The sequence below is a fragment of the Neolamprologus multifasciatus genome, chromosome 17 (assembly GCF_963576455.1).
Source record: "Neolamprologus multifasciatus chromosome 17, fNeoMul1.2, whole genome shotgun sequence".
Classification (NCBI taxonomy): Eukaryota; Metazoa; Chordata; class Actinopteri; order Cichliformes; family Cichlidae; genus Neolamprologus; species Neolamprologus multifasciatus.
Window position 1 is genome coordinate 7,909,830 of NC_140455.1, and position 278,972 is coordinate 8,188,801.

At 40.2% G+C, this 278,972-nt stretch overlaps 5 protein-coding genes and 5 long non-coding RNA genes across 19 annotated transcripts; 7 read left to right on the top strand and 3 right to left on the bottom strand.

Moving 5' to 3' along the window:
* Positions 1-245: 245 nt before the first annotated feature.
* On the top strand, positions 246-122,346 carry LOC146498875 (discs large homolog 1-like protein). 9 transcript variants are annotated; one of them, XM_085138017.1, is made up of 26 exons: positions 256-665; positions 1,712-1,873; positions 4,558-5,353; positions 5,521-5,617; positions 32,323-32,667; positions 39,230-39,352; positions 70,357-70,410; positions 72,248-72,298; positions 75,306-75,430; positions 76,284-76,453; positions 76,642-76,778; positions 77,022-77,166; positions 78,916-79,048; positions 81,311-81,467; positions 81,948-82,050; positions 98,488-98,602; positions 107,690-107,872; positions 110,713-110,776; positions 113,683-113,698; positions 115,332-115,373; positions 115,741-115,791; positions 116,527-116,628; positions 117,026-117,198; positions 117,281-117,390; positions 118,121-118,212; positions 118,900-122,346. In XM_085138017.1, the coding sequence occupies exons 1-26, from the start codon at positions 647-649 to the stop codon at positions 119,004-119,006; spliced, it is 3,672 nt and encodes a 1,223-aa protein (XP_084994143.1). In that variant the 5' UTR covers positions 256-646; the 3' UTR covers positions 119,007-122,346. The 9 variants fall into 9 exon arrangements, 8 of the variants coding, with proteins under 8 accessions (XP_084994143.1, XP_084994145.1, XP_084994144.1 ...); XM_085138018.1 differs by lacking the exon at positions 115,332-115,373 and having other exon boundaries at positions 258-665; XM_085138019.1 differs by lacking the exons at positions 113,683-113,698; positions 115,332-115,373 and having other exon boundaries at positions 257-665; positions 110,713-110,792.
* Positions 110,799-112,630, top strand: LOC146498876 (uncharacterized). The gene is made up of 2 exons (XR_014870215.1): positions 110,799-110,963; positions 111,711-112,630. It is a non-coding gene; the product is annotated as an uncharacterized LOC146498876 (long non-coding RNA).
* Positions 122,347-122,471: 125 nt separating the features above from the next.
* meltf (melanotransferrin) lies at positions 122,472-138,640 on the top strand. The gene is made up of 16 exons (XM_085138027.1): positions 122,472-127,142; positions 127,809-127,963; positions 128,490-128,589; positions 131,265-131,447; positions 133,091-133,244; positions 133,543-133,610; positions 133,728-133,912; positions 135,130-135,295; positions 135,392-135,543; positions 136,001-136,097; positions 136,196-136,390; positions 136,695-136,848; positions 137,319-137,386; positions 137,516-137,676; positions 137,867-138,059; positions 138,474-138,640. Exons 1-16 carry the CDS (start codon positions 127,100-127,102, stop codon positions 138,539-138,541), a joined length of 2,142 nt encoding a protein of 713 aa, XP_084994153.1. The 5' UTR covers positions 122,472-127,099; the 3' UTR covers positions 138,542-138,640.
* On the bottom strand, positions 138,634-142,510 carry LOC146498878 (protein NCBP2AS2-like). The gene is made up of 2 exons (XM_085138039.1): positions 142,376-142,510; positions 138,634-142,283 (listed from the first exon to the last, which is right to left on the bottom strand). Exon 2 carries the CDS (start codon positions 142,231-142,233, stop codon positions 141,928-141,930), a length of 306 nt encoding a protein of 101 aa, XP_084994165.1. The 5' UTR covers positions 142,234-142,283; positions 142,376-142,510; the 3' UTR covers positions 138,634-141,927.
* Positions 142,511-149,760: 7,250 nt separating this feature from the next.
* LOC146498879 (uncharacterized) lies at positions 149,761-158,804 on the bottom strand. Of its 2 annotated transcripts, none has more exons than XR_014870213.1 (3): positions 157,044-158,804; positions 154,108-154,349; positions 149,761-150,350 (listed from the first exon to the last, which is right to left on the bottom strand). It is a non-coding gene; the product is annotated as an uncharacterized LOC146498879 (long non-coding RNA). The 2 variants fall into 2 exon arrangements; XR_014870212.1 differs by having other exon boundaries at positions 154,088-154,349.
* LOC146498880 (uncharacterized) lies at positions 152,062-158,665 on the top strand. The gene is made up of 2 exons (XR_014870214.1): positions 152,062-152,806; positions 152,908-158,665. It is a non-coding gene; the product is annotated as an uncharacterized LOC146498880 (long non-coding RNA).
* Positions 158,805-162,354: 3,550 nt separating the features above from the next.
* Positions 162,355-163,440, bottom strand: LOC146498881 (uncharacterized). The gene is made up of 2 exons (XR_014870178.1): positions 163,337-163,440; positions 162,355-163,202 (listed from the first exon to the last, which is right to left on the bottom strand). It is a non-coding gene; the product is annotated as an uncharacterized LOC146498881 (long non-coding RNA).
* A 3,125-nt stretch (positions 163,441-166,565) lies between these two features.
* On the top strand, positions 166,566-170,648 carry LOC146498882 (uncharacterized). Its single transcript, XR_014870177.1, has 2 exons — positions 166,566-166,671; positions 166,786-170,648. It is a non-coding gene; the product is annotated as an uncharacterized LOC146498882 (long non-coding RNA).
* Positions 170,649-189,228: 18,580 nt separating this feature from the next.
* On the top strand, positions 189,229-190,622 carry LOC146498883 (peptidyl-prolyl cis-trans isomerase FKBP2-like). The gene is made up of 2 exons (XM_085137820.1): positions 189,229-189,824; positions 190,202-190,622. The coding sequence occupies exon 1, from the start codon at positions 189,381-189,383 to the stop codon at positions 189,795-189,797; it is 417 nt and encodes a 138-aa protein (XP_084993946.1). The 5' UTR covers positions 189,229-189,380; the 3' UTR covers positions 189,798-189,824; positions 190,202-190,622.
* Positions 190,623-195,627: 5,005 nt separating this feature from the next.
* On the top strand, positions 195,628-200,406 carry LOC146498884 (nuclear cap-binding protein subunit 2). Its single transcript, XM_085137819.1, has 5 exons — positions 195,628-195,786; positions 196,106-196,192; positions 197,093-197,187; positions 198,296-198,434; positions 199,843-200,406. Exons 1-5 carry the CDS (start codon positions 195,712-195,714, stop codon positions 199,939-199,941), a joined length of 495 nt encoding a protein of 164 aa, XP_084993945.1. The 5' UTR covers positions 195,628-195,711; the 3' UTR covers positions 199,942-200,406.
* The last annotated feature ends 78,566 nt before the right edge of the window (positions 200,407-278,972 follow it).

Here is a 278,972-nt window from a genome sequence, read left to right on the forward strand (position 1 = left end):
ATCTGTAAACCCAAGTCTGTCCTCGGCATTGAGTGGATTAGATGTGGATAGGCACCCCAGAATAGACCGGGCTTTTATCCACTGCATACAATATGGCTGTTTAACATGACAATACCTGCAAGACACAAGCTCCTTATGAAGAGCCCCTCCAACCTGCTTCATCTGTGGTGTTCAGTTGAGTGTGTGTGTGTGTGTGTGCGTGTGCGTGTGTGTGTGTGTGTGTGTGTGTGTGTGTGTTCGTCTCGCAGGACCGTTCAACCGGTCGGACGGCGTTTTGAGTCAAGTCACTGGGTGAAGAAATCGGTATTAGTTTAACCAAATGGTGACACAGGGAGCCTTGAAGTGAAAGAGGAACAGAGGGAGGGGAAAAACAATCACGCTATCATTATTACTCCGGGTTCTAAGTCCACGCGGTGATTGTCAGCGTTTGTTGACAGTGTCTGTGTCAGTTTTCTGACACTTTTTTCAACACTCCATTGAATTATATTTTCTCTTAACTACCGAACAGGTCGGTGGTGCCTGTTGTGGTGACAGTTCGGTGTCCCAGTTTGGGTGAGCAGGCTGTCGCGGGACAGACGCTCACATCTGTGATAACAGAGTCGGATCGGTGTGAGCCAGGGGAGGAGGACTCGGCGTGCGTGCCACCATGCCTGTGCGACAGAAAGGTAAAGAAAATACTTGTTAAGAAAATGGACTTTCGGTCTTTAGTTACACTTCTGTGTTATAATACTTCTGTGTTAATATTCTTATCGTATAACGCAATTTGTGACACCGAACGTGTCACTTTTAGCCACTCAAAAAGGTCGCGTTGATGTTGCGCTAGCTCCGCGAGGCGCTCCTATGCGTTAGCGCACGAAACTTGTGCGAAACACCTGCACTTTTAAACGAGGAACTAGTCAGTGTACGTGTACACGACTTTTAGAAAATAGCTCCAGGGCTCTTACTGCATACTCCGACGCTGTTGTAAATTCGGCATACATAATATTTAGACAACAACACGTTGGCTGTTTTTTGCAGTGAAATGCAAAAAACAGCAAAGCTGCCCAGAAATAGAGCTCTTCAATATAAAAGTGCTTGCAGATAGATGCATAGAAATTGAATTGCCACCCTTTTAATTCATTTGGCTTTACGTATTGTCATGCAAGTGTAAAGTTAATGTACGCGCTGACACATTTAGTCGAAGTTTGACGTTGATCGTCACTGCTTCCGGTTTAATCAGCTGTTCGGAGACTGGAATTTGCAGCCTGCACCTTCCCTTGCACCATAAACTCTACTACTCTTCTGCATGAGGGCATCGGGGCGATATAAAGGATGGCAGTAGAATGTTATAGTTTATTTTTAATCCATAAAATGTGCAAATACACGGGTTATGAAGTCTTAATTACCATTTTAATTAAGAAGGCTTTCACTGATCATTAAAAACCCTAATAGAAGTTGTGATCTAGTAGCCTGGGGGGGAAAACACAGAGTCATCTACTTTTTTTATTTTATTTTTTTTCAAACCAACCCTGGTTTGAAAAAAAATGAATGAAGACACTTTATTTTTCAGACAGACATGCAGAAATTCTCAATTTTAACCGTAGTTATCTGCAATTAAAAGCTTTTAACATCTAGAGTCTCCTTGCTCTGCTTAAGAGCAGCTGGAAATTGTGTTTTCCAGAAGAGATAAAAACCATGTTTTTTTCTATTTATTTATTTATGTTTTCTTTAGACGCCCAGCGTGCCCTGGAGCTGCTCCAGCAGTATCGAGCCAAGCTAGACCAGAGACAGCAAAAGGCCAAGCAGGGACCTGTGGAGGAAGACCACCAGCTGCAGCAGTCTTTGGACAAAGTCATCAACGTCTTTCAAAGTCAGCTCTTCAGTGCACTTCTTGGTAAGAAAATTTGCTTTGGTCAGCTTTGATCAGATTTCCTGGATTTTGACAATTTAGGCAAACTTCTTTTATATTGACTTTTTTGGAAATTAAGCTGTGCTTGGAGTGCTTTCTGTCAGGCATTACGTGTATTTTATGTTTAATTTGCTATCAGTTTAACGCATACATCTGCATAACTTCTTGCACTTTATCTTAACACATCACAACATTTTTGCACTTCTGGTGTCTAACCATTCATCTTACGTGCAGATTAGTCCACATGCAATTATTTTATAACATTTTACATCATTTTTATAAAAGTAGAGACGGTGGTTTTGCCATTTGTGAATTACATTATGTTAGTTCACTGACTAATAAAAAAGAAAGTTTCAGCAAGGGTAAATATCCGTTTTATCGATCTTAAAGATTTGAGCCTTTCGTTTGATTCTTCACTTCCTCTTCGCAATAATGCAATAATCTCAATGTTGTGCATGGATTTTGTTCATTTATCAAGATTCGTGTCTTACCAGATACCACACTACAAGCATTGTCATGCTGTGTTTGGGATTGACAGGGACTGACTAGATTTCCAACATTAGGTCTGCAGAAAATAGGCTGAATTCATGAACTGTTTCATTTCTGTGGGGCTGATACAGTTTTTACAAGATGTTTGAGCTGTGCTGTCACTGGACCGCTAAGGAGAAAAATGGGGAGCAGAGCGTAGGGTGTCACAGAAAGCAAGCACCCACCTTTAAAATCTAAATCTATGTACAAATACCTCTAACAAAGTGACAGTCTAACCAGCAAAGCTTCCTTTGATTAACTGTTGCTTAATCACACGAGAATCCTCATGGTAATGTTAATGGTGACAAACTGGTTTTCACTCCCAGGCCCCACCTGCTTTCTACCCCGCCCACACCTGTAGCTATTACAGCAGCGCACCTTCTCACGTTTATTGTGCCAGCGTTTGTGTGCTTGTTTATGCTGTTCACTCAGTTCCTCTTTTGAAGCTTGACTTTTTACTTGAACCAAATTGGATCTGATGTGTTGCGAAATAATGCTTCCCCTGTTTTGTTGCTTGATATTGTTATTGATCCTTTTTCTGGTAAAGATTAGAGAAGACTTTGTGTATGGGTTTGCGTTCCTGCTGCTGCACTGGATTATTCCACTATTTACATTTCACTGTCCTTTTTTATTCCCCCTTATCATCTGTGTTATAGCCACCAAACTTATTTGAGATGTACTTACAGGATGATATATGATTTCGTGCAGAACTATTTGTCAGCTGTACTGTGGATTAGGGGAAGCGAACCATTGCTAGTAATATTATGTCGCCACTAGAGGTCCTCAGAGTATTAGCTATGTTTCATTAGGTAACGCATTCTCTACTGGTGTACTCTGAGATATGGGGTCTCTTTGTGACCATCTCGGTTTTGCTTGCATCTGAATAATTTAGCATATACTATAAAGTAATAGTTAAGCTCTGCTGGAGCAGCTTTTTTTAACATCTCAGCCTCTGTCCAGCTCACAGTGGGGACTCCCTTAACAACTTTAACCAATCCTGGGACAGTTGCAGATAGTTGTTTTCAGAACATAGGGGCTACATTTAAATAGGGCATTCATTTGTTAGCTGCCAACCTGCAGTTGACTTAACAGTCACGGCAACATGACTTTTAAGGGAACAACTGACTGTAAATAAGAGGCAAGCATTTCCCCATATCTGCACTTTTATCTACGGCCACTCAGTAACTAAACCTGTCGTACTGTATAACAGGCGCTCTTACACCCACCGGTACCAAATCCCGACACACTGGAATACAAAGCAGGCAAATCAGGTCATTCTACAGGTGGAGTAAACTTATCAAATCTCATCTGATAAAATTCACTGCAAACAAATTAGAGAGCCACACACAGAAAACAAAAAAAGCTGGACTGTACACCCGTCAAGTTTGCCAGGTTCTTAACAAATAAGCATTTATTGGCCTTTTTGGTTAAAACTGGTTAATTAGTGGTGATGCCTCGACACTTAGTGATGTCTGTTCTCCCCACGCACATCTAGCTGTCATGGTGGCCTTTCCACCATATTCAGTAGTTACTTTAAATGCAGACATATACCTAATAAATACTTAGGTAGATGTCTAATTGCACTACCTGTGAGGTGCAAGTCCTGAAGATCATTCATATTTTATGCTTTTTTTGGTGTGTTTTTCTATCCATCTATGTTTTTCCGGCATTGGCTTTGTGCTCGGTATTAGCTGGTGGATCAAAACCTGACAGTACTTTTCTGTGTTCATAATTCCATCGGTTTTTGACAAGATCCCCAACGCCACTGCCTTCACCCCGTCCAGCCTACAGATGGCTGTAGGCTCTTACTATTGCACCTCTCTCCTGAGAGAATGGCTTGATTCTTGATTCTTCAGTGAACAGTAGATGGATCAACTGAGGGAAACTCTGGCTCTTATGAAGCAAAATATAATGAAATGTGGGATGGCCCAAGACTTTTGCACGATATGATTTTTAAAGGTTAACTGATTATAAATTACACCATGGATTAATTTTTTTAATGATCAACTAATCTGTCTTTTGGTGAATAAATTAATGTATCAATCAAACACTCACTGTTTGCACTCAGTGATTTGCCCACTTCTGTAGGGTCTAGTTAATCACTACACCCGTTCACATTGTTACTTTCCTCCTTTTTCCAGATATCCAGGAGTACTATGAGTTTACTGTCCTTGCAGACAACAAGTGCTCTGCGGACAGTCCCAAGAACCTTGCTGCCTCCTGCAGGCTGCCAGCAGAACCCTCAGCCCAGCCACTGTCCTCCACAAGTCCCTTGACCTCCAGCATTTCTGATGGACAATCCCAACCCAAACCACTCGTCTCCAAACCCAGGTCAGTCAAGTATCCTGCGCCTCCAGTACCATCAGCAACACCAGCAACAAAGTCATCGTCACCTACAACACAGTCCAGCACACCTGAGTTGCAGCTGGCCAAAGTGAAGTACCGTGCTCCTCTTCCTCCTGCTCAACCGGGGGGCTCCAAATCATTTGAAGCGGAGACTTCTAAACCCAGTGTCACAGTTAGTAATGCAGAAACCCCGACCGGCTCCACAAATACATCTCCTGGAGTGTCGCTAAATGGAACAAAGCTTACTGCCACCAGCTCTGGCGTTTCTTCAGAAAGCTCCACCAGCCCACAAAGCATTCCTGCGTCTTCGGACCTGGTGACAGTCTCAGCCCTCGTCTCGAGCACCATTCAAGGCCTTGTGTCTCCAACTGCTCCGGTCAAACCTGCCCGCACCAGGATCCCTTCCAGCACAAGCCCAGGTCCCAACAAAGTCACAGATTCTGTCCCTATTGCTCCTCTGACCAGCAAGGACTCAGGATTCAGCAAAGTCACTCCCATTCCAAGTCCGACTAGTCCAAGCCAGGCAAAATTCACCTTCAGCGGACGCAGGTCCACAAGTCCTCCTGGACAGCTGAACAAAGGACCTTATGCGTGAGTGCAGTCTCTGGTAATATGAATGTGCATTGATTGCTAGTGTAATATCTCTATAAAGTACTTCAACATGCTATTAGGAATTTAGATATAGAACAGAACACTAATGGACACATATTTGGAGTTCACCTATTTGCAACCTCCCTTGATCTCTTTTCTCCAACCAGCCCAACCAGTCCTGGGCCAGGAAAGGGCCCTTCCACTAGCCCAACCCATGGCCCAGCCCTCTCCAGGCCACCCACAAGCCCAGTGACCCACAACAAGGTAAGACATCTCTTTATGTTTTGTTGTAAGCACCACAGGAAAGCTGCAGCAAATCTGTCTGTAGCTGACAGGAAATGAGATAGAGGTTGTGTCACGAGTCTGCAGCTGCAGACTCTTGGAATTTGCAGTGTGAACCCAGATGCAGATAAACAGAAGCAAGAAAACGAAATCTTAACAAAACAGCGAGCCGGTTTATTGTGGCTAAAGGCAGGAACAAAACAAAGGCAAAAGGAGACCATAAACACTAACGAAACTGTGAGGAAACTAAACTAAGAATACTTAGAACGAGACTAGCAAAACTGAACACACTGAACACAGGACGTGAGACTATCAAAATAAAACAGGAAACACGTTTTAATTGATTATGTTGTGATTGTTAAACTATTGACTTTGAAAATGACATTTTCAGAAGGTGTTAGAAACGTTCCTGAGAAGTGTTTATGAGGGACACCACGTCTGCTCTTGAATCAGTACATCGAAAGTCTTGTGGTGGCAGCAGCAGGCAGAATAAGATAGGCAGGTTGTTTATACAGATTCATGCATTGCATAATATGACAAAGGGAAACAGTTTAAGTAACATTTTAATAATCTGGACAGTCAGCAGAATGAGGTCAAAGGGTTAACCCTAACCCTCGGGTAAACAAGGATTGATGGTTTCCTTTAGTTTTTAGCTTTTTGACCGCAGGCTTGTTGCTGATGACTGAACATAGAGCATCATTAGAGTAATGCCATTGTGCTTTTTTCAGTGTGTCTGTTTACTAAAGTTCTGCTCTTTACATGATGATTGAATTTGTGGAGTTGGAAGCATCAAGTTTTCATTTTTGATCACAAAAATGGGTCAATTTTCAAAATGTTAAGTAAAGCCCAGCCAATATGGAAACTGAGCAATTATTTCTTTTGTTCGGAGCGTACCGAGCCTCATCTATCACACAGTATCTTGCCCAAGCACACTTCATGGATTGGAGAAGAATTACAACTTTTTGATTAGTAGATTATTCAATATGGAGCACACTTTTTTTTCCCCCTTTTGTTTATTTTTCTGTGTTTTTTAAAAATTATTTTGTGGGCCATTATTCATTTGTTGTAACGGGAACGAACAAGTGAAAATGACACAGAAAATAGTTCAGGATTGACTCAAACCCGGGTCACCTGTTCAAACACGTTAGCTGTACCTGTGCCCTCATCTCCTCTGAGGTTGATGGAAATAATGATATGTTGCTATGCTCGTATATACTTTTCCTGTAATGTCACACCCACCTGGGACAAAACACAGACTTTCTTCTAGTCAAAATGCTGGATAGCTAGCATGTACCACTTCAAGCCACTCGCTTTGTTTAGAATTGCTATACAGCTGAAAGTGTAGCAATGCATGTAAACACTCTTCATCTAATTCTTGTTGTAGTGGCCAAAATTGCACCATCCTTTTCCACAGCAGCCCACATTACACTTGGTAGGTCCTTTAAACTATTCAAAATGTTACTGCCTTGCCATCATGACCTTGTCTAATAAGAACTCACTTTTGTTTGGATAGTGAAGGATAGTTTTTTTTGTTTTCACCCCAAAGCTATTAATAATGATTCTGGTTATCACAGCCCAGTGCAGACAGACTGACCACTTTCTGTTGGCAACGGAGAGCATCAGGAAAAAACAACAATGAGTGCAAGCACCGGAATAGGACAAAAAAGTAGAGCAGATACAAATGCACATGTGAACTCGAAGACATGTTGCACATGTTCATGCTCTGCTACAGATGTGGGTGTTAGACATAGATTTGCTTACTCCAACTTTCCTTTCTCTCTCAGCGCCACAGGTAGTGTATAGTATTTGCTCTATATTACAGCATTTACTGTATATTGTACACATACAGTATATTACAGTGCCAGCAGTAGTAATGTTGTGTATCAAGGAAAAGCAAAAGAGTCAAATCGCAGCTCTGCGTGTAGCTTTCGGCTATATGTGGAGCTTTAACTTCACCCACAGTCAAAAAGTTGAAAGTAGAGCATCCATTGCTATACCGCTGTTACTGTTCACTCAAGCCCCACCACTTCTGCCAAACAGAGACCTGACCTGATAAAAAAAGCAGAGAGTGGTGTGAGTGTGTGTGAATCTGTTTGTGTATGCGCTTATGTCTGTGCATACACGTCTGTCAGTGTGAGTGTTTGCCTGTGCATCCATGTGTGTGCGCTTCTGCGGCTGTCTCTAGACGTTTGCCGCTTTTTCGTGTGTGTGTTTGTGTGTGTGTGTGTGTGTGTGCTGAGTGTTCTGCATGCGTGCCGATATATATTCTGAGCCATGCACTCTTCGAGTTCAAAATGTGGCTACCAGCTGCCATAAATCGAAGAAAGCAGCTGGAAACCAAGAGGGTGGGTCGAGGTGCATCGGGACAGACTCGCCATGTTTCCGATTCGGCCTCTGTTTTAGGAGAGAAGTCCTATCTGGCTGCTCCGATGAAAGGACAGGTGGAGAGGACAGAAGGAAGGGAGGAGAGAGAAACTGAACGATGAAAGGAAAGGAGGAGACAGAGACAGACAGACGGGAAAACCATGCCACCAAAAGCAGCAAACATCTGATTGGTGGAACAGGAAAGTTGGAGCCACGAGATGTTTTGGTGAAAGTTTGCCAGTCGAACTGGTGAGGATGGATTGCATCTGTATCCTCACTACCAAGGTGAGACACGGGAACAGAGCAGGCTACTGTAGAAAGTGGCGGAGAAGACAAATCAGGGCACAGGAGAACAGGGTGTGTCAGTGTGGTCATTGAACAGTGAAAAAAAATTATAATTGCTAACGCTTTATAGTTTGTGATCGGTGTATTTATTCAGTCATTACAGCAATGCCTTAATTTTTAATGTCAAACACATTCTGAATGAATCATTGATGGGAAACTCAGCCATATCAAATTGGGGACACGGTTGCTTCATGTACAGTTGACTTGCTTTAGTTTGTGAATAAACAGGTTATAAGAGTAGTAGGCTGTGCTTTTGGGAAGCGATTCTAATGGGAATGCTGATCTGATGTACAGTTATTGGTCTGACATCATGTGACACACAGCAAACTAGGTTGATAGGACAGACACTTCAAAAGAGTGACTGCCTGGCTGTGAAGGTATGCGACTGGTGCAGGGGTTGACTGAATGACTGACTGCTCTTGAGGCAGAAGAGAGAACTTGGCTAAAAAAAAAAACTAGGCTGGCAAAATTAAACACATACATTATGCACATATGTTCATGCTCAGAAATGCATGACCCATTTATAAGGAGTTGAATCAGTGTGAGCTGGGACAGATTTAAAGCCTGCATGTTGCAGCAGGCAAAAAGGTGACAAAGATATTTGTGTGTGGACTTGAGAAAAAAAGTTCAAGTTTTGTATACTGCAAAAAAATCGACATACCTGGGCCTTTCGACAATCTTAAAATTTTTGCATTTCTAAAAGTACCCTATCATGGAGCACACTACCTACTGGCATGGTTTGCTGTGTGGCAGGCAGGATGTAGGACCCAAACGCAGGGCTCATACATGGAGAGGAAACTCAAAACGGCAGTTTTATTGCAGGAACAACTCTTAGGCTACGTACACGGGTATTTTTGAAAACGAAGATTTTCCGTTTTCGTTTTAAAAAATAATCCCGTCCACACGTAAAGGCAGAAATGAAGGAAAACGCTGCTAGGAACATGCCAAAGCAACAGGTGGCGATATATTCCTAACCGTGCAGAAATGTTGGCCAATCAGAAGTCTAGAAGCCTCGGTGGGAAAAAGTAAACAAAGCTGGGGCATAGAAGCAGAACCGAGTGGTATGTGTGGAGGGACAGTAACTGTGTGTATATGTAAGCATTTAAACACTGCAGAGAGTACAATTAACAGTAACAGTATTGTAGAAATTCATTTCACCGAAACAATAACGTGGCGCACAGTGTGACGTCAAAAAAGGCGCACATCTTTGACACTGCGTTTTCTCAGTTTTTCTCGTCCACACGTAAATGCAAAAACGGAGTTTTCAAAAATATCCACCCTGGCCGGAGTTTTTAAAAATCTCCTTTTTCAGTGACCAAAAACGCCGTTTACGTGTGGACGAAAGGTGCAAACGCATAGAAAAATCTGCGTTTTCAAAAATACCCGGGTACGTGTGGACATAGCCTTACACTAATACAGAAAACAAAAACAAAAATAAGAAACTAGAAACATGAAACTCAAACCAAAAACACTAAGAAACTAGGGAACTAAACTGGGAACAGAGAACTGGCAAATACCAGTAGCATGGAGGGAACAAACACATGGGGGTGGTGATGGAAGGAAAACATAGGGCTTAAATACACAAGTGAGCAATGAGAGAATGGGAAACGGGAGGGAAACACAGCTGGGAGGAATAAGGCATAATGAGGCAAGGGGAAGCAAAACTTGATACTCTGACATAGGACATGGGACTGTCAAGGTAAAACAGGAAACATGAGACAATCCAGCCCGTTCTCACTCCTGAGGCGTAATATACGGACGATTTGTCAAGTCCCAAGGTGTTCCTGAGGAACACCAAAGGTGACATTCCACGCTCCTATGCTACGCGCCGGGTTATGGATGAAATCCAGTAGAATGACGCTCTCGTGGTAATACATGTTCCAGCCATGTGTCCCAGCCCTAACCCTAACCTTATCCCTAACCTTAACCAGCACTTTAATGACGTTAGATATTGTTTTCCAAAGCGATTTAAGTAAAACAAACGCACATGTCTAGATTCATTCCAAACGGTTCTCATGTTTCCTCATTTTTCTGATCTGTACATGTGCATGCACCTGGAAGTTTAATATATCGACGATTTGTCACCTAGCGTAAAATGTTATGCTTTGGGAGTGAGAACGTGTTGGAGAATCACAAGGAAGCAGACGAGACACTGAGACATAGAGACACGACTGGATGACATCCAGTCATCCACCCATTCACACACACATTCACACACTGTTGATGGCAAGCTACATTGTAGCCACAGCTGCCCTGGGGCGCACTGACAGAGGCAATATTAACATGTATTTTGTAGGATTTTGACAGAACACTGTCTCAAATCCAACACTATGAGTTGTACATTTTCCTGAAATGATGCAGGGTTTGACTGCAGTTATTGTGCTACCTGCTGTTTTTTGGGGACATTTGATTTTTGAACCTCTGTATATAATACCAAATTCTTATACATGACACATACATTTGAAAAAAGATATAAAAACTAAGCCATATCAGAAGACATATAACTTGTCTAAAATAGACATGCTTCTTCCAGCTAGCAACTAGCTTCTTATTTTGCCACTATGTAGCTAAGATTGTAACAACTGAGCTATTAAAACTCAGTTTTTGACCTTTCTGAATACACCATAGGGGTACTGTGGTACTTGCCTTTATGCACCCAAAGTTGCAAGTGAAGGTGCACAATTTGAGACACAGCAAAGGAGCTAATGTAAATATATAAAACGCCAACTCTCTGTTTGTTTATTTCTTTAGTTTAGTGACCAAACTTGGCATACTGGGACATCTTAGACCCTTGAAGGGTCTTATCTGTATCTGATATTATAACGTTATCATGTTCCATGGCAATTACCTAACAAATGGCTAATTTTTTTTTTTAGCATTTTTACACATATAACATGTTATACAAGTATTATATTGTTTTTAATTACTCAACTAAAGTGTTTCATTTATATCCATGGATGCCTAACAATTTCAGAGCAGTGGGATAAAAATGACCAATTTTAGACCTTCCACTCGTATTTTTTTATTTTCTCAGACAGTTTAAGTATATCAGTCTGCCAATAGTACGGACAGGCGAAACACTACTGTAGCATGGAAATGTACCAGTAGAATTAATTAGTAATGAATGCGTGAGAGAGATCCTGTCAGTACAGTGTAAATATGTCCTCAACTTTCTCCTGATTTTGCTCACTTTTTTTGCTTTCAGCACAAAAACTGGGCATACATGTAGCTGAAGATGAACTGTATTAATTACAGAAGCTGTTCTTTCCCCTCAGTAATTTCAAAGTAATAGACACCCCACAAAAAAGTAAAAACCATCATAAAACCTACAATAAAGTTTCAAATCAATGTCTCCCTGCCAGTCTCACAGCTTGTCCTAGAGCTTCTTAAACTAAAAACAACATCTTGAACAGAGTGAAAATAATTTTGATCATAAGTGTTGTAAGATGGCTTCTGGCTTATAAAAAAATAGTCTTCATTATGGGCGTGTAGAGGGATTTGGCCATGACAGTTACACCTAATATATTGTGGTCTGGGCGTTTGGTGGTTTGAACCTTACTGTCTATGTAAAAGGTAAACATGCTGACTACTCTGTCGTCCTGCCACCTTAGCTAGAAATACTATGTGTCTGCCAGATCCTGAGCTTATTTACATGAAATTAACTCTTAGGAGCGTGATCTTCTGTCTGTATGCACAGAATCAAATCCAAGGGTTTATGATTAACTTTAGCAGAACTGTCAGTTCTACCAAAAACTTCCAAATACAGCCTGATTCCAAGATCATTCATCACAAAGGAATCTGGAGAATAATAGGAAGTAGCAGTGAAAAGCTCATTGGCAGTCATCACGAACGCTTGATTGCAATTCTTGCTGCCAAGTGTGACAAAACCACTTCTTAGGTTTAGGGTATAATTACTTTTGCATATTGGGCCAGATACATTTTTTCTCTTTATAAATTAAATGAAAAACTGCATTTTATATTATTTGGGTTATCTTTGCCTAGTCTTCAGAGTCACGCAGTCAGGGTATTTAACTTTGTATGAATACTCTCCTCTCTAGCTTGCCCAATCCTCTTTTCCTCTCTGATATATCCAGTCTTAAATCCCACTCTGGTTTTATTAGTGACTGATTGTTGTTTGGTCTGACTGAGTGCCTTCTGTGCACCAAGAGAGCAAGAGTCTCTCCTAAGAGGCTTACCTTAGGCTGCTAATAGACTTTAAAAAGGTGGAACTATTTTAGGATGGACAAAGAGGAGGATAGAGAGAAAAAAATGTCAGAGAGATACACAAAGACCTTGAAAAGCAGAAAAGACAGTCCATGGCTGCATGAACACTTCATGCAGTCATTGCATGCCTATTTTTTCAGGGGTACTTTACTTGCAATTGCCAGGAAAAGGCCATGATAAATCCTTTCTGTAGTCCTACCATCTGAACAGCTGTCCAGCTGGCATCGTGATGTAACTGTGAGGAGGGCTCAAACATCAGACGGAGTAATCAGCAGAGAAGCCATGTGAGGAGAGACGAGCGAGAGAGAACTTTGTAAGCAGCTGTAGGACAGTTGAGTCCAGTGACATGCATCTGCAGTAGAACTAATATAGCGACTCAGGACCGCTGTTACAGTTTGGTTAAACGTCGTCTTGGCTCTGTATGGCCCACACCTGTCGAGAATTGGACTATGTCTCTGGACTGGCCTGCCTGTAGGACAGCCGATACTCCTGGGCCACCACGTGGGCTAATTGTGAAAATGGAGCACTGCCACTCTGCGGTTTCAATCAATGTAATGTATATTATATTATTTCAATTACACTTTATGACTTTGCAGTTCACATAGAAGAAACAGATTTGTACTGTAGTTGAGTAGCAGAGGCAAATAAGGTGTAACTTACTTTAGTAATAAATAACCAGCTGTCCATTACCTCTGTATGTGTTGTGTGTTATTGCATGCACAATTTAGGTACGCTTAAGGCTTATATGACATTAAACTCAGGTGTGGAATTACATGTTTACCTATAATTAAATGTCCTCTGTTTATTCTGCAAATGCATTTTAACACAAGAATGCAATATAGTAGGACTATTTTTATTATTGCAAGCCTAGTTTTTCACAGTATTTAGCTCATTTTTAACCATATCTTAGGTAAAGTGTAGGTTAACACACCTATGTATGTAAGGCTTAAAAACTATCTTGGAATTAGTTCTACAGAAGTATATCAGAGGTACTAGGAGGTACAGGAACTGGCTGAAAACCAAGAGGAGCTCAGTAATTAAGAAGAATTAGTACAGGGTCAGAGGTTACAGCTTTAACATTAGTTAGCTGCATTCTAATGCTAAATCATGAATGCTAACCACTAAACTAAATTCTTCTAAAATACTTAGGAACACTCTATATTAGAGGTGGGAATCACCATACATCCCACGATACGATATTATCACAATACTTAACGCACGATATGATATTATTGCAATTTTTAAAAATATTTTGCGATATTCAGATTCTGTACATAAAGGTAAACTTTATCAATATTAATTTTATCTAATATCAAAGTCTCACACTCAGTCTTTCTCTCATTTCAGTTTTATTGTTGACAAACTGAACGGTTTGAATTACAGTCTAGTCTAACTTAACTGAACGCAACCATCTGGTACAATTACAGCTATTCTGAACTATGCAATTTATGAAAACTATGCAGCCCATTCAGCAACTGAAGAATTTGAAAGTAAATTAAAACAAAATATAATTTTACATTAAATAAAAAAGTTTTAAGCTTATATTAAAATAAAACATGTCTTAAATTAAAATAAGTAAACTGTCATGTTTATTGCTGCCAAAAAAAAGTTAAACACATTTGGACAGTGAAGGAATGTCAGGATTCTTGCTCAGAAAAAGGATCAACATGCTCTGAAGTCAGAACACAAAAACCTTTTTTCTAACAAAATATCGATTTCTGCTGTCCCTGTATCGATACATTATTAGCAAACAAAATATCACGATACTACACAGTATCGATTTTCCCCCCCACCCCTACTCTATATATCTATACGCATCAGTATTGGCCACAGTGGATCGAATGCTGCAGTGTAGTCAATGAAAGTGATCCAGTGCTAGCTAACTGGAAATATTTGCCAACCCAAATCCATCCAAAATTTCTTGAACAGAAGCTGTTCATGGGTGTGAAGCTCCCTTGACGATGCTGAAACATGACCACAGTGTCCATTTATATTTTAGAGATGCTTTGTTTCACGTTATAAGAAAGTTGTTTTGTAGGAACACTTGAATTCTGCAGTGAAGCCAGTTTTTTGGCATCCAAATCCAAACAGTTCATCCACAACTTCAAGTGAACATTTATGCCGGATGTAAGGGAATATCGTGGGACATGTTTCAGTGGTCTGTTGTCCCAGTGAAGGTTAGCAAGTTAACATTAATTGTGTGACACTTGAACAGGACCAGATCAGCTAATCCCATCAAGCAAATTACTAATCACACACATACACACTTGTAGAAAAGTTGCAACACACACAGACACACACATAGAAAGTTCAGTTGAGAGAGTAGACCAGAGCCACTCTTCGTGTATTGAGTGAAAAAGATTTAGGTGAATGTAAATACTATAAATGCAAAGGGTGCAGAAGAAATAACATTTAAAAATTACAGTTGAGTGTCTTAAAGACAGACAAACTTTGACAAGTTTACATCCCTGATTTTTGCATTAGCCTACTCCAGTTATACTCAATTAAATAATCAAGTAACATCTAGATCAGGGGTGGGCAATTCCAGGCCTCGAGGGCCGGTGTCCTGCAGGTTTTAGATCTCACCTTGGGTCAACACACCTGAATCACATGATTAGTTCGTTACCAAGCCTCGGGAGCACTTCAGGACATGTTAGGGAGCTAATTTAGCCATTTAAATCAGCTGTGTTGGTTCAAGGACACATCTAAAACCTGCAGGGACACCCGGCCCTCGAGGCCTGGAGTTGCCCACCCCTGATCTAGATCAAGACGGTTGTTCATGTGTGTATAGTATGTTTATTTATATGATAGATTTTTTTTTTCTTTCTTAGTACCTTCAGTCAGCCAGTGATATCTAATAATGCATTGGTTAAATGTATAATTGTTTTAATATTACAATTTAATAGCTGATTATTTAAATAATTTGCATGAATTTTAGAGTATTTTATATCTTAAAGTTATGTCCTGTACATTTTTATTCCAGCATAATCTGTCAGTGTTGTGATATTAGGAATGTTTGGCTTTGCCAGTCTGTGACTGGTAACTGTGGAGGAAAATCTGTGACAGTCAGCGCCCACTGGTTTTCGCTGGTCTTCGGCTGTTTCTTGTAAAGCTTCGGGGTGTGCTTTTGGCTCATTATCCTGCTGCAGTGTTAACCTTTTTTTGGAATCAGGTCACTTGTTTAATTCCAAAGAAGGCTAAACACCTCCAAACTGAAATAACCCTGTTACCTCTGCAATTGTTGGTTTGAACGTTTGTGATTTTAATCACTCAGACCTTCTTCTCTTACTATTTTAAATCTACGGGTCCATGTGTGGCTCTATATTGATGTCCTTGTACACTGAAATTGTCACGAATAACTAAAAAGTAGTGCCTTAAGATCAACTACTAATCTGCAGTGTCTGCGACTCTTTGTAGATGCTTTTACAAGGTAGTGTAATCTGACCTTATCCAACTCTAAGCCGGTAACTTTTAAGGAATTGTTTAGAGACCTCTCCTTCTTTAGACAAACAAACTCTGAAGCAACTTTTTTTGTGCGTCAGTGAACAAAGTTCAGTGTATTGGTCCTCTCTTTTTGCTGTTCCTGGTTGTTTTTGCATATTAATGATTCAATAATCAAAAAGGTTCTGAAGTCCCATGCACTGCCCTTCAGTCTCATCTTGATTTAGAACAACGTTTGGATTTCTGATATTTTCACTTTGTTTTATGCCAAGTGTTCTGCTAGAAGCTGGTGGACAATAACTCCAAGTTGATTTAATTAAAGAAACCTCTGATAATCAGAATTATTTGAATGCTGCTTCAGACAGTCACAATTAAGGAAACCTGGCCTTTTGTTTAAATGAATTCTTTGCTTTTAATATAGTTCCTGCTTAGTGCAGAGAGAGCGGTGATTGAAGCAGACTTCAGTGGACATGGGGTGAGATGGAGTTGGGTAGCTATGGTGTAAAGCAGGGGTGGGCAATTCCAGGCCTCGAGGGCCGGTGCCCCTGCAGGTTTTAGATCTCACCTTGGGTCATCACACCTGAATCCCATGATTAGTTCGTTACCAGGCCTCGGGAGCACTTCAGGACATGTTAGGGAGCTAATTTAGCCATTTAAATCAGCTGTGTTGGTTCAAGGACATCTAAAACCTGCAGGGACACCGACCCTCAAGGCCTGGAGTTGCCCACCCCTGGTGTAAAGGATGGTAGTGGATTTTGTGAAAAGGATAGAAATGGCTGTGGTGAACACATATTTCAGGAAGAGAGAGGAAAGTTCATTGATGCATAAGAGTGAAGGAATCTGCTCCAATCTAAAAGCGATATGAACAAAATCTGGTCGGTAAGGGAGAGATCTCTTGGATAGTACAGCTAACGTGGTGAGCGAAGCTGCCTAGAGGATATTTGGTATAACCTCTGGTTAAAGGAAAAAGACACGAAGAGTTGGTGGTTCAAACGAAGAGATTGGCAAAGGAAAAGTGAGATACTCTGGGAGGTAGACAGTAATACTGGGAGGACAGGACAAGAGAGAGGTGACAAAGGCAAAGGCTCACATTTTATGTGAGGCTGAAGGAAGAGAGTCCAATCTGGAAAGAGCAGGTTAGGGTGATTAAGGATAGAGGTGGAAAAGAACTAATGAGTGAAGGAAGTGTGCTTGGAAAGTGGAAGGAGTACTTTGAGGAGCTCATGAATGTAGAAAATGAGAGCACGAGGAAGGATGGAGAACAGGAAGTCCAAAGGATTAGTTAGGAGGAAATGAGGGCAGCTATGATGGAGGATGAAGAGTGTAAAGGCGATTGCCCCGGATGACCTATCTGTGGTGCTATGGAGATATCAATGCGAGAGGGCAGTGGACCTTTTAACCAGACTGAGTCTTCCACAGCCTGGGAGAGTGAGAGGATTCCTGACGAATGGGAAAGACGTGGCTGGGCAGAACTTGAATATAACATCATTTTAAATAAATAACAGGGGCATAAATGATAAACTAAAATCTTAATTGTGATGAGGAAAAATTTTCAGGTGTTACAGGAGAACACAAACAAACTGGAAAACCAAATTCTTTGGTCAGTTCCAAAGAAATAAAATGACTAAATAGCTAAAACATTTCCACAATCCCAAATTCTTCAACAGTGTCCTCATCTTTTGAGCCTTGTGCTGTGTCCTCAATTGGACCAAGCATGCTGAATATGGAAGCAGACAAGAGAAAAGATCACAGAGAAGATTCACGTAAAGGATGCAGTAAAGGAGAACATGCAGAGTGATGGCAGAAGAGGATGGTAGAGATAAGGTGAAATTCAGATGATCAACTGTGGCGATGCCTGAGAAGAAGAAGGAAGAACATTTTTCATGTCAGAAATTTCACTTTTTTCCCCCCACATTTACATGAATAGATGACAGATTTTTTAAAAACTAAATATAAGAACAATAACCATGTACTGCAGTGCCTGTGTTTTGCCACATTGTGGCACTGTCTGTCTAACAAATTCAGTGACATGATGGGTTTCACATTGTTTCTCTGCAGTGACTTAAAACATCCACGTTTGCTATTTAAATACACAGTCAGCTGACATGTCCCTTGGCATCATTTATTATAAAATATTCAGCAGATAACAGCAGATGTCCTATAATTCATTTCTGCCTCATGTTTATTTTGCTGCTGCTACAGGGTTTCAGCAGGAGTCTGATGCCCTCACCCAGCTTTTAGAGGAAACAATGAGGTCTATTTTAAAGGGAATTCACTCATGTGTAAACTGAATATACAGCTGGTAAAAGGTGATCATGTGACCATATTTAAAATCTTGATGTATGGTGCCTTTTTCAATTGGTCCATTCAATAGAATGGAGAATCCACAGCGATTGGCTGGAAGGGGGTGTATGAGGTTATTACACACACACATCCGCACAGCGTAGTTATTTCTGTGCTGGCTGACCTACTAATGTTAACATGTAGTGCATGCCTGCTAGGCTCATGAGGTAGCATCCTCTCTCTCTCTTGCTTTTTCCCATTTGTCATTTATTCTTTTTTCTTCACTCCCTTCATCCTCTTTCTTTCTTTCTTTCTTTCTTTCTTTCTTTCTTTTGTGTTCTGCTGTTATTTTATTTCTGTGTTTCAGGAAATTTGGTCTGTGATCCGATGTGAGCTTTACTCTCCCAGTACATTCTGTGAGCCATATGATCTAGAACCCCTTAGGTCATCCCAGATGTATGCATGTTTGTGTGTGTGGTTGCACACAGATCAGCAGGAGCTCCATCTGTTCTTTGCCAAACACAGAGGGATTCAGTGTATCGCTGGTCTCCGTGCGAGTTTATCACAAAAACCAAGGCTATTTGAAGACAGGCACTTGAGCCTGTGCTGACTTCTGGAGAAATCCAGTCTCAGGTTGCTGGACTGAAAGAGAGACGTGAAAGACATTAGTGTATGAATCCAGAATAATTTAGTAGTAGTATATGGCCAATCTCTCACTCATCGAGTGATGTCACACAGTCCTGACTCACTCTAAATCTAGTTAATGAGAAATTTACATTTTCTGCTCTGCACACTACTGAAAAAATATCACCGTAACACAGTGAATATTGGGAAGGAAAAGAAGGGCATTTGGGGTCTATTCAGGACATACAGCTATAAAAACAGCAGTCTGGTTCACTACAAAAAAATTCACTACAAATTTCCCCAGACTAGGATAAATTAGGAGGTTTTGAAATGTGTCAATAATCACATGGTTTATAGAATGACATCCAGGAAATACAGCTTTTAAAAATCTCACAGTGGATCCAAAACACAGTGTTTCTCCCATGAAAAGCTTAAAATAACCTCTTGTGTCATTGCATTATTTACAGGACTTGTCTACCTGCATTAACTCACCCAGGTGCTTCCTTTATCTGTGTACAGCTGGAATAGCATCTAAAAATATTTTGCCATTACTAACACTCAGTTTTAAATACAGCCATAATCTTAAACTGTGGCTTGATTAGTTTGCCAATAAGCCTATAAAATGACCGTAGATGGTATCAGTTTATTTTTCCTTTTGCTTCTCCTCTATTCCATATTATAAAATTAGCCCCAGTGACCTCAGAGTCGCTGTTTGTTCACTTCAGCACCTCTGTTCGTGCACAGTTTCACCTTCTCTGTTTTCTCTCTCATGCTGTGTTGTTTGTTTGCAAGTGGAGGTGAGAAGGCAAAGGCAACCACAGAGAGACTACTGCGTGTGTTTAGGTCTGCATGTCTGCATGTGTGATGGTCCAGATGGCTCAGCCATCAGCATCAAGAGCTTGATTAAGGAATACGCTTTGACTTGTTTGACTTTCTCTGCCCTTTACCCCCCATTTGCCTGCTCCGTTCTCAGACTCGGCATTTACAACACATAAAACAGCTACACGCTGTTGTGGAGCTAAATTAATTAGTGGTTAATTTATCTGTTAGTGGATCAATTAGTTGATTAATAGAAGAAAATGTGCTGAACTGTGACCCAAGTCTTGAAGGAATTTCTTTAAATCTATTGACTGTCTTTCTATTAAAAATAAGTTTATCCTTGGACTCAAGGATAAACTTATTTGAATTTCATGGTCACGTATAACAGCCACAAAACATTTTGGCTGTAACTCAAGAACACCGGCACTCAGTTCAAAAGCTTTTCTTTGAAGCTTTGTTGCAAAAAATGATGAAGTGATGACTTCTTTATTATCCAAAAGGTGAGGTCAGAGGTCAGTTTTGCTTTAAATTCACCATTATTCAATACGGGAGCAGAAGTGAATAATATGTTTTTGTGCTTGCTGTCTTTGTCTTTGATGCCCACCTGTTAAATTCCTCCAAATTCTTTATTACATACTATATGAGTCGGCACAGACGTGGTTGTAAATTGATTCAAGTATGTTGGTCAAGTTGAGCGCTGCAAAGCGTTAATTCTGCTTATCTCTTATTTGACTGAATTGAATATATTTGCTATTGGTCTGGAATAAAAAACCCTAAACAACTGGAAGTTTTCCCCTTGACTTTATTGGGAAAGTAACAGGTTAAACTGTGGCCACTACAGCGCTAAATTTACATACGTAGGGTGGGGGATTGGCAAAAACTGTGCACAGCATAAGTTGAAGCAGAACACAAAGCTCTTCCTGGCAACTCAGCAGATTTCAGTTCGAGGCCACCTCGCTGGTTTTATTTAGCTGATAACAGATGGCATAGCATCCAATTGAAAAATCGCATCGAGGACACGGTTCAAGTTGGTTTCGCTTGTTTACGGTTTCTGCAAGCCATTTTGTAACTTATCTTGACCCAAGCTTCTCCTTCCATGCTGTATCTAAGACATCAGTCTCATACCAGCTGTCAGTCATAACTGCTCTGTGCTCAGCCATGGTCTTGTTGCTGCTCTCCTCAACTCCAGCTTTCCATGCATGTCCACGGAAATGCAGGGAGTTCCCTGAATGGAGCCAAATACAAACACCAAATACATAGCACTTTAGGTAGAAATAACTACTTTTAACTGTAGCAGTTCTGACTTAAATATTTTTTAATATTTATTTAATAAATAGTATTATTAAATGAATATTTAGTTTTAATGGAGTTCTTTACCCTAATATGTATAGTAAACACATAGTAATAGGTAGTGGTTTACATATTTCCCTAAAGGACACACATATCCCTTTGGGGTTGTGCACAGTGTAAAAATATGCCACATCACTCATGCAGAGCGACCTGCTGTGGTGCCTCTTTGTAAATAAGGGAGCAGCTGATAGTAGCTTTGTTTTTGTCACAGAATCAATCAGAACTTTAATAGGTTCTTTAGACGTATTTGTTCATTCATTTGAGTTCAGACTTCTATTCGTAAGATAGTTTTGCAAGGATCTCAGTTTCCACTACATACTAACAGTGTGTTTGCTCATGTTTACACCAACAATAACAGTAGACCTCTCTGTCATTGTGGAGATGTACCAGCAATACCATCAAACAGGTTTTTTACAAAAACCCGCAGGATTGTCCAGATGTAAAAATTGCTCAGCTGTTGCAATGCAGAATGACGTAATCAAAAAATGGACTGCAACAACAGATCATAAATGATGAATGTGCACTTGCAATTGTTGCAGTTAGTAGAAGATTAAATAATTGATGCTATGAGCTAAAAAAAAATCTATATTTCACTGTATTAAAACCTGCTATGACATGCACAGATATGTTTTTCACCTTTCATCCTAGAGCAGCACACACATATGAACAGCACTTCTACTACGTGCTGTTCATTGTCTGATTGAATCAACAGAGTGAACTGAAGCATTTTAACTAGTTTGAAAGTTGCACCTTTTGGTGGTCAGCTGACCAAAACAGTAGAATTCGCTTGAAGTCATGTGATCACTTTAATTCAACAATAACTAAAGTAACATAACCTTGTAACTCTTCAGGACCCTGCACAATACTGTAACATAATAACATGAGAAAATAATAAAAATGAATGATGTTGTATATTGGGACACGCTTTTTAACCAGTGGTTTAAACCCCACCTTTACCCGCCCAGTGGGTTTTTGCCTCAAGTTTGTTGTTTCCACCTTTAGCAGGAACATTTTTAAGAGCTAAATTGTCATTGGAGGCTGTAACTCTGCTCTCGCTCTCAGACATGTCTGGACTTTCATCAGATTACACCTTTTTTTTAATGATATAAAAATGTGTAGCATTATTAGTGTGGGCAGTGTGATACAGCCAAAGCCCTACCTGCGATCTGGGTAGCTTGCAGGTAGGAAACCACAAAACAAGATGATGTTAAGACCAACTTATTTTCAGAATAAAACACTTAGACATAACAACTTTAATATGATTTTTGTGATTCTTATGATTCATCTGTGTGTCAGACCCAAATTTTCACCTTGCCTGCTCCTGCGCTCTGCTTTCTGAGCAAAAGGCAGGTTCATTTTTTATATTCAAATTTTTTCAGCTGTTTTTAGTGTTTTGGGAAATCTGATGACTTTTTTACACCGTGTTTCCTCTGATCCGTGATCACACTGTCACCTGTGGTTTCAAATGGCTCAGTGCCACCAGCACAACAGCGCTGTGTTCAAATGTCAAATGAACGAGTTATTCCAGTGGTATTTCTTTGCGTGTATGTATCATGGATTGTGACTCTGGATGATGTAATAACATTGTCTCTGCCTCACTTATTTACTCTTTACGTTTCCCTTATTGTGCAGTATTTTATCAGCTCAGTTTTCACTAGCCGTTATAATACTATATCATTTCCTTACTCTTCCTCACTCTGTGCGTATAGGAGTGTATGGATGTACAAATCAGAGCATTATTGCAGCAGGTAGAAAGTGAGAGAGGCGCAAAGAGTAAAAGAAATGCAGGGAGAGAGAAGACACATTTTTAATTCTCCATTTACCTTTGCAAGCAGGTCTCTGCTCTTTCTTTTATTTCCTGTCTTTCTTTCTTTTCCTTTTCGCTCATTGATCTCGCTGTTGAAAGGCGGGCCAAGAGAGGCAGTGGAGCAAACCGAGGGAAAGTGAACAAGGCAAGCAGAGGGAGAGAGAGGGACATCGAAAGAAAGCAAGCAGGAGAGAGAAAGCGAGAGAGTGAGAGAGAGAGAGAGAAGGGTAGTGTTAGAACGAGAGAGGCAAACACTCACACTGCTCACACTGATAGAGAGAGAGGAGATAGAGGATTGGGACTGCTGCTGCAGAGGAGGACAAGAGAGACCACATCCATACTTACACACTCACAGATGCACTCACACATTCATTCATGCACACACTCAGACAGACTGACCCACACATGCTGACAATAACAACATACTGAAAACACACTCACAGACACACATACACACACACACACACACGTGCTAACATTTTCTGACACACTCACATACATACATACATTTGCTGACACACGGGCAGACAGTGACCATGGTGCTCCCTGCATCCTGACCAGCTATGAGGATTACACTGATGAAGATGATGGGAGCGATGAAGAGCGTGAGGGAGAGGACGCTGGCCTGCCACAGCTGAGGACCGTAGTCAGGCGGTGGGGGGTGGGCAGGGGGTGGGAGGGCAGCAGAGTGGGGGATTGTGGGACAGGATGGAGCGCGGTAGATAGAACACATGCGTGTGCATGTGTGCATGTGTCTGTGTGAGTGTGTGGAGGTGTGTGAGTGTGAAATGTGTGTATGAAGGCTAGGATGCCCCCCAAGTCTGGGACCAGCTAGCTAACGTTAGCCACATGTTGTGCCACTGCAAAGTAGCATGCACCAACAACACCATATCTCTGATGTTTGGATGCAAGGTAGGTAGAGAGCTATGCATGTTTGTGTTTGTGAGTACGGCAGAGTTAGAGGGACACACAGGTGAAGTTATGGACTGTGGGAGAGAGACACTGACTTAGGCAAAATGTGCTGAGAGAGAAGCGCAGAGGTAATGAGTAAGTTTATTAATGGGCTTGTAGGCAAGGTAAACTAAGGTAAGAGTTAGAAGCCGGAAAGAGAGCAAGACAGAAAGCGAGAGAGCTCCGGCTGTGTGTGTCTGTGTGAGAGAGCGAGAGAGAGAACGAGAGAGGCAGGTTTGTTTTCTGCTGTCTGATTTGATATTACAAGGTCTACAGGCAGCTTATTACCAACATCTTCCTCTTAATTCCTGATACTGCAAATGTGAGCGCTAATACATGCCTTTTCAGTTCATTTAGAGATCACGCATAGTACACAGGGCCTCATTTTAGACTATCGTGTCTAAATGCAGACGTAATTTTGATATCTTTGGTATGATGGTCTGTTACTTTAATTATCATTGAGAATGAGAACTTAATAGTTGGTTTTGGCCTAAAACTTATGATTGTTTTCACTATCTGACTGCTGTTTTGTGATTGATCTTTAATTATTTGCCCAAGTAGCATGCTGACCTCATAATATATCAATTTACGGTTACTTCTGAAAATATTCAAAGCTGAAACTGACTTGTCAAGAGCAATCATTAAAAAAAGTCTTTGTCCTGTTTGCTGGTGAGGCCTCTCAGCTTACACATTATATTTCTGTTAAAGATTACCAGTTAAGAAAACATCCAGTAAGTAAAGTGTTACTTCAGGCAGGTCACAAAGTCAAGCTAAGCCGCAAACCCAACAGATCAGCTGATCTCACTGCCAGCCCACATCAGTCGATGGCCTAAGTGATACACTCCTACACATCAGGATATTACACTTCTGCAATTTCTTGCTGCTTTTGCCAAGTTGATTCTTTAGTTTTCTTACTTATAAAGCTTACCAAATATATAGTATGCAACCCTATCAGTTGACTTTTCAACATATACCAGGAACATGAATGTTGACATCGTATTTTAAAGTGTTATACCTAGAGATTTTCTTAACGCATCTTAAGCATATAATGACCCTCTTGCACTGCGAGGGAACATCCTGTATTTTCCATGGTGCATGCTGGGACAGCCTCACACACCTGCAAGGCTGAAAATACTTAGACAATGTTATGTGTCCCTTCTTTTGTTTGTCAGTAGAGCTGTATTCTAGCTATTGCTACAATGTTTTAGTTCATTCCTTTTTGAATGTGAAAGGCTTCAGAGTTCATTTGTAATCCATTATTAAATGAATACATTTGTCACCATTATACTTTGTTGTTAGTTACATAACACTAACCTGTGCTAAACGAATAAGCTTGGGCTAAAATTGGCAATCATAGTCTTACCAAGTACTGTGAAACAGTTGAGTGGAAAATCAACATATGAAATATTAAAGCTCCACCCAAGCGCTTCAGGAGCAGTGCTTTGATGTGGTGGAAGTGTTAGTAGACTGTGCTGCATCTTTGAATAGTCATTAAACACGCAGCAAACCCAAAAATGGCTTCATAAATGGGTCTGTACACTTGCCTAAATAGCACAGTGAAAAGTAGACCCTTTCTTGAGAAAGGGGTTTGAGACACAGGGGAAGAAAATTATCAGTCATGATAGTTTTAGTCTTGGTGTTATTTGAATGTGAAAAACTTTGAGGCAGTTTATTGTACAAAGAGATGTACGCTACTGCAATTCAAGAAGATGCAGTAGGAGCATTGGTCTTTGAAAGTATTTGTGTGTGTGCATGCTTGGCTTGCTTTTGTACAGTTCAGCAGTTAGGCCATAATAAAGTGTATGGACTTCACTTCTGTCCTATTAGATCACCTCAGTATGACAGCCTGCTAGATAGAGGGAAGCCAGGAGACAACTGTTAGACTGGAGCTTTAGAGAAGGAGCCCGAGTCAACACGAGTGTGGGTGCAATAAGAGCTGTAGTTTTGTCCTCTGGGAGTAAATCTGGACAGGGTGAAAACTGAGTGTATCCTGAGGAGAAGAAGAAAGTTGCACGGTTAGTATGATGTTTCTGAGATTTTAGAAAAACTGTGTTGTTGTAGTAAAGCTTCCATCTTTCAGGTGCAGTCTTCCAAATACGTATACGTGCACAGTATTTGCATATGTCATAAACGCTACAGAGAGAATTACACTCTTGCAATATTTGGTGATTTGATAAAATTTTAAATAAGATTTTTATTATTATATTCCAAAACATATATTTCTTTCAAAATATTGAAACATAAAGCGATTTCCCTAATATTTGTCATGTGTAGTTATTCATTTGCTTGTTTACTGACCTTCGTCTGATCAGCTGCTTGTTCTGTTTGACATTCCAAACATGTCTTACCAACACCAGAGGGTGGTCAACACAAAAAAACATGTTTGCAGTGTGTTTCTCAGAACTCTACTTTGCGTTTTAATTTTAATTTATTAATACAGATTCAAATAAATTGGCAAATAGCTAATATTAGCCAATGGTCTATAATAATATAACAAACAGTAGCATCGCAAATAGCAGCTTTTTTGGCCACTAGTTACAGGTTACATGTACAAATTTTGTTGGGCTCTAAGTTTGAACACAACAACAGAAAACTGAATATTACATGAGCTTCAGATGGGCTTTTGAATGTACCATTCACTTTCCTAACTTACTAAAAGCCTCGAACAGCGATGAAAGATAAGTAATTCCTGCACCAAACAGCCACAGTGTACACAATAGAGCAGAAATCAGTCTTAGAAGTTATATTAGCTTGACGTGGCATCATAAAAACTAGCCAGTCAGCCAAACATTAAGGAACTGCTACAATAGAAAGCATAGTGGTCAACTGATGATCATGCCACTGTAATATATTCTTTTGCCACTGAATAATTACAGAGCAATTGGTGCACAACTATGGAGTCCACTCTTTCCTGATCTGGACTCTCTGTCAACTTACTAGGTCAGGTTTTGGTCAGATGAAAGCAGGACAGTGTCTAATGTTTTGTATACTCACTCCTAGCGTGAGAAAGTCTAACTTTTTTTTTTTGCCCTGACTGGCTGAAAAAAGCAGGGGAACAGCTGATCTGCTCGGGCTAGCCTTTAGCTTAGTCAGCAGCTTGGCCCACTTACAGCGCTTCTGCTTCCATCTGCACCACTTCCTACCTTTGAATCAAAAAGCATCTCAAAATACCTTATAGTTGCATGTGAGCAGTGACCGGCTATTGCTGGCCATCTCAAGCTAACATCTAAAGCTAGCTAAAAGCAGGGGAGAGTATATTTTAAATACATGAACTGTCGCCGCTTTTACCTCGCAAGCAATGTGTCCATTTTGGATGTTGTTTAAGTGCCTGAGAAGATAAATCAAAGTCACCTTAACTAGGTCAGACATTTGAACACATTCAAAATAGATGAATGTGTTCCTCTCTTTCTTTTAAGGCCTGTGTTTTTGCTGGAGACAATTCAGTCACTGTGAAGTCATGCGAGGGAAATCTTCTGTAAACATATTTGAATTCTTCAATCACATATTTTAGCTTTGACAGACATTATTGACTAAACAGCAGCTGATGTTACTTTACCTTCTCAGCTGCATGCTTATTTTCATCACATGTGTTTTTATTCAGTTCTCCTCTTAATGCCATCGAGGCTTTCAATAGTATAATTTTTGCTTCATATTCATGTTGTTCATAATAATTACATTTTTATCAGAGGCTATTGAAAATATATCAATAGTGTGCGGATAGAAAATCATTTATAAGCTGTCATAATTGTTGTATAAGCTGAGAAAAAGCAATTTCTTTGACAAATGTATCCATTGATTTATTGATCGAGTAACATTTTATTTAACCATTTGTTCTCTTGCTGCCTTTGTTGATAAATCAGTGTGGTCATCACCTTTTCTCTGGAAATAATTGCTTTATGCTTGATTCCAGTGAACTATTAGAGAGAGAGAGCGAGATGTGGGAGAAAAGAGAGAAGGATGAAGGCACATGTGTGTGCGCGAGAAGTTCCTTACGGCAGAGGATCCCCTGCTCTTTCATATCTCACCAAGCGTGACTAATGCCTGGCTTTACGCTGCGCACATACACGCGCACACACTCACACTCGACCACACACAAACTAACACATAAACATGTACTAGGATGCTGAATCTGCTCCCTATCTAGTCACGTTTTTCTGGCTATGCAAGACTGGCTGACACACTAACACATGACAGTCTCAGTGCGCACGCCTGTCTTTCTGCTTCTGTGTGTGTATGTGTGTGTGTGGTCAGCGGGCTTTCTGCAGGCACAGTCCTAGTCCTGATTAGGAATGCTCAGCTGCTAATAGCCAAGCAGCCAGAAACCCACACACTGATGTGAAAAGAGACCTATTTGGTGTATCTGTTCATTCATGCATCCATTCATTCAGAGGTGTTCCTGTGCCGTGTGAAAAATAAAAACACAGAATATAGGATTATGGCTGAGTATGTGTGTGCACGAGTGCAGAGGGCAGTAGAGGCAGTGTTGTGACAACAGTGTGAGCCAGAGCCTCTTCATGGTCTTAGCGCCTGGCTGTTCAGACGCTGCTTTCAGGAGCATTCTGAGGCATTTCTGACTAATTAGCAGGAAGATCTTAGCAAGCGCTGGAGAGGAAATGAAATATGCTGAAAGTCTTGAGATTGAGTCAGATCACAATGGTGTTTAGTCCTTATCCTGGTTAAATGAGGTTAAAGTATGTAAGGGGGGGTGTACAAGACAGAGCGCACACATACACACAGCCTTGTCCATTTGAATTCTCAGAAATTAGCTGAATCTGTTCTGTGCTCTCCTGTGAAAAGCAGCCACCCACTCACAGCCTCTGAACACAATATCCAGAATAGATTTGGCATCTTGTTGCTGACCAAGATGGCAGTCAGCTGCAGGGTCAAATGTAGTGACAGTGCTTTAGTGCGCTGATGCTCTGGTGAGTCCTTGTCAGCAAATAGTTGTTATAATCGGTGTGTTAATGTATTGGTTACATTTCTTGAATGAACTAATGTTTAGTCTGTTGAATTAGGAGTATATCAGGTTTGATACTGAATAATTCATAGTAACAGTTTTTAACAGTGTGCTCAAATCTGCACAAACTGTCTAAAATACTCTCTTGGGAAAGAAGTTTAATTAGCACTGTGGGCTGTGTAGTTACTGTAGAGTCACAGTGGGAGCTCTACAATAAATCACACAGTCACACTTGTTCCTGTGGTTTACTAAGACATTGTATTGACATAGAGCATTATCCAAATGCCCAACCTAAAGCCATTTCTAATCTATCTCCCTCAAACTGTATGGTTATTATTCTGGGTGCCATATATTCATCACCAAAACTTTGACAAGAAGTTTAAGTCTAAGGAAACTCTTAGTTCTTTCTCTTTGCTGTCTAGCAGCCAAGCTTAGCAGCCTAGCTTATTGTATTTTTATATATTAGTAGATAAAATGTCCCACTCACCTTTTTTTGCCTTTCAGTACGTTAAGACCTCAATGCAAGACATGGTGAGACAGAGTTAAAAGCAAATGCAAACAGGGCTCAGAAAACAACATAGCAAAGATCTGAAAAACATATGGGACACAGACAAGCAGGTACACAGTAAAGAGGGACAAATGAAAAGGCACAGCTATTTATACAATGACCACTGAGAGCTTTCACAGAGAGTGGAAACAGCTGGGTAACAAGAAAACAAGAAACCAGTGACGACAATCAAGACAGTGAGACAAGACAAAATAAAGACAACTCTCTGTCTCTGTGTAGGTTCTTTGTCATCTATGTCATTGAAGTCTTGAGAGCTTGAAAACAAAGGCAACAAGGCAACTGGATCTCTTTGGGTTTATTACGGTTTATTCCAAGGACAAAACACATAAACACAAGCAAACAGAAATTTTCTGTCTTCTCAGACCGACTTAATCATAAATAATACAAACCCAAAAAACCATAACTCAACTTAATTATGATATTTCAGGCGAATGTTCAGTCCCAAAATTCAAGAACAGAGGTAAAGATTTAGCTCTATTTCACATTTGTGGTACCTAGCTCCTAAATTCTGACAGAGCCTTAACAGGAACTCTCACAATCTTCCTTATTTTCTGTGAGATGTATAGCTTTAGTTCTGATTCAGTAAAAGGACTTGATGCTACGATCCCTGATAATGCATTGCTTCAAATGGAGACAGTCTTGAGGGTTGGCTGTTGTGAGGAAAGGCAGCCCAGAAACTTCACCAACGGGACACATCGTTGTGTGCCTCAACTTCACAGGGTATTTCAGTCCTTTATCCCAAGCTAATCTGCCATTTTTAACTTTCCTTGGTTATGTTTAGGGATTACAGATCTGATCTAGATTATCTTATTAAAAACTGAGACACATCGTCAGTAGTGGACCTTGAATTCATCGGGTGTTTCGACCATTATCACTAGACACCCTCATCCAAGGAAGCCCTGCCAGGGTTGATCAGGCCCCGGAGTGTGTCACTGATTTATGTTAAATTGTTATTTCTCTTCTACTTTCTTCTGTTTAGTTTTCTACAATTTATTTTCTCCTATCTGTCACTGCAACTGAGAAGTAATACTTACCTCTTTAATATTTATGAAGCCTCACTTCTTCACAGGGATTGAAAAGGTGATAGAAGGAAGTAAGAAAAAAGCGACAAGATAGGAGAGAGCAGAGAGGGGGGCGCCCGATCTGGCATCCCACACCTCCCCACCCTCTACCTCCCCACTATCACAGCAGTGATATACATATTAAACTTGGACAAAAATAGAAATAATATGGTCAGCATATGTCAGCTGCCAAAAGCATAGGTTTCAGCAAAAAGTGTAAAAGATGTATGTAACTTCCTGGTTTGAAAAATAAAGCCAACACAGAAGTGCAGTACATCAGAAAGATTTGAGGGCCAGAATAAATATGTGGAGTTAAAATTTAACACTTTTTAAAGTATTTTGTATGAGTCTTGAAAGACTGCAGCGTTAATGGTTGGTGAAAGTGAGCAGAAATGTGCTGACGGCTAAGACCAAAAGCATGTCAGTCAGAAGTAGAGAGAAAATAAGAGTCAAACAAGCGTCTTTCCTGCCCCTGTGGAGCTTTTTTTCTCTGATATATTAAACGTGCCCATTTTTGCCTTTAGACACGCCATTAGTAAACTTCTCAACTGGTATATGTCTTGCTATAAGAGCAGTACACTGAGTCTGCATGCAGTTAGCTGCCAAGTAGTCTACCCTGGGAGAGCAGCAAACCTCTTAAAGGAGCTTTTCACACTGTATGCAATCCATTCTGACTTCAATTTAACACCAGGGTTTGGCTCAAGCTGCGAGTCCAAAGCCCATAATATATTATGTGGAACTAGATTCTATTTAGATTATTTGTTTTTGACTTGACTTGCTATATTAGCTGAAATTACTCTGTTATCATGGCGTTGATATGATCAGAGGATTCAAGTTCCATTTGTCTTGAAGCTTTAAAACCCATGTGTGCCTCTTTATCAGTATCTTCTTTTTGCGGTTGGTTTAGATTTTAACAGCAAAATTAATGAGGGATAAAGGATTTTACCCAGATCCACCTAATCAGTGAACAGGAGCGTGTCCCTTTTCTTGCTGCTCAGCTGGCTCCGTTTTTACACAGTATACACAAACTGTCATAGATTCAAAAACTAGCAAAGGACCCAGCATCCCTCCCCCACATGCTTCACCAACTCCCTCTGCTTTACTCTGTCCAGTTAGGCAGAAACATCATCAAATACTTAAAAAAAAAGATTAAAAGGAAACCAGTGAGAGTGTGTGGGAATGTGGAATCAGAGCAAGGAGAGGAACTCATAAGACTTTGTGCAGTGAGAGTCATAGATGTGGAAGGCATAGAGGCGTGATGAAGGTATAGAGCGATGACGAGGATAGAAAGAAACAGTTATTCCCTGAGGCAGTCAGTCAACTACTCACTGTCCTTATTCAGTTTTGCATCTTATTTTGCCAGAAAACTTCTGTTCTTTCCTCTATATGTGTGTGTGTGTGTGTGTGTGTGTGTGTGTGTGTGTGTGTGTGTGTGTGTGTGTGTGTGTGTGCTCACATTCACATATGTATGATATGGAAAGCTCAGGAAACAATTACTCCCATGCTGAGTGTACACCTGGACTGGGCCATGTGCTCACACACACAAACTGTACTACAAAAACATCTCATTACACATGCATGTGTGCACGCACACTCGTGCTCTGCTATGCTTTTTTATTCTGGTTGCGGATTTGCACTAATGCTTTCTTCTTTTCCAGCTTTACTGAAGCTTTTCTGCTTCTGAACTTGTCTTCAAACTTAATCTCTTTCTTCCTCTTTTTCTTTTTTTCTCCTCCTTTTATCCCATCTTACTATATTCCATCTTTCCAACCATTTCTGCCCTGTTGCTCCTGTGTCTCTGGGGGTCTTTTCCTTGCCCTTACTTGCTTTTCCTTCAAATTTCCCTCTGATTTCCTCCCTCCTCGCATTTTCTTCCCTCCATTCTGACTGTAGAAGTATCGGTGTCAAGAAGAGGAAGGGGCATCACCAGGTGCCCCAAAACTCCACCATCACCCCTGCCAGCATCACCAAATGGGAGTAGCCAGAGAGCTGAGGGAAGGAAGTACCCTGGGGAGGGATGGAGGGACCCTGGGTAGGGAGGGAGGAACCTGGAGGAGAGATGGAGGGAGTGCTGGAACCATGGAGAGAGAAAGGGAACGGTCACTGGGGAGGGACGGCTCTCTCGGTCGCCACAATGACCTCCGGGGAGCGGAGCTGGTTCAGGTGGCGGAGCGTCAGCTATCTCAGATTCAACACGTTCATGGATATGTCACTCATACACACATCACGCCTGCTCAGGTAACTAACCCTGGCCGCCTGTCTCTGTGACTTTGACTCTACAACACAGACAAACATAGTGTCATACCTGAAGCTAACACTGTATATATTCATGCATGAGTCAGTTGCTAATGCCTCACATGACAGCTCAGGATTTTGTCATGTTTGCAGTATCTATAATGCTTTTCTGTATTTAAACGGGCAAAATGATACATGAGCATGAATGCTGCTTTTTTCATAGTTTTTATGCGCTCTTGACTCTGTACCAAAGGGTCACTTCAGACACATGTTGAACCTGATGTTCAAACCAGTTTAAGAGAGACAGCCAATCAGGAGAAAGTTGACTTAAAGGTCATTAAAGAAGGGAGCTGAAAGAGCTTTTTTCAGACAGCAGATGAACTGAGGGGTTGCACCAAGGTTCAGTGTTGTATAAATCAGGACTATTGTCCCTGTGAATCATGCAAAGCTACTCTAGTAAAGTAGGCGGAAGTGAGCATCATGGGTCTCCCTTAATAATTTGGTATAATTCCTATTATTAGGTACATACATAGCAGTGTTTTGTTGGATTGTTTTTTTCCATTAAGCAACATGTTAAAATTGATTCCAGAGTTACAGGGCGTGGTTCACATTCTGATCACTGTGTGTTGTTAGTTTTAGGCCACAAAACCATTTTCAGAAGGGCTATGGAGTGAATGCGGTTGTGGCTCACATTAGTAAAATAAACATATTCATCCCTCTAGCCCTGGTTGATCTTTTCAGTATTTAACCAAGACCAAAATATTTTTCAAATGCTTTGAGTTGCCGGAATATGAAAAAGATGTGTTATTCTTGCAGGTTTTGTTTTAAAACAGCAGAAAACATAGTAAACTGAAAGTCAAGATGGTGCACATAAGTGGTCCGCAGGTGCGCATGCGCTGTCAAAACAAAAGACGCGCACCAGATAAGAAGTTGCAACGCGCGTTTGTGTACATAGGATTTTCTGGAGGAGGACAGACATTTGTTTAGAACTCTTAAAGATGTCGAAGAAGCTCCTTTAAGCAATTGCTTTGGTGTTCCTCCACCTCCAAAGAAATGTCAGAAGGAGTCCGGACCGCAAAAGAAGCACGTATTCTCGGAAAAGTGGTTGCAGGAGGTGAGCTGGCATTTGTTTGAAGCCAGCTGTCCCCCTCCAGAAAATTTTATGTACGCGAACGCGTGTTGCAACTTCTTATCTGGTGCGCGTCTTTTGTTTTGACAGCGCGTGCGCACCTGCGAACCACTTATGTGCACCCCTGTCTATAGGAATGTATTGTTGGAAAGCTTGAAGTTTTCAAACTAACCTAACCCAAATATTTACAGCAAAAAAAACCTGTTTAATTAGTAGCCATCACATCCCTGATATTCACTGATATTGTCTAAATTGATCTAATATTACAGTCCTATTGTTGATAGGGTGATAATCCGCAAAACATTTTGAGATTTTACTCTGCAATGGTGTCTCATTACTCTACCCTCTATGTTTGGAGCTGATGACTTTCTGTGGTGTTGGTCAAGGTGATGCAGACGGCTAGAAAGGGGAACTTTTTCTATGACTTCAGAATTAGATGGGCCTCTTTCGAAAGTACTTAGAAGTCACGGATACTGGCCTAAATTTGCTTCCATGCACAGAGCCTTTCTTTGTACCAGGAGAATACTTTTGCAGAACTGTGCATGCAGGGGATTCAGTCGAATGCTTGTCCCATTTTTTAGTAATGAGGCCCATTACTATCTCTGTTCTGCACTCACTCTGCGTCTGTCTGCCTCCCCCCGCTTTGTCTTTCTTTCCTTTTTGACGCTCTATCGCTCTCACATACACTCCTAATCGCACCGCGTAGCCTGGTAATCTTTTTATTTTGGTTGATTGGACTGTATCTGTCCACATATTAGTGCTCGCGTCTCTGTACTCGCACAACTCTGAGAGCACGCTGTTGTGTATTCTCTAACACACACACACTCGTTGGCCACACTCCATGCATATCCATAATGTATATGCTTTTTCCTTCTGCTCTATATTGATGTTCTGTGTATTGTCAGCTTTACTGGTGTCTGGTAAATTATAATTATGGTCTTTTCATTAAATAGACAAAATTATATGCACATTGATAATGACAAATTACTTCCTATCACATTGTAGTAACGAATGTAGGGTTTTTTCACAAGGATAAGCAGATTTTAATATCACTTCTTCACTTTTCTTAATTTCTTTTTTTTTTACTTGTCCCCATCACTGTCGTCTCCCGCACTAATGCATCCTTTTAAAATTCTGGCATGTGTGATTATCAGTTTATTTTAATATATCAAGTCTTTATTTTGTCAGTAGTGGTACTGTGTCTGTCTGTGAGTAAGTTGCGGCCGCTCTCAGTGCTGGCAGCCAAAGCTGAGGAGGATGTGTATTAGTGGGGTGTCACAGCTAAGTCATTATATGCTGTAATCTGATTGTCTCTGCACTGACTCAGTTGTCAGTCAGCACAAGTTCAGTATTTGTCCGCTGGGAGATCTTTGGACCAAGCTGAAGCGCTTCATTTTGTCAGCATGATGAAGACACAGTTGTCATGGAGCTCCACCTTGTGGCTGCATGTTCCCTTCTTGTCGTTTTATATTTAAAACTTTTTTTCTGTTCTTGTTGAAATTACACCAATTCTTCTGTTGACTGTAATGACAATCATCAATTACTGCATGCCCCTGCAGATTTAACCAAAGAATTTTGGGCTGCCGTTCTTGCTGGATGCCATCTGCACTTAAGCTCATTCCCCTGTGACCTTCTCTTATGACATTTATCTCCATTTACTTCATGGAGATGCATTCGAGGTCTTTATATCCTGGCCCTTACCACTGCATGGCATCATTATCTGCATTATCATCATTGCTTTCTGCAGAGCGGTCCGTTCCAGCAGCTCATCACCTGTCTGTCTGTATAAAATCTGTGATGGGGAACTATGTGTGTGTATGTGTGTGTGTGTATTTGGATATTAGGTTTATTTTGAGAACTTCTGCTCTCCAAATGGTGTGTGTTCATGCATGTGTGTCTGTGTGTGTGTGTGTGCGTGACCACAGGTGCTGGATCTGGCTTCCTTGTGTATGACAGATGGAGCTGCCATCCTGTTCTCCCCATGTTCACCCCACCACCCCCCTCCACCTTTTTTTCCCTTGTCTTCACACATACACACACACACGCACACACACACACACACAGACATACTTTTTTGTGTTTATTATCTCTGATTTATTAATACAATATCTTCCTGTAAATATTCCAAGCTCACAATTTATCATACCTCTTTTTCACCATAATATTAAATTAAATAAACTTAGCACAAGTACGGAAATTTGTGTTAGGTTAGGTTATCGAATCGATTTTAAAATCTCATTGTTTATTTATAAAATCCTAACTAATATGGCACCTGATTACTTAGCGGATCTCCTCCGTCTGTATAGCCCTAAGAGAGCACTAAGATCATCGGGTCAACTGCTCTTAGTGGAACCTAGGTCTCGGCTGAAGACCAGAAGAGACCGTGCCTTTGCCATTGCCGCACCCAAATCATGGAATAATCTTCATCTTGACATTCGCGCATCAGAATCTATTCAATCTTTTAAATCACGTCTAAAAACATACTTGTTTAACCTGGCATTCGAGGCCAATTAGTGTGATTTTCTTCTGGCTCTGGATTTATATTATGTAATTATTTTATATCTGTAATTTGTATTTTTATTGTGATTTTATCTGTATCATGGTTTTACTGGAAAGCACTTTGGTGTACTTTGGTCTTAGAAAGTGCTATACAAATAAATGTGATATGATATGATATGATTGGAAACTTTATTTCCCCTTAAATGAAGCCACATTTTTAAGGACAATGCATTTTTGGTTTGAGCAGAGTTGAGTGTGAGACTTGTCAGATCTTGTCTGTCAATGTGGATGGTAAATGGTAAATGGACTGGTTCTTATATAGCGCTTTTCTACTCTGTCCGAGCACTCAAAGCGCTTTATACAGCTAATTCATTCACCCAATCACACCCATTCACACAAGCACTTCTAAGTTTAAGTGCTGAGTATCTAACATTCGTACACATTCACACTCCGATGGATGCCTCGGAGAGCAACATGGGGTTAGTATCTTGCCCAAGGATATTTGGCATGCAGACTGGAGCAGACTGGGGATCGAACCACCGACCTTCTGGTTAGTGGCTGATCCGCTCTGCCACCTGAGCTACAGCCAGGTCACCTGAGCTACCCCAATGTCAAACAGTTTAATCTGTTCTGAGATTCTGGTGCCATGACTGGTCTACACCATCAAGCCTTTTTGCGCTTTTGTCGGTAACATGTGCACTAGAACCTGAACATGTGGAGGAATGTTATGTTCAGCGTTGTTACGTCCAGATTCTGACTACAGCAGTTGGATCATAGTGTCAAAGTGATGGCGTGGGGCAGAATCTTCCTCAATGAAAAAACAAGGCGTGTTCTCTAGTGATGGGATTTCCGGCTCTTTTTAGAGATCCGGCTCTTTCGGTTCGGCTCACTAAATAGAGCGGGCTCTTTCGGCTCCGAACCGGCTCTTCAGGTTGTTTTGTTGCTTTAATTAATTTATTATTAACAATAATATAAAATTATGCACAAAAGGAATTACTAATGTAAAAAAAATAAAAGTGGTTTTATTTATATATGTTTATATATAAATATATGCGGTGGCCCCTAGAGACAAAACACGTACAAACTCCAAAAAGCACATGCAAACTCCAAAACACATTTCTAGCATGAACTGAACTTCCAAAACAGAGCTACCTAAATCACTTAAATTACACAATTGAAAGTATGAAAGCATATGTGTGTTGTTTGTGTATTTATACACAAGCATTCATATATAGTCAAATAATAAAAAAATAAATAAATGTTCATTTACCTGTTATTACCACACACCAAATCCGGTCGTTGGTACTTGCTGGCTTGTGTAGCCACTAGGTAACAAAAGTTCAACACTGCCCCTAGCATCCTGGAGCACTTCTGTTGTCTTTTGTACATGTTTTGGAGTTTGTATGTGCTTCGGAGTTTGTACGTGTTTTTTACGTGTTTTGGAGTTTTTACGTGTTTGTACGTGATTTGAAGTTTGTATGTGCTTTGTCTGTAGGGGCCACCGTAAATATACTTTTATTTATTCACTCCACATAAAATGTAATAAATAAATCATATAATACAAAAATCAACTATTCACATTTCAACTTTTAACTATTTAAATTTTCAGCTTTTTCCTTTTACAAATTTAAAGTGAAACAACACAAAACACTGCAAACCACAACACAATTAAATATAAATTATAATATGAAAACAGAAAGAACATATTCTCTGTCATATAGGCCTGCATGAATAAACTTTCTGAATCCTTTATCATCCGCAACTGAAAATAGTTGTGGATGATTACTATACCTTTCTAATGTGACATTGTTGTCCCTGGCTCTCTTTCTCTGTCTCTTCCTCCTGCTCTGTTCCTGTGCTACTGAGTGTAACTACCGCCCCTCCCCCCTCTTCCCAGCTTAAAGCACAAGGCTACGTCCACACGTACCCGGGTATTTTTGAAAACGCAGATTTTTCTATGCGTTTGCACCTTTCGTCCATACGTAAACGGCGTTTTTGGTCACTGAAAACAGAGATTTTTAAAAACTCCAGCCAGGGTGGATATTTTTGAAAACTCAGTTTTTGCATTTACGTGTGGACAAGAAAAACAGAGAAAACGCAGCGTCAAAGGTGTGCGCCTTTTTTGACGTCACACTGTGCGCCACGTTATTGTTTGTCTCACTGGTAGCAATCGTAATGCAGAGATATCAAGAAGAGGCTCTGCAACCAGTGGCAGTCCCATATCGCCACAGTCTGGGACTGAACTATGTCCTCCATATGATGGCAATGCTTGCCTCCACAGTGTGGGATTTATCAGACTAACTGCAGAATTTGTGAATGGAGAGGATGGAGTGGCCTGTCTGCAGGTCAGACCTCAACCCCACTGAACACTTGGCTGTGCTGTTTGTGCCAGAGTGACCAGCACAGCCACACTGGTTGACTTGAATGCTGGTCAAGGAATGGGATGACATCCCACAGCGGGATATGACTGAGCTGATGACCAGCATGAGGAGCAGGTGTCAGGCTGTTGTGTGTGTGGCAAGTTTTTCATTGGCACAACCCACAAATGCATTTTCTTTACAAATGCGGCTCCATTTCAGGGGAAATAAACAGGCTTTCAACAGCATAGGATTTTGTAGCCAATAAACATTGTTACAACAAAGAAATAATCCACCAAACACAAATTTCTATACTTTTTTTTTTGTTTACATTAATGATCATTGACTATGAATGAGATTCAGCTATTTTAATTTCCATTGAACACAGATGTGACATGTGACCATTCGTACTTTCTGTTTTCTCCCTTTGCTTTGCACAACCATCATTAAGAAGGAAATATATTCTAGATAAAAGTATATGTTGGTCTCACACCTGTGCAACGATCAGAGCGCAGTGCACCTAAACATATTAGTTCGTGTGCGTGTCAAACTTTGTTGAGCTCATGTCTGTACATTGTAGGTAGAATCACCTGAGGTTCCCTTTGATGACGAGGCGTGGCCTCACCCAGAGGGAGAGAGGCTGAATGAAGTCCCAGTCCCACCTTTCTCCTCTCTCTATTCTCAAAGCCACGCCTACTACCAGGTAATCCTGGCATGCGTTCGTAGCTTCATTTGTTTGTGTTTTTGGTCGTTTCTCATCTGTAAACTTCCGATTAAATGAGCATGCAGGATGCTTTGCGTTTCTGTGAGACACATCTGCAGAATGTCTTCGCTGTACTGGGTGAAATTCAAACATCGTGTTTTAACAGTGCACAGAAACTTTGTAAGGTGTTCCATGCAGCATTTAAACATTAACAAAATGTTAGTAAGTCAACGTTAATAGGATACTCTGTGCGATCCCTGTGTGCAATTACTGCTACAGTGCCAGAGGTCTAAGCAGCAGATGGCAGAAGGAATGAAAAGTGAACATGTTTATATTTTTAGAAAAAGGGCCACAACTGGAGGGGAGGCAGTGTGGAGGGATTGGACCATTTTAATATTATCTTTAAGAAACGACATGACTTCTAAAGTGTGTCTTTGATGGTAGTTATACCTTATAACATAATTAATTTTACAATGATATACTTACTTTGCTGGCGTTTAAAAATGCTACATGTAGTACCTTTAGTAGACAAATCTACTCAAACTTTCTGTGCTGCATTAATTTCTTGAAACCACAACCAAAACATTATGTTGTTTTGTGTCTGTGGACCATGTGAATACAGACCTTGTGTATTTTTAAAAAATGTTTTAAATGTTTCTGTGATGGTGCCCACTTTTCCTGTACACATGGTCTTGCATGGATGTGGCGCGAGCACATATAGTCTTCTGTGCAACTGCAGTGTCGATATGTAATCATGCTCTTTACGATAAATTGTCGGTTATAACCCATCTTATCTACCCCGTTTCATGTCACCCATGTTAAACTTGCTGTGTCTGTATCTTGTGTGCTCATTAGAATGCAGTTGGAGGAGGGCTGTCAAATCTCCAGTTTGAGCTGCTTTCAATGCATGTAGTTACAGTTTGTGAACTGCAGGGGGCAGAAGAGGCCTCCCAAAGTTCACAGCTGTTCAGGGTTATGCCTTCACAAATTAATATCTGACTGAATTCTATTCATCAAACTGTTTAATGTGATTTGGCGACTGAATGTTGGGATAATGGAAATGCTTTTTATCAATACTGACAAAGCTGCTCAGCAGTTTGTCGCTGAATAGAGGGTAAGAGCAGTCGTATAATTGACTTTGCTTTAAAAAGTCTCTGGCAAACCGTATATCTATTGCAGAGACTGAAAGCAGTGGAAGATAAAAAGTGTTTTGCTCTCTGTTGAACACACAGACTGTAAGACATACATGGTGTACTCAGAAGCTTCAGTGGCTCCTAGTCATTAAGCTAATGCAGATAATTAGGCAGGAAGTAAAGACAGAGAGGGCCAGTGATGGGAAAAAACGGGATGAAGGGAGAATTATGGGCAGACAGACACAGAGCACAGATTTGTTGCTGGATGTTAATCAGCCTGTCAGCCAGCCAATTCATTCCTCTCCAAACAAACTCTTTTTCCTTTACAGTAATAGTAATTAACATTGAGTAAGACGTCCGCTCGCTGTAACATTTCAGGGATGTTTGCTTCACTGTGCCGGTCTGGCGCGTTTAACGCACAGCCTTTGTCTACCTTCAGGGAGAGACCTGCCGCTCAAACTTAATCCTGTTTCTAAGTGCTTAATAGGACAACATCACAGAAGTAGCTTGCCCACATTTGGAGCTTACAGATTTGATCTTCCCTATACTGCCACCCTCTTGTGCTCTGCTTAATTAACACTGATGTACTTTGCTCAGTGTTGGTACGCAGCCATGTAGCTGAGTGCAATTGCATCAGCCCACAAGGCAATTTAATTTTCTAAACTGCAGTGTTTTTCTAAACGAGTGTGAAAAATAGTGAGCCTGACCACCTAGCTAGTCATATCTGACTGAAAATAGCTGTCACAGCTTGCTGGTCACAAGGAAATGAGAGATCATCAAGTCCTTAAAAGCATTAAAGTGGAACTGTGCAGTATTAAGATTCTCGTAATTTTGTTAGTACTAAATGATAGCTAAAGCTGGGAGTCATCGACTTAATATAGGTGGGACACAAGGGCTACTGGCATGTCTAAAGGGCAACATGTACACCCTGTACAGAATGGCCCTGTGGGACTTCACATGAGTTAACAGCAGTTATGAAAAATGCTTTTCTCTGTCTGCCTTTTGATGCTAAGCAGGTATTGCTCTTTAAAAAAATGCCCACGTGCTTTGTCACTATAAAAACAACACTGTAAACAATAACCGTCAAGTTTTGGGCCAAACAAAGAGCTGAATGATGCTAAAAGGTTCTGAAGAGCTGAAGAGGGAAATCTGATGAATTGACTTGTCACTATGACCATAACCTTGAGCTGATAGTTATTTGAATCATCGTCATTGTCATATTGATTGTTGTTGCTTTAAATCACGAACCTAGACCGTGCTGCGTAGCAAAGAAAAAAGCCAATCCTGACCTCAGTCAGAAAAGCCTAAATATCCGTCTTGGCCTATTGGGACTCTCTTTTTGCTTGGGTTTGTGCTTGTCTATGCTACAGTGTTTTATGTCCATTTTTTTATATACCCAGCATTTACAAGGAAAGCTTGACATAGCTCTGCAAAATTCTCCTTACCAGAATCGAAGAGGAATCTAATGGAAGAGCTGGTGAGGAGCCAAAATGCTTAGGAACCACTGCACTATAGATCTGTATGGCGTCTGCTTTACAGTCCTTCTGACTGTATCACGGTCCCTTTACGGCTGTAGACAATGTAAGATAATACATATTAGAGTTTGACAGAGAGCTATCTACAAGCTGGCTAGTGCAATGTGAGAACAAACAGTGCAGAACTGCCTTTCAGGTGTTGGTGTTGTCCATGTTCCAAATGTATATTCATTCTTTAGAGAACATGACAGCACGACTACGGGTCCTGTTACTAGTTCAGAAAGTCTAAAAAATTCTGGGCTACTGTGCTTACAGGGTCATCCTGTCTAGAGTCTGTTGAGCTGGGACAGAAAATAGGTTCTAGGTCATTCAGCCAGATCAGTAGGAGAAAATAATTTGTTAAAACAAAAAACAGTAAACACAGCATTTGTACACGAGGCTATCTATCACCAGCCTGGCCTACCTGTAGAGGACAGAATGGCAAATTTGGCTCTCTCGGCAGGCGAACATTAAACATGCATGATGTGTGCTTTTATTTAATTGATTCTGAAATATTAATAGAGTTGGCATTCACTTGCTGACATTTGACTGGAGAGAGAGAGGGAAAAAGTGAAAGAGAGAGAGACACGCACATTAAGGGTTGTGATAGGGACTGTGTGCTACAGAAATAATGCTGTGTCAGCTGACGTGTGTGTGTTTTGTACTTTGTGTTGTAGTGGCTAGTTGCAGACAGACTGGTATGAGGCTAATATGCTTTAACTGAGTGTTTGCACTGCAGGCGACATGACTGATTTGGCGCTCCACACTCTCTGATGGTGGGTAATGCAAGCGGCTGAGGTTCCATCAGTGCAGTGTTCTGCAGATATAGTTGTTTTACGTTTGTGTTGTGTGTGACGTGTTAAATTTCTGCTATCAGTTTTTCTTTGTAAATGTTCTTAGACAATTAAAAACTTTTTCATAAATAGAATATTTCCTTAAAAAAGTTAGAGGTCTTTATTTTTCTCAACTGCAAAATCTGGCAGGCGTATATTTTAAACTGGCTTTTATTCATGACTTCCTCTAAGATGTGTAATTAATCATATTTGGCAATTTTCCACAACACAATGATTTTTGATTTTTGCATTATGCTGTTAACACAAATGCAACACTTACTGTTTCTAACTAAAACCCTTCAGTGTTTCAGTGGAAGAAAACACTTAATGTGGTCTCAGGGACATATGCAACACAGGCCCAATAGGAAAGAAAGAATGAGACTCAAAATGAATGAGCAGGAATGAGTCAAATTCAACAAAGAGCATATAAGTACGCATATAGAGAATTTATTAATTTAAAGCAGTATAAAACTGCAAGCATCCACCTTATATTGGAAGCACCAAAGGTTTATCTGCTTTAATTTTGTGGACTATAACTGGGCCTGCCTTTTACTTCTTTGTGATATATCTGTATCAGCGCCCTCTTCATTTGACTACCATTTCTTTTTTAAAAATGGAAAATAAAGTTAAGTTAGCATAGTGCTACTTTGACTTAGCAATGTTAGACAAAGGCACAACAAAAAAGCACAAGAGTCTACTACAGAACGATTTTGTGAGAATGCACTAGCGCCACAAACTTCACATCAACATGTTAACATGCTCACAGTGATAATCCCAAAATGCTGAATTAGCAACTATTATGTTTGCTTTTTTAGTCTGGGGATTTAGCGTGCGGATATGAACAAATTAGCAATAAGTGCAAAGTATCCTTTTGGCATCTCCAGGTCATGTACACCAGGGGTCTCAAACTCAGAGAAGCGGCGGCCCGCTGCTAGCACTGTCATCTCATTGGATGGAATCATGGTAAAGACACTTCTGGTTAACATGTCGGGACCTAGCTTTACTGTCTAGGTCAACTTTGCTAGCAAGAGAAAGACAGAGGCGTTAAAAGGCTGCTCCAATGGAACTTTATTCCAGGCGGCAAACACGGTGTACAGTCAAGTCTTAACAGTGTACTTATAACTGGGCTCGTCAGGCACTCTGCACTGGCTGCACTGGTTATTATTATTCTTCCGTTTCTCGTCGGTAGAAACTCGTAATTTTTGACTCTCCTGTCTCTCTCTCCCTCACGCTTGAATGTAGCTTCCTGGCCTGAAAAGTTAATGAGTGTTTAGAGTGTGGCTACCATGTTACTGACAAGAGGCGAATATTGGGCTATATGGGTGAAAGTGAAGTGTTTGTAAAAAGTCAAGACGGCACTTTCCAAACTCAGAAACTCAAGGCTTCAAAATAATAGTGCCTTTAGTTTACTGTTTCCATCTTTTATATACAGTTTATATTATGTACTGAACCCAATCTGGGATCTCTGGTTTTAAATGTATTTCTTTATTTTTTGCTGTTTGGTTGGTTTTAGGCACCAAAGCTGCTTGGCAATGTTTATGTAAAGACTGGGATTTGGGTTAAAAGAGAGAACCTACCTACTGAAATGTTAACTACTCAAAAAAAATAAAAAAAATAAAAATACTTTGCAGTATTCACAGAAGTCCCGTGCAATTTAGGGCAATTCAAGTCAGATTTAGAGCGATCCTCTATATTTCACACTTGGTCTAGGATCCATCTTGGACTCTGAAGAAGCCTAACAAATCTCTGAGATATCTGTTCAGATCTTAGGAAACAACACATTAGTCAGCCAGCACCAGGTGTATTTCAGGAGTCTCAAAGCTGTTACTATAGTTACAGTTCCCTAGGAAACACAGGAAAAGGCTGTGACAGGGGTCCCGCTCCACCTGTGGCTAATCCTCTAGGAGGCTAATCTTGCTGTGTAGGCTAACTGTATACACCAGAGATAGAAGTCCACGTCACTTAGGATGAGTCGACTTTGTTGTAAGAGGGTCAGTCTAACCTGTGTACGCCCATCTTTTGTTTGACCTTTGACCCAGATGTGTCAGCCAATTTTAATGCATGCTAAAGTCTCTAGACTTCCATGCCATGCTTCAGGGATGCTGTGAGGACACTTGTTAGCCTGCTTGTCTCGCCTCTCTCCTGTCTTCTCCTTTCTTTTATCTCAGTTGGTGCCCAGCAACAGCCTGTTGTTTTCCATTCTGGAGTCATGTGTGTGTGTGTGTGTGTGTGTGTGTGTGTGTGTGTGTGTGTGTGTGTGTGTGTGTGCACGTGCACGTGCATTAGAGAGTGAGTGCGAGTGTGTGGGAGAGCTGGGTGCTGCAGTGTCTGGAAACAGCCTCAGGAGAAGATCTGTCTCTTTCTCACAAACACACACACACATTAAAAAAAAAAGCAACATCACCTCGAGCATGCATGTACTTCAGCGCACACTCGCACTGGGAGCATACCTGTTATTACTGTGCCTTAGTGTCTCTCGGGTTCCAAGATTGTCTCCCCCCCCATCCCCCCACCCACTCTCTCACACACACACACAAAAGCACACAGACACCTCAGCACACCTACACACACAAACACACAAACATTTATCTCGTTATCTGTCTAGCCAGTGCCAGCGCTCACCGTATTCTTCGGTGGCATTCAGCTATTTTCCACCGTGTCTCCTCCTCACACTGCAACAGGCATCTTTGCATATGTGTGTACATATATGTGTGAGGGTGTGTGTGTGTATTTGGAGTGCGCGTTATGTGTGGATGTACTGAGGGGGGTTCTGTTATTTCATTGGCTGGCTGGAATGTAGGGGCGTGGCTTGCACCAGTAATGATATCTAACAGTGGGAGAGAGAGTGGGAGAAAGAGAGCGAGAGAGAGAGAGAGAGAAGGGGCATCGGGTTGCAGCTCCAATAAAAGGCTGGAAAAGACAATTTGCTGAAAGATAAGCGTGCAAGAGAGAGAGAGAGAGAGAGGGGAAGAAACAGACAGGGTGGGTGGGGGTTAGGTAGGAAAAGAAAAGGAGACTGAATAATGTACTGAGTGAGAGAGACGAGAAGAGAGAGAGAGACGGAGAAACAACTGAGATGTAAGAGAGAGGGGAGGAGAAAGAGAAGAGTTGCAGAATGATTCCAACCATCCACCTACTTCAGATGCTCTTCTTCTCGCCTGCATCCTTCCACCTCCCTCCTTTCATCCGTTCAGCCACCCATCACTCCCTCCCCTGCTCCTTCCATATTTAATGGGAGCACACACAGTGACAGCAGGGAGATTGACTGGTCATCTCCTTGGACTCAGAGAGAAGGCGGGAGGGAGGGAGAAAGAGGTGGTGGGGTGGAGGAAAGACAGAGGGAAAGAGTGAACTCCCTTAAATAATCAATCTTCATATCCTTGTTTGCCTGGCCCATACACCCCCTCACTTTGTCTTGTCTCTGAGGAGAGGCAAGAACGCAGCTGAGGAGAGGAATTTGGATTTCCAGAGATGTGGATGTTGGACATTTCTCCTGGCTAGAGAGAAGATGGGATGATGGACCAGTTGATGGAGAACAAAAAAAGACGGGCAGATGGATTCATGGGTGGACAGACACACAAAGAGGCTGAGAGACAGACTCACGCTTCAACTCTAAGCGGACCCTGTCTACCTGTCCTGCACTTTCTACCTCCTCCTCATCTCTCCTTCCACCAGCTGCTCTGTTAATCCTGAGCTAAAGAAGATAAAAGGGACATTATTAAGAGAAAACTTTGGAAGAGGAGATAAAAATATCCACAAAGGCAGCATCATTTTCAGAAAGTGTTGCAAGAAAAGGGAAGCTGGACTGTATATTTAGACAGGGACACTGTGAAAGCGATGAGTGACAGATGAGAGAGACTGGAGATGAAGCAGCAGAGAAGCGTTACCACCTGAACTCAATCTTGTCTGTCAAAGGGAAGATCAGACAGCAGAGACGATGAACTATATTTTTGGAAACAACACCCTGTACCCTCGCAGTTCGAGGGTAGGCGGGGCATCCGGGGGTCAAGGGGCGGGCCTAGGTATCAAACAGAAGCTGGGGCCCAAGCGGGGCTCCTCGGAGGAGCTGGCACCTCCCCACACCTCCTCCCCCTCCACCTCCTCTCCCGCCTCCTCCTCCCCCTCCACGTCCTCCTCACGCTGGCAGCAGCTCCTTATGTTCTTCTCCAGGAGGAATGCCTTCACTGACTGTATCACTGCAAGCCAGGTAACACACACACCTCAACCTGTGTGTGTATGCCCGCTTGTGTGTGTGTTTGTGTGTGTTGTGCTTTAGGGATGGTGGGAAGCATGAAACCTTACCTGAGTTTTTGTTGAGTGTGTGTGTGTGTGTGTGTGTGTGTGCCATTATTTAGCTAACATTCTCCAGTTTCAGTTTCTTAGCCAAAAAACAGGGAGGCAGTGAGGGGCAGTTTTAAACTGAAGCTGAAGCAGCACTCTGTTTATGGTAGAGATTTTGATAATGTTGTCATGGAAATGAGCCCTGGCATAGTGTACGAGACCCAGAGAGCCGGTGTGTTGCCATGGCAAAGCCATCATTTAGCTGAGCAGTCTCCTCACTGCAAGTCTACAGTGAAATGAAAATCTTAGCACTGAAGGTGTGTGACTGACCTGATGAGAGGCATCACTGTCACCCCATGTGTAACGGTTCATTTAGGACGTTATTACAAAAGGAAGTCTATCGGTGTTTGTGAATTATATACAAGTGAAAGATAGATTGTGTTTTTTAAACTGCCTTTATAGCACTTTATTTAGGGGCTGGTGTTGAGCTTGTGCATTGAATGTAAGCAAAAGTAGACAAGTTGAGCATCATCAGCTTCAGGGGACAATTAACATTTTTTAAGGATTCTTTACAGTTGTCAGATTTCTTGGGACAGAGATTTCAGGGACATTTCTTGACATATCTTCACAAATAAACTGATCCTGATTAGCTGTCCTATCTGGATCTGACGTCACATAAACTGAGGAGAGAACTTTCAGTCTTTGCAGAGATATGTAGTCTCAAACTGCTCTTGTTTGTATATTTACGTGTATAATTCCCCTGGGTTCATACTTGATCTTTCTGGTTTTAAACGACCTCTGAATACTTAAGTAAGTAGAATATTTTGTGTTTTTTTATGTTATCAGTGCAGTGTTAAGATAAACTAAATAACAACATATAAATAATGCATCAGTTGGTTCGAAATGACCGGATTACTCTATAATTCTTATAGCTGTCTTCTGGAGCATATATATCCTCTGTCCGTCCATCCATCCTCTTCCACTTATCCAATTCAGGGTCATGGGGGGAGGGGCAGGCTGAAGCCTACCTGAGTTGACATGAGGAGCGAAACGCAGATTGCATCCTGGATAGAGCAACATCATTAATTTAATCTAATTTTACAATTGTTTTACACATTTTTGTACCGAACAGTGTGAACGCAGTTATTGTGGAGAGTGTGCCGGACTGGACTGTACCTTCAAATTTGTACCTAACCTAAGTATGGTGAGACTGCCATTAACCCAGCTATAAACCCTGCTTTATGTCCAGTTAGCTGTCTAGTGCTTCACCACTTTGAGTTTCCACATGCTGAGTCAGTAATGCTCACGTAGTGTGGAAAATGGAACAAATGTGAACATGCATGATGTACATTGGGATCTTCCAGATGTTGAAACAATTTGCAGCAGCTGACTTTGCTAATTTTCTATTTAGATTGTTCTCATCTTTTTTAAGCACCACCTTTTGAAACCTTTTTTTATCATTACATTATGCAAAAATATAAAGAGACATTTAGGCCATTCTCTACTTTGCATGAATGTTTTGGATGTTGCTTGTTATTGATATCAGATTTTTAAATGGAGGAAGCTGTGCCTTCCACTCAGCATCTGTTGCAGAAATTAGACTAGTTTTCTGAGGGGCAAAATAGCTTGAAACATCAGAACATTAGGAAAGTGCTGCAGATGCGATGATGCGATTGGCCATTAGTGAGTCCTTCTACTGATATGGTATAATCAGCACATAAAAAGCGTCAGTGACATAAAATAACACATGCATAAATAAATGCACGAATGCATGGATTCCTACCTTAATTACAAGATTCCAGACAGCTTTGTAAAGTGTGGTAGCATGTGTAACAGTATCAAACACTTATTTTAGTATTTGACGTTTTGTGGTACTGTAGCGTATGTGTCAGAGTAAGAATTTCAACATCAAGATTTAAAAAATAAACCCCTTTTTCTGCTTTAATGAGAGAAATCCAAATGAAGCATTTTCTCATAGCTTCTTATTTTTCACAGCTGATTTCTTTCTGGGTTACAGAATAGTAAATGGTGTCTGTACTGAATAAAAACATTATTGATCTGACAGTGAATGGAAGGCGAGCCACTCTGTGTTCCACCCTGCAGCAGTTTTACAGTTGTCTACAGATTTACAGCTCAGTCTATGAAAAAAGAAAAAAGTAACCCACCCCCTTGCAATAATCATATTGGCCTGTGTTCTCCCAGGGTGTTACCATTTCCAAGTCTCAGACACTTACTGCATGACTGATAGGGCATTATGCTAAACACGCCCTCAGTAACACAACTCTCGGTCCCACAGAGAGAGTGTATGGATATAAATGTGGTGTGATACATTTGACACTCTGTGTGTGTTGGTTATATCAAGCTTCCATTATGATACACAGAGCTTTGCAGACCCATGTCTATATGTAATGACTTTCTACTGTCTCCAGGGGGCAGCGTTAAAATATATAGCCCAACCAGTATTGTGATGCTCCTATTTTCTTGCTCTTTTGCTCTTTACAGCAAAAGAGAGTTGAGGTAGAAGTGATCGTAAACAGTATCTTTGTAGTGGAGTGGAAGCACTTCAGCCACTGTCTGTGCTTTTTATCTGTGCTTTTTCTAATCTTTGATGATTTCACTTGCGCTTCTTCCTTTTCGTCGTAAAATCATCTGTCACTTCCTTTCCTGATTATGCCTAAATGTTAACCAGCATTCAGCCCACACGTACTGTCATCTCTATAGCGCTATGCATTGCAGGACTCCCTGTAGCTTGTGAACTGGTTCTTAGTCTTTCTCTCTTTGGGACTATAAACCCCACATTAACTTGCAAGTGCTAATGGCCAGGGCCAGTTAAGATTTTGATGGTTTAGATTGTTGAGCTAAAAATACACAAATGTTCATTAATCTTTAATCAAATTGTTTAAAATGTTCAACACATTTTGAAAAAACATATAAAGCATAACAGTATGATATAGTTTTGGAATTATGTGGATTTTAGACATGACTTTATCTCAGTGGTGTTTGTTGCTAAGCCTCTTCCTCGATGACAGTAATGTTATTGATTCTACATGCTATCAGCGCTCCAGTCAATCCATCTGTATAGGTAGCCTGGTTGTTGACTTTTGGCTGTACTTTGATAGTGTTATTTGCTACCAGCAGGCAAATATAGTTTGAGTCTCTTTATAGCACACACAAAAGGTTAACCCTACACGCTTAAAATGTTGTTGTTTTTTTGTGGACACAAACAGCAGTCCTCTCTTTCACCGCCCCACCCATTTCTTTCTATAATTGATGAATGGTAAACAAGAGGTATGAAGGTCATACTGGCTCTCCAGAAAGAGCTCTAAAAGCCTTAAAGAGGTGTTTAGTGGTCAAAGGAAATGGGTGTGGAGAGGGTTGGGCAGAGTAGGGAGACAGAGTGGGAGAGAGAGTAAGACACAGACGGAGACAATTAGTGACTGATTAGATATCCGATCCTAAAATCATAAACTATCCATCATAAAATGTCCATCTGAGCATACAGCAAATCAAGCGACAGCTGTAGGTCAGCTGGTCGATCATGTTAGGACTGTTAGTTGGAATCGTCTGAATGTAAAGTATCAGCAGGAGAGGCAGTACATCGGTTTTCTGTTTGGTTTCACATTGTCTGCTGTCTGTCAGATGTTCCCACTCAATAGAAAAGTGTTAAAAATGTATTTAATCACAGCAGATTCCAGTATTATCACAAGCAAAAGGTGTAAAAGACAGAGTAACAAATTTACAGTGGTTGTTTTATTCTAAGAATGAGGTCTAAAAATATCATCTATTAATGTCGGTAATATTAAAATGGAAAATGTGTGGGAACTACGTCACAAATGCTTTAGCTATACTGCCTTTTTGCACAGTACAGTTCAACCTACTCTCCCCAACGCACACACACACACACAGCTTCAGCAGAGAGTGGCTCATTATCCTCCTCTTCCTGAGAAGACTTTCCACTCTCCCAGCACCTCTCATGGGATACCAATGTGCATGTGTAGGCTTTTCTTTCACAGCTGATTGTGGATTTGTCATTCCTACTATATCACCTTGTACATTGGTCTGATGGGAAACCTAGGACCCCAGTATGCTTGTGTGCGATTAAACTCCAAGTCTAATATTTGAGTGGGCACTATGTAATTAAATAAAGTAAGTTTTTTTTTTTGGAGTCTTCACACCATAGCTGTGAATTTCCACCTCCCACACTCAGAATCTATACATCATGGCCTCATGGAAATGAAAAAGCGCTTTAGTGCTGAATAAATGAGAAATCATAAACAGGTGCCGCGAGACAGAAATGGTTCTTTATTCTTCTACTGCTGTGATAGTGCTCTGCTCACATCATATGGAAACACACACTGGGGCAACTTGAAGGTTAAAAGCAATGACTTGGAAACATTAACGTGTTCAGACTTGCTCGGAAACCCTCGGGGCATCGTGACTGACGTGCCCTGCCTGCTTTCTTTCATTCTGATCAGCTGCTACATGAAATGGTAAATGTTGTGTGATTCTGCAGAACAGAAGGAATGATCTCAACAAAGTAGCCTCGCCGTATTCGCATATTCCCTCTTTTATTATAAATGATGCGGTGGTGATGTCATGAGTGGGTGGGGCTATAATGCAAATGTTTACAGTCCGGACCGTAATTGTGTGTCCTAACTAATGAGCACCGCCTCTGATGCTAGCCAACGCTGCAGGTGGCATCAACTGTTGTCATGGTGATACTGCTGCGCTGATCACCAAAGGGAGAAATTTGGGTTTTTGTGTGTTTTTTGTGTGCACGAGAGAGTGTTAAAGAGAAAAAGGAAAAAGTAGATGAACATTTGTATATAAACTTGCTATCTTTATATGTGATCTCACACACGCGCACACACACACACACATACACACATTGTGTTGTGGCCATGAGTAGTGCAATGGATTTGCGCTGCTTGAGAGTGTGTGAGGTGTTGCGTCACCTTCTGTGAGTGGGATGAAGCTTGCATATCAGCTCTCTCCCACACACACTGAACACACACACACAGACGTCTCCACGCGCTCCCTCTCCATCAGTCTCCTACCTCCAGCCTGTTCTCTGGTTATGCTGATATAATCAGCACAGATTAGCTGACCACAAGCAATCACTTAATATGTCCACTAACTAATGAGACCGAACACAACATAACGATGTCTCCATCCATCTTGTGTGATTACTATGGGACGGTTTGACACTACAGGCGGCTTGACCTATTCACCGCTACTTGAGAAATTCATAACTGGATATAAGTGCTGATTGTGATGTAAATCAGAAGCCTTGCGTGTCACTGCTTCATTAGAGCATCGGCTTTTCATTTTAGAGCAACAATGTCTGCTTGTGTATTATTATTATTACTACCAGGCAGAATAATATTGGCACCTTTGTTATGCAGTCACACATGGATGTGCTACAGTAAGTGACAGGCTCATTACTGTACACCATAAGGCACAGATTATAATTGGAAAAGCTTTTGTTGCACAGAGAATATGAGCCAGCAAACAGCAAGCTTTGTCCCACGTTAATGATGCCATCCCTCTTGACTTGTAATTGTGCCTCCTTGTAGGACAATGAGTGTGGGTCTTGATTAAAATTAAAGTTTAATCCTGTGACAGAAAAAAGCAGCAGCACCGCCAGTAGTGGCCTCTCTGACAGTTTGTTCCTTTCTTCAAGTAGGTATGATCAAATCTTTTATATCACTTCAGCAAATTGCCTCTGGAAAAAGTCCTAAAACAGATATGAATATGCAGAGTCAGCAGGGAAGGGATTCGATTTTGGTACCAGAAGCTTTCTTGTATTTGTTTGCTTGTATTAGAGCTGGCTGTGGTTGCATGCAGGTAAACAGTCCATAATAAGAGCAAGAGAGGGATTGCATTTTGAGAAAGATAATATGCAGAGTGACAGCAGAGGAACTAGTGATGTCAGCTGGCTTCCAGAAACGTTCAAAATCTGGTTCCCAGATTGTAAATGAAATAACTTGTCCGTGTTAACAATCAGGCCAGGGTTTCTGTCACTTGGAAGCCAAATATGCACAGTTAGTTTTTTAATGTTCTGCATGATAGGTACAAGTGGGTGTCTTCTGATGTTTCTTCTTTAAGAAAGTAACAGCACGAGACATTTTAATGTCAGTACTAACACTGTCAAAATTTCCACATATCCTATGAGCAGCAATACCATAAAATTTCAGTAAAGGTAAGATTTCAGCATCATGATGCTGCAGTGGTTCCTACTGTTGCTTTACACCAAGTAGGTCTTGGATTCAAAGCACCATCTGCTCGTTGCATGGTGGATTTGAGGGCCTTTCTGTGTGGAGTTTGTGTATTCTCTATGTGACTGTGTGGGTTCTCACCTGGTACTCCAACTTCCTCCCACGGTCCACAGACATGCAGTTAGCAGGGTTAGATTAACTGGTGAATCGAAATTTCCCAAAGGTGTGAATGGTTGTCTGTCTCTGTGTATCAGCCCTGCAACAGATTGGTGGACTGTCCAGGATGTACCCTGCCTCTTGCCCTATAGCCCCCGCCCCTCCTACAATCCTGCATTGGATAAGTGGAAGTAAATAGATGGGACAGTAAGTCTTTAAGATATCAGCTTTTCAAGAGCATTTTGTTAAAATGAATTTAACTTATTACACTCACTCACAAAGAATGTACAGATCCGGTCTCTATTTGAGCTGCCTGCATCTTTAGGGATGTCATTGTTTCCTTTAGAAATGATCTGTGACACTGTTTTTCCTTGCTGTGTTTTGCTGTTGGTGGGGGCTTTTTTTCCTTCGTTTTTCTTTTGATGCGTGCAGTATAGTGCTGCACTTTCATCATTCCACATGTTGTTATTGTCCAGAATAAAATATGGCCAGGTTGTTGAAAATACCATAAAAACTACTGGTACTAAAGAAGCTTTTGTTATGACAGTTGCTTAGATAAAAACAAGCATTTTTCCTACATCAATTTAGAAACATAATATTTTCTTTCTAATTTTTATTTGACATTTTTGCATTTTTGCAATAAGTTTCGTGTAAAATGGTCAGCAGATAAACTGGTAAGTAGTTGCTGCTTATCCTCCTGTCTTTGGATCTTTGGCAGTGCTTTAATATGAGTGTGTGGTTGTGCTAGAGTAATAAATGTATTCAAAAGGAACTAATGAGTAGAAGTTTTTTAACACCCACAGTTTTAAGTCACTTTTTTTGTTGCACTGATGTAAGGACTCCAGCTCCTTCATCTCTGCCAGGATTAGGCAGAGTGCCTAGAGACTGAAAACAGAGTTTGTAATTAAGTCATGGAGGAAGAGATCACCACCCTGGCAGTCACAGTGGGCACCCTGATAGACAAAGAAAGAAAGTGTCAGTTACAGTGACTGTAATTGACACCGAGACCACTTTCTTAACAGACAATACCATTACAGCATGTATTACTTCACTCTGAGCTCTGGCTCACAGTTGGAGGAATGCACAGGCAGTCTAGTTAACAGAAGCTATGGTTTCACCAGCATGTATGAGTGACACAGATAGATGGGGAAAGAGAGCGCGGTGAACACCACGCTGAACGAACCTCTCAGCGATTGTTGAACCTTGCGCGCTTAATTCGGGAAACGATCGTACCCAACATCCCCACAAGTAGGATCGCTTCCTGAGGTCAACAATCAGAGGAGGAGGAGGTGTTTATGACAGTACAGAAGACTCGGCCCTGCTCCTGTTGACCCCACTAACTTTCCTATTACAGCATGTTATCCCACCTGTAGTATTTATGATAAGGAATAGTGGCATGAGATTGAAAATAAGTCACTATTGCAGTAAACAAATCCTCCAGAAATCATTTCTTTCTTGTCGATCAGTGCTTCACATTAGCTGAAGTTCAGAACTGTAATAATTCCATTATGTTATGATAAAGGCCACACTTCTGTGGGTACAACGTGTTTACAGTGTGTTTCTAAGCCATGTTCTTATCAATATGCTAAGACGCTGTCGATTCAGGATGAATGCTGGTAGCTAGATGTTTCAAATAGGGATCCACAGACTCTGAATCTGTGGGTTTTTGTTGTGGTTATTTATTTACATGACAGGAAGCAATTTAATCCATATGAGAAATAAGGGACATATTTCACAGTCTTTTCACCAGCTCCTTGTTTTACCTGCGCCTGAAGCCCAGGTACAGTCTGAAAGAGTATAGATGTAGTTCATCCACAGAATGAGGAAGCTGATAATAGTAATGTATTGCCACAAGTAGTTTCTTTATGAAAATAAGATGTATGTCAATGCTTGTATATCTGTGCACTACTGATTCTGTGGGAAACACTGATCGTGCAATTTCTGAACATGAACAACACTGATGTGTCGCAGCATATCTTCTTATTTGTTAACGTTGTGATATCGGTCAACAGATACAGTATGGGTGGTAAACAGGGACATCCATTTCAAGTTATGTTAGATTTTTATTTAAATAAATAGAATTTGCTTGCTGTCAATTTCCTGAATTTCAGCTAAATAAGCTGTTAGAGCTCAGGTAACCATTTGCTATAGAATATTTGTGCTCTATTCAATTTCTGGCTGGTGACAAAAACTGAATGAAGTGTCTGCCAAGCTTGATCTCAGTTAGTTAACTCAGTTAGTTAAGGACAATATTAAATCTTATTATTTTACAGACAGACAACATTTAAATCTTTAACAGCAAAAGCTTTTGAATTTTGAACATGTCAAAGCCTTCCAGCTCCAGCCCAGAGCACATCTCTGCTCTAGTCATAACAGACTCTGTAAATTAATACTGATTTCTGCTGCTGGTGTGTGATATATGATAATGAAGATCTCAGGCTGCAGCCTCACATGTCTGATCACCCACTGGATCCATGGAGACCACAGCTCCTGTTGGTCTTTTTTACAAGCTTTACTTGTGGATCGTGTCAGAGCATCTGCAGCCATTATTCAGTCGATTTGTGTCTGTTTAGAAAAGTCAGTGACATGAGAAACAGTACGCGCATCTGTTAACAGGAAATGCCTTTTAAATGCTGTTAGACCTGGTGCCAGTGCTAATTGGACTGCGCACTTCTTGAACTCTTCAGGCCGTATAATTACACCGAAAATGTATTTTACAGCCTTTACCGTAATATTTACCGTAATATGTACCATCAGTTTCAATTAAGATGAAGTGATTCCAAGATGAAGCCAAGCACTCGACAACTGAAGCTTCAAAATACTCTGAATTATACCCTTTTTTTAAAGAAATTACAAAATGTAACATTTTGTGGCATTGGAAAACTGGACAGCATTCAGATAAGATAAGATAAGATAAGATAAAACTTTATTAATCCCTCGGGTGGGTTCCTCTGGGAAATTTGGTTTCCAAAAAAGCACAGCACCGACAGAAGTTACAGAGTTACAGAATATTATATATATATATATATATATATATATATATATATATATATATATACACATATATAAATACAATGACATATATAGATAAAATATACAAAGGGGATAAATAGAATAAATAGGAATAAAAATAAAAATAAAAATACAAGTGAATTGCACATTTCAAGTATGGAGTCTATTGCACTGTTGACTATTAACAAAAAGTATTGCACAAAAGGTAATTGCACAGTGAAGTGAAGAGGCACTACAGCTTAGTTGTTCCCCCCTTCTTTGTCCTCCTGTTTCCCCTCCCTCTCCCCTCCAGAGAGGAGTTAAACAGTCTGATGGCGTGTGGGACAAAGGAGTTTTTAAGTCTGTTGGTTCTTGTCTTTGGGAGAAGCAACCTGTCACTGAACAGACTCTTCTGGTTGTTTATGGCCGTGTGCAGAGGATGCCCAGCATTGTCCATAATGTCCAGCAGTTTCTTTAGTGTCCTTTTCTCTGCCACTGACACCAGAGTGTCCAGCTTCATGCCGACCACAGAGCCAGCCTTCCTGATCAGTTTTTCCGTTTTCAACGTTCTATACCTGTGTGTTCATTATTATGACAATTATTTTGCTCACCTAAGAGTCAGTAAATGATTTGAATTTTTTGAGGTGTGGGGCCTCAGTATCTGAGTGGGACACTACATAAACGTAAGTCAGTACTCATGACGTCACCTTCATGGTATCTGTGTGCGTGCATTCTAGCCTCCTCTCAGTTCTCCAACTGTCTGTGGAGTCTGAGGCCTCCTGCTGGGGACAGCCAGGATTACAACCTAGTCTCCAATCTAGAGAGAGTGGAGTTTATTGATTGTAGTTAATTGTTTTCGGAAGTCTGTTCTGCAAATCCTCTCAGCCTCCAGCCAAGATGCTGTCTCCTGTCACATGTCTGTTTTTGCTGTCAAGCACTTGATCCTCGCTGACGGCTCTTGGTGTGGTCAGTTTTTGGCTTTTAGAGATAAGTAGTAAAACATTTTGCTTGAGTGAAGCATGAAGGAGCAAAAAAGACGTGGCCCACATCTTCAGTTTTTACAGGAAAGAAAGGATTGTGTGAATTCAGTGCTTTGAACATTTTTCATGTGTTTGTCTGTGTGTGACTGTGTGTGTGTGCGTGCGTGTGTGCATGTGTAAAAGAATAATTAATATCTATTACAGTAATTGCATGGAGCAGAAAAGGTTTTATACTCAGCAAATAAGGTTGTGTTTTTTTCTCCTGGATAGTCGGGTTGCTCTGACCCAGAAGAGAAAATAACTACTCAATTAAACCAGTGTGCAGAACTGATGGTGTAACATCGGCTGATTTATTATTTTCCTAATGTTTTTCTGTTAAAAAAAATGAAATTAAAACATTACATAGTGGTGTCAAATTAGAGTGGGGGTAGAAAGCTAAGTAGAGCTTGACACAGTGTAGGCAGGCTGAGTCAGATGATTTCTAATAAAAAGATTTGGGGGTGCAGTGTCAAGTTCGTCCCACCTTTGGTACTAATGGAGTAATCACAGCAGGGACTAGAACCTGACTGACAGATTATACTTCTCTCATATGACATTTGAGCCTATTCCACACTGCAGCATTGTGGATTAGGCTCTAAGATGTGAAATATCTTATTCTCACATCCTTGTTTCTTCTCCTTGTCTGCCCTCTCCACCCCATCCCTGTATTTTCATGTTTCAGCAGCAGCCTCCACCCTCCCTACCCCGCCCTCTAGCACTATATTAGTGCTGGCTTCATTTAGCGCTGTGATGCTAACAGCCTATTCTTCTTGCTCATCCTCTTCTGACTGAGCGCTTAGCCTGCAGCGCTAGCAGTACTTTACACAGGGAACACACACTCTCTCTCTCTCTCTCTCTCTCTCTCTCTCACACACACACACACACATGTAACGCACTGGGCCGCTACAACAGGCTTTCTCTCTCGCCCTCGCCCTCTCTCCATCTCTTTGTGCTCTCCACATGGGTGCTGCTTTTTAATGTGCCTTATCTCTATTTGCTTCTCTTTTGCTTATCAGCTTGGTTTGGGGCCAGTTGTGCTATATATTAACTGACATTATAAAGACATCAGGCTCATAGCTACAACCAGATAGGTGTATGTGTGTGTGCATTTCTCTAGCTCCAATGGCAGATCCTGTTCTTTCCTAAATACCAACTGTAGGCTGCCAGAAGCTATATTTAAACTGATCTGGAAAAAAAAATAAGCCTTTTCTCAGTCACTGTGCACAGGCTCAACTGATATCAGTAGGGTTTTTTATAGTCATATCTATGCATCTACTTAAATGTAAAAAAGAAGGTGAATTTATTGATTTATTTTTAAGTGTTGCCAGGTGTTGACTTTAACCCAAATCAGTTAATAGTATGAATTCCTGCTGGTTATCTAACCATGTACATCTAAGTTTGTTAAAGAGACACATATATTTTTCTAAACATGTAAACTGCAAGTTCTTCAATAACCTTGAATATCTGAATGTTTTCTGGGGTATAAGGTTGCATAGGTATATAATTTGTTCCATCTGAACAGGAAGAAAACATAAGAAGTGTCAAGTTTGTACTTTACTAAGATTATACTGGTCCTTGGTGCTCTTTCCTCATAATGAGAAAGTTTGAACAGCAGATGGAGAGTGCTTCTGTGTTTCCAGCCAGAGCTGTGTCCCTGAGATGACCCCCTAGCTGACATCATATGGAGCCAAGAATAGAAAAAAGAAAAAAAAACTGTCTGAAACGTCACAAAACAATGACCAACAAAGGAAAAGCTCAGTAAAAGAACCAGTGTAGTCGTACTGAAAAGGCTGATAAACAAAAGACCCACAATGCCTAATATCTTTTTTTGCATAAAGGTGCAATGCCACCTCTTTATTACTCGTTATTACTCATACTGCAACACCTCTTCAGCGCTGAGAAAAGTATAGTGCAGTGACAAAGTATTTGCCCCATCCTGATTTCTTTTCTTTATTTGTCACACTTTTATGTCTCAGATCATCAAACAAATCTTAATATTAGACAAAGGAACTTCAGTAAATACAAAATGTTTGATTTTTGATTTTTTTTGTTCATCGATCTTTTATTAAGGGAAGAAAATTATCCAAACCTACGTGGTCCTGTGTAAAAGGCAATTACTCTTCTTTGCTGAATTGTTTTAATCCAGTCACATTGGAGGGTTTTGGAGCATGAACGATGTGGTCATGCCAAAGAATCTTAGTTGGGTTTAAGTCAGGACTTTGATTTGGCCACTCCAAAACCTTCATTGTGTTTTGTTTTTTTAGCTTTTCAGGGGTGGACTTAGTGTGGTGTTTCCTGTCACTGTCCTGCTGAACAACTGAGCTTGAACTTCAGCGTGTGAACTGATAGCTGGACACTTTCCTTGAGGATTTTCTGCAATGGGACAAATACTTTTTTGTGGCACTGTATGCAAGAAATAAATAAAAAACACAATTTAGATGGTTATGTATTAAGTTTCCATACCTGACCACAACTGTAAAAGATCAAAGGCGTACCTTCTGGCATAGATAAATTAAAGCCTGAAACATATAATAAGCAACCACATCATGACTCACAAAGAGACAGTGAAGTAGGCCAAGGCATACACACAAAACACGCTTGCAAACACTGCATTCCAGCTGACCCGGCCTGTCTTGAGATGCTTTAAAAGAGCAAGACAAAGGTTGATGGAAGCGACCGCAATCCACCAATCACAGCACTCCCTTCTTTGTACACACACACACACTGTGACTCTGAGCGCTGTATTGCTGTCCTCGGTTGCCTATCGATTAGTTATGCCTGGCTGCTGTCATGTGCAGGAGTCCGGGGAAGCCCCCTAATTGGCCAGTCCGGGAAAGGGAGAGAAAGAGCAAGAGAGTGAGAGAGGTGGATGCTGAGGGAAAGAGGCACCATAGAAAGATGAGAGCAGCTGAGGGATGTGGCTAATTCAATCTATCATACCATGAAAACAAGACAAGATGAGAGAAGGAAGATGATGAGAACTCTTTCAGACCTTTTTTTAAATTTCTGCTGGATTTAAAGAATGAATATAAATCTTAAGAGAAAAAGGGAAATGCAATATAGGACTTTTTGGAATATACAAATGTGATGAATGCTGACGGGCCAACACTTTTGATATGAAACTGGAGTGTGCTGTAGGTGGATAATGTGAATTACTCTGACTGAAGACTGGAGTGGACTAACCACAGGAGTGAGAAATCTTCCATTGGAGCACTGTCTACAGAAACAAAGCAGGACTGGAAGGAGTGGTCAACTTGTCCAAGTGGCTTTCCTGTTTCTTTTTGGGACCCAGCTTTTATTATCCTACTGCTACCATACCACTGAGAGATGGCGAGAGTGTTAAAAATGGTAATAAAGGAGGATGCTTTGCTTTTGACGACTAATTCACACTCAAATCCATAAGGGAAAGGAAACACGAGTAAAGTTGCCTAAAGAGGAGGGATTACTTTGTGATTTTTTTATATTCCGGTGAGATTTACTTATTGACATATGAGAAAAAAGGGCTGAAATACCTACTTTGTACTGGATGCGGAGAGGGATTGGTTGTTCTTGAGAGGCATGACCTACATTATTCAGACAGAAGTGATGGTGAGGAGCTTCTATCTTTTGTCATCTCAGTAAAGGAGAGAGTGTGGTAAGCGAGAAATAAAAAATCAAAACGTAAAGACGACAGAGAGGATTTCTTTGTGTTTTTATGAATCTTTGTCAGTATGAACACTTATTTCCACAGCCATGAGTTTTGTTGTAGCCCTAAAAAGCCCAGCGGTGGCACCACGAAGGGCAAATCTGGCAAAGGGAAGGCCAAGTCGAGCAAGAGCCACTCTCACTCGAAGCATAACCAGAATTTATTGCAAGTACAGACGCCGAATAACCAACTGCAATCTTCGCCTCGACACTCACCAAAGCGCCACCCCCATTCACCAAAGCCAAAGCAACGGCATCCGCCAAAACAGCTCACTCCGTCTCCCTCTCCCAGCTACTACCACATAGCGCCACCATCTTCCAGTCATCAGCTATGCCCGCCATCACCAACTTGCCATCTGGCCCCACAGTCTCCAAACAGCCTATTTCCTTCGCCAAGCCACCATCAGCTTCACCTATCGCCAGGCCACTATCACTCCCCCAACGACCACTTGCTTCACCTGTCAGCAAGTCATCATCAGCTGCAGCATCATTCTCACAACCAGTATCACCCACCAGCCACGCCCAGTCACATGCTCTCTTCGCATTCGACTCATCAAATCTACCACCAGCAGCAGCAGCTCCGCTCCCCCAGTCACCACTCACTGTTCCAGCAGTACCAGCACCACCACCACAACTGCCCTTCTCCTCTTCCTCATGCCTCCCAGTCACTTTCTATCCATCCTTTTCACTCTCCACAGCTCCCCTTGTATTCTGGGCTGGGGGGTAATGGGTGGAGCACACTTCCTACCAACCTCGCCAACAGGGGCTGTAGAGGGAAGTTTCCCAATCTTAGAGACAGCGTGAAAAAGAGTCCCATAAAGAGCAAAGGCAAAATAGGAGGCAGGCTGTGGCCCAATGACACGTATATCTGGACTGCACACTCAATGGAGACACCCCCACATGTGCCACTCATACACCACTTCCCACGAATACAAGCCCATGTACAGGTAGGTTATAGGTGGAAGTATGTCAGACGAGGACAGCAAAGGTGGGAACAGCGTTATTTCCCATCTATCTCTACTGAGTGAGATGCTGATACCAGAAACAATTTTCAGTTATGCATTGTGCAGATGCACTTGTGGTGGGTCTTGCCTGTTATTAGTGCTAAATACAGTCATGAACAAATACTTCCCACTTTTTTTGATAAGCAGTCAAGCTAATGATTGATTATAAAAGAAAATGAATCATTTACTATTTCATCCTCAAAATTTCAATAGGTGTAGAAGTAACTATAGCCTTGGTATCTAGAACTAGGTTTGGGATGGGGGAGGGTGTCCTGCATGTACTGTAGACCAGTGGTCCCCAACCTTTTTTGTGCCACGGACCGGTTTATGCCCGACAATATTTTCACGGACCGGCCTTTAAGGTGTCGCGGATCAATACAACAAAATAAAACTAGTACCGGTACCGAAAAAAAGAAGATTTATTTATAACACACGTGAAAAGACCCAGGAAAACCGAGTTAATGATAAAAATGATAACAAAATAATGCTGAAAACCGATAAAAACCCTGAAAACTATACATTTCACACCTGAGCCTCAACTCTCGTGGCCGGTACCAAACGACTCACGGACCGGTACCGGTCCAAGGCCCGGGGGTTGGGGACCGCTGCTGTAGACCATTCTGCTAGGTGGAGTTATTGGTATTGTAAGGAAAGGGCCACCTTTATTCCATTGTATCATTTGAAAGATAACCTCATGCTAACTAGAAAGAAATGTGTATTATTTCTTTGAGTATAACACATTGGTCTGTAGTTCAGTTTCAGAGAGCATATACTTCTACTTAACATATATTTCTATGTCACTATTTTCCAGCTATTTTATTGGCCACTGCATTTTGGGCAAATTGCTTTCTTAGTGTTCGTTTGTAGAAAGATCTTCAAATGAAAGGCTACACACTTATATAGGGGTGATATAGAGAGTGCGTTACAAAAAGAAAAAAAAAAACACATGGCAGGAGAGAACGAGACATTCACTGATTTTATACAGGACACTGTGTCCTTTACTGACATAACATCTGATAAGAGCTTCAATTGTATGGAAATAATGGCATTGATTACTATGTTCAAAGTACTGCTAGAATCAATACAAACTGGCTACATTAGTCCCTAAAAGAAAGATGGAACAGTGAGCAAGGAAGAAGTGTAATTTGTGACAACAGCCTCCTTCAGACTCAGAGTATTGTTATCTCATTTCATTTATTTATTTATTTCACACTTGGTACAACAGTTTCCACAGTTAGTTCTTTCAGACAAACAAACCACACTTTCTATCGGTAAAGCACTGCAATCATGTGTGAAAAGGAGCAGGAAGAAGAAAATAGTCTTATTAAACCCTGCCCCCTATCTACAATCCAACTTATATTGCAAGTGGGCACCAAAAAGCAAGGAACAAACTAACATTTATCTCCGGTCCTAACGCAAACCAAACAACAAATTTACAATTAGAATATATCACTTCACATAGTAACAAGGAGAAAAGATAAGTAAGTAAAATAAAACGAGGCAAAAAATAATGGAGGCAAAAAAATAATGGATCCTTTTTCAATTAACTCCAATTTCGTTCACGTTCTTCATATTGAGTTATCGTTTTAGACATGCAACACTTTTTTAAAACAATGTAAATTTATACAATTCTTTAAATTATAATGAAGAGAGTTCCACAGTCGTATACCCCTAACCGTTGGACTCATTAATCTTTGTGTAGTCCTAGCTAGCTGATGTTTAAAATAAAATTTCCTTCTGCTGTCTTCTCCCCCCGAACACATTAAAAATAATCTTTGTAACTTAAAAGGCAAAATTGTATTTTTAGCCTTAAACATAATTAATAGTGTCCGTAGTTTCACTAAATCTCCTAATTTTAATAATTTCGATTTTATAAATAATTTATTTGTATGTCCAAAGACATGCAGCTTGTGGGGATAGGTTAATTGATTAATCTAAATTACCACTAGGTGTGAATGTGCAAATGAAAGTGAGTGTGAATGGTTGTCTGTCCCTGTGTGTTGGCCCTGTGACAGACTGGCGACCTGTCCAGGGTGTACCCCGCCTCTCGCCCTATGACAGCTGGGATAGGCTCCAGCGCCCCCCGCGACCCTGAAAAGGATAAGCGGAAGCGAATGGATGGATGGATGGATTTATTTGTATGTTCTCTATATTTAACATTATGAATCATTCGTATCACTTTCTTCTGTAATAAGTTTAGAGGTTTTATAGTATTCTCATATGTAACTAAAGTATTAGAAAAACAATGAAAAATATAAAATTGCATTGTTTTATAGTCTAATAAATCTCTTACATTTCCCAAAATATAAATGTTTTTAACCATCTTCTTTCTAATATACTCAATATGTGATTTCCACGTCAAATTTTCATCTACTATTACACCCAAAAAGCGAAATTCAGTAACTCTTTCAATCAATTCTCCATTAATGGACATAATGATTTCTTCCTCCTTTACACGATTGCCAAATATCATGAATTTTGTTTTTGTCAGATTCAAAGATAATTTATTTACATCAAACCATTTTTTTAATCTTAACATCTCAGAAATCATAATTTCTACCAAATCTTTCAAATGCTCTCCTGAGCAATAAAAATTTGTGTCATCTGCAAATAAAATAAAATTTAACCTTTTTGATATGTCACAGATGTCATTAATATATAAATTAAAAAGTTTAGGTCCCAAAATAGAACCTTGAGGAACGCCACATACAATCTTCAATCTTTCAGAGGTGTTACCGAGATAATGTACATATTGTGACCTATTTTCTAAATAACTCCTTAACCAATTCAATGCCACTCCTCTCACACCAAAATTATACAATTTAGAAATCAAAATAGAATGTTGTAATGTGTCAAAAGCTTTTTTTAAATTAACGAATACCCCGACTGTGTATTTATTATTATGGGTTGATGTTTGCAGATGAAATATTGCCAATGAAAGTCAACAATGCTAATGCCGTTGATCTATTTTTACGAAAGCCAAATTGATTTTCATTTATTAGTTTATTTTTTTCAATAAAACGTTCAAGTCTTTGCGCAAAATGTTTTTCAAGCACTTTTGAAAACTGTGACAAAAGAGACACTGGCCTATAGTTGTTAAAACTATGCTTATCTCCTGATTTATGTAAGGGTATCACTTTTGCCACTTTCATTCGATCAGGAAATACTCCTGATTGTAACAAGACATTAAAAATATAGCAAAGAGGAATACTTATACAGTCTAAAGTCTTTTTAATTATAACCATGTCTATACCATCACAGTCAGTAGATTTTGTATTTTTAAAGTTTTCTACAATTGCTACTATTTCTTTTATGGTAATATCAGCTAAGAATATAGAAGTAACCACTCTACTTTCTCCTTTCCAGACTTCCTCATATTCTGGGTCGTCATTTTTTCTAATTAAATTTGCTAAAGTAGGTCCAACATTTACAAAAACGGAATTGAATTAGTTTGCTACTTCAGTCCTGTCATCAACAACTTGATTATTCTTAATGAAATAAATAGGCCGATCTGAGGGTGTGTTCTTGTTACCCAATACTTCTTTAAAAATGTTCCAAATGCCCTTAATATTATTCTTGTTTTCCTGATGGGAGGTCTACAAATACATTGGCTGCTAAAAGCAATCTCCAAGTGTTGTACTTATATCTGACCACAGTGTTATGGACAATTTAGAAGCATAAGGTCACTACAGTATTGCTGCCATTATCTTGAAGCTTCGAGTGCTTTGCTGATGTTTTCCACACAAAACTGCACTCTGGGCTGTCAAATGAATTGTAATATATTCATAGCTTGTCTCTCTTTTACTCTGAGGGATACTGGAAGTAATTCAGAAATACAGAGAAAACAGATTTAGAGCAAATGAAAGGTTTCAAAATAAAGCCTGCAGTCAATGGGACAGCACTGAACGATGATGGGCGCAGTGCAAGAGCGATTCCCAGTAATACAATCAAAAGAGCATAGCCATCCATGTGTAACAGGAAATGTGTTGTATTATATAAACTCTACAGAGATGAAGAATAGTAAAGGAAATGAATGTAACAGTGTAGCTCTCTTCTACTTGCTATACTTATTGCGGACACGGTGATCACAGAGTTAGAAGGTAGCGATGGTGTGATTAGTGTGATTAGGGTGGTTGTTCTGAGTGGATGGAGTCATGCTCCATCTGATTAAGTTATCTGATTTTCATTGCTTGTTAGGAAGTCAGAACGAGCGATGATGTTATGATTGTATGAATGTTTGGGTCCGTGTTCACCTCTGTGTGAGTTGCTTTTAGAGAAACACAACACTTTGGCCTTTGTATGTGTTTTGCGCATTCTTCCATATGTGATTGTGTGTGTGTTAGATGCTATAGGATTCTTGATTTCTGTTTATCCAATCATGAGTCATCTGCTAATTAATAATTACGTTGATGGTTTAGAAGCTGATTAAAGCCCGCTGCACTAATGGAAAATCATTTCCCCAAGTCTACACACTCGCACACACACACACACACACATATGCAGACCTCCTTCAGGACCTAATCACTTGTATCTCTCTCTGTGTGATAAGACAAACGTGGGATAGTCTGGATCTCTCTCTAAGCTGTCCTGTGTTGGACTCAACCAACCATAATGCCATGATAACACAGCTGGTGTGACACCCGTTATGTAACGACTGACAATCACTTGCACAGGACAACAAAACACTGTCTGGATATGGATGTTTTGTGTGTCTGTGTATTTGTGCACCGAGTGTTTGTTTGTTTATATTTGCACATTTGTACTTTTGGCCTTTTCATGTAACACAACTCTGTCCTCACACACTCAGACACATACACACACACACACACACAAACTGAAATATGTATTGATGTTACATAAGGGTGCAGTCTGACATGGCGTGCCAATGGAATCACCAGCTGAGTGACGGACTGGATTTGTCGCTTTGTGAATGGTGCGCACAAACAGACAAAGAGACACATACGCAGAGCTTGTCTGCATTGTGCAACGCTTTTCCTCTGCTGAGCGAGCCACATAAGGTTTAGGCAAAGCGGTGGACTAGCATGCATAGTGGAATAAATTCCATACTGTGGTTAAAAGGTGTTAATACAGTAGCGTCAGCTGAGGTGACTCCGTCAGTGTGTTTCATTGTCTAAGACTATTAGAATAAACTGGTTATCTTTGTTGGTATTAACAGGTTAAGCCTACACGATAATTACAGTGACAAACAAGTTTTGGTTGGTGAAAGTCAGGAGTGTAGAGTCTGTCGTCCACAGGCTAAAATCTGGCCACCCCTCTGACCACCACACCCAACCAATGGGAAAGCTCACAGGGGGGCTGTGCATATACTCAGAACTGGAGTTACATTCAGTGAGTGTGTTTTTTTCTATCAGAATTTTTTCACTGATTGATTTTTCTGCCACCATTATAACCACACACTGACACATTTTGACAATGCAGCTATCCTTATCCTTATTATAATCGTCATATGAGCTTTTACATATAAAAAACAACAACTTTATCAATTTTCCGCAATTTTGTCAGTTGAGGCTTACATAAAAGCGATAACTTGAAGTAATTGTTTTTAAATCAGGAATTTTAGCCTACTCTTTATAATGTTGCTTCAGTTCATTGAGGTTTGCAGGCATGCATTTATGCCTAGCTCTCTTTAGTTCCTGCTACAGCATTTCAGTCAGTTTGAGTTGTGGACTTTGGCTGGACCATTGCAACACCTTCACTCTTTCCTTTTTCAGCCATTTTCTTGTACAATTGCTGCTTGGGATTGTGTTTGGGATCATTGTCCTGTTGCATGACCCAGTTTTGGCCAAGCTTTAGCTGTTGGACAGATTGATCCACATTTCACTCTAGAATACTTTGGTATATAGAGAAGTTCATGGTCAACTCAGTGACTGCATGATGCCAAGGTCCTGTGGCTGCAAAACAAGCCAAAATCATTCGTTTTCCACCACCATGCTTAGCTGTAGGTATGAGGTGTTTGTGCTGATATGCTGTGTTTGGCTGTGTATTGTGGCCAAACATCTCCACTTTGGTTCTGTCTTTCCAGAGGACATTGTTCCAGAAGTCTTTGTGGTTTGTCCTGATGCAGCTTTGTAAACCTAAGCTATGCTGTCATGTTTATCGACACAAGGCGTTCTCCTCGAAACCCTTTTAATGAATTTAAACAATTCATATTTGTTCAGTCTTTTTCTAATTGTGCTCTCGTGAGCGTTAACATTTAAGAGTCTAATTGAAGCCTGCAGAGTTGTAAAGAGGCATTCAGTTAACCCCCCGGGACCAACAAAATGCTAAAACCAAATGACAGGTGGTCACACATGCCAATGACTAATGAACCAAGTGCATTTGATTCCACTCAATGCCACCCCTAGATAAATAACAGCTTCAGCCAGGCCACCCCTATAATATCGGTCCCTGGTTACTTTGTTACAGGTTGTAGTCTCAATGTGTGCATTTGTTTGGGATCAGAAGTCATTATGTTTTTTTCTTAAATTTCCTTATGTTGATGTGAGCTTTCTAGTGGCAAAGGATAAAGAGGGTTGGTGTCCTTGTTGTAGTGATCTGCAGTGTTTTTCTAAGGCTTTTAAAACTGTCTGAGCTCTCTTTGAAAAGCAGCAAACTTGAGAGATCCTATTTTTGCTTTAGGTATACATTAACATTTGAATAGTGTTCTCCTAAATCAAATAACAGTCCAAAAATATTTAATACAGATATTTCCCTCTTTGTCTTCTCTGACATAAATACAGGTCCTCATACATCCTGACGACAACAGCTGTACCTGTCAGCATAGCCTCAGTGCCACATTATGCAGGACTTAACCTGCTGTGTCCCAGCCTCCTTGTATCTGTGTCTCTCTGAACCTTACTCCAAATTTCTTCTCACGCTGTTATTTATTTATTTTTTTTTCCTTTTAAAAAAAATCCTGTGTCCTTTTTTTTCCACTCTACATTTCTCAATATTGTTGTCCAGCAGGCGGATTTCACTCCTCCCACCATACCTATAATCCTCCACACCCCACACTACCCCCTTCTGTTCCCTTGTGGGATCAAGCATCCAGCCAGCTTGACTGACAGTTCCACATGTGGCAGTGAGAGAGGAGGGGGTGGGGGGTGGGGGGGTGGCGACAGGGTGGATGAGAGGTAGAGATTAGTAGAGACATAGATGCTGTTGCTGCTCTGCTGCATGTTCATGGTCATGGTGGCCTGTTTGGTTCTCTTGCTTGTTTGATGCTAGTTTAACTTGTTCGTTTGGCAACTTTTGGCGACAGAACAAGAAGCAGAGTTCTTAAATGGACTGGCACGCTGATCGCTGGGCTGTTTGAGAAGTCTAGAGCCAGTGCTAAAGGTGGACGTCAGGGCACTAGATACTCTTTGGAGAGAAAGTGAGAGGAGACGAGGGAACAGGAGTCAGTAGGTTGGAAATGGAAAAAAAAAAGGTGTTCATGTTCTTGCAAAATGACAAAAACGACGTCCTGTAGGTATTAGTGAGTTTCCTGCATTTTGCTTTGCATGTGATTAGAAAATAGGAAATGGAAACCAGTGTCAGTCATCTGCAGCTGCCACAACCCTAGCACAGATCGGTCCAAGCCTCTTCTTTAGAAGGAGACCGGGAAGAAAGAGGAGGCTGATTTTGGGTGCAGAAGAAAGGAATAAACACTTGTTGTAGAGTGCAGAGCGCGCATGGGAGTGAAGAGGAGATTGCAGTCGGTGGATTTATACAAAGCAGATGGATCTGGGAAGTTGACTTAATTTAAGAGATTAAATATGGATGACCTACAATAGGATGGTGGTGTAAAGAACTGTGCAGCAGTGTACAATGTTGTACTCTTTTACTATTAGAAAAAACGTCTAAAATGTATCGAGTGTTTTGTGGTCCAGTTCTGAATTTTTGTTGAGACACTTTATGGCACAGTGGCAGAGCTAGTAGTAAGTTGTCCTATAGCGTGGTTTGCCGTGTAGTACTGTAGTACTGCCCAGTATAAGGGCTGTGCAGTATGTCATGCAGTGTATGCCGTCGCTCCATGGTGGTAATCTGTAGCAGATGTACTCGAAATGCTGTACCAAAACATGAGACGAGTAAGTGCTTATTGCTGCTCTCTGTGTGTTTCTCTTTGTTCTCAGCAAGAGTGCTTTGATATTAAAAGTAATTAATAATAACAGCGACATTCTCTCTTTCAGGCCAACCCCCCTCCAGTGGTGGTCAACACCGACAACGTCGACACCCCCCCATATGTGAGTACGGCTTCAGATATAAGGCTAGACTATAATTATATTTTTTAAATAGTAAGGTTGAATATAAAAACTTTACATTAAATCATTGTCTTTAGTCCATTAATTTAGTGGTTTTTTCTTGCCAAAAAATGTGCTTCACATGTGCAGTTATTTGAATATTTTGCAAACAATTAACATGCACGGAGCTTTAGGTTGAAATCTCACTTTAGAATTACATGAATACAGATGTCGTTTTACCAGCTGCCACAGAAAATCAGTATCTGTGGTTGTTAGATAAGTTTATTATGTAATTACTGTGGAATTAGTCCCTGCTGCAGTGAAAGATTTGTGCGCTTGCAGATTTCACTTATTAGTTCGCTGATATCATTTATGGATGCTTTTCTCCAGTAAGGACTAACCTTTTCTGACACCTTTAGAGACCAGGGTATTCTGGAGCCAAAAATGCACCAGGTGCATTGCTATGTTATAATAAACATGCTGTGATGCTATGATATTGACACTTGTAATGCTGGTTGTGCTTCACAGTAAATAATCCAATAATTTTAAAGGGTTTCAAAGGAATCTAAGTTTTTCATCATATTCATAGTAAGTTCAATTCCATATAATCAGGCAGCACTCACCACTATGTGAATAGTGTCAGATATTAGTAGTCACAGCGTACATGGTGGCTGATGGATGATCGTGCCCTCTGTTTGAAACGACAGAAATTCACAATCTAAACTAATCTGAGCACCCAGAGGCACAGATTACAGCCAAGGGGATTACATGGGCCACTGGGATGCCGCTCGACCACTGTGTTTACGTGTTTATCAACTATGTGTGTGTGCGTGTCATCTCGCCCGCAGCAGCTGTATCTCCTAGTGTCAACTGAGCCGGACTCAAAATATATTGAGATGAGATTTAATTCTGTGCTCTTTACATTCAGTCTTAAAACGCGGATGTTAATGTGATTTATAGTACAGACGGTCCAGGCTGAGCCATGTGATTGGCCCACGGGCAAGCCATCAGGGATGCTCTTAAATATGACATCATAGACGCATCATCGCATTACGGATCTAATCTGCGGGATTCATGCATCAGTCATAAATAATCAAATTCCTAAATTCTCATTTCTTCAGTTCGCATACTTGTTGCAGTCTGTCGTACCTACAATAGGCAGTGTGTTAGTGATAATCAAGTCACATTTTTAGTTAGAAGTAAACAAACGTTGTCAAGCTCCTATTAATGTTCAGAGATAACAGGCTTACTTTGGTGTGCTTCAGTGTCTGTTGCACTAAGACGTTTAATCTCTGGTGACTTCTAACTACACAAAATGTAGTTTCTCTTTTAAGTGAACAAATTTTACCTCATATTTTACTTTTACCTCAAGAACATTTTTACATGACTAAGACTGAGGGTTTTAAAAAAAAAAAAAAAAACATTTAAAAAGTTGTGGTCTATGTGACATTTAACTTGTGATGTAAAAGTGTAGGCGGTCTGCTCTGTTCTTCTTAACATCTAAAGGGTAACTACTGCAAAGATGAGTGTAAAGCCCAGATTTGCACAATAACTTTATGACATATTTTGTATCACAACTTTCTTTCTTTGCAATCTTTCAGTAACATTTGAATGCCTGACCTGAAAAAAACTGAAGCAGTCTGAATCCTGAGCTTATTTGATTGATTGATTGATTTTTTTGGCTTGCAGAGTTTTTATGTTTTGAAACACTGGCCATGTTTAATATAAACATCCAGCACTGTAACAGTGACAGAGAATAAGGAAAAGCGAATGTGGATTAAAGAAAGAGTTTACTCTCACAGTTCATTTTCATCTCTCTCTTTTTTTATCTTTCAAACAGGTCAATGGAACAGAAGCAGACTATGAGTATGAGGAAATCACGTTGGAGCGGGTAAAAACATACAACACACCATCACCATGTGTGGCCTTCACATAAACTCTACATGTACTCAGCTCGACGTACAGTAGTCACAACACGGCAAAAACTAAAATGAAAAAATTCTAATAGTTCAGCCTTAAAACCTGATAAAGATTCAATGTTTTTTGTCTGTTCTTTTTCTTAACAAATTAAATATGTCACAAAATTAACTAGTTTTTTGACTCTAAAAAATCTAAATCCTTAATAAGGCTGAGAAAACACAATGATTTAGGTCAGAAAACCCATCCCTGTGTTAGCTGCCTTTGTCCCCGGTTATTTTCCTCTACTTCAGCTCGTCATTCTGCTTTTCCTTAACTTAGCCTGATCATTGGTCTGATTCTGTTGGCCCTCTTTCCCTGTCCTCTATTTCTTTTCCATCCTTCTTCCCTTTCCATGCCTGGCCCCTTCCTCCTTCATTCTCATTACATGCCCCTTTCTCTCATGCCTAAGGCTGTCTCTGCACCTCCCTCTCTCTCGCCCTATTCTCCTGTGACCTGGTTCTGTCTGCTTGACTGGATCTCCTTTAAAGACGCCATGGACGTACACGCAAACACAGGCGCAGACATTATACTAGCCTTGAATCCAGTGACAGAGTGCAAGTGAGAAAGCACCATGCCAGTGATCTACGATATGCCAGCTGGCGATATCTGGAAACATCTGTATCTCTTTTACATGTTGACTTTTTTTCCACTGCAAATTACTTTGGAAAGAGAAAATGATCCATTAACAAAAAAAAAAAAAAAAAGCTTTAATGTCTTCTTTAGGAGACACACAGATATCCCTACACTTAATCTCTTATTCAGTTTGGCAGACTGAGAACCCATCATCTAGTCTGCTGACATAGCCTCTTGGGGCAAATGCAGAAATTGCAGAAGTCAATCTTTTTGTGTGTTCAGCACATATATAAATCGATTTTCTGTTTTCATTAGCCTGGTTATTGCCTATAAATGCATATAAATCCAATAAGAAAATTAATTGTTGTTGGTTTATCCGATCATGTTTTAGACCTTCCGTGCAGCTGCTCTTTTGCTTCCGCACAGTTTTGTTGGATGTTTTTTAAAAGCATTCAACCAAAGCCCGATCAGAGGGAATCTTTTTATATGAACAAATATTTTGGCTATCTGCACTGTACCTTCTGCCTGGGCGCTCTTCCAGAAAGCAAGTTTAGGGAAAAGAGTTTGTTTCAGATTGTCTGGGTTCTCTCTTCCAGAAAGAGAGCTGACTGACACACCGTTTCATGTCCTTATAACATTTTATCATTTTTGCAGCTCGTCTCTGAGCGTCTTGAGTTGAAGAAGTTTGATCTTTACAAATATGAAATCCTAAGCAGACGTTACTTTGTTTTAATATTTAACATCAGCGTGAATTAAAATGAAGGCTCTTGCTTTTAATTTACCTGTTACCTGTTACCTTGGTGATTCCTGGCGTCAGAGTTCGATTGAGGTTGCTGTTAAATCTGTCTTCTGGAACAAGGCTCTGCTGCTTTGATCTGAACTTACTAAACCTGTGTTCAAATCGTTTCAGTGACTGCTCTGTAAAATAACATTATACTTTTTCCCTCTTCATGGACTCTGAGCCAGAAAATGCAAACAGTGATTCATTCATGAACAAACACACTCAACTTGATTAGCCCTTTGTGGCTTAGAATGAATGTTTTTCTGTTTGTACATTCTTACCAGCTTAACTTTCACCTTTTTTCTTTTTTATATTTAACATTAAGTTACACGACTCTCATTACTGCACAACTTCATCTGGTTGAACAACTCCTTGTAAAAGTAAAGGAGGCTGCACCGTGTTGAAGAGCACCAGTACATATAACCTGTATGCCAAAGAGAGTTTAGCTTCACCTCTTTCTGTGGTAAATGTATGATGATACAGGGATTAAGCTTGCTTGAGGTAATTAGAATAGTAGAATCTAGTTGGGATAGGTCACATATTGTTATGGTTTGCTGTGTGGCAGGCAGGACCCAAACGCAGGACTCATAAACGCAAGGATCAACTAAAATAGGCAGCTTTATTTTGGCTGTAAGTGATTCTTCAAACAAACAGAAGACAAAACCAAAAATAAGGAACTAGAAATACAAACCAAAATCAAAACACTAACACTGGGAAACAGAACTAGAAAACTACAAGGAGCACAGCAAAAAAACACACAGCATAGTGAGGGTACAATGCGACAACAGGTGTGGAACAGGTGGTAACACAGCTGGGACAAATCAGACCCAACGAGACAAGGGAAGAAAAACCACACAGGGACAGGGACTATCAAAATAAAACAGGAAACACACGACAGGCACAGAGGCACGGACTTGCCGCTGAACAGAAGGAACACGGAGCACAGGGACAGGAGTAACAAACTGCGACATGAGACACGACTGACTGGGGAGCAAGAAAATAAACACAAAGACAGAACTAAACCTACACTAAATATGAAGGGCACAGAAAAACTGGAGATCAAAAAACAAAGAAGAACTAGAGATAGAAATACAGAACCATAAACCAAAAAGACTAGTAATGAGAAACCATGATGAAATCAAAGATTAATAATAACACAGAACACTGGGTCACGACCCAGGACCGTGGCACATACATTGTGCTCCATCCTTAGTCTGCTATAAAACCTTGGCCACAGCAACTGGACCAGTTGGTTTTCTGTCTTCTGTGTTGGATTACATGATGCTGAACAGAACAGAGCAGGCATAATGTCAACAAATCTGACATGAACCAAGAAACTGTGGGCTCACTGAATCAACTCAAATTCTGTATGAGGTTTGCCAGTTGGATGTATAGAAGGGCTAAGCCGTCAGCTGATGTCTGTTGACTTTAAGATCACTTGATCTGAAAAGCAGCTGAGCTCAGTGATATTAACTGATTAATTAACATTAATCAGTTAATATCACGGTGCACAGTAATCTTTTAAAACCTGTATTAGTGCTTTTTTAACCTTTAAAACACTCTGTGTATCTGTGTCTATGCGTAGGGTAACTCAGGCCTCGGCTTCAGTATCGCTGGAGGGACCGATAACCCCCACATTGGAGATGACCCCTCGATCTTCATCACCAAGATTATACCTGGAGGAGCTGCAGCCCAGAATGGACGACTCAGGTGCAAACACAGACACTGTTGCTTTCATTAGACGTGAGCAAGAATATTTTGATTACATTATGTGCAGGTGCAGCGCTTCTTGGGTGCTACATGCCCGAGCTCAGCTGCTGCCCTCAAAGTTAGAAATTGGACCATCTTAGTCTGAACATTTATCACAAGTGTTTGCAGAAATTGGGCATGCAGAATGGATTACTAGTCCTCTAATAATCCTCCTTTTTCACATTCAAACTGAAGCAATACTGTTCATGTGTGTAGCGTCACACCTGTGGCAGCAGATTTACCTAATTATTGGTGTGGCATTGATCGAGCAGGTAACATTATTGTTCCGGAGTTCTTGAACTTAGACAGCAATGCTTTCAGCAGCTGCCAGCAAACTCAGCTAACATTGTGAGAGGCTGCTGTGTGGAGAGCATCTCCAATCACAGTAAATTGGCTGTCTAGCTTTGCAACAGACTTCACCATGAGAGCTTCGGCTTGTTATTATACTAAAGAATAAAGGGATGTGAATCCCTCGCAGTTTTTCTCTTTACCCATACCAAGGTAACTACCTTGGTAAAGCCAGTGGCTCTAGACAATCTTTGAACATGAACAAGAGATGTCTGATTGAACCAAGAACTGTCTATTTTCAGTTTCTGGTATTTGATTGTGTTCAGTCACCCACTCCAATCTCCCCATTTCAGGACGTATGTCTAGTTTAGCTTTAATTCTCGAAAAGAAAGCGACCACTCACTGTCAGCAGCTCCGTTCCCACTTTGGTCTTAGACTGAGCAGCATAACATTTGTTTTTCCTCCCAGTTCATCTCCCCCATCCAAGTCAGTTGCCTTCTTTACTTCATGTATTGTTGCCATGCAGGGTGAATGACTGTATAGTCCGGGTGAATGAGATGGACGTCAGAGAAGTGACCCACAGCGGCGCCGTGGAGGCTCTAAAGGAGGCAGGTGGTCTGGTCAGACTGTGTATACGACGCAGGAGGAGCCTCACCGAGAGAATCCTGGATATCAAACTAGTCAAAGGCCCCAAAGGTGAAACTGTGCTAGCATAGCAACAGACTGCCAAGACTACAATTAGTCCAGCACAGATATATTGCAGTTATTGTTGTTGTGGTACTATAGCCGAACACTTCGTAAAAAAACAGTGTTATGACTTACAAAAAAAGTATCACATGTTAAGAAAATATTCAAGCGTGTGACCCAGTGACTTATTCTTCCAGGTTTAGGATTTAGTATAGCTGGTGGAGTTGGAAACCAACATGTCCCTGGCGACAACAGCATCTATGTGACCAAAATCATTGAGGGAGGAGCAGCACACAAAGATGGACGTCTACAAATAGGCGACAAGCTTGTTGCTGTAAGAAAACACTTCCTCTTTTTTTTTTTTTTACTCTGTTCTCTTTTGTGCAAATTTGATTTAAAAATCTAATCATACACACTAAAGTGCATATGAAGGTTGCACTTCATATTACTGTTAAAAAAGAAGTTACCCTAAAAGGGTAATGAATCCCCATGAACCTGGATGGATGGATGGATGGATATTTATCATGTGTGGCGCATGACTGTAGAAAATAATACTGTTTATGTCATTTATGTTCAGGTAAATGGTTCCTGTTTGGAGGAGGTAACTCACGAGGAGGCAGTGGCCGCCCTAAAGTCGACTCCTGATGTCGTGTACCTGCGTGTGGCCAAACACACCTCCCTTTTTATCAATGACAACTTCCCTCCGCCCGATGTCACTAACTGTGAGTACACAAAAAGAGCTCTACGTTCTGAACGTTGAATTTTTTATATTTTAATTGCACAACATGTATTTGTGAAACCCAGTTTCATCCGTCTGCGTAGACTCTCGCTATTCTTGAGAAGTTCAAAAACAACTTGCAGTCAGACAGCGTGCCGCTGACTGTTGTACACATCGTTGCCACCAAGATGGTGAGGCGATTTAGAGCCAGATGGTGCTGAACAAAAAAAAAGAAAAGAAAAGAAAAAGAAAGAAAACAGCAAGGAACAAAGCTGAAATTTGTTTGCTTCCCACACATAGAGAGAGCTGCTTTTTACTGAAGCCCTGAACAGTGACTCTTACTCAGAGCTTGTCATGAATCATGAAACTCGACCAGCAACCAGTCAAGGAAACAAAGAAAAGTCAAGCAAAGGTGAAGTAAACTGTAAACAGTACATGGAGTTAAATTAGCTTTCGCGTAAAATAAAAAGGTACCTACAAAAACCATTATTAACATCTGCATGTCCTCCCTTTACATGCCATCAGATATACTCAGCTAAGATATAATCAGATATAGTCTTTATTTAATCACGCAGTCTCATTGAGGTTCATATCACATTTTATAAGACACCTGAGAACAAGAAATATTCAGAAAAACGATAATGACACGATACAGACGTAGACTCTTTAAAAAATAAATTACATCAGCTAATGAAGCTCTCCGAGGGGAGAATGGAGCAATCGTTATCACTCGATTTAGATCAGAAGAGAGCTTTATACATGTCAACTGCTCATACGGGAAACAATGAGAACAAAGTATGAGGATTAGCTTGCAACTTTTATGTCATATGTTGAATATTAATATTAAATGAAGATCAGCTGTCAAGCTGATGCAAGCTCGGTACCTAGTTATAAGAGCTATCTGTATGTTAAAGAAAAGGTGCATTTAAAAAAAGCAAGCCAGAAGTGTGAGATCACAGTTTAAAAAAAATATGTAAGTTATTTATTAAATAATAATAAGTAATTAGTAAATATTAAGACTACTATAGAAAGCTGTTTTAGGATAGCGATTATTTGACATCCATGAAATTTTCTGTTAAATATGTGACGTCACTTTAGTCAGTTTGGGATGATAGATTAACTGGATTGGAAATGCACATTACCTAGTTTGATTTACTGGTCTTATAAAAGCAGTTTCTTATGAAAGCAGTTTTAATGATCTTTCACATCGATGTGGTAACATTAAGAATATATTCTATAATGATCACATCTCCCAGACAGTGTTTTTTGTTATATAACAGTCCGATTAACAGACTGGGTAAATTTGGTTCTCTGGATTCCTGCCACTTGTCATTTCTCCAACAGAGCATATTAACAGAGAACATGTCATTTATCACTGCTGTGACTCTACCATATTAACAGATACTATATATCACGCTGTCTGTCATTTCTCAGGATTTTTCTTGGCTCTGCTGTACTTTTTTCAAAGTACATCATTTAAAAACTGTGTACATAGAAAAAAAGTACATTTCTAAGTGACCCCTAAGTGACCTGTATATACTGTGCTTGCTATCTATCTATCTATCTATCTATCTATCTATCTATCTATCTATCTATCTATCTATCTATCTATCTATCTATCGTTTTCATCCTCTATGTTGGTTGTTCGATTACTTAAATGAAATCACAGGGACTTACTGAAATCACATTTGAATTCATGTCTTATGTGTAACGCTAAAATAAGACAAGGAAATGTCTGTATTTGTTCCCACAGCATATTCCCCACACCAGGATAACCACATCAGCCCCTACATGAGTGGCAGCCAATCTGTAAGCCCTGCCCCGCTGACCACCCCCAGATACTCACCGCTGCCCAGGTCCATTGCAGGAGACGATGATATCACCCGGTGAGATCTCAGTTTATCTTTGTAGCGCACAGAAAGAAATGAAATTTCTGTCAAATGAGATAATAGTTCAAGATAAAGTTTCTAAAGTTTTAACTGCCTATTAAAGCAGACCTGTTGTGATAATTTGGAGCTCCACTGAAGCAGCTTTGGATGATTGAAAGTTGAAAATAATCTTTGGTTAGCTCAGTTCATGCACTGTCTGAAAAAAGCTGTTTTAGCTCCTCCCCCTTAAAGGCAACTTTTTTCCTACTGGCTGCCCCTTGTAAACAAGTTATGCACTGACCTGTTTAAAAAGGGGCAGCCTAAGATATCCACATTAAGAATAACTTCATTATTTCAAGTATTAGATGCTTTCTTATTCACAAGGGTTGCCACATAGGGTCGCTCCTGTGTTTAAATTGGCAGGTTTTCTTAAACACTGGATGCTATTCCTGTTACAATTCCAAGTGTAGCCATGTATCCTCCTGGGAGTGAAGCAGAGATGTTTTCACCTAAAGTCAAAACTACACTATGGAGCCTCTTAAGCAGCTGGGAAATCTCATTAGGCATGAGATATAGAGCAGTCTGAACTGTTGGAATTACTTGTACATGTGCTGACGTCATTTAAAATATTGCCATTTTTTCTTTCATTGTGAACATGCACCACTAGCAGAATAGCCCCACTTTGAAAACTGATCAGAAGTTAATCACAAATTAATCAACAGTAGATTATCAGTACTGTTAAGCATGGTATGGACATGGCAATAGTTGGCTGTCGAATTCTGCTGTTTCACGAAAGAAGTACATGTTGGTTTACTTGAAGTTATGTTAGATTAAACAACTTCCCTTCATTTGCATATTAACATCATATGATGGTTATAAACAGTCTTTGTCAGAGTCACATTTATTCACAGATGTCAACCAAGAAAAAAACAAACAAAAATAATTTGACAAAATTTGAAGAAATTGTTTTTCAGTTTGTTACTGGTTTAGTTTTGCATTTTATAAAATGACAAAATCCACAATCAAAATCTTGTATTTTCAAGCTTCTTTCCTTTGTGCTCTGAGATCTTTAGTGAGAGCAGCGAAGAATGACCTCAGTTCTTCCCTGCTCTGCCTCTGCATCCGTGTTTGCTCTGTGTGTGTGTGTGTGTGTGTGTGTGTGTGTGTGTGTGTGTGTGTGTGTGTGGCAGTGAAAGGCAGATGGCCCTGCAAATTTTGTCTGTCAAGTAAACTCAGGTTACATACGCGTACAGACACACCACACACACAGATACACCCTGAGTGCTGCTCTACTGTCTTAATCCATTTTAATGGAGGGATTACTGCTTATCACAACCCTCGTCACTCGACTGGCATCACCGTGGTTACCAGAATATGACCTATTTCGTCATAGACCTTTTGGGCCAATCAGTGCGCTTTGATTATAATAAATCTGATAAGCCTCAGACAGACTGCAGAATGGTCATTTTGACGTGTGTCCTTCTCTTTTCTCCAGCTATTTTTCCTCGCTCGCTCTCTGATTAGTCACACAAATAGCAGATCATGGGTTTTAAAAAATGTCCACTGAGTGAGCAAAACTTTTGCACAACAGATGAATTCAGGTTAAGGATCAGATGGAGGGACACGCTGGTTCATTTCTATCTCAGCAGTAATTTTCATACATTCAGAGTATCTGCCCGTGCTGACTTTTTTTCCAAATGTAGCATCTGAAAGGAGGCCAGGATTTGCTGTTGCAATACAAAATTAGTCAACAGCCCACATTTGTGAATGTGTCTGATTCCAAATACACACAAAAGAACTGTTCTGTTTTTAGAAGAGACATGAACCAAGCCGAAGCGCTCTTGTTATCTTGTTTTTACACATGCTGTGGTCGACTTTATTTGCTTTTCATCCACTCATCCAGCTGCTTCATCACTCGCTTGTGTTGACTTGGATTCTTTTCTTTCGTCCTTTTTACGAGACGTAGAGGCTAGACCGGCTCTCATTGTTCACGCTGTGCCACAAAGTGCGATGCTGACATCTGCTGGTGAAAACAGAAAGTAATCTTCGGGTTAAGCACTGTTTCCTCCCACAGAGACTAAACATTTATCACCACAAATTTTTCCACATTCAGAGAACGTCATATAATGAAGTACAACATTATTTCAAAATGTGTGTAGTCACTGACTCATCAAATGTATTCATACATTACAAAACTGATTAACTGGTGTCCTAAACAAGGAGAATACCAATATAAGTTGCCGTAATGTGATGTCTTTGTTTGATTTGTGTTTCTGTCAGGGAACCCAGACGGGTGGTGCTGCAGAGGGGATCTACAGGTCTCGGATTTAACATTGTTGGAGGGGAAGATGGAGAAGGGATCTTCATTTCCTTCATTCTTGCTGGAGGTCCAGCTGATCTCTGTGGGGAACTTCGAAAGGGAGACCGCATCCTGTCGGTATGAACTGAGAAATACAACACAGCGTTCGTGAATAACTCCTAATTCTGTTTATATTAATGTTTCACAACAGATTTGCTTTGTAAGGATGTTGTACCTTAAAAAGTAGAGCCATTGGAATCAGTTCCAGATGCTTATTTGCAGTGATTTGTTAATCTGAAGGTGGAGTTAAGCTTCACATAACTTTTCTTTGTTTTTCGTGCATTACCAGTCAACCGGCGCCCTCCGATGACTGAGTGCATTCTCGCGATGTAGTGTGTGTCCCGTTAAAATGAAATAGTGGTTTCATTTTCTTCACATAAGATTCACGCTAGATTTAATCCTCAGACTGTCGGGACACTGACAGTCCCTGTAGAATTACTATTATTTTGAATTATCGTATGCGAGTTCTATCAAAACAAAACCTGCACTTGTGAGTGTTTTCAATTTGCTCGTGTCAGTGCATATTTAGCTGCTAATTGTGTGTGTCTGTATTCATAGGTGAATGGGGTGGACCTGTCCAGTGCAACACACGAGCAGGCAGCCGCAGCTCTGAAAAATGCAGGACAGACCGTCACCATAGTAGCCCAGTTCAGACCAGACGGTGAGTGCTGGAGATTCTGCATGTCTATTATTCACATGTTCACTGTAATGTGTGGAATATTTTTCAGAAAATATTTGAAAAATAGAAATGTTCTGTTCTGGCTTGAAGCAGAAGGTGGTACGTCATTTTTTCCAATCTTGATTCTTGATTCTTCATCTTGGTTTTGGTAAAGGCTGAATGTTTGCAGTGATCACAGAATCAGCATGTTGCTGCCCTCTCTAGCTACAATTCTACCGACTCTGTGGGAAAACCCAAAAATCTGAATTCAGTATGTGTGGGCAGAATGTATAAAGAAGACAGAGAAACCAAACTTCACTGCCTTTGTAAATGGAAAATGACGTCTTCTCAGCATGTAACAGCATGCTTTGTATTCTTCCTAAGAAACAATAAAAAAAGTAGTACAGTCTTTTGAATATTTGCATAATATCAATAAGCGATTTCCATATTATGCAAATATTCAAAAGACTGTACTGGAAATTCACTAACTGCCGAACATCTACACTTGTGAAGGCCCTCGCTGATATATTCCCTTCTTTATCCTTTAATCCTAATAGCACATGTATCATTTAATGTCTGTGTAAGTAGCTGTGCTGTGTGTTCTCATAGAGTCGGTTCTGGTTAGGCGTCATAATGATTTCTCCTCTTTATATTAGTTTGAGATATCGGGCATTTCACATAAGTCAGTAATAATGACCACAATTTTGAAATTAGGGACTGAGCCCGTACACTCATCAGGAAAGTCACAGAGCAGAGGAGAATCATTTTCCCATAGACTTCTATGAAATAATTTTTTACCTTCGAAATCTACAGCCATTCTTTATATTTTATAATGCTTTGATCAGGACACTACATTGTGACACCTTCATCAAGTATCTGCAATCTGAAGAAAAATAACCGGTGGATATATATTATAACACTAAAACATATAATAAGATGCCCAACCCTGCCCTTGACTCTAAACAAATCCTACATTTAAAAGTAACCTTACTTCTTATTCAAATCTGAACGCTCACGACAGTTTTGATGGTTCATCCTAAAGGGAGAAGCACTCAGAATATCCATTATGCCTGTGTCTAACACACATTTGTCCTCATAAAGTTACAATTAATACAGACTCTGGCTGAGTTTCCCAACAAGCATCATCCTGAATATTTTTTTTTACTGGAAGTGACTTAGAAGGCCGTAACCTTGGAAACCAGGTTATAAATGCTGATAGGCTAATGGGATGCTGCCATACCGGGAGACCTGAGGATATCACACACTATTTCACAGAGCCGAAACAATATCAGGAGAATCAGTAATCTGTCTGCTGGGAGAGAGTGTGCGCGTTTGATTTTGGTATTAGTCAGAGAGCTTGTTCATAAATGTGTTATTAAGGGCATGAGCAGTGTATTACACACCGGATTAGAAGACCTTTACAGAGTCTGCTGTGAGTATGTATGTTTTCCACATGAACAAGTTGTAGCCTATTGATAAATGATTTAATATATTTGCTAGAGTCAAACAGAAATCCTTCCTACCTGGCCCTGTGTGAAAAGATGATTCTCCCCTAAACCTGTGTTTGTGCCATCCTTGGTAGAAAGTACTGCAATCAAGCATTTGTGATCACTGGCAGCGAGTCTTTCGTATCACTGTGCACTTGTGAGGAATTTTGCCTCACATTCATTGCAGATTTGTTTTAACTCAGTGACATTGGAGGGTTTTTTCAAGCATGTTTAAGGTCATACTAAAGCATCTCAATCTGGTTCTAGTCCAGACTTTTTTTGATGATGATCAAGCCTTTATTTGTCGCTGCAATGATACACGTACATGTTACCTGCAGTGAAATTGGTCCCCTTTCAACCATACATACATTGCACAAACATCACATTGGGAAGACAGGTTAGAAGAAGGTAGCATGGTAAGAAAAACAATGAGGGGGGGGGAGAACTCCACCCAGGCTCCACCCAGAGCTCCTAAGAGAAGAGCAATTTGAGAACAGAAAAAAATCATCAACATGTTTTTCAGCTTTCCAAAAAAAGTAGTTAATCACAATTAATTCATGATTTAACAAGAAGGGCCAATTACTTTTTCTCAGAGGAGCAGGCAGGTTTTGATAGCATTTTCCCCCTTAATAAAAAAATATTTAAAACTGCATTTTTTAATTACGTTGGTTATCTTTGTATAGTATTAAGTTAGCATTATGTTTGATGATCTAAAACATACAAGTGTGACAAATTTGCAAAAAACTAAAAAAATAGGGAAGAGGGCAAATATCTATTCACAACACTGTATATGCAACAACTCTATAGAAGTGATTACAAAATATGTAAGTTGACTCAGTAGTATTAAGATTTGATATCGTCAGGTCAGTACCAGGCATTGTGCTAGAGTTCAGGGAGCACATGAGAGGGAGGTCACACTTGTGAGTGGGCAAATGTAGTCATTAGTCAACATATAAACTGTTGGGAGTACAGTGTATGTCTTTTTTTTATGTGATGACCTTGATATGAAAAGGGACTGAATCCATTAACAAGACAACAGACAAATGTCAGCAAGCACAATAGAGATTTGGGCAAAATTTGGGCGAGAACATATGAGTTAGAGCCAGAATATCACCTTGAAATGTTGCATAGTAATTAGGATTTAAATGACTTTATAGCCCAGATATTCCATCAAACAGTTTGCTGGCCAAGCTGATATTAGTCTAAACATAGTCTAACAGGGCAACCACACATTAAGACTGGGAAGGCACTGTCGGAAGGTAATGAAGTTCTGCAGCAGCTGCAGTATGCAAATATCTTGGAAGCTTATGAACGCCGTGCAAGGATATAATCCATACATCATTCTGAAAACTGTGATGTATGGATTATGAATTCTCAAAGGTCGTACAAGCATGATAAATGGATTATGAATTCTAATTTCAAGAGGTTAATTGAAGGTCCTAAATGAAGTTTCGTTTAAGGTGCACAGACTTGTTACTGGACAAAGAAAGGCTCAGACGGCACAAGCTTGTTTGTAACCAAAGTTGAAAAATGCAGATCCGTCTCATAGCTCACACACTGTAGATTAGTTAAAGCTGTGGCATGGCGGGCAAAAAAGAAGGAGATTGCTTTGTTGATTCCTTAACAAGCAAATATGTACAACCTGTTCTTGGAGGTAGTCTTATTAGTCAGTGACAGATTTTCCTGTCAAATCAAAATGCCTCTTAGATTTTCAATATAAGCTCTTTGCAGTAACTCATATAAATCACATAATCTGATCAGATAACCATGCCGTTTGCCACTGATGACTGGGAAGATGGCTAGCTGTTGTAAAATCCAAATCAGGTCCTACAAACTTTAGTTCTGGTTTGAAGTTTAACCACTTTATTAACACAACTTTTAGCAAACAGTCAGTCTGTGAAGTTATTATGTGGATATCACATAGTATTTATTGAAGATATCTAAAAATAAACTCAAAGGTAGTATGTTTTCAGTGCTCTGGCATTAATATACTAGTGGAAGTGAATGTGTAATGGTGCTGATAATGCTGTGTTTGTTTCTGACACTTCATTTATTTCTCACTGGAACTAACTAGTGGGAACATCGGAGTAGGGCTGCTCGATTATGGCAAAAATGATAATCACGATTATTTTCACTGAAATTGAGATCTCGATTATTTGACGATATTTATTTAACAATAACAATGTATTGAATAATGACTTTAAAGATTGTCAAAAAAATAATATAAAATAGTGTGCAAATACTGATAACAGTGCAAATGTTTGCAATATAAAAAATAAATGAAAAATGTAAACATCTATGTTTAGTGAACTTTGCAGTGTTGCTCTGTGGTGCAGCTACGACACTGTAGCAAAGTTTACACACTATGTCTACTTGATCCACGTCTGACTCCGCGAACCCATAATGTTTCCACACCACTGAAGTTTTTTTTACCTCTCTTTTCAACCAACGGCAGTCACTCTCCTCCCCAAATAACTTCTGCTTAGCTTTCTGAGCTTCCCTCGGGTCCTCTTGTTGTGACACGTGTTCGAAAGGCAGAGAGGTGCGCTCGATTTGCCACACGGAGCAGCGCGAGAGTAAAGCACGAGGGAGGGGCTAATAATCGGCTCAGTCATTTTTAATGATCGTTGAAAGCCCAGATCGTAATCGTGATTAAAATTCGATTAATTGAGTAGCCCTACATCGGAGCATATCCTCTTGGTTGTTCACGTCTTGTATGAGGTATTAAGTGGGATCAGCACCATGGATAGTGCCCAAAGAGCTCATGAGGTTTTAAAGGAGTAGTCTGCCTGCTTCCTCCTATTGATCTGTAGTATATGATTAGCGTGTTCCCACTACTTCTACAACAACTAACTTTACCCAAGTGTTAGCTTTCAAAGCTTAACTGCTTATCATAAAATTCTTAAGTAACTGCTACAAAACTTCAGGGATAAATTAAATAACATTTGGTTTTGTGGTTTAAAAATCTACAAACATTGCAGTGAGTCTTTCTTTGATTTCCTAGAAGGGCATTTCATTTTACTTTAACTAACTGTAAACTGTGATTAAAAGAGTAACTAAGATCCGTAAAAATGTTGATGACACAGATGTTGATGACACAGATGTTGAGTCAGTTCTAAACTGCAACTCTGCCAAATCGATTAAAATGCAAAATAAGTAATACAGATCTTGTGTATGGGGGGTTCAAGCTGGAGGAGGTAGCCAGAACATGAAGGCACTGAAGGTACTGAGGGATCTAAATCTAAGAGAGGAAGAGGCTAAAATAACGGTGAGAAAACTGGAGCAACCATAACTTTAAACCGATCAGGCTAATTTCCAGTCATCTTTGGCATGTTTGCTAATATCCTGCTGATACACAACTAACCAGTGATCAGTATGGTTCAAAAGTATGTTGGCTTATATTCGACCAGCCCTGCCTTGGCATTTGGTCTCTTATTAGATAACATTATCATCAGTTAACCAGGCTTACATGCTGCTCTGTATCTTAATCTAAAACAATCAGTTGAAGAACACCATTGTGTCTCTGTGTCGTGACTCTCTTATACACCTCATTAGTGACTCTCGACTGAAATTTTATATCAAACCTTCTGTCCATGCTGGGCTTTGGTCAGCAGTGTGTGTGTGTGTCCATCTGAGGTCCGTGTTAGTCCCATTCCTGTGGTGATGGCCAGCAGTGCTTCGTCTGTTTCACAAACACTCTTCCTGCCAATGGGAGAAGAACTCATAACGACCTCCACCAGGAGAGGAAGAGAGTGTCTGTGTGCAGGTCTCCTTCTGTTATTTATATTAAATATGTTGGGCACTGTAGCCAAACGCAGCACAGCGATACCCCAAACTGAACTGTTCTGTGTGTGTGTGTGTGTGTGTGTGTGTGTGTGTGTGTGTGTGTGTGTGTGTGTGTGTGTGTGTGTGTGACAGAGAGAGAGAGAGAGAGAGAGAGATTTGGTTCAAGCTGATGCAGCAGATATGGATCTGTGTTTATTTGAAGTACAGCAGATGGAGCGTGTTTGTCTGAAAAGTCTTCCTGCTGCATTAATATTGTTGGCATCTGTCATGTTGTTTTAGGGTGTTTGAAGTCATTTCATATGTACACTCACTGCCAGGTGAGACTGCGGAACCAGCCGATGTCTGCAGTAACTTCATAATGATGATGACTGCAATAATGATTTTGTAAGATCTCATTTCAGAGTAAACTTGACGTGCTTTGTGTGGCATTTGTAGGAGATAATAGGAGCATAAGATTTACAGTTGTGTGTGTTATTATGCACTCATTGTTTGTAATTAATGGCACCGGTAACAAGATAGTGGAGAAAATTGATTCTGTTCTCAAAATGTTGTAAATCATTGTAAAAATCTTCTATCATCTTTTGAGAAAAGGGGAAACAAGATTATGTTGCACACACTCACTGCGTACTCACAGTTACACATGAATTGTACACTCTCCTATCTATGATATTGTTTGTTCCTATTATTTTAATTTTATATATAAGATCACTTTGTAATGATCTGAAAGCCTACATTACCCATATGGCAACTTGACTGTGGACAGGTGATATAAGTAGCAGCGATCAGGCTACAGAGGAATTATTTTCACTTCTGCAATCTCCATGTAACCATTTATCACCCCTTTACTAAAGTGAAGTCATCCTAATGACTTTGTATCCAATGTTCTTGTCGATGAGTACACAAAGCCTACAATTTATCAGTTGTAAACATTTTTACATTTTTTTTATATTTTTGAATATAGAAATTTCAGCCAACTTAACAATGTTTAACAACAATGTTTAACTACTACTGTATGTATAAATCTATTATTTCCTTTACAATTTTGCATTTGTAGTACAGTCCCAATCAAAAATGGCAAAAAATCATATTTTGCATGATTGGATCTTCACAAAGTTCCAAGTAGAGCTTCAACGTGCAACAAGAATAAATGGGAGTAGGACAAAACATTTTTTGAGCATGTAATTTATTTAAAACAATACTTAAACTGAAACAGGCTGTTTTACAGCTGATCGAAATTTAAGACCAAATGTGTGCAAAAATGTAGATTCATTGTCATTTTATGTCAGGTAGTCACACTGTTATGATGTTCTGCATAAGCAGGGTCTCGCCATTGCTGCTGAGGTGGGACGCAGTAAGACAGTCATTTGGAATTTCTTAAGTGATCCTGAGGGTTATGGAAGAAAAACGTCAAGTGTAAGAGACAAAAAACTTCACCAGCACTGAGCCAGAGGATCCAATTGGGTGTCTGTTAAGACACTGGACGATCCTCGACCCAAATTAAGGCCGTTACTGGTCCTGACTGCAGCCCCATAACCATCAGACGGCATCTTAGACTGAAGGGCTTCAAAAACTAAAAACGTCTTCAAAGGCCTCGTCTCGTTGAACACCACAGAACCGACCGTTTGGACTCTGCAAGAGAGCACCAAACATGAGACACTGAAAGGTGGAAGAAAGTTTTATTCTCTGATGAGAGAAAATGTAGCCTTGATGGTCCTAATGTTTACTGGCATGACAAGAAGATCCCGCCGGAGATGTTTTCTACGTGCCACAGTGGAGGGGGCGCCATAATGGTCAGGGGTGCTTTTTCCTTCAGTGGAACAATGGAGCTTCAGGAGGTGCAGGGGCATCAAACGGCCGTTTGTTATGTCCAGATGTTGCAGAGAGCGTTCCTCTTGACTGAGGGCCCTGATCTGTGTGGTAACGACTGGGTTTTTCAACAGGACAATGCTAATGTACGCAATGCCTGCAGGACAGGGGATTTCTTCCAGGAAAATAACATCACTCTTTTGGACCATTGTGCGTGTTCCCCTGATCTAAATCCAACTGAGAACCTTTGGGGATGGATGGCAAGGGAAGTTTACAAAAATGGACAACAGTTCCAGGCAGTAGATGTCCTTCGTGTGGCTGTCTTAAGCTTTTAGAGAGATGTTCCCACTTGCATCAAGCATGCTGCAACGAGTTTCTGAAGTGATGAACAGTAACGGTGGAGCTACTCATTACTGAGTTCATGTTTGGAACATTGATTTCCGTTTTTTAGGGGTTTACTGTTTTTTTAGGCGGTGTGGTCTTAAACTTTCGATCAGCTGTAAAAGAGCCTGTTTTAGTTCAAGCGTTGTTTTCAATAAATTGCATGCTCAAAAGAAGTTTTTTTTTCTCACTCCCATTTCTTCTTGCTGCATGTTGAAGCTTGACGTGGAACCTTATTAAGATCCAACCATGCAAAATATAACTTTTTGCCATTTTCAAGTGGTCTTAAACTTTTGATCGGGACTGCATTCACATAATGGTCATTTGTAGTTGTCCTGAAGTTCAGTATTGATTTTTTCATGTTCCTCTCCAGCCACAAATAGCTTTCTGTTACCTATATTCAGCTCTCGGTGTATAGAAAACACAGTGTAACCGCTGTTAGACATTTTCCTTTGTATTTTCAAGACCTAATTCCACTGTGACTCCTTGAATATAATCTTTAAACTCAGCAACATTTTTGAGTCAGCTGCTTAGTGCTAAAAGATTGTTTGGAGTCAGATTGCCTGTCACCAAGCACCTTGTGCAGCCACCTTGAGATCCAAACTTGTGGCACATTCAACTTCTGAGCAACAACTAGTTGCAATCAGTCACCAAATGTGAAAAGATGCAGTGTAATCACTTGGAAACAACTGATCATTAACCATTACCGAGGCATTAAAATGTGCAAAGGTTTCACAATGAATTTTCAGTTACATACCATTTCTTTTCCAAAGTTGGCTGTTATTAGCGAACAGTAATATGTAATAATCTGAAAAGACCATTGGCTCATGCTCAAAACAACAAAGCTTTCATACATAGTGAAAAAATAAACTGGGAATTTGAGCTGAAGTTTCACGCCTTCATTTCTGTTTTTAAGTATCCAGTACAACTGTTGATTGCGCTGATTGGAAAAAAACACGATGTTTGGTTAAAACAATGTTGAGTTGCTGTGCTGACCTTCAAGCTTGATCTTCTCTGTGCCATTAAGTTTCCTGATGTGGGAATACAAATGCCTGCAGGATGACAGCAGTGTTAGTCACTGGGATTACACACGACTGTCAGAGACACACAGTCACACACATAAACACTCACACGTGACCCACACAGAGCCAGTGTCTGTCAGCAGTAATACTGAGGTGATGTACAGAGGATTATCCTCACTTCTGTTAGTGTGCTTATTGCACTTTGTGTGCGTTTGCGTGTGTCGTGCACAACTTGTTACATAGAAGATTAACAGTAGCTCCATCACGGGGGCTTTCAAATACAGTGCTGCTGGATTTTCTTCTGCTGAACACCCAAAGTGAAGGACGTTACTTTTTTTTTCTAACTCTATATTAGCCCGCTCTTTCCTCTTTTGCTTCCTTTCTTTCCTCTTCCTTTTGTCGCTTTCCTTCCTCTCTACCTGTCACCTCCTCCTGTCTTCCCCAGTGTTACTGGTGTCTGTGGTAATGGTCTGACTCCACCCACGATGTGTGATTTGGGGGATTTGAGGTGCCACTTGTAACAGGAAGGCGACTGATTTAGGATTTGGAGTGTGTCTCTTCGTCACTTTGAGACACATTTTTTTCACTTCCAGCTTTTGACATTTAAACTTAAATCAGTACATCAAGACATTTTTGTCTTAAATTGCTTTAGTTACGTTATTCTTCTATTCCTCCCCTGCAATCTGATCACTTAATCAATACCAATGTAGATTGCTGAGCTATTGTTTTAATTATAGATGAGCCTCTTGCAGCACTGCTATTTTTGGAGCCAGGGCTTATTGTAGACGTATAAAGCAGGCTTATAACGTGAAGAATTTGGATTGGGGTTTTATTTTGTGTGTGTTTTTTTGGAAATTCAGCTAATGAACCAAGAAGAGGTCTGTGTCCACTACTGGAGTTGTGGGAGGTTGCAGCCTTTCCCAGCTGACACTGGGGTTATCGGTGGGGTAGATCCTGGACAGGTTGTTGGTGCATAACAGGGTAACGAAGAGAGACAGACAACTACTAATGTTCACGTCCAAACCCACAGCCAATTTAGACTCACCAAGTTACTGTGGGCACCTGAAGAAACCCACGCAAGCACAGCAAGAACCTGCAAATTATTTATGTCCTTGGACAAATTCAGTTTCTGAAGAAATTTAAAAGTTAGTGAAAAAGAGTCAAATTGAAGCGGTTCAGTGCAGTTTTCTCATTATGTGTTTAGTATGTGTTTCCTTCTTTTTTTGTGGCATAATTTAATGGTACATTATTTAAATAAATGTTTGCGAGCTAGCAGTCCTCTTCATTGTTTTTGTTACTATAAGCTTCTCTTCTTTCAGTATGTGGAGCAGTGCCAAACTGGCAACAAGGAGGTGTATTGTCTGCATGATGCAAGTATGCAATGGTCTGCTGATTAAATTATTTCTCCATAGTGCTGCAAGTGGAAACAAGAAACCCTCGGGCAACATTTAAATGTACAAGAAAGATCCAAACGCTACAGCAATGATGACATAAACAGTGGGAAAAAAAACAGCATATATGATCCATGCTTCTTCCCGTGGGACATAAAAACTGAAGGGAAATGTATGTATATTCATTTAATGAATGAGGATCAACCCTTTGAGAGATATTGTCTTTTTTCTTAGGGGTTCACTCGTGGCAGTTATTCACAATTAGGGCCGTCTCTTTCCTCTGTTAAAGGAAAGGGTGATCTGAAAGGAGAATGTATTGGTGCAATGCACACAGTCCTAATGATGTGAAATGCCTATCTCTAGCGGTTTTGTGTTGGATAGCACTGAAGCTGCACAATGCAGGGAAAGGTCTCTGCCAGCTGCTCAATGGAGTAACAATGCTCCTCTAGAGAGAGCAGAGGAGACGAGAGGAGAGGAGGGAACACAAGCCATTAGTCTCTGCCATCATCATCTTTCCCCCCACTGCCTCTGCCTCCTCGTTTCCTCACCTTCTCCTTACCTTTTATCCAGCTCCACGTTATCCCTGTATATTATATACCTGTGTCTGTCTTGTTCTTAATCTGTTAATGCTACACTGCGGTGATGTGTGTTGGCAGTTAAATGCCGATGATATGAAAGCCACATGATTTCCGTTTGTCTACAGAAAATTGTAGCACAACCTGTTCACTTTTACATGGGAATATTGTTATAATCTTTAAGATTTCTTAGAAGCCAAACACATGCAAGAAAGAACTGTCCCAACTGTAGAAGTGGGGAAAGCGAGACAGATGGAGGCGCAGACGAATCATGCAGCGCAGAAAGAGTTTAATTGCGTATACTTATTAAGACAAATGCTAGTAATTTTTCTTGTGACCGCTATACAAAATGAAAAGAAAATCCATTTAAGAGCTATGAATTGACCTCTTAGTTAAGCTTCCCAAAAATCAATATTCAGAATGCTTGGTCAAGCTTTACCGTGTGTGTGTGGCTTGTAGACTGATTCCCTGGGCCAAAGTAGGGCAGGAGAGCCTGGCATTGACTCAGCTTCCTGCATGAGTGACCTGAGGAAACAGTGTGTGTGTGTGGGTGGGTGTGCTAGCTGCTGTCAAAGAGGGGGAGGAGCAAAATGAACGCACCAGCGAACGGGAGATGAAGCAAGAGTGGAGTGTAGTAGAGACAGAGAGAGAGAAAGAGTTAGCATCTGTTGTTTCTCTGGCAGCTGAGCAGCACTGGACTGATTTTACGCACACATATTTTTTCCCCACTCCACCACACGCTGCTACATACCTACGTAGACACACATTCGCATCTGTCCTCTCCTGCTCTCTCCTGTGCTGCATCCAACGTGGAAACGGGCTCCCTCTCTTTCTCTCTATCCTTTTCGTCTCAGGACTCTAAGCTTCAAACCTCGCTCTCCCTGGCTTAGACACTGATCTGAGAGCCCCTGTGACGGTATCACATCGCGGACGGTGTCTGCCAGCAGCCTGTGAGTACAGCAAGAGTGGGAGAAGCGATTTACTTCTTTACATCTCGCCTCTGGTAACAACCTAACAGCTGTTTTTGGGTAACATTGTTGGGAGGCGTTAATGGATAAATCTCTGAGACTCTAACACTGTGTTATCCATCTTGTGGCCACTGATACAGCAGTGACATGTTAGCTTCTGTGTAGATGGCTAGCAAGTTTTGATGCCGATAACTTCTCCCACTTTCAGCACTTCTGTTTTTTTCCGTGCTGTGCTGCTTTTGCTCTTTCACTAAACTGGACTCTAAAGAATGATCAGGATTTCAGCTCCCACTTTAACTGCATCAGCATTAGCTTGGGTCTGAAAACAAAAGAAGATCAGAGCTGCATCCTTGGCAGCACAGGCTTTGTCTTTGCATTCAAGATCAGGAGTTAATAGAACCGATATCTTAGCTGCAGCACAGTCTTTGTTCCACAGATCAGAAAGAAGAGGAAAAGCGTATCTCTGTAGCTTTACAGTAGCTCTGTCTTTGTTTATATTGATTCATAAACTGCTTTCATTCTTTGTTTTACGAACAGATTTTTATTCTGCTGCATTACATCTTTTCTGCTTCCTACCCCTCCTTTACCCTTTCTCTCCTTTCTGTTCTCCTTTTTCTGCCTCCTTCCCTGACTTTTTCCTCTCTCTCTTGCTCTTGAACCTGTGTTGTATCGATTCACTTTGTGTTTACAGTCAGTTGCCGAGGATGTGAAAGTTTTTCGTCTGGTCTGTCAAGCTGAAACTGACAAAAATACATATGTTAATCCACCAATTCGTGAGGGATTACTGCTGATTTCGGTCTAAATCTGAAAAAGCCAGACTGGGGTTGCCAATGAAAAATATGTTAGATTAAGGGAATAAATTAACACATGTATTTCAGCAAAAGGCTCTTGAGTTTCATCTTTTTATGGAAAGATGGAGGCAGATTGCTATTTTCTTTTTTAGATTATTCAAACCTGTCATTTAATGGAGACATCAAATGCAGCAATTCAGTCATCCTCGGAAGGAAATATCCTAATCAGAAACAATATATTAAGGCTCTATTTTCTTTTTTCTTGCTTTTTTATCTGTGGAAAAATCAAACGCTAATTGCAGATCATGTTGCACGTTTCACGTGGCTTCAAGCTCTTTCAGCGCTGTTTAGTTGTTCGTGTCAGTGAGTCAGTCTAATGAGAGCTTTGTGGGGATATCAGCTCATATCTGGGAAAGGAGAAGCAGGAGACACTGCAGGTTTCGGATCAGTGTGTGTGTGTGTGTGTGTGTGTGTGTGTGTGTGTGTGTGTGTGTGTGTGTTCATGACCGTGTGTACCTAGAGAATGATTGAATTACTCAGGGTTAATTAGATTCTGTAGTCCACAGCAATGGTTCAGATACACACATACGCACACTCACACACAGGGACATCCTTCAGAGGGGCTTTTTCAGGCTTATTGCCTGCGGTGTTGTCATCCGTGTATTAGTTGAGATATTTTCTGGGAAGCTGTGTGGTGCTAAGCAGAGTAGAAGACAGTCAGGAAGGATTTATTACACATTTCTGCTGCTTGTTCAGCCACTCCGGATCAAAATACTGCCGTTTGCGGCAGCTTGCTAAAGGTTAAAACTATGTACTTTATTGCTAGAGGAAGTGTGTCCAGATATTGTCGAAGCCATCATTGCACATCAGCTGAAATACTTGTGTTTCCACTTTGTATATACCGCAAAATACTTTAGCTTATAAATAAAGAGGCTGAATGACATTTTAATGGCCACTGAAATATCGGGTGAGACGGTAAAGTGTTTTTGCTGCATCTAGCAGAAGGACACTAAAGCACGAGGCAGCTGTGCTGAGTGTTTGAGCAAATCAGTGCACTTTGCATTGATTGGCCGATCGGTCGGCCTCGCGCAATTTACTTCATGCCATTCAAGGGAGATGAGTATACAATTGTTCCCAGCAATTAAACTAAAAATGCTGTTTGGAAATTCAGCAACGTATTTACGGGTCCGCACAGGTTTACTAAGAAAAACTGCATGCTGTGTAATTGCATTTGCAACTGTGGTGCTGAATGGCGAGGATGCGAGTGCAAACAACTCAGCCATTTCCCCATCCAATACGTCAATGTCATTTTACTTTGGGCTCCAGCGTTGTGTGCCCCTTGCAGATCTGTAACATTTCAGCCAAGGAGTAAATAAAAAGTTAATAACTCCATGAAAACGCTGCACCGGTGATGCTGTGTCACACCACTGCTGAGCGGCCGGAACGTCACTATGTGAAATCGTTGTGCATGTATAATGGAGCTCCTCAGTGCAGACTCACCCATTTTCCACCTACGTCTAGCTCTAATATGTCCCACTGCTCTCTGTGTCAGCACTGGTCTGAGTCACATGAGCTTATGGTATCATTCCAGTATATCTCCCAAAGAAACTCACTTTAAAACATTTTTTTGGTCAAACTTTACATGAATGATAAAGATCTTATATCTTTTTATGCGAGGAAAAAAAAGGACAGAATGAGTGTGAAGTGCTGCCCACGTCCCAGAGTGGTTCATGCGGGCCTAGGGCTGTTTTCCCAGTTTGAGAAACAATTAACCAGTCTGGGTTTAGTGTGCATTATTAAGATTGAGAATTTCAATTTAGTTAGTCTGCTACCTAGAAACATTTGGAAAAGCTGAGTATGATATGGCAAATTAAAAACAATGTCTCGCCACTTGCCAGCCATCTGAAGTTCTCCCGACACATATTTTAACAGTTATTTCAGAGTGTTATCTTTAATTTCAGTGGTCACTGGGGGCACATGAGCTTGCCTGTCACAAAATGATAAAAACTGCATAAAAAGTTTGCTGACTTTGCTCCAAATTGAGAGCCGTATCTCTCTCTCTTTTAATGTTTCCATTGGTACTCTCAGCTTAGGCGGTAGAGCAGGTGATCTAATAGTCGGATGGTCGTTCGATCGCTCGCTGCTGTGTATATGTAATGTGTGAAAGTGATGTCATCACTTTCACACTCAGATAGCAGCATCCTATCTCAATTCTGAATATAATCGTGGCAAGTTATTAATCTTGGCCTGACAGATCTGGTGGCCTTTGTCCTTTACCTGGACAAAGGTAAAGTTCAGTCTCTGTCCCTCTTATGGAATATAACATGCATAGGGATGGGTATCGTTTAGGTTTTATCCGATACCGGTGCCAAACCGGTACTTTTGAAACGGTGCCGGTGCTTAACCGGTGCTCAAACCGGTGCTTAAAGAATGGAAAACACAAAAGTGGTCCAAAAACCTCTCATGTTCAGCTGTTTTTTTGTAAAAAGATAACAATGTTAGCCTTTTCTGCAACTATGGGGCATATATGGTATCATTCTTGGCTGGAAGCAGTGCTTAAACAATGGAAAAAAACACAAACTTTGTCCAAAAACCTCTCATGTTTAACTGTTTTCCACTTTTTCTTTGGTCATTTTTGCCTTTTTGGCCAGGGTGAAGGGAGTATCTGCCATCAAACAAGAAGACAGCTGCATGTAGCTATGATGGTGTTTGCTGTTCACCTTACATGCATTAATGTAATAACGTGGTTAGCCTACTCAACGTAAATTACACACGAACAACATTAAGCTACTCACGCAGAGAAGAACGGCTGCTGCTGCCATCATCATCCGTCATCATTTCTGCTACACTGGCAGGGCTAGGGGCCAGGACTCTCCTCTTCGGGTTTTTGGGGGATGTTGCTAATTCCGGGTCCGATAACAGGCACCACACCCGCAGTAGATGTGCTCGGTGTGAGGTCTCGCAGCAAGCTATCAAATACGGCGCATTTCTCGGCTTTAAAAAAAAACACTATGCGTCGCCAGGTGTTTCATCAGATTTGAGGTGTTACCTCCTTTGACAGTATCACAGTATCACCTTAAAGCACTTGTTGCAGCTGCTGAGTTTGCATCTTTTGCTGTGAAGTACAGCCAGACTTTTGACCGCTTCGCCTTGGACATTTTTAATTTGTAGCTCTGCTCTAAAAGAACGTACGTACCTGGACCCGCCTACTATTCTCGGAAACTTAAAATGATTGGCTAGAATCTATACAATACAAATGTAAGGAAGAAGAAAGTGTATCACAGCTCAGGAAAAAAAGCACCGAAATAAAGCACCGAAATGTGCGCTGCTTTTCGGTCTGGTTACTACCGTTTATGTCAGAACCGGTGCCATCATGGCACCGGATACCGGTACCCATCCCTAAACATGCATCTTAGTTTTTCATCCGAGCATCTTTTCAGAAAGGTCTGGCTTCCACCTCAGATGCTGTTGCTTCGCTTTCTTCAGTCTCTCTTGTAAAACATCTCTAGGCAAGCATATTTCCTTACGTGGAAAAATCAGGGGCCGTGGCGTTGTCCGGATTAAAAAAGAAGCGTGAAAAGTGCATGTCCACGATTTGATTTCAATTATTTTGCTTCCTTAACATCCACTAAGTGGTAAGAACAGTAATGTGCATGTGTCATGAATCCAACTGTAAGTTTGCAAGTGCACTTGTTTCTTTGTATATGTGGCCCTTTAAAAGGATTCAGTTGTTTTCAATTGCACTGTATGGCACGTTTATCTATTTAGGTCTGAGTCATTTTGCATCTACGTGGAGTTTAAAGCACACTGTGCATGCACGACTGTAAATGTATGTGTTGATGACGATATTAACATGGATCGGGTCTGATGTAACAGGAGTTAACATTCACATCAAACAGACTGTTAGATTATGGCTGTAGAGAATCCGTTGATAACTGTGCGTGTGCTTGTCTGGGAGAGCAGTGTGTTTGCAGCTGAGTGAGGTAACTCACTCAGATCCTTTCTGATCTTGAACGCAGGGAAAAAAAACAAACCCTACTTTCTGTAGTTGTCGTCACAACTCAACTACTTGCTGCCGCCATTTGTAAAAATGTGTTTTTTCCTGTTTGTTCTCGCTCTGTTCTTTTCTTTGATGAAAAACATAAACCATATTTTGTTTAAATAAAAAGGTACGGTTTGTGATCTCAAGCCCAATGGGTCTAACAACGTTACTGTGTGTCTCTTTGTGTGTAGAGTACAGTCGTTTCGAGGCAAAGATCCATGACCTGAGGGAACAGATGATGACCAGCAGTGTCAGCTCCAGCTCCACGTCTCTCCGCTCCACACAGAAGCGCACACTTTACGTCAGGTACAACACAACGCGCGCGCACACACACAGGGCAGACAGAGGTGACTGATTATCCAGTGTGCATCAATGTGGCACAATCATTCGAAGACCTTATCTCAGCTGTCTACTGTGTGAGGTTATCACATCTGAAATCACAATTAGATGCGTGTGTGGCACAGGGTCACACTCACACATCCACCAGCCTGCCACCTCTGTGAGCGTCCTTCTGTCCTCGTGTCATTCTTGTCCTTGCCCGCCCGATTCCTGGGCTCTTTAGAGCCCAGAAGCGGTTTCAGCTGGAAACCAGCTCCACTTTTTGATGTCCTTTCTTCACAAGAATCACAGTCTTTGAAATATTGATTAAAACGCTGGGTTGCTGGGTCCACATAAGTCACATTGGAGCTCTTGGAAGATCAATCACATGGAAAGCAAAGACAGGAAAAGCAGCTCTAATGGCAACACTAAATGAGGCTTTAGGAAGACAAGCATTTTCTTTTAGGTTACTTCAGTTAAGCTAAAACAGAAAAAGCACCAGAGAATGTGGTCAAAGAACAAATCTGTGGGTATCTATTTGACTTTTTGATTAAAAAACGATGCTTTCTCTAATCATGGCAAGAGATGTCAAAGAACGAGAAGGCACAATCAATCTTTGTGCATTCCAGTAGGCTGTGCCACTGGCTGATTAAAGACCAAGCGTAACATTATAATGAACATCTTCCAGCTGAAATGTCATTGAATGTTGCTCTCTCCTGTATATTTACCATATCATATCATATTTGTCACTTAGAACAATTCAAGCTTTCAATATTAAAGAGTTTGATCTCAGGATCAGGAAGAAGAACCTTTTAACTGGCACAATAAAGCAGAACTGTTAAAAAGGTTGGATGTTTTTCTATGTCCTTCTTAATCTACTAACTCACGTCTGTCAAGTTTTACAATTTTTTTTGATACAAACAGTAAAATATCCTGCACCTCTGTATTTTTCATGTATTTTTTAGCTCAGTTGAGAAAAAAAAAAGCGCATCTCAAAATTGAGTGTATTCTAGACGAAAGGAATATCTGACTTGAGCTGTGTGCAAGTGACCTGAAAGGAAAGAGTGGGTGCAGCTGGGATGAATGTCACCTTCAATAACGCACTCTCTCTCCGCTGAACACGCACATTCTGATCAGACGGAGAGAAAGAGCGTTGCGTCAGAGTCTAAACTTGGAGCTACAGGCCAAAGGTCGCAGTCAGCTATCGGGGAGCTGACCAATAAATCAAAAAGATTTATCCCACTGACTGATCGTCTGCTTTATCTGACTGAGAAACAGGCTGATTGATCCCCTTTCTATTTAATTATAAAACCCTTTTTATTTCATAAAAAATTGATTCCTTACAGCAAGATGCTAGAGGACTCTTGATGCTTCTGCCTCAAATCCCCCCTCATTAAAACAAATCCTCATACTGAACTATATATCCAGTGGCTCATTATCAGGAAACATGGCATTGCAGCTGTTTGACATCATGTTTGTTAAATTTTTAAGTAGTTAGCCGCAGGCATGATTATCATTAGCATAAATTAAGCGTACCCCCATCCACTGTTTTCATTTGGCTCAGGCTAAAAGTGAGGAGAAGTGTCCACTTGATTAAATGATTAGAAGCCTGCATTAGAATGTCTTCTACCAGAGTGCACCTAAATTAAATTCTGCTGTGGAGATAAACTTTTAACTATGTCTGAGGGGAATGGCCACCATCCATTTAGGGGGCTCTTTCTCAACAAAGTTAACACGAAGGAAACTGAGAGTCTGCTGCATGTTGCTGCTTTAACGAGGCATCGGCCAAGCAGTGCTTCTTAACATTTCCTAATTATCATTGAACCCAAAGTGCAGATAAGGCTGATGTCATTAATCACGAGTCTGTAGGAGTTTAGTTCTAACCTGATAACAGTGTCGTAAGAAATGACATCACAGTTCATCGTGACATGTGAATGACACAAATCACACTTTCACTGTACAAAACCCCAAAGTTACAGACGTTATATGCATGTTTCCATATAAATTACCATAATACATATTTTAGGCCACCACATCGTCAGTGTTAACGGCAGTCTTCCTCCAACTCTTTTCAAAATCAGGATCTTTCACGGTTGCAGACAGTAATGTAATAACCCCTCCAACAGCCCGCGTAAAGCATAAATCACTGTCGTGCAAGAACTTCCTATATCTGGAGACTGCCCAGAAGTGACCAATCAAATTGCACTGTGAGACTGGCAGCTGATTGGTCGAGCCGAGGATGTCGGTGCATGACAGATGGCTTTGTGTGTGCGTGTGGAGTACTCTGGGCTGCTGCCGTGTGTACTTGTGTGTGTATACAGGATCTGTGTGTGCATAAATGTTGTGTGTAAAAGACAGGCTAACCTTTCGTCAGAGGAAATGTCACTGAAACAAAGTGACATACTGTATGTGCAGCTGTGCTTTGCATGAAAGGTGAGCATGTGTCCTCTCCTCCATTCTTCTTCTTTCCTGCCTCATTTTACATTCACACCATTATGGTCTATTTTAAACACAGCCTATGGTTCAGTAGCATTGTAATTGTATATCTCACTGCGGAAAGGCTCAGGGGTTGCTGCAGTAAAAAGATGATGTCCTGTCTTCATTGAAGGTATAGACTTTATTTTAAATGTCTGAATCCTTCGTTGTCTTTTTGTATATTAGAAAGATTCTCAGTCAGTTGTCACCTGTCGGTGTCCATATACTATATAAAGATCATTTTATTCTTGCTTTGGTCTGAATGTGTGCACTGAAAAATCAGAGCTGTGTCTGCTGAACTGAGTCCTGTTGCAAGCATTTTAAAAAGCTGCAGCAAGTCCTGAAACCGAGTGTTATAGTTTCAAAGTTTAGTTTATTTTATGGCTTTTTTCAACCTAATATAGTGACATTTAATGTTAGAATTCATTTTCTGCTGAAGGCTGTGGGAAGGGGAGTCGTATATGTTACAAAGCCCTAAGGCAAATTTTGTGTTTTAGGCTGTACAAATGTTGGAATAATGTACGCTCAGGACCAGTTATGCAAATAGTTTTTTACTACCACCCCAGTAACTCCGGTGGTCCAGATGTTCATATATTTTAAAGTGAATTTCAACATAAGATCAGATTTTTTGTGTGAAAATGGAGAAAGTCAAAAGTATTTCTGATAATCTGAGAGATCTGTGAGTATCATTTAAACATTCAATTCAGTTTTATTTATATAGCTCCAGATCACAGTGAGAGTTGCCTCAAGGAGCTCTGTATTGTAACGCGGAGACAATAATATGAGAGAAAAACAGGAACAATCAGAGGATCATCTATGAGCAAACACTTGGCCACAGTGGGAAGGTAAAACCCTTTTAACAGAGGAAACCTCCATCATAAGCAGGCTCAGGGAGGGACGGGTGTTTGCCACGAGCCGTTGGGGGAGAGGGGAGGAAGACAAATACACTGTGGAAGAGAACCAGAGGTTAATAATAACTCATGATTAAATGCGGAGAATAAACACATGCTCAATGAAAACAGGTGAGTGAAGAAGAAACACTCAGAGAGGGTTCAGGCTCACCCGATCTGACCCTATATGCTTTATCAGAAAGTAAAGTCGAATCTTAAAAGTAGAGATGACGTATCTTTTCTTTTGATGTTTTAAAGAAGAGGGGCCTGAAAGCTGAAGGCTCTGCCCCCTAGTCGACTTTAAAATATCTTAGGAACTACAAATAAGCCAGCACCCTGACAGAAAAGTGTTTTATTGTAGTGATATGGCACATAGGCTACGTTCACACTGCAGGTCTTAATGCTCAATTCCGATTTTTTGATCAAATCCGATTTTTTTTGTCTGCTTGTTCACACTACAAATAAAATGCGACAGCAAACGCGCTCTAGTGTGATCGCTCAAAGCGGCCCGCATGCGCAAAAGAAGACGTCACACACAACGTGCTCTGTTTGGACCCAGAGCAAACAATATTGTTTGACTGATGGCCCTTAATATAAAGACTTCGGACTTCACGTATACCCAATTTTTGCTTTAAGTTATTTTGTTATTTACAAAATAACTTAATTAGGTTAATGTAACCTTATTAGGTTAGGTTACATTAACCTAATTTACATATTAGGTTAATGTAACCTAATATGTAAATTAGGTTAATGTAACCTAACCTTATTAGGTTAGGTTACATTAACCTAATTTACATATTAGGTTAATGTAAATAACCTAATAATCATCCTTATTGCTGTTTTAGAGAGGAGCGGTGCTTCAAAGGATAGCTGCAGATTTCTGTCAGAATCTGCAGATTATACTGTACAAATAAAATGTTCACGTTTCTCCAACGTTGTCTTCGCAGCAGTTTCACCGGATGGCAAGGAAGCGTTCGCGATGTCTTCTCGGGCGCTTCTCCGGCGCTGATAATTGGCGTCTGTCTTGTTTCAATGATGTAAAAGACGGATTTAATGCGACCTGACCGTTCACACAGCAGTCGCTTTCTGAAACATCGGATATGTATCGGATTCAGAACCACATACGAAAGTGACCCAGATCGGAATTGAAATATCGGATTTGTGCCGTTCACACTGTCATCCCATGATCGGATATGGGTCGCATAGGGTCAAAAAAATCGGATTTAATGCGCTTTCGCCTGCAGTGTGAACGTAGCCTAAGAGGTCTTTAAGGTAAGATGGGGCCTGATTATTCAAGACCTGTATGTGAGGAGGATTTGATGCAGGATTTAACTGGGAACCAATGAAGAGAATCTAATATGTTAGAAATATACTCTTTTTGACCCCCTCCCTTGGTGGTCTGGGGCGGCTTGGACCTGTGGGGAGCTCTGCTGGGTACCAGATGGTTATTGGGCGCCTGGAGCCCTGGGGCCCTGATCTCAGTTCGTACTGGGGTGTTTGGCCTCTGGCAGGGTCAGCTGCCCATCGCCTCTGGTCTTCTGGGACTCCCGCAGATATCACCGAGATCTGTGGCCTTAGGTCTTCCGTAGTCTTGGGGGACTGCGGAAGATTCGGTTCTCCTGGATCCATCTCTGTGCCTCCGGCTCCTGGGGGGAGTTGCTGCAGCTTTCCACCCTCATTTTCAAGTGCATTTCATGACAAAGACACGTACACACTCACAATCGACACTCTCGCTTTCTCTCTCACACTCACACACACACACACACACACACACACACACACACACACACACACACAAGAAGATTGTTGATTTATGTACCTGTGCATTTTCGAATGTTTGTGCTGCAGGTGTTGTATGTTTGTTTTTCTTACAGATGCGGTTGCCGATGCATTATGCATTTCTATTTGTATTACGCCTTCCACTGCACACCCGCCCCCACCCTTTTTTTCTCTCCTGACTCTCCTGCCTTAGACATTGTCATACTATATTCCACAAATAATGTAAAACTTGAAATGACACAAATAGAAATGAAGAAATAAACAGATAAAAACAGATTATTTAAAAAACAACAACAACAGTGTGCTCTCACTCTACTTCCTCAGCATCAACACACAGTGCATGCCTGTTAGGGAACATGACTGAGGCTGTTACATGTGCTGCTGTAATGTCAGTTAGATGGTAAGCTGTTCTCTCTTAGCTTTGTGCTGCAGAATGATAATGTCTGTTATCACAAGCGTGCAGTTAATGTTGTGTGATGTTGTGTACCGCTAATCTACATGTGAATGGGGGTTTACTTTAATTTGGCTGTTTCGCCTATGACAGCAGTGTCACACAGCCGTTTTCACCTCTGGAAATAATATGCACATGTGCAGTAATTCTATATGAGTATTCATTGGAAAGTTAAACTGCAGTGCTCTTTGGACAAAAGGCTGCTGGCTATGCAAAATCTCTAACACAATGGGTGTGTGTTTCTTTTACAGACTGGTTACAGTAATTTATGTGTGCTTCCCCACTGGACAAATTCCTCAGAGGAATTCAAATGAATGTAATACTGAGAACAGGTCATTGATTTTACGGACCCAGGCACACAATTTAGGCAATAATCGGATTGCTGTACAAAAATAGCATTTACATGCTATGTAATGTTGAAAATGTCCACAGGTTAACACACACACTGTGCTATAATTGCAGTCTGTTAGGTGGCTACACGCTGCTACATGCTGCAGTAATTAAATGTGTGTCCCTTCCCTCGAGTAATTCGATTTCAAAGGTTCTCATGTACAAATAAACTGAGTGTAATTGATAACCTGTAACTGATTTAACAGAATTATATTTACATAGCTGCGACTTTAATAACTCTGTACACCATCCATCATTGTAACTTGGTGGCTGCAAAATTAGGCAGGATGTGTTTTTTTTATTGTATGTTATAGAGATTGACAGACCACGTGACTTTCGCGCATTGCATGCCGGTAACTCGTGGCAAAACAATCAAAGTACCGCATCAAATGCAAGCATTTGCAGCACCGCAAAACGTTCATTCTCTGGTTCCAGTACCTTCTTGCTTTTTCTTTGCCCCCCAAAAAAGTTATGTACAAAACGAAGGAGAACAATGCCGGTCTGTACAAAGACAGACTTGATGAAAAGGCAAAGAAAAGATACGAGGAAAAAATCAAAGGAGTGAAAAGGTTAGACCCTTACGCGCACACAGAGGGGCAAAAGACGTGCTGCCCAACTTTCACCACGCTCATATTTATAATTATACGGTTCTTGGAGTGAGTGCATACACTCATGAAGTTTAGTAACTTAAGGTCACTGCAACAAGCCCCGGTACAGTTTACCGACGGATGGGTACAGGACCTTGAAATGCACCGTGTAGAACGAAAGACCATCGTACGTATCATAAGTTTACCAGTCTCACAAATCGTCTTCATAAATACACAGTCGTTAACCGTTTACTAATAGGACCTTTGAGCTCAACGGTAATTAATTAGTAGTGGAAATAATTTCTGGTTCGCATTACAGAAATGTAGCAGTGACAATAATATTGTATGCTGTAATCGTACTGGGCAATTAGTGATAGCATAGCGCCACAATTTCTGTTCAGCGCCAGACTTGCTTGTAACCTATATCACCAATTATGTTATGAAAAATTACGTATTAACTACTACAAAACACTGACCTTTGTGGAAATGCTTGGAGCAGACTAACCTGTGAGCTGGAGTGTTCTGGGACGTCATATTTGGTCTTTGAATGGCTGCAATCCAGGCCATCCGTCGCCTCTTTTTACTTCAGAAACATGGCTCGAATAATTTCTCTTCAACGACGTAATCCGATAAAAAAAAACGATCTCTTTACCCGTCGGCTTCCCGTGGCTGTCATGCGACCGGCTATTGCAGTTAATAATACGACAGCTTCTTGACAGTTTTTTGTGTTTCTTTTTATCGCTGTGTAACTGATTTCAATTGAAAGCCTGCGTGCGCTAGTACCTCTTGCCACGAGTTCCCAGAATTCTTTGCGGTTTTACCCTCGAATGACGTCACATTTTCAATCTCTATATTTTCTGCTTCTAGTTGCAGCAAATATCCGCTAATTTAAAAAAGTACTTTATGTTTACAGCTTGTGATGTTCATGTACCTTATCGCGCTATTTAGAATACCTGACTTTTCTTTCACTTTATGGGAACATATCTAAATATCTCACTGTACAGTAGCTCCCATTACAACAGATCTATAGGCTACATGTGGTCTACTAAAATCATTTTTTTTTTTTTGAAAATATTTTTATTGAAAAAAGAAAACAACAGTACTTGCAGTTACCGAAATACAATCAACCTTTCTTCATTTTTCTAAGTAAATAAACTTATAAAAAAAAAAAAAAACCCCAACGCATTCTAAAAGAAAGACCCCCCCCCCCCCCCCCCCCCGTCCCACACAGATCAACACAACCATCAAACATATTAGAGGAATATAACAGTAGCAGAAGTACATTTAAACAGGCAATACCTCTAGACTAGCAAAATAAGAGATAAAGGGTTGCCACTTGTGAAAAAATTTCTAAAATCATTTTTTAAACACTTTTGTAGAGTTTCTTCTGATTTTTCCTACAAAGATCAAAATGAGTTCATGCTTATCATAAATATAATTAAATATAACCTATCATGACCATAGCTTAGCATTAAAAAAACATGACTGCTTGTAAAATAGTTTATACAGAGGTTTATATAATTATACGTCTATAACAAGTGGCTGTCTTGCAGTAAATATCAAGTATCACAGCATCGTGCTACCATCGTTGTCACAGGCAACATATTGTCTTTGATGATTACTGTACACAGTTTAAACCGTCTTTAGGTTTAATCTAATCTAATTATCGTTGTCACCAACAGAGCGGCTTAACTAAAGCTTTTGCGCCGTTGCAGCTAATCAGTGTCACCCTGAACACTTTAGTGAATTCACCTGTAATCCTTCTGCCCTGCTCGCAGTCCTGGTAGACAGCGCCTGTTAACTTATATTACAGTAATACTAAAGCAGGCTGTCAGTTTTTAGACTCCACCTAAAATTAAAGCGCTCAAGTCTTTTCTTTTATCATCGTGATGTATCGTTAAAAAAGCACGAATGTGTTGTGTTTTTGTACTAATGTCAGGCTCTCTGTTGGCCTGTCTGTGTCTACCTCTCTGTCTAATTTTCTTCTGTTTCTCCTTCTCTGTCTCTGTTCTGTTTTATTGATGAAGGCAGTAGGGACTTTAGGGGATGTTGGTTATTTCAGCTCTACTTCCTTTGCACACACACACACACACAAACACACACGCATACACGCTGGCCTACTTTCCCAGGTCTTTTCCCTCTGGATGGGTTTGCATCTCTGTGGTCACAGAGACAGACTACTACACACACATACACAGTGACACTCACACAGACAGATGTGCACAACTTCAGACACATACGCGGTGCCATGTGCTCCGAGACAAGGTCATAAATTAGTAATTAAAAAAATAATTTGTTGTGTAGAAAAACAGTTCTGAGCTGTTTTTCATCTTATATTTATTCCAGCACGTCTTTCTATCTGTTTAGAGAAAAAAAAATCTAGTTTCAAACTTCAAAATGAAATGTATATGTCATCAACTAACCTGTCCTCCAGCAGAATGGCTTGTCACGCTGAAGATGAGCGTGTAACTGCATGCGTCATTTGTTTTCTGTCCCCCTGCAGGGCCTTGTTTGACTATGATGGAAGTGCTTCGGATCTGAGCGCACCCAATCAGGCCCTGCCCTTTCATTTTGGGGATATCCTCCACGTGAGCAGCGCCAGCGAAGAGGAGTGGTGGCCCGCCCGTCACCTCAGCCCCCCGCCCCCAAACTGCCCGGAAGTCGGGGTCATCCCCAGCCGCCGGAGGTCAGAGTTCAAAGGGTTTCAGATGGGAGTGGGTGGATGGTTTTATTGATTTTTGTTTTATTAACTAACGTAGAAGCGCTAAAGTCGAGTCCGCCCATTCCCTGCTCACATAACAAACACTCGTCTCACCGCAGCATAAATCAATCCGTTAATTGTCTTGAAGCTGCTACCTGTGTACATGCAGTATTTCACTAGCCCCATCTCCACTACAATATCCACAAGAGGGAAGTTAATACTGTTGCTCCCCACTGTCCTGACTGTGAGGACGATGCAGCTGGGTTAGGTGCCAACCATAAGCGTCCAGTTATATAATCGGTTTCCCATCAGTTCATCTTTTTTATTTGTCTTTTAAATATGAAGCATTTTGCTTGAAATTAGATGAAAAATAGTGGCAGTATTTATAGAAAGAATGTGGCATCAAATCTAGTTTTGAGTTGTTGCTATCAGCTAAAAATGTTCACATTTGAATCTTTGTTCAATACAAATATTGAATGATAACTTTTACACTTATATTTTCTTTCTGTTCATCTGTTAGAAATCTGAATCTGACTCTTGCCTTAAAATGAAGTATTATTGAGTTTTTCACACATACAGATGAAATCAAATGAAAATGAAAACAGTCCAGACCAGAATGAGCGTCAGTGTGGTCTTCAGTTATTTCTTTAGGATGAGGATTATTATAATACAAGTCTGTCCAGGCTTATTGTGATAGGCCACTATACAGCAGACCCTGGAGTCAAACATAAACCTTCACAAAATTTAATCAGAAAACTAAGAAGACTAATAAGAAAACAAACAAATGTGTTTGTCCACAGTGGTTTGTTCACATTGGCACCTTTCCATGAGGAATATCAAGGTGGAAGACTGTGTATCTTCTATTTCTTCTATTTCTATTTGTTTGTTGTGGCTCAAAATAAAAGAGACAGAGAAAAAAAATCTACTTAGTTTCAATGTGTCATCCCATTCTGAGTTAATTTGACGGAGAATGATGTGTGCCACATACGAAGCACCGGACCAAACGCTGGATTTCAGCTCCGTGCTGTTTAAAATACAGACAGCTTGGCAGCTGTTTCCTGGGGACAGCATCCGTGGTCGGAGATTCATTTTCAAATTAGCTTCAGTCTTTTCACCAGAGTGTCGTTTTTGTGTTGACTCATATCACTGCGAGCATCATCATTATGAAGAATCTGCTGAATGTAATCCTGTGGTGGAAATATATGCCAACTTTCCTTCCTTCTACCTTCTCCACTTGTTTCGCCCTGTGGACGAGGTGACAGACAGATGTTAGATTTCTGAGGTGCAATGAGAAGACAATTTAAGACGAGTCGTTTTACCATCCGTGACACAGAGGGAGGCGATGACCAGGGGCAGAGGGATGTGGAAAGTGATGGAGTGTAAGGAAGGGAAGTGAAGGAGTGTTAGAGAGGAAAGAAGGGATTCAAGGTGGCAAGGAAGCGTAGGAGTGAGTGAAATGAGCGGATTGTCACATATGGGTTTGACAGAGAGGTATTAATAGACTGAGGTGTGAGAGCAGAGGCTTGAGCATTAGGGCTACGTAGATAACTGTGTTATAGTTTAAAAAAACAGCCTAGACACAGAAGTAATAGAAATTCATATATTACAGGCTGTAGTTTGAAAATTGTTAAAGATGTTAGAATATGTCTGCCAGAGATTTTACCATTTATCTGTCTGCAGGATATTAAAAATGATAAGCTGGATTATGCGCTATTAGCATTAGTGTTATGATGAAAGGTAATTATTAAAGTTCAGTCAGTCTTTTAATGTAAGCTGTGTTCAGCCTCTGATATAACTATTCAATCATCCCTCCTGCTGCTCTCCTCTCTTCTTTTCCATGGAGGTCTCTTTATTCTACTCCTCTTTAACTTCTTGTCTCCTTTTCCTCTCGTCTGCTCCTTTTCTTCTTTTTTTAATCTTGCTTCTTCTCCTCTTTCTGCTCACCTGCACTGTTTTTTTCCTCCTGCCTTTTTCCGAGGACATTTTTTTAGAGATAAAGTTAAGTGTAAGCATGCTCTTATAAAGATGTCAGCATTCAAAGAACAGGATAACCCAGAATTTATCTTTAGTTATCATTGCGATGTTCTTTTTTGTTCACTACGTTATTGCTGGTTTGTCGAGCTGTTTACAGACATCAGGGGGCTAAAAGCTGTATTACATAAGGCTTTTTACAAAGACACATCTGGCTTTTTTAAATTAAAAAAGAAAGCTAAGCAGCAGAGAAACAGGTCCCAGAGATTCAGCTTATTTGAAATTCTAGAGTTGGATGTGATCGCCAGCAGGAAATGGTCCTGCACAGGAAGTGACAAAGCTAAATTTAAACACAGGAGACAAAAATGTCCCCACAGCAGGAGCAAGTGAAGCCTTCACAGGGAGGAAATGCCTTCTACACCCGAGTATGCTGGGGTGTTTCGATGCCGTCTCGGTCTTTTATTCCTTTGCACCTGTTTTTAGGTGATCACAGCCCGTTTAGATTAATGGACACGACCATGCAATCGGCTCTTCGCTGTCAACTTACATAACATCTGGATAAGTGCACAAAATTCCCTCTGCTTCCTCTCAGTGCTATTTTAAACCCCCGTAATCTCATACTGATGCTTAAAGATATACAGTTTCAAAATTCCAATAAAGTAAGCTGCAAAATTACTTTTCAGATAAAACAATATGTTGTGGCTTTGTTCAAATCAACTTGAAACACTCGTTGTGACGTTAAATTAGTTTTACAGTTTCAGGGTGCTAATTGAGCTGATTCGCTGTTCATATTTTTTTCATCCTCTCTCTGCATGCCTCCTAACGTTTGCACCTGTCTTTTGCTTTATTCACAGGGCAGAAAAGAAGGAGAGGTCGAGGTTAAAGACGGTCAGAGTGAGCAGGTCTCAGGACAGATCAGTGAGTATGAATGTTTGTCATAAATCGTAGAACTCAAACCAGTTCTCAAACCAGTATACTTTAATTCAAGGTGTTGAACATAACAGTAAAATGTCAAAAGAAGTAAAAAACAAAGCTTGAGCTCTTTACTCTATTGAAAAAACATGACATTAAATGTCTTATTTTAATTTTTTTCTTACTTTGAGCAGTAAGGCTATGTTCACACTGCAGGTCTTAATTCCAATTTTTTGATCAAATCCAATTTTTTTGTCTGCTCGTTCACACTACAAATAAAATGTGACAGCAAACGCGCTCTAGTGTGAACGCTCAAAGTGGCCCGCATGCGCAAAAGAAGACTTCACACACAACGCGCTCTGTTTGGACCCAGAGCAAACAGTATTGTTTGACTGATGGCCCTTAATATAAAGACTTGTTTCGGACTTTACATTTCCCAATTTTTGCTTTAAGTTATTTTGTTGTTTACATAATAATGTAGATAACCTAATAATGATCCTTATTGCTGTTTTAGAGGAGCGGTGCTTCAAAGGAAAGTTGCAGATTTCTGTCAGAATCTGCAGATTATACAGTACAAATAAAATGTTCACGTTTCTCCAACGTTGTCTTCCCAACAGTTTCACTGACATCTACACTGGATGGCCAGGAAGCGTTCAGATGTCTTCTCAGGCGCTTCTCCGGCGCTGATAATTGGCGTCTGTCTTGTGTCAGTGACGTAAAAGACAGATTTAATGCGACCTGACCATTCAAACAGCAGTCGCTTTCTAAAACATCGGATATGTATCGGATTCAGAACCACATACGAAAGTGACCCAGATCGGATTTGAATATATCGGATTTGTGCCGTTCACACTGTCATACCATGATCGGATATGGGTCGCATAGGGTCAGAAAAATCGGATTTGATGCGCTTTCGCCTGCAGTGTGAACGTAGCCTAAGGTGGATATTGTGTTGGTTTAAGAACTGTAGGTCAGATGAAACAAAGCAGTTGGTTGGTTGTTTTCTGACAGTTGGTAGATTGACAGCTGAAGGTAGACACCAACAAAATATGATGGGGTTTTTTGTTGTTTGTTTTTTAAATGACTAATTGAATCTGATTACAGAGAAGGCACAATGTCAGGCTGTACTTGTGTTAAATATTTTGTGCGCAGGGTAATTGCAGAGAAAGTACGGTTATGCTGTAACCTTGGTTCTCTGAGTGAGAGACTCTCTCCACATATTCCATATGTGGGGGGTCATACCCCGAACTTATGTAACGGAGTGGAGAGATAGTCTCCATATGACAGAGAATGGTTTTCTCTCTAAAGGCTTCAGCAACATTTGAAGCACAAAGAGCAACTTTATCATGCTGTTATGAGGTCATTGGTGTGATCTTAAAATAGTACAGATGTGTACAGTGTCAGTAAACATCTAAAAGCTATTTTGTGCTTCACTACAGGCAGTCTCAATTGAGAGGCACAACAGCTTGTTATTTCCTTCAGTCGCATCAAACATTTGCTTTTACTCTCACGAGACAACACCTACTGTATATCTAGTGGATATAACAATCACAATGATTTTCTGTTGGTAGTGGAGATAGAAGCAGGATTTTAATGTGATAAAATCCACAAAGAAAGGAGGCTGGGTGTTAAAACAACAAAATTAAAGTCATCTGATTGCCTGCTGTGTTCGAACAACAATCTATGGTTTCTTTAAACCACAGCAATGTTAAACTTGGTATTTTACCTAAAACCATGATTTTATCGCAAAACTACATGAGGGATTGCTATTCCTGAACTTTACCAAAACTCAATAAGGACAGTTATTGCTCATTTCCAGCTGATTCATTTTATTCCAGGACTTAAAGGAGATTTTCAGAATGCAAAGCAAAAACAAAAGGCTGTAACTAAAGCTGCTTCAGGCTGAGGTCAGCTGTGTCACTATTTAAACCTTTGGTCATGATTAATGCAAACATCTAAAATTTCCAACAGTACACACCTATCGTAGCTATAACAGATAATAAGGGGAAGTGCAACAACAGCTGAAGCTGATTGCTGGATTGATTAGTAAATGACAGAGGGAATAAAGGTCGCTTTTCAGAGAGCTACAGGCAATCATGAGTGCTAATGTTGCTGATATCGATTTAGTTTAACCTTGTGTTATTTGATAGGTTGTCTGTTTATGAACAATGAACAATTTTTCTGCCATTACTTTAATAAAGTTTAAGTTCTTAATTGGCACTAGAATTAAAAAAAATCTATTCTTTATGGAGCCTTTAAATCGCATTTTATTTGTAGTTCAGTCAGTGACTGGGTTGGCTCCATTGCCCCTGTTAGTGACAGCCACACCACCTGTTAGTAGATAAAGAATTGCAGGGGGAAACCTTAATTAAAAGTCAAACTACAGAGAGAGTGGCAGTTTTCTCTCCGTTTTTTATGTAGATATTTGTGACGTAGAAAAGTTTCAGTCTGAGTCCTTAGGTGAGGCAACAATGTGACTTTATTCACACTTTACACAGTGTGATGCTGAGCACAGGTTTAACACATGCTATTGATATCACCGTGTTGTCAGCGCACACTCTCACTCTGCCTCTGTTTTCTTCACACTGTTTGAATCAGCAACGCTGCAATCAGCAGCTCCGTGTGGTGAAGAGATGATAATTAAAAATTGCCAAGCATGCAAACACACACACACACACACACACACACACACACACACACACACACACACTGCTGCACTAACACTGTAATTATTCTTGCTCTCTAAAACTTTGGGTATATGCGTTCGCAGTAGAGAGCTCAAAGCTTTCAAATAGGCCTCTGTTGATAATAGTCAAGATACTCCTGGAATAATTTTCAATATGATAATTAATTGTGTCTTTACCACCCACCCCCCTCTCTCTGTCTCTCTCTGTCTCTCTTTGTCTTTGCAGGATCAGGATGATAAAGGTAGGTATTCTCTCTCTCAGCGACACCTGCTGGTCAGAACATGTAATTCCACCTCTTCTCAAATCTGACCAGACCTAAACTCTGTTAAGTTTCCAGTTGGAGGAGAAGTAATAGGATGCAATTAAATATAGAGTTCATTACACACCTAACATACAAAGTCTGGAGCAGTACTCCAAAAACCAGTTGTTCAGTACAAGTCTACCTTAAAGTAAGTTGTCCTTAAAATTTACTCTACAAAGTTAAAAAAAAAAAAAAAGTGTCAACTTTGGAATAAGTTATGTTCAGCTAAATGTCCAAATGTGCATTTGCACAGAAGAGGTCTAGATTGTTTTACTTTTATGCATCAAGAAGGCGCATTTAAATGTCCAGTATGAATATTTACAGCAAGTAAAAGCTATTAGAAAATTAATACTGACATCTGAAATGTGGAACTTGCTCACATTTGATGGTTCTTGATAATAAAGGTTTCTGTTAATTTCCAAAAGCTACAACATTGATAATTTAGTTAGAGTCTATAAATAAGCACAGACAGGCTCCCTCAGAAAAAGTGCAAGACAACTTAAAATATACATGGTAATCTCCTGAATTTCTTATTCAATTTAATTGCCCATTAAATTGCTCAATCTCTAAACTTTTCTAGCTTTGTTATGAGTTAGCTGTGAAACTATTGCACATCATTTTCTAACCCTCAAACGAGCAGAGCGAACTAAACGGGCTCATTGGAGTCTGTTATGCCTCCTTATAGTTTATAGGGGAATATTTTTTTAAATAGCTCTCTTATCATGACAGATATTTATAAGATTGTTGGGACTGCTTTTTTAATATTTTACGCTCTTTATCTTATAGTATGAAGCTATTTGAAGTGACTGTTGTTGTGAATTGGTGCTGTACACATTGAATTAGTAAGATAAAATAATCAGCGTTCTAATTCGGTCGTGGTTTTCATTATTTTTTTATGCTAAAAAACTAAAATGTACAAACATAATTGAGATATTATTTGTGTTTTACTTATTACATTACAAAATGTCTTTGTTTCAGTAATGCTAGAAAAAAAACTTCAGCCTTTTTTTTCTTTTGTTACTTAAAACACAAATTGCAAAATCAAATCAAAAAAGCAAAATATTAAAAAAATCCACTAATTTACACAAATATATATAACACCATGTGTGTACTAGTCTGTGTTTAATTTGCAGATGTAAGGAAAGAAGTCAATTTATACGTAGATATAGATCCTGCCCAAAGGACAGTACAATACAATACAATACAATACAATACAATAGCCCCATTTAATCTGAGACATTGGAAAAACAGTTTTGGAGTAAACCTTAGAAATTGCCCTTTATTGCATCAGAAAAAATACAACTCGTGTACAGTTTGACTGAGTTCTCTGAGCATTGTTGTACTTTTCCTTGTGTATTAAGCAGTAGATGTTATAATTGAGATATTACAGCACCTAATGTACATGGAAAACCACATATATAGAAACTGGATGGATGGAATTCTGTTTTGAAAAGTGAAACCACGTCAGTGAATGCAAGTTTGTACATGTGTTTACATATGTGTGTGTGTTGTATGTGTGTTCATATATATATGTGTGTGTGTGTGCTGACTCTGACCTGTCTTGTCCTTCCAGAGCTGGTAACCTCTGGCACCAGTGATAATGAGAGTAGTTCCTGTAAGTCTAGCCCCTCCTCTGTCCCCTCTCTCTCTCTCTCTCTCCTAAATTTACTTTTCTTCTTCACTCTGTTCTTGATCTTTTAAACTTTGCCTCTCAGTTCATCACCTGCTTGATGTAGCTGCTGGGCTGTAGGTTTTTCTCTGTGTGTGCTTGTGGGTGTGTCGCGCGTATTCGTGTGCTGTGGTTTACTTTAGTTTTACGTGCATGTCTTTGTGTGTACAGTTTACCTTTCTCTGCTTCTGCAGCCTGCTTTTCCAGAGCTGTTGAAGAACTCTTTTTCCAAAAGTAGAAATGGTTAAGGGCGTGATATGTTGTCAAGTGTTGGTCCTTTTAATGTGTCTTTCATTTGTGTTTGTTTAAACAGCTGGTCAGGAGGAGATCCTTCTCACCTACCAACCTGTCATGCAGCATGAAGGTCAGTGGCTTCCCTTTCCTCCTCGGTTTGTTGTTGTTTTTCATGTGTGTTAGCTTAGCTTATGTAGATAAATTAAAGTGCTTCTCTACTCAAAACTGTGTTTTAATCTTTATCATTTCTCATTGGAAAGAATTTGTCATTTTGACAGGGGAATTGTGTTGAAAGTGCTCGCTGTGTTTGTTTAGTGTTTACCTGCAAACAGCATTTTTGAAGCGAATCCGAGGCCGTTGCAAAAGAAATCTAAAACTTCAAAACCATTTAAATCAGTTGATGTAACTTTAAGAATCAACACATCTTAGACAATGTATTATTAAAGCAGAGTACTTTGTAACATCTTTAAACATGCCTGGGGGAAGTAATTAATTGAGTTTGTAAGAATTCATTATTTTAGAAAAAAAACAGTCGACCGGTAGTTGGAAAACCTTCCCGTAGCTTGCTTAAATCCCACTGAAGCAGCGGTGGGTCAGTCATTACAAACTTCCTAGCTGTATTAAATAAATCATCTGGAGCAAGCTGCATTAAAATTTTTATAGATTTTAGGGTCCTCTTGATGCACGCTTTCCAGTTTTTTTTTTTCTTTTGAGTGAGGTGACTTGAGGTAAAAATGACTGATTTCAGACAGGCAGAGTTAAAGGGCTGGTATAAGTTTTTTAAAACTGTGAATCCTTCAAAGACGCTCCAGAGGAGTGGATTTTACACGTTGACGGAACCTGTTTTTTTTTTGTCAATTCTCAGTTAATTACACACGGCCAGTCATTGTGCTTGGACCAATGAAAGATCGGGTTAACGATGACCTCATCTCCGAGTTCCCTGACAAGTTTGGCTCCTGCGTCCCACGTGAGTGTCTTTAGTTCATTATAAATCCCAGTAGAAACCTGTAACAGTTACTGGAGCTTTGCAAACCTTATGACCTTGAGGCAATAAATCAAAATTGCAAAGTCATGCCTAATTTTAATACATTTTTTATGAGCTCAGTGAAGGGTCACGTTTGCCTCATTTAGTTTTTTAGGTTAGAAAAAAACTGACAAACATTTTTATGAGATTCCCAAACCCCCAACAAATGGATGTCCTACCCTGAAGACAGATGAGTCCCTAATGCGACATAATGTTGTGTTTTTGCTTTTTAATCTTAATGTTTCAGGCTAATATGTGCACTGAGGTGCTCATGAGCAGGATACTGCACACTAAGATATTTTATTTCTTTGCCTGAGTCTGTGTAAATTCTGATCTTTAGACACAACACGGCCACGGAGAGACTACGAGGTGGATGGCAGAGATTACCACTTCATGTCCTCCAGAGAGCTCATGGAGCGAGAGATTCAGGAGCACAAGTTCATCGAGGCTGGACAGTATAACAACCATCTGTATGGAACCAGCATACAGTCTGTCAAAGAGGTCGCTGACAAGGTGAGACAGAGACACGATCAATGGGAAAAAGAGAGCGAGGGTATGGGAAAAAAGAATGTCTGACTCCGTGTCTCTCCCACAGGGCAAGCACTGCATACTGGATGTATCAGGGAACGCGATAAAGCGTCTCCAGATGGCAGGCCTCCATCCCATCGCTATCCTCATTAGACCACTCAGTGTCGACAACATTTTGTAAGTGACACAACGTAACTGTTCAAAGACATCTATCTGAGCATCTGTCTTGCACCTGTTCTTTCAAAGCTCAAGTAATCAAATGGAAAGGTTAAAAATATGATAGTAGTTAAAAAAATTTAAGTAGCATCCTATAAGCATCTTATAAGTAAAAACTATCAGCAACATAAACAAAGCCAGTAGCATTGTATAACTTCTCTAAATAAGTGCCACAAAAATGTTCTAAGAGACGGTTCAAGGTTGACATGACAAATATTAATTCTCAACAGTTCTGCTTTTATGTCATACTGATGAAATACCTCTCATGAAGGTACTTTTTTCTCTTTTTCCATTAAAAAATGTGTAGCTGCATTTATTCGGGAAAAAAACTCAGTGAACTTCATTTTTACCCCTGAGCCGTAGTGAGTTTACTGGACGGCTGATGGGTACCGCTGCCGGTTGACAGTATTTTTATACAATATGCAAAAAGTCAAACGCCTCTACAGTGAGAATGTTGCCTATATTATTTTAAATGAGGGCTAAACTTCACTAATTTAAATAAATGTGAAGCCCAGCTTCTTTTTTGCTTATATGTTCCTTTACTTTTGTTCACTCATCACTTTCCGTTTTCTAAAAGTCACTGAGTCATCTTAACACTGCTGAACTTTACGGAAATATCAGTAGGGCTATTTTTACATAGGGTCTAATGTTTTTTTTTTTACAGAAAACTAACTGTAGTCTCTTTCTGCAGAGAGATGAATAAGCGTCTCACTGAGGAGCAGGCAAGGAAGGCCTACGACAGAGCTGTGAAACTGGAGCAGGAGTTCACAGAGTACTTCACTGGTGAGTCACCTAAACAAAACACATACCTTTAAATCTCCCCCCTCAAGGTTGTCTCCGTGTGCACATCTGGACTGCCTCCGGAGTCGCTGCTACTACTAAATCACTGCAGAAATATTTTGCACTAATAATATCAGGATATTGGGAGTGTATGATAAATACTGTACAGTAAAGTCTCACCTGTGGCGGTTATACACTTTGAAAAGAAAACTGTACACATGAGCTGTATAACTTTGGAAAGTAGGGTAAAAATAACATTTTCCATATCTGCTCAACTTTTTTCGATCAAAGATTAGTATGCTTTGAGGTGTAAGTGAAAATGTGATCAAGTTTATTTTTGTGTTTGAGGAGAATCTGTGGAGGAGGCAGTTTGGAGAAACTGTTAAACATGCAGCAGGGACAAGCTGTGAACCGCACTGGCATATTGTCACCTTTAATGCTGATAAAGTTGTTGGCAAGCTGTGATTTATTCACATATTTATACACGTCGAGTAGTTTTAAAGCTAAGCTATTATACATGTGGGATTGTGTTTTTGGTCCATAAAATCTCATTTAGCTCAGGTTTTGATCTTTACCAACACCTGAAGAGAATATTTGGCCATCCATCTAACTATTTTCTTCCTGTGTGTCACATTATTTGATTTAAACACATCTTTTAATCTTTAATATTTTTCTCTCTCTCTCCTGCAGCAATCGTCCAGGGCTCAACTCTAGAGGAAGTGTATTCGCAGGTGAAGCAGATCATCGAGGAGCAGTCTGGTCCTTACATCTGGGTTCCCACCAAGGAGCGACTCTGAATAAATACCCATATACAACATACTCACACACACACACACACACACACATCAGCCTCTCTGCACACTTCCTTCTTGTCTAATTTTCTATTATCAGCCTGCTTCCTTGCTCTCTTTTTCTTACGCACGCACATCACTACATGCATTGACACATTTACATAAGCACATTCAGTGGGACGAGGCTGGGACTATCTGGGACTGCTGCTTCCTGAAGTGGGAGGAGCTCATGTCTGTCCAGCAGCCTATTGGTGGATCTTCCTACGGCTCAGTTCCTTAATGTTTAAGGAGGTGGTTTAAATCAAGGCGACATGTACCATTATCTGATTTGATTTCATTATTGTTCTTCTTATTGTTGTTGTCGTTGTTGTTTTCATATTAACGAAGGGTAATGCATTCATGTATGGGTTTGTAATGATTATATTGTCACCAAGAGGCAGATTTTTGCACGCTGTAGCTTTAAGAGCATGTTTTTGGGACAAAATCTTGATCTCCTTCCCTCTCTGTCTGTCTCTCCTCATAGCATCACTCCTGTTTACAGTTTCTTACTCATGTTTTTTCTCAATCCTCAATCCTTTCATTCCCTTTCTTCTTTTGACTATCCACAGACTTTAGATATGAGGTGAAAATCATTATAAAATTTTCAATACGCCACAGAATTTTGGCATCAAAACAAATACTGTTTAGAGATGTAGCAAGAATATATTAATCATTTAATCTGTAAGCAATGTGTGACATAATAATAATTATATTAAGAAGCAGCAGTTCTCGATCCGATAACAAAAAAAGATTAAATTCAAATAAATAAAGTGCAAAGCCCTCTATCAGTAGTTTGCTACTAAAAGGTCAAAAACAAACTGCCTCACTGAGTACGTTTGCAGCTCTGTGCCTGCATTTATCACATTTCTGAGAAATATTTTTAATATAACTCACAGTTCTCCATGGTGAGTAGAGATAAGGTCATATTTATCAGGCAGCTCACTGCGATTTACAGCCAAAGAGAAAACACGATAGAGCAGCTCATAAGGCCATCGAACGATCAATCACCAATCAGAGTCAAGTCATCTGCACTGTTGCTCGTTACTTTTTACAAATTCTTATCTTCAGTAGAAATGTATCATCTAATTTACAAAATATATAAATAGTTTGTCTGGAATACAAGGTACAGATGAAGGGAAAATGGTAAAAATCTTTAAAATGTTCAAATCAGATACAAATAACAGATTATGGTACAAGCTGTAGTTTGTGTAAACACTCCAAAACAATAACATTTAAGTCAGAATAAAACCATAAACTGCTCCAGTTTGTTAGGAGAAATAAAATAAAACTGAATTTAGACATTTTTCTTTTTACTTAAGTTCTAAAATTGTACTCGACAGCTCGACAAACAGCGGCCCAGATTCGAGATCGAGTCTGTTTCGTAGAAGCTTTCATCTCAAAGAGGCTTCTCTGCCTTTTCCTTCCACCTCCGCTTCCTTCTCTCAGTCTCACGCCTTCGTGTCTCCTCCTCTGCGCAGTGTGACGTTAGTTACGCACGCCAGCATTAAACAGTGTATCTTCTGCTTCATCATCACTATCATCACGATCATAATCATCATTGTTACGGCTTTCCTTCTTACCGTAGTTGCACTAATGAGGGCTGGTTTCTTAAAAGCATCTTTACCCTCCCAGTGTTTCCGGTCTGCGCACGTGATGCACGACACACTCGCTTTTCCCTCAGCGATGATTGAGCTGCTTTGAGACGAAGCTGGTCGACGCGGTTTTTTTTGGTAAAGGTTAAAAAACACATCATACTGTCGTTGATGAGTATTCTAGGGGTATCGAGTGTACTCTTCTGGAGAAACTTGCTGTTTGGATTAACCATTTAACTCGAATCCACTTTTTCCCCCGCTGGATTTATAATTAATAGTTTAATAGTTTAAGCCTTTATGTGTGACCTCCGCACTCCATCCATAATTATCCAGCTAAGGGTTATATCTTGGAGCCTGTTTTCATTATTTCACAAATGTCTACTTTATGCATTGAAGGATGAAATGTTTGGCTTTTCATTCATTTAAGGAGGCCACACAGCACGAGAAGCAAACCTAACCCTGTAAAGCCTGAGCCATTCCTTTCCTTCTGACAAATGAAAAAAGAAAAAAAGAAATGAATTATAAATACACGAGTTTCAATTTGTATACTTTTTGCTTTATCTGGCATTTTTTAGGTTGATGATATTTAAAGAAGTTTAAAAAAGCTCACAACTCATGTGTTAAATATGACACAGTTGGCGTTATGGGGTTAAAGCTACTCAGTGGAGTCTGTGACCACGTTAACAGCACATGTAACCTAACAATGGCGACTCTGTTGGTCATGTGAAGCTTGCTTAGTGCATCTGTTACCTGTAGTAGTCTTTTCAGAGGCTTTGCTGCTTGTCGCCAGGGCTCAGCTTAACAACACGTGACTAAACTACTTGTACTGAAAACTAAAATGAAAACAACAACAAAAAAAATCATAGCAGTGTTGTTGAGTATATCTGTTTTTTAGCATTGCATCTGCTTTATCGCAACGGCCAGTTAATGCATCCAACTCAGTGGCCTGAAAGGTGCTGTGGAGCAATATTATTTTCACTTTCTTGCAATCCAGGTTGCACCTGTAAAGTTTGTCGCATGACTGCAAAAGATTATTTACACTCTATCCGCCTCATAGATATTTTGTTATTCGGATTAGAGCATACATTCTTGAGAGCCCTTTGCTACGTAATTGGCGTTGGTGTAATGTTTCCAGTTTCTCCAGGGAGCAACATCGCGAGTGCTGAGGTCACGAACGACACTCACCGGAAACACGATGTAACATAATCTCTTGTTTTCCAAACGTAACATTCGAGATCCCGAGATGCTTTTGGCGACGCAGCCCCCACCTGTATGGACCTTGTCAGCCACCCGCTCCCCATCTCCATCCTCCAACCCCAAGGCGACTTCTCCAAGCTGACTGGAGACTGGAGACGTATAGAAAGACTGTTCTGTCAACAGAGTAGCTTTTTATTTCAAATAACAACCAGTTTTTGACCGCATGTGTTTTAAAAGGCTTTAAATGTTTCTCCACAGAATGTTCAGATAGGCCAAATCTGTAATCCTCACCGATTCAGGTCGATCAGTACTGTGTTTGTGTGTTGACAGAACTGGGCTGTCTGTATGACTCTGGCTGTGTGTTTTTAGCCAGGGGACCATGCCACTGTATGTTAGAGTAAAGCACCGATGCAAAGAATCTATTACAGAGATGGAACTATATCTAACATATAATATTTATCCCTGCTCTAACTGCCTATTTTGGTACAAAAAAACATAAATAAAAGTCTTTATTGAGATTTACTGAAATCCTTTTACCTTTAACCGGAGATGATTCTTCTTCTTCTTTTCTTTTTTTTGCATTGTGGAATGTGTATGAATGTGAATATTCTCTTAAAACTGTAATCTAATATAAGTTCCTTTACTCTCACCTCTACTACGAGTTTGTAGTGCTCTCTCTCTGGATGTCTGATTTGACTCTTCAAGCAGCACAATTGGAAAAAAGTAACATTAAATTAGTTCAGGAAAAAAGGGTGCAGATTTTATATTGATTATAAATAGGGTCTTGAATGGGTGCAAATATTAATTGTGTTGACAGGTGTTATTAAGAGTTTTTGTTTACCGTACTTATGCTCAAAAAAAGGGACGCAGATGGAAATTTCTAAACTCACACTGTGTCACCGCTTTCTTGAAGATAATGCTCAACAACAGAGACACACTTATCCAAACACTAGTATTTGTTTTCCAGATGTTTAATATTCAGGTATATTTTATTAATACACATGGTTTGAAAAGTGTCCATTCATCCATCCATGGAGCCTGTCCCAGTTGACTCTGGGTGACCCTGGACAGTTTACTAATCCATCACAGGGCAAACACAGAGACAGCCACACCTGCTCTCACCTCTAAGGGTTAATTTAGAATCATTTACAAACGTAAAGTGCACCACTGTGCTGCACACATATGTAACCTCTATGGCTAACTAGTAGAACTCATAGCACTAGGCGCTCACAGTAATGTGTATGGATACCATTACGAGGACCAAAAGAGGTACCTACAGGTTTACAAGCCATAAAAGTGATGTGGTTTACAATTCAGAAGAGAAGACAGAAAGAGGGGACACAAAGGCAGACAAAGTAAAGAAAGTAGAGTAGAAAAAAACTTGGGTTTCTTTTTTCCTGAGTGGACCTCAGCAGGTTGTTCCTGGATCAACATTAGCATGCTGATCCAGGAACAACAACAACACGGGAATATCAGATAGACCTCGGATAGACGATGTGTGTGTACCCATAATTTAGAATTTGGTAGTTTCTATGTAGCAATATCCTTATTTTAAACACGGCATAAAGTCATGCTATGACTGTCAGACTCAAACTGTCCAAACAATATTCTTCATACAATTCATGCAGCTATTTAGTTCCTTCCACTTATCAAACTCTGCCCTGCAACTTAAGAAAACACTAGCACATAAAATACAGCAAAATTTAAATAAAACGCAATGGGAGCTGGTTTTTGTTTTTTGCCTGCCTTCAAAAACTTTCATTGTGTTTATGAGCTTTTTTAAAGCTTTTGCAGCTTTTTTCTATTTGCTGGTGTTTCCTTAAGTTGCAGCGTGTTTGACCAATCAGGGCCACCATACTATCCCACCTGTCATAGAGTATATCCTATGACAGGCTGTTGGTCTAAGACAGAGGGACAAAAGAACTTTCACACTCATATTCACTCATACTGCCAATTTGTAATCACCAGGTAACCCAACTTGCCTTTCTTTTGACTCTTGGACAAAGCTGGAGTGCCCAAGAAAAACCTATGCAGGCTCAAATAATGCTTTGTTCGTGTAATTACATAATGATAACCATAATAATAATATGAGTAATCATCTTTCAAATTTACGCCTTTTCTAATCAATGAACAAGAAAATAAAACACGTTTACCACGTAGTTGTTACTGAAATGTTTTTGGGGGTTTTTTTTGGGGGGGGGGGGTTGCCTTCTTGAGAACAAACTTTCAAAAGGGAGTTTTTCTTTTCCAAGTGCTTGCTCATTGGAGGTCAGTTGATTGTTGGGGTTTTCTCTTATTGTTGTAAGGTTTATACCTTACAATATACAGTAAAGCGTGTTGAGGTGGCGCTGTTGTGATTAGATGCTATATAAATAAAACAGAGTTGAACACCTTTTTGCAGATTCAGTTTACCCATTGGTTAAATTAAAAAAAAAAACTGTAGCTAAAAAACAAGACAACACAACAACAAAAATAAAGAGGCAGGTGAGATCCACCCAGGGTCTGGTCTGGTCCCCTCTCTCTCTCCTGCAGTCCAGGGTTGTTGTTTTTTTATTATCATAATCTGATATTAAAGATTTAAATGATTTTTTGTGTGTAATTAGTATCAAATCATACATTTCCGATATTAACTAAAGGAAAAAAAGTAATCCCAGCCATACAGAGGATAAAAGTGACTGAAAAACGTATTTTATGTTCATTCGACTTAGGCTCTCTGATGTCTGTACTTATCTCCACAGATATAATTCGTCACCAGGTCCAAGGTTCACACTTTCATAGTTCTTGAGTTCATCGAGTCCTGGAGTTCAGCTTGTCATTATCGAAAAGTTAGAAGCAAATATCCTGCAATAAAATACCCAGGGTCACTGGATATAAACTATTTGCATATCAGTCTTGGCAGGCCTAGGGCCTTCTGTGCAAGTTAAACTGTCATATGATAATTATATGTTTAGGTACAGTATATTGCCTGTGCATGACACTGGCCCTGGTTCATGTGACCAATGAGAAAAGCCTCAAGACAAGACAGTCATGCAGAGGCAGTTCAATATTTGTATGCAAAGAACACTGTTTTGTCCTGCATTGCATGTTAAAAGCTTCATATTCAATGAAAGGCAGATTCTCATATCTGCTGACAAAAAACACTGGCTGAAAATGGCACCACTGTGACACCTCGGTGTGACTGTCACCTCCGTGTCATCCTCATTCTGTCACAGCGTAAAAAATGAGCAACCTCACACCCGGACAGTTTCGCCACAGTGAGGTCTTTCTGCTGATGAAGTTTTATTATCCTCATCTCCTGTCCCGTGCCTGGAAATGATCGTTGTTAGGTATCTGAACTTGAACATTTTGTGAACAATGAGAGCAATTACACATTTTATGATAAGGTTGACTTCCTGAGTTTTGGCAAAAGGCTGCAGATTTTTTTTTTTTTTTTTTTTTTTACGACGGATGTCGCCATAAACAACAGCAGCACGTTTAAGCTGGTCAGCTGTTGTTAGAATTCTTTTAATATTAATTTCTAGTATCAGCTGATGTTTGCTGGAGCCACAGCTGTAAAGCTGCTGGTCACGATGTCGGTTTGGTTATCTGGTGAGAGGGAAACATGAAGATGAGACCAGGAGATGTCCTTACTGAATCATCAGAGCTGAACAGGTGATGGAGAAACAGGTTTACCTTTTAGGTGACATGAATGAGTTGAAGGGAAGTTATGAACTGTTTCTGAGAGACAGATAACACCAGGATCCTTTTCTAAGCAGCTGACAGCTGGTAACTGTGCAGGGGCGGGTCTAGCAAAGTGTTGCCAGGGGGGCCAGGTAGGGCATTAACAGGGAAAGGTGGGCACAAAGAAGTACTTTTCTTTCTTATTCTCATTTAAAATGTCTAGCTTTTAAAAAATAATTATCTGAATCTTACAACAAACAATTGATAGATTGATGCATATATACCATCAAAACAGTGTACATCACTGTCACAACAGCGTTTGTTTTCATTCAAAGGCTTTATGATTTTTCCTATAATGGTGGGCCAGTCTCTAGTGAAAATGCCCGGGCCAATTTTTTGTCCCAGTCCAGCCCTGTATGCAGCTCATCTGCAGTCTGGTGTTACCTACATCTTCCTATTCAGAAGGCAGAATTTCCGAGTTCTGAGTACAATCGAAAACACCATGACTGCAGTTTTTGTGTTGGATGTAAAAGGCGCACATGATGCTGTGACGTAGGCTAGAATCATGGGGGCGGTCAATGACGGTCCAGGTGTGGGATTTCTCTCGTGGAAATATGCACATTATCTTTTCCTTTCTATTGGTAGGTGGCACAGTGCACTTGTGGCAAGTAAGCAAGCTAGAAGACTGGCAAAGTTATGGAAGCAACACATTAACAGGAGAATTCTGAGTAAAACCAAAGTTACTTTCCCTAGTAACTAGTTACTTTGAAAGTAACGAGTAACTTGAAGTAACTGAGTTACTTTTGATAGAAGTAACTAGTAATGTAACTAAGTTACTAATTTAAAGTAACTTACCCAACACTGCTTATTAATGATATAAAAAGCTCCCCCACCAGCAGCAACAGATTGACTCACAGATGCCTCTGTAACACTTTATTAATAAGTCGTAGTACTATAAATCCATCACAGGGAGGCTTTTTTTTATCTGCGGTAAAAATAACTTTTGTGTAGACATGTGTATTTCTTAATTTTAAGTGAGATTTTAAATGCCCAACTTTTACATGTAATCCTTACATTGTGGTCACCTTGTGGCAACATCATGTCTTTTAGACAAAAACAAGGTCAAATTCACCAGTGAGAGCAGGTAAAAACACTTCTTGTTTTGTGAGTCAGTTACAACCTCAATGTGCTGGCCTGAATTCCTTCTTTCCTTTTGCACATCAGTGGAAAAGCACCAGACTGGTCGAGGAGAGGAGGGAGGGGGAAAGCAGAGGTGGGTTAAAAAAGACCTCTGTGTCCAGGCTTTGGCCTGCAGCCAGGCAGCGGCAGCAGAGACGTGTCAGACCTGGTAAACCAGGGAGGCACACTCCTTAAAGTCTAGAAAAAACTTGAGCTAATATCTAATTTTAATCCCTGCAAGACACTATTATAGGTGTCTGAGTTGTAAAACAGTGGAAAATACAGCCTTATACAAGCTTTGCACGTGGACTTTAAGCTGAGCCTTGGAAATTGAAGGAGGACTTTGACTCAGAAGTCATTTTATAAAGCAGAGGTGAGGAGAAAGGAGGTTATTTCATCCAGCAGAGCGGAAACAAGAACAAGGCTGTGGCCATGTGGAGGACAGTTGGAACACTACTGCTAATACTACATACTGGTAAGACTGGCTTTTTAAAGCTAAATATGCTGTAAATGTATGAAAGAAGGTGCAACCATTTTTCTTTTATCTGAAAGATCTTTGATCCTGTGTTGGATCTTATTGAGTGTCCATGTACATAAAAACAATTTTACTTTTACATTTGAATATTCTTAAGACTCTTAAGATTTAAATACTCTGTACACATAATTAGGCAAAAAAATTAAGCAAAAATGATTAAGAAACCATAATAACAAACTGTGCACAACAAGGTAAATGTCCTACTTTTTAAACCTTTTGTAAGTAACGTTTACTTACAAAAGGTTTAAAAAGTAGGACATTTACCTTGCACTGGTGCCTTTTGTATTATTACAGTTATTTCTGGTTACATCCTTACTAACTGATGACCAATAAAAGTGAAGCTATTTCTATCAATAATCCCCTATTCTGGAGGAATAACACTGTTCAGTCCTTATTGCTGTACCACAGAGAAAAATATCTGAGAAAATGAATGTCGTGTGTGCAGTAAAAATATGCTTCTTTTCCCATTTAGTAAATTATTTTGCAACCCTTTTTACATCCCAGTTCCCATGTTGGGAATAGCAGTGCTGAAGCAGAATGTCATTTTTGTAAATCAGGTGGTGTAACAGTTTAATGCCAGAATAACTCCCTCTGTCTCTCCCTCAGTGTTTGGCCAAAGCACAATCAGATGGTGCACCATCTCACAGAACGAGCAGAGGAAATGTCAGGCCATGTCTCAGGCTTTCAGCACAGCCTCCATCCGTCCTTCCCTCAGCTGCGTCAATGCAGCGTCAGTGGAGGACTGCGGTCAGAAACTACAGGTAAGATTGAACTGGTAGGAAATCAAACTCGAAGCTTCCTTGGACCCAAAAAGTTTGAAGATTGTTTATTTCAGTCATGTGGGACCAACAAGGACCCATTAAAGTTGATTAAATGCTCCGAGTACCAGAAAGTACAGTCAGACTTCAGATAACAACATAAACCACGAACCAATAACTTGGTGATCTGTTATCAGCACAATGCACACGTTGTGTTTCTTTTTTTATGACAACCACAGACTGGGAGCTTTCTGACCTGAGAACAAGTTGCCCCAGTTAATGAAGCATAAGCATGGCTGAGCTTGAATTACAGACAGCAGTTTAAATCCTAGGAGAATATCAAATAGCTATTACATTTTAAAAGCATGCTTCATGTTTATTTTAAAACCTTTCATTGGTAAAGATTTGTTGTTGTTTCAAAGATTTCTTCATAAGTTATCATCTTTGCAATGTTTGAGTTAATGAGTCATCCATTACTGCTGACGCCCTATGTCCTGTGTTTCACTATCATTAATATTTTTGTCTGCAGAGAAAGGAAGTTGATGCCCTGTCCATGTCTGCCAAAGACATCTACAACTTGGGGAAAACAGCTTCGTTTAAGATGGCTGGCTGCGAATCACAGGATGGCTGTAAGACCCCAAATCAGTGAATTACAATTAAGGAGAAGTGATGAAGCTAGTGGGTTCTTAGCTTAGCTGAGCTCAGCACAAGTACAGGAACATGACAAAGTAAAAAAAAAAAAAAAAGGCATTCGATCACTGCATGCTTGTTTAAATAATACAGAATAACTAGAAATGTCTAAATAAATAAAATAAATATTCTAACAACTGTTTCTTTGGCCACAGACAGACTACAATCAACTAACAAAACAATGAAAACAACAGACACCCTGTTTCAGTTTTAAGGTTTTACATATTGGAACATTTAAATACAACCTCTAATGCAGTGGTTCTCAAACTGTGGTACGCGTACCACTGGTGGTACGTGGGCTCCCTCTAGTGGTATACAGGAAGTCTCCAAAAACATTTTAAGATGAAATAATATACCATTTTCCGATTGAGGGATTTCTGAAAAATTAAAACCTATAGCTTTGCTGTCACTTCCAACATAAATGAAGACAAAACTAAACAGCAGTGACATTTGTAGGGTTATTGAAGTTGGACTAGCGGGTATATAATGATGTGCTATGTGGTGGCTAGCAACAGAGCTATGGTTAGCATAATATAAACGCATTAGCACAGTGAAGCTGGAGGATGAACGCTAACTTTTTCAACTCAATAAATGTTAACGCGAGGGTTCCCGATGGTTAGGGACAAATGCAGTTGTATGGCAGGATGCTGTAAACAGACCAAACTTCAGTCAGGAGACTAGTGAGGTTATCCATTCACAATATGACAAGGAGATATTGCACCTTGGTATTAAATAAATAAATAAATAAATTAATTAATTAATTAATTTTAAAAACTAACCTAAAATGCAGAACCAGTGTGTGAAAACCTGAGTACACCCCATGATTCAGTGAACCACGTTTAGCAGCAACAGCTGAACATAATCACTTTCTGTATAACTTTATCAGGCTCTCACATCATTGGGGAGAATTTCAATCCACTCCCTTTTCCAGAGCTACTTCAGATAATTGAGATTTGCACTCATTAATTTGTACACAGCTCTCTCAAGGTCGTGACAGAGCATTTCAGTCAGGCTGAGGTTTGGACTTTGAATGGGCCTTTGCTACACCTTGATCACTTTTTCAGACATTCTGTTGTAAATTTGCTGCTAAGACACAGATCACTGTCCATGGTATATGGCCGATTCCATGACTGCAATAGGTCTGAACGGCGTACTGCACCCTGCAGTATTTGACAAATATTGTGTACGTAATGGCCAAACATCTCTGGGTTGGTCTTGTCTGTCTAAAGGACACTGATCCAGAAGCCTTGTGATTTTGCTCAGATGCAGCTTTGCAAATCCTAAGCTGTGCCTTATTCTTTTTTAGAGGAAAGAGGTTTTCTCCTGGCAACCCTTCAAACAATCTGTACTTGTTTAGTCTTTTTCTAATTGTGCTAATTCTAATGAACTTCTGAAATTAACATGGCAACTGAGGCCTACCAGCCCGTGATCACTCCTGAGGCGTAATATAATGACCATTTGTCAAGTTCCTGAGGAAGGTGAAAGGTGACCCTCCACGTTCTTATGCTATGCGCCAGGTTATGGATGAAATCCAGTAGAATGACACTCCAGCCATGTATTCAAGCCCTAACCCCAACCTTATCCCTAAGCTTAACCAGCACTTTAATGACGTTGGATAGTGTTTTCCAAAGCGATTTAAGTAAAACAAAAGTACATGTGTGGATTCATTCCCAACGATTCTCATGTTTCCTCATTTTTACGATCTTGTAACGTAGGGACGTGTTGGGTGCCCGGAAGAGTAATATATCGAGGACTTGTCATGTAGTGTAAAATGTTACGCTTTGGGAGTGAGAGTGTGTTGTTTTTGCAGTTCCTCTGAGCATCAGACATTCTGGGGAGAATTTGCTGGGGTACCCACAGTTGGGAAAATTGTGTCAAAACTGATGCTTTTATAGAGATGCTCACACTTACTGATGATCAGTTAATCTAATGTATTTGATAAGGAACACCTGGCTGCTACACACCCTCTTAATTCCCGCAGAAGCAGTAATGGTGTTTTTAGATTTTCTCACACTATTTCTGAGTTTTGGCTCAGTTTGTAAGGGTTAGTTAATTTGTTGCTAATGAAACAAGAGTAGCTTGATTTCTCGTAAAAAGCAAGCACATAGGCCTAAATAAACAGCATTACATATGAATAATGTTTTATTCATATGTAAAGGTTTTACTATTATTACATAGTAAAACTCATCTTTTGTCACTCTTGAAGCTTTTATGACATTTTAAGCTTTTATGACTCTTCAAGAAGGATTATCTTCTGAACTCAGCGGAGAATATATCTCATTTGCTCTTTATATCATGTCTTTCTATTGAATTTATATCTTCTGGCTTATCTCCACTAACATTAATGCACAGTGTTTCATAGAGATAGCAAATGACCAAGTCAGCCATTATGTTTATCTAGGATAAGTGTGTTACATTATGACTGCTGTTAATCCCAACAATAATTGTACATGTGGGATATTTCAAAACTGATGTGGTAAACTATACTTTGATCCCAGAGATCCTTTGGTCTCTGATAATAGGAGTTCAGTGTCAACATGTCAGACACCATTTGTGGGTCTAGATTTATCAGTCTCATACAGCAGTTGCTAATACCTGTGCTTTTTTGCTTCAGCTGTCACCACCTACTATGCAGTTGCTGTAGTGAAGAAAAAAAACTCTGGCATCAATATCCACAACCTGGAAGGAAAGAAGAGCTGCCACACCGGGATAGGTCGCACTGCTGGGTGGAACATGCCCATAGGGTACTTGATAGACCAAGGCTACATGTCCGTGATGGGCTGCAACATCCCACAGGGTATGAATGACATGTTTGAGTTTTGAATATTTAGTCATTTTAGACAGAATACAACATGACAGGAACACAGTACAGCTAGCAGAGAATAACAAGAGTTAAGTTTGTTTTATGGAGTAATCTTGAACAGGTGAGTATGGAGGTACAAGACGAAGTGACCAGGACAACACAGCCTATTAAACTGAAACACCAATTATTTTCACAGCTACATAGAACGTATTAATAAATGATCAGATGATAGCGAATATATATATTTATATATACACTAAAGGAACATTGTGTCATTTTAACTGGCAGTTGAACCTGCAGTAAAAAAAATACCCGCATAGGAAGGTTATCATGATTAACATAGTGGTGTGTGTTTTCAAAGTAAAAGCCTCCAAATGGTTGTATAATTTTTTTTATGAGCCTTCGGTTATTTATTGGGTGCTATCAAGATGATTTTAAAATGTGACATTTTCAAAAAAATTACAAAATCATCAGGATTGTAATAAACATCTGAAAATTCAAAATCAAAGCCTAGTTATAAAAATGTATTTATGCTTTAGGTTGTCAGATTTTCAATGTAAAAGCCTGATAATTAGTTATTTTCTATTTTTACTGTCTAAACTGTTAACGACCTGTAGCTTTATTTAGCCAACTTATTTAGCCACAACTTTTCAGCAGCAAGCCATTTACCAAGTCTGGTAGTGTACTATGATTTCTGTGTAAGCTTAACTAACAAGGATCCTTTTTTTTTTTTTGCCTGTCCCATTTGGTTCTTTAGCCGTCAGAATTGTTGTCTGAAGACCAACAAGGATACCCAATGGATTTACTTTGCCAAATGGATCATCACGGCCTTGCCGTATTGGTCCATTTGATCGACCTTTGTTGTTATTATTTATTTTATTTTATTTTCAGTTGTTACAGACGGGACAGACATGACTGAAGGATAGGAAAGGGAGAAAGAAAGATGAAGGAAAAGAAAAATAGAAGGGAAGAAGGACAGTGAGAAAGGGCACTTAAAGAGAGAAAGAAGAAAAAGAAAAATCTCCTGGATCACCTGTTGAGAGAAAAAGAAGAGAAAACAAGCAAACCAAACAAAGCAACATACTAAACGCAACACCATCGCATTAATCTAGCTAAGTGTAAACAGCAGTAAATACTAAATATTGAATGTTGTTGTGCAGCAAGCAGGACCGAAAGCACACAATGTGCTTTGAAGTAGCAGCCAAGAAAGGTGTAGTTTATGTCTATGAACAGTGAACACCCGTGTGCACCTGTGTGGATCAGCGCGCTTGTATTCAAAAGGTTTCCCCATGTCTGCTAGAGGGTGTAGAGGGCACTAACAAGGATCCTTAACTAACATCCTAGTTAGTTAAGCGTAGACAGACGTAGTCTAGTATGGTGATCTGAATCCTTGTCAATAAAATGATTCTTCACAGTATTTAAAGTTATTTTAGTGTTTATTTTGGTACTTTGGTGTATGAACTCTACAGGAAAAATATTAAAATGATAATGCTAATAAAACTAACTGAGATTGCCTGCTGAACATCCAAAGTAAACTTCTCACACTTCTCAAAATACATATTCTTACAGAATAATGTAATACACCGGTTGCATGTCACAGTAACATTTCTTTGCATGCGTGTGTGTTTGCACATTAGGTGTTGCAAATTTCTTCAATGCCAGTTGTATCCCTGGAGCTCCCCAAGGTGAGCCCCAGTCTCTATGTCAGCTGTGCATAGGAGATGAAAGTGGGCAGCACAAATGTGAGATGAGCAGCAACGAGAGGTACTACAGCTACGAAGGAGCTTTCAGGTAAACCCACATTCACACTCATTACACTCTCACACAGAAGATACACAGTTAGGTATGAGTCCAGTATATCTGTTAATTTGTTTCTATTTCACAACAAAGTTTAAATTATTGATTTTGACATTACATCAAAATTATGAAGCAAGATGTGTGTGTGTGTGTGTGTGTGTGTGTGTGTGTGTGTGTGTGTGTGTGTGTGTGTGTGTGTGTGTGTGTGTGTGTGTTTTAATCTGAGGACTGAATAAACCTTAATAGCTTGTATTTTGAAACTCTGCAAATGTCCTGTTCTTGGTCTCTGTAGGTGTTTGGCTGAAGGTGCTGGAGATGTGGCCTTCATCAAAGGCACAACTGTAGAGGAGAACACTGACGGTAAAGTCATAGTTAGTGAAGGGTAGACACACATTAGTTGGTTATTATAGTAATTAGTTTCCTACTAAGCCGGTTTTATCATTCAGGATGTAACTTAACCAGGTGCTTCTTCACCAGGTCGTGGTCCAACCTGGGCACAAGATTTGAAGTCCTCAGACTATGAACTGCTGTGTACTGATGGCACTAGAGCTCCTGTTACTCAGTGGAGCCGGTGCAACCTGGTCCCTGTCCCATCTCGTGGTGTTGCGGTCAGAAATGACATCAGTCCCTCTGTGGTGTTTAACATGCTGATGGAAGGCCTGGTAGGTCCAAACAAACCCTCCTTAGGAACATTCAGACATTAATGGCACATCAGTAGCACCTCAGTAAGCCAAGGGGTTATTTTTCTGCATTGTGAACGTCAGAGCCTTTTTTCCCATCCGTCACATGAGTATGAATAACCATTACAAAAATATGTAAACAAAAAAAAACATTAATATCATTATTAAAGATGGTCACCAAAATGTAAAGTTAAACAAGTTAAACAAACTCAGGCTACTGAACCTGTTTGACTTTATAATAGGTTGAATACTACTACTACTAATAATAATAATATTAAATTGTATTTGCACTTTTCAAAACTAGTGTTACAAGGTTCTGCTGTCCAAACATTTTGAGTCAATTAAACATCTTCACTAAAAATTTGAAGGTGCGATTCAAATGTGAACAACTTAAAATTAATATTAATAGCAACTCCTAAAAGAAAAAGATGGAATTAAACATCATATATTCAAATAAACACACATATATATGTACACATTTATGTACACATACCTAAAATTGCAATATTCCTCCGGAGGTAGTAGCAAGCCTGGGTGACCTTGTTTGTGTTTCTCAAAGGTGAGATTAGAATTGAAAATCAATTAAACCTGTGCTGTGCTGCCATATGTTCCACTTACTGTCTGGTTACGTGCTTGTCAGTTGTACAGATGGCTGGTTAAGCCTGAATCAATCTCCAATAATAATTTTGGAAGAGTGTGTTCTTCGACCATCTGAGGCACCTCGGTTTAACTGTACTTATGCTACTGACAGCAAATTGCCAGCTTCAGTGCTAAAAGCACGAGTAATGGCAAAAGCTCTGTGATATTAATAACAACTCCACAATAGTCACCAGTTTAGCCTTGGTGTGAGATTGCTTACATTTCTTATTGCATATAGAGTGTGTGGGTGTGTTAGTGTAGTTAAGAGTTCAAACTGGAGGTTGGCTGTGAGCTGAAAATCTAAGATTTCACTCAAGTCTGTGTTAGAGGCCAACTGAAATAATAGCTTAGAAACACTAGCATATGGTTTATATACATGTGAACATATGGTTACCACTTGGTTTTCAAGTTGTCAAGTTGTCAAGTGTAAAAGTATTTTAAGATATGGCAGGATTTAACCATCTTAACCTTTACATGTGATAATGCCTTCCATGTTTTATTTGAATAACACTCTAGTCATAGTACTCCAGTGTTAATTAACATTGACCTCCTGTTTGCAGCAAAAGTCAAACTTCCCCATGTTTTCATCGGCGGGTTATGGAGATGGAAATGTGCTTTTCTCTGATCTCACCACCACCTTTAAGGCAGCTAACTCGGATGAACCCAAGAAGTGGATGGGTAATAGGTACCATAATGCTCTGAAGGCAATGGACTGTGATCCCAAAGGTGAACAATCTTTTATTAAACACTTCGGATCATTCCTTAACTTGCTTTAAAACCTATTTAACTGTCTTTACAACCTACAACTACCTCCCATGTCAGATATCCCAAATACCCTGTGGTGGTGTGTGATATCCAGCGGTGAGCAGCAGAAATGTGCTGACATGAGCGTGGCCTTCCAGAGTAAAGGGCTAACTCCAAACATTAACTGTGTCTACGGGGACTCTGTGACTGACTGTATGAAGAAAATCAAGGTAACAGAAATCTCCCTACTGGTTCTTAGTCCCTAAAACGACAATAACTCAGATCATTGCATTCAGTTCCCTACAAACACGTCACGTAATGCAAGTGTTGCATTTACCTACTGCATAAAATGATATTGCCTAACATTTAGCTTTACTGAAATAGCAAACATGACTGTGTGGGCCCACAGTAGACAGCAAACCCACCCCTGTTCTACAGCCCACAGCAGTTTTGCCTTTTGGGGCAAAACTGCTATATTAAGGATACATAATAGTCACATGTACATTGTCTTGTTACCTCACAACTAGCATTCACTTGCAAATATATGTAAATATGTTACTTACTTATCTCAGACAGCTATTATACATCAGCCTGCAGAATACTTTTGTAGAAATTATATTAAAAAAGTGCTTTATTCTAGCAGTTCTGGTATCTTCACTCCAGCGTTTCCTTGTCATGTGTTTATAGAACAAAGATGCCGACGCCATCACTCTGGATGGAGGTTATATCTACACTGCAGGCAAAGACTATGGCTTGGTCCCAGCTACTGGCGAGAGCTACACAGGTAAAAACACAGAGACTCCAAAATACAGTCACAGTGGTCTGGTTTCACAGACGAGAAGCAATCATGCAAGTGGGTTTTTTTTTCTTTTCTTTCTCCAGACGACTATGATGGTTCCTCATACTACGCAGTTGCAGTGGTGAAAAAGAGCAGTTTTGACATTCGTAACCTAGACGACCTGCGTGGCCGTCGCTCCTGTCACACCGGATATGGCCGCACAGCTGGCTGGAACGTTCCCATAGCAGTTCTGATGGAGAGAGGTCTGATCAGCCCACAACAATGTCAGATTCCCCAAGGTCAGTTTGGTGTGTGTGTGTGTGTGTGTGTGTGTGTGTAGAAAACCTTGAGCTTTAATAGCAGAGGCTGTAATAAAACTGTGTTACTTTTAGTTTCTTAAACTCCCATAATCCCACCTGCCAGCGTTCTCCAGTTCATTACAACCCTGATTACGTTTTTTAAATTTGAGGCACATTTATGGTCAAACTGTAACACCAGTGGAATGATCAAACACTGCTCGTTGCTCTTTCTTTTACCTCAGATAGAGCCTAAATTGTCAGGGCAGTCTCTAAATTTGCATTTTATGTTTCCCATGATGCTTAGCTGTTGGAGACTTCTTTGAAAAGTGCTGTGTACCAGGTGCGAATCAAGCCGGTTTCCCCAGCAGCCTGTGTGAACTCTGTGTGGGAGACGAATCAGGACAGAACAAATGCGAGAAAGGAAAAGACCGTTATGATGGCTACGACGGCGCCTTCAGGTACTAAAAACCCACCCCAAGCCCACTGCACCGCATCAGGAAATCTGGATTCATTCACTGAAGGAAGACATTTTTTACCCTCTTCTGTACAAACACTGCATTTCTTTAAGTCAGCGTTTGTTAAAGCAGCTATGAGCAATATTTTGCCCTGACAGTGTATCAAATAATTTAAGAGGATGTTGTTAAAATATTTTCTAATATAGCAGAAATAAGGTTTTGTCCTGTTTAAAGGAGATTTTCCTTCCCACTGTCACCAAGTGCTTGCATATAGGTGGTTGTCAGGTTATTGGAAGGTCTTTACCTTTCAATTTTCAGCAGTGGAAGTTTCATACAGATCCAAACCACAGAAGCATTTCTGATATATTTGTGTATAGGGGAAACATGCCACAGCTCCTCCAAATTATAAATTCTATTGAAGATTAATGCACTCACGCCACACTTGCATGTGTTTGTTTATCCGGTCGTTTCAGGTGTGTGGCAGAAGGAGACGGAGACGTGGCGTTCGTCAAGCATTCTACTGTCCTCGAAAACACTAAGGGTAAGACGAGTAACACCGGACTTTGAGATGCTCACCTTTAAACGTCTCCTATTTTAGGGAGAATAAAAAAAACAAACAAAAAAAACATATGTTTACATTAAAGTCAGTCATCTGAATTGTGTTGTGTAGGTCTGCTGCCTTCAGATTTCCAGCTGCTCTGTCAGTCTGGGGGTAAAGCCGAGGTAACACAATATAAATACTGCAACCTGGGCAGAGTCCCTTCCCACGCTGTAATGGTACGCCCAGACATGAACATCCATGCTATCTATGGACTTTTGGACCAAGCACAGGTAACGCTGTTCATCTGAATGTTCTTTGTGAGAATCGGAGGTCCTTCAGAATAAGAGTTTGGGGATTTTTGGCAGTATGTTCAAGGATGCTCTGAGGTCTGAGAATTCAAACTCAACATCCAAAAGCATGAATTACTCTGTCAAGCATGATTTTCCCATGAAACTTTTATATCCATGTGCTTCTTTGCAGACATATTTTGGCAGTGACACAGGTACTGCTTTCAAGATGTTTGACTCGCAGGTGTACAAAGGTACAGATCTTATTTTCAAAGACTCCACTGTGCGCCTCGTGGGTGTTGCTGACAGAAAGACCTACCAGGAGTGGCTGGGCCAGGTCTACTTGGACTCGCTGGTTGACTTGGAGTGCAGCTCATCGAATGCAGGTAAAGCCAACATGCTAACCTCTGTATGTCAAGTCTGAAGCTCCAGGCACTAGCCTAGTGTAACATAAAGACTGGAAATGGGGAAACTAGTAAAAGTATGGCATGCTCACACAAGAGTTTAAGACAGATGATGGAAAATGAAATGAAACAATGCAGCGGCCTCTTTAAGTTGAAATGCCAGAGTGCAGTTGTCCTAAATTTCTGTCTTAAAGTTTGCAAGGAATAAAAAAAACGTGTGCTTTGTATCTGATACAAAAAGTTCCACTGAACAGATTGAAGACAATGGAGATCTAGAGTTGAAGAAAACTTGTTCCAACTTAAATTTGACTAAAAGCCGGCCATCTGTCTCATTAACATAAAAATAAGTCTCATGTACAGCCTCGCTAATATTTCTTGATCTCTCTCCTTTTCCAGTGGCGTCCTCTGTGTGGCTGCTGCCGACTGCCTTGTTCAGCTTCATGCTGACCAACTACTGGATGTAACGACAGCATGACAGGCCTACACATTTACTCTTTCCCCCACTCCTTTCCCCTTTTTCGATTACCTGTATGCTCTCCTTTCAGAGACACAACTGTCACCTCTTTTCACCACATTAATGTCCAGGCTTTAATTCTTCTGATTGCTGTCCACTCAACCCCCGCCACCATAAATGCATTCACTGCTCTGGGAGCCCTTTGCCTTTCTGTATTTGCCTGATTGTATGTTAATTAAACACACGAGAGGACGGCATGTTGGAGCTGCCTTCGGATGTGAGCTGTAGTAGTGCTGATGCACAACGCTTCCTGTTTTTGTGGCAGAGGTATGAGTAAGCTACCAGTCGACTGTCAGCCAAATAGGGGAACGTGCTGCCGCCGCTTTGTTTACTGAAGGTGAGCTGCCATATCAGTGCATGTGCTGCCATCTGTTACTGTAAGTGGGTAATGCAGCACCGTCTCTCCAAATCTGGCTTTGCAAAGAAAGCGCAGTCTGACTTTTAAGCTCATGTGTGAGCTGTTAAAGATTTAAAACTGTCCTGACCTAGCCAGTTATAACTAGATTCACACCGGCTCTTTAGTTTCCCAAGGTTTCCCGTGAGTCCACAAGTCAGATTGCTGCTTTGCTGCCACTTGCACTGTAAATACTGCATATGAGCACAGCCTTTTTCTTGCTCCAGGCTGTTTCTACTGTAAGCTAATACCATATCAGTGAAAATGCACTAGTGTGACCTCCGCACAGAGCTGTGCTGCGAGTGTGTAATGACAAGCAACTCCATGTGCGTCCGTAGGCTGTCTTCTTCATGTATTCTCCTCAAATGTTTAAATTTTAAGTCCTTAAATGATGCGATCAAGCCTGCACCAGTGCAGTGAAATCTGTTTTCTCTTATTATTGATTATAATCTGATGCATTTGATCGGGAACAGCAGTGTCAGAAGACAATACATGTTCCACCATCCAGCCATTTTCTGCACATTTTGCAGTTTATCCGTTTTTTCACAGATGGAGTGAATAAAACCAGCACAACCTGTCAGGTTCCAACAACTTTGGGGAGAACATGAAGGAAACACCCTGTGGTTTGTGTCGGAGGGTGAATGCGAATTTGTTTTTCTGGATGGTTGAAGTGACAGAGGAGTGTTGGTGCAAGACTTGTTTGGGTCATTTGAACTTTAAAACCTTGAAAAAAGTGTTTAATTTAAATTTTTGTAGGTTTAGTCTGGTTAGGAAGGGGTTTGATTTTCCTTTAATCATTCCAGAGTGTGATCGCATGTCTTCCAACCCAAACAGCTCACTTACTCTCTCTTTAACAATGACTGTTTTTGCTCAGATCCACTGTACCTGTTGGATGCTGCTGCTGCTGCTGCTTGATGCTATTTCTTGTTGTTAACATGTTGATTGGATGTGTATTTTTCCTATGTTAAGAGATTTATTTTTATATGAAGTTCAGGTGCCATATCAGTGTATATGTACTGACTCATGTTGTCAGAAACCAATGCCTTCTCTTTCTGTGGATAAGACATGTATTTCTATGTGAAATGATGGAACATGTGACTAATATTTAGTTGCCAGGCCAGTGTGTCTGCACAAGTATTTCTACATAAAGCTCTTTCTAATGAAATAAAGCTCTTTACTGCAAAATACACTCTGTAGAGCCTTTTTTAAAATTGTCCAGTGTTTTTTTTTTCACTTTTCTGTAGGTGTTTCAAATTCTCTCTCCATGAGGATCTTTTTTGTGGCCACTTTATTAGGCACAAGTGTTCAACACTGTTCAACACAAATATCTAACAGACTAATCACATCACCGTAACTCAGTGCAATTAAACATGAGGGAGGTGACCTGTTCAGGTTTAAACTGAGCATCAGATTTGGGAAGAAAGTTCATTTAAGTGGCTTTTTGGTGCCAGACGGTCTGGTCTGAGTCTTTAGAGGCTGCTGATCTGCTGGGAGTTTTCCACACAACTATTTCTAGAATTTAGAGAGAATGATCTAAAAGTATCCAGTTGGCAGCAGTTCTCTGGGTGAAAATATTTTTATTTTTATTATTCAGGGGACAATAATTCTTCAGGCTGATGGGAAGGGAGCAGAAAGAAAACAACTACTTTTTTACAACCAACATTTGCAGCAGAGCATCTCTAAACAGACTACACGTCAAACTTTGAAGCAGGTGGGCTATGCCAGCAGAAAACCTTTTTTTTTACACTTTGGGCCCCTTAGGACAAACTGACCATTGCTTAAATGCCACAGCCTACCTGAGAATTGTTACTGACTGCATCTTCTGATGGCTGCTTCCAGCAGGATCAAGGACGATGTCACAAAGATCAGATCAACTCAAACTGGTTTGTTGAACGTGATGGTGAGGTCACTATACTCAAATGGGCTCCACAGTCATCAGATCTCAATCCAATGGACAACTTATGCCTCATGCTACCAGTAGTAGCTAAATGTAAAACTAGTGGAAAAAAAAAAAAATTAATAATAAAACAAAAGAAGGGGAAACAATGTCAGTGGCCTCCACCTGTAAAATTTCTACTCTTTTGGGGATAATTAGAGGGGCAGCAATAAGACTATTTCATTGACACCAAGGTAGCTGAAACTATAAAACCCTTCTGCTACTAAACTGACAACTGAATATCCCTGAAGTTTAATCAACTAATGCTGTACACCAATTAAAGAGTGTTCCTTTACTAACAAGTTATTTCCATTTGGTAGCAAGTGTGCTTTTCCTGATATGACCGGATTCCTATGGTAAAACTCACCCATTAATTGTGAAGTATAAAGTTTCTGGGCAATTGCACATATTTGTAATTGCGTCTCTGTACACCACTACAGCAGTTTTTAATACAATCAAGATGGGATTTAAGTGCAGACTCTCAGCTGTTTTGAATTATAACCTTTATTGATTGAGTCACATCTAAAAGGTCTTTTTACACAGCACATCTCACTTAATATGAATACTTTTTTACTCTAGAAACACAGAGCCAGAAAAGGCTCTTTGGCAGGATGTGTTACAGACAAATGATTGCACAGTTCGCTACAAGGGATGAATGTCAAGAAGAGCTCATCAGAAGCCAATCTAAATCTTCTAAACAAAATGTTTTACTTAAACACAGCGTCCACATCACCATCAGAGGTTTGTGGGAGGTAAAGAACACACTTCAAGCTCCCACGTGTTTTCACAAGTTTAAAAGGACATTTATTTTTCTAACCACAGTTTGTTATAAACTGACCTTGCAGATTGCGAGTACAGACATTACCGACCACCTAAGCGCACCCTGATGGTGATGGTTCACCAGAACGCCGTCTCTGTGCCATGCTGAGACAATGTGCTCACACAATAGTTTTATTTAGTTCAAGCAGCAGTGTTTCGGTCACATCCCACAACCAGCTTGTCTTCTTCACTTCTTCACCTGCCTGGATCCGTCCTTCCAGCCCGACTTCACCTCATTCACAAACGTGTCTCTGACTCTCTTGAGGCGGCCACTGATCTCTCCCAGATCCCCGGGCACTTTGCCGGCCTCGTCCCGGACCTGCCGTAGCGTCTGGGAGCGCAAGGCCCGGTCCGAGGCGTCCCGTCCGGCTATCTGAGCCTTGGTGATAGCGTAAGCTGTGATCTGAGCCGCCCTGCGAATCGGTCGAGACTCCGCCAACTTCTCAACGACGTGAAGGTTGTTGACTAGCGACGCTAACAGGCGAGCGAGCATTGTGGCAACTGGCTGTTAGCTTCTCCGTGTTCTCCCCGTGGGTTTCAGCCCTGTAAAGTCCACATACAAACCCATTATTGACCCTCGAAGTGTCAAGTACGTGGAGATGCAAGTTTAAGTACACAGAAAGAACTAGACGTACCTCAGCTGAAGCAGGTGACCGTTGAGTGACAGTGAGTGACGTAACACAGACTGTGGGAGGGATGAGGCTAAAGTCGGTTTCGAGCTCGTCGTTCAGTAGCTTCTTAAAGAAACAGGATCATCAAACGACTGTTTTCTTGGATTTAAAATGTTTCCATTAAAATTAAATTAATTTCATTTCACAGAACTGAAAGCAGTTTTAAACAGTTTGCCACATGTGAACTTAGTTTTTGACTGTTAATGTGGACAGAGACTTGGCTCAGGGTTTCCTCTGCTGTCTTCCAGAGTAAATACGTTTTTACAGCTTTTCATACTGATTACATGGCCATTCATACCACAACAAAATAAATACGCAGTTTACTTTAATATCCTATTTTTAAGATTTAAGACACACTTTTACTTTAATTTGTAATAAATAATTTTTAATAGAAAAAAATATATATTCAGCGTCAAAACATACAAGATACCAGATGCATAATTTCACATTTCCAAGGCATAACAAGTAAAGTAAATATTTCACAAATTTAAAAGGATGTAACTTGATTTAAGACGGTTTGCTAGGATTTACAAGGCTGAATGACACATTCAAATTGGAGAATTACAGCCTTAGTCCTTAGACTATTTTCTTTAAATTTCTGCTTTAAAAAAAACAAGAACAACAACAAAACAGTCAATAACAGTAAACTACCGTCTTTAGAAAACAAAAAGACATATTTGTATATATTACGTATAAGTGACAAAAAAACAACAATCCCAGTACAGGGAACTTAGTCCTACGCTACCGACCAGAATCAACCAATGTGAATCCAACTTCAGGTAATTTTTCCGGACAGGTTTTGTAGTAACACCACCCGGTAAACGACATCCGGTCGCATCTTATGTATATCCGCTTTTAAGAAAAGATTTCCTGCTCGTTTCTCACTTTGCTTCCCCCCGTCTTTTACTCGCTGGTCTTTTAGCTTCACTCTCGTCAGACTCGGTACTACAGCCATGCGGGTGCACGTGCTGTTCCCGTTGGCGGTGCGTGGAGCCGAGAAGAAGCTGCTGCAGATCGGCAGCGTCTGCCAAAATGTGTGCCCCCGCCATCTACAATGCACATTGGCGTTGCTATCACGAAGGATTTATTTACCAAATAAATCAGAGTATAAACAATAACCACAGTAACTTTGGAGACCTTTTTATTTTATTTTAGACTTCTTAATTTAACATCTACATCTATATATGTCGATATCTCAACAATGTGTGCCCTCAAACAAACTCTGTGTGGATTTCTTTATTTTAAACTCATTAATTTAACACACACACACAGAGAATCTGTAAAAAAAAAAAAAATACATACAAATTCTAAGGTTAAAATATTATTTATGGAAATTCATCATAACATTTAGCAGTCTTTCTTTTATGCCATCAGCCATTTATAATCAGTCTCATGCTCTTATTCCCCGCCGATAATTAACAAATGACAGGTTTTTAAATTTTGGTGACACAAAATGGCAAACAGTATGGAGAGCTTAAGTGTCTGCTGGACATCAAGTCAAAAACACCGACCAAACTGTGTTAAATTCATAACTTTTTAAAACTCTACAATGCACTTATGTGTACAATTTTGTTATCTTGTGCTTCTGTTTTCCCCTCTTCTCCCATGAAATAGAAATCAATTGCTCACACAGTACACTTTGAAGAGATGTGGAGGAGGAGCAAAGATGACATTAAACATTATTCTCCCTTTGCTATAATTTCAAATGTAAAAACTCATCTCATACAGTCATCTGGGCAACAAATAAACATGGAAACATGGGGATACTTCTCTTAAAAGGCTTTAAACCCATAATGAGAAGACCAACAAAAAAACCTGTTGCTGCTGGGTTTTTTTTTTTTTCATTTGTAGTGCTGAGGTCTGAATCTGAGGGCACCAGTACATCCAGAGTTCACAGAAGAATTGCAGCTCTTTATTCCTCTTGTACAGCTCCAGAGTCTATGTGCAAAAGAGAAACGCAAATGCTTGCCAGATTAAAGTCTTGTTAAGGAACAATCCGTTTTGTTCTTAATATCAGATTATGTTTTCTGTCATGTCTTTTTCATCATTCATATTTTATTGAGACCTTCGATGGGGCAGTTGCAAATATGCAAAGATTAACTGGTGATTTCTACAGTGGTTTTACCGGCTGGTCTTTAGCATGTTATGTTATTTTTGGTGAATAAAACAAAACCACTGCAAAGAGCAATGAGGTGGAGCCGTTACTGAGACACTGAGCTCAGGTAGAGTGAAAGAAAACACATTTCCAGCATCCAAAACAGCAGCGCTGTTCCTGTGACCTCTATTAAAACCTTTACTTGGGAAAAGGGAGTCTTTCATCAAAATATCCTCCAGAAGTTGAATTAAAATATGCAGCTTAATGAAGGCCGACAGCAGTGGTACTATTTTAGAAGCAGTGAACAGGGGTGAGTCTAAAGGGGGGCGTGGTGTGTACTAAACCATATTTTTTCAAGGTTTATACATTTTTCACATTGAACGGAAAATCCAAAATACTACCTAAATTAAATTGTTTTAATATTTAACAATGTAAAAATTAAAGCTTATTTCACAAGCCAATACAAATTTACCTGGGCTAGTAAAACTCTGAGCCATTGACCAGAGGGTTGCCAGGTTGGACAGGGAATGATTGTTAATATTAATTAATGGTCTACACACCATCATAACATCTTTACAGCAGCACAGAAACTTTGCATCAAAGCACAGGGCAAACTTCTGAATGCTGACACACTCACTTCTTTTTATAATAAATAATACAAGGTATTATTCATGAGATCCACCTGTTTTTTAACCTTAAGCAATAAAGATTTAAAGTGCATATACCACAAACTCCCTCTTGTGGCATATGAAAATAACACTTTTACAAGATTATGTTACTGCACCTTTCTGTGATCACAGAGGAATTTGTTATTACACAAGGAAATGTGTAATAATCATCACTGTAATCCATAATTCCTTAAAACTGAAGTATAGGGTATAGTTTAGTGTTTTGAGACAGATCTTTTTTTACTGAAAACATTTTTACGACTCACTAAAATCCTACAATTTATTTAAGAAGAGTTGATTCTTTTTTTTTTTTAAATCTAAATTTAAAATGCGACTTTAGTATTAACTCACCGACTGTTCAGTCCCTGTTTATGTTGCTCTGTCACCACTAAGAGGAAGTTGAGAAACTGCACAAGATTCCTGCTGAGAGCACAAATCCTCTGCATGTGAGTGTAATAGCTACAAGACAGCTACAGGTACCTCGGTGTTCATCTGAACAATAAACTGGACTGGACTCACAATTCAGATGCTCTCTACAAAAAAGGGCAGAGCAGGCTGTACCTGCAGTGGAGTCTCAGGTCTTTTGGAGTGAAGGGCCCACTCCTGAACACCTTTTATGACTCTGTGGTGACCTCAGCCATCTTTCACGGTGTGGTCTGCTGGGGCGCAGCATCTCTGCTGGGGACAGAAAGAGACTGAACAGGCTGATCCAAAGGGCCAGCTCTGTTCTAGGACGCCCTCTGGACCCAGTGGAGGTGGTGAGTGACAGGAGAATGGTGGCAAAGCTGTCATCCCTGTTGGACAACATCTCTCACTCCATGCAGGAGATACTGACAGCACTGAACAGCTCCTTCAGTAGCTGGAGTGATTTCGCAGGTCTTTCCTTCCAACTGCTGTCAGACTCTACAACATGATCTCTGCAGAGGACCACACATGTGCAGACACACACACACACACACACACACACACACACACACACAAATATAGCATACAAAATTGTAACGTAGCAAAGTATTTTATTCTATTTTTATAGTATTTATTCTATTATAGTAGTCTTTCTATTTTGTATAATATGTTATTCTGTTTATCTTATTCTATTCTATTGTTTTTTTCTCTTGTACTTCCTGCCATGACCAAAAATTTCTCACGTGTGGGACTAATAAAGGTTTATCTTATGTTGAGAACTGCAATCACAAAATTAGGGAATGTGAAAATGCAATTTTTAATGACAAAATGTAAGTGTAAAAGTCTTGAAGACTGCTTAATGAAATGACAACAGAGCTTGGCTTAGAGAGGTCAGGCTATGTTAAAGAGAAAACAACTTTCAAACTTGTTAGTTGTACAACCTCTTTTTGCCTTATATACTGAATTTTCAATTATGTTTGTAGGTTTCAATAAATCGCTGTGTGTATTTCCCATTTTCCAACAAAATATGAAAAGTAAAAGCTATATATGATATAAAAATGATATTAACAAATATTAATCACCAAAAGAAATCATATCACATTTATTATAAAGCCTCTGAAATCAAACACCAGCAGTGTGGCAATGTTGTTCACTTACACTGTATATAAAACATTAATATACAGTGTATATTACCCCTTTGGCTACAAATTTTTTTACTGTAGCAAACATTTTCTGCAGCGAAGAGTAAAGTGTTATGTTGAATAACAACGAGCCTTTCCTCCCAGGTCCCTTTTTGTCTTTGTTAGGCTACATTCACACTGCAGGCGAAAGCGCATTAAATCTGATTTTTTTGACCCTATGCGACCCATATCCGATCATGGTATGACAGTGTGAACGGCACAAATCCGATATTTTCAAATCCGATCTGGGTCATTTTCGTATGTGGTTCTGAATCCGATACATATCCGATGTTTTAGAAAGTGACTGCTGTTTGAATGGTCAGGTCGCATTAAATCTGTCTTTTACGTCACTGACACAAGACAGACGCCAATTATCAGCGCCGGAGAAGCGCCCGAGAAGACATCGTGAACGCTTCCTGGCCATCCAGCGTAGATGTCAGTGAAACCTTTGGGAAGACAACGTTGGAGAAACGTGAACATTGTATTTGTACTGTATAATCTGCAGATTCTGACAGAAATCTGCAACTATCCTTTGAAGCACCGCTCCTCTAAAACAGCAATAAGGATGATTATTAGGTTATCTACATTATTATGTAAATAACAAAATAACTTAAAGCAAAAATTGGGAAACGTAAAGTCCGAAGTCTTTATATTAAGGGCCATCAGTCAAACAATATTGTTTGCTCTGGGTCTAAACAGAGCGCGTTGTGTGTGACGTCTTCTTTCGCGCCTGCGGGCCGCTTTGAGGGTTCACACTAGAGCGCGTTTGCTGTTGCATTTTATTTGTAGTGTAAACAAGCAGACAAAAAAAATTGGATTTGATCAAAAAAATCGGAATTGAGCATTAAGACCTGCAGTGTGAACGGCCTTTGTGGAGAACCCAGAGCTCAGGCCCAGCCTAGTATCTACCTGGTTACGTGCAAGGAGCTGGAGGTGATAACTCAAAAACAAACCAGCGTTTATTTCACAAACAGATAGCACAAACAAGAATCAACAGAATCTCCTTTGTGGTTCTTGTTTTTCTTGAGAATAGATTAACACAAAGTTGAAATAAAGAGGCAATAAAATTCATGTCCTGAAGACCACAAGAAACCCTAATTCACCCCAATTCCTGTTGTCTTCACATTCCATTTGCATCCCTTGTCCATAGAGTCAAAAATGACCCTGCTTCTCTAAAGACCTATAGCATAAAGAATTTTCATTTTAAATGCCAAACCCATTTTGTATGAAGAAACAATATCAGTCATTAGAAATTGTTGATATTGGTTTTCTCTTTTTAGAGTCCCAAAAGAGGTAGGAAAGGAAAACGCTGGGTTGGCATGTAAAAGGGCATTTATTCCCTTCAAAGACCTGCAGTTCAAAAAAAGCGCCCCTCCGACAGCCAAACCCATCTGTTCTCGGATTGGATTGTCCACACACAAATCTTTTTTACACACACAAAACTGATTTACAAGTACAAAATATTTATGACCACATTTTGAGCCCATACATATGCAGTAGTTACATTTTGAGTTCTCCAAAGAACAAAGCATTATTATCTGCAGAGATGTAATCCGATTACTTTTTTCAAGTAACGAATAAAGTAAGGGATTACTATTGCAAAAACGGTAATTAGATCACCGTTACTTTACCGTAGGAACGCTGCGTTACTGTGTTACTAAAACCGTGATTTCTTTTGCAAGAATGTCTCATGAGTGACGTAAGCAAGTGCGACATTCGTGACAACAGTTGTGTGCAGATCAACAATGGATCATATATCGAGTGCAGGAGAGAGTATGAGCGTGCAGCATTTAAAGCGTGGAAGTACTGACCTTACTTTGAGTTTGATTCCATAAAAAGTGACAAAAACATTAGCGTCCGTTGTGGGTGGGAAGAAAACTTCTTTTTACACCGAAAAAAACCCTAAACAAGCTCCGAGTGAGCAACGACATAATGGGAAATTCACAGAGAAACTCACGGATTCTTCAACTGACCGCTGCGGCTCACCTGCACCAGGGCACACCTCTGCCTACCCCAGTAATTAGTTACTGATTACTTTCTTCAAGTAACTTGACCAACACTGGTGCTCAGCGGTGTGGCTGAATACATGATTAAGTACCCACACTTAGTGATGGTGAGATGAAGCCTCGTGGTGAACTGAAGCTTTCCATCCAACTGGTCGACTCGTGGTTTGAAGCATTGTGATGATTCATTTGCTCTTCTGCGCCATCAAGTGGACGATTCAAGTGAAACAGGGTCAATGATTATAATGATGGGATGTGTAAACCTCTAAACTGAATAAATAAATTGCTTTCATGGTCATTTATCCCGAATATTGTCTCAGTATGTCTGATACGAAAGAGAAAGTGGAAACTATCAGGGCAGAGTTTTGGTACGATTGTGTAACTGTGTAATCATGCTTATGTACGCGATGTACATAAGCCCGAATAATTTGTCCTGTTTTTACAATTTAAATTTCAGTGGTATATGTGAGCAACATGCTCAATATGTAGAGACCTGCTAACAGTTCAGGCCACTAAATATTTTCTCAAAAGCTTCTTCAGTTCTAAGGGTCAAATGGTGGAGAGTCCCATCTCCACCATTTGACCCTTAGAACTGAAGAAGCTTCTCGGATGAGAGGTGAAACGTCTTCAAGCAACTCAAAGAAGTACAGACGCTTTTCTTTCCAAGCTCCTTAGACTCTGCTGTTGGTGATTTAGCCTTAAGGTTAGAAGAGTTTATGACAGCTTAATATATTTTTGTCAATGATGTGTTGAAAGAGAAATAATAAGAACAATATTAGTAATATAATGAGCTCTGTTACTGTCTCTGCTTCAAACGGTCCTGCTCTTCCTTATTTAATGATATACAACAGGAGAAAGCATGGAGGACCTGTGATAAATACTGTATCAATAACAAGGTTAAAGAAGTGACTTTCAACATGTGGCATATTTTTTGTATGTACATGTTTACACTGGCTCTATAAATTTTGGAAACCAAAAACAAACAAACAAAGGCGTCTGCTCAGTCACGTGACCACACGACAACAAATCACGGCAGAGCAGGAGTGGAAGGGAGAGGTGAGCTTGCAGGAGATCGAGAGGAGACTTCGCACAGCAAAATCTTAAATAAAATGAAAGAGATTCAGAGATTGATTCATGATTGAAGTAGAAACAGGAGGGAGGGGAGAGAATGAGAGAAGAAGAGGCAGCTGTGCATCAAAGACACAGAATCAAAGGGGAGAATTGCACATCTCCCCTTCTACAAGATGCATGCTTAAATGAAGATGAATGAAGATGAATAAAGGTTTTGTGAAAATGACTACTGAGTTCCAGTGCCGTCTCTGGATGCTTCGAGGAATAAAAAGAACCAGGGTAAAACTGATTTTACAAATATATTTAACAATGAACATCAACAATCAATTTAACACTTTTAACACAATCAATTCATATTTTATAGTCCATTGTCCATTTCTCTCTCGTCCTTTTTTTCTCGCCCTTCCTCTCCACCGACTCTGCTTTCCTGATCCGCCTGCCCTCTAAGTCTTCTCTCTTTGTCCTTCATACACCTTCTCTCCTGCTTTCGCAGGGAGCTGCAAAGATTGGTCGTAGCTTTCACAACAAAGGAGGAGAGAACAGAGAGGGACAGATTAGTAAAGGAGAAGATAAAGAAGCTTTTACCTGGCTCAGATGTTTCATTTTGGAAGTAAAATACTTACTAAGGGAAAGATAAATAGCTTATAAAGCTAGATTACCAATTGGACCAAGTGGACAAACCGTCTAGCGATTTCCTCCACGTCATTTCTGCACGACGCTTTTGTTGTTAATAAATTTGCCCAATGAAGCAATCGCAACAAGGCTTCCATGCCTTTTTTTTTTTGTCTTGTAAGGTGACCTTGTTAAAAAAAAAGTTTGTTTTAGTTTTTATTTGGGTCATTTGTTTTTGTTTTTTATCAATCTGCTTTCATTTTGGTTCACATAATTAACACCCACGGACCCTGAGGGAAAGTACTGTTAGCTTTTAAACACAGTAGCCGTGGAAAGCTGCAACCAACATTTATTTTTATCATCAGTACATTTGAAAGATATTTTTAATTAACTGACTGTAAAGTGTTACAAATGAGAGAAAATGCCAGTACATCTGTTCTCTTGATTTGGCTTCTAGAATCTCAAAAATAAGAAGTCATACTTGTTCAGTCGTTCTCTAATTACACTGTCATGAACGTTAACATTTAGCAGGCCAATTTGGACCTAGAGAGCCTCAGATGTAGCTAGCTGCGTCTTTATTCCTATGGACGCAATATTTACTTTGTACAACAGACGGTTGATAATTACACTTTGACATTTTGGGTGACTGTGTGTCTAAATTGTGACAGGAGTGGTTGGAATGGTCTACATTTCTTCAAAAACATTATTTAAAATATTACCAGTTTTTCACACAAAACATTAACAAAGACGGCTAAAAGTGAGCAAAGATAAGATCCTGAGGTTTATTTTCTCCAGACAAAACGTTTCTCATTTAACCCTCTGGGGTCCAGGGTATAATTGGCCGTTTTTGACTACTTTTGATTTTACTTCTATATTTCACCTTTAAAAACTGTTTATCTTGACTTGTTTGTTATCATTATTTCCAGCACAACCTCAAATATCTGAAATTTGAGTTATTTTTTTCATTTTGGCATATTATATTAGCACATTTGATCTAAATCCAGACAAAAAATTCAAAATCCGAAGAGTTATATTTTTTTACTGTAAAACCCACAAACATGTTTAACGAATCATTTTCATAACTTGAAATGCAAATAGGAATTGTACATTTCTAAAAAATTATGCGCGTTTTGCAAACAACAAAGTTATATGGTACTATTTACCTAAAAATACAGCCAAGATCTCAGGCATTTTTTATATAACCATTTAAAACTATTTACTGAACAATCAGGTGTTCTGCATCAAATTAGAAGGCACACAAAAAAAATAGTTTGTGTCCACTATAAAACAGAACAGCACAGGCCTAAACCCCACAGGTCTGACAGCAGGAGGTGTATCAGTTCCTTTTTCCATGTGGGAACAGCGTTTACACTGGAATTTGCCTTTGATGGCTTTTTTGGAGCAAATGTGACACTCAGCAGTGTAACTGACATACAATACAAAACAATACAAAACACAACACACTAACCATAGCCTCTAAACACGTTAAACATCACTAATGTCTCACATATGAAAACTCGCTCTCTCCCTTTCTTTTGCTCGCCCGCTTTCCGTTGTGGGTCCTAAAACTCCCCCTTCTCCCTAAACAACCAAGTGCCATATGTTGCCATATCATTTTTTGATTATAGGGAAAGGGTGTTTTTTCTTTTTTCACTAGCAAGCAGAGAGTGTTTGCTAGCGCTGTCCGTACTGTTCTTCCCGCTATAAACACCACTGTTTTGTTCAGAAAAAATAACATCGCATGTATTTTTTTTAATCATAACTCAGGTTTTACGTGGCCCATTGACACAATTCAAAAACTGGTATATAGTTTAAAGTCCGTACTCTTAACCCAGGTTGACAAGGCTCTGGCTCTTAGCATCTCATCATTTGCATTTCTTCTTTCTTTCTTTCTCCCTCCTTTTTTTTAAGCATTCGGCCTCTCGCAGTAATGCAAGTTAAACTAGCGTGCGCGAGTTGCTAAATATTAGCTGTGTCCAAATTCAGGGGCTGCATCCTTCGAATTGACTTAAACACTAGTGCATGGGAAAAAGAGCATAAACACGAGGTCAGAGGAAAAGGCAATGGCGGACAGTTATGAAAATTGCCTGTCGGACCTTTACCGCAACTACCAGCATCTTTATTGCATAGTGTGAAACACTGCTATTACATTTGGCAACAGATTGGATATTTATCTGTGAATTTTATATTGCAAGAGGTATTTATATGTATTTTTATTGTTTTATACATTTGCAACAAAGTAAAAAAAAAAATCCACTGGAGTTTTTATTAAATTTTTTTGTCTGTTTTCTTTACCATAGTAACACCACAAAGAAAGCTGACCCCTTTTCTGATTGTTTGTGCCTACTCTTTAATACATGGTAAGTTTTTACCATCATATATTTTTTATGATTTAATCAAAGTAAAAAAAAAAGGTGCCAATAAAACCATCCTTAAAACTGCTTCTCTTTTTTTCTTTCAGTGACTTGTATGTGGCAGTGCAAGCGTTGTTCCATCAGGGAGAGTAGTAGGTAAAAAATATTGAAACACTGTACAGGGCTCGCAAAATCGCTAGCCCGACGTCCCGGGGCTAGCAATTTTTCCAGTCGGGCTGTCATAGGAAGGAAAAATATATGTCAATGCTTTTGCATTCTTTCAGAAATGTAGCTGGGTAATTATGTCATTGGCATCGGTGAGCCACTGTCAATATGTGACATATTGAAATCGCGTTTGAATTTGCGCTTGTTTTTTGCAATCGCGTGAACTGTATATAGAGAGCGACAGCACTGATTGGTGAGTGATGATCATTTGCGCGCCAATTCCTCTGACATCGTCTTATCAATTGTTAGCTTACTATGCAAACATGACAAGTGAAATCTCCCGCAACAAGCTTAAACATGTGAGAGGTTGATCGCGCAGAGAATCGCTGAGCGTTATGTGAGTGCCTGTGTAAAAGCAGCAGGATATATATTTTAGTTCTGCTGAGCCAAATAAGACAGGTCAGGGTGAAGAAGTGACAGCCAAAGAAAAGCTTACCACAAAACGGAAAAGTTATGACAAATCAGACTATAAGGCAAAAAGAAAGTGCAGCTTTATGGTTTCATGGACAAAAGAATTTCTGTGGCTGCAATATGACAAGCTATATAACCAGGGGTGCACATAAGTGGTCCGCAGGTGCGCATTCGCTGTCAAAATAAAAAACGCACACAAGATAAGAAGTTTTAACTTTTCCGTTTTGTGGTAAGCTTTTCTTTGGCTGTCACTGTCGTTTTTGTTCTACTGCAGAATATTTTTAAGGTTATCTGCTATAAAAAACCAAGCCAGGAAAATCTCCTTCATGTTTTCTGTGTTTTATCCTCAGTTACTTTGACATAAAGACATCTGCTGTGATGCTTGCACCAGGCTTAAAAGCGGTTGTATTACAATAAAAGACCCTGAAATCGCTTTATGACGTAAATAATTTAATTGTTACTAACTCAAAAAAAGATTCCTACTAGTATATTTGTGGTATGCATAAAATTTTAAATAGAAATGAATTTTGAAATATACACTGCTTCTTATGTCAAAGTCTGTAAAAATAGATAAATAAACCACATATAACCCTTGCTACTACTCACTCCACTGTCCAAAAGCAAAATCAAACCAATATACAGATATCTCACCGTGGAGAGCTGTGCCTTACCCCGGCTCCTCAGAGAAGAGGACCCACGGCGCAGCTACAGGGAGTCACTCACGCAGTCCGGCTGGCGCATCTCAATCTGAACACCCCCTGGTGCCGCGGCGCGGGCGTCGCAGATGGCCAGCAGCCCCCAGTGGCACCTCCTCTGTCCACGCTGGTCCTCGAGGATTCCATCGTCAGGAACGTGCGGATGAGGGGGGCGCTAACGCTGTCGTTCCCAGGAGCCACTCCGGGTCCACCCCCACCTGTGGCAGAGGGATAGGCCGTTTCAGCCGGCTGCTCAGCCTTAACACCTGGTTTTCCTCCGCCTGTGTCTCCCATGGCGTGGGTTTTATTAACAATTTTGATGCCTTCTGGGAGAGGAGGCATCTTTTTGGGGCAGACGAGCTCCACCTCAACACCTGGGGACGCCGTTTGCTGTCCACCAATTTGGCGTACAGCACTCCCGCACACCGCCCTGTCACTACCCCAAACCGACATTACCTGCTGATCTGTCTGTCACTGACTGATGTTCCCCTGGTCCCAGCTCCTATATTTGTTCCACTCTTAACAGTAATACACAAAACTCTGGACTCGGACCTTTCTCTCCCACAGTCAACACAATACCCGTCATAATCACAAACAGAGAGCAACAGAATTATCATAAGTCCAGTAACTCCAAAAACATTAATAACCTCCGGCCTCTTCAAAAATGTCAACATCCATTTAACTCTATTGTCAAAAATCCACCAGTCTCAATCAGTATGGCACTTTTAAATGGCCGCTCTCTGTTGAACAAGTCTTTTATTATTAATGATTTAATTTTAGATAATAAACTTGACTGTTTATTTTTAACTGAAACATGGCTGGGTTCGGATGCACCAGTTGTTCTCACTGAGGCCTCTCCACCAAATTTTAATTTCTCTTTTTCTATTAGAAGTGGTAAGAGAGGTGGTGGGACTGCATCTTTTACCAACAACACACTCACCACCAAACACATTTTATTTGATCATTTTACCACTTTTGAATTCCATGCTATTGTTTTCAGCAGCCCCACAGTTTTATCTGTTACAATTTATGACACTCAGCTGTACATTTCCGTGTCTCCTGATGACACCAGACTAATGGATGCCCTTTTTAACTGTATTTTAGATATAAGATCTTGGAAGGCAGAAAACTTTTTACAGCTTAACCAGGACAAAACTGAAGTTTTAATCATCGGTCCTGAGGTTCAGAGAGAGAAACTCTTGTCTAAATTACAGGCATTTTCATTATGTCCTTCGCTACAAGTGAAAAACCTGGGTGTTGTTTTTGACTCTGAGCTTGGTTTTATCCCACATATTAAACATGTAACCAAAATCGGATTTTATCATCTAAAAAATATAGCCAGAGTCCGCCCTATTCTCTCTCGGGCCAACACGGAGATGTTGATGCATGCTTTTATTACCAGTCGCATTGATTACTGTAATGCCCTGCTCTCTGGTCTTCCTAAAAAGAATATTTCAACTTTACAACTTTTACAAAACTCTGCAGCTCGTGTGCTGACGAAGACCAGAGGGCGGGCCCACATTACACCGGTTTTAGAATCGCTGCATTGGCTCCCCGTGTGTTTCAGGATCAATGTTAAAGTTCTTCTATTGGTTTTTAAATGTCTTAATGGTCTTGGGCCTTCTTATCTCTCAGATCTGCTTTTACCATATGAACCCTCGTGGACCTTGAGGTCCTCTGGTACTGGCCTTTTGATTGTCCCTAAAGTCAGGACACATACTCACGGAGAGGCAGCTTTTCAGTGGTATGGTCCTCGTCTGTGGAACAGCCTGCCGGAGGAGCTCAGGGCAGCAGAGAACGTACATGATTTTAAGAACAGGCTCAAGACCCACCTTTAATTTAGCTTTTACTTAATGTTTATTTATTTTATGCTTATTTATTCTATCCTGTTATTCTATTGTTAATCGCTGCTTTTAACACTGTAAAGCACTTTGTGCTACATTTTCTTTTGTATGAAAAGTGCTTTATAAATAAAGCACATTGATTGATATTAACATATTAATGTAATAGTGTGACTATGCAATTTATAAGTTGCCACAGAGAGACAAAATTAGAACTTAGTTAAATTGTTCTAATACAGTCCTTTATTAATACCAATCTTATAAAAAAACAACAACAACAAGACAATGTTTAAGTACAACTTGATGTTAAGTACATGTAATTTTGGTGCTAGTTAAGCAGTATAGCCACACAATGCTTTCTAACTATGAAAATTGGCTAAGGCTATGTCCACACGTCCACAGGTATTTTTGAAAATGGAGATTTTCCGTTTTCATTTTAAAAAAATAATCCCATCCACACATAAAGCCAAAAATGATGGAAAACGCTGCTAGGAACATCCCAAAGCAACATGTGGCGAAATGTTGGCCAATCAGAAGTCTAGAAGCCTCTGTGGGAGATAGTAAACAAAGATGGCGCATAGAAGCAGAGCAAGTCCTTTGTGTGGCGGGACAGTAACTGTGTGTGTATATGTAAGAATTTAAACACTGCAGAGAGTACAATTAACAGTATTGTAGAAATTCATTTCACCGAAACAATAACGTGGCGCACGTCAAAAAAGGCGCACATCTTTGACGCTGCGTTTTCTCCGTTTTTCTCGTGAACACGTAAATGCAAAAACGGAGTTTTAGAAAATATCCACCCTGGCCGGAGTTTTTAGAAATCTCCGTTTTCAGTGACCGAAAACGCCGTTTACTTATGGACGAAAGGTGCAAACGTATAGAAAAATCTGCGTTTTCAAAAATACCCGGGTACGTGTGGACATTACCGTCAAAATTTCAGCTAGCTTAGCCTCGACTGAGTGCTAGGAAAAAGTTCACCAGGACTTGTGACATACTTTACTTTGCAGCATCATAACTTTGTAAACATTTCATTTATGCTTAGGGATTCAAATTAGGTCAAAAAGTTCTTACCTTTAGTGCGAAAATAAGTCCGAAGCTCAGAGATGCACGTAACCCAAAAAAAACCAGCTCAACCCTCAGCCTTGTCCAAGGGCAAATGAAGAACGTTCCAGAATGGGGGGATGGGTTTGAGGAAACCGCGCGATATTTCTGGAAACAACGCGAGATTTTGAAAAGCACTCCTTTATGGAGCGATTTTTTTTTTTCACCAAATGTAAAACAATTTTAAGTCACATCTGTTCTTTGTGTTTCACTTATATTAATATATTATATATGTACATATGCATAAGTTTAGCCGGGTACCAAAGCAAATCATTTGTACTGTACAAATGTACATGTAAATATGATGTTGTATCACAAAAGATTGATATCAAACTGATCACTTGACCCATATTACGTTACTTGCTCTTCGAGTGAATCAACAAATGGCGAAATGAAAAGCTGAACAACAATGCTGTTTATTTTTTAAGAGAGTCTTAGCTTACATGTGTGTTTGTTTCATATATTCAGTTGCTCCCTCCATGGCTAAACAAAGCACAAAATCGGTTTCAGTTATGTAATGATGTGATGTTTTAAGATTAAAAAAGTGTTTGTGTTTTTATCTGAAGAGTATGTAAATATCTGGTTTCAACTGTATATTTGATGATGTTGGTGTTTGGCTTGATTGTCAGCACAAAGAGGGAGAGAGAGGAAAATGAGGACAGAACAGAGATGGAACAAGAGCCAGGTGAGACAGACATGTTAGTCAAATGGTTGTTTGCCAAAACTCATCAGAACATGTATCTAGTACCTAGTACCTACCTAAAATAAGTGTAGTGCAGGTCTATGATAATTTTCAGTGTTTTGATTCTGTCACGGCTGGGGCAGCAGTCGTGTGGTGGAATGAATGAGGACCCAAGATGCAGATGGCAGTGGAGATGCAGGTGGAGATTTATTTACACTGAAAAAACCCAAGGTGAGGGCAGAACTGAACATAAACCTAAACTGGGAAAACTAATACAAACAGAGGACACGGAGGTATACCAAAATGATGCAGAGAAATGCAGATGACGCGACGAGGAGCACAGGCAGACACATACTATAAATACACACACCAGGTAATTAGGAAATGGCACACAGGAGGGGACACAGCTGGAACTAATGGGCATAACGAGACACAGACCTACAAAGTAAAACAGAAAACACACAGACTGTTTTGCAACACAAAACTCGGAGATCTGAACAGAGTACAGAGGGAAGACACAGGTAGGGATAATAAACACGACAACCAAACCCAAAGAACTAATACAAAATCAAAATAAACTAGAAAATAATAATAAACTCAAAGCGCTGGGTCACCAACCCAGGACCATGACAGGTTCTGTCTTGGTTAAGTCCTAAAGTAGCCCTGATTTTGACCTGTTTTAGTCTTGTTTTAATTCCTGATCAGTTCTGGGTCTGTTAAAAGTGAGTTTTTCCTTCCCACTGTCGCCTTAGTGCTTACTCACAGGAGATCATTTGATTGCTGGGGTTTTCTCTTTAATACTGTGTGGTTTTAACCTTACAGTATAAAGAGTTTTAAAGTGCCCATTGTAACTTGGCACTATTAGAGAGACTTCAATTGGCTTCAACTGACAAAACATTGAAAAAATAAATATATCAGTGTGTGTTTAATTTATCTATATCAGGGTAAGTGCTAAAGCTTAGTGGGTTACAATTATAACCCATAATTGTAAAAATGATATGTATATTTTAACAGATTATTCTTGTAACAAATGCAACTGTGCTGAGTGGCCGTGGCACTGTGCGCAAGGATAAAACCTCTTGATTTTAGTATGTCATAAGCAGTGTTGGGACTAACGCGTTATTAAGTAACGCGTTACAGTAACTACGTTACTATTGTGGTAACGAGCACGGTAACTAGTTATTATGCCAAAATCAGGAACGCGTTAGTCGTTACTGGGATTTAGATAGGGTCGTTACTCGTTACTTCGTGTGGTGGCTATCGTGGAGCTTCCACAGATTCTATAACATTAGCAAGTGGTGAAGGCCAGCAGGTGGATGAGGGAAAGGGGACGTAGAAGGAAAAGAGACCCGAGGCGGCCGCCGGTCCAAGTGTGAACTGAACTTCAGGTAAGAAGTTATGACCTGCAGTCTATCTGGGTCAGATATAAACCAAGTTTAGGTAGAGTTTATTTTTGTTGTGCTGACTTTTTCCGTACTGCGCACTAGCTAGCATGACAGAGTTTCTATACAGCTGGGTGGGTGCTATGAAGTTAATGATGTTGAACTTTATTTTGTTCATAAGTTATTAGAGTTGCCAACCGTCCCGTCTGGTATTCAGAGAAAATATTACGCGTTTCTTATTGAGGTGAAAAGGAACAGTTTGTCCCGTAATTCAGCTACAATGAAAAGGGCACAAAGCTGGAGTTATTCTGTCTTTACGCTGCACAGCTGCCTCTTCTTCTTTCATTCTCCCCCCTCCCTCTCCTGTTTCTACTTCAATCATGAAAACTGATCAATGATCAGCTGATCGGCTCTCTTGTTTGTTTATCGCCCACTTTGCGCCAGAAAGAGAAAATCAGCCGATGTCATGTTAAACAACAGCAGCACGTTTAAGCTTGATCAGCTGTTGTTAGAATTTATTTAATATTAATTTCTAGTATCAGCTGATGTTTGCTGGAGCCACAGCTGCAAAAAAGCTGCTGGTCATGGTGTCGGTTTGGTTATCTGGTGAGAGGGAAACATGAAGATGAAACCAGGAGATGTCCTTACTGAATCATCAGAGCTGAACAGGTGATGGAGAAACAGGTTTACCTTTTAGGTGACATGAATGAGTTGAAGGGAAGTTATGAACTGTTTCTGAGAGACAGATAACCCCAGGATCCTTTTTTAGGTAGCTGACAGCTGGTAATTGTGCAGGTGCGGATCTAGCAAAGTTTTGCCAGGGGGGCCAGGTAGGGCATTAACAGGTAGAGGTGGGCACAAAGAAATACTTTTCTTTCTTATTCTAATTTAAAATGTCTAGCTTTTAAAAAATAATTATCTGAATCTTGTGAACAAACGATTCATAGATTGATGCAAATATACCATCAAAACAGTGAACATCACTGTCACAACAGCGTTTGTTTTCATTCAAAGGCTTTATGATTTTTCCTATAATGGTGGGCCAGTCTCTAGTCAAAATGCCCGGACCAATTTTTTGTCCCAGTCCAGCCCTGTATGCAGCTCATCTGCAGCCTGGTGTTACCTACATCTTCCTATTCAGAAGGCAGAATTTCCGAGTTCTGAGTACAATCAAAGCACCACAACTGCAGTTTTTGTGTTGGATGTAAAAGGCGCACATGACGCTGTGACGTAGGCTAGAATCATGGCAGCAGTCAATGACGGTCCAGGTGTGGGATTTCTCTCGTGGAAATATGCACATTATCTTTTCCTTTCTATTGGTAGGTGGCACAGTGCACTTGTGGCAAGTAAGCAAGCTAGAAGACTGGCAAAGTTATGGAAGCAACACATTAACAAGAGAATTCTGAGTAAAACCGAAGTTACTTTCCCAAGTAACTCGTTACTTTGAAAGTAACGAGTAACTTGAAGTAACTGAGTTACTTTTGATAGAAGTAACTAGTAATGTAACTAAGTTACTATTTTAAAGTAACTTACCCAACACTGGTCATAAGTAACATCAGTGATTAGAAGCCAGAGTTTTGATCTTTTTGTTTTGTTTTTCTGATAAGGTTATTTTAAAGTTTCTTTTTAAGTCATAGACCTATTTATATTGGTTTCCCTGGTTTTAAACACACATTTTAAGCTCTTACTCTTTCTTCATTAAAACAAATCATTTACCTGTACGGGGACTGACAGCCACTAGAGGCCACTTTACTCAACGTTTACATTCATCAGTAGCTTCCTTCTCAAATGCCAAATGCTTGCCAGATTAAATAGTCTTGTTAAGGAACAATCCGTTTTGTTCTTTGTGGCGTGAATAAGGCACGGCGGGACCACGGCGCATCGTTCTCAAACATTTTATTCACAACACCTCACACCACCCACCACACACACCTGAGTCCCCGTGTTTTAAACTTGGTGGACGTGATTAAGGATGCCGTGCAGGTGCGTCCGCCCTCCCTGCACGGCACCGCAGGCCACGCCCCACCACATACCCCCATCGCCCGACTGAGGCCGGGGAGCCATCCGGCCGAACCTACTCCCCCCCCACCGAAAGCGGGAGAGGGGATCAGCCCGGACCGTCGGCACCCCCGGGCCCTGGCCTAGCGAGAGGGAGGTGTCTGTTCTGGTGGCCGTCCACTTATCCAGCGGCGCCGGTGATGAGGTGAGTCCGGGGGTCGCCCACGTATCCAATGGCAGCCCCGGAGATGGACCGGAGGCCACCCATGTGGCAAGCAGCGGCGCAGCCGGCGTGACCTTGAGCCGGGGCTCATGGGCGGCTGGGCAGGCGTCCAGCACGCCGAACCACACCACACGCCGGCCTCTGGTGGAGGCGAGGCCGCTCTGCTCCGCCCGCCGACCTCGGGCTCCTCGGGCGCTGCCTCTCCCGGCTGGAGCGGCTCGTCGGGCGCCGCCTCCGCCGCTGCCTCTCCCGGCTGGAGCGGCTCGTCGGGCGCCGCCTCCGCCGCTGCCTCTCCCGGCTGGAGCGGCTCGTCGGGCGCCGCCTCCGCTGCCGCCGCCTCAAGCAGCCACTCGCGTGGCTCCTCCGTCACTAACCGCAGCTCCTCTCCCTCCAGCCGGCGCAGACCCTCGCCCGCCTCGTCCTCCGCCTCCGATTGGAGCGGCTCCTCCACCGCTACCGGCAGGAGCAGCCCTTCACCCGGCTGTTCCTCCTCCTCCGGCAGGCTCGGACCCCCGCGTGACTCGTCCACCACCTCCGGCTGCCGAGGTGCCTCCACCGCTTTACCACCGTCAGTATACCCCGGTGGGGGTGGCGGCGTCGAGGTCGCCCAGGCCTGGAGCAGCGCTGCCAGCTCCGCCATCTTCCCCAGGTGGCGTTCGCTCTCCTTCTGCAGCTCTTCCTGTTGGCGACGCACCTCCGCCGCCTGCTCCCGCTGGGTGGCCGCTATTTCGGCCACCATCTGGGCCAGTTCCTCCCTTCCCTGGCTCCGGTAAGGACCCGCCATGCCGCCTCCTGGGTTTCAGCACCACTGTGGCGTGAATAAGGCACGGCGGGACCACGGCGTATCGTTCTCAAACATTTTATTCACAACACCTCACACCACCCACCACACACACCTGAGTCCCCGTGTTTTAAACTTGGTGGACGTGATTAAGGATGCCGTGCAGGTGCGTCCGCCCTCCCTGCACGGCACCGCAGGCCACGCCCCACCACATACTTAATATCAGATTATGTTATCTGTCATGTCTTTTTCATCATTCATATTTTATTGAGACCTTCGATGGGGCAGTTGCAAATATGCAAAGATTAACTGGTGATTTCTACAGTGGTTTTACCGGCTGGTCTTTAGCATGTTATGTTATTTTTGGTGAATAAAACAAAACCACTGCAAAGAGCAATGAGGCGGAGCCGTTACTGAGACACTGAGCTCAGGTAGAGTGAAAGAAAACACATTTCCAGCATCCAAAACAGCAGTGCTGTTCCTGTGACCTCTATTAAAACCTTTACTTGGGAAAAGGGAGTCTTTCATCAAAACATCCTCCAGAAGTTGAATTAAAATATGCAGCTTAATGAAGGCCGACAGCAGTGGTACTATTTTAGAAGCAGTGAACAGGGGTGAGTCTAAAGGGGGGCGTGGTGTGTACTAAACCATATTTTTTTCAAGGTTTTTACATTTTTCACATTGAAAGTAAAACAATCCAAAATACTATCGCAATTAAATTGTTTTAATATTTAAAAATGTAAAAATTAAAGCTTATTTCACAAGCCAATACAAATTTACTTGGGCTAGTAAAACTGAGCCATTAACCAGAGGGTTGCCAGGTTGGACAGGGAATTATTGTAAATATTAATTAATGATCTACACACCACCATAACATCTTTACAGCAGCACAGAAACTTTGCATCAAAGCACAGGGCAAACTTCTGAATGCTGATGTCAGAGTTTTACCTCTGATACTGCTGGATAAACAGAAACTCACTCAGGAACGAGGTCTCACAGAGCTCAGGTTTTCACTTGCGAGAGGGAAGCAGTTGTCTCCAACCCACTTCAACTTGCTTTCTCCCTGCAGGTTGTTTTTATTGTTTACACACATGAATATTCATAAAGCTTGTTGCTGTATTAACTAAGACAAATTACTATATATGGTTACAAAGTGTTTTGTGCAAGCGTGGTTATACAATGTGAGTGCAGCCCTACCAGGATGTTGTCGTTATCTTATCCCACCAGATGGCTTCCTTCATTGAGTAAAGTCTGTTCTTCACAATGCTGCTTGTTCCCTTTATGGAGGTCGTGCACATACTAATATTCGTGGGTTACATAGGGAGCAAATAAAAGCATTCTAGCTTGTTAAATGGCAACCTACAACACACACATTAAACCTAACAGCTGACACACTCACTCCTTTTTATAATAAATAATACAAGGTATTATTCATGAGATCCACCTGTTTTTTTAACCTTAAGCAATTGAGCTTCAGAGAAGTTAAAAGTGCATATACCACAAACTCCCTCTTGTGGTATATGAAAATAAAACTTTTACAGGATTATGTTACTGCACCTTTCTGTAATCACAGAAGAATTTGTTATTACACAAGGAAATGTGTAATAACCATCACTGTAATCCATAATTCCTTAAAACTGAAGTATAGGGTATAGTTTAGTGTTTTGAGACATCTTTTTTTTACTGAAAACATTTTTATGACTCACTAAAATCCTACAGTTTATTTAAGAAGAGCTGATTCTCTTTTAATCTAAATTTAAAATGCGACTTTAGTATTAACTCACCGACTGTTCAGTCCCTGTTTATGTTGCTCTGTCACCACTAAGAGGAAGTTGAGGAACTTTGTGCTCTCACCCCACCACACACAGACACGGCTGCACAAGATTCCTGCTGAGAGCACAAATCCTCTGCATGTGAGTGTAATAGCTACAAGACAGCTACAGGTACCTCGGTGTTCATCTGAACAATAAACTGGACTGGACTCACAATTCAGATGCTCTTGTCACGGATTCAAATATTGGGGATGGATACACGAGGAAAACCAAAATAACAACACTGGTCCGGCCGGGTTGAGTCAAACGATGATTTAATGAATACACGCGTGGGAGATGGACACCATACAGCAGACAGCATCAGATCTCAAAATGGTGGAGCATTGATCAAACTCTTATAGCCTCTAGTGGCCCCCACCTAATCATAAAAGCCTAAACATTCACATTCTTTCTCACACACAGCGCCTAAGCTACGACCTTGGCTCCCTGTTTATCTGCTCCTGCTGAGATGGGGCAGTATGCTCTGTTCTCTTCTAATCAGACAAATAAGGCGATGACTTTCTGCGAACAGTATTTCTTATAACTCAGCCGTATAATGCATCATAAAACAATATCATTCATTCACAATAAATCAGCAGTCTAATGTAATGCAGATCAGTTTAACAAATGTAATAGTTATCACCTTCTTCTAATTCAGGAGAATAATGCAAACTAAAACTACATAATAATTCACAATCTTTAATTAGGGGTCTAACATGGCATAAAACATTATAATCCAACACTCTCTACAAAAAAGGGCAGAGCAGGCTGTACCTGCTGCAGAGGCTCAGGTCTTTTGGAGTGAAGGGCCCACTCCTGAACACCTTTTATGACTCTGTGGTGACCTCGGCCATCTTTCACGGTGTGGTCTGCTGGGGCGCAGCATCTCTGCTGGGGACAGAAAGAGACTGAACAGGCTGATCCGAAGGGCCAGCTCTGTTCTAGGACAGTGGAGGTGGTGAGTGACAGGAGAATGGTGGTTAAGCTGTCATCCCTGTTGGACAACATCTCCCACTCCATGCAGGAGATACTGACAGCACTGAGCAGCTCCTTCAGTAGCAGGCTGCAGCACCCATGATGTCGGACTCTACAACATGGTCTCTGCAGAGGACCACACCCATGCAGACACACACACACACACACACACACACACACACAAACACAAATATGCTGCTTAACGAAATGACAACAGAGCTTGGTTTAGAGAGGTCAGGCTATGTTGAAGAGAAAACAACTTTTAAACTTGTTAGTTGTACAACCTCTTTTTGCCTTATATACTGAATTTTCAATTATGTTTGTAGGTTTCAATAAATCGCTGGTCTTCCAGGGTATGTTTTAGCCATCCTGAGATAAACTGAAGCCTGTTGGCTAAGAAGTAGTGCTGAAAGTTAGGTAGTTCTAATCCTCCTTTATCCTTGGTCTTTTGTAGTGTTTTTAAGCTTATACGTGGGGGTTTATTTTTCCAAAGGAACTTGGACATGTATGAATCTAGAGATCTGAACCAATTGTGTGGTGGTTAAGTTGGGATCATTGAGAATAAATAATTTATTTTTGGTAAGACCATCATTTTTATAGCAGCAACCCTTCCCATGAGTGATATGGGTAGACATTTCCACCTAGCCAGATCACGCTCTTTTTCATTGCACGATTATTATAACTTTAATGCCATCCTCCAAGTGAGGGTGACACTTTGGAGTCCGGGCCTTAAAATTGTAATTTTTTCAGTTGTTCACCAGGTGACGCCATTTTTTCATATTTTAGCATTGAATGAACTCCAGCCAAAATAAATCAGATTCATTGCGTGTTGTTCTGCTTTAAAAAGTGAAAAAATAGTGGTGTTGTGTGTCACTATCAATGACCTTTATATTAAAAAAAAACATAAAAAACAAAACAATAAAAAGGTCTTTTTGCCTTAAAAAAAAAAAAAAGTGTGTCTGTTTCTGTCTAAAATCCTCTTTGAAGTCCACACTCCAGCCTCTGGAGCGAGAAAACGGGAAGGAGCATTTTCCGAGCCGCGATGTGCCACAAAAAATTTTCTCACATCTCCAGGGCCCTCAGGTTTGACGACAAGCTCTCCCGACCCCGACGCCATACCGACAAATGGGCTCCCTTCCGCCAAGTATGGGACATGTGGACACACCGCCTGATGATCATGTTAACCCAGACCGAGACCTTACTGTGGATGAGCAGCTGGTCCCGTTCAAAGGAAGGTGCAGCTTCCGACAGTACATTCCAAAAAAGCCTGCCAAATATGGCATAAAGGTTTGGGCAGCCTGTGACGTCAAAACATCGTACGCCTGGCGGCTGCAAGTCTACACAGGGAGAGTAGCTGGCGAACGAGCAAAAGTAAACCAGGGGATGAGGGTGGTCCTGCAGATGACCGAGGGGCTCTAGGGACACGTCGTCACCTGCGATAATTTTTTTTGTCAGTGCCAGAGGAACTCCTCCAAGAGGAAAATAGCTCTAGTCGGCACAATTCGCCAGAACAAACCAGAAATTCCACCTGTTTTGCGCCAGACAAGAGGGAGAGCGATCTACTCGTCCACCTTTGCCTTTACAATGAGGCACACCCTCATATCCTACATTCCCCGACGGGGCAGGAATGTTTTTCTATTGAGCACCAAGCATCGCAGGCCGGAGGTCAGCGATGGAGAGAAAAGAAAGCTGGTGATCATCGATGACTATAACCGTTGCAAAGGAGGTGTCGACAACCTTGATATGGTGGGTGTCATTACGCATCAGTTACGCACACCTTTATTCATTTTTGCTCATATATTCTTGTGTAAAATATACAGAGGTTTTATGTTTTGTTTTTTTTGTTGTTGTTTTTGTTAGGGTGTCGGCACCTACTCGTGCAGGAGATGGACCAATCAATGGCCAGTGGCTCTCTTTCACAACATGATAGACGTTTCCTTGTACAACGCCTTCGTGCTGTGGACATCGGTAGATCAGTCCTGGTAGCAGCAGAAGCCACACAGGAGGAGGCTGTACATAGAAGAGGTGGGAGAAACCATGATCAAGCCTCATAACAAAAAGAGAACGCCTTCCCCGCTCATCAGCCGCTGCTGGATTAGTCACAGCTGTGTAGTATGGTGCTGCTGCAGGCCCCACTGGATTGACAGATCCCAAGGGCAGGAAGCACACTGTGAGCTTTGCTGTGACAAAAGGAGGCAAGTTGAAAACACCTGCAGCAATTGTTGAAGGTTCACCTGCCGAGCCCACATCAAGTTTATCTGCAGCCACTGCTCTACCTGAGCAAGACTTTTGCCCCCCTCTCTCACCCTCTCACACGCTCTCTCTCTTTCTCTCGCATACATTTCCCCATTCCCAACAATATACAGGTCCTTGTTCATTGTTGGAAAATAAATGTTTATTTGGTTCAAACTGATCTTGTATTTTTATTTACATAATGCTTTTTATTTTATTTTCGAAGGCAACAAGGTAATATGCATTTAGTGGGGCAAGAGTGAAAAACCGTGCTCCTGCTAATAAAATAACGGCAGATCAAAAATGAATGTCAGTGGTAATCTTTGGACCACCCAAAGGCCTAATTATAATAACAATCAAATATTACTTCAAATGTATTTTATGGAAAATATTTACGTTTTTCGGTTTTTTCGGCTAAAAAAAACAGTGCGCTCGTGTAACAAAACTGGGATTTAAAGGGTTAAAACAACGAAGATATAATTAAAACTCGATATGAATATTTCAGGGAGAAGTAGTTTTAAAAAATATTAATCACCAAATAAATCATATCACATTTATCATAAAGCCTCTGAAATCAAACACCAGCAGTGTGGCAATGTTGTTCACTTACACTGTATATAAAACATTAATGCGCAGCCCTTTGGCTACATAAATCTTTTACTGTAGCAAACATTTTCTGCCGTGAAGAGTAAAGTGTTATGTTGAATTAAAATGAGCCTTTCCTCCCAGGTCCCTTTTTGTCTTTGTTAGTGAAGAACCCAGAGCTCAGGCCCAGCCCGGTATCTACTTGGTTATGTGCAAGGAGCTGGAGGCGATAACTCAAAAACAACCAGCATTTATTTCACAAACAGATAGCACAAACAAGAATCAACAGAATCTCCTTTGTGGTTCTTGTTTTTCTTGTGAATACATTAACAAAAAGTTGAAATAAAGAGGCAATAAAATTCATGTGCTGAAGACCACACGAAACCCTAATTCACCCCAATTCCTGTTGTCTTCACATTCATTTGCATCCCTTGTCCACAGAGTCAAAAATGACCCTGCTTCACTAAAGACCTAGCATAAAGCAATTTCATTTTAAATGCCAAACCCATTTTGTATGAAGAAACAATATCAGTCATTAGAAATTGTTGATATTGGTTTTCTCTTTTTAGAGTCCCAAAAGACTGCATTAATTCAGTGGATGTGTTGTTGTTTTTTATTTCAACACAGCTGTTATATTCTAATTAATAAAGTCGATTTCTATTATTATTACTATTTTTATTTGCCAGGTGTCAGAAGTCTAATAATGATAGAAAAGTTCAAGACATCCTCAACAACTCACCTCAGTATAGCCATCATCAGAAGGAAGTGCACTAAACTGACTCATCAACTTGTCTCAGACTTTCCACAGAGTTTCACAGACAAAAATGAAGTGCATGCGCATAGAGCTCTATATTAAATGTGTCTGAGTACTTATCCAAACACTCCACGACCCAGCAGAAATTGTAGCAACTGATGCCTGCTCTCCTCAGGGGCACCAGGACACGGTCCGTCTTGAAATCCCGAAAGGAACGTCCACTCACTAGACTGGAGGATCACGTGCACAAAATTCACAGTGGGCTTACTCAAACTTGATGTGCCAAAGCTAACGGCCATGTGCGCTAATTCACGTTAAGCAACACCACAGTGCGCTGATTCAAATGCACAAAATAAATAACAGCTTACTGTAAATTAAACATACCTTAAGGGAAAGCACATCCTTCTCTTACTGTAGTGCTAACCGAAACAATAACTAACTCACTCGTTTGGTAAGGTGCGTTTAGCATGGTGGCATAACAAGCATATCCGCGATTAGGGAACAGCTCTTAACACCGGGTTACATCATACCGTCAAGGCATAATAACATTCGGAAATTGAATAATAAGCATAAAACGGAAGTATGGATAATAGTGACTTTAAGGCTATGACGAGTAAACATGTCAGTGAATTCACACAAACTCGCTCTGCCAAAGCTACAAGCCATGCGTGCTCATACCTCCTCCCACCCAAGTTGGCTACCAAGTTGACTAAAAAGTCGTGAACCAACGACATCTTAAAGCCAATTGTAGCGCATAGTGTATAGATGTAACCGTACAGTGCACATCAGACATCAACCAATAAATTCATACTGGGTTACAGCACCATGCAAGTCGCAAATGTGCTACAAACTAACTCCGTTTCCCCACAATCTCACCTCAAGAGCGGATACACGATGTGTTATCCCGGTTGCCATTCTCCGATAACAGCTGGTTAATATTAATGTTAGCTTAATGGCTAAAACTGACGTTCAGGGGACATTGAACGTGAACGTTCTAAACGTTCTGGGAAGAATGACACTCAGAGGCACGCCTACTGTGCTGTGACGCCTACTGTGCTGTGATGTCACAGCACGTTTTCCTTTGAAGTTTTAGATCAAACGCATTTGAGCCCTTAAATACCCCCCAGATAACACAACCACTGCACCAACCGCACCTAGCGTTGAAAACACACCTTAACTAATTAATTTATCCATTCAATAGGCTTCCAAAAGTCACCCAAAGCCTCTATACGTTCTTCAAGGCAACCACACTAACTGCACCTAGTGTTGAAAACACATTTTAACAAATTTAATTTATTGATTCAATTGGCTTCTAAGAATCGCCAAACTAAACTGTCGTAAAAATGTGGCGCTCAGTATTCAGCCGCACAGTTTCTTCAGATACTGATGGCTTTGAGGAGCTTGACAGCTGTTATTTAGAGCCCGATGGGTTCCTATTACCAATCTTTGGTTCCAGAGATGAACAGTTACCCACCTCTGAAACAACAGAGGCTCCCACAAGCAGTGTCTCTGCAAACATCGATGGAAATGAAATCTTACAACCTCAGCTGTTTCAGAGGGTGAAACAGCTGGATTGCTTCAAGAACGTTTAAAGACACATAGGTCCTTGATAATGTACACAGCTGGGTATCTTTGCTTAAACCTGAGATCACGAAAATTGAACAAACGATTGTATACAGATTTAAAAGTCTGCAAAGCAATGTACAATCGCCCTGTGAAAGATCTGAGGTTACACCACCGCAGATGTTTCAGAGTATCTACAGATAGACCCATTGTTTCTGTAGATACTCATGAAAATGAAGAGCCACCTTCTGAAACAGCTGTGGTTCCTACAAGCACTGATTTACTCAATGTTGTCCTTCCAGAACCTTCAGATATTAACAGATCTGAAGAGAATGAACAAACGAGCAACTTTTACAGAAACCTTTCAGCTTTGTATTCATATTTTAGAGCTCCAGTTGAGTCTCTGGGACAAGGAGTACGTTTCGCCATTATGTCTATCCTTACTATTTGTGGAGCACTATTTACCTTATTGTTCAACCTGTGCTCAGCAGTTACTCAGCGTATATTTCCCTGGCCCACAGACGAATTTCATCCCTAATTGCTACACTGGGAAGATACTTACGTATACATTGTCGTGCAATTGTTATAATTGTTTTGTTGCATTTATTTACAATCGCACTTGTAATATTCTTTGGCATGAAAAGATCCAATTAGTTTAATCACTAATTCTAACAAACAAACAGCACTTGCTATAGCAACATTTTCACATGAAATTCAATATCCTTAGCATATAATGACATCACAATTATCCCCTAGCCAGTCGCAGCAGATGGCTGCTCCTATGAGTCTGGTTCTGCTGGAGGTTTCTCTCTGTTTAAAGTGAGTTTTTCCTTCCCACTGTCGCCTTAGTGCTTACTCATAGGAGATCATTTGATTGCTGGGGTTTTCTCTTTAATACTGTGTGGTTTTAACCTTACAGTATAAAGAGCTTTAAAGTGTCTGTTGCAACTTGACACCATTAGATAGACGTCAATCGGCTTCAACTGACAAAACTTTGAAAAAATAAAAAAAAATCAATCAATCAATAAATAATGGTGTGTGTGTGTGTATGCGCGCGCGCGCGTGCGCTTTTTCTTTTTCTTTACCAGGCTAAGTGCTAAAGCGTAATGGGTTACAATTATAGCCCATAATTGTAAAAAATAATATGTAGCTTTTAAAAGATTATTCTTGTAAGAAATGTGACTGTGCTGGGTGGCTGTGACACTGTGCGCAGGATAAAACCTCTTGATTTTAGTGTCATGTAGAACTACATTCAGGCCAAGGCCTGCATTTAAGTAACATCAGTGATTAGAAGCCAGAGTTTTGATCTTTTTGTTTTGTTTTTCTGATAAGGTTATTTTAAAGTTTATTTTTAAGTCATAGACCTATTTATATTGGTTTCCCTGGTTTTAAACACACATTTTAAGCTCTTACTCTTTCTTCATTAAAACAAATCATTTACCTGTACGGGGACTGACAGCCACTAGAGGCCACTTTACTCAACGTTTACATTCATCAGTAGCTTCCTTCTCAAATGCCAAATGCTTGCCAGATTAAATAGTCTTGTTAAGGAACAATCCGTTTTGTTCTTAATATCAGATTATGTTATCTGTCATGTCTTTTTCATCATTCATATTTTATTGATGAGACCTTCGATGGGGCAGTTGCAAATATGCAAAGCTTAACTGGTGATTTCTACAGTGGTTTTACCGGCTGGTCTTTAGCATGTTATGTTATTTTTGGCGAATAAAATAAAACCACTGCAAAGAGCAATGAGGCGGAGCCGTTACTGAGACACTGAGCTCAGGTAGAGTGAAAGAAAACACATTTCCAGCATCCAAAACAGCAGCGCTGTTCCTGTGACCTCTATTAAAACCTTTACTTGGGAAAAGGGAGTCTTTCATCAAAACATCCTCCAGAAGTTGAATTAAAATATGCAGATGAACTGTTAACCTTGTCTGATACCATGGTTAAGCTGCATCATTTAAAGAAGGCTCACAGCAGTTGTACTGTTTTACATTGGAGTGAACAGTTGTGAGTCTGAAGGCGGTCATGCTGTCTAAACCATATTTTATTCAAGGTTTTCACATCATTTTTCACATTGAAAGTGAAATAATACAAAATACTCTCAATTAAATTGTGTTAATATTTCAAAATACAGTTTGACAGTTAATATTATTCTTATATTACTAATTAATGTCTACACCATCATAACATCTTTACAGCAGCACAGAAACTTTGCATCAAAGCACAGGGCAAACTTCTGAATGCTGACACACTCACTTCTTTTTATCGCAGCTATCACATTCTCCTTTAAAGGCTTACAGACAAATCAGTTCAATTTTATTTACACAGCATCAAATCACAACAACAGTCACCACACAGGATTTACTCACTCATTTAAACACTCAGAAAAACATGTACAAAAACTCAGAGTAAAGACGAATTTTTAATACCTTCGTTTAGACTGCGTATTTATCATTTATGACATTGACTCTACTTCAGAATATATATATATTTTTGCATTTAAGAATTTTTAAAAAAAATAAAATTTAATGGGACACATATGCAAATGGTATGTTTTGTTTTGATAAATACAAGGGAAGACAGAGTAAATAACAACTGCCATTTCTAAAATAGAATCTAATTAGCAGTTCATTTTGAGAGACCTGTATTTTTTCCTCTTTTGAATATTTATTGTTGCTCCTTAATAAGACAAAAGTATTTCTTATCCAATTACTGCAAAAGTACAGCTATTCAGTACAAGTCATACAGTCATTAGTGTTAAGAAACACTCCAGTAAAAGTTGAAGTATTAAACAGATTAAACTTCTTTACTCTTTGAGTACATTTCAGAGCCTCTTAAAAAGTACAGCCTCTGAAATGCACTTAAAGTAAATGGGTCTAGTTTATTTTGCCTACATTGTTGAGGATGACTTTCCATCTAAACAGGAAAATGAGTACAGTCAGGGGTTAAAGTTGCATTCAGCAGGCAGCGGAACCCTAAATTGGCTCAGTGTGGGGAAACACAACTGAAAACAAATTCTACTGAGAGCTCCAGCAGATTTTATTAGTGTACAGGCTGTGATCAGCTGATCTGCTGCTCTCTGTGGATGGACACAAGTGAACTCAACATGATGTCAGCAGATGTTTCATGAGTTGTCCTGGCTGATTCCCATCCTCTGCACTTACAACTCACTGTTCATACTGTCTTTTTTTCTAGATGGTATAAAGTTGGTACGTTGGTGGAATTCAGTCAATGGATCTCGATATTATCAGCTAAGTCATCTTTAGTCTGACCATGAGCACCACAGCCACTGCGTATCAGTCATACACTGTTCTTTTCTCTGCACTAACCTGCAGAGTTTTTCAAGCAACCCATAAATAGCAGTTAGTCTGCCTCAGTTTGATTTGCAGCTTGTTTCGTGATACGAAAAACATAATGCCAGAGCCAATATCTGATTTAAAGACATAAACTTACATGCAAACTATATTTCCAGTTTATCAAATACCACCGAGAAGTCATTACCTTTTAATATAACCTCTCTTCTTCCTCTCCTGACCTCTTTCTTATCTTTCTCCATCTCTGAGTGAATTTAGCTTCTATTTTCTATTTCTATTTTCTTCCTGTGAAATACAGCAGCTGGAGCTTTATCTAGCAGCACACTGTGAGAATAACTGCACACAAACAGTTTGTGTGTTTGCTGATGTTTGTTGAGCTGATAGAAACGCTGCATTTGAAATTACCTGCCATGTTAAAAATGATCGCTCCCTTTATGTAAAAAAAGAAAAAAAAACCCAACCAAAAACCAAAAACTTCTACCCCTGACTTTGGTGCACATCATCCCCTGGTGATTATTACACAAACAGGATTGCCTTCATGTGTTGCTGTTAACCCCAAAGCAGTTTGAAGTTTGGAGGCCTGCTATGACGTGAAATAATCCCCTCAAATCCATAAAACCTAAAGTGACAACTTTAGGAAAACCATACTATGCTTTATCAGGTTTTGATTTTCCTTAAAGGGTAGAAAACATGCTGGATTACACTACGTTCAAATCTACTCCAGAAGTGTAAATAGCATGTTGTTCTTTACCTTTGATATTGACTAAAATACTGGTTTGCCTGCTGACCCTGTGAAGATTACACCTGCATAGGTGCAGTTTCGAGCCTTGACTGCTGGCAGAACCCAAGTTAGCAAAGAAGAAATTACCACTTCTGCTCCTCCGCAACAGAAAAATATTGTAATAGGAATAAATACAAAGTCAGCAAAATGTTCCCTAAAAGTTTAAAATAATACATACCACACTGCACGAATCAACATCAGCAGCCCAACTTTCTAATGTAATATGACCACACTGAATCTTCCGTTAGGGATCTCTTTTTCTTTTCTTGACTGAGGGAGTTTTACTTTTTGGAAGCAAGTTTTTCATTACATACATATGAATACACATTTTTTTGAGAAACCTACAAACATCTTTTGTATTACCGTTAAATCTCTTCATCTGTTTGCATCTGTAGCCCTTAGGTTCTAATACACTTCTATGATACCGGGTATTATTCATGAGATCCACCTGTTTTTTTAAACTTAAGCAATTGAGCTTCAGAGATTTAAAGTGGATTTTCCTCTTGTGGTATATGAAAATAACACTTTTACAAGATTAGGTTACTGCACACCTTTCTGTAATCACAGGTAAAGAAACACAAGGCTGTGATCAGAGCCACTATCTGAATCGGCTGAATCTCAGAACGCACAGACTCAATAATTATAGGAAATGTGTAATAATCATCACTGATATCCATATCCATCTACTAAAAACTGTGAAGTATAGGGTATAGTTTAGTGTTTTGAGACAGATTTTTTACTGAAAACATTTTTACGACTCACTAAAATCCTACAGTTTATTTAAGAAAAGCTGATTCTTTTTTTTTTAATCTAAATTTAAAATGCGACTTTAGTATTACCTCACCGACTGTTCAGTCCCTGTTTATGTTGCTCTGTCACCACTGAGATGAAGTTGAAATGCTGGTCTGCTTTTGTGCTTCATACTCTCACCCCACCACACACAGACAAAACTGCACAAGATTCCTGCTGAGAGCACAAATCCTCTGCATGTGAGTGTAATAGCTACAAGACAGCTACAGGTACCTCGGTGTTCATCTGAACAATAAACTGGACTGGACTCGCAATTCAGATGCTCTCTACAGAAAGGGGCAGAGCAGGCTGTACCTGCTGCAGAGGCTCAGGTCTTGGAGTGAAGGGCCCACTCCTGAACACCTTTTATGACTCTGTGGTGACCTCAGCCATCTTTCACGGTGTGGTCTGCTGGGGCGCAGCATCTCTGTTGGGGACAGAAAGAGACTGAAAAGGCTGATCCGGAGGGCCAGCTCTGTTCTAGGACGCCCTCTGGACCCAGTGGAGGTGGTGAGTGACAGAAGAATGGTGGCTAAGCTGTCATCGCTGTTGGACAACATCTCCCACCCCATGCAGGAGACACTGACAGCACTGAGCAGCTCCTTCAGTAGCAGGCTGCAGCACCCACGATGTTGGACGGAGAGATTTCGCAGGTCTTTCCTTCCAACTGCTGTCTAACTCTACAATAAGGTCTCTGCAGAGGACCACACACACACAAATAATCCTTGACAGCTTCACAACATCATCATCAGTTTTCTCTCATCCCTCATGCATTTGAAATCTAAAGGAAACTTAACTCAACAACAACAATAATCAAATTTCCCATTGAACGAGTATGATGAAGTCTAAATTTCTGCCCCCTTTAACTTATGATCAGAACTAATATGGAAATCAGTGTTAGTATCAGTTACAACAACTCATTTGTGCCTAACCCCAGGATATGTGCATATGACGTTTCAGTTATTGAGTCCTGTCTCACTCCAAGAAAACAAAAATATAATGCCCAAAAGAATTTGCAAGCGAATGTCTCTAAATAGTGCTTGAAGGAAAATTAGAGAAGCCGGCCAGCAAACAAAAATGAAGTTCATGCACATAGAGCTCTAAATGTGTCTGGGTACTTATCCAAACACTCAACGATCCAGCAGAAATTGTAGCAGCTGATGCTCGCTCTTCTCAGGGGTACCGCAGGACAACAGGACACGGTCCGTCTTGTAAGCCTGAAAGGAACATCTACTCCCTAGAATGGAGGGTTAACAGTGACACACCACAGTGTGCCGATTTGAGATTGTTGCTGTTGAGGTTTACTTCTTCTTGACCTCATCTATCCTTTTGATATCCCAGCTGGAGAAGAAGAGTCAGATGAGGCTGGAGTATTTTTCATCCAAGCATCAAGCATCAAATGGATCTGAGGATCTTTCCTCATACACACACCTATATAGAGTAAGTGGGGGTGGAGGTGGGGGCTGCCCTGTGTCACTCCGCTACATGAAATGCTTTGAGAATAAAAGTCCACAATTGTCCTTTAAACAAGGGTTGACCAAGTCATCCTAACAAAACACACACGAATCATTTCCAAGGAAGATCAACCCCCACAAGGCATCAGGACCAGACAACATCCCTGGACGGGCCCTTAGAGCATGTGCTAACGAGCTGGCTGATGTTCTCACCTCCATCTTTAACCTTTCCCTCAGTCAGAGCATCGTTCCCACATGCTTCAAGACCACAACTATCATCCCTCTCCCCAAGAAAAGCCCCGCCACCTGCCTAAATGACTACAGGCCAGTTGCACTCACTCCAATCATTGCAAAGTGTTTTAAGAGAGTGGTGCTGGCCTACATTAAGAGCAATATTCCAGACACTCTGGATCCCCTGCAGTATGCCTACCGGCCCAACAGATCCACGTCAGATGCCATCGCTGCTCCCCTTCACTATTCAGTCTCCCACCTGGAAAATAATGACTCCTGCATCAGGGTACTCTTTGTTGACTATATCTCCGCCTTCAAAACAGTCATCCCTCACACTTGGCCTGCACCCCACCCTCTGTGACTGGCTACAGAACTTTTTGACTGGCAGGCCTCAGTCTGTCAGGGTCGGCAATAGGACTTCAGTCAGCTTTACCACAAACACTGGAGTTCCACAGGGTTGCGTCCTCAGCCCCATCCTCTACACCCTGTACACTCACGACTGTGTCACCTCCAACAAAGAGAACATCATACTGAAGTTTGCAGATGACACTGCAGTAATCGGTTGCATCACTGGAGGGGACGAAGCAACTTATAGGAGAGAAGTGGCCAGTCTGGTGTCATGATGTGAGGACAACAATCTCACCCTCAACACTGATAAAACAAAGGAAATGACAGTGGACATGAGGAAGAAGAGGAGGCCTCACCAGCCGCTGTTTATCCGGGAAAGTGAAGTGGAGAGGTTGATCAGCTTTAGATACCTGGGTGTTCACATCTGTGAGGACCTCACCTGGACACTGAACACCACACAGCTGGTCAAGAAGGCTCAGCAGCGGGTGTATTTCCTGAGGAGGCTGAAGAAATTTGGGATGTCGGCCAAGATCCTCGGCAGCTTCTACAGCTGCACCGTGGAGAGCACACTGACCAGCTGCATCACTGCATGGTACGGCAGCACTACTGCTATGGACCGCAAACGCCTGCAGAGAGTGAAAACAACTGCGGAGAAGATCACCAGCGCTCTGCTGCCCTCTCTGCAGAGCATCTACCATCGCAGAGTCCAGAGGATAGCTGCCTCCACCCTTAGAGACCCCACACATCCTCAACACAGACTGTTCACAGTTCTTCCCTCGAGACGAAGGTTTTAGAAGTGTCAAATCCAGAACATCTCGACTCAACAACTCCTTCTTCCCCACTGCTATCAGACTCCTGAACAGCTGACCTGCGTCAACTGCAATTTGCACATCAGGACAATTTGCACACTAAGTTAATTTTGCACATTAAGCTCCTTTGTACATCTATTTACATTGAGAACTGCATACCTCACTTGCCTTCATTTACTTATTTTTGTACTTATTTATGGTTCACTATTTTAATCCTTATTTTTACCTTATTTATCTTAATATCTTGTCTTATTTTTTTTTTATCCTTATTTATCTTGTTCCTTCAACCCTACAGAACTTGGCATTTTTGTATGGACAGCAAAGGAAGAATTTCATTGCGCAGAGAAATGCTATTTCTTCTGTACACATGATAATAAACACTTTGAATTTTTACAGCACTATGCTAGTCGCTAATTACCTATAAGCTATCTCGGCTTAACACAATACGTTTCTGAATAAAAACAAAGCATTTGCCTTCAACAACTTCTACCAGGGCTGGATGCTGGCCGGATGAGAAAGAATGAGACAATAGGTCCGCAATAAACCCTTCGCGATAGCACCGCCAATGTGCATTATATATGGGGGGGACGCTGCCACACAGGTTGATAAAATCTGTACCCCTCCATAACTTTTGCTGGGAGGAAGAAACCATCTCCAAAGTTACTGTAGTTATTGGATATACTCAGTGTTGGGAAGGTTACTTTTAAAATGTATTCCATTACAGAATACAGAATACATGCCCCAAAATCTATTCTGTAACGTATTCCGTTACGTTACTCAATGAGAGTAACCAGGTCCGTGCAGAGAGGTTTAAAGGGGCGGGTGCTCAAAGTTAGGGGCACATTGAGCCAGGCTGAATAACAACAACACACATTCATTAAGAATCTAATATGGGAAGGGCAGGGCTGTGTTGATTTGAGACTGTAGACATTAAAAAGTCCATAGGAGAGATGGTAGCTGATTAAACAAGTGTCATGAGATAATAACAAAATGCAAAGATTGGTGACAGCGCTTGGTACCATAAGGCAACAAAAAACTGTGAGAAATAATTTAGGCTCTGCCTGTGAATCACTCTTTGCTTCTCTTCTTCCTTCCATCCCATCATTTCATATATCACTCTCCACTTGCTGTCTATGTGAGAACAAGGCACAACTTGCTATCGCAATAAACTATAATTTAATTATCCACACCTAACAACTCTTGCACTTAATCTATAATAAAATGATGACAGAAAAATGTTATAGCACTGCCTTTAGTAGCCTCACGCAGCTCCTACTGTTTCCTCCTCATGTCCTTACCAGGCATGTCTGGACAATGTTATATCATGAGTAATTTTTTTTAAGTCCATCTAAATAAAACACACACATGCACGAACACACAGTGACATTTTAGACCTTCTTCAGAATACTGTATATACTGTGGGCATCATGGTGCTGATCCAGAATCCTTACATTATTATTTATTACTAGAGCTACAGTAATAAAGCAATGAGGAGGGGGAAGTAATAAATATGAAATAATGTATTTATGTTGATTCCATTTGTTTCACTATCCACTCTGTGCAGGGCAAAGCTTTTTTAAACTGTAGAGATACAATCATTTTACTGCTGTAAAATCCAAATTTTGTCTTATTTAAAATATAAATCTAATATAATCTGCTTCTTAATGTATGTTATTTAAAATACAGCGTGTGCTTTTTAATATATTATAATTATAATAATGCATAATTATGTGGACATGCATATTAGACCGTTTTTTGGTGAAATATAATCCCTCCAGAAAGGCAGGAAAAGCCCGGAAACTTACTTTAAAACTAAATATGTTCCCTAAAACTGTGACAGAGCTACAGACCCATGACAGCCTTACACAGGTAGCCAGCAGCTATGACCAGCACTACTTGTGCAGTTAATAAAAGGACAGGTAATGTTTGTCACGCTGTTGCACACATAGCACGCTCGTTTGTTTCAGTTCGTCAGTTGCAACAAGACAGCTTACCAACGTGTACGTAATAAGCCAATAATCCTGTGTGCTATAGACTACAGTGTACGCTGTACTCCTACTTACTGGTTTTGTCGCATCAGTCTGTGTCTCTGAGTTAACTTGTGTTTCTCCTACAGCTCTGGACCGCAAAAAATGCTCGTGCTCTTTGTGGGCTCGTAACCAGCGCGTTCTGCCATCAAGGGCGATCATTGGTTAAATGTGATCATGTGACTGATGCAAGCCAGATCCTTTTATTTAGCAAAACTGTGATTAATAGTTAAATATTATTGTTGAGGGGCACAGACAAGACTCTGCACGCACACACACATTAAAAAAAATAATTTTTTTTTAAAAAGTTGCCTCAACAAAAGGGCACTTTGGGCACCCATCAGGAAAGGGACGGGTGCTCAAGGTCTGCGGCTCCGAACCGTAGTAAAGGGACCTCTGGCTAATACTTTGGGTTCCATGTTGGGCTCGTAGCTAAAAACTAGCTTTACTTTGTTGTCTGGGTCAACTTTGCTTGCGAGAGACAGAGAGAGGCGTTGAAAGGCTGCTCCAACAGAACTTATTGTTTCGGAGGAAAACACGAACACAGCATACAGTCGAGTCTTAATAGCTTACTTACAACTGGGCCCGTCAGGCACTCTTCTTGGCTGCAGTGGTTATTATTATATTTACATGCTTCCAGCTCCCGTTTTTGCTGGATGACAGCTCGTACTTTTCCTTTTTCTCCCTCCCTCGCTCACAGACACATAATGACAGTCCATTCTCCCTGCAGCACGGACTACACTGCCTATGATGCTACATTCTTTAGAGCTATATCTGTAGCATTCTGCCTATTAGCTTAGCACAACAACAACAAAAAGGCCTCTCTCACCCAGGAAACACGCAGAGAGAGAGCGTCACCCTGTAACCATGGCAACCGAAACGCTGCCGCCTGGAACAACAGAACGTAGCTGTCAAACAAAACCCAAACAGTCCTGACCCGCCACAATATGAAACAAGAAAGTACCGTGTAATCCATTTATTTCAACAAAGTAACTGTATTCTAAATACCACCTTTTTAAACGGTAACTGTAACGGAATACAGTTACTCATATTTTGTATTTTAAATACGTAACGGTGGTACATGTATTCCGTTACTCCCCAACACTGGATATACTCTGATATATTTTGTAAAGAAACCCTTCATGATAGCACCGCTAATGTGCATTATAGAAGTGTAAACCCAGGATAAATTCCCCGGAGATGGATGTGTTGACATAATCCCTTCTTTTATTTTTATTTTTATAGTATTATAGTATCAAGGTCTTTGTCTGGACAAACTATTCCCAGCAGGTTATTTCAGTGTACAGTTTAAGGTAAATTGACCCTGTGCACGAGAAAATGCTAACTTCCTGGTTTGAGACCAGATGTGGGGTTGTACATTTCCGGTAGCTTTACTTTGCGGTCAATCGCTACTGCGAAGATATACTCCAAAATTGATGTCCAAAACTCGAAAACGGAACGATCGCGTTAAGTTACAAAGAGGAGAAGGTGGGAACACTCAGCACTGTTGTGTCATAAAAATCTAATGATCAATTTTGACGTTTAAAGAGTTTAGATCGATCAGTTGTTTACATCACTAAACACAAGCAGAACTGCATCACTGCAGCAGAAGACACATCGTCCACATTCAGAAGCACATCTCTGTATAGTGACTGGTCTTATGATTTAAACAGGCAAATGTTCAGCATTCAAACTACAGGTGAACAGTAGTCAAACCAGATGTTTTCCCCGTTATGTCGATATCAGCTAGTCAAGTACACACCTACACAGCATGTTAGCAAACCGTGAAAAAAAGCCACACAAAAAATTAATGATTGCTGGTAACGGTTTCTATACATTAGTATTTACGAAGGGTATGTTGTGACTTACCTTCAAAATTACAGCGGTCCCTCGCTATAACGCGGTTCACCTTTCACCTGCTGTTTCGCAGATTTTTTAGTGCAAGTTTGCATGCTTTTTTACGTCCTGCGTCCTGATCGCTGCAGACGATCTCCTCCGTCTCTCCTGTACAGTACAGAATCGCTGCATCTATCGCTAGCAGTGTGACTCTGAAGTGCAGTGCTGTATGTCCACGATGTACACGAAACGTTTTGCACCGTCAAAAAATAAAATTGGCTACTTGATTTCACCTATCACTGGTTATTTTTAGAACATAACACCCGCGATAAACGAGGGACAGCTGAGAAATATAACATTTGAATCCCTTTTCTCTTTTCCCCTGAGGCGTGGGGGAAAAATATCGACAAGTCGATTAACATCATTTACAGATATATTGGGTAAATGCCCGAGACATCTATAGAAATGTAAATCGCCGCTTTATTTATTTATTTGCTTAACTTGTTATGGACCGTAAACAGGGCGCGAATAGGACACCGGAAACAAAGCTGCCCACAGGAGTTTCCGCACCGGAAGTAGCATATGCTAACGTGCATGTCACTACCCGATCCGTACCGGAAACCCGATCGGTTCCCCGCATGCGCAAATCTCACGTCACTTCCTCTCTTTGCCAACATTGCGACATTCAATATATTTGAATGATACGGTTAGCGCCCAGTTAGCTCCTAGCATTTCTCAACAGCTCTGCCTCCTTTTCGACTGCCCGGGACATTTAAACAATGGATAATCCGTATACAAACAAATTCATGCTTTTCTCCTCAACAGAGAGTGTTCCCCGATTGAACAACAGCGCCGTAAAATAAGAAGAATGGCGCCTTATTACAGACTTAATAATATTGATTTAGCAATGTGTCACGTGAAGATTCATCAGCCAGATTAAGTGTTTACTGACAATTGACAGTGATAGCGGACATCATCAACACTATTCCAGTCAATCCTCTCAACACAGACAAGCATAAACATACTCGACTATCACTAAATCAAATTTAACACGCGTTTGTAATGACGCCAATTCAGTTTACAATAGGGTTCATTCGCTCGGTCAGCAGGTGGCAGTATCCTCATACACTGGGGAGTAAACTGCCATTAAACCAACAGAGGAAGAAGAAAACATCTGCACATGCGCGGTACGGATCGGGTAGACCCGATTTGTACGGTCCGACTTTGCACATGCGCAGTAAGGATCGGGGAGTCCCGATCCGTAACTATCTTTTTATTTTTCGTTTTTGTCTACATTGTACTGAAATGCTTCATTATTGCAAACATTTTAAGATATACTTATTATTCTTAACATCTTAACTGATACGCTGACCCATAACTATCGTAAAACGCTACGACCGGAAGTAGACACCTTTCGCGCATGCGGGGTACCGATCGGGTTTCCGGTACGGATCGGGTAGTGACAATACGGTTAGCGCCCAGTTAGCTCCTAGCATTTCTCAGCAGCTCTGCCTCCTTTCCGACTACCAGGACATTTAAACAATGGATAATCCGTATACAAACAAATTCATGCTTTTCTCCTCAACAGAGAGCGTCCCCCGATTGAATAACAGCGCCGTAAAATAAGAAGAATGGCGCCTAATTACAGAGTTAATAATACAGACTTTGTAATATGTCACGTGAAGATTCAGATGAAGTGTTTACTGACAACTGACAGTGAGAGCGGACATCATCACTCTTCCAACAATCCTCTCCACACAGACAAGCATAAACACACTCGATTATCACTAAATCAAATTAAACACACGTTTGTAATGACGCTAATTCAGTTTACAATAGGGTTCATTCGCTCAGTCAGCAGGTGGCAGTATCCTCGTACACTGGGGAGTAAACTGCTATTAAACGAACAGAAGAAGAAGAAAACCCCTGCACATGCGCGGTACGGATCGGGTAGACCCGATTTGTACGGTCCGACTTTGCACATGCGCAGTAAGGATCGGGGAGTCCCGATCCGTAACTATCTTTTTATTTTTCGTTTTTGTCTACATTGTACTGAAATGCTTCATTATTGCAAACATTTTAAGATATACTTATTATTCTTAACATCTTAACAGATGACCCATAACTATCGTAAAACGCTACGACCGGAAGTAGACATCTTACGCGCATGCGGGGTACCGATCGGGTTTCCGGTACGGATCGGGTAGTGACAGTGCACATAGTCAATAGTCTTCCGCACGGCACATTACAATGTCACGAAATTAGTATTAAAATGCATTCACGAATCGAGTCTGTTGTTTTCCAGCCTTTACGCTTTATTGCAACGACTGCAGACCAGTGACAAGTAGCGCATAGAAACGAAACTGGGCAAACGAGGAGTATTGTAATTCTATTAAAAAATTAATTTTAGATATCCAGAATGATGATGCCATCAGTACACCTATATCCAAATGGGAATATCTTAAATTTAGATTCAGAAAAACCTCAATCCCATTCGGTAAAAAATTAAACAAACAAAGGAAACAAATGTAGTAAAAGAACTTATGAATCTTTATGGCAAATTGAATTGGACTGAGGAAGAAAAAGGAAAAATTAACAACTTACAATCTAAAATGGATGAAATGTACCTTTATAGAGCCAAGGGCGCTTATTTGCTATCCAAAGCCAAGTGGATAGAAGAGCATGGCATCTGATCGCTCACTGGGACCAGATGGAATAACAACTGCTTTTTTCTTTAATTTTTCTATAAGCACTTTTGGGAAGATCTAAAATTACTATTATTCATTAAACGAATGTATTAATCCAAAGGAGCTGATGGCAACAATGAAACAAGGAGTTATAAAATTAATCCCAAAACCGGGAAAAGACAAGAAAAAACTAAGTAATCTAATACCTATAACAGTCTTAAATACTGTTACGATGGTTAAATGTTATTTTACAGTGACATGTTGGTTATCTCTGCACACTGTTGTTATTTCTTTAAGATACATGTTTGGTTGTGCTGCAGAAAAAAGGGAGTTAATGTGTGCAGGAAGGGGAGGGGGGTCCTTGTTGTTGTGTGACTGTGCGGGGCTGAAGTGAGGTGTTGTATGAGGGCACTCTCCCCGGAGTTAAAGGCCCGTTTGCCTGTGTTACCGAATAAACGGACAAACTGAGATCCAAACGTCTGGTTCTTGCGAACGTTACAATACAGACTACAAAATGTTTTACAAAACTTTTAGCAACAAGACTAAAAAAAGGTATTTCTGAAATAATTAGCCCAACACAATCAGGTTTTCTCAAAGGATGGTTGATCCAAAATAATATCCGCTTGGTTTTGGACCTTATCGATTACAATTACCTAATTAAGGATGATGGTTTTTTGTTGTTCTTGGACTTCTATAAAGCATTTGATTCTATCGAACACACTTTTATTATTAAGATATTTAAACAGTTTGGGTTTGGAGGTGCATTTCTGGATATGATCTCTATGTTATACACTAATATTAATAGCTGCGTTTCTCTTTCAGAAGGCACATGGTAAATGGTAAATGGTAAATGGCCTGTATTTGTATATCGCTTTTTACTAGTCCCGCCTAGGGACCCCAAAGCGCTTTACACACCCAGTCATCCACCCATTCACACACACATTCACACACTGGTGGAGGCAAGCTACAGTTGTAGCCACAGCTGCCCTGGGGCACATGACCCAGGTTCAGGGTGGAAAGAGGCATCAGGCAGGGCTGCAGCATCTCACCCCTTTTATTCATTGTAGCCACTGAATTACTTGCAATTACTGTCATAAACTCAAACATCAAAGGATTAGACATAAATAACCACAAATTAATTATAAGTCCGCTTGCCGATGATACAACAATCTTTCTAAAAAATAAAGAACAAATTCAATTGGCCTTAGATACAATAAAGATCTTTTCTGATGCTTCTGGACTACGCCTGAACCTGGACAAATGTGAACTCATGAGTATCCATAATTGTTCTCACTCTTCTTACCTGTCAAAAATGAAATCAAATATCTTGGAATTTGGTTAACTAAATGCATGCCTGATAAAAAGAATATTCAGAATCAGTGTTGGTCAACTTACTTGAAAAAAGTAATCAGTAACTAATTACTGATTACTTCCCCCAAAAAGTAATCCCGTTACTTTACTGATTACTTATTTTCAAAAGTAATTAATTACCTAGTTACTTAGTTACTTTTCAAAAACACAATTTACAACCTGAATAGGTGATAAAGCGATAGATCTTTCAGCCCAATTCTACTTTTTCTGCATAATCCATCATACAAAATGTAATCAAATGGAAAAGTCTCTTTTTAAAACTTGTTTTATTAGTTTTAATCTTTTAACTTTATGCATCAAGCAAAAATTATATGCAACATTCACTTACTGGAAGAAATTTGTTTAACATTTAAACCTATTTTCTGCACATTCCAGCACTTAAAATAAAATATTTTTTTGTTTACACTCACTCTTTCAAATAAATGCAAGTGAAACACAGCAGAAAATAAATAAAATCAAAGACTAGCGGTCCTGTTGCTCTATTTTCACCTGTAAAGCAGGAGTGGGGTAGGCGAAGGTTTGCCCTGGTGCAGGTTAGCCGCAGCGGTCAGTTGAAGAATCCGCGAGTGTCTCTGTGAATTTCACATTACGTGGTAGCGCACTAGATGCTTGCTTGGAAGTTTAGGGGTTTTTTTTCGCTATAAAAATAAGTTTTCTTCCCACGCAGCGGACGCTAATGTTTTTGTCACTTTTTACGGAATCAAACTCAAAGTAAGGTCAGTACTTCCACGCTTTAAACGCTGCACGCTCATACTCTTTCCCGCACTCGATATATTATCCATTGTTGATCTGCACACAGCTGTTGTCACGAACGTCGCACTCGCTTATGTCATTGTCATGAGACACTCGCAAGAAAATCACGGTTTTAGTAACGCAGTAACGCAGCGTGCTTACGGGAAAGTAACAGTAATCTAATTACCGTTTTTGCAATAGTAATCACTTAATTTACTCGTTACTGGCCATCTCTGTTCAGAATACAACTGACAAATGCAAAAAAAATTAATAATTTAACCATTGGCTACCCCCAAATTTAAAGAAGTTCATTTTAAAACTACAAAAAATATTTACCCCTCTATGAGATGAGAGAAAGATTTAAATTTGTGTCAGACAACTGTTATATTTGTAAAACAACTGTGGAAACAACAGAGCACATTTTTTTATGGGTGTGTGACAGTCCAAAATTTATGGAAATCTCTCCATGACCTAATATCGTCCCAGTCTAGAAATATTGATTTTTATTTCAAAATATTCAAATTGGAGTAATCCTTAAGGACAAAAATAGTGAGTTTTTAGTTAACAATCTCATTATTATAACAAAATATTACATTCATAAATGCCGATATGCTAAATCCCCCCCTTCATGGCCTGCTCTTAAAAACAAACTCTCCCTGTTGTGTAAATCTCTGAAGCCCCAAGCAATTAAATTGCATAGATTTTTAGAAGAGTTTGATTTTTCTTAGCCCCTTATTTAAGTTATGTCTTGTTTATGGAACCTCACTTTTAGAGATTTTATGATCCCCCTTGTCTCCTTTATTTTTGTTCCTTGTTCTCAGTTTATTTTCCATTTTTTTTATTAATTAATTAATTAAATTATTATTATTTATTTGTGTATGTATATGCATATGTGTGTAGATAGATAGATAGATAGATAGATAGATAGATAGATAGATAGATAGATAGATAGATAGATAGATAGATATGTTTAGTTTCAGTTATTTGATTGTGGTGGACCAACTGCAATGTTGCAATGATGTGTTTTCCTCTGATTAGGAGAAAAGAAAAAAGAGGTGTGATATACTGTTCTGAATGATTCAATATTTCGCTTGTCTGTTTGGAATTGTCATTGTTATTATTCTAAATAAAGTTTATTTTTTAAAAGACTGTCTGAGATGAAAATTGAACATGAAGCCTTTATTTGTTCAAACTGTGAAACACTTGAAAAAAAGTTTAAAGAGAAGTTAAAAAAGAAAGATAGAAACGAAGCTGTGCAAGTGGCTCCTCCCACTTTGTACACTCACGACTAGGGATGGGTATCGTTTAGGTTTTATCTGATACCGGTGCCAAACCGGTACTTTTGAAACGGTGCCGGTGCTTAAACGGTGCTCGAACCGGTGCTTAAAGAATGGAGAACACAAGCTTTGTCCAAAAACCTCTCATGTTCAGCTGTTTTTTTGTAAAAAGATAACAATGTTAGCCTTTTCTGCAGCTATAGGGCATATATGGTATCACTCTTGGCTGGAAGCAGTGCTTAAACAATGGAAAAAAACACAAATTTGTCCAAAAACCTCATGTTTAACTGTTTCCCACTTTTTCTTTGGTCATTTTAGCCTTTTTGGCCAGGGTGAAGGGAGTATCTGCCATCAAACAAGAAGGCAGCCGAATGTAGCTATGATGATGTTTGCAAGTTCACCTTACATGCATTAATTTAATAACGTGGTTAGCCTACTCAACGTAAATTAAACACGAACAACATTAAGCTACTCACGCAGAGAAGAACGGCTGCTGCTGCCATCATCATCCTCATCATTTCTGCTACACTGGCAGGGCTAGGGGCCAGGACTCTACTCTTCAGCTTTTTGGGGGATGTTGCTAACTCTGGGTCCGATAACAGGCACCACACCTGCAGTAGATGCGCTCGGTGTGAGGTCTCGCAGCAAGCTATCAAATACGGCGCATTTCTCGGCTTTTAAAAAAAGACGCTATGCGTCGCCAGGTGTTTCATCGGATTTCAGGTGTTACCTCCTTTCCACAGTATCAGCTTAAAGCACTTGTTGCAGGCTGCTGAGTTTGCATCTTTTGCTGTGAAGTACAGCCAGACTTTTGACCGCTTCGTCTTGGACATTTTTAATCTGTAGCTCTGCTCTAAAAGAACGTATGTACCTGGACCCGCCTACTATCCCCGGAAACGTAAAATGATTGGCTACAATTCGAAGTATTGTAGCCAATCATACAATATCCTATCACATCTCAGGAAAAAAAAGCACCGAAATAAAGCACCGAAATGTGCGCTGCTTTTCGGTCTGGTTACTACCGTTTATGTCAGAACCGGTGCCATCATGGCACCGGACACCGGTACCCATCCCTACTCACGACTGTGTCGCCTCCAACAAAGAGAACATCAGGGTCAAAACATTCAAGACATTCCAGATGCATAATTTCACATTTCCAAGCCATAACAAGTAAAGTAAATATTTCACAAATTTAAACGGATGTAACTTGATTTAAGACGGTTGCTAGGATTTACAAGTGCTGAATGACACATTCAAATTGGAGGAGAATTACAGCCTTAGTCCTTAGACTATTTTCTTTACATTTCTGCTTTAAAAAAACAAGAAAAACAACAAAACTGTCAATAACAGTAAACTACCGTCTTTAGAAAACAAAAAGACATATTTATATATATTACGTATAAGTGACAAAAAAACAATCCCAGTACAGGGAACTTAGTCCCACATGGTACCGACCAGAATCAACCAATGTGAATCCAACTTCAGGTATTTTTTCCGAACGGGTTTTGTAGTAACACCACCCGGTAAACGACATCCGGTCGTATCTTACGTATATCCGCTTTCAAGAACAGATTTCCTGCTCGTTTCTCATTTTGCTTCCCCCCATTTTTTGCTCGCTGGTCTTTTAGCTTCACTCTCGTCAGACTCGGTACTGCAGCCATGCGGGTGTACGTGCTGTTCGCGGTGGCGGTGCTCTCCCTGAGCCCGGCGGCGGTGAGTGGAGCCGAGAAGAAGAAGCTGCAGATCGGCATCAAGAAGCGAGTGGACAACTGCCCCATCAAATCCCGCAAAGGAGACGTGCTGAATATGCACTACACCGGAAAGCTGGAGGACGGCACCGAATTTGACAGTAGCATTCCCCGCGACAGGCCTTTCACCTTCACCCTGGGTACCGGCCAGGTGATCAAAGGCTGGGACCAGGGCCTGCTGGGCATGTGCGAGGGCGAGAAGAGGAAGCTGGTCATCCCCGCCGAGCTGGGCTACGGAGACCGGGGAGCCCCTCCAAAGATTCCCGGCGGAGCGACGCTGATCTTCGAAGTGGAGCTGCTGAGCATCGAGAGGAGATCCGATCTCTGACGAAGAAGAAGGACAGCTTTGAGAACGGTAAGATGTTAACACACCAACACACCAGCCTGAGGGGCAAACAAAGTCTGCAGAAAGGATTGCTGCTTTCAGAGTGGTCATTCACCTAAAAGTGGCTCAGATAACATTTTCACAAGTTCAGATCCAGCTAGAAAACAACGTGCAGAGATTTTGGTAAAAGAAACAGCCTGACGGCGGGGTATTTTCTGCATTTTTAGACGTTTGTAAGCATTAATATCCTTAAAGCAAAAACACAGAGATAACTAATGTAACTTATACATATGAAAAATCTTCGGGGTTTGTTTAGGGGATGATGTCCTTGGACACACACTGACTGGGTTTTGTTTTGTTTTTTTACCCTGACTATAACAATATGCTCTTTAACTTTAATTTTCCAGGTTCCAGGAGGTGCTGCGGCATTAAGTGGAGACCAAGTGACACCTGATGAAGATTAAAAGGCAAATGTGAGAGAAGAGTCAGCAAAGCTCCTGTTTTCCTTCTAGCAGTTTTGCTTTTTATGCTCTGATTCATTGAATTGAAATTGAGAAGATGCAAGAACTGGCTGTTTGTACCAGCTAAGCTCTAGAGTGAGGGTTGACAGCAGTAGCTACGTCCTGTATCCTGACTGTGCTGTGCCGTCTCTTCATCTCATTTCATTTTAATTTTCTGTGCGCGGGTTTATTCACATCTGCACACTGTTTTTGTTATTTGGGGGGTTTTGTTCAGAAAATAATTTAGTGTGAAGTGGGAGTCGGGTCAGACTAGGATCATTTTTTTCACTGTAAGAATTTGAATTATGTAATAAAATGTTTATTAGTACTCTTCTTGTTTTGATTTCTTTATTTTTTTTTACTACTTGAAATAAAAGGACTGTGCATATATTTTTTAGCTAACCCCCAGTTATTTCTATTTTAATTTCAAGCAGACTTGCAATTGTTTTTGTGGTCTTTAGCAGTAGTTCTGCAGGTTTTCTGAAAGTCTTACTAGCATCCTGTTGCAAACATGCAAATTTTGTTTGCGCTATTCTAATTGAAACTAGAAAACCCCACAATGGAAGACTGTCGGTAGTACGTAGTGTTAACTCATCCTGACAGACAATGGAGCTAAAGGCATGCAAAATCCAAAAAAAGAGCTCTGAATGTCTGTTACGGAGCCTGGAGACTAGTTTGCCTATGAGCTCAGCTTCATAAATTAATTAATAATAAGTTCACACACACACACACATTTTCTATTAACAAAATAAGCTACTTGGGAAAAAAAAAAGCAAAAGAAGGAAGGTAAAGAGGGGCACTGATCCTTTAGTAGCCAATAATAATAAAAGTGCAGTAGCCAATAGCGTGGCACCACATCTCACACAACAGCTGCACCAGTGGTCATGTGACTATGAGTCAGTTTAACAGTAGCAAGCGTTCAGTCTTTTGGTGGATACAAAAAAAAAGACTTTTAAAACCGTAATATTAATGAGTTAAAATCTCTATTTTTGGCATAAAAGCCAAATTTGCTGTTTTATTTATTTATTTTGTTGACTTTGAGTTGGTGTGACCTTTCATTAAAATACATATTTTAGTATGATTTTAAATAAACAATTGAAGTTCATTCGTGATTATGCACTTGCACTTGTGTAATAGAAACAGGACTCAAAATAGTATTTTAATGTTTTTATTAACATTTATTAACATTTCTTTTTTAGGCTTTTGGGGTTTTGTGATTTATGCAAATAGCTCTTTAAACTGTCACAGACAGTCTGCCTGCTGGTAACAGTGACTGTATTTTGGCAATGATTGAATATCAACCGATGACTTTACAAATCACTGTACGTGTTTTCTACAGTCAGTGATACCAACAGGCGGCGCCATTAACCTGATCTAGAAGCTGCTGTACCCGGACTTTTTCAAAGGACGGACACATGAAACGGAAGCAACGTCGTCGCTTTTCCGGCATGCGCCTAGTTGAATGAGAAGGGTCCAAGAGCACCTGACTGCAGCCTGTTTTCATGAACAAATGTGCCATTAGTAATTTAATAATTCTAGGAATCAACTAGTCTGCTTACACTGACAATGTTGCCACTTTGTTTGCATTTTTTTTATCGTGCTTTATGGCAGACAAACACATAGATATGTTTCTTTCCTGGCCCTGGTTTAAGTAAGAGAGCTGGATTAAGTGCTTCTGTGGGCGACATGACACAAATATTCTCTAAACCACATTTTGCATTAGAATATGATTTATTGTTGGCATCAGAGATGGAAAGTAACGAAGTACAAATACTTCATTACTGTATATATATATATATATATATATATATATATATATATATATATATATATATATATATATATATATATATATACACATATACATATATATACATATACATATACATATGTATATGTGTGTGTGTGTTGAAAAATGTTAATGAATGTTAATTACGCATCAAAATACAATTTTGAGTCCTGTTTCTGTTAAAAAAGAAAAAAGTGCAAGGGCATAGTCATGCACAAACTTCAAAAAAAACTTTTAATGTATTTTAATGAAAGGTCACACTACCTCAAAGTCAACAAAATAAATAAATAAAAATAAAATAAAACGGCAAATTTGGCTTTTATGCCCAAAATATAGATTTTTCATTCATTAATATTACAGTTTTAAAAGTTTTTTGTTTGTTTTGTTTCTTGTATCCAAGCTGGACACAACAAGACTGCAAGCTTGCTACTGTTAAACTGAGTCATAGTCACATGACCACTGAAGCACTGGAGCTGTTGTGTGAGATGTGGTGCCACGCTGTTGGCTACTGCCCTTTTATTATTACTGGCTACTAAGGATAAGTGTCCCTCTTTTCCTTCCTCCTTCTTCTGCTATTTTTTAAAAATAGTTTATTCGATTTTGTTAATATTTTACTGTTTTATATATGTTGAGAAAATGTGCGTGTGTGTGGGGGGGGGGGGGGGGGGATTTACTTATGCTTAACAAAAAGTTATTATTAATTAATTAATTTATGAAGCTGAGCTCTCATGGGCAGACTACTCTCCAGCCATCGTAACAAACATTCAGAGCTCTTTTTTGGATGTTGGCTGCCTTTAGCTCCATTGTCAATCCTTGACAGACAGTCCTCCATTTTGGGTTTTTCTAGTTTCAATTAGAAAAGCAAAAACAAAATTTGCATTTTGCAACAGGATGCTAGTAAGACTTTCAGAAAGTCTGCAGAAATACTGCTGAAGACCATAAAAATAATTGCAAGTCTGCTTGAAATTAAAATAGAAATAACTAGAGGTTAGTTAGGTTGTTCCTGCACAACATCGGTGGAATCAAAGAATATTTTTTGGAGGTCTCTAGGACTTTTATATAGCCTTGAACAGTTTTGCATCAATGCACATGAATAAAGAAAAAAACTTGAGTGAGAAAACTCAAAAAACACTTTAACTAATGGACACAACTTAAATGTCCCCTTTCACCTGTTTAATGTTATATCCAGATTGCAGAGCAGCAACATAGCCTCCGACGAAGACACCACCAGGAAGCAAATAGAGGTAGTTGTACTCTGGGGGATCAGTGGGACGTTTGAACATGTCCCAAGAAACTTTCCCAAGAAAAGTTTAGTTTGCTCATCTTACTGAAGATAAAGTTATGCTGTTGATTTGTATGGAAGTGCCATGAAAGTCTATCCAAAAATTATGGTAAAAGAATTTCAGAATCAAGTTGTGGAAAAAATCTAACCGGAGATTGGAGACAGATGTTTCCCTCATACCAGTCTGCAGTCGCTGAATCGGTTGTTTATCATTTAAACAAGGGGAACAAGGGGGAATAAAGAGGTGAAGCAAACTAGGCTTCACCTCTTTATTTCCCCTTGTTTATTTTCCAAATGTTGTTGATATCCAGTCCCTGTTTTTCACCTCTGCTCCTACATCCCTCCATCCCACTCATTTGTTTAATCTTTTCCTTCCCACCTTCTCTGATTCCCTCTCATACCATCCCACCCCACCCTCGCTTCCTAATTCTTAAAGCCTTCAGTCCTCACTCTTTTTTTTCATCTTTTCGGATGCGTTGCACAGCTGAGGAAGATTTACATTATATTGTACCAAATGTAATTTTTCTTGTACGCACAAAGTTGATGTTGTTTGTTACTGACAAATGTAACATTGATACTTATCATTCATCTCATTAATATCTACATGCATAGTACTACATAGTATTCTAAAAATCAATAAATAACTAGAAAAATTAGCATTTCCTGCAAAAATGCTGTGTGAATGCTGTACAGCTGAAACTGTGCTGAAAACAGCTGAAAAAGCTGAAGCCAGGGAGTTGTTCTGAAAGTGCTATATAAATAAATTGCTTGCTTGGTGTTCAGATTTAAGACATGAAATTTGAAGTGCGGGCTGCAGGAGGTGTCATTCCTGTAAATGAAGGCAAGCAAAGTCTGCACCTCTTAAGGAAACTTGCTTGGCATTTAACATGCCTTGTTTGCGACAGCTTTCACAGGACCTTAGAAGCATTACTGTGATGAAAAGAAGTGGGAAAGGCGAGAAAAACTACAGTGACCTGAATGTTCATCAGTCTACAATGAGCCAAATTGTCTGTAAATTAGGTATAATTTAGGGCTGCTGCTTCTCTGCATTTGAGACATACTGCAGAGATCATCCCAAGGTTTAAATCCCAAAAGAGGTAGCAGCAAAACACCTGCACACATCTGCACAAATAGGATGAAAACAGTAAGGAAACCACTGCACTCCAAAAAAACCTGCTCCTAACTATTAAGCATGGAGGTGGTAGTCTCATGTTTTGCCACAGCGTTCTCGAGCCCCTGACACCTTGCAACAATTTATTTATAATACAATAAATATATATAAATAATTTTATTTATTTACCTCGTCAGAGCCCAGGCCTCAACATTACTGAAGTGGTGTTGAATTATCTTCACAGACAATGGAGCAAAAGGCAACCAACATCCAAAAAAGAGCTTTAAATGTCTGTTATGGAGCCTGGAGACTAGTTTACCTAAGAGAGCTCAACTTCATTAATTAATAATAACTTTTTGTTAAGCATAAGATTAAAGTAAATTAATCCCCCCCCCCCCCACACACACACACAGACACATTTTCTCAACATATATAACATATATAAAACAGTAAAATATTAATAAAACAAACTATTTTAAAGAATAGCAGAGGAAGAACGAAGAAAAAGAGGGGCACTGATCCTTTAGTAGCCAATAATAATAAAAGTGCAGTAGCCAACAGCGTGGCACCACATCTCACACAGCTCCAGCAGTCATGTGACTACGACTCAGTTTAACAGTAGCAAACTTTCAGTCTTTTTGTGTCCAGTTTGGATACAAGAAACAAAACGAACGACAAACTTTTAAAACTGTAATATTAATGAATAAAAAAATCTGTATTTTGGGAATAAAAGCCAAGTTAGTTGTTTTATTTTTATTTATTTATCTTTGTTGACTTTGAGGTACTGTGACCTTTCATTAAAAAACATATTTTTAGTATTATTTAAAAAAATAGTTGAAGTTCATGCGTGATTATGCCCTTGCACTTGTGTAATAGAAACAGGACTCAAAATAGTATTTTGATGCGTAATTAACATTTTTAAACTTTTTTTTTTAAGGTTTTGGGGTTTTATGATTTATGCAAGTAGGTCTTTAAACTGTCACAGACAGTCTGCCTGCTGGTAACAGTGACTGTATTTTGGCAATGATTGAATATCAACCGATGACTGTACAAATCACTGTTATGTGTTTTCTACAGTCAGTGATACCAACAGGCGGCGCCATTAACCTGATATAGAAGTTGCTGTACCCGGACTTATTCAAAGGACGGACACATGAAACGGAAGCAACGTCGTCGCTTTTCCGGCATGCTCCTAGTTGAAGAGCAGCAAAGCGCCTCACTGCGATTTTTTCACGATGTCTGCTAAACTAAACGCGCTAAACAGTGATTCTTACATTGACATTAGCCAATACAGAGACCAACACTTTAAGGTAAATGAGGAAGTGGTCTTTAGGAAGGCGGTGACTTATCATAATTTACGGGAATGTAAATGTAATGTATCTTTTAGCTAACTGTTAGCAAACAACAAAGGCGAGCGGTGCTGTGTAGTGGAGTGTAGCAAAACACATCTCTGTATTTTAACCTGGCCTTAAAAACTCCTGATGTTGTTTTATGATGCTTCGTTAGGACTAAAGCGTGGCTAACTTATAACTTAACTCCTTGCTTTAACAAAGGTCGTTTGAACGCTATAATGTCAACTTATTGAGAGCAATTTTTTTAAAACATTTGTAACGTTGCTTGTGCTTTTAGGGTAATCGCTATGAACAGGAGAAGCTTCTGAAGCAGAGCAACACTTTGTATGTGGGCAACCTCTCCTTCTACACCACCGAGGAGCAGGTAAGACACAAAACCTCCACCAGTTAAAGTAATAACCCGGCTTTATTGGAAAGTTGCTGAATTTCTTCTTCAAAGAGACCAATATGATGGGGGAAATTGCTGACTGAGCTATTAATACATTAGGAGACTCATTTATAAAACAGTGCATGTGATCTGTCTTCAAAACAAATAAATTTAGTCAAATATTGTCCTCTAGTTATGCTTCAAGTGTTTATATGTTTAGAGCAATCACACGGATTCCACTGATGTGTTGCCTCAGTGGAAGTTTTAATAGGTGAATTTAATACATTTATGAATTTAAGCCTTTTTTGAATTATGAAAAAAAGCTTATTTTGATTGTAAAACGCGTCAGACTATAAATTTACAGTCCATATGTGCAGGTGTTGACTGCACATATAGACTGACTAGAGTAGGTGGGGCATGTGTGTGACAGGCGCAGCAGTGCGCTCTGTGTTGGGTGGCTGTAGTTCAGGAGTTGGAGTAGGTTATCTACTAATTGGAAGATTGTTGGTTTGCCAAAGTATCCTTGGGCAAGATGCTGAACCCCAAGTTGCTTTCTATTTGTGTGTGACTGTGAGATAGAAAGTGCTTGTATGAATGGATGAGTGAGCCATGTTGTGTGCCTGACAAAAGTCATGTAAAGAGTGGCATTTTAGCTGTTTTGAGCTTCACAGCAGCTTGACACTTTCAGCAGCACTGCACTGAAGCTGTCTTTGTGTTCAAGGGTTGGAAAATTTGATGGAAAAAACTGAACGTCAATGTGTCGCACATAAAATATATGTCAAAAACACATAATAGTGTTGATTTTTCTGATAGTTTATCATAAGAGAAGTTCCAGAGTTCTCAAGACATTTTGTTAAATTTTCTCAAGTTTTCTAACTTTTTTGCCTCTGTGAACAGGTACACGAGCTGTTTTCTAAAAGTGGAGATGTCAAGCGTATCATCATTGGCCTGGACAAAATCAAGAAGACTGCTTGTGGGTTCTGCTTTGTCGAGTATCCTTCAAAAAAATGTAATTCATGCTAAAAGAAACTGTCAGTAATTTGACTGGCTTCAGAATAGGGCTGGGCGATACGGCCTAAAATCCATATCGCGGTATAATTTGAAGCGCGTGTGGTAACGATATATATCGCGATATATTATTTTCTTCTGTATAACGTATTTTCCACACTATAAGGCACACTTAAAATCCTTTAATTTTCTCAAAAATCAAGAGTGTGCCTTATGTATGAATTCTGGTTGTGCCTACTGACCTCGAACCGATTGGGGCGTGCAGAAATCCATTAAAAAATGTTTTAGTGCAACTTTGGTAAGCCGCACTGCTTGATGGATTGTCAGAGCATTACGGCTGCCGTAGTGAGGAGCTTCGCAGAGTAATCTGGGTCCAAAACTCCGTCCGCTTCAGCTCCCAAAGTCAAACGAAAAAGACAAAAAGACAGAAAACTAAACAGCAGTGGCGTTTGCAGGGTTACTGAAGTTGGACTACCTGGTATATAATGTTGTGCTACCTGATTGCTAGCGACACAGCTATGTTAGCATAACATTAGCACAGTGAAGCTGGAGGATGAACGCCAACTTTTTTCCACTCAATAAAAGTTAACGTGAGGTATTCTGTATGAACAAATGCAATCGCATAGCAGGATGCTATACACGGGCCAAACTTAAGTCAGGAGAACAACTGAGATTATTCATCCACAATACGAGGTTAGTTATTAATATACTGCAACAACATGGGAATAGAGCAGCTGCGAGAGAATTCAGCATTAATGAATCAATGTTACAGAAGTGGAGGAAGCGCAGTTTTTGGCTTTCCTCATATTCTAAAAGTACTTCATCTCTTTGCTATGACTGTCGCCCGGCATAATTTGCAGATGATTATGGTTGAAGCTGCTGCAATGCTTTCAACCAAAACAGGCGCAGCTTGATGACCTCATCAACATGCACTATCGCGGTAGAGCGGTATCGTCAAAATCTCTATCGTTGGCCAAATTTATATCGTTTCTATCGTATATCGTTTATATCGCCCACCCCTACTTCAGAATCCCCTTCAGAAGTTACCAGAACATCATGAATTGCACGTGTTGTGCCTTAACGCTGTCCCAGATACTACACCCGTGCAGATGCAGAGCATGCCATGCGCTTCATTAATGGCACACGGCTGGATGACCGCATCATCAGGACAGACTGGGATGCCGGCTTCAAGGAGGGAAGACAGTTTGGTCGTGGCAAATCAGGAGGACAGGTGAGGGTTAGGATATGAGATTTTCATAAATGTGGAAGTAACCTGCTGTGGATGCCGACTGCTGGTTTATTTATTTATTTATTTTTATTGGAGCAAACTACAAAGCTTAAAGTTAGTTCTGTGAGTAACAGCACTCGGATTTGAATTAATCCAAAAAGATATTAACCCACGACTAAAGTAATGTTAAAGAACATTGTAGACGTCTCTGATCTGGGCTTTAGAGCTCAGCTGACTGGTATAATTTAAACACTTTGTTGTTCATCTTGTTTATTTGAACGAAATCAGCCTCCAATAGATCATGCTGTTGTGATTCGAACCCTGTATAACCTGCAGTTTTATCACTTTGATAAAAATATTGTTTCAGTTTATTTTTTAATGTTATGTTTTTTTTTTTGTTGTTTTTTTTACTGATTGTGAGATAAGAGTTTTTAAACCTCTTGACTGGGGTGCACTTTGTTACTAAACATTCAGATCAGCAACTTTCAATTCTATTTTATTTATATAGCCCGAAAAACAACAGCCGCCTCAAGCCGGTTGTCCAGACTTCAGTCCAGAAATGCTTGCGTCTGCTTTTCAGATCCATATCATATCAGATTTGTTTCGTTTAATGCGCCTTATCATCCGGTGTGCCTTATAGTCCGGAAAATACGGTATTTTACTCATACAATTCATAAATGAACTCACCAAAGCAGGGACACTTGGTGATTGTAGTAGTTTCCATTATGTTGAGAGCTCAGGTTTGGCTGATGCTTTTTACCTGACTGTCATCATCATGATGATCATTGTCTATCATTGAACACTTCAGCAATCTCTGCACTGCAGATATTTTGGACAACAACATAAAATGCAGCATACTATGACATTTGAAAAATGACACATACTGAAATGGCATTCAAAAAATCAATACACTTTATCATGACATTTTAATACACCAGTATGATATTTAGAACTTAGAAAATAAATTATGCATGAATACCCATGGCCTTTAAATAGATGGCATTACCGTAGTAATGCATTAGCAAAATGAGAGGGTATATTATGCTGTTAACAAACACAACATAACATAATCATGTTTTATTTTGTCGAGCTTTCTGGGAGCGTAAACATGGCAGCAAATATTGGGCAAAGGACCTGATTATTGTTTGGATTTTCCTTTCCTACAAACACCCAGCAGTATGACTCCTGAAAATGTTTGTGTTGGAGCGTAAAAGTTTAGTCTTGATCATTGAGAACAGCTCATTAAACAAATGTCACGTTAAAGGTTGGAGTGATGAGAAGTGCTTCTCAAATGGTTGGATGCTGATTTTACAGGGTTGGGTAGAGTGTGTTAGTCTCAGTTGAACAAGTGATTGATTTATACTCTCTTCCTTTCCCCCCTCTCTGTGTGTTTCTGTGTGTAACTGTGTAGGTGAGAGATGAGTACAGGCAGGATTATGATCCAGCGAGAGGCGGTTATGGTAAGCTGGCTCAGCAGCATCGACCCACAGAGGTGCGCAATAGTTTTTAGAATAAAGTCCACAGCAGTCTGTCTGGACTACAGAGTCCCAGCTGTCAGTCCTGCTCCGGATTAACTCTCCCACAAGGTCACAGCAAGCTACCACAGATCATCTGAATTTTGTCATGAAAGCCCTCTACAGCAGTCCAGCTCGGACCACTGGATCCAGGTGTGAGCAGATGTTATTTATTTGTTTTGGAGACTTGGTTTTTGCTCTGCCCACCTCTGCGACTAATATACCTGCCATCTGTCTACATGGTTGACATGTGATATTTGGTGATGTTTATTATCCTGTGTAAAGAAATGCCATTGATTTTCCTGCAGGCTGGAAACCCTCTGATAAAGTTGTTGTCTTGATTTTCTGTGTCATGTTCAAATAACAACCTGAAGTTGTGAAGATGCAGTCTGCTGTTCCATGTTTGAAACCGTGTCCAAAACTGCATAATTTTTTAAAATAAAGTCTTGTGTTTTTTGAAAGTTCATGTCATTTTGTGGAGTCTGTTTGATTAAAAGGGTCTTTGCTTAAATCCGTGATCTCTCTCAAATACGGCTAAAGAACAAAATGTAGCAATGTTTGTTTTCTTTTCCTCTTTGTATTTTGGCTGTTTGACAAATGCTAGTTGATGGAAATAAGCTGTAAATACAAATTGTGTAAAGTATCCACTTGTGTTACTGTCTGCTGTATGCTACTTCTCCAGTGTGGAGACATGAGCGACATACATTGTTATTATCTGTCGCAGAAAGGTGGTTATATATAATATATATTAGTGTGTGTATAGATATAGCTATATATGGGTATAACTCTTATCTCTTCATCGTGGCACCTGTCAGTGGGTGGGATATATTAGGAAGAAAGTTAATATTTTGTCCTTAAACCTGATGTGTTAGAAGCAGGAAAAAATGGACAAAAATAACAATGTTAGTGAAAAAGGCCAAATTGTGACGGCTAGCTTAGAGTCTCCAAAAGTGCCATCGTTTGTGGGGTGTTCCCGGTCTGAAACGGTCAGTATCTACCATGGAAGGAACCAAGACGAAGCAGCGACAGGGTTCTGGGTGGCAAAGACACATTGATGCACGTGGGGAGTGAAGCAAGTCTGTGTAGGCAGTGTGTTGCATTGGACAATGTTCTGCTGGGAAACCTTGGTTCATGCCATCCATGTGGATATTACTTTCATCAGGGCAGCATAAGGGGGACCAATGCAATGTTAGGCTGGTGGTCATAATATGAGCGTAATAAAATAAAGGAAATCCAGCAATAAAAGGAGAAGAAATAGTACATTTTGTATATACACTTTAAAAACATCACCTCCCTACACTTTTATACAAACTAAATATGGAATAAACACAAACAGTTTGAAAAGCTCGGGATTGTGCAGTCCTCACTCTGCCTGTGATTTTAATATCGCAAGTTTTAATAGGTAGTCAGCTGGTCTCTTATCTCAACGTGAGACGTGGAGATGAAGCAATTAGCAAAACAGAATACTGGAAATTAGCTTTCTCATTTTGTCCTCACCACCAGTTCCTACATCACATCCTTTCAAGCAGGTTTTGAAAACGAACACAAGATGGCAGAAGAGGAGGGTGGAGTTCCTTGGAATAATGAAGGGCAGAGAGACTGAAAAGAATACAATTTCCATGTGAGCTTAGGTTAGTGACGAGAGCATAGAGTTAACAGTTTAAACACGTACTTGCACTTTTTTCCCCCTTTTCTTTCACTTTCATAGCCTCTGCCTGGGGACTCCCCGGGAAAAAAAATCCCAAACAAACAAAAACTGTGATTCCCAATAGGAGGAAGTATTTGTGGAGTTGTCAGAGAACTTAGGAAGACTGTAGAGTACTGAGTAGAGTATCTAAAAATAAACAAAAGCAGTTAATGGCTCAGCAAAGGTCAGTATCAGACAGAATTATAAACTCATTATGCTCCATTTCCATCTTTGGTCTGACACTGCGTCCGCTATCAGTAGTAGAGGTAGAGTAGAGGTAAGTGAAGTGAAAAGTATTCAGCAAGTTGCTCAGATTGTTTTTGGCAGATGTGCCTCACACTCTGGCAGTGATTAGTTAACCCACTATGGACAGGTCCATTGCAGTTTAGAATCACCAGTTAACCTGACCAAGACCTTCTTGCTGTGAGACAGTAGTGCTAGCCACCCTGCTGCTCAAGGAACCAGTTGTCTTTTAACCCATTTGGACCCAGGCATAGATAAGCAGCAACTGTGCCAGGAGGGCCAAGAGTATAATGGCCCCCAAACTGCATACCCATGCCCCACATACTTTATAAGTTGTAGGTGTCTCTGTTTCAATAATATCCCCACACTAGGATGCAAATATAAAAAAAGCTGAAAAATAAAGCAAATATTAAACCAGACGTAAAATGTGAAACTAGCCATCCCACACATGATTGAATACTGTAAACAAACAAACAAAAAAAACAACAACAACCTAAAACTATAGGCTATGTAATACTACTGAACAAACTTTTTTGAAATGATGAAATGTGATGCATGAAGAGACACTTTGATAGAGAAGACTCTTCGTGTGGCAGCGTAAATGTAAAAGTAGAATCAGACTGAATTATAGGCGCCTGTTTGTCTCTGTTGCACACCTTTAACCTGTATTTTCAGGCCCTTTTGTTACGCTGCAGGTGGAGTTTGAAGTTGAAGGAGGTCTGGCCTTGACTAATGGATTGTAAAAGGTTTTCACTCTGTCCTCAGTACCACAGAGAACCTGTTCTTATGTGGATTTTCATGCTTTCCATGAAAACTCCCTTCGTTACAATCTGGGCATCATATATCACATTTTTTGCACGCTTGATGAAAGGTGTTAAAGTATTTTATTTTGAAAGTTCCATCTGCACTAACCATTTCGCTCTAGATTGTGGTTCAGTGTTGTGTTTAGGTACCTGGAGACTGGCTAAGTCACTGTTTCATTTAGTGAATGTCTTGTCACACAGATGGATTCAACTCCAGCGTCTTTGAACGTGGCCGGCATCAGTGGTGCTTGTTCTGCTCTGAAGCCACGGTGTGTTCAGTGTAGCAGCACATGAACCAATTCTCCACCTACTCCTGATTCTGGCTGAAGTGGACCTCCATCTCTCAGCAGCTTCCAAGCCTGCAGGCAGGAAAACACAGCACACGATGGCCTGGTGGTTATCAGTAACCACACTTTTAAAAAAAGCTTCATTCAGGCTCAACATGTAATTTTTAATGAGGTCAGATTATAGTCAGAATTAGCTAAACATCGTGTTAATGAGAGGACTGAAATGCATCACAGTCTCCTGCTTTTTTCTCATTAAGAAGAACATTACTAAGACAACCTGTCATTGGCAGGTTGGAGTTAAAGTCAGATAATGTTTTCACCATCACAATTAAGAGCAACAGCTCTCAACACCAGCCTTTGGAGTAGGAGATAGCGTGGTTATTAATTCATGATGAGAGTGGTTCATGGATAAGCAGTCAAACAAACCAGCATAAACTCACTCATCTCTAAGCCTTTCTAAGTACTAAGCATTTCCAAACCCCTGTCCACATACTTTCACATATGTCTTCTGTATGTCTGTTTTTAATTGAAGTTAGTTTAACCTCACAGAAACCTCAGTGTGAAGCTCTCGGTAACATTTGAGAAAATAGTATGCATTCAGAGTTCATGAAACATCTTTTAGATGAGTCATTTTTAAATGTTCAGCAATATACCTCCCAGCAGAGATTATGACCGGGAATAGCAGGAGGAGGTTAAGTGAAACAGATCCTGGTAGACTATTTAGGCCAGAAATACTGGGCCTACTAGACATTAAACCTACACGAACTGCTCAGTCATGGAAACCCCTGCTATGAAGCCGTGCACATTTTTTGTGCTGATGCCAAAGGAGGCGACAACAGAGGCGACTTTTACACACTTACACGCCTCAGTGACCTGCCCGCTCTGTAGCATTACATCTTCTGGCACTATTTGCTGAGTTTCTGTGATTCCTGAACGCATCCACATATTTTTCAGTTATGGTAAATGTACTGGCTCTTAGAAAACATCATTCACATAAGCATTTTTTTCTATGTCTAAGTGCTTTTTTATCTAACATTCACTTCCCAGTGAAAGTATTAAGAGCTACTCTGGGTTCACTATCTTCCACAAGGATACTTTGGCATGCAGACTGGAGAAGCCAGGGATCGAACCACCAACCTTTCTACCTTGCTCTATCCCTTGAGCCACAGCCACAGTTCAACCCAAGTTAATCATGGAATATCTAGAAGGGAAGAAATTTCACATATTGTTAAGATAACACATTTGAATTCAGTGAGCACTTGAGAGCAACACATGTTTGTAAAGACAGGCTAGTTGCTTGATCTTATACACTTGGGGCATTGGGATTGAAGATACTATGTGACCAATTTTTGTTCTGTGCAGTGTAAGTTATGAGAGTTACTATGCATAGTAGCATCAAGAGGCTCAAAAAATGCCTTTTACACAACATTAAGATCTGGTGAGTGGAACATCCACCTACACTTCATCATTTCTCAGGTAATCTTAACTCATTTACTCACAAGTGAACGTTGGATAAAAGAGCTTTGCCTTTTCTGTTTCCACATACAGAAAATTAGAGATGATGTTTTGATTTAAATATACCATCTTCCAAGAAAGAAGACAAAGCAGCCTTCACGTGAGATGCTTTCTGACCGAGTCAGCTAATAAATTAATTTCACAGTTAGAATACAATTTGGAGTTCATAATTAGTCTTCGAGGGAATATATATTAGCGGGGAATATACAGCAGGTGAGAAGCACTGCAGAGAAACATGGACTGATTCAGTCTGTAACTGTTGGAGCATATTTCTACGACGAATAATAAGGACTTGGTTAAATTATCATGTTTTTAGAAAGTTAATGCCATTTTGACCTAAAAACACTGAAAGTAAAATTGACACGATTAAAGATTAAACACCATCTCATTACTTTTCACCCAGCAACCCAACATTTCACATATTAGCACTCTTTAGCACAATATAGACATGTTTTACTGGCCTCACCGATGGACAAATGCGTCACCTTTCTACTGTGTCAGAAGAAACAGTCATTTTATCCCTTTTCTTTCCTTTTCTTTCTATTTTTTTTGCCTGGAAAATATCAGCTACAGGCACTTCAAACAGTTCAGTGACTAAACATGCAGATTTCCTGTTATTGAGGGGGGATCTCATTACAGCAAAGTAATTCACTCCTCAGTGGCTGCTTTGGAAATGCATCTACACCCGAGAGCTCCAGCGTGCCCATAAAAGAGCTAAATTAGCACATGGTAGTTTGACATTTTGTGGCCATAGGGGAAGTGTTTGCGGGAAATGAGGTGCTTTATCTGGCCGCCTGCTTTACATTCAGCGTAAATGTGAGCTCTTGATTCAGCACTGCGCTGAGGAGGAATCACTGTAACAGATATGACAGGTAGGTGCTCTGTGTCGAGCCCTAAAAAGCCCTCTGTCCTTCCTCACACATGCTGTTGGATAGTGTTTCATCATCTGCGGTTCCATTAAATTTGTTTCATCTGTCATCCGATACACCATAAAGGCATGACGCTGGGGACATAAAAACACGGGTTACGTGTCAGTGAAAAATAATGGCAGGAGTTAGAGCTGACACTGTAAAATCAACACCGAGGAAAGAGGAAAAAACCTAATATGATCTATGAAAGATCTTCCTTGCTTCAGATAGGAGAGTAGCTTCTATGTGATGTTCAAGGAAATCTGAAACATTTGACCCACGAATGGTCAAGTGCAGATCTACTTCAGGTATATTTATACTCCTTCACTCAGTAGGTCTGGTTGGTAGATCAGCCCTTCATCTGTCAGCGTGGCAATCGACTAAGATGAGAGACACGTGCTGGGTGGAGGAAATAGCTCAGATGGAAGAGTGAGAAAAGACAGGAGGGAAGGCGAGTGGATCAAATTGCTGAGGGGGAAACCTTGTTTTAGGGAAATGTAGCCCGGGGCTATGTTTAATGCATTAAAAGCAACCAGTAATGTTATCACCCAGAGTTACAGGGAAATAAATAACATTAGACACGACTGACATCCATGGATGTTAGTCGTGTCTGCAGTAGCGGTCCAGTCAGAGGCTCTATTACCAACAACGAAATCATATTCTTGCTATGAGAAAAGTATGTGTTTTTAAATACAACAGTTTTTAGTCAGTGACTCATTTGTTGTGACACTCAAAGCATCAGAAGGTGATTTTTAAATATTAAAACATGATTTTCTTTATTACCATTCATGTATATCTGCACTGTCTTTTGTTGACGGTCTGTTGCTGAGCTATTTGTACTGGCCTTTGGTGTCAGGTATGAGCCACATGGGTCTGTTATTCTGTGTTTCTTTGTGTGTTTGTTTTTGGGTACTGACACAAAGGGAAAAGTCCAGGGAAGACATCACAGCGACACTAATATGGACATCCAGCAGACATGAGGCCACATCCCAGATGCTAATACAACTTTCTTTTTTTTAACAGCCTTAAATGTTCTTAAATGGATGTTCATAGATCTGTGATCCATTTCCAAGAAATATCTGCCACTGAGGTTAAAGCTAACAGATGCATATAAAGAGTCAACTTTCTCCTCATTTGATGATCAAATCCTGTTATACAGTCTATAGCTAGTGAATATTTAATAAAAACATGGCTCCTGGCTTACACACTGGCAAGACTTATCTTGGATGAGAGACTAACCATGGTATTAGAAAACAAATGGGTTTGGAGAATACAGTCATGGCCAAAAATGTTTCGCAAAGGCTTAAAATGTGTCTTTTATGTACTTCATGCAGTTTTTATTTGTATTATTATTATTGTTTACATGTTTCTATGATATAGTGAAAAACAAGTGCATGCATTGGCAGTTGTGTTCCTGCTTTTGGGGTTGTAATTTTAGGGTAACAGCGATCTGGTGTCTGGCCACGGCTATTTGTCAGATATGCTCAGGACTTTAACGTTGCTCTTTACTCATTCATCCAACATCCTGGCTACAAGGACCAACTGCTCACTTACTGACACTGATGTGCACCATTGATCTGAGATATTCAGTTGTAGGGAAATTAAACTCAAATGTACACATGTCAAATCATATTCATCATGTTTATCATATTCAAAGCAACCCGCTCAAGTTTAAACCGAGGATCAAAATGAGGAAAGAACGACTTAAGTGACTTTGAATGTGGCATGGTTGTTGGTGGCAGGTAGGCTGGTCCGAGTATTTCAGGCACTGCTCATCGACTGGGATTTTCCCACTGTACTAAATCTTTGAGAAATCTTTTCAGCACTAGTTCTTAAGGTAAAAAAGCATCCAACCAAAGTTTACCTACCAAGTTTACCGTCTTAAAAACACTATCACCTGTGACAAAACAGATTTATTACATATACACTGATCGGGCATAACATTATGACCACAAACAGATGATGAAGGATAAAGCATTGAGTTAGAGGGTGAGCAAGTTCTGTCGGTTGCAGGTGGACCCAAATGCAGAACACCTGACAGACAAAAATAACAGTAAATAAACCCTTTATTAGGAAAACAGCAAACTCTAATAACAAAGTCAAATAAAGGAGCAAACCACAGTCAAAAATAATCACAGGGAGCGAGGATAAACAGAGCACATCAGGACAATGTATCAGGGGAGACATGCAGACACTATGACAAAGATTAAAGGAAGATAGGACTATATATAAACTCAATGAGGAGTAACTGGGATACAGGGCGCAGGTTAGAGCAGAGCACAGGAGGAAAGGATTAACATCAGGAGGTTAAAATAGAATGAGACACCTCCAGTGAAACAAGAACTGTCCAAAGAAAACTAACAATAAGACATGAAGCCGAACATTAAACACACAAACAGAGACGTGGATAAAGGCAGGGCAGGAGTGTGTAAACAAAACTTGGGAGACTGGAATAATAATAACATAAGAACAAGGACAGAAATACAACAATATCACTGTGAATAATATTCTATTAATAGGATAAAATATTTACCTTTAGGTTTACTGAATGCATTTTACTCTTTGGAGATTTTCCTTTCACGTGTCCGTGTGGGAGAAAAGTGAGATGCAACGTTGAGTTTGTGTAGCATTTGTGTGTGCGATCAATGGAAAGATAATTTCTGCCCATGTTAAATATTTAAATATGAATTCTGTTAAGATCTAATAATAATAACAAGAACAATAATAATAATATGGATTCTTTTTCCCGCCATCTCTGATGATATATGGTTTCTAGTCCCTCCGGAGTTCTGTAGTACTGATAGAGACTAGGAGTGTTGGCTCATCTTGACTGTCTTAATACACATCCTGTTGTTGAGCTCGCAGGTATGAGTTGTTATGTAGTTTGAACAATTCCCATTGCCCCCTCCAACATCCCACACCTCACCATTTTGACTGCCTGTTGAGCTTGAGCCAGCTGTCCTCTCTGTGGTTGTTAGGAGCATTTTCACTGTTGCTGATTGGATCCTATTACTATTATTATTATTGTTGTCATTCAGTTGTGTGAGCTATATTAATATTTTTAGCTCATTGCCGCTCTCAGCTTTAAGTGCTGGTTACAGTATGGTGTCCAGTGTAAAAAACATGGACCTGCAGGGTGATTCTGTCAACTTTTTGAATTCTTAAATTGCATGTTTTTGAAGCTTTGCCCACACAGGGCTGATGGGGCTGACAAAGCACTGCTAAATGTGTCTACATTCATTTTGGATAAATCCTAGTTAGCTTTAATAGTGAGTTTATTAAAGGATAGATGAGGAGAAGTAAGGATTCTGCATACTGCTTTATGTCCAAAAAGAGAAAGAAGAAACTTGATTTGAGGCGTTCATTAAACTGGTACTCTAATCTCCAGAGTGTGTTACCAGTGACAATGAGTCCTGATTAGAACAAACATTCGTGGTGATAATGAAGGACTGACAATAGGTGCATTAGTTGCATAATGGCAAGACACTGTTGCAGTATGATTTCCTTCAATTTGGAATAACAATGTTGATGCAGTTTGCTTTCCTTTGTTGAAAACTGGATGTGGACAGTGCTGTAACAAAAGACTTGTATCAGGTAGTTTCATTTGAGCATAACTCATAATAATGATCATAAAAAGGTGTCTGTTTGGACAGCAACTCTAAGTCTTTGCTATTCTTTTCTATGTCTTGTTCCAGCTGAGAGATCCTGTCTGTCATAACTGCTGGACTGGTGATGCTTGCAAACAGTTACGGCTCGTCGGTCTCTCAATGGGAAACGTTGGCCCTAATATCACGCTCCACAACACTCTCAATACCCTGCAGCTTTCTCGAGAGCTTTACCTCATCTTCTGTGCTTCCAAAGTGCCGCAGTACATGTGTTACTCGTGCTCACTCGCTAAAGATCAATGTCAGCTGAGTGAAACACTCAGGGGAGTTTAATTTGAACGCACTCATACCTGTGCAGCCTGTGACTTCTGTAGCTACAGGTCAAGTTTTTTTAAGTGACAAACTTGCTGTCAGGATTTTCACACCAGTATCATTCCTGTGATACCAGTGATGCTTTCCACAAGTGTAACAAAGGTGCAAAACCGGCTGTCATGCAAGATCTTCTTTTGCTCCAATTGCAGAGCACCTAGTCCGTTTGGTAATCATGTTAAGGCTAATTGAACACAATTATAATTACTGGAGATTTGCCTCAGTCATTTTCAGTTGTGCACAGACCATTTCCTAACTCTGATCGATCAGCTCATTTACAAGCTGGTTTACAGTACAGAAACTTCACACTAGTTTGCATGTGTATATACACTATATGGCCAAAACTCACCTAGTGAAAAGTGCATAGAGAGCTTCGTGTAATGGGTTTCCGTGGCTGAGCAGCTACATCCAAGCCTTACATCACCAAGCACAGTGCAAACTGCTGGATGCAGTGGTGTAAAACATGTCACCACTGAACTCTAAGGCAGTGGAGATCTCTAGAGTGAAGAATCAGGTTCTCCGTCTGACAATCTGATGAACGAGTCTGGGTTTGGCAGTTGCCAGTTAGTCTGACTGCATGGTGCCAAATGTAAAGTTTGGTGGAGGAGAGATTATGGTGGGGTTTTTTTTCAGGAGGTTCCAGTCAAAGGAAATCTTAACGGCTGAGTTTACCAAGACATTTTGGACAATTTCATACTCCAAACTTTGTTGGGATGTTCAGTTCCCGTTGCAGCATGATTTGGTGTGGAGGAGGTTTACTGGCCTTCGATGACCTCAACCTGATTGAACACCTTTGGGATGAATTAGAGCAAAGACTTGTGAGCCAGGCCTTCTCATCCAACATCAGTGTCTGACCTCACAAATGAGCTTCTACAAAGAATGGTCAAAAATTCCCCTCAAACACTTTCCTAAACCTTGGGAAAAGCATGTCCAGAATCTTGTTTTGGATTTAGTAGGTTATGGTATTAAAGGTAACCTTTGTGCTTTTAAAAATGTAAATAAAGGTTGCTCTTCAGATTACATTTTTATTGAAGTCTTGCACAGCTTACAACGATATGGTACAAATACTGGTCAAAGGAGCTTGTAAAGAAAAGCGTCTGGACTTCTTTAAGTTGCTTGAGGATGTTTCACCTCTCATCTGAGAAGCTTCTTCAGTTCTAAGGTCAAATGGTGGAAAGTCCCAGATTTAAACCTAGTGGGAGTTTCCCCCCACAGAGGGACAAAAGGACCTCCTGATGATCCTCTAATCGCCTGAGCCAAGTTGTGAAAATGGGTGTGGGTCACAATCAGCCAGGGTTTCGGGTGAGCTCATTGTGAAACCTGGCATTAGAACTGAAGAAGCTTCTCGGTGAAACATCTTCAAGCAACTTAAAGAAGTCCAGACGCTTTTCTTTACAAGCTCCTTTGACTACGATGACCTGGATGACTGAGAACCTTCACAAACATACAAATACTGGTAATTATATAGCACCTTTCCACTCAATTTGTGCACTCAAACCACTTTCTGCTAAAAGTCTCATTCACACAATAACACACTGAAACTCCAGTAGGTGCATTAGGGGTATTTCAGGGTTCAGCATCTTGCCCAAGGTTACTTCAACATGCAGACTAGAGGAACTGGGGATTGATCCACCAATCTCCCTGTTGGTGGATGACCTGTTCCACTACCTGAGTCACATGATATGTCAGTTCATAGGAGGCATTGTAGAACCACTCAGAAGGGGGCTGAATGCTTTTAAAGGTACTTGAATTAGTACTTTCATTATCCTAAAGTCTTTTTGTAAATTTATCTCTAGTATTTTGAATTTCAAGTAATCTTTCAAACCAGAACCAAACAGTGCCAAATGAAAGTTTTTTCATCATTTCCATCTTGAAACTCCTTATTTGTTCTAAAATCTTTTCCTCATCCATAGAGAACATTATATAATACTGCATACAGTACTGTATATTTATATAATTCTGTTGGTGGGATGCTGCCTCTCAGACGGCTGGGGTCCTCCTTATCATCTTCACAGTTTAGCTGTTGATGTTTAGGCCAAGCTGCAGCTGTCAAATGAAAAGCATCCCGTGGAGCCAGTGTCTACAGGTTCACATCAAACCCTGGCAGACTCCATCTGCTCAGAAGGCAAGGCCTATATTCATCCTACCTTGAAATGCCTGACTGTAATTGCATCAGCTAGTGTAGGTATCAAACTGAATCATACACTCCTTTTTTCTTCCTTACTAAAATAATTTGCACTTTAGGTACCTCAGTTCCTACATTACCTTCTTCCTGTGAGTATTAACAGCAAAAAGTTTAAACTGTGACTTTAATGTTGGTAGATACACCAGATATAACGCTGCAACCAAGGGATTAGCTAAGTTTCATTTATCAACCAGACTAAGCATGTGGAGGGAAAAAGCTACAAAGGGCTAAACAAAATACACATTAAAAAAAGAAATGTAGAATAATTCCTTGGTGAAGCAAGACTAAGTGGCTGCTAAAGCTAAGAGACAACTACAGTTAGGTGTTGTCATGGTCCTGAGTCTGACGACTCAGTGTTTTGTGTTTCTTTATATCACTCTGTGTTCTTGTTTATTCTGTCTTTGGGTTCGGTTTGCCATTCGTTAGGGTTTTATTTTGTGCCTGCCTGCTCCCACTGCTCTGTGTTCCCTCTGTCCGTCCATGGTGTCACTGTGTCTGCTTGTGAATATGTCTGTTTAGTTCAGTGTCTTGTCTGGTTCTCTGTGTCTGTTAGTTTCCTGTTTTATTCTGAAGGTCCTTGGCTTATGTGAGTGTGTTCAGTTTACGTTTCCCCTGCCTCGTCAGTTGTGATTTCTCCCAGGTGTGTTTCCCTCCTGTCTCCCTCCCCTGATTACTGCTGTGTGTATTTAAGCCCTGTGTGTTCTCCTGCTTGTTGCTGGTTTGTCTGCATTATTTGGTGTTTTCTGGTCTGCGTTGCTCCCTGCTTCATCCTGTAAATTCTCCCTGCAAGTTACCCTCACTCGTGTTCAGGTTTTGTTTAAGTTTTAGTTTTCCCAGTTTAGGTTTTACTCAGTTCTGTTATTCGCCACCCTCGCCTTTGTTGTTTGAGCACATTCCTTAAATAAAGCTTCCTCACCTCAGTTGTGCTGCATCTTGGGTCCGTTAATGATTCCATACGGCTCACCTCGCGAACCGTGATAGCTGTGCTGAAACTGCTAATAGCTAATTGTTGCTACCCAAAGTTGGCTTATGGCAAAAGGGAGCCATAATAATAATGATAATATTTATAATTATATGAGATGGAAAAACACGTGGAGGCTGTTTGGGTAAGTTTGAAAAGGCTTAACTTTTTAACAATAAGCAATTTAGAATTGCTTAAAATGTGGCTTGAGAGAAATGGAGCCCCAGAGAGAACGACCACAGGTACAAACTTTACACAGAAAGTCCCGATAAGGTTTGAACTAGAGATGGCACGATACCACTTTTTTATGTCCGATACCAATATCATAAATTTGTATATCTGCCGATACCAATATGAATCCGATATAGTGTGTTTTTCAATCAATAAAACTTTTTTTTAATATCTTGCTGCTTTTTGTATAAGTTCATACTCAAGTTAAAAAACAAAGCAAAACACTAAAGCTATTCTGTTTTACCTGTATGCAAAAACACACTGCACCCAAAATATTTCATAGTTCAGCAAAACTGATCAATCTAATAAACTTAGACCTGCACCATCCTCCTATTCTGGTATTTTAAAGAGTAGGCAACCTAAAACTCCCAGCAAAAAAAACAAAAATAGGGAACCACCCTCCCTCCACCTCATGATGCTTAATCGACGTAATCAACTTTAATTTGATGCAGTATGAAGAAAATGCACAGAAATCAATTAATTTTGAAGAATAATTAAATAGATTCAACATCTTTCTTCTACAGAACTGCAGACTGCATAGCTGGTACCTTCCCAAAGGAAAAAGTACTATAGCTTACTAGGGTATATTAGACTTAATAGTTACTATATACAGTAATGGACTTCTATACATTTTACATCAGATTAAATCTTTGGGTGTCAGATAATTATTTATTAAAAGCTAGACATTTTAAATGAGAATAAGAAAGAAAAGTATGTCTTTGTGCCCACCTTTTCCCTGTTAATGCCCTATCGGCCCCCCTGGCTAAACTTTGCTAGATCCGCCCCTGTACAGTTACCAGCCGTCAGCTGCATAGAAAAGGATCCTGGTGTAGAAATAATATTAAATAAATTCTAACAACAGCTTATCAAGCTTAAACGTGCTGCTGTTGTTCAGCCGCTGGTTTCCTCTTTCTGGCGCGAAGTGGGCCAAAAACAAACAAGAGAGACGGACTCGTGACAGAAAAGCCGATCAGCTGATCATTGATTTCATGATTGAAGTAGCAGCAAGAGAGGGGGAGAGAAGAGGCAGTCGCTCCATATATCGGTTGTTGAGCTTAACGCGGGGATGCTTTACAAACATTCAGAGATGAACTTACACACTTGCTTTACTTCTCTCTGGGATAACTTCCTCTGAGATGAAATGCTGGTTTGGTAGGAGGCTACAAATACACACAGCTGCTCTATCACGTGACCACACTGCTCCGACATGCTACGGCTAGTTTTGTGAGGTGCTTTTTTGATATTTAATGGATCGGATTACATTTTTTATTTCCCTCCGATATCTGATCCAGTAATTTACGTCAGTATCAGACCGATACCGATACGTAATATCGGATCGGTCCATCTCTAGTTTGAACCCATAATGCCAACAACTCAGCTACATGGCACACCAATAGATCCACCCATCTTTTAGTTTGGGTGGGGGGCCAGTTCTGGGGCCCATTCCAGCCATGCAGACACCCTGATAGCAACGTCTGATTGATGATGTGGGATGTGTACAACTACTTATATCGCTCGTGTTAATTCTGAGGCAGAACCACAGCTTTCCAGCAACGTGGAGTTTAGACTTAAATTAATTTCCTTTAAATAATCTTTTCATTAGTGAGGTGAAATTGAATTATATTTATGGATATAATGAAACAGTTTCCTTTTAGATTATTAATGCACAAAAATGAAAATACATTTGAAACCAAAGTCAGCAGTTAACTGTGAAGCCCTGATCAATGGAGTGCCTCTGAAGATATCATCTCACTGTGCTACATGGTTATTGTGCCTCTCTGATTCCATAGAAACAACCTGCATGTATAAAGTATAACTTCACATGAACTTGAACAGAAAAAATTATGTCTGAGGAGAATCCCCAAGGATCTGAAAGCTTTATGTCAGTGCTGTTAACTGTCTGTGAAGGAGAGACTTATTGACACCACCACGTACTTCACAACAAACTAAACTGATATACTACCTCTGCCAAGGCAAGGCCAAAGTGATCAGTGCTGTTTTTTAGTTAGCTCATTTGAATTTCACTGGTTGAGAGATGAAACACGGTGTAAAGAAAGACTACATTAAGTGCTGATATAAATATGGGTTAGATTTTATATGAAGTATGAAGTCAGGCAGTGGCTTTAGTAAAAAATTTGATCCTGGAGTGCTCTTACATATATATGTTTTGTTGGATATGAATTATAAATAAATCAGTAATACATAAAGTTTGTAGGAACTTCAAACAAAACCAGTGTTTTTCCCAGAGGGGAACAAGTGGGATTAAGAAAGGCATTGTTTCCAGATATGTCATACCAGAATGTTTCACGAATGAGCCAGAAGAAACATGTATCACACCAGCTTTATGGAGTGCTGTTCTCTCCTCTCGTCTGACCTTGCTTTATAAATCTAGTCTCATAAGTAAAACCTCGAGGCTGTGTTTGTTTTCATTACAAGGGTAACTGGACAGAGATGTAAAGCAGCTCTCAGCATACTGACAAAACCTTCCTTAAACCTCAAAAATGGACTTCACTTATACAACATAAGCTAAATAATGACTATTTACCATAGTAGGTGTGAAAGTGAACCTTAGTGCCAGCGTTTCAGTGCTCTTCCTTCCACCCATTGCATGATGGGATAGGCCTTCAGCTCCATGTAACCCTGAACAGGAAAAAGTAATATTGGAAAATGAATGAATAATACAACTAAGCTTATGCTGAGGTTCTTTCAGAAACTCACAGCCGTGGAGACGACTGAATACTTTTCCAGGCAAATGACCTGCCAAAAGATTCCACGAGCAGATGCTGTGGATAAAAAGTTAGAGGAAGAGTGCATTGATCCCTTGGCTGGCTCCATTTGGTTTGCAGAATAAATAAGAGCATGCGAGGAAAATTGGGACAGGGGACTGTGGGGTGGCTTTGAAATTGGTGGCAAATTACAGCATCGCATCGGGACATGTAGCTAGAAAAGCCACAGGGCCTGGTAAATCTTAGCCTTTCATCACTTAGCACTGCCAAATAATTTTACTGGAGCAGACTATAAGCACATATTGTTGCAGGAAAGCTTGCTGAGTACACATGCTCATTTTTAGCATAAGCTGCATATAGTTACACCTGGGAGAGTCCAACACAGCCGCACACACTCTCTCATTGTTTGCCCCCCTGAGTCCAATTATGATGACAGGCACGGTCACCATTATAAGCACCCATATGAAATTTCATCATCTCATATCAGCTGAACTCAACCATAAAGGACACTGAAGGGAAATAACCACTTCTATCAATATTCAGACAGTGAATCAGCTGACATGTAACTGTTGAAAATTCTCCAGTTAAATGTCCTGTGTTCAAATATTCAGCCATGAATATTCCCCTCTCACTTATTCCATATTAAAAAATGTAAAATGTAAATGAGGCAGCTAAAGCTATGCTCAAACTAGAGGTGATAATGATAAGGAAAGTTGATGTAAACTGTATGCATCAGCAAAATGTCCCTGTTATATCCCCACCCCAACCAGGCCTTTACATTTACTCATTACATTGATTTATATAAACCAGCAGACCAGCGCCGGACAAACTAAAGGCCACAGACGCTGCTAGACAAATGGATATTTTCTTTCTCTGTCTGTCTTCGTCTTGCCTCCATTTCTCCAGATACCTCTCTGCAGCGGACAAAAAAAGTATCCAAATCTACCTGTTACAATGTGAACCTAATAATTGGTTGTGCCACCCTTGGCAGCAAGAACTGCGATCATATGCACATCTCTGCAGAGGAGTTTTGGCCAACTCTTCTTTGGAGAATTACTTAAATGAAATTCTTTAAAAATTACACTGGAGGGTTTTCAAACATGGATGGCCTCTTTAAGGTCATGCCAAAGCATCTCAATCTGATTTAAGTATGGACTTTGATCAGACCACACCAAGAACTCATGAACTCTGACCTTTGACCTGGTTTTGTTGTTTCTGCTTCCTGTCTACTATCAAATGTTTAGAATTGCTAATGAGTCCTTTTATAATTTTACAGCTGCTGGCACCATCGATTGTTTCGTATTTGTCTCCATCTGGTATAGCTAATATTGAAATTAAACATAACCCAAATTCCCCAGAAATTGGAATGTAAAATTAAAATAAAAACAGAATCCAGTGATTTGCCAATCATACCATGAGATATGCTTCCTTTTGAAATGAATGCTGAAAACAAGCCGGACGGTCTCTTTCCTCTTCAGTTTGGAGGACGTCACATCCATATTTTCCAAAGAGAAGTTCATATATTGATTTGTCTGACTCTAAAACAGTTTTCTCCCTCTGTCTCAATTCATTTTAAATAAGCTTCAGCCCAGAGAAGACGGCAGTCCTCCTGTGTCATGATCTGTATCATGATCAGCTATGGTTTCTTCTTTGCACGATAGAGTTTTAACCTGCGTTTGTGGATGGCACAGTGAACTGTGTTAACAGACTGATTTGTAGAAATGTTCCTGAGCCCATGCAATGATTTCACGACTGAATCATGTGTGTGTTTAATACAATGCAGTCTGAGGGCCAAAAGATCACAGGCTTCCAATACTGAGTTTCTCCAGATTCTGTGAATCTTATGATGATGGCATGTAGATATCATCGATATCATATCCAAAGTCTTGCAATTTTATGTGGCAGAACATTATTCTGAAATTGTTCAATGATTTATCGAAGCAATTTTTTGCAGATTTGTGAATCTCTGTCAATTTTTACTTCTGAGAATCTCTTCCTCTTTTCATATGTAGTCACGTTAGTGCCCTGATGCCAGTTAACGTAATTAGTTGCAAAATATTTATCCAGCTGTTTCTTTTTATTACCACTTACATTTCCAGCTTTTTATTGTCCCTATACAACTTTTTTGAGACATGTTGCTGCCATCAAAATTCAAAATGAGTTTAAACTTGAGCTTTTCTTTATTATATTGTGAATAAAATATGGATTTATGAGATTAGCAAAACAATTGGGCTGGCAAGATAGAGCTGAACGCTACACTACTCCAAAAGTTAAGGTAATGCTTGATCAAGTCTCCCAAAGTCTGTACAAAATGACCTCCCGTTGGCCACTCATATGCATACACAGCATTTAAAGCTGTCCAGTAACTTGTAAGTTATCCTGTTCTTTATGATGCTAAACTCAGGTTTTTACAACAGCTTTGGTGATGCAACATCTCAAAAAGTCGCAGCAAAAGTTGACAGAAGATGACGATAAAATAATTTGTAAAATAACATTTCTGAACGTCACACCATCATTTAAGTAAACATACTTTTATCATTTATCTGACTATAAATAACTCCGTTACATGTAGCTAAAATTAGTAATTCCCCAGTGCAGATGGATTAATGCTTAGGAAACAAAAGAGAAAAAAAACAGTTTAGCATTCTATGTATGGAGGAAGCGTTCGTCTTTTTCGTGTGTGGATGTGTATTTGTTTGCCTGTCACTGTGAGAAAGCCTAAATATGCCAGCGTGCATCTGTTTACATTTTAATGGGCAAAAAGATTTCAATATCAAAGTGAAGCGGATGTCTGGATAAATGAGGCAATTATTTTCACAGATTCCACTGAGACTCATTTGCATTATATGCTAACTAGGGCTAACAGCAGGTAAGAGGGGAATGAGCACCAAGAGTAGATGTTATCTGACACAGCAACTTAATTCTGTCCCCAAGATAGATTTGGAGAGGAGGACTATATTTAAACATTGTCAAGAAACACAAGTTGTGTTCTGCTGGGAATAAATAGGTTTCTACAGGAGGTTTAACGTAACAGATGGCAAAAAAGGTGCAAACTCAAAGTTCCAGAAATCAGTACTATATATCAGCAATATATTCAATTTGCAATGATAAAAGCATTACTGGTATTACCAGACTTTCTGTGCTGTAGCAAATCTAAGCAGTGATGTCCAATAAACATCTTAATATTATATATCTATAATATTATGTTCACAGCCTCCAAAGTTCAAATTCCCAAACACATTGGTAGATGCACTAAGTTTTGCATCTTCTTAGCTTGTCTGTATCTTAATTTTTACCATTCGTGCTATTTTCTCTTTTCTTTATGTTTGATTTGAATCTTCTTTGTGTTTATTATTTCACTGTTTGATTTTGTCATTTGCTTTGCTGTGGAGCACTTTTCAGAGGAAAAAGGCTGCATAAATATGATTTTTTTCCATCTCGCATCAGGACTGCTGCTCTTTGATCTTTGGTGCAAACTCATAACTTTCCAGTTAGTGAATCCTTCAATCTTAATAAAGTGTTCAACACAGGCTAGGAATGTCTCCTCTTGAACACAGGGACATACCAGTTAGCAACAGTGGGTTTAAGTGTTTTTCAGTCAGCACCACAGTTAGGTTTCAGAATATGAACTGCTTGTTCTTTCTGCATTTTAGCAGGGCTTGTTAGTAAATCAAGGGAGCCTTCTCTTCTTTGCCTGTGCTTGTCGATGTTTGACTCTCCCCCAGAGTAGACAGAAACACCAGTCTGCAGTACAGAAACCTGCACAGAGTAGTTATTTTAGAACAGAACTGGCCATTGTATGCCCCTGGGCCACATCTGACCCTTCTGTTGTCCCTGACAGACCTCATTAGGTCAATAGAAAATTAGGATAGTTAGTCATATAGCTAGCTCCATTTCATCCACCAAAGATTCAAAAAAGAGCGCTTGATAGTTTGTTTGTTTTTTAACAGGAAACAGATATAAAAGTATGTAATGAAGTCAGAGGTAAAGCTGTGTGAGGTGCGTGTGAGGAGCAGATTGCTGTTTGACTGCAGTTTGATTAATTTAAGAATGAGCCCCTCTCTGTGCAAATTGTAACAAGATGGATCAAATGCACTGCTGGAAATCTGGAGCTTGGACATTTCTGACTTTTTTGTCTGTAATAAGAGATGTTGAAGTGATAAGTGATGTTAAAGACACAGCCCAGTTCCTCATCTTTGTACATGGGATAAAAAAAAAAAAGAAGTTTGAGATTATAATGGAGCTGATAGCAATGCACTGTATGAAAGGGACTATAACATGGAGTTATCTGTTCACAGAGGTAACCTTTCAGCACCAGCTTTGATTGGCTGGAGCTGAAATCAGACAAACTGGCAGATTTTACAACCAAATCTGGCAGGAAATAAAGTCCAAGTTTTGAACTGGATGCAAGATAAAGTGACTTAAATGAACCCAGAACTGAAATGAGTATTTTTGCATTGTGTTATACACCAAGAAGTGTGTACCTCAATACTAAAATTGAATTACATTATTGATGTTTTAACTAGGGGTGGGAATTTAACACGTTAATTGCGATTAATTAATTACAAAAAAATATCGCGTTAAAAAAAAACCAAACACATTTATTCACACTTTGCATTCCAAGCAAAGGGGAACTTTTGTCAATGCACAATTTCCTAGTACGCAGATTAGACTGATGGACACATCAGAACTACAAAAATGGGTAAATCAGAAGAAAGCGTGTTGCTAGGACTGATTTCATTTCAAATTTCATTTCAAATGACTACCTGACGGTAGCCTTAATAAAAGCGTGGTTTTGTGCAAACTGTGCAAACAGGAGTTTGCATACCACCGAAGCATTACAACCTTAGGGTACCATCTAAGTGTGAAGCATGTTACAGCGAGCACAGAAACTGTGGGAGCTGGTAGCGTTAGCTGTTCCAGTTCGGCTGCCCAAACTTGATGAAATGACTGGCTTCAGGATTGTAGACCACTATCAGTGGAAGATAGGGGGTTAGCAAATGTGCTACTGTTAGCGTCAGGTGATCTAACTTTCGAACTCCTGTGCTGAAAGACTACATACAGGATGCTTCCACACAGTGGAATTCAACCCTGGATATGGTTTCTTGGTTACCAAAGAATCAAGAGGCTATTTTTCCTGCTTTAGACAAACAAAAGCACAAGCTACTCATTCCATCAGAGCTGGTAAAACTCCCAAAGCTGTCGGCTGTCTTTGAGCCATGCAGACAAATAAAACAATTTTTAAAACTTATTGTTACTGTTTCTTCAATAAGCTTTAGTTGACAGTAATTATGTAGATTAATAATTACTTTCTTGAACTGTCTACTACAGATTTGTGACTGAGCTTCTTGGAGGGGAGACATATGTTCACTGGTTTTACCTGCTTTCTGACGCCTGCATCACATCATGGAGGTCTCCGATGATGAATGAAACTACGTGGTGAAATTTGTGTGCCTTCACAAAGGACCTATCCCAAAGTGTAGCTATATTCAACCATCAGCGGCTTAAGATAGCTACTGTGCTTGACCCATGCTTTATAGATTTAAAATGTCTTGCAAAGGGAGAGCGAGAAGAGGTTTGGACCAGCCTTGAGGCCCTGCTGCAGGAACAGTGTAAAGATGCCACCACAAAGGAGCCAGCAAAGTCAAAGAGCCTCTTCCTCTCTTCATTGTCTTCAGACTGATTCAGATGAGGGAGCCCTGTGTAACAACGACCTGAGTTTATACAGAGCAGATTCCACCATCAGTGAGACAGACTGCCCACTGCAGTGGTGGTCCAGTTGAGCAGGGACCCACCCACAGCTGTCTGTCCTGGCCCACAAGTATCTGATTAGTCCTGCCACGTCTGTCCCATGTGAGAGACTTTTCTCACTTGCAGGTCACATAGTAACAAAAGAAGCTGCATTGAGCTCTGAAAATGTGAACAGGCTAGTTTGTCTAAGTAACTGGCTGAAAAAGACGGACAGTAAATAAGCATGGAGGTACTGTGAGTCCAATGGGTTTGTTATTTTTGGCACTAAAATGTTCAGCGATCACACTGTTTTAGCCTAATGACTTAAAGTACTTAAAATAGCACTTTAGTTTTTCAAGTCTGCTCAATTTTGGCCAGGGATATTATTTAGTTTCTCTGTTTTGAATTGAAATACAGTTTTTACTTTTTTTCACCAGAAATGAAAAGAGCTCAAGTTTACAATATTCATGAATATTCATTAAAAAAATTAAATAAAATTGTGATTTGGGCAAATTTTCTTGTGCAATCAAATGTGATTGATCGAGATTAATAAATTACAAAGCCTCTAATTAATTAGATATTTGAGTCCTATCCCTAGTTTCAATCTGAAATGGCTAGCATCACCATAACAAGAACACTGAAGTACTAAGAATTTGTTGCACTTGTAGAGCAACATGAAACTGAACATAGTGACATAGGCTACCACGCAGCTGTCAGGTAAGCTTGGGCAAAGTGCTAAACAGAAGAATCTCAAACACTGAATTCGACTTCAATGTATTTTTCAAGCCCAAAACCAACTAAATTCCTCTCACTGAACAAGAAAAACAAATAACAGAAAAAATGCAGATTAAATCTTTAAACAACAAACAAAAATATCAATAGCACTTAAACCCAAACAAAAATAAAAAAGCCTCTGAAATTGTCACAGTTTGCCAGGGCAAGCCGTGTAAATGTGGGGAAGGAGGACCAAAAATGCAGGACTCTGCATGTGGTGAACAATGCATTTACAGTGGGGCAAAAAAGTATTTAGTCAGCCACCGATTGTGCAAGTTCCCCCACTTAAAATGATGACAGAGGTCAGTAATTTGCACCAGAGGTACACTTCAACTGTGAGAGACAGAATGTGAAAAAAAAAAAATCCATGAATTCACATGGTAGGATTTGTAAAGAATTTATTCGTAAATCAGGGTGGAAAATAAGTATTTGGTCAATAACAAAAATACAACTCAATACTTTGTAACATAACCTTTGTTGGCAATAACAGAGGTCAAACGTTTACTATAGGTCTTTACCAGGTTTGCACACACAGTAGCTGGTATTTTGGCCCATTTCAGATCATGCAGATCTTCTCAAGAGCAGTGATGTTTTGGGGCTGTCGCCGAGCAACACGGACTTTCAACTCCCGCCACAGATTTTCTATGGGGTTGAGGTCTGGAGACTGGCTAGGCCACTCCAGGACTTTCAAATGCTTCTTACGGAGCCACTCCTTTGTTGCCCGGGCGGTGTGTTTTGGATCATTGTCATGTTGGAAGACCCAGCCTCGTTTCATCTTCAAAGTTCTCACTGATGGAAGGAGGTTTTGGCTCAAAATCTCACGATACTTGGCCCCATTCATTCTGTCCTTAACACGGATCAGTCGTCCTGTCCCCTTGGCAGAAAAACAGTCCCATAGCATGATGTTTCCACCCCCATGCTTCACAGTAGGTATGGTGTTCTTGGGATGCAACTCAGTATTCTTCTTCCTCCAAACACGACGAGTTGAGTTTATACCAAAAAGTTCTACTTTGGTTTCATCTGACCACATGACATTCTCCCAATCCTCTGCTGTATCATCCATGTGCTCTCTGGCAAACTTCAGACGGGCCTGGACATGCACTGGCTTCAGCAGCGGAACACGTCTGGCACTACGGGATTTGATTCCCTGCCGTTGTAGTGTGTTACTGATGGTGACCTTTGTTACTTTGGTCCCAGCTCTCTGCAGGTCATTCACCAGGTCCCCCCGTGTGGTTCTGGGATCTTTGCTCACTGTTCTCATGATCATTTTGACCCCACGGGATGAGATCTTGCGTGGAGCCCCAGATCGAGGGAGATTATCAGTGGTCTTGTATGTCTTCCATTTTCTGATGATTGCTCCCACAGTTGATTTTTTCACACCAAGCTGCTTGCCTATTGTAGATTCAGTCTTCCCAGTCTGGTGCAGGTCTACAATTCTTTTCCTGGTGTCCTTCGAAAGCTCTTTGGTCTTGGCCATGGCGGAGTTTGGAGTCTGACTGGTTGAGGCTGTGGACAGGTGTCTTTTATACAGATGATGAGGTCAAGCAGGTGCCATTCATACAGGTAACGAGTGGGGGACAGAAAAGCTTCTTACAGAAGACGTTACAGGTCTGTGAGAGCCAGGGATTTTCCTTGTTTGAGGTGACCAAATACTTATTTTCCACCCTGATTTACGAATAAATTCTTTACAAATCCTACCATGTGAATTCATGGATTTTTTTTTCACATTCTGTCTCTCACAGTTGAAGTGTACCTCTGGTGCAAATTACTGACCTCTGTCATCATTTTAAGTGGGGGAACTTGCACAATCGGTGGCTGACTAAATACTTTTTTGCCCCACTGTATTTACAGTGAGGTAAATAATAATCCAACAATAAATCCTCGTGCACTCCCCTGACTCCTGTGCCGTGTCTTCTTCTCACAAGTCTGTGCCTCGTGCTCTCCACTACCGTGTCTGCACTCCCCGTGTTTGCTGCTCTGTGGCCTTCCACGCACCTCCTGCTGGAAACAATAGAAACAGCTGTCAAGACACTCTACTGCTGCGGGCATACACTGGACTTGTCTATGTAAGAGCACTGACATGGAGTCTCACACAACAATCCTGCGCCAAGGAGCATTCAGCCACACTGCTAAGTAGCTCCCCGACGAGTCAGGTGTGGCCAGCCTCCAGACGGGACACACCCACCAGGCCTGCCTGAAACCCAGTGCTCAGCCACACCCATACACACACCCACTTACCTATACACACAAGCATGGAGAACACAACAACAGCAGCACACAAGCATACATAATATAAAATGAGACCACAACAGCTCATGGTCCCTTGGTCGCTCAGACCAGGGTCCCTGTCAGAAGCCTGTTTCCTGCTATCATTAGGACCAAGGTCTGCACTCAGCCTACAGACAGGGTGGGAGAAAAACCAAGCATGCAGAAAGTTATACTACTTTTTTCATATGTTTGGTTTCCTTTTTTTTTTTTTAAAAGCACATTTGAAATGAAATTTATGCAGAACATGGTCATTATGATTAAGCTCAGAAGTAACAATAGGTGTATCAATAATAATACATGTTTGTATTCAAAGAAGAATCACAGTAATATTCAAAAGAAAGAGCTGGCAAAGATGAGAAGATGCATTTTCACAATATGCGACAAATTACTTTTCTCGCACCTCCAGTGCGGCATGGTTTTACATTCTGCAAGGCAATTTCATCAGATCTCACAGATACGGTAACAAATAATCACAAGAAGAAATAGCATCAATCCAATTTTCAATTTTGCTTTTCACTGGAGGAGAGGCTGGTGATGGCAGCGATATGTTCCCATTCATGACACCACGTCCTATTAAGCGGGGGGTGGGGTGGGGGTGGGGGTGTGTCTCTTTGCATTTTCTGAAGTGTCTTTCTACTCCACGAGTCTTATGGAGGGGGAGGAAGACCAGTTTCTCAGATACCAAAGTTAATAAGTGTAGCTGTTAAGGAAAGATATCCAAAGAAGTCAGAAACATAGAAAAATTCATTTATCACCTACCTATCTCTCTACAGGGTTTCAACACATTTATATCACAAGGTATAATACGTGCCAGGTACATAAGTTGTGGATTTGTCAGCCAAATACAACAATGACCAAAAAAAAAAATGGATTCACTGAGCTGCCTGACTTTGGTGTTACTATCAAGTACAAATCACATGGCGAGCTGTTCATCACTAGGAACTTCAACTGTGGTTTTACAATTAGTAAACCAAAGACTCCTCCTGAACTGTGAAGACCCCCGTCATGACCATCACTTTAACTGGGTACACAGGGTTAGGTATCTAGGTGAGGTCATATTCACAGACAGTATGAAAGATGGATGCAGCTACTGGGATATCAGCCACTGGTTTGCAGATTCCCATTCTGAAGCCTCGACATGAACGTTTTAGCTTTTTGCTAATACCATCTTGGCATTTTCAAACAGCTTTCTTAAAGTCTGTTTAGCCCCCTGGTGGCCATTAAAACAAACTTTCATGTTGACTTCACTTTTTCACACTCTGCTTTTCTATGGTCATATCAATATCATATTCCCATGGCTCCTAAAAAGTTTTAATCCGCTCACAGTCACCCAAAATTTCTGACTGAAGACTCCACCCTCGCTTGCTGCTGTGATTCCAAAGTATACTCCAGAGTGTACAATGTGCCATCATTCGATGTGGTCCAGGAAAGTGTAGGCAAAAAAAAAAAAAAATTACAAATAACCTAAATAAAAACTTTAACTTATAACTATTTTTGGTTAGACTTGGCATTTAACACTTATGGTCAGAGAAATCTTGTCATTTAGTTCAACATATGATATAGGTGACTGCAGTTTTAATTCTGCTGCCTGTGTCTTTATTGTAATTCTGTATGGAGCAGTTTATAAATATTCCACTTCATTAATTGGTTCATTTATTGTAAAAAAAAAGAAAGAAAGAAAGAGCAAAACCAAAACACAAGGTGTCTATGGGACAGTTTTTTTTAATGGCGTTTCATGATGACGTTGCTCCTGTTTACAGTGTTGTTTTGGATGCCTCATTATTGTGCTGTTTGAAAACAGAAAATGTAAACAAGTGAGTGGCTTGTTTACATTGTGAATAAGTCACGCATGTGCAAGTCTTATGTAACTTTGGTGTCTTATGTGGGAATTCCTTAGCCAAAATTCTGGTGAATGTTGATTGGCTCAAAGGTTTGCTTGAACAGGAAAGGAAGCGACTGTGGCATTTATCAAAAGAGAAAAACAGGTATGAAAAGGTATGACACAGAGTGTCACGATCCTGGGTCTTATGACCCAGCATTTTGAGTTTTAGTTCATTTTGATGTTTATAGTTTATGTTTAAGCTCATTAGATTTCTATGTTCATTTGCTTATTATATTCCCCTTGTGTTTTCAACCCTTGTGTTAAGTCTCCTTTATCCTTCATGTGTTTCATGTCTGTTTCTTATGTTGTCAAGTTCATGTAGTCATGTCAGTGTTTCATTGTTTTCTATTTTATTTTGAAAGAGGTCCTGTGTTTCGGTGCTCTGTTTTGCTCTTTCCCTGTGGGCGTCGTTATGTTCATGTTGTGTCTACTTTGCCTTTCTGTCCCATGTTTCAGCTCCCTATGTTCTGTCTCAGTTGCTGTTAAGTTTACATGTTTTGAGTTCAGTCAGTGTGTTTCCTTTTTTACTTTGAAGGTCCACGTCTCATGTGAGTGTTTCTAGTTTTGCTTCCCTTGTCTCGTCCAGCCTGATTACTCCCAGCTGTGCTCTCCTTCTGTGTCTCATTCCCTCGTTATCCCTCTGTGTATTTAAGCCCTGTGTTTCTCTTTGTCAGGGTCGTAGTCTCCCTCATGGCTGTGTTTCCCTGTGTGTTAGTTATCCATGTCCCAGTTTAGTTATAGTTTTCGTGCCATTCTGCAATAAAGCAGCTTTTTGAGTTTAATTCCGGTGTGGTGAGTCTTGTGTTTGGGTCCTTCTCCTGCCTGGACACAGCCGAAACATGACACAGAGAGGTTTCTGTTCACTTGTACATTATGACTTCTGTCTTCTCCTTGGCAAGGGCTAAGGTGAAAGCCATATAGGAGGACACCACACTGCCTATTGTTCCAAACATTTTTGACACCACCCCCACATGACAGTACAACTCTACAATATGTTGGTGTAGATGTATAAAGCCTTGTGTTGAACCTATGAACTACCGGTGTGCTACCCCACTGGCAATGTCACTCAAGTCAACTCGTGTGACAACCTGAATTTGACTTCTATGTTCACTTCCTGAGCTCCCTGACCTCTGGAAGCCTGCTGCATTAGTCGACACTGTAAAGTTCTCCCTAAGACAGTGAAAATAAAGAGTTCAAGCCACTTCTTATTTATAGCATGCACCTACTGTGGACATGCACACCTTTCTTTATTTTTGTTTGTAGATAGCAGATATTACCATTACATAGTTCACTGATCCCTCTATGTGCTGCCTGATAGTTGCTCCATTTGTGTGTGCAGTTACGTGTGTGTAAACCACTGTCACTCCCCACTTACTCCTCCCTTTGGATTGATGTTACCTGCTGTTTCTCGCCGCAGTTCTTCTCCTCGCGTATCACTTCAGAGTCATTGTTCCTCACCATCCCTCCTTTACCGCGTAAGAACAGGTGCCTCCTCTCATTTCTGCTGCCAGCTATCATTTCTTACCCAGCATGCTTTGTTGAATATGATCATGCAGCAGCTTCATCAGTGCTGGCAGTGCACTGAATCAGTGGGGAAATGAACTGGGCGGCGTGCAGCTCATTCTGGCTCAGCTCTAAGGTCTTGTTAGTGTTCATTTGAGAGGTACAGTAGAGCAGGAAAATGGAGCCGTGCAGATGGATTTCTGCCAAAATAAGCCTCTTTACACCTGTATAATCATGCATATGCAAATGATATGGAAATCACTTTACTTTGCATGCATTATACTTGCATCTTAGGTGGGGTGAAACTGTGATGGAATCTTTAATGCTTCAGAATGGAAAGTCCCCACATTCATACGTGTCATGTTAAAGAGTTGGTTTAGTCATATTCATACATATATTTTTTCCAAGTGTGACTAGATTTTTCAACAAAGCACCGCATAGGCATGAATCACCTAAAAGTTACTTAAAATACTTAAAGTAATCTACAAATAAGTGCTCCTGACAGGCAACCTCATTCAGTCTTCTCTGTTATGGTTCAGTCACACAAGTAGAACAGCAAAGACATTGTGACCAGGAAAAATCAGTGGTTAGCGGTGATTGCAATGAATTATTATTATTTTTTTTGTATTTGATGACTGATTGCAATTAGTCGTGGTGACCAGCTGGTTGCCCATAGACTAACCTCTGGACAACTGCTTTCTATCACAAGATTATTGCACAGATCACCCGGGGGAACTAGGGCTCGATTTGCAGTGACAGCAGTCCCTTTCAGACAAATTGGCAAAGGTATTCAAATAACTGCCGTGTAGCTTATAGATGCAGAGAAATTGACAAAGGATTGCAGTCAGTTTGAGTCAGTCTACAGTGCATCGCTTTGCAACAAGGGACTTAACTCAGCTTGTTTCCAAGTGGTTGTATTCTGGTAATATTCTTCTATACAAAACAGGGTAGCTGAGCGACTATGCCATTTTGCAGTTAACCCTTAAAAGCCTTGACCACAAAATAATTCCCAGAAAATTCTAATTATGTGAAAATTGAGAGTTTATTGAACCAATTGATAAACTTTAAATTTGAGTCGTATTTGCTACAGCTGGCTTTTTTTAATTGCATAAAAATGTATTGTGCAAATGATTTAGGTTTTTTTCAGGGGGAAAAAAAATCACACCGATGCTTCTGTTGAGTTTTTGCAGCCACTGAATCACAGGTTGCAAATAGAATTATTCAAACCATAAATGCAAATGCCTTTTTCAAGTCATCAATCGTTAGAGCACAATTCAGATTTTATTGAACAAACCTCCCAATGATAGCTGTGATTTTGCACAAACAACACCCCCCCCCCCCACCAAGAATCCATTGATCCAAATTATTGTAAAAAGCTGAACATGATCATTTGTTGAAAGTGCAACATTAGGAGATCATATTTACTGAAAGCTATTTCAATCATAAACATCTTAACAGGTCAAGTTACATATTAACCCCCTCTAACCTTCACGATTCTTGCAACCATCCATCATGGATCTCAGATGCTCCATCAGTTCTCAGTAAGGTTATGCCCATAGCAGCCAATGCCACAGAGGTATTTTTGCAGCATCAAATGGTACATTGTCTGTCATGGTTCTGGTGCTTTGACTCAGTGTTTTGTGTTTGTGGACCTTTGAATCTTAGTTAATCATTATCGTAGTATTGCTAGAGTGACTTATGTTTCCTAGTTTCGTTTTCTTACCTTTTATGAGTTTTCCTGTTCATTGTGTTTAACTCTTGTGGTTCTAGGTTAGTTCCTTTAATGTTTCCCTTTCCCTGTGTTTTGTCTTCAGTGTCTCCCGTGCATGCTCCCTCTCTCTTCTTGTCCCTCGCTCTATCTGTCTCCCTCTCTCCCTCTGTGTCCCTCTTTCTCTGGCTCTAGCAGTCCCAGTGCCTTAGTTTTCCCTATTATTTCCAGGTTACCATGTTTCTTAATTGATGTTCATGCCAAAGATTTATTTTAGCCAACTTTGGGAGTGTCAGCAATAAATTTGCTGTTTAAGCTCAGATTTTCCCCCCCCTGCTTTAAGGTTCTACCCTGCCACACAGTGAACCCTGACAGTGTGATGCTTGAAGATAATTTTGCTACTGAGGGCACGGTTCTTCTTTTCGGACCGTGGAAGAAAGTTATGAGGTGCCGTAAGGGACATTATTACTGAAACGCTCTCACACACACTACTGAAACGCTCTCACATACACTACTGAAACGCTCTCAAACATACTACTGAAATTTTAGCTCTCACACACACTACTGAAACGCTCTCACACACACTACTGAAACGCTCTCAAACATACTACTGAAATTTTAGCTCTCACACACACTACTGAAACGCTCTCACACACACTACTGAAACGCTCTCACACACACTACTGAAATTTTAGCTCTCACACACACTACTGAAATTTTAGCTCTCACACACACTACTGAAACACTCTCACACACACTACTGAAACGCTCTCACACACACTACTGAAATTTTAGCTCTCACACACACTACTGAAACACTCTCACACACACAACTGAAACGCTCTCACACACACTACTGAAACGCTCTCACACACACTACTGAAACGCTCTCACATACACTACTGAAATTTTAGCTCTCACACACACTACTGAAACGCTCTCACACACACTACTGAAATTTTAGCTCTCACACACACTACTGAAACACTCTCACACACACTACTGAAACGCTCTCACACATACTACTGAAATTTTAGCTCCCACACACACAACTGAAACGCTCTCACACACACTACTGAAACGCTCTCACACACACTACTGAAATTTTAGCTCTCACACACACTACTGAAACGCTCTCACACACACTACTGAAACACTCTCACACACACTACTGAAACGCTCTCACACATACTACTGAAATTTTAGCTCCCACACACACAACTGAAACGCTCTCACACACTACTGAAACGCTCTCACACACACTACTGAAATTTTAGCTCTCACACACACTACTGAAACGCTCTCACACACACTACTGAAACGCTCTCACACACACTACTGAAATTTTAGCTCTCACACACACTACTGAAACGCTCTCACACACACTACTGAAACGCTCTCACACACACTACTGAAATTTTAGCTCTCACACACACTACTGAAACGCTCTCACACACACTACTGAAACGCTCTCACACACACTACTGAAATTTTAGCTCTCACACACACTACTGAAACACTCTCACACACACTACTGAAACGCTCTCACACATACTACTGAAATTTTAGCTCTCACACACACTACTGAAACGCTCTCACACACACTACTGAAACGCTCTCACACACACTACTGAAAAACCAAGGCATTTCAGTTGAACAGGAAGGCGTTTCAGTTGAACAGGAAGGCGTTTCAGTTGAACAGGAAGGCGTTTCAGTTGAACAGGAAGGCGTTTCAGTTGAACAGGAAGGCATTTCAGTTAAACAGGAAGGCATTTCAGTTGAACAGGAAGGCATTTCAGTTGAAGAGGAAGTTAATTCTTGACAAAGAAACTGAAGGAAAAAGTGGTAGATTTCAAACAAACCACTACACAGATGTCTACTCAGCAACCTGCTAGTTAGGGGTGGGTTTTTATAATCGATTTATCAATTAAAATCGATTCTGGCTTGGATAACGTGAAATCGATTCATTAAAATCCTGCATCGATTTTTTAATATAAATTAATTTTGCCCGAAATGCCAGAATCTCAGGTGAAACCGCACAAAATTTCAACAACCACCAAACAGCTAAAACAGTAAATGAGAGCAGGAACACGGATTCTGCACAAAGACGTAAACACACAGCGCGGACCCGCGGATCAGAATCAATGGGATGTCGCCTTTCTCACCCGACGGCACGGACACGGTCGGGGCTGAAAGCCAACAGCTGGCTGATTCTGATCTGTCGGCGGTCCGCGCTTTGTTTTCACGTCGTTTTTGCGCAGATTCTAAAGCTGTTAGTTTGATCTCTCTCCAAACAATATTGACTGAACCAGCAGCAAAAGAAGATCCAAACTGCGCTTCACATAAACATCGTCATGAATTTCCTCTGACGTTTACTGTTTTGCTTCCACCACGATAAAATCACAGGTCTTGCACCGCTCTCTCTCTCTCTTTCTCTCTCTCTATGTACTTCAAGAACTGTTTCCCATCTAAAAATCTGTTTTCTGCATTATTCGCTTGCTTGTTATGCACAAGTCTACCGTTGTTTACAGCGCTCTCGGCCGCTGTTTTTTTTTTTTTTTTTTCGTTTTACATACTTCCGAAAAGAAAATCTTATTTCTGCCATTCAATACTGGACAAATTTAAACATTTAAAAATTATGCAAAATGCAAAACGCTTAGCCGTGTCTCTAATAAAACCGCTGGAACGTCAGAGGTAACGTTCATATGTTGATTAATGGTTTTCTTTCGTTTTTGATGTACTGTAGAATATTTTTTATAAAATTCCATGCCAGGAAAAATCACCTTCATGTTTTTCTGTGTTTTATCTTCAGCTACTTTTACACAAAGGCATCTGCTGTGACGCTTACACCTTTGATAAAGTCTTGCGTGTGTCAGCTTCCTTTTTTTAGATACAAAAATATGTAAATGTACTGATCTGAATTATAATATTGCTGACTGTCAAAATTTCCCAGAATCAAATTGAATTGAATTGAATCGAATCGAATTGAATCGAATCATGGAACGATAAGTTAGACAGCTTAGTCTTAGTGAGAGAGCTGCATTACTTAAAAATATATTAGCCTCAGCATAAGTCAAAATTTAGAATAGCAGGAGACGGGCATTATCCTGTTTTTTTTTTTTGTTTTTTTTGGCATATGTGCTTTTTGTCTTTTTTAGCAAAGAAAAGAAATCTTAAAATCATCAATAAAACCAGGGAGAGAAGGCTTAACGTTCCTCCATTTAACACAATGGATATGATATTTACTCAAACGCATGATGATGTTAATAATGTCTAAGACAGATGATCCATATAAAAAAATTATGATGTAATTCAAATAGTGGCACATCATTAATATTTAGGAAAATCCAATTTTTTAAGTTGCACCAAATACATTGTGTGACAGGGCATAGAAAAAAAAAAGATATTCTAGGGTTTCATTTTCATCAGTACAAAAAGAACACTGATCCACCTCAAAGCCAAATCTCTTTTTTTTTTTAGAAATTCTGCCACAGGATTAATTTTTTTAAAAGTGTGTTTCTTTAACTTTAGGTAGAATAGGCTATTTCATAAATTTTTAGTATGCTTTATCCAGTGTATATGAAATAACTAAATTAGAACCATGCAATGTAACCATTCTGTTGTAACTATGAAATATTTTTGGCTTTGAAGAAACTACTAACAAATTTCTTATTGCATTTTTATCAAACAGCTGACATTGCCCTAGCAATAAATTTGGGAGCACTGATGAGAAATTATTGTATATCATAAAAATTTTAATCAAATGAAGCAGAGGCAGTGGGACCAGTTCACAAAATTTGTTATATTCTCTTTGAGAACAGTTTAGACAATATTTTTCTGAAAAGTCTGGGTAACTTTGAATTGCACCGTTATCATCCAACAAATCTGTTATGAATATAATCTTTTTGTTCAAACCAGTCACTCTTGAAAATTGATTTTTGATTAAGTGTTATTACCCTATTATTCCATAAGGTTGAATTATGGGGAGAAGTTGTGGGTAAATCTCATTTTCCCAAAAATGCACAGTCTGTTTTGGAAAGTTTGATATCTTTATGGGGATTTTATTTACCGCAAAATCACATTTCAAAATAAAGTCTAATCCTGTATACTATTTTATTAAACAAGGATCATAGGATGTGGACCTAAGTAGAGTCTGGCTGTGACAGACAAGATTTTAACCATTTAATTCTAAGGGTGCCATCCATAAATTCTAATTCTGGAGTTTTGATACCACCTTTATTGTATTCCTTCACAAGCTGATATCATTCTATGTAATGGGATTTATTCCTCCACAAAAATTCGAAAATAACTGTGTTAGCCTTATTAATGCTTTTAGAGGAGATATATAGAGAGAGTGACAAGGATAAATCAATTTGGAGATGCCTTCAGCTTTAGATAGGATGTTTCTGCCAAAAAAAGCGAGGTCTCTGCTTAACCAGTGTTAAGAACTGTATCATTTCTTCATCTCGATGATACAGTTAGAAATATTGGTGTCTTTTCTGCTAATTGGGTTTTTTAGATATTATCAGCCCTATATATTTAACTTTAGATTCAACTCTAACCAAAGCTATTGAGGAGTCAGAGCTTGTATGAATCGGGAGAAGTTCACATTTTTTGATACTGAGAGATAAGCGAGAAGCTTTAGTTTTCTCTACCATGTATTTATCTTTCAAAAACATAGATGTATCATCTGTGAATTGACTTATTTTGAAGTCTTTATTAAAAATTGATATTCCTTGTATGTCGTTAGAATTTTTGATTAATAGTGTTAACAACTGAGTTGCCAATATAAAAAGCTTAGGGGAAACAGGACATAATTGCCGAATTCCCTGTTGCACCTTGAATCCATTCCTTGATTCAAGGAAGCTAAAATATTGTTAAGTAATGCGGCTGCTTCACTTAGGCTACAAGCACAGCCGTCCCCAACCCCCAGGTCCTGGACCAGTACCGGTCTGTGAGTCGTTTGGTACCGGGTCGCAAGAGTTGAGGCTTGAGTTTAAAATTTATGGTTTTCATGGTATTTATCTTTTTTTTTTTTTTATATATTGTTTACGTGGCACAAAAAAGGTTGGGAACTGCTGTACTAGCAGGTTGCTGAGTAGACATCCTTGTAGTGTTTTGAAATATACCACTTTTTCCATCAGTTTCCTTGTCAGGAAACAACTTCCTGTTCAGCGGAAATGCGTTTCAGTTGTGTGTGTGAGAGCGTTTCAGTAGTGTGTGTGAGAGCGTTTCAGTAGTGTGTGTGAGAGTGTTTCAGTTGTGTGTGTGAGAGCGTTTCAGTAGTGTGTGTGAGAGCTAAAATTTCAGTAGTGTGTGTGAGAGCGTTTCAGTAGTGTGTGTGAGAGCGTTTCAGTAGTGTGTGTGAGAGTGTTTCAGTTGTGTGTGTGAGAGCGTTTCAGTAGTGTGTGTGAGAGCGTTTCAGTAGTGTGTGTGAGAGCGTTTCAGTAGTGTGTGTGAGAGTGTTTCAGTAGTGTGTGTGAGAGTGTTTCAGTTGTGTGTGTGAGAGCGTTTCAGTAGTGTGTGTGAGAGCTAAAATTTCAGTAGTGTGTGTGAGAGCATTTCAGTAGTGTGTGTGAGAGTGTTTCAGTAGTGTGTGTGAGAGCGTTTCAGTAGTGTGTGTGAGAGTGTTTCAGTTGTGTGTGTGAGAGCGTTTCAGTAGTGTGTGTGAGAGTTAAAATTTCAGTAGTGTATGTGAGAGCGTTTCAGTAGTGTGTGTGAGAGCTAAAATTTCAGTAGTGTATGTGAGAGCGTTTCAGTAGTGTGTGTGAGAGCTAAAATTTCAGTAGTGTGTGTGAGAGCGTTTCAGTAGTGTGTGTGAGAGCTAAAATTTCAGTAGTGTGTGTGAGAGCATTTCAGTAGTGTGTGTGAGAGCGTTTCAGTAGTGTGTGTGAGAGCGTTTCAGTAGTGTGTGTGAGAGCTAAAATTTCAGTAGTGTGTGTGAGAGCATTTCAGTAGTGTGTGTGAGAGCGTTTCAGTAGTGTGTGTGAGAGCTAAAATTTCAGTAGTGTGTGTGAGAGCGTTTCAGTAGTGTGTGTGAGAGCGTTTCAGTAGTGTGTGTGAGAGCGTTTCAGTAGTGTGTGTGAGAGCTAAAATTTCAGTAGTGTGTGTGAGAGCGTTTCAGTAGTGTGTGTGAGAGCGTTTCAGTAGTGTGTGTGAGAGCGTTTCAGTAGTGTGTGTGAGAGCTAAAATTTCAGTAGTGTGTGTGAGAGCGTTTCAGTAGTGTGTGTGAGAGCGTTTCAGTAGTGTGTGTGAGAGCGTTTCAGTAATAATGTCCCTTACGGCCCTCATAGAAAGTGGTCAGTGAGAAACTCTACATACTTGTGGTCATTTTCACACGTTCAGAGATCCTAAAGGGACCTACCAACTCTCTCCCCGTGACTCTGCCACCTTCTTGCTGATGTCGCAGCCCTGTTGGAACATGGTGGCAATACACCAACCACCGCCTACTCCATCCATCAGGACCATCCATAGTTGGGTGGCAATCATCAGTTAACAAGACTGTTTGAAAATTACTCGTGGCAGCTTTAACTACCTGCTTGCTGCTTTGTAATGGCATTTTAGCAGTTGTTCTCTTAATCTGATTAATCTGTCTGGCAGAAACCTTCATATCTATATCTTAGTCTCCGCAAACCCTTCTGTGCTCTGACTCAGCCACAAGTTTCTTCACAGTACGATAATCATGCTTAAGCTTTTGTATAATATCTAATTTTCTAATGTTTTCCGACCTCATCTAAGGCATTGCTCTATTTACCACATTTCTGCAGCAGAGATGCTTTTTCTTTCCCATATTACTTGAAACCTGTGGCATGCTTAATGATGTGGAACATCCTTCTTAAGTAGTTTTTATCTTATTGGGCTCATCCTGTTCCAAACTAATTATGACAGCTGTCTGAGATTGATATCAGTGATCCACAGAGCCCCGAGTCACAATACCACCCATGAGTTTAACTGAAAACAAAAAATTGAATGTTTATGACACTAAAATCTTATTTGCATAACAATTTGCAACACAGTGTAAAGATTTATCAGCTTGGTCAGCTTCAGCATAACGGCATCTCGTCTAACACCAGGCATTCAGACTGTGGTGGAGATGTAGGAGGAGAAGAGGACTCTTATTAGAGCATTTTGTCACTCAAAAAGTCTCAAAGCCAGTCAAGTAAGGAGCCACTCTGTAATATTTTTCAAAGTGTTGTTTGCTCTTTGGCTTCCTTGTGTTATGCTACTATGACTTTGACAAATGTGAGATGTAGCCTACATGATTCTTGAGAATGATCCAACAACACAGATATGGTTGATATGATTTGAATATACAAAGCCATCTGAACATAAGCAGATGTTTTGTTATGAAAACCCCATTGGTTTATAAATTACTTTAGATTATTAAATAATTATGAGATCAAGAGAGACTCTAATAGAGTGGGAGGCAGAGCCTTCAGCTTTCAGACCCCTCTTCTGTGGAACCAGCTCCCAGTTTGGATTCAGAAGATAGACAAACTCTACTTTTAAGATTAGCCTTAAACTGTCCTTTTTAATAAAGCTTATAGTTAGGACTGGATCAAGTGACCCTGAATTCTCGGTTTGTTATCTGGCTTCCCACAATGCACTTCTTCTTTTCAGCCACTATGCATTTATACACCACTCTGCAGTTTATCATTAGTTAATCTTCATATTTGTCTCTCTCCCAAAAAGTTGATTCTGTTCATCTGGGTGTAGCGTGTTCAGTGGGAGAAACTCATCCAAGTGACTTCTTTACTCTCAGCTGACTGTAGGTTTCTGTAACCTTATAAAGAGCACATTTACATAATGACTAAGAGTCAAACCTTAAATACTGATCCGTATGTGTTGGTTTACAGTACACATCCACTGTTAAATGTCTGACATTACTGATGGACATCTCACAGTCTGAGACGGCTAACCTGCCACTTTTCATATCCTCCCTGGTGAATTTGACGTGTCGGTCCACCGAGTTAATGTGATCTGTGAATTGTGGTACGTCCTGAGATTTGATTTTCACTCCGGTGTCATCCACATACCTGAACCTGAACTTTGTGGTCTTCCAGGGTAGGATAACACAGCCCTCTTTTCAACTTCTTCCATGTACAGGTTACAATGGGTAACCTGTTACCCTGGGCACACCCATGTTTCTGCCTGTAGTACTGACCCTTGTATGTGAAACATGTAGATGAAGACACAGTTAAAGAGCAAACACATTTGGTTGGTGCTGAGTGTGGTGCTGTTGCTTAGGTTGAGGTCATCCTGTAATCTCTTATGAACTACCTCCAACGCTTTAGTAACTGGAATGTAAGTGAAGAGAGATGTAACATCGTGCGAGACCATGGTTTTATCTGCCTCCATAATGACCTCTCACTTTCACTTTCTCAACAAAATCCAAGGTGTTCTGGATATGGAGTTCAGCACCATACCATAGACAAGTACCCTTGTCTGCTGGAAGAATAATAGTGTTGTTGTCATTACTAAGCAATATAAGTGCCTTCATTTCCTCCATGCTGATGTTGGATGCTGGGGGCTGTGCATTGCCGAGTTAGGCCGAAACTTTCATTTGCAGTTGCTCTGCTTCAATGTCTGCAAGGTTGTTCTTTCAAATTTCTGTTTCTGTGGCTGTAATCAGTTCCAAAAGCGGGACTTGTCTTGGTGTCACAGCAAAGTTCAACCTTTTTGAATCTGACAAAAAACTCACTGTTTGGGTGAGTTGTCTGTCAGACAAATTTTTCACCCACTTGTCCACATCCTCTGCGTGGCATCCTTTTTTCTTCTGGCTGCTGAGGACACTCTCCATATTTTGCTGTGGTTTCTGATGAAAAGTAAGAAAGTCAAACTTCTTTCGTTGCCTGGTCTTTTCATGCTCTGACTCTCTTCCACAACCATCCCCTTCAAATAGTCGTGGCAGATCACCGACCCTTCCTGAGCATGGTTCTGCCGTAGATGTCTTCCTGTTAAAAGAGAGTTTTTCATTCCCATTTGTTGCCAGAGTGCTTGCTCATAGGTCATCTAATGTCAGGGTTTTTAACTTACAATATAAATTGCCTTGAGATGATTGTTGCTGTGATTAAATAAATTGAAGTGACTGAACCCTATCCCAGCTCGCCCTAAGACAGCTGGGATAGGCTCCAGCCCACCCATGACCCTGAATTGGATCAGTGGAAGAGAACGGATGGATGGATGAAGTGAACTAAATTGAGTCAATAGCTATATTTAAAGAAAAACCTTCACAGCAAACAAACTGCAGCATCAGCATGCATCCACTGTTTGATGCCCAAAATATCATCCAGGAAGCCCAGAGATTTCGCCTGCCCTCCCCCACTTCCACACCCGCCCATGTGTTCCCTCTAAAATGCAAACAAAACCTAGAGCCATGTCTATTATTTGCATGTTGTTTGAAGTTGTCCAATCATATTCAAGGCTAAACTATTACTGCACCCACCAGTGACCTTCATGAGGAACAGCAGAAGCTCCACTGCAGTTTTACAACTGTGAAGGTCAGCAGTAAATACTGGACATATTTGTGGACCTTTACAATGAGTTTGTACAAGACTTCATGCTACCTTGGGGATTAAATGTAGTTTTGATTGATTATTATTTTGAAATTCAAACTCTTACTCACTGAATATATACTGAAAAAGTACATGCATAATTACCAAGTGTATTGGTGCTGTGCCAGAGAATCGAGTTGGCATTTCACCTCTCTCCAGCACATCAAAATGACTGATGAGGTGTGTCAGGCTAGAATAATCATTAAATTAAATATGTACTGAGTTAGAGAGCATCTAAAAGGTGTCTGTTTGGCTCAAGTGCTTCACAGCCATGAATGTCTCTGGGTCAAAACCAGCCTTCACTCTTTGGTGTCCTTCAATTTTTTCTCTTTTCAACTCAGCCTCATTTTCATATCTAGCCAGAACAGACCTGAGGAAAAATATATTACACAGTACTTCCCCAGGAAACCCAAGGACGACAACATATCCTCTACCAGATTTTATTTGGAATAGTTTGTACTTCTCAGGTTACCATGAACTTTCAGGGGAGTTGTGTACTTGTAACATTGACCTCTTATTGAGAGAAGGAACATATTCATTCTATTTTTAATGCGCTTATAAAAACAAATTCCAATCATTTCTAAAAGATGAATGTTTGTGTGCTTGTAACATTCTCCAAATATTTCTTGGTTACTGGACTCGATACACACAAAAACACTTGAAATACTTGTGTATTAAATTTCCACAAATATTCGAGATGCTTGTATTTTCTCTGTGGAGATTTTATTTGTTGCTGTAGTAGACTGAGTCGGAGTGCCTGAGTGACCTACTGTAAACTCCCCAGATTGTTGTGAAAAAACAAAACAAAAAACCAAAAATGTAGTGATCGCTGTGCTGACTATCTGTGCATAAAGTGCATTATTCAGATATGGCTGTGAAGGCCCAGGGCCCCTCTTTGTTTCTTTTAATTATACAAATCCTCGTTGTATAAACTGATTTGCATAAAAGGAACATCAAAAAACGAGACAAAAATGATGCAGTGATGTGTAACATTAGAGAACAGAAAAGCTATTGAGGTGACCCTATTAATAAAACTGCTGCTTAAGCTTTGATGCAGGGACAATTTTGAAGAACCTTAAGTTAAAAAAATGTGCTTTAGAAGAACAAGTTCACCTTAAATCTGAGTTTTGGATCAGTAGCTTTGGGCGTAATTTTGTGATGTTCTCATGTATGCAGCCTGATATAGAATCATGCTAATAATGTTTTATTTTTATAAAGTGGGAAATATTTGATGTCCATCGTAAAGCAAAGACATTTGAATACATTTTGTTTTTAAAAGAAGAAAGAGCGATTTTAAAAAATCGTTACAAACACACTAAAATTGACCACAAAGTGAACAAAACTGCAAATTTTAAAAATAGCAGTTTTGTTCGGGTGTCTCAGAGTGAGCTCAAAACTGCCTCATAGTCTCCTTATGAATTATCCTTTCCTTTCCTGCTTCTGTTCAAATAAACGTGACAGTTGTGTTGCTTTTACGGGGAAAGCTTCCTAAAGAGTTAAACATCAAATGCGCTCACTGCGCCGTGGTGGTGGCACTAAACCAGTCCTGGGACTCCCAGAAGGAACTCTTAAGATTCTTTCATCTCAGTGAGGGAGGCAGTGCGTTGGACTCGGACCTGCGACAGTATCGTAGAAAGAAAGAAAAAAAAAAAAGGAGCCCTTCCTCCTCACGGCTCCATTCTTTTGCCTCCATCACTTGGCGGAGGACAAGCGGCGTGTGAGCATCCTCTTCCTCCCACCGCTGGGCACCGGTCTGCCTCTGTACACTGTGACAGCGAGGCTACTCGGTGCGGCGCAGCGCACCGGAGCGCAGCTGGAGGAGAGCAGAGGGGAGAAGCGAACAGGAGAGCAGAAGAGAGGGAGGAGGTGGAGGACGGACGGACTGCTACCCTCAGACAGGCGGGATTATACCCCACAGTATCCCGTCCCTTCAACATGCCTCGAGGGAATAAAAGACTTGCTGGGATTATCGCGCTGATCGCCTCGTTGCTGCTCGGCTCTTGTGGGACAGGTGCAGGTGAGCGGCTCCGCGCGCCTCTGGCGCTGTTTAGGAGAGATGTAGAGTGGGGTGTTTTCTTTAAAGTCATCCCTGTGGTTTACTATTCCACCTGGACTCACTCAGTTGTAATGAATGAGAATAATATGTTTTGTGAACACGCCCGCTAATTAACCTGCCAGCTGGCAAAAAAGAAAGAAAAAGTCTTCTTCGTCTTTGTTCTCATATATTCAGCAGATTGTTAATTCACAAAAAACCCCTGAAAAGGCTATTATGAATAACTATAATAACTCATAAAACACATTACAGTTTGTTTATTTGGATTTAATTTCTTGATAATTTTTTCGAGTCATTATGGTACAAATGATTTTAAAAGGAAGAAATATTTCGTGTCTGCCCTGCGAAAGCTTTAACTGATATGACCTGTTTTTCCGGGTTTGGCAAGGAGAAGCTCAGCGCAGTAAATTTAGTGAATTAAACAGTTGGCTGGATCTAATCCGACCACCACGGAGGCTTGTTGTTGAAAGGGAGCGCATATCCTCTGAGGATTTACGGCTGTCAAGTTTTAAGAGATAGGGAATTCCAGTCGCCTTCTTATTTTATCATTTTTCAGCATTTGATGTTTTCTCATGAGAACGAGAGTGGGAGAGACTGTGGGCTCGTCCTGGAGAGGCAGGGAAGCTGTATAGGATCCTGGAGCTTCTTTAAGGTTCAGAAAAAGATCCTTTAAAATTGATTTCATGGTGTGAGGAGATTTCTTTAAAAGAAACCACTGAACATGTCTGTATAACAGATATAGAATTTTTGTCTGCAACAAGTGTGCTACATCTCCTATTCACTGCTGCTGTTCAGTCCATGAGTGCATATGAGCTGTTAGTTTTTGATGGGAGGAATTTAGTGAATGGTTTCAGGACCTCCACAGTTAAAGTGGTTCAGTAAGATGTCATGGCCCCATGCTTCCCACTGTAATGACTGTAGTCTCCTTCCATGATACTGTAAATAAGGGCAATCTTGTATGTGACATCTCAGATTAAAAAACAAAACAAAAGGATCAGATGGTTTTGTGCACACAGCTGGCCAAATAATAATTAAAAAAAAAACAATCAGGAGGACGACTGTAAAGATGGGCATCCACAGGCATAGCACTTTCTCAGCTGCATTGATTGTTTGGATAGATAGTGGACGTATTTATATTACTGCCTGAAAATGACCTAAATTTGAATGAAAAGACAGTGTTGGTGCAGACCCACTTTGTTCAGGTTCATGAAGCCTAACAATCGCAAAGCCAGCAATTTCACTTTGCTTCATATAGTTGATCTACAGAGTAATGTGTATTAGTGGGAGTCTTTATCATCCGTCTAACAATCTGTCGTCTGTCCATATTATGCTTCCTAAGCAATGAGCAGGTGTCAGCTCAGCAAAGAACTGCCATCTCATTCATCATGTTTCCTACAAGGAGGATGGGATGCTTCTGTCCATTCTGTAATAGTCTCTATCTGTCAATATACCCACTTTGTCACACAAGCACGCACACACTGAGCCAATTTCTCGAACGTTTCCAAAATGACAATATAACATACCCACCTGACAAACTAAACGAACAGCTGTGTGATGGTGAGGAAGTGAACCGCTGAACTTGTCACTTTCCAGAACAGCTATGAGTCAGTTCATTTCCCGATGTGGACAGACAACATGTTACACAAACTAATTTTTTCGTTGGCGACCCAGTCCTTACCCTAACTAACTCCCATAGCTCAAACAAAGACTTCAGCCTTGGACACAACAAGATGTTTCAGGCAATGTGTGTACTTAAAGTCAAGGTATCTGTAATGACACGGAAGGTGCTGAGGTAGAAGGTTTTAGATGCTGTTTAATGACCAAATGAGTTTGATTGAAATCGTCTTTGCTATTTGTGTGTAGCATCAATTTAGGCAGAACAGGTGATCTTAGTGCCAGCACACATAAGCCGGTGGCTGAGCTGCTTATTATCTTTAAATCCAATTAGCATAAGTCATATCAGGCATGGTATTTATGCTGCTTTAGCCTGCATACAGCTGCTGCACATCTGCAAGCTGCTTTGCAACCCACCTCCACCACAGCTGCTTCATTCCACAGTGCTTCTGACCTCATCAGCGTCATTATCTGATGGCTGCTCTGTTCTCTTTGAGCTCACTTTGCATGTATGCACAGAGAAGGACAGAGAGGTCCCAGAAAGAGCAAATGTGAACAAATGTAAATGGCTGAAGATGAAAATAAAAATCTTTTGACTGCTGTAGTTCTGACTGAAATACATTTTTCATCCACTCACTCACGATCACAAGACTAACCCAAAAGATGGTGATACCTAAAGCAAAATCACAGTACAAAACGGAGTCACTTTAAGGTGAGAATAATGCAGACAAATCCAATAATTTTTCATACCTAAGTTGGAAAGTAGGCCAAGGAAAGTGTTTTGTGTCGTGATTGTCAACAGCCACAGTGGAAATTAAAAGTTTTACTTTCTCGCCCAGCACTCATCCTCTGCTAATCAATTCACGAAGAGGAGAATTTATTTTCAAGGCTCTCTTACCATTAAACGTACATTTCTAACTGGGGGTTTAATGACCATTTAAGAACATTATGCAACTGCTGCGGCTGCTAGTAACAAAACAGAGGTCACCTGCTGGATAAATATGTCATTTTAAACATTTGAGTAAATGACCAAGGCTATTATTTTTTCCCCAGCGAAGACTCTTCGCCCCTTAGATCATTAGCATCATCAGCAGCACCACCATTATCATCTGTGAGAAACAATCTGGATCTCCTTCCTCCCACACACACCCTCACTGTTTGCTTTGTTTCATTTCATAATACAGGTAGACACATTTCTTTTTGCATTTTTCTCAAACTTGAAAGAAAACACAAATTTTCTTTATCTTCTTTTTGATTATTGCACCGACAGGGGCACCAAGGTAGCACAGGATGCGTTTCATCTCTCAGATGGCCGAGGGTAGATGTTTGATTATTTAAATAGTCGAGGCTGGGACGACGACGACTTTAAGGTGTTGTTATTTTCTAAGAGTGCTGGAAATTCATCTCCACCAGTCACAGCCAGACAGAGAATAAAAAATATGCTGGGGGAGAAGTTGATTTAAATTTGTGGCTGGCTCCCCGCTTCATATGGGAACAGCCCTGTCTCATCAGAATTTATTACTTTTCAATGAGCTGGTGGTTTGCACAGAGTGAACTAAAACCACGGAATAAAATCAATTTGATGCGAATGTGTCTCTGCAAACCATCCCTGTCCTTTATGCTTCATGAGGTTTAGAGAGCCAGTATGTGGCAAAAGAGCAAAGTAGTTAAGTATAAATTGCCCTTATTTTTATGTCATGTATTTAGCAGATGTGGAGTCATGAAGAGGTTCTGATTAAACCAAGGTTGCACAAAGGTGGCAGTACCTGGTGGTGTGAGCCTGGAGCTGTCAGTCATGAATCTAGATTTATTAACCCAGGGACAAGTAGTTAAGCCATAAAAGTGACAGAGAACTGCAGTCCATCCATCTGCCTTTGTAACCTCTGGGATTTTGTATTTGCCCAAGGCCAGCTCCCCAGTGGACGTCTGCCTGCCTAAAAACAGACCCATTCATCAAATGGGCCTGTCATTATATCAGATGACTTGTTATCGGTTCAAGAAGTGGCCACATTCTGCTGAGGTCACTACTCACTGTCACTCTCTGGAGCAGCAGGAAAGCAGAAACTGTAGTCATCAGCTATTAGCAAAACCACACTGTGATTACTGTCACATGACTGCCTGTGAGAAATACTCAACTCTCTACAAGCAAATCTGCAGAAAAAGCTGCTAAATGGAAGATGTGATGCGATTCTTAACTGCTGTTTCAAATGAGTGTAGTCTGAACCTTTTGATCAAACATATTTTTGAAATTAAACAATAATAAATAATTCATTAAACATCCTTTTTTTTTTTTTTACTCCAGTTTTTTTTCCTTACAGTCCTTCTTTTATATTACCGCACTGACCAGGAAGTTTCAACCATGGTTTGCTGGAAATAAACCATACGTTTTTGGTAGGTTTCAAGATTTCAAACCTACATTACATTTTAGCCACCTGGGGGCAGTGCAACCCCCATAGACTGTATATAAAAGATGGCTTTACCATCAAAGTCTGAAAACTGAAGCCACTGCAAAAGCACCTTAAAGCTGCACTCTGTCCAGCATATTATACTAATAATAACGACACTAATGATAATTTGTTATATTAAAAACAAAATAAACTAAGTAAAAAAATAGCAATACAAATAGCCCTAATATTGCTTGTCTATCAGCTCAGAAGGACCATAATAAAGATCAAGTTGGTTGCAACCAAGCCCATAAACTCATCAGGTGTTTTGTTAGTGATAAGAAAGGCCCCAAAGTATTCTTGCCTTGCTGTTGACAAGTCGCTACTATATTAGCACGCCGTGTACCTTGATTTGTCAGTCAGATCCACCACTCTGCTACATCCCTCACTTACATACAATAAACTATGAAAGTTACTGTTATTGTGTTCTTGTCTGTTTTACACGGTTTTAACCACTTAATGCCTAATGAAGTGCACTGCAGGGTTTTTCTGCTTTGTTTTGCTGAAACACTTGTTAGTGACAAGCTAAGAAACCAAAACAGGGACTTAAAAGGTCCTAAAATATTCCTTAGAGCTGAAGGAAACAGCTTTACATAACTCCCTGTGGGTTTTGTCAGCATACGCAACACCTTTGACATAACCATCTAAGTCATTGCCATCTTAACAATATCGATTATTGCAGTGAGTAATGTAAGAGTTACATCAATATTTTAGTGGAATTAATGTTTATGTGCTTGCTTTGAGCCCAAGATCTTTCCTACTGCCCTGCACAGTTTTAAGGTTTCCCAACTGCTTTTGACAATCTCATGTGGAGAATAATGTGTTCTTCCATCTAAATTAAATACATGATATGGCTACAAAGTCACCAGTTTATTATTAAAGGAACGGTCATGCGAGCTGACCCTGAGAAGAATACACTGTATTTCTGTTAACGTAATGGAGGAGAAGCTGAGGAGATTAGCATATGGTGGTAGAAGGCCCAAGAAATCAACAAGAAAGTGGAGGAGATTGGTTCACTGCCCTGCATGGACATTCGTTGCCTGTGCCCTTCGTCTTTAATCCATTCAGTGACACTCCCAGGTCCTTCTCTCATTTCATCCATCAGTGGGTTTTCTTGTGTGTGTGTGTGTATGTGTGTGTGTATTCAGATTCATTTGTCTCTCCTCATCTCACCTTCACACAGCTGCTGCTCTGTGGTGCACAACAACACCAACACAAGTCCCAGCAATGAAGTCCTGTTCAGTCCTGCATCACAATCTCACTCTGTGGTATTACTGTAACAAAGGCTGGGGGTGGAGTAGCAGGGTGGTAGGTGAATAGTAACCTACTTAACTGTTTGTATTATTGTATAAATCCACTTTGAACTGCCTCGAGAAAAACAAACTGAAGTTTTTGGTGAAAAACAAAAAACAAAAATTTGACTGTTAATCATGTTACCTTGTGTGCTGTATCGCATGTATCGCATTCTCCTTTGTTCCTCTCTCAACCAGTTAAACAGGAAATCATCGTCACATCGAACCTAATCATAGTCGGTGACCTTCTCTGTTTTCAGTTTAATGAATATGTAAGAACCTCTTAAAATATACTGAATACCCCAACCGGCTGCGGTAGATGGCTGCTGCTCCCTCCTGGAAGTTTTCTTCCTGTTAAAAGAGAGTTTTTCCTTCCCACTGTTGCCAAATGCTTGGTCACAGGGACATCATCTAATTGTTGGGGTTTTCTCTGTATTATTGTGGGGTCTTCCTTTACAATAGAAAGCACCTCAAGGTGCCTGTTGTTGTAATTAGAATTATTTAGATTTAGATTAGAATGATTAGAAACTGAATTGAATTGAACTGGACTGAGTCATCAACTGAAATGATTCCTTTGTTGTTCTCAGTAGTGCCTTTTTTGTTGCGTTTGTTTGCATTGCTTTGTAGTAGTGTTTACTCATAGTTACAGTAATGTGTGTTTTTATCAGCATGTTCTGTTCTGTTAAGTTTTGTTAAAACTGATAGAAGGCTGTGTGAAAACCACAAAGAGAAAAAAAGACTGTGAAAGGAACCCTCAATGTCACTTTGTATGAGAAGCAATATTGTTATTGTGGGTTATTATTTATCAGACAGGCCTTGAGAAACAGAAAGGTTTTTCAGTTGCAGGATGTCATCCAAGGAAACTCTGCTTCTCACAGATCAATATATACAATAAAATATAAGTCAAAGGCATGTCGATACAACATTTTAGTGTGAAACATTACAATAAAACGTTATTTGGAAATGATTGCCTGTCACACAAATTATCGTGCCTGAATATAAAAGAATTCACCCCTCGCTTCTGGAAGTTCACATTTTATATGTGATTTAACAACATTTTTTTTCTTCTTCTTTAGGCTCCTCCTATTTGGGGTCACCACAGCAGCCCATCTACCTTCATTTTGCTATATCCTTAGCAGCCTCCTCTTTCATACCAACCTGTCACTACACTAGACTCCATGACATTCGTGAATTTATTTCCACATTTTTTTCTCATGTCGGGCAGCTACCCATCCAACATCCTTTCTATTCATCTTTCAACGCATATACATCTAACCTTGCCTCTCTAACTGTGTCTCCAAACCACTCAATCTCAGCTGTCCCACTGATGTACTCTTTTCTAATCTTGTCCGTCCAATGAAAATCTCAACATCTCCAGCTCTGCCTCCTGTTATTTTTTAGTGCCACTGTCCTGAAGCCATACATTATAGCAGGTATCACAACAGACTTGTAAACCTTCTCTTTCACTCTATCCTTCTGTCACGAATCACCCATCGCACTTTAGCACTTCCACCCACTCCTGCACTCTCTTCTCTACCTCTCTTGTCAATCAATCAATCAATCAAGGCTTTATTGGATAGGACCCCCCCCCCCCCCCCCCCCCCGACCTTACACACACAACACAGACGTCACATGGGGATACAGGTCGGAGATCGGTACCATTACAGAAAAAAAAAACCCTGAAATATACAATACAATGGGAAAGTACAAGAGGAAAAAAACAGACCTCTACTCATGCTGGGCTCCTGGGAGGACAGCATGTGAACAGGAAACAAAAAAACTCCTCTGCACAAAAAAGCACATAAATGTCCACAGCACAACATTATGGAACACGTGACAAGCCACAGGGTCGGGTGGGGGGTGAGGAGTAATCCAAAGCAAACACAGCAGCCATCCTGCCCACCGCTACCATTCCAGCGTGGGCTCAGACCCGCCGTGTTCCCCAGGAGGGAACAAGCATAGAAGATGTTTGGAAAGGGAGGGGGGATGAGTGTGTGCATGTCAGTGTATATGTATGTGTGTGCGTGTCCATAGTTCAGCTGAGACAGTGTCCTTCGCCCTGCTAGGCTAAGTAAACAGTCTTCCAGCCAACCCAGGTGGCCTTGCATGGCTTGTGCACTGTCCATTGCATTGGATGTATTTACACTAATCTACCTTTTATACCTCTACTCCTTGCATTGTCTCTGTCACCCCCCTCTCTCTGTCATTTTCACATGTGCATGCTTTTACTGAGCTTCTCCGGAGCATACCTCCACCTCTCCAGGTTCTCCTGTACCTGATCCCTGCTCTCACTACAGATCACAATGTCATCTGCAAACATCATAGTACACAGAGACTCCTGCCTGAACACATCTGCCAGTCTGTCCATCACCACTGCAAATAAGAAAAGACAGGTCCCTGATGTAATCCCACTCCCACCTTGAACCTATCAGTCAGTCCTCCCCCACACCTCACCACTCTCTCAATCTCCTCATGTATATCCTGCACCATACTCAGATGTTTCTCCGCCACTCCTGTATTCCTCATGCAGTACCACAGTTCCTCTCTCAGCACTCTATCATATACTTTCTCTAAATCCACAAATACACAGTTGACTTTCTCTGCACTTCTCCATCAACACTCTCAAAGTAAACATCACATTGGTGGTTCTTTTTTTCTCAGCGTGAAGCTGAGAGCCACTACTGCTACTCACTGACCTTAACCTAGCTTCAACAACTCTTTCCCATATCTTCATGGTGTGGCATATCAGGTTTATCCCTCTGTAATTACCACAGCTTTGCACACTCACCCCTGTGCTTGAAAATCAGTATCAGTCCACTCCTTCTCCATTCCTCAAACATTCTCTCATTCTATATTCTGCTCACTTTTTCTTTTCTAACTTTCGAATACTTTCTTATGCTTCCTCATTCCACCACCAAGTCTCCTTGTCCTCTTTTCTTTATCCAGGGGTTACACTGAACACCTTCTTGGTTTACCTCACCACGTTAGCTGAACTTCCGCAGTCATGTGGCTCTTCCTTACCCCCCAGAGCCTGTCTCATTTCCTCCCTAAACTCTGTGCAACATTCTTTTTATTTCAGCTTCCATCTTATAATTCTTGGCTATAAGTTAACTCGCTTTCTCTCCTTAGTTTCCAAAGTCATCCTACACACTGTCCTCTAATAAAATGTAGTCCTCCTGTGTGTACCCCCCTCCATCCATTCAACCTCTCTCTTCTTAAAGTGATTGTTCACTATAGCCATTTCCATTCTTTTCACAAAATTCAGTACCATCAGTCCTTTTACACATCTTTCTTTAACACCATACCTACCCAACATGTCCTCATCTACGCCTGTTCCCTTCACCTACATGTCCATTTAAATCTTCTCCAATTCCTCTTATTTTTCTGACGTCCAACCTGTGGGGCATGCATACTGACAACATTTAATATCAGCACTTTCCAGCTTCAAGCTCATGATCTTTTCTGTTGATCTATTCATGATCTAGTCTATTTCAGTTCCTGTCTATACCATGGTAAGATGCACCACTGATGCTCCTGGCTTTGGTTCCCTTCCATCTGATCTCCTGCACACACAATATACAGGGTGGGCCATTTATATGGAAACACCGTAATAACATGGGAATCGTTGGTGATATTAAAGTCCTGTTTGTGGCACATTAGTATATGTGAGGGGGCAAACTCCTCAAGATGGGTGGTGACCATGGTGGCCATTTAGAAATTGGCCATCTTGGATACAACTTTTGTTTTTTCAATAGGAAGAGGGCCATGTGACACATCAAACCTATTGGTAATGTCATAAGAAAAACAATGGTGTGCTTGGTTTCAACGTAACTTTATTCTTTCATGAGTTATTTACAAGTTTCTGACCACTTATAAAATGTGTTCATTGTGCTGCCCATTGTGTTGGATTGTCAATGCAACCCTCTTCTCCCACTCTTCACACACTGATAGCAACACCGCAGGAGAAATCCCAGCACAGGCATCCAGTATCCATAGTTTCAGGTGCTGCACATCTCGTATCTTCACACCATAGGCAATTGCCTTCAGATGACCGCAAAGATAAAAGTCGGGTGAGATCGGGAGACCTTGGGGGCCATTCAACTGGCCCACGACGACCAATCCACTTTCCAGGAAACTGTTCATCTAGGAATGCTCAGACCTGGCACCCATAATGTGGTGGTGCACCATCTTGCCGGAAAAACTCAGGGAACGTGCCAGCTTCAGTGCATAAAGAGGGAAACACATCATCATGTAGCAATTTCAAATATCCAGTGGCCTTGAGGTTTTCATTGATGAAGAATGGACCCACTATCATTGTACCCCATATACCACACCAAACCATCACTTTTGTTGTTCCAACAGTCTTGGAGGGATCCATCCAATGTGGGTTAGTGTCAGACCAATAGCGGTGGTTTTGTTTGTTAACTTCACCATTCACATAAAAGTTTGCCTCATCACTGAACAAAATCTTCTGTGTGAACTGAGGGTCCTGTTCCAATTTTTGTTTTGCCCATTCTGCAAATTCTGTGCGCCGATCTGGGTCATCCTCGTTGAGATGCTGCAGTAGCTGGAGTTTGTAAGGGTGCCATTTGTGAGTAGCTAATATCCGCCGAAGGGATGTTCGACTAATGCCACTCTCCAGTGACATGCGGCGATTGCTACACTGTGGGCTCTTGCTACGCTGTGGGCTCTTGCTACGCTGTGGGCTCTTGCTACGCTGTGGGCTCTTGCTACGCTGTGGGCTCTTGCTACGCTGTGGGCTCTTGCTGAATGAAGCTAGGACAGCCACTGATGTTTCTTCATTAGTGACAGTTTTCTTGCGTCCACATTTTGGCAAATCCAACACTGAACCAGTTTCACGAAACTTAGCAAGCAGTTTGCTAACTGTAGCATGGGAGATGGGTGGTCTCGTAGGGTGTCTTGCATTGAAATCTGCTGCAATGACGCGGTTGCGTTCACCAGATATCAATACAATTTCGATCCGCTCCTCACGTGTTAACCTCTTCAACATGTCAATGGCTGTGAACAAAGAGAAACTTGTAAATAACGCATGGAAGAATAAAGTTACGTTGAAACCAAGCACACCATTGTTTTTCTTGTGACATTGCCAATAGGTTTGATGTGTCACATGGCCCTCTTCCTATTGAAAAAACAAAAGTTGTATCCAAGATGGCCGACTTCTAAATGGCCACCATGGTCACCACCCATCTTGAGGAGTTTGCCCCCTCACATATACTAATGTGCCACAAACAGGACTTTAATATCACCAACCATTCCCATGTTATTACGGTGTATCCATATGAACGGCCCACCCTGTATATACCTTTCTCCATTATAACAGACACCTCTGTCGCCTTCCTAGTAATAGACCGTGCATTTAAAGTCCCTACTCTCACCTCAGCAAGCCTGCCTTTCCTTCTTTCTTACTACCTCCTAACACACTTTTCCTTCTCATCTCTTTTATTTTTGTCCAACAGTAGGAGATTTTCCGCCGACACCCTGTTGGCCAACAGCACCAGAGGCTGTCATTGTTAACCCGGGCCCTTAACGATCCTGCACAGACATTCTTTATTATCTGCATGTTTGACTTGGTAAAGATTTTATGATGAATTCCCTTCTGATGCAACCCTCCCCATTTATCCAGGCTTGGGACTGACACTATGAATACGCTGGCTTGTGGCTCCCTATTGCTGGATTGTGTGTAATTTGACACTGATCAGTAAAAATGACTGGTTGAAGTAGATGAACTTTTTCAGTGAAAAAAAACTTTTCTGTGGTCAAGATATGTACTCTCTCTGGAGGGTAAATGTCCTGCAAGAACTGAGAAAACAGAGGAACATGTCAAGTAGCTCTTACGCTCCTAGTGTGGATAGTGATTAGCAGTGCTGCCTTGCACCAAGAAGGTTTGACCACACCAGTTGTGGAATTTGCATATTCTCCTTGAGTGGAGTTTTGGGAGTAAAAAATATAATCAGATCAAGTATACCATCAGTAAATGTCTCTATATTTGCAGTTAATGTCAATGGAGAAGTTCCAACCCAATCGAAGGGACTGTGCTCTCAACAAAATAATAAGTCTTGTACAGCAGTGCTTCCCAACCTTTTGAATCCACGACACATATTTCACATTAGAAAAATCACACGGCACACCACCAAACAAAACATCACAAAAAACATAATAATTTTTCCCCGTGCACCAGGTATTGGCTCCGTTTGTCCCCAGTATACCATTTTTGCTTTCTTCTGTCTACTACTCATGCTAGGGCCTTCATCTAGAATTTTCTCCAGGGCCCAGGTCAAATTGATTACTTTTTCTTTTCAAATATTTATCTATTGCTATTACATGCTGCATTGTTATATAAGTTCTTCTTCATCTTCTTCTGTTTTACTGGCAGTTGGCAACCCATTTAATTAGAGCAGGTAGTTGTACTACCCTCTACTGGAAGAGAATGTAATTGTTCTGCATGTTACGCTGATCGCTTAGAGCAGCGGTCTCCAACCCCCGGCCGCGAGAGTTGAGGCTCAGGTGTGAAATGTATGGTTTTCAGGGTTTTTATTGGTTTTCAGTGTTATTTTGTTATCGTTTTTATCGTTAACTCGGTTTTCCTGGGTCTTTTCACGTGTGTTATGAATAAATTTTCTTTTTTTCGGTACCGGTACTAGTTTTATTTTGTTGTATTTATCCGCGACACCTTAAAGGCTGGTCCGTGAAAATATTGTTGGGCATAAACCGGTCCGTGGCGCAAAAAAGGTTGGGGACCGCTGGCTTAGAGTACTAATCAGATTGAACCAGATTATCTTCCACAGCACACCTGATCATTTCTCGTGGCATAGTGGTTGGGGAACACTATTGTGCACAGTGTAATCATCTTCTAATATGACCATATGTTTTTAAGAAAGCTCTTCAGGTCCACTTTAAATTTCTTTTGTTTTTTCTTTGTCCAAGTTCCACCATTTTTTTTGCGAAATTCAGCTCTGGGTTTTGCAAAATCTTTCCGACAGAGAAACGAACAAACACTACAGCAAACAAACTTGTGTTGAGGCTCCATCTTGGCAGAGGAACAACAGTCATTCTAGCAGATGCCTAGTAATGATGTTCATTAAAGTGACAAAGCCTTCTAGTGGCCATAGGGACTGTGACTCTTGTCCATTGATAACTTCAGAGGGAGTGGTGAATCATTGCCACTATAGTTTATAAAGGAAATGGTTACTGTCATTAAAATGTTACAAACAATAGTTGTTTTTAGATCTGTATGAGTTGTTGTAATACATCCAAATTGTCTTTCAGTATTTGTGAAGCTTCAGGTTTAGATAATGTACCTTTAAAAGGAAAAAAATAAAGAAAAAACAATGCTTTGCAAAAATCTTTAGGACTAACTTCTTACCCAACCCTGAATGCTGGAGGCAAAAAGGAAAGGAGGAAGCAGATAATAATTTGTAAGTCTGTTTGTTTTTTTAATATCACTTAATATTCTCTCAGGGAGAATGTCTAGAAATAAAAGTATGCCATTCAGTGTATTTGTCCCTATTTTGAAATGCAAAAATGATCCATTAATGATATTTTCATCACATACTCCACATGTCTCCTTCTGGGTCCATTAGTAAGTGTGATGTAACCAGCAGCAATTCTTCCAATCTACATAAGACTGACATATTTCATAGTTAATGGTCTTAAGTTTTCCTGCTTACGACCAATGTGTTCATTCATATTTTTTTTTACTAGTTTCAGCATGTGCTGTAATGTGGTAAGGGTTAAAGCTTACAGATACATGTTTTAAATGTGGCCTTGTTGCAGTACAGTTCCTTTTGATGATCTAATTTACTGATTGGGTCTGCCTCCCATGAATCCTCATATCAATGCAGTTAACACAGCAATGCCAAACAGCAGTGATGTTTTCATGCCGTGTCAAAAAAGAGCAGTTAATTATGTTGCATGGGAAGGTGAATTTATGAGTGTTTTATAGCTTAATGTGATTTTCTAACTTCGGAGGGCTTCGATCATGAGTCAGCAGAATTACTGGCCTGGTGTCTTGCTAATAGACAGATGAAGGGCTGGTATGGAAGAACTAACGTTTCTCTCATTGTTAGCAGTCAGCCCTGCAGCACAGCATCTCACTTGAGCTGTCAGACTGTCAGGCTGTGGTCTGCAGCCAAAGAAGGCACAGGATTCATATCGTTCTCAGCCAAACTGCATTACCACGCAAACTTTTCCTTTGACTTTCATGGCCACGAAATAGTAATGATTATGGATGACTCAACAGAATAGTCTTATTTCAAAACTTCTGCAGGGAAAAGAGAGATAGGAAGACACAACAGGAGAAGTGAGCTTGCTCTAAAAGGCTTTAGGAAAAGATCAATTGTAGCTCAGTTCCGTTCAATGACAGCATAAGTTGTTCTGGTATCAGTTTAGTAGCTGGAGTTTAGCTTAGCAGTTACCTCGACTGTGCCAAAGAACACAGAGGGGACTTAAAGAGGTATGCTTTGGTTTGTCTGGGCAAGTTCATGATTTTGTGGATTATTTGGGGCCATCTTTAGGAATGGCGACATGCTGACCTCTCATATCGCATGTAGTGATTAACTGTGGAGAGGCACATATTTAACTGAACCAACTAAAGTCCACTGAATTTAAATTTCCAAATGAACTGAATACATAAAATTACAACTAAGTATGATGTACAAAAATGAGTGGGCTCGGTAGTAGGTTGGTTGGCAAACAAGCTTTTGGGCCTCTCTGTGTGGAGTTTGCATCTTCTCCCCATATCTGTGTGGCCTTTCTCCAGGTACTCTGGTCTTCACACTGTCTCAAGAACATCCATGTTAGGTTAACTGGTGATTCTAAACAGGCTGTGAGGAAAGAATGTGATTGTAAATGTGATTGTTTTTCTGTCTCCATGTCACTAGTCCAGGGTGTACACTGGAACATATAGTGGATAAGTGAAAGAGAATTTTTGGATGCCTGCAAGGAAAGTTGCCACTTGCTTCATAATGCAATGCATATTTTTTGTCAGTAAATACTCTTTTGTAATTTGTTTTTTCAACTCTCTCACACACATACACACACCTGCAGCCTCTGCACCAAATGGCTCTCCACAGTTTATTCTCAGCATCCAAAAACTTATCAGAGCCACAAGAGCTTCATCTGTGTTCCTCTGTTAATTTTGCTCAAATTAAATGTGGTAAAAACGTAACTTCTTGAATGTGATATCCCGTGGATATGTCTGGTGCTTCAGCGGGAATGTCTTCACTGCATGTGTTCAACCATGCAACATACTCTGAACCACAGAAAGTCAGAGAAAAACACTGGGGGTTACCAGTTTAGGGTACATCCCCTGGGCACCATGAATGTCCACACAAAATCATGGCAGTATGTCTAACAGTTTTTGTGGTATTTATGTCTAATCAACGTGGTGTATCCACAAATTGGCATTGCCACTTCTAGAACTGAAAGTATTTTTTTCTCTTTTCCAGGAGAAATACTTCTAACCACTTTTATAGTTGACACAACAATTCTCAACATTGCTGACATATTTTTTCAGTCACTGTGACACAGAGATGACAAGACCCAAAACAAATGGTGCAGTGTGACAGTGCGAGGTCATACATGTGACATGTCACTCAGAAATTTCAGCCTGTCGCTATTCTGTGCAGGAGATAAATTAATCTTCCTGAGTCTGAAACGGTTTGCTGCTCTTCACCTGCTAACACTGCAGCCTCAGAGAAACATTTTAAATATCATGCATGGCTTGTTTCTTATTGCAAGCACAACATATGCAGCTTTTCTAAGTGTCTGCCTGCTGCTTCTTTATTTCTTTCTACACATACATGTGGGACCAGACAGAATCTTTACTTGTAGGACACCTTTTCATGTTTTAATCATCTTTGCTCAGATTGTGTCTCTGAGCATGTCAGAAACCTAAAAGGGTACAGATTTGAACGCAATACCTGTCTTCCTATGAGATATCCAATAACAAATTCAACAATATCTATGTAAAAGCAGTCTGGATTTATGTTCATGCATTACAGCCAAAACAAACAAAAACAAACCTTTTCTGGGGTAATTTTTGCAGGTATCACAAAAATTATTATTACAAATTATGTATAATTTCATTTTCTTTAATTTAGCACTTTGATGAACCTTTTTGTTTTGATCACACACAGTTTCAACAGTCAAACAAAATGCAGTGTAAGGAAGATTTCTGGTGAAAGCTCTTTAGCAAAAGACTGTATTTCCCTCCCTCCTGAAGTATCATGACATGTAGGTAGAAAGGACCCAAATGCAGACGACTTAAACAAAAAACTGACCTTTACTGAGGTGAAGCAAATAACTCCAGGAGGAAATACAGAAGGTGTAAAAACAAAAACTTAATGAGGAAGGAAGAGATAACGGTATTATTCAGGAAACAGAGGCTTTAAATAGACACACGAAGGAATTGAGAGAAGCTGAAACTAATAAAAAAAAAAACAGATAAGGAAGTGAAAGTAAATACAAATCACAAGAGACGAATGATGATCAAAAATAAAGAAGGAAGCAAATAACTGGAAAGATTGAGTATAGAGAACTTGACATATGAGGGGGAACAAGGGCTCATAAAAAAACAGATTGTAAGCAAGATTCAAAAACTAATGAAAACTTTAAAGAAAGAATACAAGAAAATATTAAATAATCAAAACCTGCAACGAAGAAATAAGAGACACTAATAAATATAAAGACATTAAACCTAGAAGCATAATGAATTCCAATACACATAACAACAGCAACTAAGCACTAGAGCTAAATACTAAGGAAAATACAAAGATACAAAAAATAAAACAAACAAATAGTGAACATGTTCAAGAACTCAAAAGCTCTGGGTCAGACCCAGGACCACGACAAAGTATTTAACTTGATCTTTCTTATCTGTCATTTATTAAAATGTTATATACCACTCAGTATTGCTATATCACGTTTGCCTGTGTTAATCAGTACTTTTTTCCCACCTCACAGCCACCTTTCAAATGTCACAGCAACTCCAAAGAAAATCAGACTTGCTTATTCAGAAATCTGATGATGTTCTACAGCACTCATGCCCTTTCGGCCATCATCTATATCTTGTTTAGTATCACTGTCTGCTTTAGACTAAGCTAGACGCAGGTGAAGCAGCATCAGAATGATATGAAATGTGTTAGGTTGCATGGGTTATATGTTGTTTCCATAAATAAATTTGCAAAGATTCACTGCTTAAAAAACAGCTGAAATCCCCAGTTATTGATGATGACTGTGCACATTTAGTGAAATAGAATCAGAATCCAGTCGCTCGGGCTTGAGTCCATGCTCACCCACTGTAGGTTGGCTCGAGCAAGTATCTGCTGAAGCAGGCACACACGAGACAACTGTACTGTTTCCTTGAAACCTCTGGAGTGTCACATGTATGCTTTTTGCCACAGTGGATGATGACACGAGGTTATTAGGCCAAGTCTCACTGCCAACTCGTCACATATGGATGCTTGCAGAGGACCCCTGGGTGCTGAATTTAAATGCACTGAGTAAGCATCATTTTAAGCAGCAGGGTTAATGTTGTGCAGCATAGTTTAACTCTAGGGAGTAAAAACTTTAGATTATTTAGCAAGTGAAAACAAACTCAAAATGCTAAGATTCCAAACAGGACACAAACTGCAGTCTCCTGACTGACAGACTTGTGATTTACTGCACATCTATTCTTCCAAACTACCAGTCTCTACTGTTTATGATGGGATTATTGACGTTTGTTGTCCAAGAGTTCATGCTGCCACATGAACAGCACAGTTTTATCCATTTGCTAGATTAGATTAGATGAAACTTTATTTAACCCTCGGGTGGGTTTCTCCAGGAAATTCAGCTTCCAGTAGCACAGCACCGACAGAAGTTGCATAATGTGAGCAGAAAAATACCATATATACACATATACACATACATAAATAAAGATACATATATAAATACAGAGTATATAATAGGGATGAATAGAATAAATAGGAATAAGAATATACAAGGGAATTGCACATGTCAACTATTGTGAGTCTATTGCACCGTTGGATATTAACACAAAAATATTGCACAGTGAAAAAGGCACTATAGATTAGTTGTTCCCGCCCTCCTTTGTATCCCTGTTTCCCCTCCCTCTCCCCTCCAGCAAGGAATTAAACATAGCCATGACAGTAGTTGCACGCCTTTCTTTGTACCTTTATATTACTTTGTTTTGTTAAAATAACGACCTGCATAAGAAATACGTTTGTAATATAATGGGTCATTAAATTAGTCTGCTTTGCTAACCTAATTGACTAAGATATTCATTGATTATTTTGCTAGCTATACCTAGGCTAAAACTTTAGTCTGCTAACAAGCTAAAGCTAGCTAGCTACGTGTAACTTAGCTACACTACGTAATTGCTGTTCAAAATGAGAAGTTAGAAAAAGCTCTTTAGCATAACTAGCAAAATCCACATCCATAAGGTGGGAAACAACAGCTTTTTCAAATTCTTTACTCAGTATTTAGTGGTGAGTCAAAACAAAAGTCTATTTCAGACACAAATTCTGGTATCTGTTAAGTTATTTATGGATATGTGGGAGAAAAAGGCAGTTGGAGAATGTGGCTTACTTGCAGGGGGGTATAAATATATGATAGATATGAAAATCAAACAAGTTGGGATTTATAATAAATCTTTTTTTAAAACATAGATATTAATATTTGCTTTAGGTGTGACAATGTTGTGCAAAGGTTTGTTGAGATTTGGCTCACTTGTTAAGGACACATAAACAAGGTTACGCGTAATATTAGTAAACTACGGAAAACATCCTGGCATTTTATACTGCATAGCTTATAATCTTATAGTGAGATTATACATTTCCTGAACACCTGTCATTCCCACTGTCATTTTATACTGCACAGCTTAATTATCTGTTCTTGAATCTTCATTTTTCTGTAGGTGAGAAACATGTTTACTGTTTCCTATGTTATGAAGGGCTTACAAGTCACTGCTGTCCATATGGGATCTGCATCAGTGCATCACGGCTTCAAAGAAAATGCCTGGATGTTTTCCTGTTTTCCGTAGTTGACTAATATTACTTTATTACTTTGTGCAACTGTATTTTTTTTTAAGTATTTCTGTTGTTTTAAAACACGGACTACTGAAAGAAATGACAGTTGTGATTATCCAATTTCTTGCACAGGGCTACCCAAAGTAAAGAATATTCTTCAGATTTCCGACAATAAATTCACCTGAGCTTGAATAGAAATGCACAAACTCTCAAGTACTTGCAGGGAAGAGCGGTTTTAGATGGAAAAGGCTTAGGTGGATATGACAGGCTATTCAAAACTGTCAACAGTCTCTGGTTTATAGTCTCAGGTAATGAAAATCCCTCTGTGCTTGAAATGAAGTACAATAATGTTGACAAAGTAATCTCAGAGGAAGCCTTGTTGTCATGGTCGGGAGACAGGACCAGGCATCTCTGAAGGGATTGTGAATAATTTATGCTGACTCTTCTTGCTGGTGGAAATCCATTAAAAAATGTTAGATTACACAGTGGTCATAGAAATGAGTGAACATTTGTAATGATCTAATAGTCAGGTGTTCTGGGGAAACGGCTTCCCTGTGAATAAATGACATATTAGTCACAGCCTCTGTCTTATAAGTACTTTAGTCATGAGGAGAACAGCAGCCCTCAGTTCTTCACTAAAGGGTTCTTCAGCATGACACATTCTGACAGACAGAAATATCGAGTCTGGGTCTTCCACCGAAGGGTAATCCTGTTCACTAATGTGTTCTTGCACTTCAAAAAACAACAGCTGTGAAGTAGCATTGGTAGATATACCAATTTAAACATAGGGAGCCACAACATTAAAATCACTGCACTGGTATTGTTTATATTTCTGACATATTTTAAAATTTGTCCTGGACCACTGAATCATGGAAAGAGGATCTCTGGTTTCTTTTGGCATCTTGCCTTTGGCAGTGAATCCTTTGGGTCTTAAAGGTTATCAGTTTAGAAGCCCAAGCATTTTGTGGCTGATTTGTTGCTAGAACTCGCTAGACACACTTGTAGTGTACGTACATCGGACAAAATGTCATGGATACCGCTTATAACTGATGATGAGAAACAGCATTTATGATGCTGTTCGTCATAAATGTATACGATCATACAAATAAAAGTATGTGTTACATATGTTGCAATAACAAGACTTTTTTCTGATATGGTTATATCTAGTATTTCTACTGAAATACCTGTTGGCATTAGTGCTGACTGAATTTTTTAAATAAATTGACATCACTAAGGTTCAGTATGCCAGCATTTGACCTTGTTCAGTAACAGAGAAATTATTTATTTTCTGTGTTCATTGATTCAATATTTAAGATTCATCCTAGCAGCGTCAGTATTAAAGCAGAAAGCCAATGAAATTCTATAGTTCATATGCACAATTCACTGCTGCAAGTTGTAGTAATTGTGTACACGTTGTGTAATTGTGATCAATGTATCAAAATCAGATTTTTTCCCCCTTTATTACTTTAAACCCTGTATTAATAGTCTGGTAAAATTTGTCCAGTGTTTCTTTAATAAGCATAACACTGATTATTTTAAAGACTGAATGAATATACTCAAACATTTGTCAGTATTTTATATACACTTTATATTACTACTGCAGAATTTACATTTTCTAATAATGTCCCGTGGACAAACTCTTGTCATAGTGTAGATCCTCTGATCATCAAAGCCATTCATAACATCAAAATAAGACCTTCACTTTATGATATAGTTTTTGCATTGTATCAATGACTCAACTGCAGGTACATGAGTCACTAATTCATATAAAATTTGAACTTTGATGTATTTCTTGTCCTTGATTTCCATAAACATTAGAGTGTATGAGGCGTGTAAACGTCTCTCTATGAAACCAAGCTGTCTTTATTGCCTGAAATAGTATTTTAAGGCCCCAAATCTATCCCCCAACCTAGGATTACATCTGTTTTGGGTATCGGGCAATCCACGTTTAACCTTTCAGGTGGGATGACACTATCATATGAGCAAAACACACTGAGATATTAGCCTATGAGACTGATTGAAATAGGCTAGTATAGATCACCTTTTCTAGTCTTACTGACCATACAAAGCATCGTACATTATGTGCCTCACTTACACAGCTCTAAACTCTTAATCTCTAATCTGTACTTTCCTTTAGGCTAACTGTTTTGGAAGAGTGGATGGGGTCCCCCCTCCCCTCTTGACAGTTATGATAGATCTGATCATTTTGTTGAGGGGATGTGACACCTTACCAAAGCCAGTTCCTGGGAAAGTGAGATACATACAGACTTTAAGTGCAGAATCTTTCCCACTTCCAAACCCACGGCGGATTCAGAATGAACATTTAGCCTAAATGTCTTTGGACTGCAAGAGGAAACCAGAGTACCTAGACAACACTAACATAGGCAAAGGGAGAACATGCAAACTCCTCACAGAAAGTCCTTATGAATGTCCAGTGAAACAGACCGTGAGTGTAAACACTGATCTCTGTCTTTTCTGCTGTGGCTGGATAACAGATGTTTGTGACAACCCACTGATGTCCAGTCTTCTGCCATCATCCTTCAGAAGCTCCTCCCAGCTGTCCAGTAGTCATGGGCCGGTCTTTGCTAAGGTCAACAGGAGAGAAGGTGAGTAGTTATTCATTGTTATTGATAAACTTAGACGTTTCACCTTCTGCTGTTAGTACCCTGGTAATTGTCAAAAATGCTAACAGAGACAATCCAAGCTGGTTAGCTGTGCACCACTGCAAGCCCAAGTGAAACTGTGACTTTATAACCCAGAATTCATTACTCAAACTTAATCCCACACAGCAGTAAAAGTTCAAACATAAAACTGAACTCATTGGGGAGTGCTCTCTTATTGTAAAGGCAATTATTTTGTTTTTGTTTTATTTGCTACCTTGTGAAGAAATCCATTTGGCTGACCTTACAGAGCACTCACAGTAAAATTCAATTATCCTCATGGTGTAGTCATCGTGCAGCCCACAACTGTGGATGTCGCAGAAAGATAATAGGTACACACACTGTGGGCTTCATATGTATTTTGCTATACTGTGCTTCACACACCTTTCGCCCAGTTCTTGTAAGATGCTGTTTTTGCTGGTTGATCTTTTTTGTGTTGGCTAACAAGAATAAACAAAGAACTGTTTCCTCTTCTGTCAGATGGTTCTCATCATGTTTTGTGCACGTGGAAGACATCTGCATACACAGAAACTAAATTTCAGTGCTCCAGCAAACATTATGATGTTTGAATTACTGTCTTGACTGGCCGACTGTCTTTTCTTGGTCTTGATTGGTTTGAGTTCTTGCTCTTGGTTTAAAAAAATAGTTCCAAAATTAAATTGCCATCTGGTAATACTAGCTTGTGTATGTGGAGCAGATGTCTTCTGGCTGTCTACACTTGGTTGGTAACCAAATAAATTGACAGTTGGATGAGACATGCATTTCCTGTTATTATTGCATTTTTTTTTTCCTGTATATGGAAACAATGTCAACATATGTCTGTCTGCAGTGTAGCTTGTGACATCATACTGGGACTTTGTATGCTTCTTGAATCTCATCTGACCCAGATTGTGTGACACACTGGATTTACCTTCCAAACTGCACACGTTTTTCATGTTTTTAAACCCCCCCCCTACAAAAACTATTGTCATGAAGTATTCGCTTGTAAAGGATCAATCAGTGGATTTAGTTCCTTTATTTTTTATTTTTTGTTAAAAACTTCTCTCAGTAATAAAACTTTATAAAGGTCAAAGTGCTATTGATGTCATGATGAGCTATGTGGCAGGCTAGGTCAGGACCCAAACGCCAGTTTCGGAGACAGAAAGCTTAACTAAAGGTGGCAGCATTATTGCTTGAAAATGCAAACTAAAAACAAAATACATGAATACTAAAGAAACAAAACAAACACAAACTAGAACTAGGAATCTCCTGACTGGTCGTCACTGGACAAGACTTGACATGACTGAAGAAAATGGAACTACACATGACACACAGCTAACGTAGAGAACGTGACAACAAACGGAAAGGTGGAAACACAGCAGGGACTAATCAGACATACCAAGACAAAGGCAAAGCAAAACCGATCACACTAACATAGGACATAAGACTGTCAAAGTGAAACGTGAAGCGTGCACACAGACACAGACTTGACACTAAGATGTGACTGACTGGACACGAAACTTGGAACACATGGAAGACACAGTGGCTGAAACTAAAAGCTGGAACCACAAATATAACGTGAGCAGAAAACAATCGAGAATCGAAAAGAGAACCAAAACTATGAATAACAATGTCAATAGAAAATTGTACTTAGTAGTCAGTATAATCTTTTAATAATATAAGTTTGCATATGGTAGTGATAGGATGTGCGATCCTTAATAGTCTGCAAAAGCTTTGCGTGCATTCCAGAGTGCTCTGGGAGCCTGGGAAAGGTCGTACCTTGTCTTATTGTTTTACGGTAGGATAAACGTAGCTATGTCAGTTTTAGTGTAAGTGCCCTTTTTTACATATAGATGAACTGTTGGATTTTCCAGACCAGCAGGTTAAGGGAAGTCGTTTATGGGGTCACACTCTGACACACACACGCACACACACATACATATACAGTGGGGCAAAAAAGTATTTAGTCAGCCACCGATTGTGCAAGTTCCCCCACTTAAAATGATGACAGAGGTCAGTAATTTGCACCAGAGGTACACTTCAACTGTGAGAGACAGAATGTGAAAAAAAATCCATGAATTCACATGGTAGGATTTGTAAAGAATTTATTCGTAAATCAGGGTGGAAAATAAGTATTTGGTCACCTCAAACAAGGAAAATCCCTGGCTCTCACAGGCCTGTAACGTCTTCTGTAAGAAGCTTTTCTGTCCCCCACTCGTTACCTGTATGAATGGCACCTGTTTGACCTCATCATCTGTATAAAAGACACCTGTCCACAGCCTCAACCAGTCAGACTCCAAACTCCGCCATGGCCAAGACCAAAGAGCTTTCGAAGGACACCAGGAAAAGAATTGTAGACCTGCACCAGACTGGGAAGACTGAATCTACAATAGGCAAGCAGCTTGGTGTGAAAAAATCAACTGTGGGAGCAATCATCAGAAAATGGAAGACATACAAGACCACTGATAATCTCCCTCGATCTGGGGCTCCATGCAAGATCTCATCCCGTGGGGTCAAAATGATCATGAGAACGGTGAGCAAAGATCCCAGAACCACACGGGGGGACCTGGTGAATGACCTGCAGAGAGCTGGGACCAAAGTAACAAAGGTCACCATCAGTAACACACTACAACGGCAGGGAATCAAATCCCGCAGTGCCAGACGTGTTCCGCTGCTGAAGCCAGTGCATGTCCAGGCCCGTCTGAAGTTTGCCAGAGAGCACATGGATGATATAGCAGAGGATTGGGAGAATGTCATGTGGTCAGATGAAACCAAAGTAGAACTTTTTGGTATAAACTCAACTTGTCGTGTTTGGAGGAAGAAGAATACTGAGTTGCATCCCAAGAACACCATACCTACTGTGAAGCATGGGGGTGGAAACATCATGCTATGGGGCTGTTTTTCTGCCAAGGGGACAGGACGACTGATCCGTGTTAAGGACAGAATGAATGGGGCCAAGTATCGTGAGATTTTGAGCCAAAACCTCCTTCCATCAGTGAGAACTTTGAAGACGAAACGAGGCTGGGTCTTCCAACATGACAATGATCCAAAACACACCGCCCGGGCAACAAAGGAGTGGCTCCGTAAGAAGCATTTGAAAGTGCTGGAGTGGCCTAGCCAGTCTCCAGACCTCAACCCCATAGAAAATCTGTGGCGGGAGTTGAAAGTCCGTGTTGCTCGGCGACAGCCCCAAAACATCACTGCTCTTGAGAAGATCTGCATGGAGGAATGGGCCAAAATACCAGCTACTGTGTGTGCAAACCTGGTAAAGACCTATAGTAAACGTTTGACCTCTGTTATTGCCAACAAAGGTTATGTTACAAAGTATTGAGTTGTATTTTTGTTATTGACCAAATACTTATTTTCCACCCTGATTTACGAATAAATTCTTTACAAATCCTACCATGTGAATTCATGGATTTTTTTTTCACATTCTGTCTCTCACAGTTGAAGTGTACCTCTGGTGCAAATTACTGACCTCTGTCATCATTTTAAGTGGGGGAACTTGCACAATCGGTGGCTGACTAAATACTTTTTTGCCCCACTGTACACCTCCACATTCCAATGTAAGGAACAAACACCTACTGATGTATAAATAAAGACTCTTTATAAAATAAAGCGCTCTGGTGACTGACCTTGCTAGCAAGAAAACCTGTGTGTTTCTCCTCTCTGATTCTCTGCTGAAGAAGTGTTTTAGGATACATCTCTTGACAAACAATCATTAAGGAATATAAATTAAGCAACACAAAACACTGGGCCACTGGTCAGTGCTGTGACAATTGAGGCTGAACGTGGATGGCTGTCTCCAAAGCACCTATGAGAGGCCACAAAGCAACTTTCACAAACTTTCTTAGAAGAAAGTGTATAAATAATAATATTGGGTTAAGACTGAGATAGTTATTTTTATAAAAAAAAACAACAAGTTTCATTATGTACTGACCCCCCCAAACCCCCATTCAGTTAAATATCTCCTTGTACATCCAACTCAAACATGGTGGATACACAAAATCGAAAAGTCAAAGAACAGTAAGTTTACTCTGTGCTTTTGTTTCCACTGCTTACCTCGAGTTCTTTTAAAAAAAAAACAAACTAAAAATATAACAAAGGTCATTGATCTAATCTGTTTGATCATCAGTTCTTTAAATGTTGTTGGTAAAAAAACAGGAACGGTTTCGTATTTCCTGCAACTATTCAGTCAAAAAGGGCTAAATATAAGATTTGTGTTAGCTCAACCTGCATGGTTATCATTCTTCTCTACCCTTTTCCCTTACAGCAATGACCTTTTCCATTGTTCACATTTGTGTTTGAAAGTATTAACAGTGAAGGGTTTGAGGTGCAGGCTATCCATAAAAAAGTTTTTACCTTGTGCAGCTTTACGCTTCATACATTTGGTCAGCTGTTGACATCAACCGTCAAGGAGCACCTTCAGGCCAATGAAATGGTAGGAACAGACTGAGAATTAAAAAACAACAACAACAAAAAAAACAGTACTCCTTGACCGACTCTCTGTCTTTTTACTGAGATGTGTTCAGTTCTGTGGGTGTCAGTGGTGCAGGAGAGTCTTTGCCTCCCTACAGGGCACTGAGCATAAAACATCAAAGGCAAGCCTAAGCTGGATTCACAGAGTGTGAGAAATACATTCGCGTTGGCTGTAGGGATATCGAAACAAAGAGAAGAAGATGACATTTATCAATTTATCATTTGTATTATAAATGACTGTAACATGTGAGATAGATAGATAGATAGATAGATAGATAGATAGATAGATAGATAGAACAGTTACTGCTAACGATTTGTACTGTACAACACACTGGAATTATATTACACTAGTACATCAAAAGTCTCTACCGGGCCACCTGCTTGCAATAGGGACATAAAACTGGGTTGTGATTCACAGAGCACAGTAAAAATTCTAGAGAGATGTCTCTACTGGATGCTGATGCTGGACTTGCAAAGGGCTACCATGCCATGTTTGGAGCTTTACAAAGCCCACTTGCAGACTGCAGAACCAGTGGACAACATCGTCAGTGGGAGCGGGAGACTTCTTCATCTTTTACTCAGACTGTAAGAATAATTTGATCAAGCTGGAGAAAAATGGAAGATGAGCCACCAGAATGTTGTTTTCTAAATAAGGTTGTTTGTAAACGATGTACACACATGATCGATATTAGACTGAGACAGAGGAATTATTGTTTTCGTTTTTCCACTGAAACACTAAAGCCAGGCACTTATTGGACCACTTCCAACTGCCTAGTGTAACATGTACTGTGTCTGCTCAGTTTGTAATTTCATTCAGGGCAGGTTCAGGATATATCTTGGGAGCTAGAAAATATCTGCAAAATACACAATTCATCTGCCGCATTAAAACCACTGACAAGTAATGTGAATAACACGTATCAAAGCATTATTATAGAATAAAACAGAATAGGCCTTTATTGTTATTGTACATGTACAATACATTTATGGGACAATGAAATGCTACATTGTGCTGGAAAACCTGGGCTCCTGCCATTTATGTGCATGTTATTTAGACACCAACATTTACCTGGCACATTGCAGAAACTCCTCAGGAATGACTTGTGGGACGTAATGAACCTAATGAATTGATTCAGCCTCCAGACTCCCCACATCCTAGTCTGATCAGACATCCACAGGATTCATAAGGTGATCAACAAATAACGTTAAGGGATCCAAAGGCAACATCCTAGTGCGAAATACCACAAGGTACCATCTCAGGTCCTGTGTACTTTTAGTGGCAGAAGTAGAACTCTGTTTGAGGTATGATTACAAAGTGGTGGGAATAACTCATGAAAACTAAAACCCTTCAAAGTCAACTGTTAGGCATATCTGGACAACGCTCGGTGAGGCTATTTTTAGATTAATAACAGGAAGTCCTGTTCTGATGGCGTCTCTATGATGTGTCTCTGAATCTCCTTCATGTGTGTCAAAACAGCAACCTTTCAGCTTTTTTGGGTCTCTCCTGCTGAGTATGCTCCCTTTTTTAACTTTAAAATAGAATTCACAATGCACAATGTTGTGAATTTCAAGAAAATACATGCTGAAACTGCTAAGTTGAGCCCCAAGCTACGATCTTGAACATGGAAGTCTGTCTGACAGAGAAATCCACTGCTCATTGCACACATTTGAGATCTGTGGTGAAATGGTCATAACAGGATTTGTAAAGATCCATCTGAAGAGCTATACAAGCCAAATGTAAATAATTTTGGTTTTTACAAGCAGATTCCAGGAAGTTCTTGATCCCACCCTCATTTGTTGTTTAAAGGAACAACAGAAACAGCGTCCTGTTATTTACTCAGGATTCTACAACAGTGATTGTTGGTTTCCACTAGTTCCCTCTTGTTGGTGAACAGGGGCAATAAAAAGTGAAGAGGAAAGCACAGTGAAGTGTCCTGTCCATCACAAAGTAGTTAGAAGTCTACTAGAAGCCAAGCAGTCAGATTAGATGAAGGTGACAGAACTCCCACATGCTTCCTTCGGCTCCTTTGGCTCTCATTCCCACCTCTTGAGTTGCATCGTGGCTGCTCAGCCCATATGGGGACTGGTGCTGGATGGGCTGCTCACACATGGTGCCCTGTTAATCCCACTCAAGGATCACAGTACTGCCTCCACTCCCAGTACCGTGCCTCACTGTATGCACTGTTTGGCTGAACATTGAACGTGGCCAATTCATTAGGCTGGGAAATGGCCCTGGCACTGAGAGTTGCTCCTTCTGATGAAGCTATAAAAAAAGGCTCTTGGGAGAGGCCAGAGAGAGGCTTTGACACAGAATTCAGCAGAGGCCCTCAAGCAGAAGGCTTTAATTTAAAGGCCAAGGAGCAACAGTACTCAATATGTTGAGCAAGTTTGGTTTTTTTGCCATCAGTTATGCAAGAAAGACAGTTTTGTAGGACTAAGTTGAACTACTTTACTGGAGGAGTGAGTCTAGTGCAAGTGGTGCAGCAGCTTATCAGAGCCTAAGTAAAAACAAAGCTTATATTGACCCATGTGAGTTCAGACGCCTAAAGCAATACAGAGGCACAGAGTTGGGGATAACATTTTTGAAATCTCTGTTCATAAATGAGGAGCAGTGTGGTGCCATCTGTCCAGATTCAACCTGTTATTTAATGAAGAAATATTTTCACACCGTTGATAGCACCTGACGGAAAGTGAATCCAAGGCAGAACGGGGTACAAGGTACACCTTTCAAATCCAAAATAATGAGGTCAGTCACGCTCAAATCTTCTGTACAGTGGCAGTTTGGTTCTTCAGGTACATAAAGGTTAATAAATGCCAGGACTCTTTGTACAAGCTGATCAGTGCCTTGCTGTTACTGCCTTTAGGCTTGACTTCTTCCACCTCGTCACACACACACACACACACACACACACACACACACACACTGAATTTTTATCTATCCTAGTGAGAGTTTGCTCCGTGACAAGGCATTTGAAAAATTTGAAAATACATGATGTATGCCTGGTAACCTGCGATTCTTCTTGAGTTAGTTAACAGTCTCATCTTTGTGTCAATAAAGAAAAGCACAGGGGAAATTTCCCACAGGGGTGATCAAGCTGATGTTAAATGGGTGCACTCAGGTGGTGTTCATATTACAGATACTGAGCTGAAATCTGCCTCCATATAAAGGGAATGACAATAGAGTTCTTTAGCCCCTCCCTCCTCTCTTTTTCAGTCAAATCCAGCAGTTCCTCTCTCTTGCTGCTCTTCTTTGTACAGTGTGGTCAGCTGTAATTATAATTTAAACTCAGTCTCATTTGGACTGCCAAGAAAACATTAAGATGACTCCATTTCATCTTAAAGCCAAATGTTAATGGCTGCATTTAACATTTATAGGCAAATGTTAATGGCAGTATTTAACATCTAAACAGTTTCTGTTTTTCAGTGGTCCATACTGATAATTGCACATTAGAGACACTGTAATTATGCTGAAACAGGCTTGGAACACTCCATCAGTCCCCAGTAATCATTTTCTGGAAGTGCTCATTTAGAGTTCAAGGAGGGGTGCAACAATAGCAGGGGGGGGGGGGGGGGGGGGTAAAATGTAGAATCAGATATTGATTTAAGTGTGATATGTTTATGTGTCACCTTTGCCACCCCAGGTGCCCACTTACTGCTTACTGTTAAACACCCTATCTAGTTAAATTACACAGCTCCTCCATTCAGTTCCTTCTAATCTGAGGTAGTCGGCCTCCCCATAAATCTTATTATATGGATAAATATATATAAATATTGCGTCATTCCTTGACAAAATGCAGCTAAAGAGCCTCTAATCTTAGCATTCTGTCTACATTGCTGCTACATCCTTCAGTCAATTTACTGAAAATAGCCAGAGTAACTAATCCATGACAGCTAATTAAAAATCACATTTTTATGCTGTGACTAACCCCCAATTTACTGCTGATAATAAACTATCTGGGACCCATAAGTCTTCTTTAACTGTGTTCACTCACATGAAATATCATCTATTTAATAACATCCTGTATATTATTAATGGATATGCATGGCCACGGTTACACACAGTTCAGATGGCAAGTATCCGTGGATGAAGACTCCTAATGGAGTTGTCAAGAAGGTTAATTTCTGATATACACTGCTCATTGTTAATGCTCACTTCTCAACATCTGCAATATGGATGTGAGAAGTGTCAGTACCATCACTGCCAAGCTCGGTAACTGAGGGTCATGCTATTAATGGGAAATACGACAGTTTGAAATGAACACAAATTACATTTTAAGCTAAAAGCTTCACATGCTTAAACTTAATCAAAACTTAAACCGCTCGGCAGCAATGAAACCAGGTCGCACATGAAAAATCGTCTTACGAAATATTTATTTTTATACATTCAGCACTTTTGGGTTGATGTTACCATTTATTTCACCCAACTTAGCAAATGTTGGTCAATAATAAAGGTCTTTTAGCTAAAATTCATCCTCATCCACTAGAGAAAATGCCCAGCTCTAAATTCTCGAATATATTCAGTGGTATGGAAATGATCATAAACCCAGGTTAAGCCCAGCATAAGCCCTTCATGCAGAAAAAATAAATCAAGAGACTTAAATATGTTTTAAAAGTGTTTGATGCATCTTGAAGCAGAATAAAAGCAACCAAGCATCGTAAGTTCTAAGCACTGTCCTTTCACAGGGAGCATTCACTTAAAAAATAATATTCACAGGTTCTTTTTCTGGGAATAAGGGTCCTATTTTCTCATTTTGAAGATGAATTAAGACCCCCTTAGGATTCTGTATAACTCAAAGATCAGCTTTGTTACATATTTAAAAAAAAATCACATTGGTTTTTATGATTTTAAGCTCTTTTCTTTGCTGCATTTGGACACTAAAAGTGGTTTTGCTATACCTGTATTAAAGGCTTTCATAAAAGATTCCAGTGACCTGCCCTCTGTATCTTTCAGGTGTTTCTTTTTTCTTTCTTTCTTTTTTTCTTTTTTAACTTCCAAGACTGTTTATTTGCTCTGGTGCCCAGTCAGTTTTATATATAGCTGCATATTATCTCCCAGGTTGTCAGAAATACACCTCAAGCTCTGTCTCAAATTTGACTCTCCCACTCAAATCTGTTTAAAAACCAGACACAGACACATTTACAGATCTTGGCCTGCTAATACTGCCATGCGTCTCTGCTTAGTTACAGTGGGGCAAAAAAGTATTTAGTCAGCCACCGATTGTGCAAGTTCCCCCACTTAAAATGATGACAGAGGTCAGTAATTTGCACCAGAGGTACACTTCAACTGTGAGAGACAGAATGTGAAAAAAAAATCCATGAATTCACATGGTAGGATTTGTAAAGAATTTATTCGTAAATCAGGGTGGAAAATAAGTATTTGGTCACCTCAAACAAGGAAAATCCCTGGCTCTCACAGACCTGTAACGTCTTCTGTAAGAAGCTTTTCTGTCCCCCACTCGTTACCTGTATGAATGGCACCTGTTTGACCTCATCATCTGTATAAAAGACACCTGTCCACAGCCTCAACCAGTCAGACTCCAAACTCCGCCATGGCCAAGACCAAAGAGCTTTCGAAGGACACCAGGAAAAGAATTGTAGACCTGCACCAGACTGGGAAGACTGAATCTACAATAGGCAAGCAGCTTGGTGTGAAAAAATCAACTGTGGGAGCAATCATCAGAAAATGGAAGACATACAAGACCACTGATAATCTCCCTCGATCTGGGGCTCCACGCAAGATCTCATCCCGTGGGGTCAAAATTATCATGAGAACGGTGAGCAAAGATCCCAGAACCACACGGGGGGACCTGGTGAATGACCTGCAGAGAGCTGGGACCAAAGTAACAAAGGTCACCATCAGTAACACACTACAACGGCAGGGAATCAAATCCCGCAGTGCCAGACGTGTTCTGCTGCTGAAGCCAGTGCATGTCCAGGCCCGTCTGAAGTTTGCCAGAGAGCACATGGATGATACAGCAGAGGATTGGGAGAATGTCATGTGGTCAGATGAAACCAAAGTAGAACTTTTTGGTATAAACTCAACTCGTCGTGTTTGGAGGAAGAAGAATACTGAGTTGCATCCCAAGAACACCATACCTACTGTGAAGCATGGGGGTGGAAACATCATGCTATGGGGCTGTTTTTCTGCCAAGGGGACAGGACGACTGATCCGTGTTAAGGACAGAATGAATGGGGCCAAGTATCGTGAGATTTTGAGCCAAAACCTCCTTCCATCAGTGAGAACTTTGAAGATGAAACGAGGCTGGGTCTTCCAACATGACAATGATCCAAAACACACCGCCCGGGCAACAAAGGAGTGGCTCCGTAAGAAGCATTTGAAAGTCCTGGAGTGGCCTAGCCAGTCTCCAGACCTCAACCCCATAGAAAATCTGTGGCGGGAGTTGAAAGTCCGTGTTGCTCGGCGACAGCCCCAAAACATCACTGCTCTTGAGAAGATCTGCATGGAGGAATGGGCCAAAATACCAGCTACTGTGTGTGCAAACCTGGTAAAGACCTATAGTAAACGTTTGACCTCTGTTATTGCCAACAAAGGTTATGTTACAAAGTATTGAGTTGTATTTTTGTTATTGACCAAATACTTATTTTCCACCCTGATTTACGAATAAATTCTTTACAAATCCTACCATGTGAATTCATGGATTTTTTTTTCACATTCTGTCTCTCACAGTTGAAGTGTACCTCTGGTGCAAATTACTGACCTCTATCATCATTTTAAGTGGGGGAACTTGCACAATCGGTGGCTGACTAAATACTTTTTTGCCCCACTGTACACACACTCAGCACTCACTCAACGTGGCGAGAAACAGAAATGACCACCGTACACACTCACACTCCCCGTACATACATAGCCACGGTCCAGGCACCATCACCCTCAAAGGGGCAATCTGCCCCCAAACCCAGGAGATGTTGCCCTTTTCCCTGTGGTGGAGACAAGCAGACCACCCCCGGTCCTGCAGCAGCAAGGAAGCCAGCATCCCAGATCCAGCCCCCTGCCCCCGATGGTGAACAGAGAATGGAGTTATGAAGACCCCATACCTCTGTCTGCCTGTTCATGTGTGGTCTTGCTGCGTGCTGTTCTAATTTAAAACAGGTGGCCTCTCCTGCACCTCAGTGACATAGCTGTACTCCAAAGTCCTGCATGCCTGGGGGGGTTGATGGAGTGGGAAGAGGGAGGCAGTTGGGGGCAGTTTAATAACACACTTCAATAAATGACAGTTTTAACCTAATGAAAAAACAAATACGTTGATTAATTGAAATAAGTAAACCAGTTAAAGAAAAACAGGAAAATGTAAGATAATAACAAAAACACACACGTGATAAACCAAGTTTGTTTATAAATAATCTGTATTTACAACAACAACGTGGATTTTTAAAATCACAGACGTCCACACGTCCAGTCAAAGCTGTCCAAAACGCTGAACTTCATGTTGTGTCACGGTTGGACATCTAAAATTTGGATGCAGTTTGGACGTCGTACAGATCTGAACTGGTTATGGACCGAACACGATGGTCTGCACGTTTATCCGCCATCTAGTGTTTGGTGGGGGAGGAGCTTCTCTGTGGACGGCGCCGTCTTCAGTTCTTCTTTCTGTTTGTATTTTGCTTTTCTGCTTCTTGGGCACCCTGCCTCCTTCAGGGTTTCAGTCATTGCTCCACACTTCATGGCAGCAGTTCCTAAAGTTGCTCTAGCTGATTCTACCTCTGATACCTGAAAACTATTTCAGGTATCAGGTATTTGCCTTTTATGGCATCAAGGAGGTTTGTAACGTATAGATCTTGGATGTTGTTATCTCCTTCGTATAAAACGTCTTGTTGCCCATAAAAGAGGAAGTTCACTCAGGCCCTAAAACTTCTCCTTTTTCTGAGGTCATATTATAATGATTGACAGTATTATATTATAAGGCCTGTGCCAGTAAAACAGCAGGAAGAACAGACAGAGGCCTTTGCCATCGGGAGGGATCGATTTCCACCCATGTAGCCTTTTTTCCTTTGTACTTGCTTTGAAGCTGGGAGTTTTGGGGAGTCGAGTCCTGAAACTGAGACATCAGTCGTGGGTGTATCACCCGCTCTGCTGTATAGTTGACCCACATCCTGATTCCCAGGGTGCGGCTTTAATGAGGTCCCACCTATGGAGCGTTTGTCTGTGCGGGATCCGATGACGACCTTCAATCAGCCTTCTCGTACATCAGAGAGCGATTATAGTTACACCTGGGCCTATCAGGGCCACTCACCTGAGCAGCTTCTTTTTAACTGACTTATTCTGATTTTGTTCTCATATTGTGTTTTATTTAAGTGATATTTCTCCTTCGTGTTGTTGGTTTGATGTTTCAGTAACAACCTGCAAAAACTGTACTTGTAACCGCACACGGAGACCGTCGTGCACCACTGAGATGAGGAGGAAGAGGAGGAGATGAGGGTCTGACATCATTCAACTGTAAGTGTGTGTGTGCGTGTGTGTGTGTGTGTGTGTGTGCGTGTGTGTGTGTGTGTGTGTGCGTGTGTGTGTGCGTGTGTGTGTGTGTGTGTGTGCGTGTGTGCGTGTGTGCGTGTGTGTGCGTGTGTGCGTGTGTGTGTGTGTGTGTGTGTGTGTGTGTGTCGGTCTGCCCTGTCATCTGAGGCTGCAAAGAGGTCACATTTTCAGTACAGTCAAAAACATGAAATGCAGACTAACACACACACACACAGGATTGTACATTAACATAGAACCATACTGAATTTCACAAGAGAAACATACACACAGATATGAAGAGAGAGAGTAAACAATTCTTCATACAATGAGAACAGGACGAATCAACAATGACTAATTAATATTAAAATCTGTAACATAATATATTGTTTGGAGTTTAGTCTGTTACTGTTGCTATTTTTACCATTTCTTCTTGGAGCAACTGTAACCCACATCATTTCCTTAGAGATTAATAAAGTATTCTGATTGGTTCAGGATGACCTGCTATTATCCAATCACACATCTGCTTACCTGCATCTGTTGCTCGTTTCTCCTCCTTTTCTCTTTTTTCTAAACTGAGCACCTGATGGCTTTGAACCCAGGATTCAAATCATGAATACATAATGGGCTTGAATTTACAACATTATGAATGAAATGTGCTCTATCTGGAAGCAGCAGGTCTTCCTCCCCTTTCCACAGGTTGTGTGAGACTTTAAATCATCAAAATATAAAATATAAATTTTAAATCGTTATTGATCCTTTACCCCTGGTCCTAAAGTGTATATTTATTTTCTTACTCTTCTTATATTTATTGTTTGTTTACTTGCACTGCTGTAACTGGAGCCTCGTCGTCTCGTCTCTATATAAACTGGACTGTCTGTAGCGGAGATGACAATAAAGTTTACTTTGACTTCAGCCGCGAGCAGGCGCACCGAGGAAAAACATCGGTGCAAATTATAAGTCTGTATCATGATGTCTGGTGTTTTCGTGTTTGCTGGTTTGTTTTTATTTTGTTATATTTTGCGAGTTGGTAATTAGACGCTGCTCCAGCCAGCCAGAGAATGTAAAGTGCGTTAGTTTGACCTAAAAGACTTCGTGGGTTAACCTAGTTTCAACAGTTCTTTCATCAGTTTCACTGCACATCACCTTTGTTCTTGGCACCATTGCACTTCTCAGTTCCTCCGGTATCCTCTCACTCTCCTGGATTGTGTTAAACAAGTTCATTAAAAAGTTCATCAGCAGGTATTTCATCTGGACCCTGCTGTAGCTGCCCTCACTTCCTCCTTAAATCTTCTGCATTTCCTGAAGAACCGTCTCCTATTTGCACCTTCATTATAAGATATATTCAACCTGTGTGCACCTCCCTCCACTGTTATTTTACGTTATGTTCCTCCCTTTTCTTGAACTATGGGTTTGCCACAGTCATTTCCATTCTTATTCTTCTTTTTGCAAAATTTGCCGCTATTTGTTCTTCAGCATTTATCTCATTAACACCACACCTGCCCATCACCAAATCGCCTCTGTTCCCTTCACCTACATGTTTACTGATTCTTACATTTGAGCTTCTTCCCTCTAGTCTAATAGTTACTATTCCTCTTACACTTTCCAGCTTTCAGTTTAAAGTTCTCAAATAAGATCAGTTGTTTGATCTTAAAATTACCAACAGCATTATTTTTTATGTAACTCCTCTGAGCTCCATACAAGCAATACCAACGACCACTTTAAGACATGCAGGTCAGTGCTTCTTCTCTCACACTTGTATGTGGCTTAGACTGTTTAAAGCCTGTGCACTGTCCTCCAACCATCCTCTCTGAGATTAACTTAAGATCTATGTTACGAACAGAAGCCAAAACTGGAGTAATATGTGATTTCCTGTTAGTGCTATAGTTATGTCACGTACAGGTCTGGTGACCCGCTGTTTCTGTGTTTGGTTTAAGCTATTTTATTTGAATGATTGCTTCCTGCTTGTATTATATTTATAGTTCCTGGTTTCTGTTCTGTTTCTGTGCCTCCCCTGAGTTCCTGGTGTTCCTGGTGTCGTGTCTCCACTGAAGGTTTCGTTGTGTATTCTTGTTCTCCTTATTTGTCTCCATGTGTTGTATGCTTGTCTTAGTTCTCTGTCACTGCGTCTTCCCTGTGTTCCACGTTTCTCTCGTCTCTGTGTTTGTTCACCTCCCGTTTCTCCCCAGTCAGTCACGTCTCCTTGTCTGTCTTCTGTTTCTTGTCCTGTGTTCAGTGTATTGAGTTTTGAATTTTCCCCTTCGTCTCATTATGTCAGATTAGTCCCAGCTGTGTTTCCCTCCTGTTTCCCATTTCCTTGTTAGTCCCTCGTGTATTTAAGCGCTGATTTCTCCTTACAGTGCTGTGTTTTTCTTCTGTGCTCCTGGTGATGTTCTGGTTCTCTGTTTTCTGTTTTCGTTTTCTAGTTTTGTTTTCTTGTATTACATGTTCGAGTTTTCTCCAGCAATGAAGCTGCCGTTTTGAGTTTATTCCTTCGTGCACGAGTGCTGTGTTTGGATCCTTCATCCTGCCGGCCACAGCACACACCTAGACAAGTTAAGTCTTACCACAGCATTCTGTATAGTCTGAAAGGGATCCAAAGCTTATTTGTTGAAACAAGTAAAAAGACTTTTACAGTAAATCAAACGAAAAGAGATTAAAAAAAAAAGACTGACTTTTCCTTTTTTTTTTTTTTTTATGCTCCAAACCTGAAAACAGCCAATGATTTTTGTTTCTGGGCCCAAGAACCACAGGGTCGTGTCTCTAATGTAAACTTGCAAAATTAGAAACTGAACATACTCCGACTGAAATGCCCTAGAATTTGAGTTTCCTTTTCAATAAAAAGGTTAAGGGCAATTTAGTTTTAGCATTTTTTCTTCCTCGTAATGAAAGTGACATTGGTGAACCGGTGTGAGAAGAAACAATAAAAACATCTCTTCCCATGATTCAGCGTATTTCACATTAAGTATTAACGTCAATAACACAATATAATATTAAGCGCAGATGATATAAGTTTATAATAATATAATATCACGATGACATAGACACAGAATCACAGCTGAACTGGATTAAATCTGTCATTTGTGGATCAACGCCGCCCTCTAGTGGACACAGATATTCACATAATGTCACTATGATGACACGGAGCTGTTGTACAGTAATTACAACAGATAACACCGGTAAACATTAGCTCTGCACAATAACAACAACAATGAACGTATAAATGAAATCTAGCCTGTGAAGCCAGGCTACTACATGCTTCACTATTACAACATGGCTACTCTCACACTGGCAGTAGAAACAAAGTGTCTACATGGGTGAATTTCCTGTGGAAATCTGCTCAGTCATGCTGGTCATCTGTCAGTAATCCTCCATTAGTCTGGTAACGCAGGAAGATAAATAAGCAGGGTAAGAAGGCGGGTGTATCCCCCCCCCCCCACTTACTTCCACCATTAAAGTTCTGACCAGTCCATCTGATCCTGGGAAAGTTCCTGTGATTCCTCCCACCAGCCACAGTGCACGGGGAAGCCGTGGATGTACAATCATAACTGCTTTGCCCCAAGAATGTCAGGAGTCTTGAAGTGCCACTTTTGTCTGCTCTGCAGGCTCGGAAGAAAATATTTAAATGAAACGCTTCCAAAAGTTTTGGCCAGTGCCTGGTTGTGACGCCATCTCTGTTTAATCAATAGCTGTCTCAACTCAGAGGCCGCATCCTTCCAGGACCCGGCCTTCTCGGTCTACGTGGGCCGGGTCCTCAGAAGGTCGGGTAGGCCAGAAGTGAGCGGCTGTGAAATTGGACGGTCTGGCCTTCTGATCTGTGTCACCGCTGTCTCTGTGGAGTTGAATAAACTCGTCCGTCTGCTCCTTGCTGTCTAAAATCTAACAGGACACTGGAGGAAACTCTCGACCATCTCACACTTCTGTTTAATCAGTTTTCTGTTTGACGTTTATTCAGCTGTGTAAAAACTATAACTTTAATCTCAGCCAAACCGATTTACTCAGGAACAAATAAAACACTGAAAAAAAGCCAAACAATAACATTTTTAAGTTATCT

Bases quoted from the DNA above. Each gene is read 5' to 3' on its own strand.
- meltf (XM_085138027.1), top strand. From the start codon at position 127,100: ATGTGGAGGACAGTTGGAACACTACTGCTAATACTACATACTG. The intron at 127,964-128,489 runs GTAAGATTGAAC...TTTTGTCTGCAG, and splicing joins ACTGCGGTCAGAAACTACAG to AGAAAGGAAGTTGATGCCCT. The intron at 136,098-136,195 runs GTAAAAACACAG...TTCTTTCTCCAG, and splicing joins TACTGGCGAGAGCTACACAG to ACGACTATGATGGTTCCTCA.
- LOC146498883 (XM_085137820.1), top strand. From the start codon at position 189,381: ATGCGGGTGTACGTGCTGTTCGCGGTGGCGGTGCTCTCCCTGAGCCCG.
- LOC146498878 (XM_085138039.1), bottom strand. From the start codon at position 142,233: ATGCTCGCTCGCCTGTTAGCGTCGCTAGTCAACAACCTTCACGTCGTT.
- LOC146498884 (XM_085137819.1), top strand. From the start codon at position 195,712: ATGTCTGCTAAACTAAACGCGCTAAACAGTGATTCTTACATTGACATT. The intron at 196,193-197,092 runs GTAAGACACAAA...CTCTGTGAACAG, and splicing joins TCTACACCACCGAGGAGCAG to GTACACGAGCTGTTTTCTAA. The intron at 198,435-199,842 runs GTGAGGGTTAGG...GTAACTGTGTAG, and splicing joins GTGGCAAATCAGGAGGACAG to GTGAGAGATGAGTACAGGCA.
- LOC146498875 (XM_085138017.1), top strand. The intron at 39,353-70,356 runs GTAATCCTGGCA...TCTCTCTTTCAG, and splicing joins AAAGCCACGCCTACTACCAG to GCCAACCCCCCTCCAGTGGT. The intron at 98,603-107,689 runs GTACAACACAAC...GTCCCCCTGCAG, and splicing joins AAGCGCACACTTTACGTCAG to GGCCTTGTTTGACTATGATG.